The sequence below is a fragment of the Sus scrofa genome, chromosome 7 (genome assembly GCF_000003025.6).
Source record: "Sus scrofa isolate TJ Tabasco breed Duroc chromosome 7, Sscrofa11.1, whole genome shotgun sequence".
Taxonomy (NCBI): Eukaryota; Metazoa; Chordata; class Mammalia; order Artiodactyla; family Suidae; genus Sus; species Sus scrofa.
Genome location: NC_010449.5, coordinates 54,555,180 through 54,810,635, shown reverse-complemented (window position 1 = coordinate 54,810,635; position 255,456 = coordinate 54,555,180). Strand labels below are relative to the sequence as shown.

At 46.1% G+C, this 255,456-nt stretch overlaps 2 protein-coding genes and 1 non-coding gene across 4 annotated transcripts; 2 read left to right on the top strand and 1 right to left on the bottom strand.

Annotated features, from left to right (window-relative positions):
- RLBP1 (retinaldehyde binding protein 1) lies at positions 10,628–26,671 on the top strand. 2 transcript variants are annotated; one of them, XM_003356660.4, is made up of 9 exons: positions 10,628–11,094; positions 13,884–13,945; positions 14,223–14,315; positions 14,539–14,667; positions 16,645–16,849; positions 19,779–19,957; positions 23,402–23,560; positions 25,242–25,352; positions 25,672–26,671. In XM_003356660.4, exons 2-9 carry the CDS (start codon positions 13,934–13,936, stop codon positions 25,828–25,830), a joined length of 1,047 nt encoding a protein of 348 aa, XP_003356708.1. In that variant the 5' UTR covers positions 10,628–11,094; positions 13,884–13,933; the 3' UTR covers positions 25,831–26,671. The 2 variants fall into 2 exon arrangements, with proteins under 2 accessions (XP_003356708.1, XP_020954617.1); XM_021098958.1 differs by lacking the exon at positions 13,884–13,945 and having other exon boundaries at positions 10,630–11,094.
- Positions 34,496–154,942, bottom strand: ABHD2 (abhydrolase domain containing 2). The gene is made up of 11 exons (XM_001925989.7): positions 154,725–154,942; positions 127,412–127,490; positions 124,037–124,236; positions 85,682–85,857; positions 82,082–82,249; positions 65,769–65,952; positions 52,823–52,915; positions 49,888–49,998; positions 45,946–46,015; positions 43,670–43,754; positions 34,496–40,870 (listed from the first exon to the last, which is right to left on the bottom strand). The coding sequence occupies exons 3-11, from the start codon at positions 124,228–124,230 to the stop codon at positions 40,674–40,676; spliced, it is 1,278 nt and encodes a 425-aa protein (XP_001926024.1). The 5' UTR covers positions 124,231–124,236; positions 127,412–127,490; positions 154,725–154,942; the 3' UTR covers positions 34,496–40,673.
- On the top strand, positions 155,124–156,381 carry LOC102161272. Its single transcript, XR_001308352.2, has 3 exons — positions 155,124–155,222; positions 155,511–155,595; positions 156,036–156,381. It is a non-coding gene; the product is annotated as an uncharacterized LOC102161272 (transcript).

Here is a 255,456-nt window from a genome sequence, read left to right as displayed (position 1 = left end):
CAGTCACCAGCCTTGGTGTTCCTGCGGGGAATTCAGGATGGAGAAAATCAGGAAACCTGTGCTTTGGATAGTCAAGATGCTTATCTAAGGAACAATTTCAGTGAATTCAGATTCCTACACCTGCACATACATAGAAATGCACTTAAATTAACTTGAAATGTCTGTTTTTTGTTATCAGCAGTAATCTTTTTTTTTTTTTTTTTTTGCTCTTTATAGGGCCCCACCTGTGGCAAATGTAAGTTCCCAGGCTAGGGGTTGAATAGGAGCTGTAGCTGCCGGCCTACACCATGGCCAGAGCAACGCGGGATCCAAGCAGTGTCTGCGACCTACGCCACAGCTCAGGGCAAGGCCAGATCCTTAACCCACTGAGTGAGACCAGGGATCGAATCTGCAACCTCGTGGTTCTTAGTAGGATTCGTTAACCACTGAGCCACGACGGCAACTCCAAACAACAGTAATCTTTTGATGTTGGACTACGACCTCTCTCCATCCCGCACTACCACCTGCCCAAAAAACTCATCTATGGCCTGGCTCCTCCCTTAACCCTTCAGAGTGGATCCTCGAAGCTCTCCGGCCTATAGTCCTCAATAAGGTCCCCAGATAAAACTTAATCACAGCTTTTAGGTTGTGATTTTTCTTTCAGTCACCAGCCCTGAGATGTAAGCCCCATGTGACTAGGGGGCTTACTGTGTGCAAAACCTCAGCACTTAGTACACAGCCTGGCAAAGCAGTAAATGCTCAGCAAATTACTGTTAAATAAATAATTGAGAGCAGAGCAAAGACCAAAGGAGGGGAGGGGGCCAAGAGCCTGTATTAGGCTGAAGGGTCGGTTTGTGCATGGGGCCTGACAGCAACAAGTGATTGAGCCCCTGACTGGTTCTGAAGGTGAAGGTGCTTTGGGGAGGGGGCAGGGGGAAAGCATGGGCTTGAGAGTCTTTTTCACATCAGGAGCAAGCAGGGAACAGCTGAAGTGGAAATGATTGTATTCGCTTTGTAGGACCATATTTCTGGCAGCTGAGTGCTGCAGAGATTCAAGAGAGCAGATGAGGATTGGAGGCAGGACCCCTTAGGAGGCTATCAGTTGTTCAGGACATAGGTGGTGGTGGCCCAAGCTTGGGACTCTCCCAAGGGAGCAGTTGAAGGCTATTTAGGCTCAAATGACTGGTCAGGGGGTGGGTTGATACCGTCAATTGACTGCCGCACAGGGAAGGGTGCAAGTTTGAGGGTGATGATGAGGATTTCAGATTTGGACATGCCACATGTGAGATGCCCATGGGATGGCATGTGAAGGAATGCTAAGATCAGGGGGCATTCAGGCTGGAACCCAACTCCCAGTTTCCAGTGGTGGGATGGGTCTACTTTGCCAGTTCTGGAAGCTGCCAGAAGAGAATGATTCCTCTCAGCTGTCTAGGTCTGCTGCTTGCTCATGACCCTTCCTTTTTTTTTATTTTTTGTCTTTTTAGGGCTGCACCCATGGCATATGGAAGTTTCCAGTCTAGGGGTCAAATCGGAGTTATAGCTGCCAGCCTACACCACAGCTCATGGCAATGCTGGATTCCATTGAGCAAGACCAGGGATCAAACCTGCATCCTCATGGATACTATTCAGGTTCTTAACCCACTAAGCCACAATGGGAACTCCTGCTCATGCATCCCTTCTTAAGCATTTTTTACTTCTACCACATTTCTGGCCCAATACTAAACTGTGATATGTGCCTAAAACACAGCAGCTGAGTTGGAATATTACCCCTGAGAGGAATCCTTTGGCTTGCCAAGGAATCAGATGACTTTACCGCATCCTCTTTCCCCACAAAACCAGCCTTCTGGGCTGCTTCTGGGACTAGAACATGCAGCCATGAGTTTGTGTGTCTGGGTAGCTCCAACAGGCTCATTTGCCTTCTTTAACTTCCATTTTTGCATCCCAGATGCATTTAACTGAATCGCCTGTGTGTCAGCAGCATAATGGTATTGAGGGGGGGGTGTTTGCCTCCCTTTGTTGTGTGAATGTATCATCTGTGCTTTCCATTAGTGCTAATGGGTGTTACATTTGCAAAGAAAGAGAACAGATGCTCAAGGAAAATAAGCTTCCCCACCCTGGCACAGGCCTCCTTAGGAAGCAGCAAATCTAACTCATCTGCTTCAACCACATACAGGGCAGTTAGTGTTACACCGATTTAAGAAAATATAGCCAGTTAAAAACAGGTTTACAAGGCTGGATCTTGACAGTAGTTCATGTTTGGGAAATAATATTACACCTATAGATATTTGCAGGAGTCCAGAGAAAAGGTATGAAAGGAGCCCCTTCACCATCATTCCCCACTCAGTCCTGCAGTGTGAGGGGCTTCATGTGCCTATCTGTGGGCACCCAACCTGAAAATCCACACCGTGTCTCTCCCCAAAGCTGTTCTTGGCTGCCCTTTGGGCCTAGGACAGGTCCACTCTGGAGAGGGTGGACGGAGGAACAGGTCTTATAGGCCAGGGAAGCCAGCTTAGGGATGTTTGAGGAGGTACCCAGAGCATGGTCCAAAGGAGGGCATGTAGGCTCCAGTGGGTGCACGCTCCAGGTTCCTCAAACTCCTCAGCATCTAAGAAGAGGGCCACTGAGGCACCCACCCAGCCTAAGTGCTCCAGTTGCCTAGGTTGAAGGGTGGCATTGCTTGAGGGAATAATCGAGGTGGCAGGTATAGAGACCTTAGCACTTAGAAGCATTTAATAGAGTTTGTTCCCTCCAGCAATCCCACTTCTGGGGATGTACACAAGAGAATTGAAATCCAGGTCTCAATCAGTTATCTCTACACCCATATTTGGGGAGGCATTATTCACAGCAGTGAAAAGGTAGAAAAAACCCAAATGTCCATGGACAGATGAGTGGATAAACAAAATGTGGTATAGCCATACAATGGAATACTATTCAGCCTTAAAAAAGGAATGACCTCCTGTCACATGCTACAACATGGATGAATTGAAGGACATTATGTTAAGTAAAGCAAGCCAGCCGTAAAAAGACAAATATTGCATGATTCCACACACATGTGGTATCTGAAGTAGTCAAACTTGGGAGTTCCCATCTTGGCTCAGTGGTAATAAACCTGACTAGAGTGCATGAGGACTCAGGTTCAATTCCTGGCCCCACTCAGTGGCAGTGGGTTAAGGATCCAGTGTTGCTGTGGCCATGGCATAGGTTGCAGACACATCTCTGATCTGGTGCTGCCACGGCTGTGCCTCCAGTGTGCCTAAGCTGCAGCTCCAATTTGACACTTGGCTCAGGAACTTCCATATGGCTGCAGAGGCAGCCATAAAAATAAATAAATAAATAAATAAAATGTTAAATTTCAAAATGAAAAATTTCTCCTAAAAATCTATTACTGGAGTTCCCGTCGTGGCTCAGTGGTTAACAAATCCGACTAGGAACCATGAGGTTGCAGGTTTAATCCCTGGCCTTCCTCAGTGGGTTAAGGATCCGGTGTTGCCGTGAGCTGTGGTGTAGGTCACAGACTCGGCTTGGATCCCACGTTGCTGTGGCTGTGGTGTAGGCCGGTGGCTACAGCTCTGATTAGATCCCTAGCCTGGGAAACTCCATATGCAGCGGGTGCGGCCCTAGAAAAGACCAAAAAAAAAAAAAAATATATATATATACACACACACACACACATATATATTATATATATACACATACATATATATTATATATATACACATATATATTATATATACACATATATATAATATATATACACACATACACACACACACACACACACATATATATAATATATATATATACGACCATGTCGCCTCAGCCACTTATTCTCATGGTCACATCCTGAGCCACCTCCAAAACCCTTACATCAGTTTCCTCTTCCCTTGCCCATTCTTCCCACTCACCTATTCTCTAATCTTCACAGTCCCCGACTCCTCCTCCATCTTAAATTCCAAACTTTAATGCTTAAATCACATTTTTACCAGTCTCTTCAACTTTCCATCTGCTCTGTCCCTGTCTGGCAAACCCTAAACCTGTACAAAGCCAGCCACATGCCTTTATCGTGGCTACACTTGGGTTGCTGGGTTGCACAGAAGGATTCAAGTGACTGTGTTCATGGAGCCCTTAAAAAGGCATTGTGATTCATCTCAAGCCTTCAGCATGGCCAATCTTCCCTAAGAAGTTTAGCCTTTTTCTCTACATGAGATTTATTTTATTTATTTATTTTTACATTTTAAGACCGCACCCGCGGCATATGGAGGTTCCCAGGCTAGGGGTCAATTTGGAGCTGTAGCCACCAGTCTACACCACAGCACAGCAACTCTGGATCCCAGCCACATCTGTGACCTACACCACAGCTCCCAGCAACGCCAGATCCTTAACCCATTGAATAAGGCCAGGGATGGATCTTGCGTCCTCATGGATACATCTGGTTCCTTACTGCTGAGCCACAATGGGATCTCCCACCATGGTGTAATTTTAAGGAAGGTTCAGAATGTCCCTTGACTTGGGTTTTCCTAGTTCTCGAAGGAGGGGTTGAGGCCCAGGTACTCCTTAGGGTCCTTCCTGGTCCGGGAGAATTAGTACTGGCCAAAGAGGGAATGACAACGACCAGACTCTTCCCTCCTGAAGCTGCTCCCAGGAAGGGGACCCCAGGAGCCAGGGGCAGTCACACCTGTGCAGCTCTCGCTTTTGGAGAGACAGACTGCCCAGGGTATTGAGTGATGTTGAGTGTGACCAGGACTTGACTCTTTCCCAGCTGTGTGGCTTTGAGCAGTTCCCTCACCTCTCTGACCCTGAGCTCCCTCTTCTGTGACAAGGGGGAATTTATTCTCCACTTCACAGCTGAAAGGACTGATGGGGATAACACTGGAAAGGCTCCTGCCCCAGTACAGAATGGGGACACAGCAAATTCAAGGCCCCTCTCCTGCTGCCTGCAGCCTGGCAGAGAGAGCCAGAGAGCCCACAGTGCCTACCAATGTGGCTGGCACAGGTGTCTGAGCCAAGAAGGGCAGCGTCTCCTCTTGCACAGTGGAGCTATTGTTCCTACCAGAGGAGCTGAACATGAACGTGACTCTTGGGAGGTGGGGAAGAGCAGGGCAGAGGCAGAGGAGGGCTGTGAGCAGAATGCCACAGAAAGCTCTGTTCCTTAAACAGGGCCTTGCAGCCTGCCAGCATCCTGAAAATTTCTGTGGACAGCAGCCCACTGCCATCCAGGCCATGCTATGTACTTGAACGTGTTCTTAGTGCACAGGAATTTTTTTCATGCTGGAGTCCATCACCCAGTTTTTAATTTATTTTTTATTTATTTATTTATTTTTTGTCTTTTTTTTGCCTTTTCTAGGGCCACTTCCTGCAGCATATGGAGGTTCCCAGGCTAGGGGTCTAATCAGAGCTGTAGCCCCTGGCCCATCACCCAGTTTTTTGTGGGGTTTTTTGCTTATTACTTTTTAACAGCTGCACCAGCAGCATATGGACATTCCCAGGCTCGGGGTTGAATCAGAGTTGCAGCTGCCAGCCTATACCACCGCCACTGCAACGCTAGATCTCAGCCGTGGCTTCGACCTATACTGCAGCTCATGGCAACGCCAGATCCTTAACTCACTGAGTGGGGCCAGGGATCGAACCTGCATCCTCACGGATGCTAGTTGGGTTCATTAAGCACTGAGCCAGGACGGGAACTTCCATCACCCCATTTTGACAGAGCCTCTTTTGGGGCCTCGATGGTTACTTCCTATAGGGCACCTGAGCACCCAGCCTCCACCCCACCTCCATTATCTCCCATGAGCCTCACACTCTGTGAAGTACCTGGGGAGAAAAATCCAACATCCCACCTGTATTAGTTTGCGAATGCTGCCATAACAAAGCACCACAGGCTGAATGGCTTAAACAACAGAAAATCATTTTCTCACAATTCTCAAGGCTAGAAGTCCAAGATCAGGAGTCAGCAGGCTGGTTTCTTCTGAGACACCTCTCCTTGGCTTTCAGGTGGCCCCTTCTTCCTGCGTCTTCCCTCTGCAACTGTCTGTGTCCACATTTCTTGTCCTTATAAGGACACCAGTCATATTGGAATAAGGCCCACAGCAATGGCCTCACTTTACCTTAATTACCGCTTAAAGACCCTATTTCCAAGTACAATCACATTCTCAGATACAGGGGGAGAGGACTCCAATATATGAATGGGGGGCAGGAGGAGGACACAATTCAGCTCACATTTCACCAGTGTTACCGCTGAGGCTGGAGACAGTCGATGCCCTGTGGTAGGCAGGGCCAGGCCCAGAATCAGGTCAGGGTACTCTCCTTCTCTGTCCTGTCTCTGCTATCCTCAGTCCCAACTAGGCCACCACTGCCCTGCCCAATGAGGAAGAGGATGGTGGGCGACGGGGGTCCTTAGTCTACTTGCCTACCAATCCTCAGAGCTGATGGGAGGTGAGGTCAGGCCAGTCAGTCACTGGGCTGGGCACAGGCAGGAGAAAGAGAGGCTGAAAACTCTCCAGTGCACTGGGATTCTTGCTAAAATGCAATTCTGACTTAGCCTATCTGGGGAAGAGCCTGAGATGCTGCATTTCATTGGTTTTCTTTTTTCTTTTTGTCTTTATGGCTGCACCTGTGGCATATGGAAATTCCCAGGCTAGGGCTTGAATCAGAGCTGCAGCTGCCAGCCTACACCACAGCCACAGCAAGGCGGGATCCAAGCCACATCTGCAACCCTCACCACAGTTCATGGCAACGTTGGATCCTTAATCCACTGAGTGAGGCCAGGAATCAAACCTGCGTCCTCATGGATACTATCTGGGATCATTACCAATGAGCCATGATGGGAACTCCAAGGTGGTGCATTTCTAACAAGCTCCAATTTGAGGCTAAAGCTCCTAGTCTACAGGCCATACTTTGAGGGGTGACAAGGTTTAAATTAGCACTGCTCATTAGAAATATGATGGGAGCCAATTAAAATTTAATTATAATTAGAAAAATTTTAAAAAGAGTTCCCTGGTGGCTCAGCAGGTTAAAGATTTGGCATTGTCACTGCTGTGGCTCAGGTCACTGCTGCAGCATGGGTTCAATCCATGCCATGGGCATGGCCAAAAGAAAAATAAAAAGAAATGAAGAAAATTAAAATGTTTCTAGTAACCAAGAGTTCCCGTCATGGCGCAGCAGAAACGAATCTGACTAGGAACCATGAGGTTGTGCGTTCGATCCCTGGCCTTGCTCAGTGGGTTAAGGATCCATTGTTGCCATGGGCTGTGGTGTAGGTTGAAGACGCAGCTCGGATCTGGTGTTGCTGTGGCTGTGGCGTAGGCCAGTGGCTACAGCTCCAATTAGACCCCTAGCCTGGGAACCTCCATATGCCATGGGTGAGGCCCTAAAAAAGACAAAATGACAAAAAAAAAATGTTTCTAATAACCACATCAAAAATGGTGAAAAGAAACAGGTGAATTAAACTCTATTCTTAACTCAATATATACAAAACATTATCATTTCAGAACATTAAGCTATATAAAAATTGTTAATGTGAAAAATGTTACATTCTATTCTTTGCCCTACATCTCTAAACTCTAGTGTTTTATACTTACAGCACCTCCTACTTCATACTCTAAATTTTTATCAGAAATACTTGATCACAAAATTTACAGTTGAAAAGTAGAATAACACACTGCGGTCCTTCCAAACATACTCAAAGTTTTCCCAGTAACTGAATCTAGTATCCATTTTCAAATTTAAATTTAAAATTAAATAAGATTGGAGTTCCTATTGTGGTTCAGTGGTAACGAACCTGACTAGTATGCATGAGGACATGGGTTTGATCCCTTGCCTCGCTCAGTGGGTTAAGGATCCGGCGTTGCCCTGAGCCATGGTATAGGTTGCAGATGCACCTTGGATTCCAAGTTGCTGTGGCTATGGCTGTGGCTGACAGCTGCAGCTCCAATTGGATCCCTAGCCTGGGAATGTCCATATGCCGAGGGTGCGGCCCTAAAAAGCAAAAGCAAAAGAAAAAATAAAATAAAATTACATGAAATTTACTATTCAGTCCTTTGGTCTCACTGACACATTTCAAGTGCTGAAAAGGTACATGCAGCAATGGCTTCTATTGTTGGACAGCATGGCCAGGAAGCAGAATGATAGAGATGGGGGATTTCCTAGTTCCCAGGGAGGATGTGGGAGAGTAACAGCCCAAGAGCCAGTCAGCAGCCACAGAGCGAGCCAGGGGAAGAGGCTGTTGGAAGCAAAGGACTGGAGGTTATTCAGTGGCACCCCAAGATCCAAGATCCAAGGCCCAGGCAGCATGGCTGCTCTAGAGGAGGGTGTCCAGAGAGGCCAGTGGGGTTAGATGCTGGTCCCAGGGGCACTCTTACCAGCCCAAGGGTGTCTACAGAGGGCACAGGAAGAAAAAGAATCCCAAACAAATCCAAGTAGGGATGGATTGAAAAAGAAAAACTATTTCTTTTTTATATATAATTTTTTTTTTTTTTGCCTTTCTGTCTTTTCTAGGGTTGCACCCACGGCACATGGAGGTTCCCAGGCAAGGGGTCTAATTGGAGCTGTAGCCACCAGCCTATGCCAGAGCCACAGCCACGCCAGATCTGAAGCGCGTCTGCGACCTACACCACAGCCCACAGCAACGCCGGATCCTTAACCCACTGAGCGAGGTCAGGGATCGAACCCACAACCTCATGGTTCCTAGTCGGATTCATTAACCAATAAGCCACGACAGGAACTCCATTACATATAATTTCTTTATTATATTATAGTTGTACAACGAACCATCACAACCCAATTTAACAAAAACTATTTCTGAGGAAAACCAAAAAGTATCTCTGGGGATGGAAGCTGGAGAATGTCCTGTGCATAGGAGCTTGACCCTGCCCTGGGATCCTCTTTTAAGCAAATCAGGGACTGAAAGTGACAGAAGACTGCTTGGGGCTCAGACCAGGGATGAGCGTGAAAACAGGGAGGACTGGAGTTTCCCTTGTGTGTGGCTCAGAGGTAACAAACCCGACTAGTATCCATGAGGATGAGGGTTCAATTCCTGGCCTCGCTCAGTGGGTTAAGGATCTGGCATTGCCATGAGCTGTGGTGTAGACCACAGACGTGGCTCAGATCCTGAGTCGCTGTGGCTGTGGTGTAGACTGGAACCCGCAGCTCTGATTCAACCCCTAGCCTGGCACCCTCCATATGCCAAGGGTGTAGGCCTAAAAAGTTTTTAAAAATAAATAAATAAATAAAAAATAAAACAGGAAGGACTGGAGTTCCTTTGTGGCTCAGTAGGTTAAGGATCCAGTGTTGTCACGCTTCAGCTTTGGGTTGCTGCTGTGATGCAGGTTCAATTCATGGCCCAGGCACTTTGGCAGGCTGTGGGTGTGGCCCTAAAGAAAAACAAATAAACAAACAAGACACAGGGAGGATTGTCCAGTAGTGGAAACAGGGAGCTCTCTGCCCTTGGAATCGTAGAGAGAGAATGTTTATTTATTCATTTTTATTTTTTATTTTTTTGCTTTTTAGGATTATGGAAGTTTCCAGGCATATGGAAGTTTCCAGGCCAGGGGCCCAATTGGAGCTGCAGTTGCCGGCCTACACCACAGACATAGCAATGTGGGATTTGAGTCACATCTGCAAACCTACACCACAGCTCATGGCAACACTGGATCCTTAATCCACTGAGTGAGGCCAGGTCTTGAACCCACAGCCTCATGGATACCAGCTAGGTTGGTTTTCATTGAGCCACACCGGGAACTGCAGAATGTTACTATTTGGAAGGCATCACCATGCCCCATGCTCTGAATGCCAAAACAGAGTCTGGGAAGCCACCCGCTGAGGGGCCGCAGGAGGAGCTTCTTGCTGTAAAAAGGGTTGAATAATATGAGTCCCCTCCACCCAGATGCTTGTTGTTCCTGTATTTGGAGTAACTGCCAACATTTACTTCGCATTTACACGTACTGTGTATGAGGCATGAGCCAAGCCCTGGGTTGCCGTCTCATCCTCACTAAAGCCATGAGCCTATCCTCTAATTATCCCACTTCTTGGAGGAGGAAACTGAGTCACTGAGTGGTGAGGTCCCTTCTCACAGTGAGACGGTGCTGGAGCTAGGATTTAAAAGTGGGCAATCTGGGAGTTCCCTTGCGGTGCAGTGGGTTGGGTGTCAGGCATTGTTGCTGCAGCAGCTCGGGTCACTGCTGTGGCATGGGTTTGATCCTTGGCCTGGGAGCTTCCATGTACTGTGGGCATGGCCCACCCCCCACCCCCCCAAAAAATTAGTGAGCAGGAGTTCTCATTGTGGCTCAGCAGTAACGGTAACAAACTTGACTAGTATCCATGAGAATGAGAGTTTGATCCCTGGTCTCGCTCAGTGGGTTAAGGATCCGGCATTGCTGTGAGCTGTGCTGTAGTTCGCAGATGTGGCTTGGATCCTGTGTTTCTGTGGCTGTGGTGTAGGCCAGCAGCTGTAGCTCTGATTTGACCCCTAGCCTGGAACTTCCATATGCCGCAAGTGCAGCCCTAAGGAAAAAAAAACAAAAGAGGCAGTCTGGTTCCCAAGCAGGCTCTTCTCAATCCCCATTGCCTATAAGTGGGTCAGCCTGTCTTGTCCTTAATCAGCTGCATTTCCCAACTAGCCCCCCTCATTGGCCCTACCCTGCTGGACTGGGGGAGAAGATGACAGGCTTGGATTGGCCAAGGCCATTGCCATTCCATCTGCAATCATACTTAAAAGTTTCCCTCTGTCTCGTGCATGTCTTACTGTGGGGTGTGCTTTCTCAAACCCCCACTTGTGATGAGAGCGAGGATGGGGAGAACAGAATAGGACTGACCCAGATCCCATCCCCACCACCCGGCTTCCACATGGCTGAGCAGGAACTCCAGAGCAGACACACACAAAGGAGGGCTTTGAGGTGGCTCTAGCCGGGCCCAAGCTGATCCCCTCTCCCCCCAGTGCGTCACTTGCCCCCATCTGGGCCTCCCTGTTAGCCCGATTTAACGGAAACTGTGGGCTGTGAGAAGTTCCTTGTGACACTCTAATCCCAGCCTGCTGACTGGACCACGCCCCCGGCAGAGGCAACCTCCAGGCTCCTGGAGGACACGGGCACCAGGTGCCCCAAGGAGGAGCTGCTGCCTTGGCAGGTAAGTCAGTAGCAGGGGCCCGGCTGGGCCAGGGAGCCTAGGACCGGGGTGAGGGGTTGCTGGGGGGCTGCCTGAAAAACTGAAACCAACTGGCTATTCTCCAGGTAGAGCCAGACCAACCTGATGACCGATTCAGCAAATAAAAATCTAGGCAATCCAGTTCAATGTGAATTTCAGATGAACAACAAATACTTTTTAGTATAAGTATGTCCCAAATATTGTACGGCACATACTTACACGTCAAAAAAATTCTGTTGGCATTCCTGTCTGGCTCAGCAGGTGAAGGATCTGGTGCTGTCACTGCTTTGGCTCAGGTTAATGCTGTGGCACAGGTTCAATCCCTGGCTTGGGAACTTCTGCATGCTATGGAATGGCCAAACAAACAAAAAAGAAAGAACGAAAGAAAGACAGAAAAAGAAAAAAAAGTTTGTTCATCTGAAATTCACATGTAATTGGCATTCTGTATTTTATCTGGCAACCCTAGATGGCAGGGAACAGGCATGGACTGAGGGGTGGGTATTTTTTCACTATATTTATAGCTTGTAAATCAATATTTTAAATATTGAGTTCCCACTGTGGCATGGTAGGTTAAGAATCAGACTGCAGCAGCTGGGGTGGCTGTGGAGGTGCAGGTTCGATTCCTGGCCTGGTACAGTGGTTTAAAGGATCTAGCACTTCTGCAGCTGTGGCTTGGATTCAATCCCTGGCCAGGAACTTCCATATACTGCAGGAGTGGCAATAAAAAAAAATCAAAATTAATAGGTTAAGCATATTTTTTTTTGGCTGCCCCACAGCATACAGAGTTCCCAGGCCAGGAATCAGATCTGAGCTTCAGTCGTGACCTAAGCTGCAGCCGTGGCAATGGCAGGATCCTTAACCCACTGTGCCAGGCCAGGGAGTGACCCTGCATCCCAGGGCTCCCAGGATGCTGCCCATCCCGTTGCACCACAGCAGGAACTCTGATTGAGCGTATTTTTCAAAAGAGTTGCTATACTGATTTTAACCCTCTATTTCTAAGATCTAAGCTCTTGTCCTGAGGATCTGCTTAACTGGCTGGGGAGGGTCTCCTGTCTGAACTCCTTGCTCAGGGTGTTCTATCAGCAGCTCCATTTCTGTTCCAGCAAAACCCATGTGAGAGCACAGCAGCATTTCAGTCTGTCTTGTATCAATGCCTGCATATTTGGAAGTCTATCCGCCAGAAAGGTGACTTAGATTTGGCTCCTGTGGGTGGGTGACAGCCTCCCAGTGGCGTGGGAGAGGCAAGAAATGGGAGATTTGCTGAGATCTCTAAGTATCTCTGTGCAGGTTGCGGTAATGATCAATGTGATGCTAAGAAAGAGATAAGGGCAGTTCCCGTCGTGGTGCAGTGGTTAACCAATCCAACTAGGAACCATGAGGTTGCGGGTTCGGTCCCTGCCCTTGCTCAGTGGGTTAAGGATCCGGCGTTGCCGTGAGCTGTGGTGTAGGTCGCATACATGGCTCGGATCCTGCGTTGCTGTGGCTCTGGCATAGGCTGGCAGCTACAGCTCCGATTAGACCCCTAGCCTGGGAAACTCCATATGCTGTGGGAGGGGCCCAAGAAATGGCAAAAAGACCAAAAAAAAGAGAAAGAGATAAGGAACTATATTTTGGAGCAAAACACTGTGCTAGGGACCCCACAGAAATTCTGTGCTCCTCATTACCATTCTCTTCAGTCACTATGGTTATTATCCCCAATTTGCGGATGAGGACACTGAGGCTCAAAAAGGTTCATTACTTTGCCTAAGGTCATACAGGTGGTATGGTAAGTGACAAACCCTGACTGAAACCTGGGTCTCTCTGACCCTCAAGAGTTTCCTATGACATCAGCTCTCCTAGGGAGTTTGCCTGGAGATGTCTTGGCTCTCGGGGTCAAAGCAAGTCTTGGTGTTAGGCAGACACAGGTTCAAGTCCTCCCTCTGCCGCTTATCAGCAGTGAACAGGTGATGGAACTGACCAATCGGTACCTGGTCAGAGGCAAGAGCAGGTGGTGAAGGGTCTGGGGACATTTAGATGGGCGAGGAGAAACTCTGCAAACAGAAGCACTGTCTCCAAAAATACCCCGTGGGTTGTCAGGTGGGCAACGGATGAAATCTGTTCTGGGAGCCAAGCCCTGATTCTGCATACATTGTTTAATCAGATCTTCATAAGCTTGCATCTCCCTCTTACAGAGGTAAACCAAGATTCAGGTTAAATCTCATAGCTTGCCATTGAAAAAGACAGAATGTTCACCCAGGTCTGCCTTTTGCTACAACAAGCTGCCTCTTGGTGCTGACAGGAAGTCCCAGCTTGGGCTTGAGTCCTGATCCCTGGCTATTTCTGGCTGTGTGACCTTGGGAAAGTCACTATTCTCCGGGGTCTGTTTCCTTCTATGGAAAATGGGAATAATAATGCTGACCCTGAGACGAGGGATTGAACACAGGGCATCACGAGGCACCGAATACATCCTCAGTTATGACTGTGTAACTAGCATCCCCCTCCGGAGAGTAGGGAACATGGACATCTGCTAACTAGGCTGGGAAGTTTCTGAGGTGCTCTGTTGGGCTGGAAAAGGAGGACCACACATAGGAGGAGGGATTGCCTTATCCTGCAGGGAGCATGTAACTGAGAATAGAGGCCAAGCTTAGGCTTCCCCTGGCTGGGCCAGCTCATCTTGGGAACTGAGGTTTGGGGTATTTTTGTGTATATTCCTTCTCAAAGGAGTACCTCCCAAAGTAGAGCCCAAGAATCACCTTTTTCAGAGCCTCTGAAAGTGCCTCTTTAAAATGCAGATTCCCAGAGTTCCTGTTGTGGCGCAGCAGAAACAATCTGACTAGGAACCATGACGTTACAGGTTCGATCCCTGGCCTCGCTCAGTGGGTTAAAGAGCCAGCATTGCCGTGAGCTGTGGTGTAGGATGCAGACGTGGCTTGGTTCCTGCGTTGCTGTGGCTGTGGTGTAGGCTGGCAGCTGTAGCCGCAATTCAGCCCCTAGCCTGGGAACTTCCATATGCCGCTGGTTCGGTCCTAAAAAAAAAAAAAAAAAAAAAAAAAAAAAATTGAGGTCCATTGTTCTGAAAGAATAATGGAACAGTTTCTCTGTATCACTGCAGCCCCAATGTCTTCTCCTAGGAAGGCAACTGCCTGGACAGGCCAGGACAGAAGAAGTGGAGTCTTTCTTTATCTGAACCCTCCGAGTCTCCCAGAGGCAGCATGTCAGAGGGGGTGAGTACCCCTGCGCCTTGGGGCTCCCCTCCACCCACCCTCCCTCTTTCCCCTTCTCCCTCCTCTTCCTTCACCATCTGGTCTGCCTCTCTGTGGTCCCTGACTCTACCCAAAAGGCAAAAGCTCAACGGTGACCTTGGGCAAAAGCATCAGACCCATTTGAGTGGCTTGCTCAGGCTGATGGTGGCCTCTTCCTGTCTTTTCCTGACTTCCCTCTGCCCAGGCGGGCACATTCCGCATGGTCCCTGAAGAGGAACAGGAGCTCCGTGCCCAGCTGGAGCGGCTTACAACCAAAGACCACGGGCCTGTCTTTGGCCAGTGCAGCCAGCTGCCCCGCCACACCTTGCAGAAGGTGAGGTGGCCCCAGGGTGAGGGGAGGGACAGGGTAGGGAGGCACCAAAGGGGAATGTTAAAAGCATCCCTTTTCCTGAAGAAAGGGTCCAGCACTCGCTCTCCGGGTCATCCTGGATCTAAAGGACTGGCTCATTCTAGGGGCATCTCTGAAGGTCAAGGCTATGGAAACAACTGGGCTGACTAGATGTCCAGGCTTGCCTACTTCAAGTCTACAGCACCTACAGGGCCCCCTGAAATCAATGCCAGGACCAGGATCATCCTACTCTCACATGGGAGGAGCATTGGCTGGCAGGTGGCCTTGGAGAATAGGGATCCAACTGCTGCCCCCACTGGCTAGGAAAAAGCCTGAGTTCTTGTGTGTGTGTGTGTGTGTGTGCGCGCGCGTGTGTGTTTGCCTTTTCTGGGTCTGCTACCGTGGCATATGGAGGCTCCAAGGCTAGGCGTCGAATCAGAGCTTTAGCTGCTGGCCTATGCGGGAGCCACAGCAACGCTAGATCCGAGCTGAATCTGTGACCTACACCACAGCTCACGGCAACACCAGATCCTTAAGCCACTAAGTGAGGCCAGGGATGGAACCCACAAGACCAGGGATGGAACTCGCAACCTCATGGTTCCTATTTGGATTCGTTAACCACTGTGCCACGACGGGAACTCCCTGAGTTCTAATATCAGACCAACTTCCAACTTGCTGTGTTCAGAAAACTGCTATCCCTCTCTGGGTCCATTTTCTTTTTTCCTTTTTTTCTTTTTAGGACATACCTGGGGCATATTGAAGTTCCTAGGCTAGGGGTCAAACTGGAGCTGCAGCTGCTGGCCTATGCCACAGCCACAGCAACTGGGGATCCAAGCCCCATCTGCAACCTATACCATAGCTCATGGCAACACCAGGTCCCTAACCCACTGAGTGAGACCAGGGAACGAATCTGCATCCTCGTGGACATTGGTCGGGCTTGTTACTGCTAAGCCACAATGGGAATTCCCCCTCTCTGGGTCTCGCCTTCAATACTTTTGAACGAAGATTGAGCAGCTCAGAGATTATCAGACTGTGCTGTGTGGAGGGTGGCAGAGCTCTCTTGGGGTTCAGCTGGGCCTGCGCTCCTGGCTTGCATCTCTGTTCTCTGGGCATCTCAAGGGAATGCTCCCCCAGACCTGCCTTCCCCCCACTCATGCCATCCAGAGGACTGTCCCTGGCATGCTGAGGAGTTCTCCAGGTTCAGCCAAGCAGAGAAATGTGAGGCAGATGGCAGCTGCCTGGTATCTTTGCTTTTGAAAGGCTCCAAAATGAGCCTGAGAGGCAGCAGAGTGAAGCAATTAACAGTCCAGCCTCAGGAGTTCCCATCATGGTTTAGCAGGTTATGAACCCGACTAGTATCCACGAAGATGCATTCAATCCCTGGCCTCGCTTAGCGGGTTAAGGATCTGGTGTTGCCGAGCTGTTTTGTAGGATGCAGACATGCCCACATGGCTGTGGCTGTAGTGTAGGCTGGCAGCTGCAGCTCCCTCTCTACCCTTAGCCTGGGAACTTCCATATGCTGGGTGCTGCCCTAAAAAGCAAATAAATAAATAAATAAATAATCAAAAATCTTGACCTCTGCTAGCCTGAGTCTGCTCACCCTGAGAAATGGGAATAAGAATACGACCTTACTGTGATGATTTGCTGCAAAGATTTAAAAGCATAATGTATCTAAAGGACTTAGCAGTGTGGTAAATTAGGGTTCCCGTCAATGTAGGCTTTCACCATTGGAAACATTTAGATCTTTATCTCCTGCAAACAAGCTCAGGACGAGCAGTTCCCTCTAATTTTCTCCAAATAAAACTAGCAGTCCGAGGTACTCCCTGCCCAGATGCTGCCTTTGTGGGCAGAGCGACGGCCCCGGCTGCCGCGTCCTCTGCCCTTCAGCCCACCCGGCTCCACGAGAAGCCCCTCGCCCCGGTGCCTACCTGACGTCGGGCTTGCACCCCACCCCTGTTCCAGGCCAAGGACGAGCTGAATGAGAGGGAGGAGACCAGGGAGGAGGTGGTGCGGGAACTGCAGGAGCTGGTGCAAGCGGAGGCAGCCTCGGGGCAGGAGCTGGCCGTGGCTGTGGCCGAGAGGGTGCAGGGAAAGGACAGCGCCTTCTTCCTGCGCTTCATCCGCGCGCGCAAGTTCCACGTGGGGAGAGCCTACGAGCTGCTCAGAGGTGAGGACTGCACAGAAGGGAAGGCCCTGGGAAGGTTGTGGGGGCTGGGGTGGGAGGGGGTCGGGGAAGAGGTCATGAGGATGGTGTTGACCCTCGTTCAGGCACCGAGGACACTGACCCCTCCACTTCCCTCTCATTCCCTGCCCGGTTCAAGTTACTCTCCCTGAGCCTCCTTACCCTGATCTGTAAAATGGGTGTGTGAACTAAAGAGCTTCAGGATCCCTTCCAGCTCTGATACAATGAATGAGCCTGGTAGGACCAGGTTCCTAGAGATATGCTTCACTCGCTTCTGCCAGTCTCAATGAGTAGAATCGAGTCACCTAAACTGGGTGTCCAAGATGGGGGCATTTCCTCTCCAAGCCCTGTTCTCCTCTCCCCATCTGCCCAGCCTAGGCTTTGGCTCTGGAGCACTTCGGGGGAGGTGGGTATGGGCCTCTCAGCAGGTACCCAAACCTCCTGCAGAGTGGAACTGAAGATGGGGCCAGTCCTGGCAGTGAGCCCTGAGGATAAAACTGTCCTGGCCATGCCCACTGGATGAAGACAAATGTCCTAGGGAGATCAAGTTCCTTTTTTTTTTTTTTTTTTCTTTTTTTGTCTTTTTGTCTTTTTCTAGGGCCGTACTCTCAGCATATGGACGTTCCCAGGCTAGGGGTTGAATCGGAGCTGTAGCCACCGGCCTACGCCAGAGGCACAGCAACGCAGGATCCGAGCCGCGTCTGCAACCTACACCACAGCTCACGGCAACGCCGGATCGTTAACCCACTGAGCAAGGGCAGGGACCGAACCCGCAACCTCATGGTTCCTAGTCGGATTCGTTAACCACTGAGTCACGATGGGAATTCCCAGGAGATCAAGTTCTTGATGCTGGTGGAGAGAAGGGGTGTCTCTGCAACTTAATGATTCTCATTCTTCTTCCTTCCTTCCACATTTTTTTTTTTTTTTGTCTTTTTAGGGCCACACGCATGGCATATGGAAGTTCCCAGGCTAGTTGGTCAAATTGGAGCTGCTGCTGCTGGCCTACACCACAGCCACAGCAACACCAGATCCGAGCCTCGTCTCTGACCTACACTATAGCTCATGGCAGTGCCGGATCCATGACCCACTGAGTGATGCCAGGGATCGAACCCACATCCTCATGGATACCAGTCAGGTTTGTTATGGAGGAGCCCCAGTGGGAACTCCCGCAAAATTTTTTTTTTGCCACACCCACAGCAGCATGCGAAGTTCCGGGGTCAGAGATCAAATCTGCACCCCAGCAGTGACCCTAGCCACAGAAGAGACAATGCTGGGAACTCCTGAAGTGAGCCACCAGGGACCTCCTCTTTCTTGCAGATGTTATTTCACTGCTGTGCTGTGCCAACCGCTGTTTTAGGCCAAAGGATGCCACAGAGAATAAAGCAGACAAGGACTGCCTACCCTTGTGGGCCTTCTGTTCTAATGGTAGAGGTAGTAAGAAGAGATAATGAGAAAAATAAAGGAGGCAGATATAAAGGATTGAGATAAAGATGTTTTAGGTAAAGTTGGCTAGAAAGGTGCCACTGCAAAGGGGACTTTTAAAGAAAAACGGAAATGAGATGCCTGGGGAGAGGCCATATAGCACAGAGGCAAGGACAAAGGCTAGAGTGTCCAGGATGTTGGAGGAACAGTGAAGAGGCCAGTGGCATTTCCTAGGCAAATGCTCCCCACACACCTCCTCTGGGCCTGGTGCCTCCAGGGTTTGGTGGTGGAGACAACCATGGAGAGGCAGAGACCCGATTCGGGATGGATCAGGGTTGGGTAGTAGAAGTGCCACTGGAATCAGAAAGGGCCTGTCCTGGAGTTCCTGTCGTGGCGCAGTGGTTAACGAATCCAACTAGGAACCATGAGGTTGTGGGTTCGATCCCTGGCCTTGCTCAGTGGGTTAAGGATCCGGCGTTGCCGTGAGCTGTGGTGTAGGTCGCAGACGAGGCTCAGATCCCGCGTTGCTGTGGCTGTGGCGTAGGCTGGTGGCTACAGCTCCGATTGGACCCCTAGCCTGGGAACCTCCATGTGCCATGGGAGTGGCCCAAGAAATGGCAAAAAGACAAAAAGACAAAAAAAAAAAAGACAGGGCTTGTCCTGCTTGGGATTGGGATTTTATCTGGGAGTCTCTTCTCCACCCTGGCTCAGCTAACCCTGGGCCCAGGGTTAACTGACAAAAGCCTGTGCCTCCCACTCTGGGAAAGAGAAAAGTGACAGGGAAGAATCGTCCTCAGATTTCGGATTACACCTCATGTCTACAGTTTACAAATGGCAGTTGGAATCTCGTTTGATGATCATGGCAATTTGGTGAGATAGGCCCGGGTTATCCTTCTATTTTTTTTTTAAGGCCACACCTGCAGCATATGGAAGTTCCCAGGCTAGGGGCTGAATCAGGCTGCAGCTGCTGGCATATACCACAGCCACAGCAACTTGGGATCCGAGCCACATTGGTGACCTATACTGCAGCTCACAGCAAAGCTGCATCCTTAACCCACTGAGCAAGGCCAGGGATCGAATCTGTTGATGGTTTTTATTAATGGGTGTGATTTTCGGATATTGGTCATTAGGGTTCTTGTAGTTGAAATACAACGATGATTTTTCATGTCATTGGTCGTGGTTAGATTGGTAAAGACAGGAGAAGCAGCACAGCTGTAATTAGTACTGATCAGACGAATAAAGGTGTTTGGTATTGAGAACTGGGAGTCCTCATGGATATGAGTTGGGTTCTTAACCCGCTGAGCCACGACGGGAACTCCTATCCTTCTGTTCTTTGGACAGGAAACCCAGAGCACAGAAAGGTTGAGTATCCTGCCCAGCTACACACAACAGGCGTGTGGAAGAGCTAGGCAGGAGCCTGGGTCTCTGGACCAAGTGCTACCCCATGTTGGGCCGGCTCCCTAAGGGGCCTCCTCTGCTCTCCGTCTGCCAGGCTATGTGAACTTCCGGCTGCAGTACCCAGAGCTCTTTGACAGCCTGTCCCTGGAGGCCATCCGCTGCACTGTTGAGGCTGGCTACCCTGGGGTCCTTTCCACTCGGGACAAGTATGGCCGAGTGGTCATGCTCTTCAATATTGAGAACTGGGATGCCGAAGAAATCACTTTTGATGAGGTCAGTGGGGGGTCGCCTGGCTCCCTCCCATCCCCTGGGCTGGGTTCCCTTCGGTAAACCTGGCCTCTATGGGACCTTCGTTCCTGGCCCCTCAGGAGCTGAGATTTGTAGGGGAATGGCCAGTAGCCCATGGCACCAAGCCCTTTCCAGGCAGGAGGAGAAGTTTTAGGATGGGCTGTGACAGCTGGAAAACCCAGCAGCTTTGTAGGCAGGGCCCACTGGCCAATACCTGGCTGCCTCCTGCTTTCCTGCCAAGTGGAAGAGACAGCTGTGGGCCATGTGCTGTGATCAGCCCTGGCAAATGCTGAAAGCTGAGAGTGACACAGAACAGGGCTTTGTGGACTGTGGGCTGGGGAGAGATTCTGGAAAACATAGGTTCCAACCTATTTAGCAGCCTGAGTTCTTTGTGTGCATATATATACACGTATATATATATACACACACACATATATATGTATATATATATACGTGTATATATATACACACACACATATATATGTATATATATATATTTTTTTTCTTTCACTTGTCAAGCCCTTGAGAGAGCTGTTCTAGAGGGGGAATTAGGGTTTGTCTTGGGGGAACTTTGGCATATGCCACCAAGCCTTAGAAAAAAAAAAAAGGTACAAACTCATTTTAGAAAATGCTGTCTCGTTGTCGCCATGGCATTTATTTAAAAGTCCATCTTTTTTTTCCCCGATGACTTAAGAGGCCATATTTATCATATTTTGCATTTTCATATGTACTTGGGTCTATTTCTGGATTTTCTATTCTGTGCCATCAATCTGTATATTCATGCTCCAATACCACCCTGTTTTAATGATAAAAATGGTATAGAATGTTTAATATCTGTTGGGGTTAGTTCTGTCCTTAAGGCTCCTCTTTTTCAGGGCTTTCCAGCTATTCTTGCATCTCTGCTTTCCCATATGAGCTTTAGAATTAACTTGTTTAGCTCCAGGAAAAATGTTAAGAGTTTTTATTGGGATAACATGAATGTAAATAACAATCTTGGGGAGAATCTGCATGTTTATGAATATGCAACATCCATGACCAGTGGTACCACATCCACGAACAAGGGATATCTTCCCTTTTACATTTGGAGCTTTTAGGAGTGTTTTAAAGTTTTCAAACAGTATGCACGTTTCTCATTAAATTTGTCTTCAGTATTTATTTTATTGTTATAAGTGGGGCTTTCTATTTTTTGTCTTTGGAGGGCCTCACCTGTGGCATATATAAGTTCCCAGGCTAGGGGTCTAATTGGAGCTGCAGCTGCCAGCCTACACCACAGCCACAGCAACACGGAATCACAGCCGCATCTGCAACCTACACCACAGCTCATGGCAATGCCAGATCCTTAACCCACTGATGGAGGCCAGGGATTGAACCCACAACCTCATGGTTCCTAGTCGGATTCGTTTCCACTGCGCCATGACGGGTACTCCCTAAGTGGGGCTTTCTTTGCCATCTTTTTTTTTTTTTTTTCATGTCTAATTTTATTGATTTGAGTCCTCTCTCTTTTTTTTTTTTTTTGTCTTTTGTCTTTTTTGTTGTTGTTGTTGCTATTTCTTGGGCTGCTCCCGCGGCATATGGAGGTTCCCAGGCTAGGGGTTGAATCAGAGCTGTAGCCACTGGCCTACGCCAGAGCCACAGCAACGCGGGATCCAAGCCGCATCTGCAACCTCCAGCACAGCTCACGGCAACACCGGATCGTTAACCCACTGAGCAAGGGCAGGGACCGAACCCGCAACCTCATGGTTCCTAGTCGGATTCGTTAACCACTGCGCCACGACGGGAACTCCTCTTTGCCATCTTCTAATTGGTTATTTTGTATCAATGAAGATTATTGGTTTTGTATGTTAATTTTGTATCCTGGTATTTTAGTGAATTCTTTGGTTATTCATGTTAGTTGTATAGTTGACTCTCTTGGATTTTCCAAATATACTATCATATTATCTGTAAATAGAGGAAATTGTTTTTCTTTTTCTTTTCTAGTTCTTAGGCCTTTTAAAACAAACAAACAAACAAACAAACTTGATCACATTGGCTAATACTTCCAACATACAGATGAATGGTGATAGGGAAACTGGACATCCTTATCTTGTTCCTGATCTTATTAGGGATGATTTTTGTATTTTCCACTGAGTAAGATACTGACTCTCAGACTGAGGCATAGATATATATATTAAGGAAGAGACTTACAAATATTTTTCTTATTGTATAAGTGATATATACTCATTTTAGAAAATATGAAATACAAATTTAAAATCATTCACAGTTCTACCACCCAGAGATTTCTTTTCCTTTTTTTTTTTTTTTTTTTTTTTGTGTGTGTGTGTGTTTTTGCCATTTCTTGGGCTGCTCCCTCAGCATATGGTGATTCCCAGGCTAGGGGTTTAATCGGAGCTGTAGCCACCGGCCTACAACAGAGCCACAGCAATGCAGGATCTGAGCCATGTCTGCAACCTACACCACAGCTCACGGCAACGCCGGATCCTTAACCCACTGAGCAAGGCCAGGGATCGAACCTGCAACCCCATGGTTCCTAGTAGGATTCATTAACCACTGCATCACAACAGGATCTCCATCCACCCAGAGATTTCTACCACTGACATCCTCCCAGCCTATTTTTTCTAGAAACCTTGAAACAGACATGCATGCCTGCACATGCATGTGCACACATACGCGTGTGCACACACACACACACCTTTTTCTTATAAAATGGGATCATACTCTACAGTGATATACCATGAATGGACACTAGTCTTATATATCACTGTTCCAGAATACTCCATGGCATGAATATACCATAATTTCCCCAGTCCCTTGTTGGTGGGCATGTAGGTTGTTCCACTGTTGTAAGAGTACAGGGATGACCATTCTGGCCTTTACCCATGGATTTGACATTGAAGATTATTTTCTTGGGATACATTCACAGAGGTGGACTGTGCCAGCTCAAAGCCTGTGACAAATTACCTCTGAGAACTGTTTTTGTGTGTTGTTTTTTTTTTAATTTTTAATTTTTTTAAATTTCCCCAATACATTATTTTTTTTCTACTGTGTAGCATGGTGACCCAGTTACACATACATGTATACATTCTATTTTTGCACATTATCCTGCTCCATCATAAGTGACTAGACATAGTCCCCAGTGCTACAGAGCAGGATCTCATGGCTCATCCATTCCAAAGGCAATAGTCTGCATCTATTAACCCCAAGCTCCCAATCTGTCCCACTCCCTCCTTCTCCCCCTTGGCAACCACAAGTCTGTTCTCCAAGTCTATGGTTTTCTTTTCTGTGGAAAGGTTCATTTGTGCCATATATCAGATTCCGGTTATAAATGCTATCATAGGGTAATTGTCTTTCTCTTTCTGACTTACTTCACTCAGTATGAGAGTCTCTAGTTCCATCCATGTTGCTGCAAATGCTGTTTCCTCTGTCCCCAAGATCTTACAGGCATATTGTTTCATCCTGGAGAAGCTACTGGAGAATGAGGAAACTCAAATTAATGGCTTTTGCATCATTGAGAACTTCAAGGGCTTTACCATGCAGCAAGCTGCTGGACTCCGGGCTTCTGATCTCAGGAAGATGGTGGACATGCTCCAGGTGAGGCCTCAGAACCCGATCCTCTCACACGTGGGGAGGCTGGGTCTGGTTTCCTGGTTTAATGGTGCTGGCAGGGACCTGAGGAGATGACCACCTAATGCCAAAATGATCAATAACAATCACAGCCCCGCCCACAAACACTTCTTGGCCAGTGATACTTTGCCACGTGTTCACATTCATTTACTCCTCAAAAGCAACCTCTCCCTGTTTCCCTGCCTCATTGTATAAACCTGGAAACCCAGGCTTAGAGATGAGTGACGTCTCAAGGTTACACAGCCATCAGGTGCTAGCGGCGGGACTTGAACCTGCCTCTTCTGACCTGGAATCCCATTCTCTGTCAGCATATGTCATGCCACCTCGCCTCCCTGTGAACGTGAGTTTATCCTGAGAAACATGTTGCTAATGCTGCCCCAGACAACTCGCTCCTATATACTAATGTGTCAGAAGCCCTTTCTTAGAGCTTATCTTAAATGTGTTTGGGGGAGTTCCTGTTGTGGCTCAGTGTGAATCTAATTAGTATGTGTGAGGATGTGTGTTCGATCCCTGGCCTTGCTCAGTGGGTTAAGGATCCAGCATTGCCATGAGCTGTGGTGTAGGTCACAGATGTGGCTCAGATCCTGTGTTGCTGTGGCTGGGGTGTAGTCTGGGACCCCTAGCCTGGGGACTTCCACATGCCGCAGGTGTGGTCCTAAAAAGGAAAAAAAAAACCTGTTTTGTCTTGGAAAGGAGGACTGGGAGGTGGGGGTCATGGGCAGTGTTGAAAGACACTGAGGCATGACAGTAGCGTCCCTCTGGTCTATAATAGTTTCCAGTCCACTCAGCAGGCACGTGGATTTGAAAAAACTCGTCACCTAAAAACCAAGCAAGGTTACTGTTTCATTTCTTCTCTCTCTTTTTTTTTTTTTTGTCTTTTTGTTGTTGTTGCTATTTCTTGGGCCGCTCCCGCGGCATATGGACATTCCCAGGCTAGGGGTTGAATCGGAGCTGTAGCCGCCGGCCTACGCCAGAGCCACAGCAACGCAGGATCCGAGCCGCGTCTGCGACCTACACCACAGCTCATGGCAACGCCGGATCGTTAACCCACTGAGCAAGGGCAGGGATCGAACCCGCAACCTCATGGTTCCTAGTCGGATTTGTTAACCACTGCGCCACGACGGGAACTCCTCTTTTTTGTCTTTTTAAGGCTGCACCTGCAGCATATGGAAGTTCCCAGGCTAGGGATCGAATTGGAGCTGCAGTTGCCAGCCTACACCACAGCCACAGCAACATGGGATCTGAGCTGCGTCCACAGCCTACATCACAGCCCACAGCAACGCTGGATCCTTAACCCACTGAGCGAGTCCAGGGATCAAACCTGTGTCCCCATGGACACTAGTTAGGCTCACTACCACCCAGCCACAACAGGAACTTCTAGCTGTTTCATTTCTTTGTTCCACCTACTTGCAAGGTTTCCTGCACCAGCAGGGAGAGGGCTGGGGTCTGTGACCTCTGGGGCTTCCTTCTTCTAGTTTGAAGCGACAGCGAAGCCAGGGATCCCCAGTTGCTGGCCCAGGGCTGGGTCCTTGGAGGGTAGCGGTGTGATAATGACAACCGCTGTCCTGTGTCATGGCTCTGAGAGGAAGTGGGGGCGTGAGTGAGACCCTGTGAAGTCTTTGTGGTGGGGTGTTGTCTGTCTTTGCAGGATTCCTTCCCAGCTCGGTTCAAAGCCATCCACTTCATCCACCAGCCATGGTACTTCACCACAACCTACAACGTGGTCAAACCCTTCTTAAAGAGCAAATTGCTCCAGAGGGTGAGTGTGTGGCCGCTCAGGGAAGGTGCCCAGTGATTATCTGGTGTGGGAGTGGGTGAATGGGGCTGTAGCAAGAAAGAGCTTAGGGGATAAGAGGGAGGAGGGTGGAGGCAGAGGGGACCCCACCTGAGCCCTCCTCAGACTCTGTGCCATGGTCCTGAACCAAGTGGATCCCACAGACAGCACAGCAAGGACTGTGGAAAAGGGTGTCACCAGGCAGAGATGGCATTGTATGCCTTTGTCCTTCTGTCCTTCTTCTCCCAACCATCATCCTTAGGGAGCCCCCTTGTTCAGCTCCATCTCCTCTGCTTCCCTGTAGGTCTTTGTCCACGGAGAAGACCTCTCTGACTTCTTCCAGGAGTTTGACGAGGACATCCTGCCCTCTGACTTTGGGGGCACACTGCCCAAGTACGACGGCAAGGTCGTTGCCGAGCAGCTCTTTGGTCCCCGGGCCCAAGCCGAAAACACAGCCTTCTGAGAACGTCTCGTGCCATCTGACCTGTAGTTAGCACCCCTGGGTCTCTCCAAGGCTGTCCTGGACCTAGAAGGCTGGAGAAAGGGCTGCCCGGTGGTGACTGGTTTTCCCTGAATCTCCCTAAGCTTGGGTGAACTCTGGTGTCGCCCTCTTCCCAAGTTGGAGGATAATAAAGCAGGGGAATTCCCTTGAGCGAGAATTGAGGGCAGTTACATTCCTACTGCCTCTGAAGCTTTGGGACAGAGACTTGTGTCCGGGGATTGAGTTTCAAGGATTCTAACCAAGGTTCTCAATGCTTTTGTCGTAGAGCTTTGCCATTTAGGGTCTGTAAAAATAGGCAAGGAGGCTGGGTGAAGAGTCTCTCCCCCACTAAAAATACAAAAAAAAAAAATGATGAAGAGGAGTTATATAAGTGTCAAAGATGTGACAAGTATAACAATCTTGGTGGCCGGAAGGCAGGTGAGGGTTTTCCGCGTGGAATTCCAGGGTGAAAGCTGCCTTGAATGGCTCCATTTTGGGATGGTCTGGTCACCTGCAGTCAGGGGCCCTGTGATGTGTGCAGTGATGATTAGGAACTTGGATCTCCTTCAAGGGTGGCAGCGGTGTCCCTCTCCTTCTGTCCCTGGGATCACTCCACCAAAACTCTCTCCTCCAGACCCCTGGCCTCAACAAACAGTTTTACTTAGGTTTACAGATGGTATCTTCTGAGATCACTCTGCAAGTCCTGAAGTTACACAGTGAAGGCTCTTTGTCTTTGGTTTCAGGCACTTTACAGCAGTGAACTTCTACTTTTAAGTTCTGCCTATTTTGACAAATATAAATGCTTTCTTTCCTTTCTATGGTATTGGTTTTCCACAAGTGTCTGGTGATTTTTGAGTGTGTGTGGGTCATGCTGTTCCCTCTGGGGAAAGGGCTGGCTTCCTCTGGCCTGGGGCTCAAGGGCTGACAGATTCTCCTCCCAAGATCTTACACTGGCCTTCCTCCAAGAGGCAGACCCACGTTCTTGTTGTCTGGCTCATGGTATTCGGTGAGGGTCCATGGGCCTGGCTGCTCCCACTGAAGTACCCCAGTGATCATCCCAAGGCTTCTGTGCTCTTGCCTCCTGGGCATGAAGCACCCCTGATGCTACACATCTCCCTTTGGGGGCAGGACTTTGGGTGGTTTCCTGGCTGTGGGTTCAATTCAGTGCCCTGTGCTTTCACTCCTTTAGGAATTTCTCTGATCCACTGAATTCTCTTTCCTGTTTTCCAGTGTGGCTGTGTACATGTTCACATATATGTGACTGTATATACATAAGCATTTCTCTCTCTTTTTTTGTCCTTTTAGGGCTGCACCTGCAGCATATGGAAGTTCCCAGGCTAGGGGTCCAATCAGAGCTGCAGCTGCCAGCCTACACCACAGCCACAGCAACACAAGATCCAAGCTGCATCTGTGATCTATGTCGCAGTTCATGGCAATGCCAGATCCTTAACCCACTGATCAAACCCTTGTCCTCATGGGTGCTAGTCAGGTTTGTTATAGCCGAGCCACCGTGGGCACTCCTGCATTTCTTATATCTTTTCTTTCATTTCTAGGTTTTGCAGTGTATGCTCATCACCCAAGTACCTTCTTTATAACATTTACAGTCAATAATGTATGGTCATAAATGATACTTACATAGGATTTCAAAGCTGGAGGAGGAATCATAGCAAATTATTGTGGGTGGCTGACCAGTAAGGATTTCTCCCAAGCCCTTCTTCAAACTCTGTAAAAGTGGAAACTTTTCCAGGGAGTTCCTGCTGTGGCACAGTGGGTTTAGGGTCCGACTGCAGTGCCTTGGGTTGCTATGAAGGTGTGGATTTGATCCCTGGCCTGGCACAGTGGGTTAAGCATCTGGCATTGTCACAGTTGTGGTGTAGGTCGCAGCTGTGGCTCGGATTTGATCCCTAGCCTGGGAACTTCCATATGCTGGGTGGCGGGGGAAGCTGAAGCTTTTCCAGATCAAACCTTACATGGAACTCTAGTATTAAGCCTACAAAGGGTGGAGCTGCTCTGGTTGAAGGGGGATCAGGAGCCTCTCTCTCAGCTCTCCCAGAACATCTGGAGCTAAGAAGGCACAAACATGCTGTCAAGGGGTTGCGTGATAAGAGAATGGGGCTTGCATTTGCAAGAACGGGGCACTGGTGACCTGACACTACAGGTACTGGTAGAGTGGGGACAGGGATGAGGCTGAGTTAAAGACATTATCAAGATACAGTTTTAGGAGTTCCTGTTGTGGTGCAGCAGCAATGAATCCGACTAGTATCCATGAGGACCTGGGTTTGATCCCTGGCCCTGCTCAGCTGGTTAAGGATCCAGCGTTGCCATGAGCTGTGGTGTAGGTTGCAGACGCGGATCCAATCCCATGTTGCTGTGGCTGTGGTGTAGACTGCAGCTGTAGCTCTGATTTGACCCCTAGCCTGGGAACTTCCATATGCCATAGGTGCAGCCTAAAAAGCAAAAAAGAAAAGAAACGAAACATTAGCCTTGCTTGATTTTTAGGTGACCGAATTTTTTCAAATCCATTTGTCTGCTGAGTGGACTGCTAACTATTACAGATCAGAGGGATAGTGGGTCCTATAAAGCAAAAAAACAAAGCAAAACAAAAGATACTTACAATTGTTTTGTAAAGGAGTTGGGTCCCCAATTTGCAGAAACCTGTGGGTGATCCCTCTTGGATGATGCCTATCTTTCCCCTGGCTCCTAATTGCCAGGAGCCCTCCTAGTCCCACCCTCTGATTTGTGGGGGCTGTAATTTATAAATGAGATCAGAATGTGGAGAAAACTGCAGGCAGAGGCCTTTGGCATAGCTTTGGCTCTTACTCAAATCCAAGTGGGATGCAGGGGATCCCCCTACAGTCAGCAGGGCTAGAGCCTTTGCTTGGGGTGGGGCCTGGCAAAACCCAGGGGGCCCTAGCAAGAAACTGCAAGGTTGGGACCCAGTGAGTCAGTTCTGACTGTGGACTGCCACTGCCCCCTGCTGGCTGTGTCCTGGCACTGCCTCTCCATGCTCCCAGGGAAAGACAGGGCAACAACAGAGTGAGCCAGTCCTTGCTAGGGAAGTGGTGCTGCCTGAGGGAGAAGGTGCTTGAAGACCATGAAGGTTAAAAATGTTGAAGTCTGGAGTTCCCGTCGTGGTGCAGTGGTTAACGAATCCGACTAGGAACCATGAGGTTGCGGGTTCGGTCCCTGCCCTTGCTCAGTGGGTTAACGATCCGGCGTTGCCATGAGCTGTGGTGTAGGTCGCAGACGCGGCTCGGATCCTGCGTTGCTGTGGCTCTGGCGTAGGCCGGTGGCTACAGCTACAGCTCCGATTCAACCCCTAGCCTGGGAACCTCCATATGCCGTGGGAGCGGCCCAAGAAATAGCAACAACAACAAAAGACAAAAGACAAAAAAAAAAAAAAAAGGTTGAAATCTGGAGTTACTCCAGCTCAGCACTAATGAACTCTCGACTAGTATCCATGAGGACATGGGTTCAATCTCTGGCCTTGCTTGGGTTTAAAGGATCTGGCCGTGAATTGTGGTTAGGCTGGTGGCTACAGCTCTGACTTGACCCCCTAGTCTAGGAGCCTCCATATACCGTGCGTGTAGCTCTAATATATATATATAATATATATATACTATATATAATATATATATACTATATATAATATATATATACTATATATATACTATATATAATATATATATACTATATATATACTATATATATACTATATATATACTATATATATAATATATATATACTATATATATACTATATATACTATATATAATATATATACTATATATAATATATATATACTATATATACTATATATATATACTATATATACTATATATAGTATATATAATATATATATACTATATATAATATATATATAGTATATATACTATATATACTATATATAATATATATATAATATATATAATATATATATAATATATATAGTATATATATATACTATATATATAAACATTTTAAAATAAAAATTAAAAAAAGATTAAAAAAATGTTAAAATCTGATGTGCTCTGTCCCACAAAATCTGAGCCTCCATGCTGAATTCCTAGAAGTGGCCACCAACTCCCCAGTAATGAGAGAAAGAGGGACAATAAAATACACCTAAAAGCCACCAAACATGGGGAGGGTACAACCAAGCATGACCTTTATGTCAACGATTTGCTGCTCAGAACACCTTCCCTTCTAGAGACATCTGGGATGAAGCTGGAATTTGAAAGTAATTTTTTTTTTTTTTTTTTTTTTTTTTTTTTTTTTTTTTGCTTTTTTAAGGGCATATGGAGGTTCCCAGGCTAGGGGTAGATTCAGAGCTATAGCTGCCGGCCTATACCACAGCCACAGCAGCGCCAGATCCAAACCGCGCCTGCGACCTACGCCACAGCTCAGGCAACGCCGGATCTTTAACCCACTGAGCAAGGCCAGGGATCAAACCAGCAACCTTCTAGTCGGATTCGTTTCTGCTGTGCCATGACGGAAACTCTTGAATGTAATTTGAGCAGAGCAAACGTTGGGAAGTCACAGTGATATATTTCTGCTACCTTCTTGTGGACCTTGGGGGAAATACTGTCAGCAGATGGGGGCATTTGCCGAGGTGTGGGTGGAAGTCTCAGTGGGGCAATGGGCCATCAGCGTCAGAGAGCCTCTGAGCAAGACTGGCCACAGCTTAGCGCCTCAAGTGTACCCAAGGGACACTGGGAGGCTAATGCTACCTGGCATCCTGGCAAAGTCTTCCTGGAAGAGGGATACCCAGATCTTCAGGCAACCAGAGAAAGAGCTGAACTTCACCACTTCAGGGTGACTTGCACCACTTTTCATCCCACTTTCCATGGCGGGTGTGGCTCTGGTGTGGGGACAGCTCAGCAGTGCAGGGTCTGGCAGCTCACAGGATATCTGGGAGCCTCACTGCTCCAAGTATGGTCCCAGGAGAGGGTACCTGCCCCACTTGGGAGCTGACTTGTGATGGAGAGAGAATCTTAGGCCTCACCTCTCTGAGCTGCTGAATCATAATCTATATTTTAAGATCCTCAGGGAAAGTACACAGCTTCCTGAGCAGTTTTTTGTAATCTCTTTGCAGGCTAGTCCTCCTGGGGGGGGGGGCGGGTTATACCTACAGAGGCCTGGGCAGCAAGAGCTTTCCAAGCTCCCCAGGTAGTTTAAATGTGCACTGCTCAAGGTCATTTTTTTTTTTAAGTCTTTTTAGGGCTGCACCTTTGGCATAGGTCCAATCGGAGCTACAGCTGCCGGCCTATACCACAGCCACAGCAACAGGGAAGCTGAGCTGTGTCTGCGACCTACACCACAGCTCATAGCAATGCTGAATTTTTTTTTTAACTTTATATAATGATTTTTATTTTTTTCATTATAACTAGCTTACAGTGTTCTGTCAACTTTCTACTGTACAGCATGGTGACCCAGTCACACACACGTATACATTCTTTTTTCTCCCATTATCATGCTCCATCATAAGTGACTAGACATAGTTCCCAGTGCTACACAGCAGGATCTCATGGCTTATCCACTCCAAAGGCAATAGTCTGCCTCTATTAACCCCAAGTTACCCATCCATCCCACTCCCTCCCCTTCTCCCTTGGCAACCACAAGTCTGTTCTGCAAGTCCATGATTTTTAACCCACTGAGCGAGGCCAGGGATCCAACCTGCATCCTCATGGATACTACTCAGGTCCATTACCGCTGAGCCACAATGGGAACTCCTAGGTCATGTGTTTTGATACAGGGAGGAGATGAGGATTTGGAGGAACCATCGGTTTAATGTTGGATTTAAAGGCAATCTCTGCACTTGGTTCTTCTTGAGCAGAGAATAGAGAGAGCAGGGCTGCAAAAACCATATGGGGTGGCAGCAGTTGCTGCCTGGCTGTCTGTCCCAGAATTAGAGCAATTTCCTCCCTGGGGCTGTGCCCAGAAGTTGCCCTGCCTTCAGGCAGGAAATGTGTAGGGAGGCACACATAATTTCTGAAGGTGATCATATTGAGGAAAGAGGAGATAAGGGCCAGGGTTGGATTTTGCATACACGTGGCTGGTCAGCACTTCCAAGCCCAGGAATGTTTTTGAAAACTACACCCATGCCCATCTCTGCTTTCCTCATGGGCCCAGCAGTTAAGATGTCCCAGTTAGAGCCATATCATGCTTTTCTTCTGGTTTATACACTGTTCCAGAAGGTGACTTATGAGTGGGAACCAAACAGACTGCCCAGAATAACACTAACACTTTGAAAAATATTATTATTTGATCCTCTCAATATCCCAAGATAGGCATTCTTCTTATGATCATTCTAAATCAACTATAATGGAAAAAATAAAAATCATAAAATAAAAAAAATTATTATTCCTATCTTTCAAGTTTTAAAAAAAGGGAAAATCAAGGGTAAATACTGTCGAGGGTCTAAATCGACTATAATAGAATATAAAAATCTGAAAAAAAAAAACACTGATCAGGGTCACAGAGCTAGGAAGTGGCTAGGATGGAACCTTAACCCAGGAACTCTGGGCCCAAAACCCTTGGCTCTGTCACTACCAATGCTTTGTCCCAGATGTGTATGTATTTTTCGGGATACAGAAAATGTAAGTAGAAGCGAGAAGAGGAACCATGGAAAAAGAATTCCATTTATTCCAGGTCAGTTTCATGAACACCTTCAGATAAAGGAGGAAATGCCTTTAACAGGAAACCAGATGGTCTTAGGAGAGACACTGGGGTGTTTCCAAATGGCACAGACGGCATGAATCAGACAGAAGTGCTGGGTGCACACGGCCGCAGAGAGAGGGGCCCGAGTTGTCTTCTCTGGGGAGAGATGGAGCTGCTCAACATTAAACTTTCCTGGAGTTCCCATCGTGATGCAGCAGAAACGAATCCGACCAAGAACCATGAGGTTGCGGGTTCAATCCCTGGCCTTGCTCAGTGCGTTAAGAATCTGGCGTTGCCGTGAGCTGTGGTGTAGGTGGCAGATGCGGCTCAGATCCCGAGTTGCTGTGGCTGTGGTGTAGGCCGGCAACTGTAGCTCTGATTCGACCCCCAGCCTGGGAATCTCCATATGCAGCAGGTATGGCCCTAAAAAGCAAAAAAAAAAGAAAGTTTAAGGTGCACATAATGTCTTCACAACCACTCAGCTACAAGTAACCCCCCTCCAAAGGGGGATGCCCAAGAAAGAAAGGAGGAGAAAGGCTGTCATACAGATGGAGGGTCATCCAGTTAGGTGTTTCGTTTGTTTGCTTGTTTTTGCTTTTTAGGGCCTCATTGTGGCATGTGGAAGTTCCCAGGCTAGGGGTTGAATTGGAGCTGTATCTGTCGGCCTGCGCCACAGCCACAGCCACGTGGGATCCCAGCCTCGGCTGCGACCTACACCAGAGCTCACAGTAACACCGGATCCCCGAACCACAGGGCAAGACCAGGGATCAAACCCCGAGTCCTCATGGATGCTAGTTGGGTTCATTTCCGTTGAGCCACAGCAGGGAGCTCCCTGAGGGGTCTGTTCATGAAAGGTATGATAAAAGCTATTCTGGGATAGTGAGTGATTATAGACAAATGTCACTGGGAACGAATCTATAACATAGCACCAGGGGAGGCACCGCTTTGTGCCAGCCACGTAGGCAAGCTGTTGGTGTCAACCTGCTGAACACCCTGGACCTGAAACCTCTCCCATGTGGTACTTTTCATAGGTAGGAGTCTTTGCAAGTTGGTTTTTTTAGATCAAAATAGTCTGGCTATTTTGGGGGGCGGATAGGAAGCAGATAGGAAGTTGGCTTACCAGAAAGGGATGCGCTTTGAAATTTGATCTTGGACATTCTTCAGTCATGCACATCCTCCAGAAAAACACTCCCCATTTGCTTGGCTCATCACAGGTTTTGCGTGGCCACAGAGGGAAGGACATTCCAGGTGCAAGGTTCTTGGGGTTGAGGGAGCCTGGCTGGGCCTGTGCTTGGCCCTGGGAGGCCCTTAGCTTGGACGCAGACAGATACAAAGGGGAAGAAAACACCACTGTCACTCAAGTGACCCAATCAAATCTTCATTTAAGTCATGTTCACCCAGTCTTTTCAAAGAATACTCATAGGAAAGCATGTGAATCATGACTGGCAGCCTCCATTTCCATCTCACCTTACATTTTGCCTACATAGTTCACTTTATAGGGTAAGTGATTAAAAATGATGATCTCAGGCCTCGGCTTTCTTCTAGGAGAGGATAATTTTTTTTTTTTTTTTTTTTTTTTTTGCTTTTTAGGGCATATGAAAGTTCCCAGGCTAGGGGTCCAATGAGAGCTACAGCTGCCGGCCTACACCATAGCCACTGCAACGCCAGATCCAAGCCGTATCTGTGACCTACACCACAGCTCACGGCAACGCCGGATCCTTAACCCATGAGCAAGGCTGGGGATCGAACCTACAACCTCATGGTTCCTAGTTGGATTTGTTTCCGCTGTGCCACGATGGGAACTCCCGGGTAGGTTTTTAAAGATACCTGTGGGCTGGTCATTTCCTCAGTATTTGCAAGGCTGGGTTAAAAATCAACTGTGATGAGAACTTGGTGTTTTGTCCATTTCTTTCAGGCTTGTGCTTTGTGAAGACACAGGAAGAATCCTTTTAGATAGAAAAATCTCCACTTCAAAGGACACACAGCCACGCCACATTTTTAGTCTTTTATTTTTTTAAGTAAAGAAATTCCATTGAATCAAAGATAATAAAAGTACAGTTTTTGTTTGTAATGATCTTTGTTTACCACCACACAGAATCAAAATAGAACCAAACATAAAATGAGAAGATAAAATGATCAAGGATACCATTGTTTAGTATAGTTTCTTAATAAAGGTAAATATCCTCATATTTAGAAAAAATTGCATTGCTAGTTGCAAATCTTAAACACCTCAGTGCTGGGGGATCCTGTATCCGGCCCTCCCCCAAATCCAGCAGCACGGAGGCTTTCGGAACACAAACTCAAAAAAGACATTATTTTCAGGGCAGCATTTGAAGATTCAGAAAATCAAACAAAAACAACAAACAGAACAACAAAACGAAATCAAACAAAACAAACCAAAGTTAGGAATGTGAAAGTGATGGTTCTCATAAATCAATCTGGAAGCAGATTTGCTAACAGAAGAACATGGTTAACAGGAGTCTAACCAGGAAAGGCGGGAACTGCAAACTGGCTCCTTGCTACCCCCACCCCCCCAGCCCCTGGTGTCACTAAGGCAGCTGCAGTGGCAGACGTCAAAAGCTCAGGTACAGTGAAGGTCTTCCTGAGGCAGTGGGGGGGGGACCCAGAGCATCTGAAACTGGTGTGGATAGGTGACAGGATTCTACGTGGACTTGTGCTTTAGGAAAACTAAAGAGGCCAAAATGCGGACCAAACAAAAGCTAACGCCCACGCCCAGGAGCTTGGTCCACCCACCCAAACAGCCTGGGAGGGAGGTGGCTGGCCCTGGGGCTGAGGGGCAGCAGCACCTCTACGTGGCTGTTGGCTGCTCCACGTGGGTGGTCTGGAAGGAGAATGCCCATCGCGACGAAGGCTGTTTCTGCAGGTGCTCTAAGTGGACCGTCCCCAACTTATGGCGATAGATAAGTTTCTTGGCTAGTGGGGACCGGAGGGGGGTAGGTTCTAGGTTTCCTTACTAAATGGACAGGAATCGAGTGAAAGGACTTAATTCACTGGTTAGAAATTCACTTTTGCTTATTCACTAGACTTAGCTGAACACTTTACCCACTTACATGCTGGGAAAGATGGTTCAGAAGACATGGTGTGTGGGGTGGGGGGGTGGGAGGCTGGTTCCTACAAAAGGGGCAGCTGTCTACTGCCTGGGGTCTGAGAATGGCTGACGAGCTGGGCTCTGCTGCCTGCTTCCAACGGCCACCTGGGGGGATGCCTGGCCGCAGGGGCAGAGGCAGGAGCAGCGACACAGGCAAGAGGAAGCACTGTTAGTGCTGGATGACACTTGGGCTCTCACTGCCCGTGTGGTCTGCTCCCCTTCAAATATAGTTTGGCAAAAGCAACCCTCGTTTGAAGGTGGAGGGGGTACGTCCCTCTGCTTTGATAACAGAGGAAAAAGGAAACTCTCCCTCAATTGCTTGGCCTCTAAATGTCACAGGTAGGCTACTTCTCATGGCTTTTGGAAATATCCAACTCATCCCAAGTGGCTTCAACAATGGAGGGAGGGTGACAGGGAAGAAAGGCATCTGAGATGAGGTGTGTGGCCAGTTCTGGATTGCTCACTGTCACGGGGTGAGGGGTGGGGGTGCCTACTGTAAAAGAGGCTGCATGAAGAAATTCTCTGGTCTTGCTGTGGCTTCATTTTGAGCTTCTACAAAAGAAGAATTTGAATTCCAAAGCCACAAGATCATTGTCATGCCAGGGGCTGTCCTAGAGGCCAGGTAAGGCTTTCTGGGCCAAGAAAATGATGCCAGATGACATTGTGGGCAGACGCTACAATGAAATGCTTCTTAATAACTTCGCTGTCCTGCCTTAGAGGACAAAGATCTGAGTTCTTTTAATTCAACGTGATGTCTCAGTGATCGTTACTTTAGCTCTAAGTCAGGATCGATGCCATGGGAAAAGAAAAGCTTCTCACATCTCAGACATCTGCCTGCCTGGCAAACACAAACAAGAACACATGTATTGTTTGCCTGGAGCCGGCAAAATGAATCTCCAGCCACCCGGTGACAAAGAGAGCGCTCATTCAGATGCCAGGCATATAGGCTCAGCTACCCAGAAAGTTCAGCTTTAATGAAGGCTGTAGTTTTAGAATGAAAGCCTGAGCAGGAAGGATTTCTGTGCTGGGAACTCTCAATGCTTGCCCGAGTCCCATAGAAGGATGGGGCTGGTTGCCTCGTTCCAAGGGTCAGCACCTGGCCCGGTCATAAGACCACCCTCGGCACGGAAAAGATGGTGAGATGACAGTGGAGGCTCTGGGAGAAGCAGGTCAGAGACACAGGGCTCTGGGCCGTGTCAGAGCAAAGACTTCACCAGCAAAGACTGAACACAGTAGCCGCTCTCCAAGTCCCCTCAGGATGAGCCTTGACATACTAGTTTCCACCTGCAAAGGCTGTAGAAGGCGAGTGGGGATGTTCTGGCAGAGGCCGTGTAAATAGGGGAAGGGAACTTAAGTCGAAGATGAGGTAACCCGGGCCCAGGGAGGTGAAGTGATTACCCATAATCCAATGGGGATTAGAGAGAAGACAAGAACCCAGGCCTCCTGGACCCTAGTTCCGTAACACCAGTCAAGAAAGGGATGCTGCCTACTCTTAAGGTGTGTGTAAAACCCTGCAGGGAGGTTCAAAGAATGTAGTGACAACTAACAACTCTGCACCTTCATTCTGCTCTGGAATCACTGGTGCACACTCACAACAAGGAAGGTAACAGGTTTTCTTCAAGTGCGTTACACTCCCTATGACCATAAACGCAGGAAGGAGGCTTGAGACCATATTTCAAGTCAGATAATCCTAATTTGATGGGGAGCAGTTACTCAGTATTGTCTTGAAACTGTTTAGAGGCAGGGAGTACAACCTGGACAAATGTGAAAACCTGCTTTTTTCTTTTTTGTCCCCTTTTGTTTTTTAGGGCTGCACCCACGAGATATGGAAGTTCCCAGGCTAGGGGTCTAATTGGAGCTGTAGCCGCCGGCCTAGGCCAGAGCCACAGCAACACCAGATCCGAGCTGCGTCTGCGATCTACACCACGGCTCACAGCAACGCCGGGTCCTTAACCCACTGAGTGAGGCCAGGGATCCAAGCCACAACCTCGTGGTTCCTAGTCGGATTCGTTTCTGCTGTACCATGATGGGAACTCCTCCTTGGTTTCTAACATGCTCTTCCTGCAATAGAATTGTCTGGGTCTCAGAGTTCCCTGGTGGTCTAGTGCTTAAGGATCTGACACTGTCACTGCTCTGGTTGTGGGTTTGGTCCCCAGCCTGAGAACTTCCACGTGCCTTGGGTGCGCACCCCCCCTACCCCAAAACTGTGTATGTCTCTGCGATTTATATCCTTAATCTGATTTTTTTTCTTTTTGGGTCTGCCCATGACTTGTGAAAATTCCTGCCTGGGATCAAACTCGAGCCACAGCAATGACAACACTGAATCCTTAGACTGCTAGGCCACTGCTAGTTTAAAATCAGGAAACTCCCTGATTTTAAAATACACTATTCAAATGCTCTTTGAAAATTCAGCCTTGTTTTAGCCCTAGTCGAACCTCAATAGCAAGAAGAGCCCACACATTATCATCAGGAATGAATGAAAAGCAAGAAAAGCTGACCTACATATAAAATGCTGCTCCCTTGTTTAGTAGGCAAGCTTGCATCTCTGTAAATTCAATGCCTCTGTGCTCTCATTCAGAGACAAACAAGAATTTTCCTGTAAGACAGCCACAGATACACCCTCATTTCCATGCCCGAGAGCCTAAAGCTTGAACAAAGGGCTTCAGTTGATTTCATGTGAGCCAGAATGGAATATAAGTGCCATTCAGAGTCATACACTAAAAAGATTTCAGCTGGGACACGGCCCCCACAGCCCTGCGGGGTAAGTTCCGGTTGCGTGGTGACAAAGTATGCCCTGAGCCCTGCCTCTCCTACGTGGGCCATCAGAACCGCCATCCAGACTCCAAGGACTTCTGCCCCCCCGCCCCCCCAGGGTGTAACAAGACTGTTTTCTCCTCCTGAGTGGAGTTGGTATCTGGCCACTGCTTCGCTGGAACAGATCAAGAGACATGACCTAAGGCAAATGAAAGGAGCCTCTTGCTTTCCGACCCCGTGAAGTTATTGCTTCGTTTACCTAATTTCACAAAAAGGCTTGAGACACGAAGGTAGGAAATATGACTACGAATCTTCTAGAACACAGCTGCGGTTGGAGGTTGGAGGTTGGAGGGACAGTACCAGGGGGAGGGACTAGCTTCCAAACTGAGGGGTAGATGATAAAGTGCCAAGTTGTGCTAAAAGGATGTGAAAAAGAAATGCACTCGAAAAATAACACCCGGGAGTGAGGGCGTCACAACGATGAATTTGATGTGTGTGAAAAATTGTACCGAAGCAAAGCTAAGACCACAGAAGTCTCAGTCTTGTCAGGTAATAGCAATTTTTGTTGTTATAGGTTGGGACGATCTGGTGATTGTCAGAAAACAGCTTCTGCAGGTTACAGACATTACTGTCGTATGCCTCGGACTGATGCCCAAGTCGCAGCCACCTCTGGCCATGAGGGTGGCATCCAGGCCCCCAGGTGGTTCCCTTTACCCCTTGGACACCCACATGCAGACTCATCATTTATGTTCCTGTCAGTCCTAGAGAAGAGGAGAGGAATCAGGGAAATTTATCTACATCTTTTCACTCATCATTCTGTTTAGTCCCAGAATCTGCTGATTTTTCAAAAAGTGCAGGGTTTTTAGACATTCAAGTACCACAGGGTTGGAGGAAAGGAGTACTTGAAATGCAGAGTGACTTCTCATTTCAGAAGACACACTCTGGAAAGGTCTAGCCAACAAATAGAAACTATTAAACATGTTGCAAAATCACACCCTCTTCAGTTGGGAAGCTGTTTCTCCAAACTCAGATCCAACTTTTGAATGGTTTGATAGCAAAAGCCAGAGTTAGAGAGAACTGGATTAAAAAAATAAAATTATAACTAAGTGCTTTAAAAACAAACAAACAAACCTCTTTCTATGAAATGAGGGAGGAAAAAGAAAAGGCAAATGATGACATCTATATGCTTACACTAGCTCCCAGGCTCCCCTGGAGAGGTGTTCTCTCAAACCTCAGTAAACTGAGTTTGTCATTGAACTTTAGAACTGGTAGTGATCTCGGCAATCTACCTGGTCCAAGCCCCCCACTTTACAGTGAAGAGACTGAAGTTCAAAGGAACGTTTTCAGGGTCATATAGCCAGTGAGAAGCAGCGTCAGGCGTGGCCAGAAGTCCTCGACCAGGCCCAGGCCCCTTCTGAGCTGTCTCACGGCGATCACACCAGAGCAGCTGCACTCGACAGGCCTTGCTGTCTTGGAGGTTCCTGGGAGCTAAGGGACACCTCTGACAGCTAATTTCAATAACACAGGCTACCGAGATGCTTCTAATTTAAAGGCCTCGCTCAGCCGTATTTCCCACGTTTGCCTGGTGATGAGAATCACCTGGGACACTTGTCAAACATTAAAATCCCCAGACCCCTCCCCAGACCCAGCAAGGGGAGGGACCCGGGAGGCTGAATTTTTAACAAGAGCCCCAGAGAACTCTTATCAGCAGCAGGGGGTCAGCAAACTGTCTTAGGAGATCGTGAGGGAGAAACTCAGCTTGTGACGCAAAGGAATTTTCATTGCCACGTGAGAGGCCACAGTCTGGCCTGGGAGGCCCGGGACTTGGGGCTCCCAAGCTGAGCTGCATGTGCAGCATTGGCTATTTTTAGGGTCGAAGTAAGGACACATACAACCACCACAAAATAACATACATTCTTCACTGCCTTCTTGGGGAAAAGCCTTTTGATTGGCAAAGCAAAACTGCTGTTGAGACACATTTTTTTATAGGGAAACTAGATGTAATTGGCTTGAAAGCAATCAGATGCTGAAGCTGGACGGGAGGGTAAGAATCCCGTTGCTCGTCACCATGGCTAACAATGCAATGGAGAAAACCAGGAACTGAGCACAAAAATATGCCTGGAGCTCCCAGGGAAAGCCACCTACTGTTAAGACGGGTGTGCCTGGGGGGTGTTCCCCCGCTGATGGTGTGAGGTCAGATCCAGGTCACTGAGGGAGATGGGAGACCTGAAACAGCCATCATCGTTGAGGGACGCGAGTTCCAGAGGAGGGGGCTGGAGCGCGTCAGAGTCTGGGGAGGGGGGCCTCACTCCAGGTCGGCCTCCACCTGCTCCGTGTCAGAGCACTGCGACTTGTTACGTTCCCACTGGCAAATGGCATTGGCGTACTCCACCACCAGCTTATCCATCCACGTCAGGGGCTCAGGGAACAGCACGGAACCCTCAAAGAAGCCCAGGTGGCCCCCGTGCAGCGGCAGCACAAACATGACATTTTCTCGTTTCTCTGCAGGAGAAAGGCAGCTGAGTGAATCACTGTCCTCCCGTCAGCTCCAGGACAGGAGGTGTGACAGCGAGCTGGCCAGAGTGGCCCAGGCTCATCCCCATGGATGACGGTGTCACCTAGGTGGGCATCTGGCTTCCACTCACTCTGCCTCGTCTGCCAAAGTGGGAGGGCAGGTTTGGTGGGGCAGACAAGATGGTGGGACCTTGCAGGTTTGGGAAGATCAGCTTGGCTCTGGAGCAGGATGGGTAAGTGCATAAGAGATCCTTAGGCCTCTAAGTCATTTGCAAACAGCTGCATATCAGGATCACTCGGGTTTTTTAAAAAAACGATCCTTATGTTGCTCCCAGATTCTGATTTGGGGGTGGTAGGTGACAGAAGAAGCCAGGCCTTGGTGTTGCTAAAACTCCCTAGGTGACACCACTGTATAGCTAAATACTTCCCAACTTCATGCATCTAAATCACCTGGACTACCTTCTTGAAATGCAGATTCTGCTTTGATAAGCTTGGAGGAGCTGAGATTCTGCATTTCTCCCTTCCTTCCTTCCTTTCTTGGGCCATACCAGCAGCATATGGAGGTTCCCAGGCTAGGGGTCGAATCAGAGCTACAGCTGCCGGCCTATACCACAGCCACAGCAACGCGAGATCCGAGCAGCGCCTGCGACCTACACCACAGCTCATGGCAACACCGGATCCTTAACCCACTGAGCAAGGCCTGGGATCGAACCCACGTCCTCATGGATACCGGTCAGGTTTGTTACCACTGAGCCACAATGGGAGCACCTAAGCTTCTGCATTTCTAACAAGCTCCTAGGTAATGCCGATGCTACTGGCGGGGGCCAGGCTTTGAGGGGGGATTCATAATACACTCTTATTTACTAGAGAACCAAATGAATTCAATGGAGTCAATGATGTTTCATTATAGAACTTCATCTTTCAAGACTAAAGCTGCACGTTTTCTTAGACGATGCCCGGGCTCTCAATGGCACATGCTAAAAGGTCATCTGAGAATTACTGAGCTGGAGCTTGACTCTGAGTTCACGTTTAAGTTACTCCCACGTGGGCTAGTAAAACCATTACTGAAGAGGTGTGCAAAACGGGCAGCCAGTACAGTGAGGTGCCACCAGAGGTATCCACCTTCCCAGGGCGACAACTGACAAAGGGGCCCCTGCTGGCTGTTCCAGGCCTCTAAGGAGCTTCCTGGTACACACATTTCTGATTCTTTAGGGCTCTTTTCTTTTTCTTTCTTACTTTCTTTCTTTTTTTTTTTTTTTTTTTGTCTTTTTGCTATTTCTTGGGCTGCTCCCGCGGCATATGGAGGTTCCCAGGCTAGGGGTCGAATCAGAGCTGTAGCCACTAGCCTACGCCAGAGCCACAGCAACGTGGGATCTGAGCCGCATCTGCAACCTACACCACAGCTCATGGCAACGCTGGATCGTTAACCCACTGAGCAAGAGCAGGGACCGAACCTGCAACCTCATGGTTCCTAGTCGGATTCATTTCCGCCGTGCCACAAAGGGAACTGCTTAATTTTTTTAATTTTTAATTTTTTTGTCTCTCTAGGGCTGCACCTGCAGCATATGGAAGTTCCCAGGCTAGGGGTTGAATTGGAGCTGCAGCTGCCAACCTACACCACAGCCACAGGATCTGAGCGGCATCTTCGACCTATACCACAGCTCACGGCAATGCTGGATCCTTAACCCACTGAGCAAGGCCAGGGATCGAACCTGCATCCTCATGGATACTAGCTGGGATGGTTTCCGCTGTACCACGACGGGAACTCTCCAGATAGCTTTTTATCACTGAACACACCTGTGACACTTGGATTCACTCTGTCTGGGTGTGGGGGCCTTTGTCTGCTGGCTGTATTATCTACTCTTTAACTTGGGATCATAGGAGAACCGGAAGTACCCCTCGTGATATTGACAAGAGGAAATACAATCAGAGAGAACTGTGTGGGGAAGAGATTAGGTCTGAGGAGTCAGAATTCAATGCAAAGTAGCTTTCTTTGGATTGTGTGTCACCCAAGTGTTTCCTCCTTGTTTGTCTGGTAGCTCCGAGCACGGTGGGAGCCTGTGCCAGCCTTAGACACCGAAACATTCCCACAAGCAACACTCTTTGCTTTTACAGTTGCTTGTATTTTTATCCTCAAAGCAGACGAGGGCGCTGTCTGTGCTAAGAGGTAGCAGAACTGACTTTTTTGTTTTGCTTTTCAGGTCAAGTGTTAAGTCTAATCTCTCTCTCTCTCTTTTGTCTTTTTAGGGCCGCACCTTCGGCATATGGAGGTTCCCAGGCTAGGGGTCTAATTGGAGCTGTAGCCGCCAGCCTACACCACAGCCACGGCAACGTGGGATCAGAGCCACGTCTGCAACCTACACCACAGCTCACGGCAACGCCGGATCCTTGACCCACTGAGTGAGGCCAGGGATCGAACCCACAACCTCATGGTTTCCAATGGGATTCATTAACCACTAAGCCACGATGGGAACCCCAAGTCTAATATCTCTTTAAGTCAAACTGTCAGACTTAATGGAACCACATCCTGGAGGCAGTAATTTCACAGAGCACCAGGGGACACTCCACACCTCTTGGCTATAGATAGAAATGATCCCGTCTCTTGCACCAGGACACAACATGAAAAAGCTCTACCTGGGCTTCATCACAGCCTAGGACTCTCAGGCTAGACTAAATAAGAACACTGCCATGAGATGCCCTGGTCTCCAGGCGATGACGGCCAGGTGAAGGTGACACACTGTGGCAGTTTGCTGAGTGGTTGAGGGCGCAGCAGGGAGAAACACTTACCCGAAAGAGATTTTGGAATGGTCAGAAGACTTTCATGCACCAAGGGGTCATCAGCTGCATTCACCAGCATGAGAGGCACATAAATCTGAAATAAAAAAATAAAGTAGCATTAAACGATCAAATCCCTCCCCCCTTTGTCTTTTTTTTAGTGCCACATCCATGGCATATGGAAGTTCCCAGGCTATGGGGTCAATTCGGAGCTGCAGTTGCAGGTCTACACCACAGCCGCAGCAAGGCCAGACCTGAGCCACTTCTGAGACCTACCTATGGCTCATGGCAATGCTGGATCATTAACCCACTGAGTGAGGCCAGGGATGGGACCTGAGTCCTCATGGATCCTAGTTGTGTTGGTTACCACTGAGCCATGATGACGGGAACTCCTGATCAAATCCCTTTTTGGAACCCCACTGATCCAAGGCTCAAATTCACTACTAGACGTCTTTGAAGCAAAAGGAAGAGGGTAGGTGCTCAGTTTGCTGAACAAACAGACTAAGGACACCTTGGATTCCCTGGATGCAATAGGAATAACCACCACTGTGATGATGGCCCAGGTAGGCATGTGCAGGTGCCTCGTCCTGGGTGACCCACGTGCTCTGATGGATCGAGGGTCAAGACCCTATGATGCTCACTGGCACAACACTTCCGATCATCTTCACGGTATTTCAGATTAGCCATATCTTTCACAGCAATGACTTTACTGAGCGTCATGGACATATTCATTCAATTTACATTGTGGAGAGGCAAAAAGGAGTGTGTGCTTCACTCCAGACAAAGGAGGCTTTCTAGAAGAATCTGAAGGTTGAAAAGAGAAGGCTGGTGGATATCAGGAAACTCTGGCAGGTTTGCAGTCAACGTCCATTTTAGCAAAACAGCCAGTAATATCCTGTGGGTTTTTTTTTGTTGTTGTTGTTATTGTTTGTTTTTTTTAGGGCTGCACCTATGGCATATGGAAGTTCCCAGGCTATGGGCTCTATCAGAGCTGCAGCTGCCTGCCTACACCACAGCCACAGCAATGCCAGATTCTTAACCCACTGAGCAAGGCCAGGGTTCAAACCTTTGTCCTCATGGTCACTAGTCAAGTATGTTACTGCTGAGCCATGACAGGAACTCCAGGAATGTCCTTTATCATTTTAGCAGAGACGGAGCTGATGAGGGTGCTCAGATGTTACTGAACAGCCGTGCCAGGTAGTAGGATGATGGTTGTTTAACTTGGAGCCCCTCGACCTTAGCTCTGGATAGCTCAATGTTTCTGGAATGGCTTAAATGACGACACAAGAAGCCTGGATGGCGATACTAAAAGTAGGAGGGGTGGCGGATAGGACAGATGGCAGAAGTGTGATTTACAGTGATCTGCTTTAGCTGGGGGAGTGGTGGCCCAAACCAATAGGTAGACACTGACAGGGATAAATGGTAAGTCCTGTGTTTGAATAAAAGGAACAATTGCTCAAAGGCAGAATGAGAGGGGCTGGTTTGGTGGTGGTTCGGGTTAAACAAATGAACATGGGGTTATGATTGGCCATAAAGTTACTCAAAGTTGACTGTAGCTGCTAAAAACTTCCTTAATATAAAATTGTCTACCTTGCCGTGAGCTGTGGTGTAGGTTGCAGACGCGGCTCGGATCCTGCATTGCTGTGGCTCTGGCGTAGGCTGGTGGCTACAGCTCTGATTCAACCCCTAGCCTGGGAACCTCCATATGCCGCGGGAGCGGCCCAAGAAATAGCAACAACAAAAAAAAAAAAAAAAAAAAAAAAGACCAAAAAGACAAAAAATTGTCTACCTTGACCAAAAACTTGCTCCTCTAGCATTCTGATACAGAAATGCATTTATTTTGACTCTGTGCTTGCCAGATCACAGCAGGAATTTTGAGTTCAGTCCTTGGCATCACACCCACAAAACACACACTGGCCAAAAAACGGAACTGTAAGATATCTACATGGATCTCCTAAGAGGCACCATGGTAGGACCAGGCAGGATTATTCTGTCAAAAGAAGACTAAGAGAAAAATGAATGTGGCAGCAACTTCAAGGGCGTTCATACAGACTGAGGAGCTGACTGGCCCTGCACTGCGCTAAGGGGCAGCTCTGGGATGATCAGATAGAGGTCACAGAGGAGCTGAGTTGGGCTCAATAAGAAACCCAAGTGAACATTTAGGGCGGTTGGAGGCAGATGCTGGTGCAGGGAAGCTTTAGGAGGGATGCTTGTTATACCATGGGTGGAGCTGGACGGCATGACACCAATTCCGTGGTGCTCCTCCCTGAGCTGGTGCGGCCACTCACCCTGTGCAGGTACCTCATGCAGCTTTCTTCCTCGTAATATTCCTTCAGGGAGTTATAGCCATGAAACTTCCTGAGACACACATACACAAAGGAAAAAGACAAAACAGCACTTGAAATAAACAACACTTGGAATGCTGACTTTTTTTTTTCCCAGTTGATTTTATTACTATGGCAGTTCCCACAGCAACTTGTCATATCAGTAAAATACACACAGGTACCAGAGTAAGGGGTTAAGAGCATCCAGCTTTGGCATCTGGGTTCAAATCCTGGCTTAGCCACTTATTTTTATTTATTGTTTTGGCCTTGCCCAGTGGGCATGTGGAAGTTCCCAGGCCAGGGATCGAACTCACGCCACAGCAGTAACAATGCCAGATCCTTAACCCACTGTGCCACAAGGGAACTCCCTGCCCCTTATTGACTATGTGAACTTAGGCAAAGGGCTTAACCTCTCTGAGTTTCTCCTCTGTAAAATGGAGCTAAGGATAGGATTTTTTTTTTTTTTTTTGTCTTTTTGCTATTTCTTGGGCCACTCCCGCGGCATGTGGAGATTCTCAGGCTAGGGGTCCAATCGGAGCTGTAGCCACCGGCCTACACCAGAGCCACAGCAATGCAGGATCCGAGCTGCGTCTGCACCTACACCACAGCTCACGGCAATGCCGGATCATTAACCCACTGAGCAAGGGCAGGGACCGAACCCGCAACCTCATGGTTCCTAGTCGGATTCGTTAACCACTGCGCCGCAACGGGAACTCCAGGATAGGATCTTTTTTATCAGAACTGAGATTTGTGACATTAAAGCAACATTTTACTAGCACAGTGACTGGCCCAGAGTAGTAACTCAATAAGTGTTAAGGGCAATTATTAGCAGATATTACTTCTCTCTCTCTCTCTCTTTTTTGTTTTTTTTTTTTTGTTTTTGGTCTTTTTTATGGGGCTGCACCTGTGGCATATGGAGGTTCCCAGGCTACGGGTCTAATTGGAGCTGTAGCCACCGGCCTACGGCACAGCCACAGCAACTCGGGATCTGAGCCATGTCTGCGACCTATACCACAGCTCACGGCAATGCTGGATCCTTAACCCACTGAGCAAGGCCAGGGATCGAACCCACAAACTCATAGTTCCTAGTTGGATTCATTAGCCACTGAGCCACGACGGGAACTCCAGATATTATTTCTCTTAAGGCAGCATAAGACCAGGTCCCTGTAGACACTAAGAAACTGCATGTCAAAGGCATTTATGAAGTTCCCTTGTGGTACACTGGTTAAGGACCCAGTATTGTCACTGCTGTGGCCCAGGTTCAATCTCTGACCCAGGGATGTCCACATGCCATGGGTGTGGCTAAAAACAAAACAAACAAACAAAGGCATTTACTAGAACTTTGTTTTCAGAATTCTTCCTGGCAGAGTGACCTGGACTGCTGTGAACTGGAATGAAATATGTATTGGATAAGAGAAATGAGACAGAGATTCAAAGTTACTGACTCTGTCTCCTATGGAGCAGTGGTCAGAGTCACACTGACATGAGCAAACCCTTCAGTGGTCCAGCAAACAGGTCCTGCAGCTTTGCCCTGCCCTGTGCCCTGGGATGCTGGCATCATTCAGCTCAGAGCTCTGACAGCAGCAGGTGGATTCAACTGCAGGTCAGAGGATCTCTGAAAACCTCACTTCTTTCTGATGTATTTCTGGTTTCTGAATGGTGGTGGGTTTTTTGGTTCTGATTGGGATCTTCAAGCTATTTCAGGAGTTCCCTTCATGGCTCAGCGGTTAACGAACCTGACTAGGATCCATGAGGATGTGGGTTTGATCTCTGGCCTAGCTCAGTGGGTTAAGCATCCGGTGTTGCCATGAGCTGTGGTGTAGGTCCCAGATGTGGCTTGGATCTGGTATTGCTGTGGCTGTGGTATAGGCCAGCAGCTGTGGCTCCAATTGGACCCCTAGCTTGGGAATCTCCATATGCCTCGGGTGCGGCCCAAAAAAGAAAAAAAAAAAAAAAATGGGTATTTCGGCTCCCTTGAAGCCGTGGCTCTTCCACTCCCAGGCTCCTTGACATCCCTGCCAGGGAGGGACCCAGGAAGCTCAGGCCAGACTATTGGGGCCAAACTCCAAGGAAGCCAAGTGCAGAGATCATCTCTGGGGCATTTGTCCCCATGAAGGCGGTCCCTGCGCAGTCTCAGTGGGCCAGGAAGGCATGTCAGTCCTCCAGGATTACTGGTGATGAGTTGATGATAAGACTGGCTACACTGGTTATGGTCTGAAAAGTGCTGCTATCCAGCACTGTTAAAAAGGGAAGAGTTTGGGGGAACACTCTTTTGGGCTTAAAACAATCTAGCAGATAGAATGAAATTTAAATGGGTTTGCTTTTTTTCTCATTAGTGCTGCTCTATAGTAAAGCTGCACGCCCTACTGTAAATAAGAGGGGGTAAGTAAAATTCATTTTCACCTTCTGATCACACCAGCAGTTTCCTATTTCCATTTTCACTGAGTAACTGTTCATGAGCACGTTCTAAAGTTACTTGGTGTAAGAAGGCTACAAGAATCCCATAGGGAAGTAAGTACAAATCCCATACCTTCAGGTCAATATCTGCCTATCTACTGGATAAACACCACATTGCTTTGTTTTTGTTTGTTTGTTATTTTTTGTTTGTTTGTTTGCTTTTGGCCATGGTGTGCAGGGGCTTGATGTGAGATCTCAGTTCCAGAACAGAGATTGAACCTGGGCTGCAGCAGGGAAAGCATCTTAACTACTGGACCACCAGGGAACTCCCAACACCAGCTTACTTTTTAAACCATACCTGAAGGTATCAAATAATCATTAGATAAAAAGGATGATGCTTTTATTTTTTATTTTTTAGTCTTTTTAGGGCCGCACCCACGGCACATGGAGGTTCCCAGGCTAGGGGTTGAATTGGAGCTGTAGCCGCCGGCCTACACAACAGCCACAGTAACATGGGATCCGAGCTGTGTCTGCAACCTACACCACAGCTCACAGCAATGCCAGATCCTTAACCCACTGAGCAAGGCCAGGAATTGAACTTGTGTCCTCATGGATACTAGGCAGATTCGTTTCCACTGAGATGATAGGAACTTCTTTTTTTAAAAAAATTTATTTGTATTATTATCATTATTCATTATTATTGTATGTCTTTTTAGGGCCTCTCCCATTTCCACTGAGCCATGACAGGAACTCCAAGAATGATGTTTTGAAAGAGAACGATGACGTAAGAGATCAACTTTACCTTTTCCAGCAAGGCTAACCTTAACCAGAAACTACTGGTGCCAGCAAAGGGGACACTATCAGCGTGGTGACCTCACCTGTCTGGAGAGGCCTGGAGGGGCTGGGCAAGGAAAGGGTAACTCAGAGAAATGGGTGGAGATTGCTTATGACATGCCAAGTCTTCATGTTCCTACAGGCTCTGCTTTTTCTTGCAACACACAGACAGCTCTTTTGGTCTATTTTTGGTTTTTCTACTTTTGATAGAGAGGTAGGCAGGTACAATAAGTATTTCCCTTTCTTTTTTGTCTCTTTGCTTTTTTTTTAGGGCTGCATCTGCGGCATACGGAGGATCCCAGGCTAGGGGTCCAATTGGAGCTGTGGCCGCCAGCCTACACCACAGCCACAGCAACTTGGGATCTAAGCTGAATCTGTGACCTACAGCTCATGGCAATGCTGGATCCTTAACCTACTGAGCGAGGCCAGGGTTTGAACCCACATCCTCGTGGATCCTAGTCGGGTTTGTTAACTGATGAGCCATGAAGGGACCTCTGAAAGCTTCAGTATTTAAACAGTTATATATATGTATATATATATATGCATATATATATATATATATGTATATATAAATAACACCAATGCCCTTAACCCTTAACACCAAAGTGGGCAAAGGAAACCCTTGGTGCCGGGCAGCGCTGGCCTGATGCCTCCCACCCCCGAGCCCAGGCATACCGCATCACATTGTCGTCGATCTGCATCAGGGATGTCGCCGTGTAGAGGCGGCTCAGGTCTGTGTCCTCCAGGCTCTGGGGTTTCTTAACATGGTCTCCAAAAAGAGCTTGCCTAGAATGAGACAAAAAGCAGAGAAGAAAAAGAAGATGACAAACCAAATCATCACGTTTTCCAACAAAGTATCGTATAATTTTGTCAATTATACTTCATTCAAGCTGGGAAAAAAATTTTTTTTTTTCCTCTTTAGGGCCATCCCTATGGCATATGGACGTTCCTGGGCTAGGGGTTGGATTAGAGCTGCAGCTGCCAGTCTACACCACAGCCACAGCAAAGCAGGATCCAGGTGCATCTGTGACCTACACCACAATCTGCGGCAATGCTGGATCCAACCCGCATCCTCGTGGGTATTAGTTGGGTTCTTGACCCACTGAGCCACAACGGGGACTCCAGAAAAAGATTTTTTTAAAGCACATGATAAACAACCACAGCTGAGCTTGCTTCCTTGTCCAGAGGCAAGCCAGGAGAAAGTCTGATAGACTGCATGTGGGTAATTAGGGATGATTTAATCCCTTTGGCCTTCATAATGTCCCAGAGGATAAGCGTGTACGACTGACAGTTGAATAAAGAAGAAGGATGAACGTCAAGACTTTATTTTCCTTTGTGGTTTTTTGTTTGTTTGTTTTGGCTGCATCTGTGGCAGGCAGAAGTTCCGGGGCCAGGGACTGAACCCAAGCCACAGCAGCAACTGAGCTGCAGGAGTGATAACACCGGATCCTTAACCCACTGAGCCACCAGGGAACTCCAAGACCTTATTTTCCTTTGAAGGGGCAGCTAGACAAACCAAAGATTGGGTTTGAGCCTAGATGACTGTTACAAAACCTGCACCACCAAGAGAGGTCTCAGGATGCGCTCTGTGGCCTGGGGTCGACTGTCAGCCAAACAGTGGGAGAACTTAGCCTAAAGTTCTAGGGGCCCCATCTTTACGATGGTGTTGACACCGTCCTCTTTGGCAGAACCCTGTTCACTTTATGAGCTCTTTGTGTCACTTAACAGGGAAGATAAAGATTAATCCATTTAGCACTTGGGCAAATGCACAGCTGTCCAATATGTTAGTTAAAAAGCTGGTGTAGGAGTTCCCGTCGTGGCGCAGTGGTTAACGAATCCGACTAGGAACCATGAGGTTGCGGGTTCGGTCCCTGCCCTTGCTCAGTGGGTTAACGATCCGGCGTTGCCATGAGCTGTGGTGTAGGTTGCAGACGCGGCTCGGATCTCGCGTTGCTGTGGCTCTGGTGTAGGCCGGAGACTACAGCTCCGATTGGACCCCTAGCCTGGGAACCTCTGTATGCCACGGGAGCGGCCCAAGAAATAGCAAAAAGACAAAAAAAAAAAAAAAAAAAAAAAAAAAAAAGCTGGTGTATACTCAGAAGAATAATCACTTCTACTAAAAAAAGATCCATCTGGACAGGATGGCAATAAAAGCAGAGGTAAAAATGTGCACATTTAGGAGCTCCCATTGTGGCTCAGTGGTAACAAACCCAACTAGTATCCATGAGGACGCAGGTTTGATCCCTGGCCTCGCTCAGCGGGTTAAGGATCCTGGGTTGCTGTGAGCTGTAGTGCAGGTTTCAGATGTGGCTTGGATCCTGCATTGCTGTGTCTGTGGAATAGCCACTTGGCCTGGGACTAGCCTAGGAACTTCCATATGCTGTGGGTGTGGCCCTAAAAAGCAAAAGAAAACGAAAACAAAAAGAAAAAGTGCACGTTTAGACTTCCATTTCCAGCAAGGGCTCTCATCATATAGCTGATGAAGAAGAACTGAGGTTGCTTTGTTTGAGGTTTGGCCCTACAATGGGAAAAATTCATCATGGAAACCAAATGTTCTGGTATTCATCCACGACCTCTCCCAAAGATCGGATTTAACACCTTTTTTTCCCCCCCAAAAGAGCATTAGGAAGATTATATAACTATGGGATAGAATTCCCAATTTTAAGTGTCCCTACTACACAGGGATGTATGTCAATTACAGCTCAATAAAACTTGAAAAAAAATTTAAAAAGAGATCATGCTGATGAGAAAAAAATTATAATAACATGTCCCTAAAATCTCTGGACATTTAGCTTTCTGTGGCAAATTTAAAAAATGTAGATATAGGAGTTCCTACCTGGCTCATTGGTAACGAACCCAACTAGTAACCATAATGATGTAGGTTTGATCCCTGGCCTCACTCAGTGGGTTAAGAATCCAGTGTTGCCGTGAGCTGTGGTGTAGGTTGCAGATGCGGCTCGGATCCTGTGTTGCTATGGCTGTGGTGCAGGCCTGTGCCTACAGCTTCGATTCAACCCCTAGCCTAGGAACGTCCATATGCTGCAAGGGCAGCCCTGAAAAAAAAACTGCAATGATGAAATTCATCACTAATATTTTTTGAGTCTTCCCGCAGGCCAGGTGCTGCGCTAAGCACTTGTCAGGGGCTAACCCACCACAGAATTCTGAGCAGAAGAGAGGCACGGTCACTGTGGACAGTGATACTTTCCACCAGTGGCCAGACTCCCATCACACTGCTGCTTGGTCAGAACTCCAAAAGCCAGGAGAGAATGATTCTGCAGCCGTAAGCACAAAAGTATCCTAAGCAGAAAGATCCTAAACGATGATGTGCCACGCTCAGGATTGCCCTCCCTGGGAAAGAATAGCACAGCACCAATTTCTCTTTCTTCTTGGACCTTTTGCAAATTATGGAAGCAGAAAGCGATCTGGTGAGGTTGGTAGCTTGGGACAAGTTACTTTTGAACCTAGTCACAGAGCAGTCAGCTGAGAATTTGTACCACCCCGGCCTTTTTTTTTTTTCTCTCCCCCGAAGAAGGAGGAGTTTTGGCTTTTGGTGACTCTGAAATAAGCTGAGAGAGGAGCCAGCTCCCTAGGGAGGAGGGAGGCACTGCACCTGTGCGAGAGGATAATCCTCTTCATGTTGTCAGCCATGAGGAAGTTGTAGAAGCGCCGACACTGATCCCACTGCATGAAGGTTTCCTGGGCCCTGGAAGAAGCACAAGTGAGAGTGAGCAGGACTGTGTCCCGGAGAGGATGCGGCTGGCGCTGGCGCGGGCGGGATGCAGGGCTATTGCCACTGCAGAGCGCCGGCTCCCTACGCTGCAATGTGGCCTTTGCCGCGGGGTCCTCAGACTCTCTGTAGAGACACCACAACAGCGCTGCTAACGTGAGGCCCTGGCCAGCGACTCTCTGGGGCCACAGGCTTTGCTGGTGACACTCCTGACACCCTCCCCATCACCTTGGCCTTCTCTTTGCCATAGGACCTGGGAGTACCAGAGTCTGCTTCCACTGCAGGCACATTTTTTCTGGAGGACTGTGTAAGGGGGTGGCGGGGGGGGGCTGCAGAAGAACAGTGCAGGGAAAAGCCTACACACACTTCTTTCCATTACTTACATGTGGAATGCAACAAACTAGCGACTATAACAAAGAAGAAGCAGACTCACAGAGAACATACTAGTGATTACTGGAGGCAGGAGAAGGGCCATACAGGGGTCGGGGAAGAGGAGGGTTTTATAGGATTATATGAAACCATGTGCATGAAACTTACAAATTGTAAAGCACCGAGTTCCCATTGTGGCTCAGCAGTAACAAACCCAACTAGTGTCCATGAGGACAACAGTTCGATCCCTGGCCTCGCTCATTTGGTTGGGATTTGGAGTTGCCATGAGCTGCGGCGCTGATCCCACGTTGCTGTGGCTGTGGCGCAGGCCGGCAGCTGCAGCTCCGATTCAACCCCTAGCCTGGGAACCTCCATATGCTGTGGGTGCGGCCCTAAAAAGCAAAAAAAAAAAAAAAAAAAAAGTTATTCAATAAACTTTAAAAAATGAGAAGGAAAAAATTAAAGACACTCCTTTTGTTGCCATTTGCAAGGCAAAGGAAAATGATATAACTTAAGCTTTCTTTTTGATTAGCCTTTAACATTTAAGGGGCAAGGAATGGAAGAAGGAGAGAGGCCACCAACCCTTTCTAGGCACGGCTGCTGGGGCTGGTCCCAAGTCTTTCTGCCTCTAGAGCTAGTGCGTGCTGTTGGCATGGCAAGACTTTCTGATATGGGGGTCACCAGGCAGGTCCCTGCTTCCAGATCAGCAGACCACGGACTCAGAGAGGTCAAGGGATCTGCCCAGGGTCACTCCAGCACAGTCAGGTACGGCTGAGGTTTAAGCCAGGTAGCCTGGCTCCAGCGCCTGTGTTCTGCCACCACCACCCTGTGCGGCAAGGGGACACAGCAAGGCCAGGCTCCTCTCCACGCTGCTGAGGCCCGATGCCCTCGGCCACCTGTGGTGACTCCCAGGCTGTGGCTCAGCCCTCCCCGCTCGAGCTTTCTTCCCTCTGTGAGACCCAACACGGCTGCCACAGAGTCTCTCTGACCTTCATTTGGCAGATTTCTGAGGCCTGAGGTCTGATCATCCCCTGGGAACGGATCTGGGTGTCACTGTTCCCACACAGAATCCCTTGGTTTCATCCCCCTATGGCCAAAGAGGGGACTCTTGAGAGAGAGAGGGTGGCTCATAGGGTTGTGTTTTTTTTTTTTTTTTTTTTTAAATCCAGGGAGTTATAAAAGCAATTTCCGGAACCAGAGCTGCCAGACCTCAATTTTGGAATAGGAAACATTTCCCATAATATCGCAGTTAAAAAATAAGGAGCCAGTGGGAAATTAAAAGCAAAGAGCATGTGGATTTAACAGCCTGTGACATGCTCATAAAACTTGGGCTGAAGCTCACATGAAGGCTAACGCTGACTTCAAAGGTCAAAGGGCATTCTATAAATGTTTGGGGGGTGGGGGACGCCCCCAAACACTGCAGGGGCAGAAAAGACAGGCCACACACTTTGGGCAGGATCCCGGCTAAGGCAGAACTGACACCTGCCTCTGGGTCTGAGGGAGGAGGAGCTGCTGCCTCGGCGGCCCCCTCTCCTCTGACCTTGGACCCAAGCTGCCCCTTCCTCAGAGAGCCAGAGGTCTCAAAATGCCAGATTTTTCCTGCCCTCACCCATTTCTCCCTTTGCTGACCATCTAACTGCTTTTGTAAGTACCTCCTTCATATTAAAGGGACCGCAGAGGAGGGAGGGAGGAGGCCCTGACTGTAAACTTGAGCTACGGAAAGACTGCAGATCTCTGGTCGGAAAGGCGCAGAGGTGCCATCACTAGAAGGCTCTGGGGATTCACAGGGGCCCAAGGCTCAAGGGGACCGGGATAAGGATGCTGGGACCAGTGTTTCACCAGGCAATGCTGGCTGACACGGATTCCTCGTGTCTTTGGTTACCACTCAGCACATTTAGGGCTATCTTTCACCATCTTTGGGTATAAACTTGAAGGACTGAAAACAACTTTATATTGGCTTAATAAAACACAATCAAGATCAATATATAATAAAAAATTCATTCCACATATTAAAAAAAAAGCCCTGACTTCTTTAATACTAAAACCAACAAACTGAAAAGAAAGAAAAGGGAGGAGTTCCCGTCGTGGCGCAGTGGTTAATGAATCCGACTAGGAACCATGAGGTTGCGAGTTCGGTCCCTGCCCTTGCTCAGTGTGTTAACGATCCGGCGTTGCCGTGAGCTGTGGTGTAGGTCGCAGACACGGCTCGGATCCCGCGTTGCTGTGGCTCTGGTGTAGGCTGGTGGCTATGGCTTCGATTAGACCCCTAGCCTGGGAATCTCCACATGCCGCGGAAGCAGCCCAAGAAATAGCAAAAAAAAAAAAAAAAAAAAAAAAAAAAAAAAAGAAAGAAAAGGGAGGGGAATCTTACAGACTCAGAGAAACAATAAGTCCAAGGTGTAGACGTTTTGTGGATCGCGATGCCAACAAACCACCTGTTAGAAAACTTCCCCTAGACAATCAAGGAAATCTGAACACAGCCTAGAAATGTGATGATATTAGGAATTACTGTTAATTTTTTAGTGGGAGACTGGCATTGTGATTATGTTTAAGAAAAAGCCAGTGGAGTCTTTTAGTGCTACCTAGTGAAATATTTATGGATGAAATGATATGATGTCTGGGACTTGCTTGAAAATAATCCAGTTTATGGGGGAGCGGATGTGGTGTAGAGGGAACTAAAGCAGCCAAAAGTTAAGCGTAGTTGAAATGGGTGATGGGCCCATGGGGGTTTGATATCCTATTCCTTTTATTTTGTAAATGTTCCATAATAATGAAGGAGGGGGAGGAGAAGAGAGAAGAGGGAAAATCTTTTTGGATTATGAGATACTGAAAATTATTTACTCTGCTGAGGAGACCCATGTCAGCTTTTACTGTTAACCATGAGCCTCTATAAGCATTTGCAGGGATGGCGAAAGACCAGCAGGTGGTCTGGAACCACTACACGCATGGCCCCATCAAGAACCTCACTCGTGCGGTTCCCATCAAAGCCAAACTCCAAATTACCTGCCCTGTTTTTGCAGTGAGAGAAGGCAGGAGACAGAACCTGGCAAGTGAGCTGAGGGCTGGGTGCTGGCAATGGGATAACAGTCTAGCAAGACGTCCAGTCCACCTGGCTGGCAAGGGTCAAAGCAGAGGCTTGAACTGACCCCGCTGGGTAGTCTACCAAACTCTGCAGAAGCCAGTTCACCCCTGTAAGCCTTGGTTTCCTCATTGGTCAAATCGGGAGGGGGAACTAGAGCGGCAATTTTTTTTTTTTTTTTTTGCTTTCTTTCTTTTTTTTCTTCTTCTTTCTTTCTTTTTTGGAGCTGTAGCTGCTGGCCTATGCCACAGCCACAGCAATGCTGGATTGGAGCCTCATCTGCGACCTACACCACAGTCACAGCAACGTGGGATCTGAGCCGCCACAGCTCACGGCAATGCCAGATCCTTAACCCACTGAGTGAGGCCAGGGATCGAATCCGCATCCTCGGGGATCCTTGTCGGGTTCATTAACCACTGAGCCATGAAGGGAACTCCCTAGAGTGGCAATTTTCACAGGCGGATGGCTGTACAGCTGAGGTATGTAGACAGCTCTATCACAAGCCTGATGGAGGCTACCCTGGGGGCCTTGGTGGGGCCTTCATCGCTTGTGTTATCGGTGGCTGGGCTTCTGCAGACAGGGGTGGATGTGGTGAGCAGGGAGCTGGCCAACCGCTGGTGTTAAGGTCTCGGCAGAAGAGACCTGAGGATGGGCGAGCTCCAGGGCATGCATCTCATGAGGACAAAGGGAATGTCTGCCTGGAACCCAGGTGACTCAGTCAAGGAGGTTTAAAGAGAAGGGTGGTGGGTGGTGGGTGAGACCACGCAGATGAGACTATGACCACATAAGGCACCGTGGCAGAATGGCTTCAAGGAGGACAGGGTGATGGGCAAAGCAGTGCCAGGAGACCACCTGGGAAAGGAAGGGGAGGGAGGGATGACCTTTCTAGTCTCAGACACCAATGTGCCAATGGGAAGGGCACACACAGGTGAACTTAACTCCAGAGAGTCCTGAAGATTCCAGAGGGGTCAGTGAAACTTGCTGAGATGGGACCAGGAACCCCTGTGATGGACACTGTGTAGCTATCCAAAAATAAGGAAAACTTTGGAGTTCCCATTGTGGGCCAGTGGAAACGAAGCCGACTATTATCCACGAGGATTCGGGTTCAATCCCTGACCTCGCTCAGTGGGTTAAGGATCTGGGGTTGCCTTGAACTGTGGTGTAGGTCACAGACACAGGTGGGATCTGGCACTGCTGTGGCTGTGGTGTAGGCTGGCAGCTGCAGCTCCAATTTGATCCCTAGCCTGGGAACCTCCCTATGCCATGGGTGTGGCCCTAAAAAGCAAAACCAAAACAAAACAAAACAAAAAAACAGAAAGAGGTAAACTTTGAGGAAGAGAAGCAGAAAAGTGCTAAATGGCAAGAAAATACAGACCAGGGTGGAAAAACAAGTGGAGAAGGTTTGGATGAGATCTCCCAGGGAAAGAATTGTCATCTTTTGATGTGACCCACAAAATGGGCACCAAAGCCAGGGGACTTCAGCTCTCCAGACACTGAATAAATCCCTTACTTGACTACTCAGCAAAATGCCCAAGTTCTTTTTTTTTTTTCAGGACCACACCTGTGGCCATGTCGTCATGACAGAGAGGAAGGCCTGTGTGATCCAGAGTGGACCCCTGTTGGAAGGCAGGTTGGCTTCATCGACTTTAGAGAGAAGCAGGATGACTTACAAATGAGAAAGGAGAGAACCCCAAGACACCAGTAAGCCTTCCCTTGGGGTCTCCTCCCAGAATGACATGCATGGATTTTAAAAAAACTGTATCCATTGATGGATATCTCAGTACTATCAAAATGAATTTGATTATTTTAAAATACCTTTATTTCTCATCAGTGTAACATTACAGAATAAAATATTATCTGTATTGGTTTTCCAGGCGTCTGCTGGTGAGGGTTGTCTCTCTGCAGGGTTAAAAGATTTTTAAAAGGTGTTGTGGAAGGAGATGGATTTTTTTTGTTTTGCTTTTTAGGGCCCTCGGCATATGGAGGTTCCCAGGCTAGGGGTTGAATCTGAGCTGCAGCTGCCGGTCTACACCACAGCCACAGCCACGTGGGATCTGAGCCACATCTGCAACTCAGATATTCATGGCAACACTGGATCCTTAACCCACTGAGCAAGGCCAGGGATCGAACCCACATCCTCATGGATACTAGTCGGGTTCATTAACCGCTGAGCCACAACGGGAATTCCAGAGATGGATTTTTAAATCACATAGAGTCCAAACCAAACAGGGGTCGACAGTTATGTTCAGAGCAATCCATTGGGTAAAGGAGAGCTGAGCCAAATGCTTATGCTGCTGGGGTGCTGCTCAGAGGAAGCTCAACCTCTCCAACTCATACTTTGCAAAATGAGTAGACAAAGCACCGACTAAAAGGAATTAAAGCCGGAAGGGAATGACCTGGGGAAAGAATGCACCTAACACCCCAAAGAATTCAAGTCTCCTGGCTCATACAGATTACAGTGCAGAGCGCTGAGAGGCTGTGAGAACGTCAAACAGCTTTCCTGTGGTCTTTGAGAAAATATGGAGGATGAGAATGAGAAAGGGAAGTTCTGGGATTGGCAAGCATGACTTTCATATTCCAAAAAGAGCAAAGAAGGCAGGGGCACTGCCAATTACGATTGGCGAGGATTTATTAAATATGGTCTGAAGCGATATTAAAAAATATCTTGAAAGTACTATGCGAAAAAAACCTTCAAGCACATTAGGTGTTTTCCCAAAGCCCTACCACACCAACATAACAAACATTTTTATTTGGGGAGGGAGAGGGTTCCTTTCCAGGCTTTACTCATTATCAGTCATTAAAAATTGTTTTTTTAGGAGTTCCCATCGTGGCGCAGTGGTTAACGAATCCGACTAGGAACCATGAGGTTGTGGGTTGGACCCCTGGCCTTGCTCAGTGGGTTAAGGATCCGGTGTTGCCATGAGCTGTGGTGTAGGTTGCAGATGTGGCTCGGATCTGGCATTGCTGTGGTTGTGGCATAGGCCGGTGACTACAGCTCCGATTAGACCCCTAGCCTGGGAGCCTCCATATGTCGAGGGAGCGGCCCTTAGGAAAGGCAAAAAGACCAAAAAAAAAAAAAAAGAAATTTTTTTTTTAGTTGTGGTAAAAACACCAGTCATAAAAAACCCCAACATATCATAAAATTTGCCATCTTTACCCCTTTGAAGTGTCAAGTATATCCACACTGCTGTGTAACAGGTCTCCAGAATTTTTTCATCTTTTTGTTTTTGTGTTTTTGTCATTACTTGGGCCGCTCCAGTGGCATATGGAGGTTCCCAGGCTAGGGGTCGAATCGGGGCTGTAGCCGCTGGCTACACCACAACCACAGCAATAGCAACGTGGGATCCGAGCCATGTCTGTGACCTACACCACAGTTCACCGCAACGCCGGATCCTTAACCCACTGAGCAAGGCCAGGGATCGAACCTGCAACCTCATGGTTCCTAGTCGGATTCGTTAACCAATGGGCCACAATGGGAACTCCCAAAACTTTTTCATCTTGAATCTGAAACTATACACCCATTAAACGACAACTCCCCATATCCCTCTCCCGACAATGATTTTTTTTTTTTTTTGTCTTTTTGCTATTTCTGGGGCCGCTCCTGCGGCATATGGAGGTTCCCAGGCTAGGGGTTGAATCGGAGCTGTAGCCGCCGGCCTACGCCAGAGCCACAGCAACGCAGGATCCGAGCCGTGTCTGTGACCTACACCACAGCTCACGGCAACGCCGGATCGTTAACCCACTGAGCAAGGGCAGGGACCGAACCCGCAACCTCATGGTTCCTAGTCAGATTCGTTAACCACTGCGCCACGACGGGAACTCCCCGACAATCATATTTTGACATAGCCACCTTCCCTCCTACTTTTTTTTTTTTTTTTTCCCGGCTGTGTCCATAGCATGTGGAGTCCCCAGGCCGGGTATGGAACCCGAGCCACCGCAGTGACGATGCAGACCCTTAACCCACAGAGCTAGGAGAAAACAACCCTCTCCCACTTTTAATAGACAGCATTTGCCATTTTATGAATTTCCTTAAATTTTTTTTTTTGTCTTCTGTCTTTTTAGGGCTGCACCTGAGGCATATGGAGGTTCCCAGGCTAGGAGTCGAATTGAAGCTGCAGCTGCCGGCCTACACCACAGCCACAGGATCTGAGCTGCATTTTCGACCTACACCACAGCCTCGCGGCAACACCAGATCCTTAACTCACTGAGTGAGGCCAGGGACTGAACCCGCATTCTCATGGATATCAGTTGGGTTTGTTAACCACTGAGCCACAACGGGAACTCCTGAACTTCCTTAATTTTAAAAAATACAAGCAGCCTTGTTTTCCACTGAATTGATATATCATCATTTACAACCATCCCTGATGCTGGACGTGTGGGTTATTTCTAGCTTGGCCCTACAAGAGAGTCATACTGCAGTGGGGGCAGAGCCAGGACTAGCCTTGAACAGCAAGGCCTCTGGGAGGAAGACGGCAGCACCTCTAGACCCAGGAGACCCTGGCAGAAGCTGGTTGCCCTTCAGAGGCAGGGCTGACCTGCAGAGAGGGCATTACCTCTAGCTAGCTCAGCTTGAGATTGCAAGCAAAAGAAAACCCCTCTCTGCCATAGGGACTGGGTCCCGAATCCTACCTACCTGCCTGGCTGGGCTTTGTGGCATGATGGGGCAGGGAGCTCAGACAAGGGTGAGTGGCCACCTGTCAACCCCCTTTCTTCCTCAGCAGGATGCACTTCTGCACGAATGGGATCCGTGAGTCAAAGGGCTTATTATATACTCTCCTTTTTTTTTTCTTTTTTGACTGCCCTGTAGCATTTGGAGCTCCCCCGCCAGGAATCAGATCCTAGCCATGACTGCCACCTAAGCTGCAGTTTGGCAACGCTGGATCCTTAACCCACTGTGCTGGGCCGGGGATTAAACCTGAGTCCCAGGGCTCCCGAGATGCTGCCGATCCTACTGCGCCACAGTGGGAACTCCCACCCTCATTTTTTCTGACTAAAAAATTTACAGCGAAAAATAGACAAAAGTCCTTGAGGACAAACTGGTTAGCTTCATAACCCAGCGGTGGCAAAGCTAGGAGGTTTCCGAGGTTGGAGTTCTGTCCATGGAGTTTTGTCTCAACTCAGCAGATTTTCCCCCTTTGCTTAGCCCTGATACAAAATTACTGAGTATTAAAATGATTTATAGCTCTACAACTATAAACAAAGATTTGATGAAAGTATAACTCTACAGAGAGACTTTTTGAACACGGTTGCTTTTGTCATAAACTTATCCATAGTCTGGAGTTTGCCCATTAAAAGCAAGAGAGAACATATATACTGCTTGTCAGGGAAAGTGGGGCCTGGTCCTTCCTTGGGACAGGAGAATGAATGTGACCAGCATCCCAAAGGACACAGGTTCAATCCCTGGCCCTGCTCAGTGATTACTGGTGGATTCTGCAATGCAAAATTCCTGAGGGCTTCCTCAGGAATGAAGACTTGATTTTACCTGCAATGAGACCACAGAAGCTTCCCCTATCTCTTTTTTTTCTTTTTCTTTTCAGGGCCACACCTGCAGCATATAGAAGTTCCTAGGCTAGGGGTGGAATCGGAGCTGTAGCCCCCGGCTTATTCCACAGCCACAGCAATGCCAGGTCTGAGCCGTGTCTGTGACCTACATCACAGCTCACGGCAATGCCGGATCCTTAACGCACTGGGCAAGGCCAGGGATCGAACCTGCATCCTCATGGATACTAGTCCTGTTCTTAACCAGTTGAGCCACAACAGGAACTCTTTCCCTTCCCTTTCCTTTAAGCACCACAAGGGCAGGGAATCTATGAGCCTTGTTTAAGGCCGTGCCCCATCACCCAGAGGGGTGTCTTGCAGAATGAATCAAAGAACCAATGAACAAATTAATTGGAGGTAATCTCTTAGCATCACTGCTTCTCCTTCTCACATTCTTGTCTGCTTGTTACTCACTGGGTGAATGTATAATCAAGGAGCTTCATAATAGCGTCAAATGATTAATTAAACCAGAGAGTTGGGCTGAATCTGACCACGTGTTTCCAGGGCTAGTTGGCAGCTGTTCATGCTGAGGGAACATGTTAAGCCAGCTGGATGCCATGTCGTTTCGGGGCATCTGTCTCCCCCCCTCACTGGTTCAGCACCTCATCAGATTCGAGCTTGTTTAGCAGCAGCTAGACTTTGCTACCTACAGCAAGCAGGTGCTGGCTTCTGAGCCTGGAGTTGGCTCTGGCTAGCGGGAGGTGCGCTACTGGGAAGAGAAGCCAGAGGGAACGGATGAATCACTGACAAGCGGGTCTGTAGACTCAGCTAGGAAGGATTTACCAGAAGCATGACCTCCTGAGTGGCCCCTGCAGAGGCAGACGAGCCCTCCCTGCTCCACCTTGACGTAAAGGAAGCATGGCTGCCATCATCTCAGTGCTGAAAAGGCTCATTGCCCTAAAGCCTTGGCAGGAAAGAGAAAACGTTATACTGGTTTAAAGTAAGGCACAGGCCTTCAGCAAGATCTCATTAAAATGTTGAGGGGGAACTCTATCCAGTCGCTTGTGATAGAACATGATGGAAGACAATGTGAGAAAAAGAATGCATAGATACATATGACTGGGTCACTTTGTTGTACAGCAGAAATTGACAGAGCATTATAAATCAACTCTAAAAAAAAATAAATCAACTCTAATGGGAAACATAAAAATCTTTAAAAAATGTTGAGGGGGACCTGAGCCCCAGGCGGCCCCAGCACACACAGGGCAGTGGTATTCCTCTGATGTGCTCTCAGTCCTGTGTAGGGTCACAGGATCTTACTGCTCTAGCGGATAAAGAGGCTTGTTTCTTTCCTCAGTGCGGGAGACTGATGTGACAGTAAGTATGAGTATGAAGATCTTTGAGGTCTCAAAGAGGAGTGGTGTAGACCATGTCTGCAAGACGTATAGCGCCTCAGAGGTGTTGGTTAGTTTCCTGGTTTCTTAAACCTCTTTGATTTATTTTTAACACCTCCGTTTATCTGTGCTTGGCCAGCAGCAGGTGGCGCTGTTGCAGTGAAATGAAATGACGTGGTTGTCATTTACTATTCTGTGGATTGAAAAAAATGAAAAGACGTGTCCCAGCTCCTCCATCAAAGCCAGTGCTCTTGGAACACCAAGTCAGTGTTCCCGGTAATTTCACAGCACTTGGTTTAGGAGGGGACACCCGTGGTTCTGATTTTACAGATGCTAGAAGGTTTGCCCCAAACTGGACCACTCGGCGGATGAGAGAGCAGGTGGGACGTCCTGCCACTCCTTGTTCCCTGGGGTCCCCTGGCCACCCCTCTGCTCGTCTCTCAACTATCCCAGTCACTGGATGGGATGGGCCTTTGGTTAACTCTGGTTATGTCATGGCTACGGATTGGGAGCTGGTTATTTCTAGTCAAGCCAGCATAAAGCAACCTGTCAGGCTCACCAGTGTACAGAGGGCAGTGAAGGGGAGGATTCCCATCAGGAGGACGAGGGGACTGACCCAGTCCTACCCTAGAGCTGGAGAAACCACGGACGCCTCCAGGCCCAATGCACCCACATCTCAGAAGCTACCTGTGCAACGGGCCCAAAAGCAGATACCCGGCCCCGTGCCCCAGGGTCATGAATTAGATCTCCAGGGGTGGGGCCCAAGGGAATGAATTTCTTTCTAGCATGACCCTCCAAGGGATTCTGAACCAAGTGAGGCGGTTCCCTAGACTGGTCTTTGTGATCTCATGTTCTAGCCCACTTCTCATTTTACAATGAGTAATGATGATAATTAACAGTTACCCACTTAACTTTCTACGGGGGTGCTGGCACTGTTGCAAATAATTCATACCCCTGAACTTGTGTGACCCCCACTGTGGCCCAAGAGGTGGGTACTGTTGATTATTACTGTCATCCCCGTATTGCAGGTGGGATCGAACAGGGACTGAACCTGCATCCTCATGGATCCTAGCTGGGTTCATTTCCACTGAGCCACAATGGGAAATCCAATCAGGGAGGGTTTTTTTTCCCTTGGAACTTAGGAAATGACATCAGCAGGGATGTCTTTCATGTCTGCTTTTGGGGACATTGAATTTCTCCTCTTTGCCCAGCTTTAAGGCTCAGGCAGGGGCTGAATTCTAAGCCTGCACTTGCCCTTTGGAGACTTCAAATTCCAGCACTCGATATTTTTAGAAATAACGTGGCCTCTATTCATTAGAAAGTGACAAAACAGGCTTGAACTACACCATGAGAGATATAGGTGAGCCAAAAAGTAAGGATTCATTCATTACCTGTAAGGATTGTTTGTTTGGCATTAGACTGCAGTAATCCGGGAGGGTTTTTTGCTTTTTAGGGCCCCACCCGCAGCAAATTAAAGTTCCCAGACTAGGGGTTGAATCGGAGCTACAGCTGCCAGCCTACACCACAGCTCATGGCAACGCCGGATCCTTAATCCAGTGAGCAAGGCCAGGGATTGAACCCGAATCCTCATGGATCCTAGCTGGGTTTGTTTCCACTGAGCCACAGTGGGGAACTCCAATTGGGGAGGCTTTTTTTTTTTTTTCCTTAACTTTTTTGTGTGACTTTGGATTTCTTCAAGAGATCTTTAATAACTGGTCATACCCATTTGTAAGAAAAAAGACATTATCATAAGGAATGAGTACAGGAAAAAATATGAATGCCTCTGAAGAGTGTGGAGAGTGTGTGAGTGTGCACGTGTGTGAGTGTGTGTTGACTCTGGCGGGATCTAGGACAACAATGATGTTGGAGGGTGGTCAGGGCAGACAATAACGCCGCCCCTGGTGGGGCTCATCCTATGCGGTACTGTTATGAGGGTCTGAGGGGAGAGGTAACCCTTTACTCAGTAGGTCCTCGCTTGCGTGTGAGTCTAGGATGCCTGGGAGAGGGGACTACTTGGAGGTAAGGGTGTGAACGAAATGGCTTCTACTGATCCCTTCCAGATGCCATCTGAGACTCAACTCTTCAGTATTTAGGAGGCATCTGGGCTCATAAGGCCCTGCTCTAGCACCTGGTTTGCCAAGTATCCCATGTTTTCATAAGCTCACAGTTCTGCAAAAAGCTCTGGGGCACAGGTGAAGTCACACCCCAGAGACTTCAACGGGAAACAGCAGCTAGGAAGGGAGGGCTCTGGCTTATTCAGTTATAGATACGATCCCCCAAAACAGCTGCAGAGCCCAGGCTTCCAGGGTCTGATAGGACAATTTCAGTGCATGATGTGGAAGCGAAAAAGGTGAACCCCCGACCCAGAACTTCTACTCAGTCTGCCCCAGCATTTCCCCCGGGGCTTCCAAGGTCAGTGTCTGGTGTGATGGGGCATCTCCATAGATGAGCGCTCACTCGGGGACTGGATGGCAGACAGGAGGGGGAGCACACGGCCGGCATCACTCACCTCAGTGCGCTGTAGCCCTGGCACACGCTGACGCAGCAAAGGACCTTTTCTTGGTTGGCCTGGGTCTCCCCCAAGTATTTACACACGATATTACCGCCCAGGCTAAAGCCCACAACCACCAGCTGGGTGAGGGGATACGTCTTCTTGATGTAGTTGACCATGGCTCCAAATTCCCAGGTACAGCCTGTGGGCATAGAGGTAAGACCACATGGTCATTTCAGGTATAACCAAGACTGGACAAAATGTGAGCTGGAGGGTTACTGAATGGTTGCCAAGATACTGAGAGAGAGAAAGAGAGGGAAAGATGTATGTAGACAGCTAGCCCTCTGTACCTCTCAGTTCTGCATCCACAAGATTCAACCAAACACAGATCGAAAATACTCGGAAAAAAAATCACAGAAAGTTTCAAAAAGCAAAACTTGAAAATGCCATGCGAGGCAACTATTTACGTAGCATTTACATTGCGTTAGATCTAAGTAATCTAGAGATGACTTAAGAGTATACAGGAGGATGTTCACCCGTTATATGCAAATACTATGTCTCTTTATATAAGGGACTTCAGTGTCCATACATTTTGGTATGTACAGGTGTCCTGGAGTTTCTGTCCTGGCTCAGCAGTGATGAACCTGACCAGTATCCCTGAGGATGCAGGTTCGATCCCTGGCCTCGCTCAGTGGGTTGAGGACCCAGTGTTGCCATGAGCTGTGGTGTAGGTCACAGAAGTAGCTCGGATCTGGTGTTGCTGTGGCTGTGGTGTAGGCTGGCAGCTACAGCTCTGATTTGACCCCTAGCCTGGGAGCTTCCATATGGCACAGGTGCAGCCCTAAAAAGCAAAAAAATAAAAAATAAAAATAAAAAAATAAAAAATAAGTAAATAAAAAAAAGAACACAACAACTACAGAGGTCCTGAAACCAATTCCCTGAGAATAATGAGAGACGGCTGTATAGGTGTGTGTGTGTCTGTGTATGTGTGTGGAGAGAAAGAGAGAGAGATACACATACATCTAGGCAAACCTCTCTTTGGCTCCTTCAGAGAAGGTCCCAGATGCCCCTCACATGAGAGGAAATGGGGCATTAGCAGTGCCCATGAAGGAAGGGTCCGTGTATCAAACACACATGTTCAGTGATGCTCCTTTAAGGGTGGGTTGTGAGAGGCCTATCTGGACACTTATGAAAACCAGAAGACATTCAGGGTGTGCATGACCACGTATGTTCACACCCAGATGTAAACCAAAACAAGAGCAAAACCGTCTGGGCTTCACTTCTTAGGCTAGCAGAGAAGGCTGTACCCTTGTGTACAATGATTTGCGGTGCTAAGTACCAAGTGGATGTTATTTACAGGATCGTCTTGTCACTGTGGAGAAGGGAAGGAGAGACAATCTTTATGCCAGAGGGACGGTCATGATGCTCTGTGGGATTAGGACAAAATGTTCTTGGTGACATAGGGACTGGTGCCAAGGGAGGCAAACCCATTCAGAAATGCACAGAGGAGACTTCTGAATGGAGAGGGTGTGAGGGCCTAGTGTGCCCTGGGCGGATGATGTCAACTGGTGTTCCTTTGGGAAGCTATTATTTTTCAGTCTATTTAGGGCCACACCCGCAGCATATGGAAGTTTCCAGGCTAGGGGTCAAATCGGAGCTTCAGCTGCTGGCCTATACCGCAGCCACAGCCACGCCAGATCTGAGCCGAGTCTGTGACCTATACCACAGCTCACGGCAATGCCGGATCATTAACCCACTGAGCAAGGCCAGGGATCGAACCTGCATCCTCATGGATGCTAGTTGAGTTCCTTACCACTGATCCACAACGGGAACTCCCTGAAGTCAAGTCCCAGCAGCTTTGCTAAGAGGAGGAGGTTGGTGGCCATAGATGACTGAAAGGATTCATCACATCCTTCTAAGGCCCACCCCAGATTCTGCAAGGGGGACAAAATAAAACCTAACAGGGGAGGCGAGGGATTTTGGTAAGAAGCATGCACAAGACTGGCCAGCATAAAGACAATAAGGATTTTGTTCATTTAAAAAAAAAAAAAAGATGGGTATTCCTGTTGTGGCTCAGCAGTAATGAATTTGACTAGCATCCTTTAGGATGCAGGTTCAATCCCTGGCCTCGCTCAGTGGGTTAAGGATCCGGCTTTGCCGTGAACTGTGGTGCAGGTCACAGACTCGGCTCAACAACTCCTCTTTGCATCTAGCCTAGGCCAGGCCAGCACAGCCTCATGCAGGGGGTCTCAACCTGCAGGGTATGTGGAACCACCTGGAGCAGGTTTTAAAACTGGGTATTCCCGGGCTTCACCTCTAAAGAAGCTTATTCAGTAAGATGGGGCCCCAGCCCAGGAATCTGCATTAAAATTTTTTGGGGAGTAGGTTATTTGTGTACACGGCACAAAATTCAAATGACATAAAAGACACGGTAAAAGGTACTTTCCTATATTCTTTTAAAAACATCTGGTGTTCCCGTTGTGGCTCAGTGGTTTACGAACCCATTAGTATCCATGAGGACGTGGGTTTGTTCCCTGGCCTTGCTCAGTGGATTAAGAATCTGGCGTTGCCATGAGCTGTGGTGTGGGTCGCAGACGCGGCTCGGATCCTGCGTTGCTGTGGCTGTGGTGTAGGCTGGCAGCTGTAGCTCTGATTAGACCCCTAGCCTGGGAACCTCCATATGCCATGGGTGAGGCCCTAAAAAGACAAAAAAAATCCCACCAATGTCAGCACGCATATTGTTTAGTCCCATGTTTTTAACAGTATGTTTTGGAAGTCACTGTGTAACAATACACAAAAAGCTGCCTTTTTTTTCATTTTTCTTTTTAATGAGGTATAACATATACTCAGGAAAGTGCACAAGCGTTTACACCTACGTAACCACCGCACAGACCAAAATGTAGAATATTCCCAACCTTCCAGGAGGCCCCCAGTACTTTCAGATTGTGATCATGAGTCAGAATCTAGAAAGAAGAATGAGGGTGCCTCCTGGAATGGGTGTTCTTTTACAGGCTCTGCGGGTGATTCCAAATTGCAGTCCAGGTTGAGAAACGCTGGTCTAGGAAACAAGGATCTCTCCTGCTCAAGAAGGGAAAAACATTTAAAAAAGCATATGCCCAAGGTCTCTGGGCCAGTCCTTTTCACTTGCAGTAAGCAACCTTCACACATGGGGGCGCTGCTCTGCTCTTCGGCAGCTTTCCAAATCTTGTCTCAAAGCCAGATTTCCACAGGGGGTGAGCCCCTGCTCAACCCAACCAGGCATCTCTTATGGGCCTATCAAGCTCCTAACAAAAGCAATCTTTAAAGCTCCTTTTTAGTAATGGTTCTTGTAGAGTGAATCAGAAAAGCTGCATTGAGGTTAAATACTATTGCAAGAAAAATGTGCCAGTTTAGTGGTTCTCAGAGTGTGGTCCAACAGCTTTAGAACTGCCTGGGAGTTGTTCAAATTGTAAGTTCTTCTTTTTCTTTTAAATTAAATTACTGTTGACTTACAATGTTGCGTTAATTTCTTTTTTTTTTCTTTTTGCTATTTCAGGGCCTTGGCATATGGAGGTTCCCAGGCTAGGAGTCGAATGGGAGCTGTAGCCACTGGCCTATGCCATAGCCACAGCAACGCAGATCTGGGCTGTGTCTGCAACCTACACCACAGTTCACAGCAATGCCAGATCCTTAATCCACTGAGCAAGGCCAGGGATCGAACTTGTGTCCTCATGGATATTAGTTAGATTTGTTTCTGCTGAGCCACAACGGGAACTCCTATTAATGCTTTTGATAGGACAAATCTCTGGTCCTGCAATTCCACTTCTGGGGACCTTATACTGCAGATGTGTAAGAAGATGTATGCAAATGAGTGCAGACATATGCGCCAGAATGTTCACTGCAGTGCTGTTTGTAGCAGCAAAGGATTGAAACAACCTAAATTTCCATCAATAGATGACTATTAAATGGCTGTGAAAAAGAACAACGTAGAGTCCGGTCTGCTGACTTGTACTGACTCAGAGCCATCTTACCGAGGGGCAAAAACCAGGGCGTCAAAAGCAGTGCCACCATCTCCTGGGTGTACTTGGGCTTTAAAGGGGTTGTACCTGCACACATATCTGATTTGGTATTGGCCGAAAAATGATAGCAGATGTTGCTTTTCTGGAGAGGATGGCTAGGATGGGAGGCAGATAAAGATGTTTCAGTCAGTGCTAAATACACCCAGCATAGCTCTCAGGCTGGAGCAGTGACTTGGTTGGGGACATTATTTGCCTGGGTAAGAAATAGTTCTGAGGGACTTATTTTCAATTATTACTATCCCCATGTCCTTGGGGTCCTGCTGAATTTTGTTCATCCTTTGGTTAATTATTTATATCTTTGTTTCGTTCTAGCGCTGAAGGAACCTCTACTAGATTATAAATGCCATAAAAATCTATTAGATTATAAAAAATCTATTAAATCTATTAAAGATCTATTAATCTATTAAACATCTACTAGATTATAAATGCCATAAAAAAGCAAAGATATTCTTGGTCTCATTCACTGCTGTATCTGCGGGCCCTCAACCATTATCACCTAAATGAATGGGAAAGATGCACTTTGTTCCAGGTCCTGTGCTAGGAACTTAAACACAGATGAGGAAGTGGATTTAAAAAGATCACATGACCCCCAACCTCACACCGTGAGTGAATGAGTGGGAGCCTCAGGCTTTGGACCATGTCTAACTTCAAAGGCCAAGTCCTTTGCCTGATGTCCCAAATCTACCTAAGTAATTGGACTGCCAAACTTTATTTTTTAATTGTTTTTTTAAATTTATTTTTTTTTATTATAATGATTTTTATTTTTATCATTAGAGCTGGTTTAGTGTTCCATCAATTTTCTACTGTACAGCATGGTGACCCAGTTACACATACATGTGTACATTCCTTTTTCTCACATTATCATGCTCCATCATCAGTGACCAGACATAGTTCCCAGTGCTGCACAGCAGGATCTCATTGCTAATCCTTTTAATTGCTAAAAGTCTTACTTTCTCACCATCTGATGCCTTTTGGACCTAGCTTCTTTACCCAGGTTTGAGACTAAATATCTGAAACCGAAGGATGCTCAGATGTCACGGGGCAGTTACAAAACTTGGATTTCGTTACGCGGATTTGCTATGCTGTTAAGGAGCAATTATAGCTAATTGTGTAAGCACTTCAGGAGCCTCAATTTAATTAAATCCAAGCATTTCTGATCTGGATGAAAGGCCAGCCCTGCCTCGTCCCAGACAAGCTGCTGGGCATTTTGTGAGGAGCTGCCTTTTCTTCCAGACAAGGGAGCGGCAAGCACATGGTGTCTTCCCAGCTCCAGGATCAGCCTCTGGTAGATGCTGGGTCATCCCGGGATTTCCACTCCATGTCAGTTACCAAACACCCTCAGGGTCTGGAAACACCTCCCCCTGCTCTGTTATTAAGAGTTACAGCTCAAGTTCCCATTATGCCTGTTGTATAGGTCGTGGCTCGGATCTCGAGTTGCTGCATCTGTGGTGTAGGCTAGCAGCTGCAGCTCCGTTTGACCCCTAGCCTGGGAATTTTCACATGCTGAGGGTGTGGTCCTAAAAAGAAAAAAAAAAGAAAAAAGAAAGAAAGAAAGAAAGGAAGAAAGAAAGAAAGAAAGGAAATTTACAGTGATCTGTTTTTTAATACCAGGAGGGTTTTTTTTTTTCTTTTTTCTTTTCTTTTTTTTTTTTTTTTTTTTTTTTCCTTTTTGGGGCCGCACCCAAGGCATATGGAGGTTCCCAGGCTAGGGGCCGAATCGAAGCTACAGCTGCCAGCCTACAGCACAGCTCATGGCAATACTGGATCCTTAACCCACTGAACGAGGTCAGGGATCAAACCTACATCCTCATAGATACTGGTCGGGTTCGTTTACTGCTCAGCCACGACGGGAATCCAGTAATAGGAGGATTTTAATGAGGTTCTATGTATTTAATCCTTAAGGGATTAGCACCAGTAACAAGATTTAAGTATCTAATCTTGCTGTAGCTTTTTAAGACAAGATGAAACAGAAGCCACTAACCTGGCCTTAGAGACCTGAGTACCACGTGACTATCTTGGAAAAGCAAACTGCCAAGGACAAGAAACCTCTAAACGAAGGCAAGGCTAAGGGTGCCTGAAAACTACTATTTCAAAGGCCATTTCCCCCCAAATGGCACTAACATGACTCAGTCGGCTCAAACACAGGCACCCAGAGACCTGGTGTTCCTAGTGGATGGAGGCTTTGCGTCATCTCTATACCCTCCACGCTGGGCCTGGGCCTGGCACACGGTGGTGGGTGTGCCACCGATGTTAGTTGAATCATGTGGAGCGAAAGCACACAATATCAGCCAGTGTGACTGTGCAGGGAACAGGAGAGAAGAACCTAAATATCTTTCCCACTAAATTTAATCTGAGAGAGTGATCTGGTCAGGCTAATGACATGGCTTGCTGGCAGGTGGCTGGGGGCTGAGCAGCCCCTAGCATTTTCCTGGTGAAGGTATGTGAGTCATTTCTTAGAGCTGCGGGCAGGCTACTGCAGAGCTGAGTCACTCCGGAAGAAAACAGCTATAGAAATAAAGTGAGAGCCCTCTTTGCTCACCATATTCAATGGCCTTGCCTTTCTCTCTCAAAAGATTTTCACAAATGAGTGCTTTGGGTTTTTTTTTTTTTTGTCTTTTGTCTTTTTAGGGTCATACCCTCGGCATATGGAGGTTCCCAGGGTAGGGGTTGAATCAGAGCTACAGCTGCCAGCCTACACCACAGCCACAGAAACGTGGCATCTGAGCCATGCCTGTGACCTATACCATAGCTCACAGCAACGCTGGATCCTTAACCTGCTGAGCAAGGCCAGGGATTGAACTTGCGACCTCATGGATACTAGTCCGGTTCGTTAACCACTGAGCCATGATGGAAACTCCTGGCTTTGTTTACTTGGGTAATCCTGAAAACTGCCCTCTTCTGACTGAAGGTAAACATTCAGATCTCATCCTGAAAGCACAGACCAGTTGATGCTTCTCCACAGTTCTGCTCGGGATATTACTCCCCAACACGTCCCTAAACTCTGGGTCCCTGGGCATCTCAATGCTCGGTGACTCTCAGCGGATGGTCCTGTCAGATGTTTTACTAAGATGCTTGAACTTCTGCACATTCACTGCCTTCACTTCCTCATTCTCTCTCTCTCCTCACCCACTTCCTCCTCCTCCTCCCTTCCCACAGTGTCCTTCTGCCATAACCCTTGACTGTTGCAGAGGCAACACAGTTCAGGGCTGTCGTCTAGAGTCACAAATACAATTCGAAATGGGTCTGTGTCAATGAAAACGGTAGATGTAAGGGAGATCCCATTGTGGGTCAGCGGTAATGAACCCAACTAGCATCCACAGGGATGCAGGTTCTACCCCTGGCTTCCCTCAGTGAGTTAAGGATCTTGCATTGCCGTGAGCTGTGGTGTAGGTTGCAGATGAGGCTCGGACCCTTTGTTGCTATAGCTGTGATGTGGGCTGGCAGCTGTAGCTCTGATTTAGCCCCTACCCTGGGAACCTCCATATGCCAAGGGCTCGACCCTAAAAAGACAAAAGACAAACACAAACACACACACACAAAACACTCTGATTCAACCCCTAGCCTGGGAATGTCTGTATGCCTCCGGGGTGGCCTTAAAAAAAAAAAAAAAAAGAAAAAAAAAAAACCTTTTTAAAAAGAGAAAATGGTAGACATGAGAAGCTTACAGAAACATTTATGTTCATGATCTAGTTAAGCATCTTCAGGAACAAAGTAGAAGTTCCTTAAAGATCACTGTCTGCAGCTCTTTGTGGCAAGATGTCTTGGATCATGGGTGATCTCTGCAGCATGCTGTGAGCAGGGTGACCACACATCCGTTTTTGCCTGGAGAGTCCTGGGGTCTGTCTGTTATTCTGATGCAGTTAATTAGTAAGATCCTCTTTTACACTCAAAAGTGATCTAGCTGGGATACTAAATTATATGGTCACCCCAGGTACAGGGCCACACTCCCTTCTAAGATGGAACTGCTGCCCCCTAAGCAAGGTAAGGTTTTCTGATCTTACATTGAGGTTCTGAAAGCCAGTTTAACAAAAAATTCCAGGATTAAACCCAACTAGACATGAATGAAGACTCTCCTCCAAGCAACAAAAAAGGCAGCGCTGAACTTTCAGGCACCTCTTCTCCACTTGATATCTAAAACAAGAAAGTCAAGTGCTTCAGAATTAGGAATAAGTGGAGAGCCCACTTCACTGTTTCAACTCACAGGAAAAGGCCACTTAAGTCATTTGATACCATTATCAATGCCAGAGTGTCAAAGTTTTCTTTCTTTTTTCTTTTGCTTTTTAGGGCTGCACCTGTGGTACGTGCAAGTTCCTAGGCTAGGGGTCACATTGGAGCTGCAGCTGCTGGCCTATGCCACAGCCGCAGCCAATGCCAGATCCATAACCCAGAGTGGGGCCAGGGATTGAACCCACATCCTCATGGATACTAGTCAAGTTCATGACTGCTGAGCCTTGACGGGAACTCTGTCGCCTTTATTCTAGTGAGCAATATCCTAAAAAGGCAGTGAACACTGTGACAGAAGCGGTACTGAGTTGGGGTTAAGAATCATGCAGTTTGAATGCTGGTCCTGCCACTTACTGGCAAGGTACTCAACCTCCCTAAGCCTGGGATCTGGGGAAGCTAACGCCTACCTCTGAGGCATCAGGAGGAACCAGGGAACTAATACACGTGAATGCTAAGTGGATGTCTCGCACTGTTAGAGCAAGACAAATGGTAACTGCTGTCATGTGGGATTTTCCTTAATGAATTTATCTTTCAAAGGCAGCATGAAGGATTCTAAATTGCAGAAGTGTCTAATTATTCATCTAGGAAATCCTTGTGTTCAAGAGAGATCCATTTCTAACAATTTCTTTTCTTTTCCTTCCTTCTTCCCTCCCTCTTTTCCTTTCTTTCTCTCTTCTTCCTCTCTTTTTCATTTTCTTTCTTTTCTTTCTTCTTTCTTTCTTTCTTTCTTTCTTTCTTTCTTTCTTTCTTTCTTTCTTTCTTTCTCTTTCTTTTCCTTCCTTCCTTCCTTTTTCCTCCCTCTTTCTTTCCTTCCTTCCTTCTTTCCCCATGCCCATGGCATGACAAAGTTCCTGGGGCCAGGAAGCAAACCCATGCCACAGCAGCGACCTGAGCCATAGCAGTGTCAACACCAAATCTTTAACTTGCTAGGCCACCAGGGAACTCCCTCCAACAATTTCCAATCACATTAGCAAAGATGTATAATAACAAGGGATTAGTATTTCAGTGGTTTAGAACAGAGTTATTCTGATAAGGGGAAAAAGGTCTTTTGCAATTTTCTCAGAAAGAGAAGTCTCATGGGGGAGGGGGGTGTTAAAAAGTAGGAAAAGAAGAATGCAGGTTCATACTGATGCCCTCTTTAGTCAGCCTCTGGTCAAGACCACAGTTTCTGAAGGCCAAAAGTGCATCACAGTGACTGGCAGGCCTGCTGTCTGCTCCAGGGTGACATGGTGCACAAGGGCAGGTCACATAATCACGCGACACATCTGCTTGAGACACACTCGTTTGTACGTCACCTCACATCCACAAACCATCCTTCTGCATCCCTGCCCTTGATCCTCCCTTGGCCACACAATGTAGGGAGCACTCTGTATGGGCCAACAGGGTTCGAGGCACGGGCGGGAGGCGGCTACAGCAGCACACGAAGACTGCCGGAGGGAGCTTGTGGAGGGGACTTTGGGGATAGAGACAGGAAGCAGACATGTGAACAAATACACCATTTCACCGAGTCACAAGTGCCTTGAAGAACGGACACTGGGGATTAGACAGAGAATGACTGGGGGTGAGGGGTCATGGAAGGACTCTTCCAGAAGGTGGTCTCTTGAGCAAGATCTGAATGACAAGGAGAAGCCTCAGGAGGACCAGAGAAGGGCCGTCTGCACAGAACTCAGGCAGATGGGCAGGCCCCTTGGGGCAGCGCCTGGCACCTGCACATGTTCTGTATGGGCTGTGGCAGGTCCCAGGGAGCCAGATCCCTCTTCGTGTCACAGCCGGTCACCCCATATGGAGGAGGCTGGCCTGACTGAGGGCTATTTAAAGGGAAGGGAAGGGAATTTAAAAGACATTTTAGGAAACTTTCAGCTGACCACAATGTAATGGACCCAATTTAGATCTAGATTTAATCTAGTCCATTTGACTAATACAGAAATTCAACAGAGGACTTGACAAAATAATTCTAAAGTTCAACTGGAAAAATAAAAATGCAGAAAGACGAAAGCACATGTTGAAGAAGCAATGAATCAGGTGAATCCTATCAGATATTAGGCCATATAACAAAACAGCAATAATTAAAATTTAATAATATTTAGGTACATAAATAGAAGTCGACAAATACACTTGTACTGAAGTACAGAAAGTCCATAAATAGACAACTATTTGACATACAACTAACTGTGATGACGGCTGTTCAGTTCTAGCATGCTAACTCTTGAACTGCCTCAGTTTACCAGTCAGAAGAAACAAACATGGGCTTTGTTCTAATACGGCCAGCTTGGCTGAAGGATTGCTCCTTATTTAATAGTCCAGGAAAATTTATTAAAACTCATTCTTGGAGTTCCCATCGTGGTGCAGCAGAAGTGAATCTGACTAGGAACTATGAGATTGTGGGCTCGATCCCTGGCCAGCGTTGCCGTGAGCTGTGCTGTAGGTTGCAGATGCAGCTCGGGTCTGGTGTTGCCGTGGCTGTGGTGTAGGCCGGTGGCTACAGCTCCGATTGGACCCCTAGCCTGGGAATCTCCATATGCCGCCAGGAGTGGCCTTAGAAAAGGCAAGAAAAAAACAAAACAAAATAAAAAAAACCAAAAAACCCCTCATTTCCTTATTTTTTTATTTTTAATTTTTAACTGAAGCACAGTTGGTGTATAATATTATATAAAATACAGGTATACAATATAGTGATTCACATTTTTTTTTTTTTTGCTTTTTAGGGCTGCATGTACCGCATGTGCAAGTTCCCAGGCTAGGGGTCCAATCAGAGCTATAGCTGCTGGTCTACACCACAGCCACAGCAACGTGGGATCTGAGCCACATCTGTGACATACACCACAGGCTCACAGCAACACGGGATCCTTAACCCACTGAACAAGGCCAGGGATGGAACCTGCATCCTCATGGGTACTAGTCAAGTTCGTTACCGCTGAGTCACACAAAAGCAACTCCATGATTCACAATTTTAAAGAGTATACTTCATTTATAATTATAACATATTTGCTATCTATATTCCCTGTGTTGTACAATATATCCTTTTAGCTTATTTTATATTTAATAATTTGTACCTCTTAGTCTCCGCCCCTTCACTGCCCCTCCCCCTTCCCTCTCCCCACTGGTAACCACTAGTTTGTTCTCTGTATCTGTGAGTCTGCTTCTTTTGTTACATTCACTAGTTTGTTTTATTTTTCAGATTCCACATACAAGTGATATCACATAGTATCTGTTGTCTGACTTATTTCACTTACCATAATGCCCTCCAAGTCCATCTATGTTGCTGTGAATAGCAAAATTTCATTTTTTTTTTCCTTGCTTTTTAGGACCACATCCATGGGATATGGAGGTTCCCAGGCTAGGGATCGAAATGGGGCTGAAGCCACTGGCCTAAACCACAGCCACAGAAATGCCAGATCCAAGCCCCGTCTGTGACCCACACCACAGGTCACAGCAACGCCGGATCCTCAACCCACTGAGCAAGGCCAGGGATCGAACCCTTGTCCTCATGGTTCCCAGTCACATTCATTTCCGCTGCACCACGAGGGGAACTCTGCAAAATTTCACTCCTTAAAAAAACCTTTCTTTTAAGTTAAAGTTGTATCAACAGTACTGAAGGAAGCATAAACACTTTCTCTCGAAGCTACCAAAGATATCTGATTGTTCAAATTTCAACAAAATGTCCGAGTTCTGGATTTTTGACCTAAGGTCACATTTGTTTGGCTTTTTTTTTTTTTTTTTTTTTTTTGACTTTGAAAACAAATTTATTGTTACCAAAGGGGAAACACCTGGTGGGGGGAGGAATAAGGAGTTTGGAATTAACATATACACACTACTGTATATAAAATAGATAACCGACAAGGACCTACTGGTTAGCATAGGGAACTCTATTCAGTATTCTGTAATAACTATATGGGAAAAGAATCTCATAAAGAATGGATATATGTATATGTATAAATGAACCACTTTGCTGGACACCTGAAACTAACACAACATTGTAAATCAACTATGCTCCAATTTAAAATAAAAATTAAACTAAAAAATAGGAATTATTCGGTGTCATTTAAAAATGGTCTCCTTTTAACTATGAAAAGACTGATTTTGTATATATTTAATATCTGAGTTCTCAAGATGGGCTAATGATGCACAAAGCTTATGGTCTCTTCAGAGCCGGTGTTATGAATTAGGACACACATGCTGCAGGTGATAGTGACCCAATAGTAATGCATTAGTTTATTTTAATGATAGTTTTTTGTTCCTTTCCTTTTAGTTGAGAAAGATTTCAAACACATATAACAGTAGAAATAATCATGTAGTCAACTCTCCTTGTTCATGGCCATGGCCAATGGTCTTTCATCTATGCCTTTATTTCCTCCCTCCCCCCATATTCGTTCAAAGCAAACTCAGTGAATTCATCTTTCCATCAAACCTGGTTTTGAAACTTTTTTCACTTTTTTATACCATGGTAAAGATTATTTGCTATGCAGACTTTGAGGAAAGCAAAAATCTGCATTGAAGTTTAAGTAGTTAGATTACAAAAAAAAAAAAAAAAGAATCAAACTCAGAGTTCACTGTTGTATCCACATTCTCAGAGCTCATAAGAGGCAGGGGAGCAGAAACAAGTCTTCTCTGAATCCAAATCCTGCATCTTTTCCCATCACCTTGTCTCTGGCCACTGGGGTAAGGTTTCAGAGAACTATGAGCATTTAGGGCACTATATATTTTCTAGAGGATAATGACCCCAAGACCTCTTTAAAGTGGACCCCAATTGAACAAATGAACAAAACTATCACTCTTGTACCATCTAGGGAAGAGTTACAGTTATAATCTAACTACTTAAACTTCAATGTTTGGCCTTTTTAACCAGTGGTTAAACAACGCACCTCAACAGTTAAAAGACGTAGTGATAAGCAAAAGCACAGCTAGAAAAATCATCCAAATCTTCTAGGTCACCTGTCTTTCTGGAAAGCTACTAAAATGTAATAAACTATAAGTATTTACTTCTAAAATTCTTTGGGTGTCTTTTTAGGGCTGCGCCCTCAGCATATGGAGGTTCCCAGGCTAAGGGTCGAATCAGAGCTACGGCTGCTGGCCTACACCACAGACACAGCAATACAGGATCCAAGCTGTATCTGTGACCTACACCACAGCTCACGGCAATGCCGGATCCTTAACCCACTGAGTGAGGCCAGGGATCGAACCTGCATCCTCCTGGATACTAACTGGATTCATTTCCACTGCACCATGATGGGAACTCTTGCAAGGCAGCTGTGATGCTGTTTCCCCCCACAGCCCACTCCCCTCTATTTAGGAACTCCAACCCTTCCTCACCTTAAGGACCCGGTTCAAAGGTGTTTCCTGGGAGAAGCCTTCCTTCCATGCCCGACTCCTTGCCTGTGAGACAGGCTGATTTCTCCATGTTGCTGCTGCGTGCACAGCAGACCCTCTCACTGGTGCACTCATCACACCACACTGGAATTGCTATTGATATTCCCATCTTCCCCTGCAGCACTCGTCTTATTTATCTGGACCACACAGAGCCCTGCTCATCTCTCACGGGCATTAATGGATCTTTAAGTATTTGAATGAGTCGAATATTTAATGAGTGCTTCCTAAAGGTTAGGCCCTCGATTGCCTGCGAAGTCCTTAGTAACCCATATTTAATTGTACAACGCCAACTCCCACTTTGCAGTTGAAGAATCTGGAACGGAGGTTCAGCAAACTCAAAGCCACACAGCTGGTCAATGGCTGGGCTGGGGAAGCCCCTTGGTGACCAAGTCCCTCACTGAGTCTTCTCTGCTCCTTCCGCCACTAGCCTCCCCAGGTTGCACGCAAATGCCCCCTAATCTAATCCATCTCCACGGCTCAGCCCTCTGGGGCGCGGGGACTAGCAAGGGCGCAGACCCAGCTCTTCTCCGCAGATGGTGGAGGCAGGCGGGGGGCGGAGATTCAGGCTTTCGGTTGGCTTTTCCACTGACGGGCTCTAAGCCCTGACCGAATTACTTACCCTCTCTGTGCTTCAGTCTCTTCGTCACAGTGTTACTTACTAACTGCCTCACGGGTTGCTGTGGAGGTGGATGGGATTACGTCCACCGGAAATAGGGGCACTGTGATGGGCACACATTAAGCGCTCTCGCTGGCATTTCTTGTCTTGTTGTTGGCACATCATGCCGTTTGGCAGCACTCCCATCCCAGGCCCTGTGGCCATGCCACGTCTTCCCACCCTCTACTTGTGCAGACTATTTATCTGCACATCCAAGGAAAGGACCTTATAATTGTTCCCCATTGTTTCATTTTTGTTGGTGTCTGCCTGCTTCTGTCTTTCGGATCCAAACCTGTCTCCCATTTACTCATTATTCGCCATGTGCCTGTGTTCTGAGTAAATCTGGATCTTCACCTAGATCTTCAAGGCACTGACCAAAGGGTTGAACAGAATAGAGTCCATAGAATGGGTATCTTTAGGTGAGAGTGCACACAGAAGAGGAGTGGGATGGGGAGCTCCCAGCCTGGCACAGGGCAGGTGCGTCTGCTCGTGCTTCCCTACCCGCCTTTACATGCCACCAAGGGCAGCGTAAATTGGAGCAACCTCGCTGGAGGACAATCTGACAATGTGTACGAACGTACATAGAGATGTTGACTCCAAAATTCTACTCCAATAAATTCATTCCCAAGAAGTCATGAAAAAGAAGAGAAACATTCTATGCAAAAGATATTTATAGCATCATTATTTAAAATCTGAAAAAACTTTAAATAACCTAAATGGTTACAAAGAAGAACGGTTAAACTATAACAGGGTAATCAGAGCAATGTGGTTCTTAAGAGATTAAATATAATGACTATGCATCTTTATGTTAGTGAATATAGTTATTTAAATTAAGCCACCGTAGATAGACATACTATGACTGCACCTAAATAAAAACTATGCACATAGAAATAAAGAATGGGACGATGAAGAAACAGAAAATCAATTATGCTGAGACAGTAGATATAATTTTCAGTTGCTTCCCGTGAAAGAACATTATAATTGATATGGTTGTAAACATCCCAAATGTTGGTGCATAGACAGACACACAATTTAAGTGTTTATTATTTATGTGTGTATATTTAATTTGAAGGGAGACTTAGATCAAGAACGAACAGTCCAGGAGTTCCCATCATGGCTCAGGGGAAACAAATCTGACTAGTATCCATGAGGATGTGGGTTTGATCCCTGGCCTTGCTCCAGTGGGTTAAGGATCTGGTGTTGCCGTGAGCTGTGGTGTAGGTCATAGATGCGGCTCAGGTCCCATGTTGCTGTGGCTGTGGCGTAGGCTGGCAGCTACTACAGCTTGGATTCGACCCCTAGCCTGGGAACCTCCATATGCCAAGGGTGTGGCCCTAAACAGACAAAAAAAAAAAAAGAACGAGCAGTCCAGAACACAGAGCCTTACCTAACCAGGACTTCAAAGAAAGGCAAGACACATTTGACTAATTATAAGATCCAATTCCTGTCCTCAAATGGCTTGTTTGTTTTGCTGTTTGTTTTTGCTTTTCTGGCTGGGCCTTCCGGTGTGTGTAGTTCCCGGGCCAGGAATCGAACCCAAGCCATGGCCTGGGAACTTCATGTCATGATGATGCCGGATCCTTAACCCACTGAGCCACCAGAGAACTGCTCCAGTGGCTAGGAATCTATTGTGTTGTTAATGTGCCATATGCCCCTCCCGCTGACATCTATGGGCTTTACCACAGCGCTTGCCTGCCAGTCACAAGGTCCCTAGGAATGAGCATTCGGAGAGCATTAACTTACCAGCGGGGGGCCTTGGGCAAGACCTTCCCCTGGGAGCTTATAGTCAGTTTCTGCCCCGATGAGATGGGATGAGATGGGATGGTTATGGTGTTCATCTGAAAGGCTGATGTGGGATGTGGTTTCACCCAGTACATGGTTGATGGCTGCTGTTACAAAGGTGAGCCCCACCATCTCTCGCAATGGAATGCAAGTCTTAAACTTAGAAAAGGAGGGCACAAGCAGAAGCACACCTGCAGGGGGACCGGAAATAAGGGGACCTGCACTTGGCCGCGGCCCAAGCTTACCGTAGGTGAACATGCGTGGCGAGGTCAGCTCAATGTTAGGCAAGGCGCCCAGGTGGTTCAGCACAGCGCACCGGTAGCCATTTTTCTGGGCATAGTCGACAAAGGTGCGGATGTACTGCTTCTCGCTGTGATTGGCAATTCCAGGGCAGATGACCATGGTAACGTCATCTACATGGTAGAGAAAGAGATCCCGAGACAGTCAATAAATCTGACATGGGAAAGGGACACAGCTTTGCTGCCCTGGCTTAGAAAACAGGAGGAGAGAATTTAATATCCATCTTTCACTCATTTCTCTGGGAAAGCATATTGTTCCCTTCCAGCTGGTGCTGTTTGTGAAAGTACTTCCCAGACTATTTATGGTAAAGAGTCCGTTTTAAAAGTTCCAATTCATTAGGGACAGAGGCTTTTGAAAAATAAACTATAGGAGTTCCCGTCGTGGCGCAGTGGTTAACGAATCCGACTAGGAACCATGAGGTTGCGGGTTCGGTCCCTGCCCTTGCTCAGTGGGTTAACGATCCGGCGTTGCCGTGAGCTGTGGTGTAGGTTGCAGACGCGGCTCGGATCCCGCATTGCTGTGGCTCTGGCGTAGGCCGGTGGCTACAGCTCCGATTCAACCCCTAGCCTGGGAACCTCCATATGCCGTGGGAGCGGCCCAAGAAATAGCAACAACAACAACAACAACAAAAAAGACAAAGAAAAAAAAAAAAAGACCAAAAAAAAAAAAAAAAAAAGAAAAATAAACTATAATAAAAATTAATTACTAGACACCTGAAACAAAAAATACAAGTCTCAATTTTTTATAATTAGATTCAACAGGTATATAATTACTCATCAAATTGCTACGTGTTTCTGAACATAACTCAATTTCTATATGAATTTCTGTATGAATGAATGAATGCGTGGAAAAATAAAAAGCAGTGTTTGCATAGACCTCTTTGACTCAGCAATTTCACTTTCAGGTATTTATGCTACAGATGTATAGCATATACACAAAACCATATATATACAGTTTAGATTGTAACTGCAAAAGACTGAACATAACCTCAATGTCCAGAAATCGGGGTCTGGTTAAATAAATTTTTACATATCCAAATGATGAAATATTATGTGGCCCTTAAAAACTGGAGTTCCTGTTGTGGCTCAGCAGGTTAAGAACCTGACTAGTATCCGTGAGGATATGGGTTCGATCCCTGGCCTTGCTCAGTGGGTGAAGGATCCAGCATTGCTGTGGCTGTGGTGTAGGCTGGCAGCTATAGCTCTGATCTGACCCCTAGCCTGGGAACTTCCATATGCCACAGGCACCGCCCCCCCCCCAAATGAGACGTCTTTATATACACTGATATGGCAAGCTCCTCAATAGGTATTAAGTAGAAAAAAACAAGGTGCAGAGAAGGGTTATATGTGCTACCGTTTGTGTGCAGAAAAAAAGACACCTATGATTATAAATGTATACACTAACTCTGGAATCATACGCAAGAATCCTAATAGTGGTACCAGTGGGGAGTAAGGGTGGGAGAGAGACTTATATATGTTTTCTTCAAAAGAAAGATAGTGCTTGGGTTATTAAATCTGATCATAATTTTCCTTCTGAAAGTTTAGATAAAAACAATTTTAAAGATTCTTACACAATATGCATAAAGAACCTCAACATGTTTATAAACCTTGACCTTACAATTCCACATCTTGGAATTTTGCCTTAAATTCTGATTAAGGATGCTTTGCAAAGAATTTAGAAATAACAAAATTATATGCAAGCTAAATGTCTAAAAATATAACGATTAAATTACCATTTGACCACACTGTAGACTATTAAGCAGTCATTAAACTTTTGTTACTGAGACTTTTAGACTTTTAAGACATGGGAAAATACAATATAATGTACAGTAATTTAAATTTTGGAAAAACTTTGCATAGACCTGAAGGTAAATGGAACAAAATGTTAACATTAGCTTGCTGGGTGTGGGATTACAGATGAGTCTTATTTTCTTTTTAAACATTTTCTGTATTATCTACATTTTCTAAAGTATTTATTCCTTTTGTAGTCAGAAAAAATCATAAAAAGGAAAAAGGGGCTGCTTTCCTTAGAGCCTTTCTTGGATGTAAACACCTTCCAGAACCACCCCATCAGTCCTTTCGGGGGGCAGGGGTGACAGAAAGACACAGACATGCACCAAAAAAGAATCAGTGCTTTGTCCTTTTCCACTTTACACCTCTGTCCTGGGAGAGCAGGTTGGTTAAATTAAATTTCGTGCTTTAATAGTAGAAGTCAGAGCATTAGAAACAAGGGGAACGTGTGACTGGGTATATGGTAGAGAAATAAATATTTGAAAGATCAGACACATTGTAAAGGCACAGTGAACGCCCAACCTATTTCTGTTCATTCCTCCTGTGACTGTTCCCTGGACTTTGGGGATGCCTACAGTCTAGCAGTCAGACAATAAACAACTACACAAACAGGTTTAGAGAGTGGCAGGTAGTTCTTCATGGTACCTGCCATGGTACCATGAAGAACTACAGCAGGAGGGAGGGATGGATTTCTTGGGAAGGAAACACTAGTTAGATGGAAGCAGGGACCATCCCTCTAAGGAGGTGACAAGGAGGCAGACCTGAGAAGGTCTGGGACAAGCATTCCAGGCAGAGGGAACATAAGAAACTCTGTCTAGCTACTCAGCAGTTCTAGCTGCTTTAAATAACTGAGAGTTGTAAGATGTTGACTAGAATTTGCCCCTAAATGTCTACTGAGCAGCTATAAAATAAACAAATGAGGTGCTGCTGAATGCTACACAACTCAAAAGACATGTTCTCTTCCGGTAGGACCAGGTTTTATGTATGTATGTATGTATGTATGTATGTATTTATTTATTTATTGCCTTTTCTAGAGCCACTCCTACAGCATATGGAGGTTCCCAGGCTAGGGGTCAAATTAGAGCTATAGACACCGGCCTACACCACAGCTCACGGCAACGCCGGATCCTTAACCCACTGAGCAAGGTCAGGGATTGAACCCTCAACCCCATGGTTCCTAATTGGATTCATTAACCACTGAGCCACAACGGGAATTCCAGGACCAGCTTTTAAAGGATGCAGCCATCTAACTCCACTTCCTCAAAAGCCCTCACTGTGAAGCCTTTTATGAGTGTTCACTGTGTAGCTGGGACAGAGCAATGCGAGTTCCATCAGTAATAGAAATTGTGGTTGTTTCTGAGAAGTAGGTGTCTCAGACCCCTGGAAACCTAAGAAGAGGGCCTCTAAGAGCTTTTGTTTTTTGCTGGTATGCCACAAACAAGACCAGCTACCCTGCATCTAAGCTGCAGTTTCCTCATCAGCAAAGTAAGGATGATAAGGCTCTGACTTCTCAGGATTGTTGGGAGGGTTAAATGAGATGAGAGCATATAAAAAGCACTTAGATAGTCCAGCTTCTGTTGCTGTCATCAAACCAGAGGCCTGGGCCCAGGGCACCGGGGCTCCAAGTTCTTATACAAAGCTTATGTATTTCATAAGAGGATTGAAAAGCTATTCAACAATGCTATTGAAAGCCCTACGGGAGTCTCCTCCCTCACTGACTCAGCCACTCCAATCACAGGACCTAAACCAGCTCACCTCCCACACAGTGCTCAGCCAAGGGTTCGAAGAGGTCAAAGGTCGAAGTGGCTCCATCGGACATGGTGATGAACTTCCGGTGCCCATACGGGTGTGGTGACCTCACCCTTCCCATCTTCCCATACAAGGCTGTCTGGATGTGCCCGCTTTTCCCCCAGATCAACGGTGGAATGTATCTAAGAAAGAAGGAGAGCAGAGGTCAATTTTCCCACATTTCTTCTTTTTTTTGCCTTTTTTTTTTTTAGGGCTGCACCTGCAGCATATGGAGGTTCCCAGGCTAGGGGTCCAATCGGAGCTGCAGCTGCTGGCCTACACCACAGCCACAGCAACGCCAGATCCGAGCCACGTCTGTGACCTACACCACAGCTCATGGCAATGCCAGATCCGTAACCCACTGAGCGAGGCCAGGGATTGAATCCACAACCTCATGGACCTGTCAGATTCGTTTCCACTGAGCCACGACAGGAACTCCTGCATTTCTTGAATAATGCTCTAAAAAACCTTGGAACAAGAGTCTTTCAACCTGTTTAAGACTTTTTTTTCCCCTAACAAATTCTGTACACCAAGCATAAATATGAGAATTTTAAAAAACCTTATATCCATGCCACGGTTTACCCCCTTTCCCCATTTATGCATCAGATTAGCTTTAGAAATCAACCAGAACCTGCTTATATAGACAGGATTTCGAATGCAAGGTGTTAATTAATTCAACATGGGTTATTTCCATAACGTACAATAGAAAGAAAATAATACCTTTGAACACACGCTTCTCTTAGCCTCATTATCGCATGAGCTAATGTATATAAAATAGCTAGCACGGCGCCCACGTGCACCGAATGCTCATTTCTTCGCCTTCGCCAATGAGGTAGCCACAGCGCAGGGGTTCCTCCATAAACCAGACCTGCTGCCTCTATGCAACTCTTTGCAGGTTGGAAACCCTTCTGAGAGCCTGTTGAGTGCCTTGTGTGTGTTTGTTGAGGGGGGGGCACTGTGTGCTCTGGAGAATGTGCTGGAAAGGCAGAGCAATGTAAATATTTGTTGGATGCATGAAGGATAAAGCCTTGTTAGCATAATAAAGGCATGATGCCACCCTAACAACCATCCTCGGTGAAAACAGAGTGACTCTGGTCCTCAGTAGCAAGGGCAAAAATCAAAAACTAGTTAATTACTGGGAAAACAAGGTGCTCCAAGTTACAATTAAGAAATGATTACAGTTCATAACCACAGGGCAAGATGATCGCCTTTACTGAAACTGCTATTGGTTTCTGTTTCCATCTTTGAGCTCACACTTGATGGCTGACTAAGATTTGTGTTAAATATAAGCTAGAGACATACAATTATATATTAATGGCATCAATCCTTCATCTCTGTATATATCACAGTGATGAACATTTTATTAAGAATTTACATAATCTTTTTGCCAGTTCTTGCCTATCATTTCTATTAGACCAGATGATCCTGGAAGCACTTCTTAAACCAGATTTACTTTTTTTTTTTTTTTTGGTCTTCTCAGGGCCACACCCGTGGCATATGGAGGTTCCCAGGCTAAGTGTCAAATTGGAGGTGTGGAGGCGTAGCCACCAGCCAACACCCACAGCCACAGCACATGGGATCCGAGCCGCATATGTGACCTACACCACAGCCACAGCAATGCCAGATCCTTAACCCACTAAGCAAGGCCAGGGATTGAACCTGTGTCCTTATGGATACTTGTCAGATTCCTTCCCACTGATCCACTGTGGGAACTCTCTCTCTCTCTTTCTTTTTTTTTTTCCTTTCTTTCTTCTTCTTTTTGTTTTTTGGTAATTCATTAAGTCTACACAAATTTAAGAGAAGTTATCACCTTAAGCAAGCCAGTTCCCAGACAAGCAACAAGTTTCCTCTTTGGGGGCAGGGAGGAGAAGGAAGAGTATTTTAAGACCTAAGGACATGAAACCACTTGCCAGCATAATACCACAGGTGCAAATCTCAGCACAGAGAACTTGGCCTTTGGAAAGCAGGCAAAGGCATTTATAAGGAATGAGTGGACCATGACAGCAACAAAAAGCAAGCTTATAACAACAATGTCAATTGGACAGCTGAATACTATATGAGATTTAGATAACAGAATTTATAAAGGGTTTCGGACTAACAAGTTGGACAGTAAATTGTGCATAAGGGAGGAGAATGGGCCAAGAAACCAAACTTCCCATGGCTCCTGGAGGAAAAGTTCAGAGAAAATGTTGTTTATAATACAAATTAAAAACAGAAAGGTGCTGGGAGTTTCCATGACAGGAACTCCTACCTGGAGCTATTTTTATCCTGAGTACCTTTGCTCAAGCTGTGTCTTCTGCTGCAATGCTGTCTCTTCCTCTCTTTTTACACCCAATTTTCCTCCTGTCCAGCTATTACTCGTCTTTCAAGAATCACTTCCGATCAGGTTGTTGGGGGAACTCCCCCTCTCTGTGTCCTCGGCCAAGCACCCTACACACTGCTCAGTCTTAGCATCTGCAGGGCTAGATTAAAACATACTCTTTTTGGACTTCCCGTCGTGGTTCAGTGGTTAACGAACCCGACTAGTACCCATGAGGGTGCAGTTCGATCCCTGGCCTTGCTCAGTGGGCTAAGGATCCTGTGTTGCTGTGGCTGTGGTGCAGGCTGGCAGCTACAGCTCTGATTCAACTGGGAACCTCCATATGCCTTGGGTGGGGTCTTAGAACTAACAAAGACAAAAAAATAAAATAAAATACACTCTTTTAAAGCATGCTCCCTCCTCCCTGCTCCCTGCAGGAGCCAGGCTCATTCTCCTTTGCATCTATCCTCAGAGCACAGACACATACCACGCTTGCAGGGAGGACTCGCTGATAAACAGAGTTACAGACCCACATAGTATATCTGCAAAGACAGAGATATGCTTACAAAATCACATGTGCTATAATAATGCAGATTTGGCTGTGGCATGATTGGTGTTGGCTGTGGCATGATGGCTGTGGGCTACTGTTCTCTTTCCAGGTTACCTAGGACCCTTCTGGGACGGGGCTGGGAGAAAAGTCTCAAGCTGTACTTGCGTGGGAATAAGCGACTGCCTCAGAATCACCTGGAACTTCCTCAGTTTGCTGTGAGGTCAGCTGTGCACAGGGGAAGTTTCATAATCTCTAAGTTTAGGATAATACCACTTACTGATAAAACACTGGTTTGAATTAACTTCACAGTAACACAACAAGAGGACTTATGTAATCGAGTTTTTGTGTAACATTTACCCTGGTGGAGTTTTACTATGTGCTTTTGTTTGTTATGTAACTTATGCACAGATCACAAGAGAAACATTAAGAAATAAAAGAACTAGGGAGTTCCCGTCGTGGCGCAGTGGTTAACAAATCCGACTAGGAACCATGAGGTTGTGGGTTCGGTCCCTGCCCTTGCTCAGTGGGTTAACGATCCGGCGTTGCCGTGAGCTGTGGTGTAGGTTGCAGACGCGGCTCGGATCCCGTGTTGCTGTGGCTCTGGCGTAGGCCGGTGGCTACAGCTCCGATTCAACCCCTAGCCTGGGAACCTCCATATGCCATGGGAGCGGCCCAAGAAAAAAAAAAAAAAAAAGAAATAAAAGAACTAGAATAGGAGGAACCGTCCTTACATCATAAGAGGCCCATTCCTTCCCTACTGATTTCAATTGTCATTTTATTTATTTTTCCCTCCCTTCCTTCCTTTCCTTCTTTTTTTTTGCCTGCAGCTACAGCATATGGAAGTTTCCAGGCTAGAGGTCGAATCAGAGCTGTAGTTGCCCACCTACACCACAGCCACAGCAATGCCAGATCGGGGTCACATCTGCAATCTTGCAGCAGTGCTGGATCCTCAACCCACTGAGCAAGGCCAGGGATGGAACCTGCCACCTACGAGAGGCAACGTCGGGTCCTGAACCCAGTTGAGCCACAATGGGAACTCCCACAACTGGCATTTTAAGTACATAAGTTCTCAGTTAAATATTTGGGTTTATTTCCAACATTTTCTATTCTGGATCATCAATTTTCTTGTCTATTCTTGTGCTAATATGACACCACTTCAATTAATACAGCTTTATGGAATATTTCGAGAGTTGATAGTGTAGGCCTACTTCACTCTTTCTCAAAATTTTCTTGGTAGATTTTGGCATTTTTATTTTCCAGATGAACTATAGGATTAGCTTGTTCTATGAAAAATTGGGGATTTTTAAATTGGAAACACATCTAACACATACTGCTTTGGGAAGAATTGACATCTTTACAATTTTGACGTGGCTCATGTAAAAACATGGTGTATCTCTCCATTATTCAGGTACTTACGTCCCATAGTGAAACTTTAGAGTGTGCTTCATGTTTCAATATTCAGGTTTTACTACACTAAGTTGTATGCATTTCTACATTAAAAAATTCTTAATGTCAGAATCTGGGCATGTTTTACTCCTAACTCCCAGAAAGCAAAAGGGATGTTTTCTACTTCTTTACTTATCTATCTAGATGGTTTTGACCAACATCGTGCTGTGGTCAGTGGTTAATGAATCCTGTTACTAAGAAAGAAACTAGAAGACCGCAACAAAATATAGAGGCCAGCTTGTCTTTATCTTTTGAACCTATTTATAATCAACATCTGGCCCTACTAGCAGAATTGCCCAAAGGGAAAGCCCTCAAGGGGAAATCTGGAGCTCCCTCCAACCCACATCCCTCCAAACACACACACACACACACTGCCTTTGGGCAGATGAGGTTCACATGAGCAAGGACAGAGGGATGCCGCGCTGTTTGAGAGAACCGAAAAAAAGCTCACTAGTGCTCATCTTTGCCCTAAATCTGTGGGTGACCAATTCTTTCGGTGGGTCCTTGGCTTGTAGATCAACCCACTTTCTAGCTATGGAACCCAGGCTTCGCTGTTATTCCCTTTGATTCTCTCCCATACCTTTCTACCAAATCAACCCAAGGCTTGGCACTTGGTAGGTATTTAGGATATGGCGTCTGAGCTGGAGTCCCCCACCCTGACTCCCAGCCAGTCCTTCCCAGGGCACCAAATTCCACCAGCAGCTACCTGTCAGCATTTCAAGTCTGTTGAAATCTCCATGTTGTTCATGCTCAAGCAGGGAACAGGATGCTTTGGTTAAAGTAACACAGCCCAGCTCCCAATAACTTCAGAAGGGATTATGTTAGAGGGGTGCTGGGGTGCTCACCAAATGGACAAGAGGCTGGAGAACCAGAAGAGGGCAGGATCCAAGAAGGAAACCAGGGGGCTGCTCTAGGGATGTGTCCTTTACACAGTCAGCAAGACCACCCCCACCCAGGAAAGTCAGTGTCCCAGGAGTGAGGTGCCTCGAAACAGGCAATTTCAGAGTGGGTGGGCGGGGCAGCTTCATTGACTACCTGCATGCAATAGAAGAGAAGAACTTCCCCAAAAGGGAATCTGTGCGCCCTTGGAGAGGAAGAATGGATGCTGTGGATGCTGGGCAGTAGGAAAGTGACAAATATCCCTACAAGGTTTTTAGCGGAACCAGGCTTTGGTTCAAGAGGCTTTTTCAGTGCCCCTGATACCTTCCAGCCCTCATCAAACCAGTGTTCCCTCTAGTTCTTCCTAAGTCTCCTCTTTCTTTCTGTCTGTTCCCCAAACATGGTCCCAGCATTTAGTATTTCATAGCCTTCTCAAATGTTACCTACTTTGAAACATCTTCAAAAAAGCTTCATATAACACAACGTAGTAGATCAGAAACAGGCAACCTATCTGCTGAAGTATTTTTTTTTCCACACCCCTCTCTTTCTAAAAGCACATTTTATCAAAAAAACCTCCAAAGAATCTGTGTTGTCTTCTTCAAATGAGATACCTAGAAAAGTAGAGTTTTATGACTCCTGGTCAAGGACCTTTGCTGGTCTTAAAGTAGCACATTTTGCTCAATCTATCACTTTGCCTCCACTATCTTTTTGAGGTAAAATTCACATATGGTGGAATTAACCATTTTAAAATGTACAGCTCGGTGGCACTTAGTACATTCATGACATTGTGAAACCATCTTTATCTAGTTTCAGAGCATTTTATGACTCCAAAAGGAAACCCTCTATGCATTAAGCAATCACTCCCCACCCCCTCCCCCGAGCCCCTGAAAACCACTCATCTGTTTTCTGTCTCTGTTGTGGATTTACAGAGTCTGGATATTTCCCATAAATGGAATCATACAATATGTGGCCCTGTGTCTTGTGACTTTTCACCTAGCCTTACGTTTTCAAGGTTACTTCATGTTGTAAGCACTTCATTCTTTTTATGGCTGTAGTTTATTCTTTGCATGAATAGGCTACATTTTGATTATCCATTCTTCTGTTGATAGACAACTGATTGCTGTCACTTTGTGGCTATCATCAGCAGTGGTGATATAAACACCTGTGTGCCTGTTTTTGATTGAATACATGTTTTTATTTTGTTTTTTTCTTTTATGGCCGCAACTTCGGCATGTGGAAGTTCCAGGGCTAGGGGTTGAACGGGAGCTGCAGCTGAGGTCTATGCTACACCCACGGCAGCACTGGATCCAAGCCATATATGTGACCTATGCCACAGCTTGCAGCAACTCCAGATCCTTAACCCACTGAGCAAGGCCAGGGGTCAAACTTGCATCCTCAGAGAGACAACATCAGGTCCTTAACCTGATAAGCTACTACGGGAACTCCTGAATACATGTTTTTAATTCTTTGGGATATATACCAAGGAGTGGTATTTCTGGATCATCTGGTAATTTCAGCCTTAACTTTTTTTTTTTTCTTTTCTAGCTGCCCCATGGTGTATGGGGTTTCTGGGTCAGGGATCAGATCCAATCTGGAGTTTTGACCTAAGGGCAATGCGGATCCTTAACCCGTTGTGCCGGGCGGGGGATCAAACCTGCTTCCCAGAGCTCCCAAGATGCTGCCAATGACACTGTGCCACAGTGGTAACTTCCCATGCTTAACTTTTTGAGGAACCTCTGAACCATTTCGCATATCAGCTGCAACATTTTACATTCCTACCAGCAACGTATGGAGGGCCAGGGTCGCCACATCCTTGCCAACACTTGCTCTTTTCTACCAGAAACCTTCTCATAGTAGGTACGAGGTGGCCTCTCACTGCGGTTTGATTTGCATTTCCCTAGTGACTAATGACACTAAACATCCCACCCTTTGGACTCTAGGCTGTTTCCTTCCCCTCCATCTCTACCTCTCACATTAATCACAATTTAAAAGATGAACTCGGTAAATAAATGCATACCACCAGTCTTCTGTTCATTTCATAATGGCTATTCCTGGTAGAAAGAATCGAATCAGAATAAAATCAACTTAGAAACAGCATGTGGTGTAATTCAGGATTGTTCACAACGTGACCAAGGGATCTAGTTTTCATAAAAGCATTGAGACATGCAAAATTTAACCGAGAGAATTGGTCTTGGTGAAATGAGCAGCCACAAGAGTGTTCTCTATAGAAGCAGCTATGGTCAACAACATACGACATGGACCAAAAAAATACCCATACGGACAAAAAACTGATTCCAAGCTTCGTAGAAAAAGTTAAGTGGAAAACAAAGCTAATGAAGGCAAATTTATAATATAATATATAAATATGTATATATACAAAATAGAATTTATTATATTTTTAAAATCACCATGGAAGCAAATTGGCTCAGTAGAATTTGTTCCTGAAAACAGTTTCACTAAAAGTCTTTAATGTTAGCATAACTGTGATGAAAATATTTGTATTTATTTATTTATTTTATTTCATTTTTTGTCTTTTTGCTTTTTCTAGGGCCACTCCCGAGGCATATGGAGATTCCCAGGCTAGGGGTCTAATCGGAGCCATAGCCACTGGCCTACGCCAGCGCCACAGCAACACGGGATCCGAGCCGTGTCTGCGACCTACACCACAGCCCATGGCAACGCCGGATCCTTAACCCACTGAGCAAGGCCAGGGGTCCAACCCGCAACCTCATGGTTCCTAGTTGGATTCGTTAATGACTACGCCACGACAGGAACTCCAAAATACTTATTTAAAGTGTCCTCAGCGCTTCTGCTGTGGCCCAATGGGATTGGCAGCATCTTGGGAGCACTGGGAGGTGGGTTTGGTCCCTGGCCCTGCACAGTGGGTTAAGGATCTGGCATTGCCACAGCTGTGGCTTAGCTTAAGGTTGTGGCTTGGACCTGATACCAGGCCTGGGAGCTCCATATGCTGCGGAGCAGCCAAAAAAGAAATAGGAGTTCTCATTGTGGCTCAGCAGTAACGAACCTCATAATATTCATGAGGATGTGGGTTCGATCCTTGGCTTCACTCAGGGGGTTAAGGATCCTCCACTGCCGTGATCTTCAGCGTAGGTTGCAGATGTGCCTCAGATCCTGCATTGCTGTGGTATAGGCCAGCAGGTGCAGCTCCGATTTGACCCCTAGCCTGGGAACTTCCATATGCCGTGGGTGTGGCCCTAAAAAGACGATAAATAAATAAATAAAATAAAGTGTCCTTGGCGTCAATCTCTCCTAAGCCTTCTCCCGAGGGGCGTGAAGGTGGGTAGAGCCCACCTAGAGCTCCATTCCTGCACGCTCCTCCTTTTCAGCCCAATCCAGACAAAAGGCCCTGGGCTGACAAAGGCGCGAAGAACTGAAAGTCAAGGAACTGGTGGAAGAGGAGATCTCAAGTGCAGGGCCCACTCAGGGGGTGAAGGTCCGGGAAGTCATCTGAGAGGCTGTGCTTCTCCTCCATGACAAGGAAATAATAGAGCTCACGATTTCACGAAGAAAAGGGAAATGGGAGAGAAGTCACCATACTCTGTAATTAGAGTGCAAGAATGAGATGTATGTGAAGATGCATACACTGGAATCTTACTAGAGCAAAGGAACATCACCTGGAGTGAAAGCCAGAGCCTCTCCCGTCATGACCTCAGGCACACTAAGGATGTCCCCTGAGCCCTTTGCCGAAGGAAGGCCTGGGTGTTTGACGTATGGTCATGGCTCCATCACTACGAGTGTATTTACCTCTTTTTTTTTTTTTTTTTTTTGGTCATCTTTTTAGGGCCACACTCGCAGCAGATGGAGGTTCCCAGGCTAGGGGTTGAATTGAAGCTGCAGCTGCTGGCCTATGCCACAGCCACAGCAACGTGGGATCTGAGCCTCGCCTGTGACCTACACCACAGCTCACGGCAATGCTGGATCCTTAACCCACTGAGTGAGGCCAGGGATTGAACCCGCAACTTTATGGATCCTAGTCTGGTTCATTACTGCTGCGCCACCATGGGAACTCCTTACCTCCTTCCTTTTTTTTTTGGTCTTTTTGCCTTTTTTAGGGCCGCTCCCGTGGCATATGGAGATTCCCATGCTAGGGGTCTAATCAGAGTTGTAGCCACCGGCCTACACCAGAGCCACAGCAATGCAGGATCCGAGTCGCGTCTGCAACCTACACCACAGCTCACGGCAATGCTGGATCCTTAACCCACTGAGCAAGGCCAGGGATCAAACCCGCAATCTCATGGTTCCTAGTCGGATTCGTGAACCATTGCGCCACAACGGGAACTCCCTTCCCTCCTTCTTTGAACAGAGCACATTTTATTTATCTGGAGCATGTTGCAATTTTTCAAATTCCTTTCTGTGCAAGATTTCATTTGTCTTTGATGACAAGTGTGTGAAATGGGCAGCTGTTGTTAACCATGGGGACTCCGAGGCCCAGAGAGTGAAAGGCTTGGCTGTGGTCACTCTGCTACTCAAAGGCAGAGTTAGGACTTCAATTGAGGCCTTGACCACTGCTTCCATTTGGATGAAAAAACAGGCATGATGAGGACAAATAGATGCTTTCACTCCAGAGACTCCTACAACTCTACTAGTCATCCTTTAAAAATATTTATCTAGAACCAGTGTAAATGCAGCTAAACATATCTTAAGTAGGCAACAGCCAGCCTCTAACTTTAAAAGTACATCAAGGGAAAATCATGGACTTGGAGAACAGACATGTGGTTGCCAAAGTGGAGGGGGAGGGAGTGGGATGGATTGGGAGTTTGGGGTTAATAGATGCAGACTATTGCCTTTGGAATGGATAAGCAATGAGATTCTGCTGTGTAGTAATGGGAACTATGTCTAGTCACTTATGACAGAGCATGATAATGTGAGAAAAAAGAATCTATACTTGTATGTGTCACTGGGTCACCATGCTGTACAGTAGAAAATTGACTGATCACTGTAAACCAGGTGTAATGAAAAAAAATCATTATATATAAAATAAATGAATAAATATGACTATCTTAATGTGAAAAAATAAAATAAAAAAATAAAAGTATGTCAAGGAGTTCCCGTTGTGGCTCAGCAGGTTAAGAACCTAACATAGGGTCTGTGAGGATGCAGGTGTGAGCCCCACCCTTGCACAGGGGGTTAAGGAGCTGGTGTTGCCATGAGCTGTGGTGTAGGTCATGGATGGGGCTTGGATCTGGCGTTGCTGTGGCTGTGGCATAGGCCCTCAGCTGCAGCTCCAATTAGACCCCTAGCCTGGGAACCTCCATATGCCACAGGTGCAGCCCTAAAAAGAAAAGACAAGTATGTCAATTTAACATATATTTATTTCACAGTTGTCTGTTCTTAAGGCTGTGGCTGACCAGGGGCTTCTCAGCTACACAGAGAGCCCTGGGATTTACTGGGTCACCATGCTGTACAGTAGAAAATTGACAAATCACTGTAAATCTGATATAAATCTGCTTATTGATTTACTCCTGATATAAATCTGCTTATTGAGCCCAAAGCTGGCAGCACACAGGAAGAAAGGGCAAAAGCTCAGACCACACTCTGCGGCTTGGGTAAGCATCCAGGTCACAGTTAGTGCATCATTTGGGAGGGACCTTCTTCTGTTTTAACTTTGCTCTCTCCTCCTCAGGGTCATTCTGTCAGTGTCGTGGGGTCATGTCTCATCTGCTTGATCCCAAAGTTAGAAGGTCAAGCTCTCAACTACTGTCAAATCACCCCCTGAACACCCTTCGTGACAGAACACACCGTCTCCAGGACGCAGAGCCCAGACAGCTCTTGTCCACTGCACGGCAGATGGCTGGGACTGCCTTAACCACGGGTGGCACTGGTGGCCTGAGGGTGTGCAACCAATTGGTGGCCTAGGGCTGTGTTGTGAAACCAAAACACTCAAATCTTTTTTTTGGGGGGGGGGCAATATATTTTATTTTATTTTATTTTTTGTCTTTTTAGGGCTGCACCCTCGGCATATAGAAGCTCCCAGGCTAGGGGTCAAATCAGAGCTTTAGCTGCTGGCCTACGCCACAGCCACAGCAATGCAGAATCCGAGCCTCATCTGTGACCTACCTCACAGCGCATGCCAATGCCAGATCCTTTACCCACTGAGCGGGGCCACGGATCAAACCCAAGTCCTCATGGATCCTAGCTGGGTTGGTTACAGCTGAGCCATGACAGGAACTCCATTGGCAGTATTCATATTCATTTATTTAGCAGACTCGTTCTGAGCTTTCAACTAATAGGCACTTGGTTGTTTTTTTCTTTTCCATTAGGGTTTATCATAGGATACTGAATATAGTTCCCTGTGCTATACAGTAGAACTTTGTGGTTTACCCATTCTGTATACAACAGTTTGCATCTGCTAATCTCAAACTCCCAATCCACTCTTTCTCCATATCCCCCCTCCACCCTGGCAACCACAAGTCTGTTCTCTAGGTCTGTGACTTTTTCTGTTTTGTAGATGCATTTAAAAAACCCACGTCTTTTTTATTCTTTTCTTTTCTTTTTTTTTTTTAGGGCGGGACCCATGGCACATGTAAATTCCCCGGCTAGGGGCTGAATCGGAGCTACAGCTGCCGGCCTATACCACAGCTACAGCAATGCGAGATCTGAGCCGCGTGTTCAACTCATACCACAGCTCATGGCAATGCTGGATCCCCAACTCACTGAGCAAGGCCATGGATCCAACCTGAATCCTCATGGATACTAGTCGGGTTCATTACCACTGAGCCATGATGGGAACTCCTAAAAACCCCACATCTTTAAATGCAAGGATGTAGCAAGGTGCTCCCTCTTGCAGGAGAGGCACACTGCCCTGGCACTGCCAGGCAGTGGGGACTTGAAGCTCCCAGCTCACACACAATGGGGGCTTGCACTGGTCTGAGTACTGATGGGCCAGCACAAAGGAAGTGACACTGTGTATGTTTTTCTTGGTGCAAATACTTGAATCTGTACAAGTTAAATTACATATGATGAAACTCCACCGAAAGCTAGAAACAATATCAGGGTAATAAGGAAATACTGTAATTTTTTTTTTTTAAGTAGGAATTTAGTTTACCCCCTACTTAAATTCCAGGCACTACGTAGAAGAAAGAGGTCCTGGCACAGAGCCATCTGTCAGCAGGGTTCCCCCAGGCATCCAGAGCCACCAGCGGTAGTCACCTGGAACTCACTCTTGGGGTTTAAATGGTCGTCTGGCAAAGCGAGTGGCCAACTTCTCAAGGGTTGGTGACTGGTGACTTTATTTTATTTTTTGCTTTTCAGAGCCACATCTGAGGCATGTGGAAATTCCCAGGCTAGGGGTCGAATCAGAGATACAGCTGCCAGCCTACACCACAACCACAGCAACCTGACGTGGGTTCAATCCCTGGCCCTGCCCAGTAGGATAAGGATCCAGCATTGCCATGAGCTGTGGTATAGGTTGCAGATGTGGCCTGGATCCCGCATTGCTGTGTCTGTGGTGTAGGCTGGCAGCTGCAGCTCTTATTCAACCCCTAGCCTGGGAACTTCCATGTGCTGTCCTAAAAAAAAAGATAAAAAAAAGCATACCCTCAGGTACCAAAACACACATTTTCCATTTCAGGAAAAATATCTGCCCATGGAGAAGAGAGATGACCTTTACCCTGACCAAGAGATTTGTTTGGGGACTGACCGCATGGACCAGGAATGGCTCCAGGAGCACGTGGTTGGCATTTGGGACCAAACCAAAGACCTTATGGGGACTGAGCCTGCTCCGCCTATGTTTTCTTTTGGTTCTTGCATGTTGAGTCAATAAAACTCAGAGATTAGCAAGACACATGGCCTGCCCTGGTAGGGTTCACAGCCTGGGGGTAGAGCCCATGAGGAATCCATAGACAACCATTGCCACAGAGAGGAGGAGTGGCCAATGGGGTCAAAAAGGATGGGATGACATTATGGGGAGAGGGTCACGTGGCCGAGAGGTACACGTGAACTCAGTACATGCTGGGGAGTGTTAAGGATTAAAGGTTCGTGTGCCCCTAACATTCATATGTTGAAGCACCGCCCACCCCATGGGATGATATTTGGAGGTGGGACCTTTGGGATGTAATTAGCTTTAGTTGAGATTATGAGGGTGGAACCCCCATGATGAGACTGGTATTCCTATGAGAACGGAATGAGAGACCACAGCTCACTTTCCGTGCCTCTGCCCCGCCGCAGTGCAACAACACAGTGAGAAGGGGGCTGTCGAAATCCCCTCAACAGGAAACAAGCCTGCTGGTCCCGTAATCTTTGACTTTCCAGCCTCTGGAACTTTGAAAAAGAAAGATCTGTTGTTTAAGCATCCCAGTTGACAGGATTTTGTTACGGTAGCCTGAGCTAAGACAGAGGCTAAGGCTCTCAGAGAGAGGGGAGATTTCTGAGCACCCAACCTCTGAGTCAAGGACTCAGTTACATCTGTCATTTAATCTTCATGACAGTTCTGCACGGTGGTATCACCCCCATATTCCAGAGGAGAAAGACAGAGTCTTGACTTGCTTGGTGTCACAAAGGCAGGATTAGGGGTCAGATCTCTGAGTTGTGTCCAGAGCTTTTCTTACTAGGCCACACTCAAGACTCCCTCAACGGCAAGTCAAAACAGCAATTAAACGCCCTCAGGCCTGTTCTTTCCTGTCTGATCAACTGACAGAATGTTGTAGAAATCATGTTTTTGCAAACTGATAATTGAATTTGTTGGAACTTCTCTTTGCTGTTGTTCACATACATTAAAAAAAAAAAAAAACCCAAAACACCCTTGTCTTTGATTTTACATGTTTTTCACAACTGTAACCAACTTCTTTGTGTTAGTGGAATTTTTTCTCTGCGGGAGATCCATCTGGAGGGTAATTCATTTGAATATTCACGTTGATTACTTCAAGATGAGGCCAGAATGTTAATAAACTCATATCGAGTGTCTCTCCCAAGGTAACGAGACCCAGGAGAGTGACGATAGTGAGAGCAGGGCGCTGGATGCGCTTTGGGAAAGGTGAGAGGCGTCTGCTTTGGGGGAGCATTTTTACCCTACGTTAATGAGTGAGAATCAATTAATCAAGACAAGCATGAGTGAGGGTGGGGGGAACACTGGGTACAAAGCTTTGTAGCAACTACAGAAGTCAGAAAATGGACTTCAGGCCTTCGTGTGTGTGTGTGTGTGTGTGTGTGTGTGTGTGTGTGTGTGTCCACATAGAGGAGGTGAGGAAGCAGGAGAGGGGCAGAACCCTTTAGAGCTTAGGGGAACATTCTGTACATACTTATCCTGGATCCTGAGCTGTCAGAGCCTCCCCTTCACGATGCTGAACCCATGACTCCTGCTGCTCCTTCCACGAGAGCCTTTGGTTCCTTGGCTTCTTCTGCCCCCATCAAGCCTGGCTGACCTGAAGCCAGCAGGGCTTTTGTGAGCCCAGCCCACTGAGCCTCCCCTTCTCTGCTCGGACACAGCCCCATGGAAGCCCCTTTGCATGAGGCCCAGATGCGGAGGAGACCTTGTACCACATACCAGTCCTGCTGGAGAGGCAAGGCCGGGGCTGGGGAAGGACTTCACATCATTAGCTTTGGAAACAAACATCTGGGGCCTTTTACCTCAGAATGGCATATATTCAGCTCTCCTGACACCCATCAGAAATACGCTTTGAACACAGCATTTTTTTCCCCACTGGAGGCAGCTACTTCTTCACAGCTGTCACACATAACATTTTCACTGCTGTTGCTAGATGCTCTATCCCTGAACTGCAGGAGAGTGCACAGGAAAATTCCAGTGCAGAGATGATGCTTGTTTCTGCTTGAAATGACCAGAACTGGCCTAAGGAAACAAGACAGAAATCAACTTCTGTCCCTCTAAGTCTTTTTTTTTTCTTTTTCTTTTGGCTGTATCTGTGGCAGGTGGAAATTCCCAGGAGTGATAATGCCAAATCCTCACTGCTAGGCCACCAGGGAACTCTAGCGTAAAGTTTTGTTTTGTTTTTTTTTTTTTTTGGTCTTTTTAGGGCTGCACCTGTGGCATATAGAAGGTCCCAGGCTAGGGGTTGAACTGGAGCCGGAGCTGTCAGCTTACACCACAGCCACAGCAATTCGGGGTCCAAGCCGTGTCTGTGACCTACACCACAGCTCACGACAACACCAGATCCTTAACCCACTGAGTGAGGCCAGGGAACGAACCTGCATCCTCATGGATCCTAATCGGGTTTGTTACCGCTGAGTCAGGACGGGAACTCCTAAAGTGGTTTCTAAATATGGGACACTGGCCCATCTATGACCCATCTTGTGCAAGCCATGACATATGCATGTTAACAAGAACAAGCACATGAGTGACAATAATGAAACCACTTAAAAAGAAACTGCACATTTTTGCTCTAAGGAAAAATAAACTCCCTTTGAAAGTTCAAAGAGAACCAGTTAAAACCCCTCTGAAGTGTATTGATGTGGTAAATGTCTCTGACCCTGTTATCGCCCTGCACACTTAGCTCTGGTCACAGTCCTCTGTGTGCAGAAGGGAGGAGCACAGCCCTCTCTCATCCTGACCATCTCGATCGGGTTGGCATGTCATGCCCTAAGCAGGCCTGTCGTTTGTTACAAGGCTCTAGGGTCCCGCCAACAATCACCATCCATTAACAAACTAGTCCTGCAAAGATCCAGTCAAATATTTGTTACCTAATTAAGAGACTGCAGCACAGCCTCTGGAGTTGGGTACCCAAGATGCTAAACCATTCTCCCACTTCACCTTTCTTATCACTGAGTCAGGCTGTGCTGACCCAACAGGATGTGGCTGATGCCCAGCACACAGCACAGCTTGCTTTCGTCCCCGTCTCCCTGCTCATTCCTCCCCTGTCTGGAGGAAGTGCACAGCGATGTCAACCGTTTGCTCTTTGCTCAACCCCTTTGGGCCACTTCTCAGGCCAAGATCACCTCAAAAGTCTATGCAAGGGCTGGGCAGGAGGGAAGATCAGCGCTGAAACATCACATCGTAATGCTACTGTTCCTAGCGTGGGGAAAACTGGAAGATCTAAGGGTGACGTTCCTGGGAGTTCCCATCATAGTGCAGTGGAAACGAATCTGACTAGCATCCTCGAGGACACAGGTTCGATCCCTGGCCTTGCTCAGGGGGTTAAGGACCCGGAGTTGCCCTGAGCTGTGGTGTAGGTTGCAGACACAGCTTGGATTCCGTATTGCTGTGGCTGTGGTGTAGGCTGGCAGCTATAGCTCTGACAAAAACCCTAGTCTGGGAACTTCCATATGCTGCGGGTGTGGCCCTAAAAAGACAAAGAAAAAAAAAAAGGGAAGTTCCTGGTTTACCTACATGGAAGGCCCTTTGAAGAACACTTTCATCAAGAGATTACTATAAGGATTAAAATGTTAACATTCAACATCACAGGTATCTTGCCTTTCTTTGATATGCAGAAAATAATTCACAAAAAGGCGAATAATGATGTTAGGAAACAGATGGGTTCTTAAAGTATTTAATTAAAAATATGCTTCTTTTGGAGTTCCCTTGTGGTGCAGTGGGTTAAGGATCTGGTGTTGTTTTGGGTCACTGTTGTGGCGCAGGTTTGATCCCTGGCAGGAACTCTCATAACCTTTTTTTGGGGGGTAACCAAAAAAACAAAAAATTCTTCTTGGAGTTCCCTTTGTGGCTCAGTGGTAATGAAACTGACTAGTATCCATGAAGACTCGGGTTTGATCCCTGGCCTCACTCAGTGGGTTAAGGACTCAGTGTTGCTGTGGCTGTGACGTAGGCCAGCAGCTGTAGCTCCAATTTGACTCCTAGCCTGGGAACTTCCATATGCCGCAGGTGCAGCCCTAAAAGGACTATATATATATATATATATGCATCTTTTTTCCATAATTATATATCTCATTACTAATACTCTAATACTCAAAACCTGGCTCTATCCTTGTTCCCAGGGAATTCAGTCGTGAGAAGGAGATGAGAAGGAAAGTGTACGAAGCTGCTTAGGGCTCCGGAGACTGGAATGAAAGAGCTTGTGTTGGAAAACTCAGCATTGCAAACATGCCGGTTCTCCCTAAGTTATCTACAAATGTCACAGGGACACAGCTAAAAGAAGAGGATTTTATGTTTGGAATGAAAGAAGCATTCTAAAGTTCACATGGAAAAAGGAACCAGCTCTAATAGTCAAGGAAATCATGAAACACAAAGGCAGTGAGAGGGTAGCAGCACCCACCCCAGGGCCCGCAGTAAAGTGTGCTAAAAAGCTACAAATCTGCTAATGGTTCATATTCAAGATTATCAACTGAATGGAATAGACCGGAAACATGCTGAAATACATCCAGGAAATTTAGGAGAAAAAGATGGGGAGTTCCCGTCATGACTCATTGGAAAGGAACCTGACTAGCATCCGTGAGGACGCAGGTTCAGTCCCTGGCCTCGCTCAGTGGGTTAAGGACCTGGTGTTGCCGTGAGCTGTGGTGTAGGTCTCAGACTCCGCTCGGATCCCACGTTGCTGTGGCTGGGGCGTAGGTTGGCAGCTGCAGCTCTGATTAGACCCTTAGCCTGGGAACCTCCATATGCCACGGGTGCAACCCTAAAAAAAACAAAAAAACAACTCCTCCGCAAAAAAGAAAACGTGGCATTTCAATAAATGGGGTAAAGATGACTTGTTCAAAAATGTGGTTGGACACAGGGTAGCCATCTAGAAAAAAATTAAATTGGAGCTATGCTTCACATCAGGGAAAATTCCAGAGAGAGCAAACATTTCAAAATAGAAAATGAAAGCATACATGTACTGAAAGTAAGTTTGGCATTTATAGAATAATCGTACAATGAAGACCTTTCAAAGGAAAACAGAAATCCCAGGAGCCAAAAGAAAACGATCCAAATATTTGACTATGCAAACATTTAAAAAAAATTCTGCAAGGCAAATACCGCCGTGGGCAAAGTCACAAGGCAAATGACAACACGAGAACAAATATTTGCAACTCACACTGCAAAGGGCTAGCACATAAAGAGCTCTCTCAGATGATTCTGAAAAGACCCATGACCATCAGGAAAATGAGCAGGGACTACCAAGAGGCAGTTAATAGAAAAGGAAATAAAAACAGTTCTTAAATATAAAACAAAGATGTGCAGAGTCTCTTTCAGAAGAGAAATACAAACTAAAATCACAGTGAGAAAATACCTTTTACTTAGCAGATTGGCAAATATCAAAAAGCAGAAGAACCCCTTATGTTCGTAAGGTTTGGGGGAAATGGCATTCTAATCCTCTTGGTGCTTGTGGGGACAGGCTTTAGGGCATTAGCTAGCACAATTTTCCACGCACATCCTCTCTGACTCAGCAATTCCACGTCTAGGAGTTTATCCTACACGGACACATATGCACCATGATGTAAATGCAAAATTATCTGTTGCAGCACTATGAAAGTGAAAGGTTAGAAGTAAATGAAAGCTCCCTCTAGCAGACAAACGAAACAAATAACATCCTGTTATGAAATACTAAGCAGCCGAGACATACATGGAGGGAGCTCTTTCTACATTCATATTCATATTCATATGGTGGTACTTCATGAAGAAAAGCAAGGTGCAGAGGATTATGTAGGATATCATTTGTGCTGTAAAAGGAAGTGTGTGTGTGTGTGTGTGTATAATTGTTTTTGCAGTCTGAAAAAAACAGTCAAGCTCTTGGAAACATTGGTTGAAGGGAATTGGATGATGGCTGGGCAGTCTTTTCATGGGATGCGACCTGTTTTTAAAGAAAAAATAGAAGCTATCCCAGAGTTAAGGATGTTTAAGATATGTATCACTGTTACAAATTTACTCTGAAAAACCTCAGAGCCTACAGATGGCATGGGCAACACTCAAGGACAGAACAAGGTCATACTCTCTTGGTTGATGAGAGAACTACTGGGAAATGCAACCACTGCTTCTTGAGCAGAAATGTAAAAGGAAGGAAATGATGCAGCTGCCCTGGAGCTTTCAAGAAGAGGAACGCAGTTCCAAAAAGCTCAAAGAAGCCACTGTTGTCAGCTGTGGTTTAGCCCTGTTGAAATGGCAGCCTTTTTCTGTGACACGAGAACAGAAAAATATTTCCTCATATAGTCAACAATTCCACCCTTGAGAAAACTCATGGCAACTTAGGTAACAATTTTTGTTCACAGGACAAGAGAGCATCACAAAAAGGCACAGACAGGCATATTCTAGAAAGTTCTGCAAAAGCAAAGCACATCTCTCCTCACAAATGAAGGACAGATTCAAAAGATTCGTGGCTGGTGTCACTGCTTATACCTATTATTAGCAATGGCTTATAAACGGCTTTCTTTTCTTTTCTTTTTTTCTTTTTTTTTCCTTTCAGGGCTGCATCTGCGGCATATGGAGGTTTCCAGGCTAGGGGTTCAATTGGAACTGCAGCTGCCGGCCTATGCCACGTCTCTCTGACGTGACAGCCCATGCTCCCTCCCCTGCACAATAGCAACGCCAGATCCGAGCCATGTCTTCGACCTACACCACAGCTCACGGCAATGCCGGATCCTTAACCCACTGAGAGAGGCCAGGGATTGAACCCTCAACCTCACGGTTCTTAGTCGGGTTCGTTTCCGCTGCGCCAAGACGGGATCTCCTAAACAGCTTTCAAAACTAGAGAGGAAATGTATGTTCAGAATCCTCTGAATGTCATTTCATTCTCAATTTGAAACAGCTAGAAGAAATCAAAAGTTTGAAAATCATCCATATCCTCACAAACTGTTACAAAACTATTTTTTACAAAACTGTTTTCATTTCCTGCACCTTTTATACAGTCATAATCTTGGTATACAGATACACAGATATAAAATTTTGTCCCCTGCTTTTTTTTTCACTTATTCCTTGTTTTTACATATAGATATTATACTAAGGCCTGGATGGCTACACAACATCCTAACCTGTTTATTAGCTACAGTTAGGTACATTTATCTGGCACCTTCTGTGGACACATTATGTAATTTAATTTACTTTTCACAGCAACATTTATTATCAGGGCCTCTTGCTCTCTTTTTCGGTCTTTTTAGGGCTGTACTCGAGGCATATGGAAGTTCCCAGGTGAGAGGTCAAATCAGAGCTATAGCTGCAGGTCTACACCACAGCCACAGCAACTTGGGATCCGAGCTGCGTCTGTGACTTACACCATAGCTCGTGGCAATGCCAGATCCTTAACCTCCTGAGCGAGGCCAGGGATCGCACCCGAGTCCTCATGGATACTAGTTGGGTTCATTACCGCTGCGCCATGATGGGAACTCCTATCAGGACCTCTCTTTACAAACCAGGAAACAGTGTCCAGAGATCCATCGGGCAGCAGACCTTGCACTTGACCTCCAGGTCTCTCTGATGTGACAGCCCACGCTCCCTCCCCTGCACAACAGTCCTGCTGCCCCTGTTGGGGGCACTTTTGTTCCCCATGTTTACTGTAATATACAGTGTTGCTAGAATATCTTTCCATATTTCATTTTCACCTGTCTAGGCTTTTTTTCATTTTCTTTCAACATCGTAAAAAAAGTCCAACAAGATGCCTCCTTACCTATTTCCACCTCCAATTCCTGCTTTTAGAAGACAGCTATTTCAACTCTGTTAGTTGCCCCTATCATCCCACTCTGGCCCAAATGTATGCTTATCCTTCGGGTTCTTTAATTTTAGTTTCCATATCGTCTATTGAATTTCCTGCTATGGAAGGTGTTAGCTCTCTTATACCTCCCCTACAACATCCATTTTCTTCATCCCCCATTCTTTTTTTTTTTGGCTACACCTGCTGCATGCGGAAATTCCTGGGCCAGCGATAGAACCTGTGCCTCAGCAGCGACCCAAGCCGCTCAGTGACAATGCTGGTTCCTTAACCCGCTGTGCCATGAGAGAATTCCTACTCCCCATTCTTTTCAATATTTCTATAGCAACACGTTTGGTTGAATTAATGTTCAGCATTTTCATTATTATAACTATGTAAATATTAGTCACAACTCTGTCACACATTGCATTATTTTCTTAGAACTCGATTTCCCCTCAGGTTATCACTTTCATCATTTTCTCATTAGCTTAGTTTTCTTTGCACCAATCACCAACGTATTTCCAAACTCTAAAGGACCAGTAAGTCACTGGATGAAGACATCAGACAATCTCCAGTTTTACTTTCTCCTGGAGACACTGCTCAAGAGGCCCTCTGTGCCTGCCCTTGCTGGGAGGGCTTCCCTTCCCTCTATCCTGAGAGGTCTTTTCCTTTTCTCCCATGCTGAGGACCCCACGGCCACTCTTTCTTGGCTTAGTTCCTTCTTTTGGTCGAGGTCAGCTACCAGTATCTTCCTCTGCTTTTTTTTTTTTTTGTCTTGTAGGGCTGCACCTGTGGCACATCAAAGTTCCCAGGCTAGGGGTTGAATTGGAGCCATAGCCACTGGCCTATGCTACAGCCACAGCAATGCCAGATCCAAGCCGAATCTGCAACCTACACCACAGCTCATGGCAACACTGGATCCTTAACCCGCTGAGCGAGGCCAGGGATCAAACCTTCCTCCTCAAGGATGCTTGTCAGATCCACTTCTGCTGAACCATGACAGGAACTCCCCAATAGCTTCTTCTTCTTCTTTTTTTAATAACGATTTTTATTTTTTCCATTATAGCTCATTTATAGCCCAACAGCTTCTTGAGTCTCGCAGGGTTCCCACTCTGCAAGCCTGGGTTTCAGCTTTCTCTGCTCTTCTCATAGTTTCTACTTGTCCATCCGCTTTCCACTTGACGAATACCATGTCCGATTCAATTTTGTGTTGATGATATTGTCAGATGTTCCTCTGAGTATCAAACAATACTCCACTTTTAAAAGTTATATCATCACCGAGACTGAAATTATTTGGTGTTTATTACCAGTATTTCCTCTTGTGGAAGTTACCTAGTCATATCCTTTCCTCACCTATCCGCTAGGTCTTACAGATGTTCAAATATACTTGTATAGACTTGGTGTGCATTATGACCTTTGTCATTTTATACAACTGATCTAGCTAATAATGGTAATATGAAAAAAGCTACAATATAGCAGCTATGATTATTATTATTTAAAAAAATTTTTAAATTGTTATTTCCCCAATACAATTTTTTTTCTACCGTACAGCATGGTGACCCAGTTACACATACATGTACACATTCTTTTTTCTCCCATTATCTTGCTCCATCACAAGTGACTAGACTTAGTTCCCAGTGCTACACAGCAGGATCTCATTGCTAATCCATTCAAAAAGCAATAGTCTGCATCTATTAACCCCAAGCTCCCAATCCATCCCACTCCCTCCCCCTCCCCCTTGGCAACCACAAGTCTGTTCTCCAAGTCCATGATTTTCTTTTCTGTGGAAGGTTCATTTGTGCTGTATATTAGATTCCAGATAAAGTGATATCATATATTTGCCTTTCTCTTTCTTACTTCACTCAGTATGAGTCTCTAGTTCCATCCATGTTGTTGCAAATGGCAGCTATGATTATTTTTTTGGCCACGCCCACGGACCAGAGACCAAACCTGTGCCACAGCAGTGACAAAACTGAATCCTTAACCCACTGTGCCACCAGGGAACTCCAGCAGTGATGACTGTTGAAGTCTTACATGTGCTAAGCAGCCTACAGACCATTTCACATCTATATCTTTAAACCCTCATCCTGAATTTATGAAATAAGGTTGGTATTATGCTATCACGCCCATTTTGCAAATTAGGGAACAGGGATTTGGCAAGGTGACGTGGCCTGGCCCATAGGAGGACAGAGCTGACATTTGAGCCCAGGTGGTCTCACCACAGAGCTGGAGCTCCAGATCTCCAGGCCCAACAGCTCACTAACCTCCTCTGCCTGGTGCCCTGGCCCTCACCGTCCCAGTTTTGGGAACCTTTACCCAATCTGGTTTTCCCCTCCGGCTTCCTATTTTTTCTCCTTTTTCCAACTTAGCATTCCATATTTGTTTTTTTTGTTTTTTGTTTTTTTTAAATTTTTTGTTTGTTTCTATAGGCAGATTTCTTTTCTGACTCTACTACTGAAAAAACATCCTCAAAAATCCCTGATTCTTTCTGGCCGCGCTCTAAGGCCTTTGGTCAGCTCTCACTATTTCTTATTTTTTTTGTGGTTTCTGATATGGACTCCTTCCATGCCTTCTTTCTCTGGCTTCTGTGACACCCGAAGCTCCTGGTTCTTCTCTAACCTTTCTGGCTGCCCATCTCTAGCTCATCTGCTGCCTCTTCCCCTGCCCACCCCACCTGCCATTGGTCCTCAGCTCTCTCTCCCACTCTGCCTTTCTCCCTGCTGCCAGCAGTTGTTTTGGAATCTGCGTGTCTGGCCTTAAGCTCACACCAAAGTTTTTTGGTTTTTTTGTTTTTTTTTTTTTTCATTTTTTTTTTTTTTGGCGGGGGGAGTGTACCCGAGGCATATGGAGGTTTCCAGGCTAGGGGTTGAATCTGAGCTACAGCTGCCAGCCTGCACCACAGTCATAGCAACGCCAGATCCAAGCCGCATCTTTGGTCTATACCACAGCTCATGGCAACACCGGATCCTTAACCCCCAGAGCGAGGCCAGGGATTGAACCCGCGTCCTCATGGATACTAGTCAGGCTTGTTACCACTGAGCCACAAAGGGAACTCCCACACCTAAGTTCTGTTACCACCCTTGCACCTGCACATCCTAACAGGCTGCTCCAAACTAGATAGCATTACCTGAGAAGCAGCTGCCCCACTGGACTTCTCTATTTCTGTCACTGACTCTATTCTCTCGATGGCTCAATGACCTTGGCATTTACCGTGAGTCAGCCCTTCCCTCTAACCCCAAGGCCATTCCATTATCCACCAAGACTTATGGATTCTCCCTTGAAAGGCCTCTGGTGTTTTTCCCATCCTTGCATTTCCTGCCACCAATAGTGCTCTTGGGATCAAGTCCAAACTCTTCCTTTTGGGGAACTTGTGACTCCGCGTGATGTGACCTCCTCTTTCTCCCCCAAAGACCCGGAGCTCTCTGCTATAATCAGACAGCTCTTGTCACACATCATGGCAGAAGGACCTGGCAAGGATCTGGCCAGGAGGCAGTTGTGGAGACTAGGCCAGTGATGGGGCCAAAGCACATTAGCGAACAAAACCAAGAGCACGGTGAGCAAAGGGCAGAGAGAGTAGCAGGTCTAAATGCCACACAAACAGCATGGAGGAGACTTTTGACAATTGCAAAAGAGATGGTCAAAGCCCAGCTCAATAAAGATCCTGGAACTGGGACAACAGGAGCAGAGTGCTTGTGGGGTCAGGGCAGAGCAGTGACAAGGAGGAAAAGTGCCAAATCGGTAAAGACTCCATCATCTTGTGTCTTTTTTTAGGGCCGCACCTGCAGCATATGGAGATTCCCAGGCTAAGGGTCAAATTGGAGCTGCAGCTGTGGGCCTACACCACAGCCACAGCAACACAGGATCTGAGCCACGTCTGTGATCTACACCACAGCTCATGGCAACACCGGATCCTTAACCCACTGAGTGAGGCCAGAGATTGAACCTGCGTCCTCATGGATACTAGTCGGGTTCATTACCACCGAGCCACAATGGGGACTCTGACTCCATCATCTTATAATCTGGTCAGGCTGGCTGGAAGGCCAACAGGACCAAAGGACAGATATGGATGGGTGAAACGTGTGGACGTGGAGAGTCAAGTGGGCTTTCTACCAGAAGTGCTTGCTTAAATGCCGGATTTCGCTGGCTCATGCTCACACAGCCTCTCTGTCTTCCCTCGCACTGTCCCACCTTCCAGATCAACTCGTCAGTCAGGATCACACGAGACAGCATCCAAGCCTCTACAGTACCTTCTTATAACTTATCTGGATTTCGTTCTCTTTTAACTTATCTGAATTACTCATTCTGACCGTCAATCCCAGGGGTTCCTACAAAAACTAACTACAAACATGATGGTACCCTGACTGCGAAAAGCAGTACCCATAGAGAATACAGAAAAGCTTAAGGTGGTATCTGTCCTTAAGCCTCTCCGAACAGAGGAGATACACACGCGGAATGATCTCATTTACACCCCTGTTGTTAGGTAGGAGCCCAAGGGACAGAAGAAGTGTAAAAGTTAGAGAATACTGGAGGAGCTAGAATGTGAGGCGGCCCTGAGTGATGAAGAGGATGCTGATGGACAGAGGAGATATGAGAACAAGGATTCTCATATGTACGGGAGGGCGTGCGTGTGGTGTATGCACAGTGAACACACTGGAAGAGCAGGCTACTAAATATTAACGAACTTAAAAAAATATGTCTTTCTTGATTTACTGAGAAGCCTTGCCCTTTACTGAAATAATAAGGAAGGAAAAATCTGTAGTGTTATGACTTGGCAGATTTCAGATTGAAAACACACGCAGGTGAGGTGGAAATGTCAAATGAGGTTGTGATGATGGCTGTACCACCATCAATATAATAAAATCCATCGAGTTAAAAAAACATAGGTGGAGTTTCTCATTGGATACTGATAAGGAATTACTGTTCAAACTTTTGTTATCTGGCCGAGAATACCAGTTCAGAGAATTTCGTACTGCACGTCAACAGGAGAGTCAGGTTGCTTAGCAACGGCCTCAGTATCCAGTGGAAAGATGGAAAAATACAGAACCTGCCTCTTCCCGAGGACCTCTCCCTTCCCAGGAGGCCATGGGTGGTTCGGGATCAACCACGGGCCTCCAGGCAAGGAGGTTTCCCAAATGCTCTGGAGCACAGACCTTTGATGGCTACCCCTGAAACTAAGCCGTCCAACCTGATGCCAGGCACCCACGCTAGCCTTGAGTCCTCAGTCTGTGATTAGAAACAACACAGGGTGGAGGCTGAGGATGGTTCACAAACTGCCACAAGGGCTGACTCACTTCCAGGGCTCCTGGTGATGCTGCACTGCAGGCAGCTACCCTGGGCAGATGAAGAATGGCTTTGAGGGGGACACAACCCTTGGCAGAGGGCACTGCTCAGCCTGGCGGTCACTTCATAACAGGGATGGCATCTCATCCAGTCACAGGAGAAATCAATTTGTTAAGGATTACAGCTTTCTCTTTGAGTAAAAGCTTCACTTTTTTTTTTTTGCCACACCCACGGCATATGGAAGTTCCCCAGCCAGGGATCAAACCCATGCCATAGCAGTGACCCGAGCTGCTACAGTGACAATGCAGGAGGCTTAACCCGCTGGGCCACCAAAGAACATCACTTCTGGGAATTTCGTATAGGGAAGATTTCCTTAGAAACCCAGAGGAATCCTTTCCCTCAGTTAATGTGATACCACCCAGCAGATTCTGAGCCTAAAACTCAGTCCTTGCAACTGACTCCACTTGCACTTGCACAGAAGGTACCCTCGAACTGCTAAAGAAGACTGGGGAGATCCTGTCGCAGATCAGCTGTAACGAACCCAATTAGTATCCATGAGGACGTGGGTTCGATCCCTGGTCTTCATAAGTGGGTTAAGGATCCTGGTGTTGCCCTGAGCTGTGGTGTACGTTGAAGATAGGGCTTGGATCCCGTGTTGCTATGGCTGTGGTATAGGCTGGCAGCTGCAGCTCCGATTTGACCCCTAGCCTAGGAACTTCCATATGCTGTGGGTGTGGCCCTAAAAAGACAAAAAAAAGGGACAATGCTTCCTTCCAAAGCACTGCTGCTTCAGACAAAGATGAAGTAAAGCTACAGTTAGCTCTTGACCCCCCAAACTGCTGGACAGCTACAGGGACGATTAGAGTTTAGAAACCATACTTATTCACCCTCTAGAAAACATTTTCAAAGTCAAGTTGCTGTCTTAGTTAAACTTTACCAACAAAAGCATACACAGTTTGGCCGTATCAAGTGACCTCCATTAGGGAAGGGAGCCACGCCATGGAGCAGGCCAAGAAAAGGAATGGTGTGAGAGATCAAAACGGATGATCCCTAAATTTACAGGAGCAGGAGAGCATGAGAAGCTGATAAAAGTCGGCTACCCTTGGACACTTTAGACCTTCTAGAAAATGAAGACCATTTCCTGTTCCTGGATATTATTCAGTCAACTACATGTTGAGAAGGACTGTGAAAGTGTGGATCTGGTCCCAGGCAAATTCTGTAAAGTGAACTAGGTTTAGTTAAGCTGTTTAGGTAAAATTAAGGATGATTGGTGGACAGAGATGGACCCTGGAGCCTAGTCTGGGAAAGACTGGAAGAAGGGTGACTTGGCAATGGGACAGGCCTTGCCTGGAGCAGGTGTCCTCTGGCCCATCCATATGTGCTGGGTTTGACACTGTGTCCTGCGATGGGATCGGCTGTAGCACCTGCTTCTTTTGCCTTTTTGAAGACACGGTAGAGCCGTGACGAATAAACTCAGGCATGATGAACAGGGCAATAGGTTGGTGATACATTTTTGGAAACTGAAATCAATAGTTTTAAGCTTATCGCACATGGGGGATGAGATTCCTTCCTTCCATCTGAACTAAATCAAAGAAGTCTTGAATAGTCTGCACTCTTTTTTTTTTTGGCCACATCCATGCCATGTGGAAGTTCTCAAGCCAGGGATCGAACCCACACCACAGCAGTGATAACTGCTGGATCCTAACCCACTGAGCCACCAGGAAACGTCCTGAATATTCCAGATTCTGAAACTTTTGGATCTTTCAGCAATTCCTGCATGAAGCCACGGGGTCTCTAACAAGAAGCCAACCTGTACCTAAGTTAGAGAAAGTGGATGAATTTCTCTATGGACTCAGCTTGATCATCTGAATTCAACACAAGAGGCCTCAAAGACGGTAGCGCTCTCCTCCTGGCCTCTTGGATAAGTGACCTGCCAGGGCAGAGACAGTACGTGGGGGTGGGGGGGGGGCAACATCCAAGAGTTAAATTCAACCTGATCACCGGCGGACTGGACAGCTACCCCTGGAACACACCTGCTTAGAAACCCTCATCATCTGACCGCAGGAGACAGTCACGGAGGCTGACCACTGTGTCCCTGCCTGTCTGTAACTTCCTTGGTTTTAGCATCAAAAATCCTATATTCTGGGAAACCTACCAGTCTTGGGAAAACTGGGGTGTTGGGTGACAGAGGACAGTATCTGAGGTTTAGCAATTCCATTTGCTCACCTTGGCAGTTTTGGTTTGGGTCGTGTCATCAGAAACATGAGCAATTTTAAGCGAAAGTCACCTGAAAACGTGACCTCACTGAAGCGCACCATCAGTCTCAACAGAGTTGATTTTGGGTCTTTCCTCTTTCAAGAACTCCCTTGTACTGTAAGTTCCCCAACAAATGTGCTCTGAAGGTTTGGTGCCTACATAACAAGCGCATCAGAGTGCCACAGACCCACTTATCAATTGTTAATGGTTTACCACAAGCATCCAAGGAAATATTTGCACAATTTGTAAAATGGGTAAAATCAGGTCAATGGAATTAAGACTCTCAGTAATTAGGAGATTATCCTATAAAAAGGATGAAGCTTTGGTGTTCAGCCAAGGGGGAAAGGATCTAAATCTGATCTGGAATGTCTCTCTCTGTGAGCAAGACGGAATGAAGAATTTAAGCTCAAGATAATGAAATTCTTTTCAGCGTTAACTCACTATAAATCAGCTGTACTGGCTCCAGGATTTCTACCCAGGAGGGGCCTGGGGCTGGCCATCTGACTAGAAGGGAGTGTGTGAAGCTGCATTTGCAGGACGTTTTATTTAAGACTGTGAAAACACCAAAGTGTCCATAGTCAAGACTGCCCTAGCTTCCCCTTTGATCTGAACACGGCAAATAAGACAGTATAATAAAAAGGAGGCAAGGAGGGAAATGGCAAAGGGGAGCAGGAATCTATATATGGAGTTCTTTGTTTTTTAGATCTTAGAAACTATTCCACATATTGGTTACACTATCAGAGAGATCTGAGTTACTGCTTTTCTGTTGAGCAGTTCTAATTATTTAACATGTCTTTGGTATACTAGGACAAAAAGTGTATCTTGGTATACATATGGCATACCAAGTATATATATATCTGGAATATATTTTTATATATAGAATCAGGCTTTTATTGGTGATAAAAGAAAAAGGAATATTACTGTTAGGAAGGGAATATGTATGCCTGCAATAGAGAGGGAATTGGTATTGCTTGAGGGAAAAATCAAAAGTAGATTTGCCCTGTCTTATCAGAAATAATTAGGGAGCACAGTGTGCAGAAACCAATAAAAAAAAAAAGTGCCTCTAGAAAATTTCCACAATGAAAGTGTTTTGAAAAATGATCCTTTTTTTTCATACTTCCCAACAATGGAGTCTCAGAGAAGTAGACTCTCAAATGGTTCTTAGCCAGGATTAATGGAAAAACTACTGGCAGAAAAACCGAAGATATGGACTAATTATGATGAGGACAACACTGCAACAGGATTCTCATTTGTCCTCTGGTGAATGAGGAGAGAAACAGAAAAAAACCCACAGAAGATGAACCTATTGGAGTTCCCGTCGTGGCTCAGTAGTTAGCGAATCTGACTATGAGTGATGAGGTTAGGGTTCGATCCCTGGCCTTGCTCAGTGGGTTAAGGATCTGGCGTTGCCGTGAGCTGTGGTGTAGGTTGCAGATGTGGCTCAGATCCCGTGTTGCTATGGCTGTGGTGTAGGCCGGTGGCTACAGCTCTGATTAGACCCCTAGTCTGGGAATTTCCACATGTGGCGGGTGTAGCCCTCAAAGGACAAAAAAGACAAAAAAAAAAAAAAAAAAAAAAAGATGAACCTACTAACAACCATGGAAAGGTCACAGGGTTTCTGCCATTCTCTTCTGAGTATCTAAAGCAGCTTCAAAGAGGAAACCCTCAGGGAGGGGACCGTGGCATAGGTGAGTCAACTTCTGTTTGTAGCTTGATGTTGGAATGGGTGTGGCCCTCTTCTTCAGGTTTCAGGTGTCTTTCAAACCCACGGAGAACAATAATATCCAGTTCTTATTAATATAGGTGGCAACTGGTTGCAGAAGAAAACTATTACCTCTTTGTCTCTGGGGAAGAAGGGATCCACAAATACGTGGCTCAGGTTTTGATCACACTGCTTCCTTTCTCCAGACCCTGTAGGGACTCACGGATGTCTCTTGTATCCAATAAAAACACCTCAGCTAACTGCTTTTAGGCTTGTCTGTTAGCTAAGGGCTCCATCACATTCCTCCTCAATGCCTTCATCTTTAGCTATACTATGACCCATACTGACAGGTCTGCTAGTGAGTGAAAAAGCAGAAGCCTGCCTTCCCACAGGGAATACACACATTTTAATGGCAGGCACCTGCTTCCTGTTTTCTCTATCTAACCAGGACCTGGTAATGGAAACTTCAGTGAGGCCCAAGGGATGGGTGGAGGCTGTAAACTGCCTTTATGCATGTACCTGGGTGGCCTTGACTTAACTTAAAACCAAACAACCGGAGTTCCTGTCCTGGCGCAGTGGAAATGAATCCCACTAGGAACCATGAGGTTGCAGGTTTGATCCCTGACCTTGTTCAATGGGTTAAGAATCTGGTGTTGCCTTGAGCTGTGATGTAGGTCACAGACACAGCTTGGATCTGGTGTTGCTATGGCTGTGGTTTAGGCCCGCGGCTACAGCTCTGATTTGACCCCTAGCTTGGGAAACTCCATATGCCATGGGTGCGGCCCTAAAAAGACAAAAGACAAAAAAATAAAATAAAATAAAACCAAACAACCAATGTATCTTCTTTCAGAGATAGCAGAGTGACTTCCTAATGAACAAACCTTGATCAGAGCCAAAGGTGCACTGGGTTCCCTGGCACACCCCCAAGCAGCACGGAAAGACTGGGCTGTCTTTCACTGGAGCACATGGCATTGACTGACCAAAATGGGCACATCCCTCATCCACACTTGTCGATGGAAAACAAGAGACAGAAGGGCATCGTGTTTAAGATTTGAGCTGCTAGGGATCCTGTTCTGTTTGGTCAAGAGTATGACTCTTGATGTGGGTATGTGCACTCCACTGATGAAGAAAAGAGACAGATGCCAATCCCTATAGACAAAGGTGAAACATTCTAAATGGACACCGAAGCTACATGCTGGGGAAACATGGGCAGGAAGGTGAAAGGGGAGTTGGGCTGAGTCAGGGACTGTTTCTCAGAACAGAAGTTACATAAGTGTAAGTGCAGGGTGAGGAGGCATCGTGGTAGAGAGGAAGAAGGGGCTTGAGGGAGTCAGGGAGGAGAGCCTCAGGAGAAGGCACTTAGTGGGCAGCGGGAGATGCCATGGGTAGTGAGGCTGGACAGGTCGGCTGGGGTCACACAGCAGCACCCTGGGTGCTGGCCTGCTGGAGGAGCCCGACTCAAGTGGTATTGTGACAGATGGGTGGGTCAGAGGCAGCGAGGTGATTCAGGACAGTCTGGTAAAGCCCAAGGGAGTGGTAGCTACACAGGCAAATCTATTTGCAAAAGGCCTGAGCTTATACTTAAGGTTTGTGTATTTTACTGTATGTAAATGATAGCTCAAAAAAGTCCTTAAAAAGAACAAAGCCAAGGGGACCCAGTGTCCCCTTGTCCTGGAACAAGGGGAGTGGGAATAGTTAGAAGAGGGCAGATACACAAGAAAACCCCTCTCTGGGTTCTTGAACCTTATCTTGTAGCCAAGGCCCCCAAGCCGAGGGTTCTTCCTCTAAGAAACTCTTCCAGTGCTTGGTGACAATGGTCCTAGACTCAGAGGATGCTGGCACTGAAGGGTACTTAGGAGAGCTGCCTGTCTTATTTCATGTATTTATTTATTTATATTAAACTTTTTTTTTTTTTGGCTTAAACAACAGAGATTTATTTCTCACAATTTCAGAGGCTGGAGGTCCAAGCAAGGTGTGAGCCAGTGTACTTTTTGGTGAGAGCTCTCTTCCTGGCTTGCAGAAGGCCACCCTCTGGCTGTGTCCTTATATGGTCCACCAGAGCACGGGTGTCTCCTCCTCTTCTTTCAAGGGCACTCATCCCACCCACATGACCTCATCTTACCCATACTGTCTCCTAGAAGCCCCATCTCCAAACATCAGTTCAGGATATAGGGCCTCAACGTATGATTTTAGGAGAGGCATATCTGTAGCTGAAGCTACTCCCCAAGCCCCAATGGGATGGTTCAGCGTGAGTTAGGATGGGAGAAGGGGTAATATAAACAGTTAGAATAATGGAGTCAATCAGCCTGGTTTTTATTATGCTTATAGTTGAAGAATTATCATCATAAACACTCAAATTTTTCTTCATGGCTTAAAACTATGTGTGTGTGTGTGTGTGTGTGTGTGTGTGTATATGTATATATATGTATAAATATGTGTGTATATATGTATGTGTGTATAAAAATATATGTATATGTGTGTATAAATGTGTATATGTGTGTATAAATATATGTATGTGTATATGTGTGTATATATGTATTGTGTATACATATGTGTATATATATGTTTATACATGTATATGTGTATAAATACATGTGTGTACATATATGTGTGTGTATAAATATGTGTATGTGTGTGTGTATATATATAAAAAGCACAGCTCTAGAATGTCACCTTCTTCATGGCTCTGTGACAACTAGTTATTGAGTCATTCACCCCAACAAAAAGCTGGAGTATTAGAGGTCTAGGTAGTGTCCACCACATGTATAAATAAAAAGAACACTGGTGCTGCCTTGGATAGCACTTTCCTGTCATCGCGTCATGATGAGAAGTAGCTCTGTGAGACCATTTCACTTTATACACAGGGAAACCGAGGAAACCACTTGGTCCAGGATTGTGCAGCTAGTTTAGAAGACCTCGGTTTGCATCCTAATACACATTTCAATTCTAGGCTTTTTCTCTATACCAACTGCTGCCAGTAGCCACTAGGAAATTGGAGTGGTTGACAGAATTCTGAAGCTGTTAAAAAATCAAATGTGAGAGCATTGTGGGTAAGTGTCTATGGCATACTAATTATTAAAGGAGGTTACCGAACACTATACATGCCCTGATTTTGGTGGGGAAAAGTAGCTACAGCAGAAAAAAAAAAAAAAACCCACAGGGATGATGGTCAAAGTCCCAGATGGTATGCATTTCTGAGAGGGAGACTTAGATTTTTGTGTTTCACTTTATTCTTCATTTTTTAAAAAACAGAATATGAATTAAATTTTTTATTCAGGAAAAAAATGGAGACCAATATCATCATCTATATTTTTTCATGATTCTTTTCTTTTTGCTTTTCAGGGCCATGCCTGCGGCATATGGAGGTTCCCAGGCTTGGGGTCAAATTAGAGTGGGAGTTGCAGCTGCTGGGTATACCACAGCCACAGCAACTCTGGATCAGAACCGTGTCTGTGACCTACAGCAGAGTTCACAGCAATAGCCAGAGCCTTAACCCAATGAGGGAGGCTGAGGATTGAACCTGCATCCTCATGCGTACAAATTGGGTTTGTAACCTGCTGAGCCACAACGGGAACACCTAGATTTTCTCATAATTCTGATTGACACTTTTAATCTTCTTGTTTCACTGAAAGCAAACACTTCTTAAGAACAAAAAAATGAATCATTAGATAAATACTGATCTGTTGCTAAGTGAACAAGAGACATATCCTCCCTTCTTAGAAAAGTTTTGCTTTAGACATTAAAAGACTTGTTTCCATTGTATCTTTGGATAGATGATCTCAAAAGAGATTTAAAAACTGCCTTTAATGCTGAAAAGAGGGGAAAAAAAATCCATGTTCCCCTAACAGGTTTTCAATGTTCACTTTTCACCGACTTTTAGCGAGAGGCTATGTCCTGATTCCACATATAAGTTGTCATAACTGGCCACTTTCAGTCAGGGTTACTGAATAACAACCATCGGCTTGTTGTAAACCAATTAACTGAAATTTCTAGGCTAGACGATTGTTTGTGAAAGCTGCAGACAGGCTTCCTCTAGGAAAAAAATCTTCAAAGTCGCAGGAGAAGCACTTTTATCCATAACAGATATGTTTCCTGCCCTCAGCTTCAAATCTATGGGTGGCTGTTACAGACACGCCACACAGAGAAAGAACATCAAAAGGCCAGTGGCATCCAATAGAGTGATTAAAATAGAAACAGGGTCATGCAGGAATCGGAAGGCCACTCTGGGGCCAGTCCAGCTACACTCTAATCATGGGCCGGCCCCTTACTGTTCTCGGCCTTGCTTCTCTCGCCCGCATCCTGAGAAAGGTCTCTGTGCCCCTCCCTGTGGATGAGAAGGAAGGTCCCAGACTTGGGTTCAGCTTCCTCCTCTCCTACTCCTTGTTTCCCCATCCTTAGAATGAGGGGAAAAATGAATCTAACCACAAAGCTGTTCAGGGGATTAAACAGCATTGTGTCTATGAAAGATACTCAAAACTTTAAATGCTATAATGTGCTCAAGGGAGAGTAATATGAGAAAACATTTTGGTGATCCACTACGTGAATGCTTGCCTGGACGCAGGCAAGATATAGTTTTTTCCCCAAATTAGAGTCTAAATAAAAAAAAATAAGAGGTTAGTTGAAAGATGGAGGGGGAAAAGTGAACCCTTTTGCTCTTTAATAATCATTTGTCACAGATGACTGGATTAAGAAGACGTGGTATATATATACACAATGGAATAGTACGCAGCCATAAAAAAGAACAAAATAATGCCATTGGCAGCAACATGGATGCAACTAGAGACTCTCATACTAAGTGAAGTAAGTCAGAAAGAGAAAGACAAATACCATATGATAGCACTTCTATCTGGAATCTAATATACAGCACAAATAAACCTTTCCACAGAAAAGAAACTCATGGACTTAGAGAACAGACTTGTGGTGGCCAAGGGGGAGGGGGAGGGAGTGGGATGGACTGGGAATCTGGGGTTAATAGATGCAGATTATTGCCTTTGGAACGGATAAGCAATGAGATCCTGCTGTAAAGCACTGAGAACTCTATCTAGTCACTTATGATGGAACATAATGGAGGATAATGTGAGAAAAAGAATTGTATATATGTATGTGTGACTATATCAATTTGCTGTACAGTAGAAAACTGGCAGAACACTGTAAACCAACTATAATGGAAAAAATAAAAATCATTAAAAAAAATCATTTGTCATGATCAAATTGGAGAAGTTGGGAGTTTCGCATTTAGCTGCTTAAGAAATGCTCCAATGTGGAGTTCCCATCGTGGTGCAGCGGAAACGAATCTGACTAGGAACCATGAGGCTGCAGGTTCGATCCCTGGCCTCGCTCAGTGGGTTAAGGATCCGGCTTTGCCATTGCTGTGATGAGCTGTGGTGTAGGTGGCAGATGCGGTTCGGATCCTGCCTTGCTGCGGCTGTGGCATAGGCCAGTGGCTACAGATCCAATTCGACCACTAGCCTGGGAACCTCCATATGCTGTGGGTGCATCCCTAAAAAGCAAAAAAAAAAAAAAAAAAAAAAAGACCTGAAAAAAAGAAATGACGTACTCTATGAGAGAATTGCTGGTCCGAGGCTCAACGGGACAGGTCATGGAAGTACATTGTTTCTGGGGAATTTGTCCCTTTACAGCCACTTTCAAACTGTAGCTAAGTTTTAAACATGCATCAGTTCTGCCTTTAACCTGGGCCGACGCCACCCTCCTCATTTAGGTTTCACTAGGAAGGAGAGTGGCAACTGGTTAACGAGAAGGGTGGGGCAAGAGGGTGGCCAGAGCCACAAGGTCCAAGGTGACCAGGATGCACGTCCATACCAGGAGGGTGGGTTGGGGCCATGCCAACAGAGGTCACATGGCGCCAGGCTAGTGCCCAGGCTCATTGAGAAAGTGTGCCAGGAAGCAGAAAAATCAGGGAAACTGTTGGACTTATGTCCCTGGGTTATTTTTCTTTTCTTTTTTCTGATTTTTAGGGCTGCACCTGCAGTACATGGAAGTTCCCAGGCTAGGGGGCAAATCAGAGCTGCAGCTACTGGCCTATACCACAGCCACAGCAATGCTGCACCCAAGCCACATGTGCAACCTATGCAACAACTCATGGTAACACTGGATCCTTAACCCACTGAGCAAGGCTGGGTATCGATCCTGCATCCTCATGGCTACTAGTGGGATTCGTTTCTGCTGAGCCATGACGGGAACTCCCTCTCTGGGTTATTTTTCAAAGGAGAACAAGAAAAGAGGTTTAAAAAAAACAAAACACAACAAAAAAAACCCTGCCAAAATCAGCTTTTTTTTTTTTTTTTTTTTTTTAATGCTTTGAACAATTAATGTGGAAACAAACCTTATGATAATAAGGTTTGATGTTTCCCCAGAGCTTGGGCAGGAGCAGCTTTCCCATGGCTTCCTCTAATTACTCAGGAACAGATTCTGGGTGGAAATTTGTACTCATCTTCTATAAGCTTACAGGGCTTTTAATACCTTGGTGTTCAAAAACTATCTACAAAGACCCAGGCACCGGGTCTAGTCGGGTCCCACTCGGTCTGAAACTGGGTACAGATGTTCCTTGTCAGTCCAGACAAGTGAATTACCTAAGTTAAGTTTGTATTGAAGAAAACTGCTGGATGATTTGGAAAACATACGTGCATATGCCTGAGGGAGGAGAGGTGTCAGTGCAAACACTGTTTCCCAAGAACACCATGCATGTCCTTGTCTAACCCTTGTAAATACTGCATAGTCCTCTTGGCAGAGGCAGGTCCAAATTCATGATGATGATAGTTATACGGTACACGGCAGTCCACAGGTGTGAGGCAATATGATCGCGTTGTAAGTTTCTCTCAAAATTGATAGTATGCAATGTATACATCTGCAATGTATACATCTAAGGATGACCTGACCCCCTTGCTGTACAGTGGGAAAATAAAAATAATAATAAAAAAAAAATTGATAGTAACTTCAGGGCAGCAGTGGCGGGGGCAGGGGGAAGCACGGCACTGTTATTACAACTCTGAGCAAACTGTACACCGACACCCCAAACACCCCGGGCCCAGGGTCCTTCACCCTTGGCTAACAGCACGTGAAAACGAACTTGACAACCAAAGAGGGCAAAGCAAGAGCCCAAACGCTCAGCTGTCTCTACTGCCCGTTCGCTCTTAGAAGAGAATTGCTGATCCGGGGTCACCAACCCCCAACAGAGGGGGTGAGAGGTTACACCAGGATAGATGGAAGGGGACTTCCTGTTGTGACACAGGGGAAGCAAATTTGACTAGGATCCATGAGGATGTGGGTTTGATCTCTAGCTTCCCTTAGTGGGTTAAGGATCCGGCATTGCAGTGAGCCGTGGTGTAGGTCACAGACGGGGCTTGGATCTCACATTGCTGCGGCTGTGGCTGTGGTATAGGCCAGCAGCTGTAGCTCCAATTTGACCCCAGCCTGGGAACTTCCATATGTCCCGGGTGCGGCCCTAAAAAGAAAAAAAGAAGGATAGACGGAGGAGCTTCTGCTATGGTCCACCAAACATTAGACACTCTGTTGGGCAGATGCTCAGGGACATGGTTTGGATAAGACAGCTCTCCAGCAGCTGCCATCTGAAAAGGCACACCGGGCAGAAAGGAACAGGCTTGAAGAGGCACAAACAATCAGTGAAGGTGTCATGACAAGGGAGGAGGAAGCACTCAGACTCAGGAGAGCATGGAACGCTTCACGTGAGAGGCTCGACCCCCGACCTGAGGGAAGATGAGGTTACTCAGAAGGCATCAGCAGGGGGAATTTCTCAGCATATCTCCTGAAGGCAGGATCTGGACATGGAAGGCAGTTTCTCAGTTTAACAACTACGATCTCCTCTATTGGAAGCACTGCCACCTCCAAAGTACAGACCCGGGGCCTCTGTGGGGACATGGGCTTCACTCGGCAGGAAAACATTCTCGTTAAGTGGCTTCTCTTAGCTAATGTTCAGGGTCTTTTCAATAAAACAGAGGGAGAGCATCCAACTCATGAGCCCTGCGCTTTCTGCTTATTAATTATTTGGGGTCAGGATGATTCCTCTGACTTAGAACTGGCAACAGAGCACTTGATTAAGAGCTAGGTATGGTCCAAATTTTCTGGATCTACTGAAAAATGACTACTGTTTTCTGCAAGGTCCTTGTCATGGGTGATGACATCGCACTGCAGAGGAAGAAATGTTTCTAGGCAACAAAGATCTGATTCTGTCTCCTACCCGCCAGGATTCAAACACCAGACTCCTAGCGAGGCTGTGGCTATTTTAACACCAATGACACTGTTTTATATGGATGCCTTGAGGACACACTATGAGCGGGTTCTTCTCTGAACACTGCATTGACCAAACAGATCAGCAGGCGGGAGACCAGGTGGGTTTGGTTCTACTCACTCTTTGGTCAGAAGAGGACAGGACTTGAGCAGGAAGCGTGAGAGCCCTGAGTCCTGGAAGTAGAGGTCAGGCGGGGCTGTGGGGCTCTTCAGGTTCAAACACCGGACGATCACATACAGCACAGCAGCCACTGCGGCCAGCTTCACCCCATCAAACACGGCCGGAAGCTCGGAGGTCTCCAGCATGGCATTCATCTTGATCTGGGGAGCGGGGGTACAGGTAGGTTTAGAAGCATGTGAGGAGCAGAGGAGCCCACCACCCTAAAAGGCAAAGCCAGTGATGATCTGTCACTACCCAGATGTGTTCACAGAACCCACCTGGGCCGATTCCCGCTGGCGCCTTTCAGCCGCCAACAAACGGGCAACCACCCCCATCACAAACAGTCTTGAGCACTGGTAAACTGGGCCGGGTGGTATTTCTTTATCTTTTTCTTTTTTTTTGCTATGTCTTTTTGCTATTTCTTGGGCCGCTCCCGCGGCATGTGGAGGTTCCCAGGCCAGGGGTCCAATCGGAGCTGCAGCCACCGGCCTACGCCAGAGCCACAGCAACGCGGGATCCGAGCCGCGTCTGCAACCTACACCACAGCTCACGGCAACGCCGGATCGTTAACCCGCTGAGCAAGGGCAGGGACCGAACCCGCAACCTCATGGTTCCTAGTCGGATTCGTTAACCACTGCGCCATGATGGGAACTCCTGGGTGGTATTTCTTTAATCTGATGAACATTTATTTCTAAGACAAGCAAATTGGAAAATGCTGAGAAGAGGGTCCTGTTGGGAGCAGGTGAAAGAAGTCCAGTAGGGACAAGGGGGACCAGAAGGCATGCTTGATTATTTCTGTTACCAGGCAGCCTTAAATCCCTCTGCAGACTTAACCCGCCTGTTGCACCAGGTGTGTGTGGGGTGTAGTGTTTATCATCTCGGACAGAGACGTGATATGGGGCTGCTGTTGCCACCAGGTGTGGCTGTACCGTCTGCTGGCCCCACCTCCGCTTTCAGAGCAGAAAGGGCCTGATTCAGCCTTCTGCTTTCTTGGAGGCAGCCCCAATGCAGGGGTCAAGTTCAGACTCGGCCCAGGTCCCAGGGGTCCTTGCTCCTGGGCATTGCAGGCAGTGTGAAATGGAACTTGGCCATTTCTTGCCCCCTGATTAAGGCATCTGACGACAGCCATCAGTCCAAAATTGGGCTAAAAGTGGACCCAATTCAACTGCTAGAACAAAATTAAAAACCGGAATGTGGAAAATGTATATGCATTATCTGGCTTTTCATTTTTTTTTTTAAGGTAGCTTTATCTTGTATACAACACCCACACCCACACCCACCCACACACACCCATTCCAAACGTATAACACCAAACATCAACAGCAACAAAAATCCAGTCTTTCCTTGCTGCACGGCAGGAAAACAGAGCATCAGCTGTCACCTTAAAAATCAGGGAAACCACAAGCTAACACAAAGGAGAAAATGGTAACTCTGGCAGCCAAGGTAGCTATGGCAACAGCTTCTCCTGGAATGGTTTCAAGTAGCCGCTGCTAAAAACAGTCAGCACAAGAACTCTGGTGGCCAACAGTGCAGACAGAACAGGCAGGACAAAACGATCTCTCAAAAATGTGTTTGGGGCATCACCAAATGAACTCCCATGAGACCTACATCCAGAGAGGCCTCAGAAGCCCTTTTCTAAAATCGAGGCGACGCTGGTACATACAGGGCCCAAACACACTGCAAACCATCTCGGGCAGGGGTTCCAATTCAGTGAGGACAGGCCTTCAAAGATCCCAGCTCCTAAACTCACCCAGGCAAGAAAAGGATTTCTTTGTCTCATTGATTTGATTGAGAATCTAGGCTGGACCTCAGAATATGCTTTTCAGCTACACCAACCTTTGAGCTGACAGTTGTTTTATGAGCTGAGCTTCCTTAAAACTGAACTCTAGGGGACATGTCACCTTACTTCTGCTGTGGCACAATAGGATTGTGAGCATCTTGGGAGCACAGAGACACAGGTTTGATCCTCAGCCTGGCACAGTGGGTTGGGGATCCGGCATTGCCCCAGCTGTGGCTTAGTTCGAGACTATGGCTCGGATGTGACAACTGGCCCTGGCCCTCCATGCTGTGGGGTGGCCAAAAAAGAAAGAAAAAAGAAAAGGAAAAAAAAAAAAAAACCCAAAACAAGCATTCTTAACTTGGTCTCTGGAACTGTATGAAATCATATGTGAAAGTGTATGTGTGTATGTGCACCATTTTCTGGGGAGAGGCTCTGCAGATTTAACCAGGTTCTCCAAGGGGCACAGCTCCGAGCTCACCCCTTGTCTCTCCAGAGCCCTGCTACTTGTGCCAAGTCAATGAGAAATAACCAAGATGCTTGTTAACAGGGACTTTTTTTCTTTTTTCATTTCATTTAGGGCCACACCTGCAGCATATGGAAGTTCCCAGACTGGGGGTCAAATTGGACTGCAGCTGCCAGCCTACACCACAGCTCTGGCAGCACAGGATCCGAGCCTCGTCTGTGACCTATACCACAGCTCATGACAACGCTGGTTTCTTTCTTTCTTTCTTTCTTTTTTTTTTTTTGTCTTTTTGCCTTTTCTAGGGCCGCTCCTGAGGCACATGGAGGTTCCCAGGCTAGGGGTCTAATCGGAGCTGTAGCCACTGGCCTACTCCAGAGCCACAGCAATGCGGGATCCTTAACCCACTGAGCAGGGCCAGGGATTGAACCCGCAACCTCATGGTTCCTAGTTGGATTCGTTAACCACTGCGCCATGATGGGAACTCCAACAACGCTGGTTTCTTAACCCACTGAGTGAGGCCAGGGATTGAACCTGTGTCCTCATGGATGCTAGTTGGGTTCATAACTGCTAAGCCATAATGGGAACTCCAGGGCTTTTTAAGTGCAGTGAGTGAAGGGCCAAAACCAAAGTCAAGCAGGAATTCCAGTGTCTCTGACATGATGCTGGTGACAGGGAGCTGAAGTAGACATCCTTCTTGTCCCTTTGGCTGCAAAGGGAACAGAGCTTGGGTGGCTCAACCAGTTTCCTGACTGGTCAAGAGTAGGCTTATTGAACTAAAAACATAAAATAAGCCAGGAGTTCCTGTTGCAGTTCAGGGGTTAACGAACTCGACTAGGAAACATGAGGTTGCGGGTTCGGGCCCCGGCCTTGCTCAGTGGGTTAAGGATCCGGTGTTGCCATGAGCTATGGTATAGGTCGCAGACTCGGGCTCGGATCCTGCGTTGCTGTGGCTGTGGTGTAGGGTGGTGGCTACGGCTCCAATTCAACCCCTGGCCTGAGAACCTTCATGTTCGGAGGGTGTGGCCCTCAAGAGACAAAAAAGACAAAAAACAAAAACAAACAAACAAAAACCGAGGGTCTCAGCAATACGTACCTCTCCACTGTGACTATGAACTGTTCTTGAGGAGTTGTATGGCTGGGCCAGTCAGGTCAGATCCCTTATTCAATTTAACCTAAAAGTTGAAAAAGATTGGATGGTGAGGTTTTAAAGGCCGAAGAAGAAGCAATTTAATTGCAATGTAAGCGTAGTCTCAGTTTTTCCTACATTTAAAGTCTTTAGGGAAAAAGACAATTTCTTTAATTAACACGTGTGCCACATTCTTGGCCATTTGGACAGGCCTGCTGGGGGAAGGCTTTGTGAATCCATTGACAGGCTCTCTATGGTTTCCAGGACAAGTTATCTGCTGCGTTCAGAACTCGTGCTAACGCAAACTCACACTGCTTTTACCCTTTATCTCATAACATAATCTTCAGAGACACCTGACAGCTATCAGCCCTGTGTGACCAAGGAAGTAACTTAGCCAGGGTGAGGTCAAGACAGCAGGCAGTTGACTTGTTTCAGCTCTTCGAAATGTACAGCAACAACAGGGAAGGAAAAAAAAAAAAAAAAAAAAAAGGAGCTCAGAAAAAAGGACACAGGTAGGCTCAAAATCACATTTTCAGAAACAGAACAGAAAGTCATGGGTGAGGAGCCGAACCCCCTGCTGGATCTGGTCCACACTGGGGGGCTGGAGGCTGCCTGCATGGGGGCATTGTGAGGTACAAGGGCTTACAGTGAGAAGGGGAACCAGAGCCTGGCCCACTGGGCTGAGTATCTATAGCTTCCAAAGCAGCAGAGGAGACAAAAAGGAGAAAGGGGGAGGGGGAGAGACAGCCAGTGTCTCCATAGCTCTGGATGTGTGCCAAGCTCTGCTCGTCACCCTTTACACAAACAAATGCTTTCCATCATACCTTTGAGGTCGGTGCTATCATTATCCCCATTTTATAGATGAGGAAACTGAGGCATAAAAACTTGAGTAACTCGCCCAAGGTCACACAGCTAGCAGGTGGAAAAATCAAGATTCCTATCCAGCTCCACAGAGAGCCCTTTTAAACAGAACTTGAAAGCAGGAAAGGTAAAGAAAGAGGGAGAAACAAGAAAGAAAGCAGACGGTACAGGAAAACACAAATGAGACACCAAAAGCTGGCTCAAAGTCATACGACTGTGAAAGACTAGAGCTGGAATTCGAGCCTAATTTTCTCTGATTCCCCTGCACCAAAATGATTTAAAAAGAAAATGAAAGCCAGTAGAAGGGGAGATTCAATTAACCTTCAGAGTAGCCTTGCTCAATTTCCAACTCTTATTTGTTCTTCCTATTCTGTGACAAATTAGCCACAGAGGGCCAGGCTTTGATGAGGAGGGGACGATAGAGCAACGTCTGCAGCCACATCACAAGCCACCTGACCTTTCCAGGGCTCAGCGGCCAGCTAAAAAACAATGGACGTGTCAGAGCAAAGATCCTAAACTGGCAACCCACAGGATGGCACTGCATCGGGCTGGCATTTTCAAAAACAGAATTTATTTATTAGCTGCTATGTTATAAACATCAGGAGATTTCAGATTAAAATCTGGATTTCTGATTTCTCTTGGAAAAAAAAAAAAACAAAAAACTCAGCAGATTTAGCAGGACTGATCCAGCACAGTCACCTGGCAGCAGTGAAGGGAGCTGGGTGGGGGGCACCCCCTTTCCATGCTGCCATGTCCCCACCAGCCCTGTCGTGGTCCCCAACTTTGATCCCTGGCCAACTTAATCACTAGTGATAATTGAATGAGCCCTGGAGGCATCTGAATGTGCAACATTTGGAGAAATCTAGGGTCCCTTCTAGTCCCGGATAAGGCTGTATTGGTTGAATATTTAAAACATACGCTATCAGTATACATAGAAATAAATTTTTAAAAACAATATGGAAAGGCAGAGTAGCAGATACCAAAATGTAGTACGTGTTATTCATTGCTATTCACATGGATGTTTATTTACACCTTCACTCTTCTTTTTTGTTGTTGTTCTTTTTTGTTTTTTTTTTTTTAGGGCTGCACCTGTGGCATACAGGGGTTCCCAGGCTAGGGGTCAAATCGGAGCTGTAGCTGTCGGCCTACACCACAGCCACAGCAACTTGGGATCCGAGCCATATCTGTGACCTACACGACAGCCCACGGCAACACCGGATCCTTAACCCACTGAGCAAGGTCAGGGATCGAACCCACATCCTCGTGGATGCTAGTCGGTTTGGTTAACCACTGAGCCATGACGGGAACTCCTTAATCTGTACTTTCTAATGACATAGAAGGAAGTACTATTTCCCCGAATCTTTATAGATGCTACACTGGCTGGGTTATTATTAGCACACAGGCAATTTTTCTTTTTCTTTTCCAAAATTCATGATGACTATACACATTTTTATGACAAAAAAAAAAAGCTTTAAAAAGCAACAAACAAAATCTAAAATGAAATTAAGCAACTCTGGACAAGGAAAATACCTATGTCAAGATATACAACAATTAAGTATACGACTAAGCCTATACTGGAGCTGAGCTTTCTGACTGCCAGGGGGAAAAGGAAAATCTAATCAGAACGGCAGTTCTCCTAAATACAGAGCTAACAGATATGACACTCTTCTTACCCCAGCAAGTACAACAGACACTCAGAAAAAAACATGGTTTTTCTGGCATGGATTTATTTTATTTTACTTTATTTTTATTTATTTATTTATTTTTTGCTTTTTAGGGCCACCCTTGCAGCATATGGAAGTTCCTAGGCTAGGGGTCACATTGGAGCTACAGCTTCCAGCCTAGGCCACAGCCACAGCAACACTAGATCTGAACCAGGTCTGTGACCTACACCACAGCTCATGGCAACACTGGATCCTTAACCCACTGATGGAGGCCAAGGACCGAAGCCTCATCCTCATGGATACTAGTTGGATTCATTTCTGCTGTGCCACAATGGAAACCCCTCTGACATGGATTTATTTAAAAAAAAAAACTAAAATTTCTGCGGGATTTTACATCAGGGGCCCAGAAGGATGTGATAGGCAATGTCCTCCTACAACTTTTTTTTTAATAGAAAATGCAGTAGAGAATTAATCTACTCAACCCTTGAAAAATGCCAAGACTTTAAAATTGAATTAATTCAATTCAGTGAAGGCAATCCTATGAGAGGTTTCTAATTATTATGGTCCAAATACACAGCAGCCTTGAACTGAAGCCTTGAGGAGCAGGGCAGTCCCACCACATATCACTAGGGCTACCTCCCTCGTACTTCAGGGGCCTCGAGGACCTGATGACCTACTGTGTGCCTGGCACTGTGCCAAGTGATGTGCAGAACCACAATCAAGCAGAATTCTCATTTCAAAGGAGGAGAAAAGGAGTTTATGTTAAGGCCACGTAGACTTTAGAAACGTGGGGACAAGAATAAATAAACTAGGAAGGACTTACAGAGCAGCTAGAACCAGCCCTAGGACTTACTGAGCACAGGATTTAGAAAAAGTGTGTGTAAGTGTGCCTGAGAGAGACTGTGTGTGTGTGGGTGCACCAGACATACTACACCAACAATTAAATGACACTTGTAGAATAAAACTCGTGATATTCACTTCAACTTATCTGGCTGCATTTTAGTTTCCAGTGGTCTTTCTTTTTCAGTTTGACCTGCCTCTAGAAATGAACATTTTGCACTTATTCCAGACATAATGAACGCTGTTTCTATTGTACTGTTTTGTCTGCCCTCTCTCCCTTTCTGGGCAGGTGAAATCTAGTTAAAATGGACATCAGGGGTGTTCTGGTTATGACGCAGCAGAAACAAATTTGATTAGTATCCATGAGGACGAGGGTTCGATCCCTGGCATCGCTCAGTGGGTTGAGGATCCGGCGTTGCTGTCAGCTGTGGTGTAGGTCACAGATGTGGCTCGGATCCAGTGGTGCTGTGGCTGTGGCGTAGGCCAGCGGCAACAGCTCCAATTAGCCCCCTAGCCTGGGAACCTCCATATGTTGTGGGTGTGGCCCTAAAAAGACAAAAAAGCAGGAAGAAGAAGAAGAAAAAAAAGGACATCAGGCAGCCTAGGGCCAGGTATGTGGAAGAGACGGAAAGGAAACATTTTCCCACCCCCGCCCCATCCGTTTCCATCTCTGTCTCTGTGACGAGCTGAGCTTACGTGCACCTGATCAGCTCTTCTTCCATCAGGAGCCCCACACTCTCCTGCTCCCACCACTGCCTTTTTATGAGTGGAATTGAGTGCTGTCTGTAAGAGTTAAAACTCCATTTGCCATTTCTACATTCACAAAGAAATCCAAGAAAGCTGCCAGAGGCCCAGCAGCACAGGAACCTTCAGTACTGCCCTTGACCTCTAAGACATGCCTCACAGCATCTCCACCAGCAGGAGGGTTTCTGCTCTCTCAGGACAAAGGGCCTTCTTTTCAGGAGGAGGCTCAGATTCAGCAAGAGATGCCCCAGCCTGGGGGGTCTGAGACCTGGGTCCTGGTGTCTGCTCTGTCCCTTCTTAGCTGGCGACCTTGAACAAGTTAGCTAACCTTTCTGGGCCCTAAAAGGATTCATTTGTAAAATGAGAGCATTAGATTACAAGTCGATGAGGCTAGAGGTCTCTCTCAGCTCAAAATTTCTGAGATTCTAGGGATAGAATTGCAGTTGTTGGCTAAAGAGGGCAGGACACACTCTCTCTCAGTGTGCTCTGTAACAGAAGACAGCCTTATTTTCCAGCCTCCTTTGGGGACCATTAAACAGTAAAACTCTTAAGAACTAACAACCCTCGGGGCCTTTGTTCTTCCTCCAAATAAGTTAAACAGTTACATAGTTTCAGCTGTGCGATTTATGCCAATAATTCCAGCCTATTCATGCCACCTCCATGGGTGAGTGATGACTTCAACCTTGGAATATTAATGTTCACTGAGAAACTAAAACTGACAGTGAGAGGGGAAAAAAAAGGAAAAAAACGCAGCAGAGACCGAAAACATGGAAAATTCATGACCTGGGGTAGTGGGGTGAATATCATTCTCCCCAAAACTCATGCCCACCAGGAACCTGTGAATGTGACTTTCTTTCAATATGGGGTCTTTGCAGTTGCAATCAAGCTAAGATGGGGTCACACTGCTTAGAGCAGACCTTAACCCCACCGCTAGTGTCCTTGTAAGAAGAGAGAAATTTGGACAATGAACAGAGGCAAGGCCGTATGAAGGCGGACGTAGAGACTTCCAAACCAACAACACCAAGGATGGCCAGCAACCATCAGAAGCGGGCGAGACGCTGGGAACAGGCTTTCCCCCAGAGCCCTCAAGAAGAACCTTGTTGAAGAACCAAGCCTCAGAACCTTGTCCACACCTGATCTCAGACATCTAGCTTCCAGAACTGTGGCAGCATTGGCTCAAATTACCTCTCGTGACTCAGCACTTCCACCCATCCTTTAGAGGCTGAAGAGACCCTTTGCCACATCTTTGGTTGTTTGTTTTTTTTTTTTTAACTCAGTGAATTTTATTATATCTTGAGTTGTACAATGATCATCACGACCCAGTTTTACAGCATTTCCATCCCGAACACCCAGCCCATCCCTCCCCTCGTCACGCCTTTTCGAAAGGTGCCTGTGGAGTTCTTGTCGTAGCACAGTGGTTAACGAATCTGACTAGGAACCATGAGGTTGCAGGTTCGATCCCTGGCCTTGCTCAGTGGGTTAAGGATCTGGCATTGCCGTGGTGTAGGTTGCAGACGAGGCTCGGATCCTGCGTTGCTGTGGCTCTGGCGTGGGCTGGCAGCTACAGCTCCGATTGGTCCCCTAGCCTGGGAACCTCCATATGCCGCGGGAGTGGCCCTAGAAAAGGTCAAAAGACAAAAAAAAAAAAAAAAAAAAAAATTAAAGAAAGGTGCCTTGTTACCCAGACCAGCTCCAACTAAGACAGACCACATTCAGCCAACAATACGATATTCCTAGGCTACCTGCTAACACAGGACAAACTGTATTTTGTGCACAGGTGTTTACTGGCCTGGCCTCTCTGACTCTGTGATTCAGGGTCATCATTTCCTCTCCTGTCATCAGAAAAGTGAGGGAGCCCAGGGGCAGAGACATTGTGGGGTGGGTGGGGAAGGCCCTCTCTTCCTCGAAACCCAAAGGACTTAAAAAAAAACACACACACTTTCAATACATTCATAGGTCCCACGGCAAATACTTCTCAAGGAAAACCAAAGCAAACCAAACTCCTAAAGGATTTTTCTCTTCCAATCCCAATCTGGTTGAAGTGGATTATGTTTAGGTTCAGGTCTTGGTGTCAAGTACCTGATCCCAAGTTACGTATCTGTCCTTGGGCAAATTTCTTATCTCCTCTGGCCTCATCTGCAAACTGAAGGTGTTAATACACAGAGAGTTTTATTTTACTTTATTTATGTATAGAAAGAACATCAACGATTATATCAGCATCACATACGACGTCTTTTTTTTTTTTTTGTCTCTTTAGGGCTGCACCTGTAGCATATGGAAGTTCCCAGGCTAGGGGTCGAATCAGAGCTGCAGCTGCCGGCCTACACCACAGCCACAGCAACGTGGGATCCGAGCCACGTCTGTGACCTTACACCACAGCTCATGGCAACGCTGGGTCCTTAACCCACTGAGCGAGGCCAGGGATCAAATCCATGTCCTCATAGATACTAGTCAGGTTCATTACTCCTGAACCACAATGGGAACTCCCCACAGAGTATTTTAAAACAATCCCTGGCATACAATAAGTGTCCCCCAAATATCAGCTATCCTGTCACCACCATTAAACTCTTGTCTATTTTGCCTTTGTAAACGCCCTAACTGAAGAGACAGAAATTCCCACAATGGATACGTTTTCCCAGTGGACACAGAGTCTTCAGCAACAGTGAAATAACCAGCAGACCCACTGCTTGGGCCTCCTCCAACAAGATGAAAATTAATCCCAGGACACACTCTTGATTCTTCTAATGCGGAACTGTATCAGAAAGAATAAATCGCTGGATAACAAGCGCTCATCACCAAGGTCCATTATCAGTTCCAAGAGGTGTTGTTTCTGGGCTAAAAGGGGTCTGGCAGTGCACAGCCTGGGCGGGCCCCCTCTTTCTGATACACTCACCCTCCCGCCTCCTGCTGAGGGGCCCCTCCTTTCCCACAGAGAGACTATTCCTTCCCTGCCACCTACTTCCTGCAGGTAAATCCACCTTACCCAGCTCAGGTCTCCTGGCAGACCTCTTCAATGCCCTGAAGTAAAAACCCTGGGCCAGCCCAGTAAGCCTCAGGCAGGCTTCTTCCCCCCAGATGGCACTGCTGTGAGCTGTGGCATAGGTCAGATCCCACGTTGCTGTGGCTGTGGTATAGGCTGGCAGCGGCAGCTCTGATTCAGCCCCTAGCCTGGGAACCTCCATATGCTTCAGGTGTGGTCCCAGAAGGGAAGGGAGGGAGGGAGGGAGGAAGAGAGAAATAACTAAATCAGGCCTCCGCAGAAGTGAACAAGCCCAGGCGAGACCACTAGAACAAAGCCCAGCTCTTTGCATTTGTTACGCTGGGACACTGACAGAGACACTGCCAGAAGGTTCTGAGGTGTGTCCTGGTCTACCTAGACCTTCGCACCCTTGGAAACCTGGGCTGCTTTGGGTCCCATTCTGATCTCACAGTGCGATTTCAATTCCCTGGGTGATCGCCTCTGCCAGAAGCTCGCAGAACCATTTTCTCGGCACATCCAGGCTGTTCCAGTCCCGTGTGACTTCTCAAGGAGAGTTCCACTGGCTGAGTCTTTAGGGCAACTGGGTTTTGAAATCCCCCCTCTCACCATCACCAGCACCTCAGGCCTCAGATGATGGAGAACACTGGCAATAACATTAAGTATCAAATACCTAGACCACTTCCTTCAGCAGATCAAACCAGGGTGCAGCCCTGGGGGCCTGGGCCTGGGCCTGGGTTATGGTGCCTGGAAGTGGCTGAGGGCAGAGAGACTGAAGGCAAGATCTACTCCCACGATGCTTAGAAGTCAGGTCTTTGGAGGTGAAGGGACTGTCTTAAGTCACACACAGTTTGGTAAAGAGAAGGAAATTTACAGATAATGAAATACATTTAGGTTAATGTCACTTTCAGGTGCATTTCAAATAAGACCTTTTTGTGCAAACTCATTTCATGTGATAATGAGTTTATTATTATTATTATTTTTGTCTTTTGGGGCCTCACCAAAGGCACATGGAGGTTCCCAGGCTAGGGGTCGAATCTGCAGCTGCTGGCTTACATCACAGTCATAGCAATGCCAGCTCTGAGCCACGGCTGCGACCTACACCACAGCTCACAGCAAAGCTGGATCCTTAACCCACTGAGTGAGGCCAGGGATCGAATCTGTGTCCTCATGGAGACTAGTCAGATTCGTTTCTGCTGAGCCACAAAGGGAACTCCAACAATTATTTTTAATCATATTCTTCTACAAAGTTCTAAGGTCATACACTCATCCTGTTGAAATTTCAGAAAATGTCCTACCAGTTCCTACCCTGAGGAAAGTTATCTTGTAAGAGAAAATGTGAACTTCATGTTTAAATATCAGGAATGGGTCCTAACCCACAGCTTTCAGCAAATAAAGTCACTAAGCTAAAAATAGCTGGAAACTGAATCACCAGTTAAGCATGCACATTTAATTAAGCACTTTTCATGTCTTTACTGAAATACCAAAAGGGAGCTGGCCTCTCCCATTAGCAAAGAGCCTTGCTTCTACTGGAAGACATCGGATAGAGCACTTAGTAAAATCACAAGCAAAATTATTTTCCCCGCCGTCAAGAAACAACTCAATGCACACCTGAGAGCAAGGCAAAAACCCTCAGCTCAGGCTTTCCTCTATGGAGATGGAAGAATTTTCTAGCAGGACAGGTATTTTGAAGAAGCTCTAACACTGCTTTCAAAAAATACTGTAATTAAATTCTGTAACATCAAAAGCAAAATCTCAGTTTACCAGAACCCAACAAACCCAAGTGCCTCGTTTACGGAAAGTTTTAAGAAACAGTTATAAGCGAAGAGAAGGGCATCTCCAGATTTATGGCACAGAAAAAACTTCTGGAATAACAAGGATCACATTCAGTCTTCTCTGACTGTGAACAAGCTTCCAGAAGGAGGGACCTGGGGGATGGGGTGGGAGGGCAAGACTTAGCACTCAGTACAACCCATGGCTGAAGAATCACGGACCCCATGGAATTCACTAGAGCAGAGAAGAGAGTTTCACCCAGAGCTGCAAGAGAAAGGACTTACAGCTCCCTTCAGTTACTGAGAAAATAGACAGAATGGGGCAGCCCCATTCCTGAGCATTCTAGTGTCCCAAGGGTCCCAGTGGCAGGTCAGTGCACAGTACTTGGCTAAAACACACTTCTTTTTTGGCCATGCTTGCGGCGGTACATGGAAATGCCCAAACCAAGGATCGAACCCACGCCACAGCAGTGACCCGAGTAGTGACAATGCCAGATCCTTAATCCCCTGGCCACCAGGGAACTCCAACATCCACACCTTAAAGCTGTAATGGGAGCATTTACCACATTCGGCCCGGCCCGTATCATTCTGACACTTGACTTTCAACCCAGCAGGCAGCAAGAAGTAGCTCTGTGAGGGTCACGGTGCTCGCCCCTCCCTGAGTTAGAACTGCTTCCCCCGCTCGCAGGGCTGGGCCAGGCTGAGCTCATGGGCTCCAGGCTGTTCCCAGCGCTGGGCTCTTTGATGATGAATTCTGTCCGGGAGTGAGAACTGTAGCTCTCCTCAGGGCTCGCCCCAGAAAGCAGGAAAGCTTCCCGGCTTCCTGTCCTTCTGAAACCGAGGGAAGGTTCTAGGCGCCAGGGTAGGCAGTCCCATGGCATTCGAGGCGTGCTTTACTTATTTCTGTTTTATATACCACAGGCTCTGTGGGTGGAAAAGGGATCTCTTGCCAGCTTGGAAAGGTCACAGGCGTTTCATTGCGACAAGCGCCCAAGTCCTAGAAGACAAACTCCAGAGAAATCCGAAGGACCAGCTCACACTCAGGCCCTGAGGCTACAAAAGCAGGCCAGAGTATGACAGGAGAGTCACTCTTCTGGGGCTGGACAAGCCCACACTGGGCCTCCAGGGAGCCGTACCCAGCCTCTGCCATCCTGGTTCAGAACCTGCCTCTGGTTCTGAGAGCTAAGCAGAGCCTCACCCTCTGCTTAGATCGCTGGCAAGTGGAAGGACCCAGACGGACATGCTGGATTCTGGACGGCAGAAGAGGAGGGGGCCCCCGTTTGTGTCTCCATTCAACTTGCCTCCAAGGGCATCTGGAATTATTCTCCACTCCGAGGATGCTGTGCTGTGTAGCTGTAGGCAAGTCACGTGCTCTCTCTGGGGATTTTGAAGTTTACCTTAAGAGCCCATGTGGTATAATCATATGGCAGTGATTTTATTTTTTTCCTTCCAGTTTTATTGAGACGTAGTTGACATACAGCACTGGGTAAGCTTAAGGTGAACAGTATCATGATTTGACTTACATACGTCATGAAACGATTACCACGATAAGTTCAGGGAACATCTGTCACCTTATGTAGATACAAAATTAAAGAAATAGGAAAAAAACGCTTAGGATTTACTCTCTTAACAACTTTCGCATGTAGCACAGAGCAGTGCTGCTTATAGTTATCATGCAGACAGCACATCCCTAGTGTTTGTTTATCTTGTAACTGAAGTCTGAACCTTTGGGACTGCCCTCATCCAATTCCCCTCCCTCCCCCTGGTAACCACAAATCCGATCTCTTTATCTATGGGTTGTTTGTTCATTTGTTTTTGAAGGGAAATTGACCTATGACACTATGTTATTTCCTGTTGCCCAACACAGTGATTCAATATTCCCATACTTTTTGAAATGACCACCACGTGTAGGTAGAGGATGTCACCATGCAAATACGTTAGATAATTCCTGACCGTATTCTCCACCTTGAACATGTCATACTTGTGACTCATTGATTCTGCAATTGGAAGTTTGCACTCTTAATCTCCCTCGCCTATTTCTTTTCTCCCTCCAACTCCTTCCCTTCCGGCAACCACCTGCTGGTTCTCTCTGTCTCTAAATCTGTTTCTGTTTTGTTATGGCCATTCCTTTGTTTTGTTTTTTTAGACTCCACATATAAGTGGAATCATGTAGTACTTGTCTTTGACTGACTTCTTTCACTTAGCTTAATATCCTATGGGTCCATCCATGCTGTTGCAAATGGCAAGATTTTATTCCTTATCACGGCTGAGTAATATTCCCCTGCGTATATATACTATATCTTCTTTATCCAGTCACCTACTGATGGGCACTTAGGTTGCTTCCATTTCTTGGCGATTGTAAATAATGCTGCAATGAATATAGGGGTGCATATATACTTTCTAATTAGAGTTTTCATTTTCCTCACATATATACCCAGGGTTGTAACTGCTGGATCATAGTGCAGAGTTCCAATTATAATTTTTCAAGGACTCTCCATTACTGTTTTCCACGGTGGCTGCATCACTTTACACGCCTACCAACAGTGCTTGAGGACGCTGTTTTCTTCATATCCTTGTCAGCACTTATTGTTTGTTCTTATTTTTTTTTTTTTTTTGTCTTTTCTGTCTTTTTTTAGGGCTGCACCCACAGCATATGGAGGTTCCCAGGCTAGGGGTCTAATCGGAGCTGTTGCCACCGGCCTACACCACAGCCACAGCAACGTGGGATCTGAGCCACCTCTGCGACCTATACCACAGCTCATGGCAATGCTGGATCCTTAACCCACTGAGTGAGGCCAGGGATTGAACCCGCAACCTCATGGTTCCTAGTCGGATTCATTCCCACTGTGCCACAGCCAGGGCATTTTCAACAGGTGAGGAACATAGGAAAGGGTCCCCCGGCAGTCTTGAGCTTGACTTCATGAGACCCTTCTACGGAGGACACTGCACATCTAGAAAAATAAGAATTCAAAGGCTCTGAGAATTCAAAGGCTCTGAGATGGAAAGGGCGGCCGTCTGGGTTGATGTATTGGGGTCTCAGTTAAAGAGGCGGCTTTTCCAAGTAAAGAGACAGGAGGAGGTTCACGCCCATGAAAGTCCCATCTCACCATTCATCCAGCATGAACATCTCATATTGTTCTGGACATTCCTCCCTTTCCACCCACTTTGGACGGGAGCTTTAGCAGCCTTCTTGAAAGCCCGAGGGCAAGTCCCAACTGTCACCCTTAGTCGCCCAGCAGCCTTCCTCCTTTAGTTTTGTCTCAATTTTGCCTGTTTCAGGCAGGCATTTGCCCCGAGTCCCTCCCCTCTTCATGGGAGCAGAGACCCAACCACGAGTCTACTTTACAGGTCTTCCTCTGCTGGGCTTTCCCTATGTGTGTGTGCTGCAAACCATCAATTTCCAGGAAGGCAAAGAACTCTCCATCCAGGAAGATTATTTCATTGGAAATGAAGGAAACACTTCTCCATCACTGGGAAAGAAAGGGATCCCTTTTCCCCCAAACTGGCTGACCTGTATAAGGTGAGAGCACCTTCATGGATAAAGCAGCGGTTTGGGAAAGAAAAGGACAGAACTCCCCCCCTCCAAAAAAAGTGTGTCAATACTACTGGGGGAGACATTTGCAAAATGACACCCCCTTCAGACATTCCACCCTGTTCTCCACAGGTACCAAAAGCTTCAGTTCCATTCTAAACTCTGTGGGGACAATGAAAGAAGAAAATACATGCATCCAGGAAATAATTAGAAAACAGTGCAAAACCATGTATAATTAAAAATGAAATCCTGACGTTCCAACTATAAGTATAGAGGAAATCAAAGAAAGGCAGAGAGAAGGAGGAGGTAGACTCGGGTAGCTGGACGACCACGGTAAGGGACAGAACAGAAGAAGTGGGGGTGGGGTGGGTAGAGACCCCACAGGCGGAGCTGAAGTCTGGGAATGCTGGGCAGCTAGGAGACTGGCCGGCAGGGCTAGCGGGACGGGTTTGGGAGCAGTGGGAGTGAGCCATTGTGCAAGAAGCTTCAGGGCTTTACTTCCCGGAGGGATTACAGACATTCAGCCTGGAAGACGGTGCCTTGATGGAGACTGCTGGCCGGCCCACTGGGGACACACCTGCGTTGGTAGGTGTGAGAAGCCTTCACTGGGCTTGTGCATAACCTGACCCGTGGGACGTTGGACAAGTGTTGTCATTAACTCCTTAAATGTCACCCTGAGCCCCCAAGGCATCCAGATCGTTTTTGTACAACCTGCTGAACTTTTCAGGAACCTTCATCTGAGGGCTATCCCCTCCAGGCCCTAAAAATCTTACCATTTCCAACCTTCACATTTTGCAAATCTTTCTGTCTTTTTTTTTTTTTTTTTTTTGTCTTTTTAGGGCCACACCCATGGCATATTGAGGTTCCCAGGCTAGGGTTCAAAGCAATGCAGGATCCAAGCTGCATCTGTGACCTACACCACAGCTCACGGCAACACCGGATCCTTAACCCACTGATCGAGGCCAGGGATCGAACAAGCATCCACATGGATACCAGTCGCGTTAATTTCCACTGAGCCACAATGGGACCTCCTGCAAATACCCTTTCATGACTGGAAAATCTCCAAGCCTCATCTCCGCATAAAAGTGATGATTCATATTTCTTTGATCTCTGTTGGGGATTCTGGTCTATGCCCTTCTAATTCAAACCTTAGCGTAATTCAAACTTAATTCTACACAAGTTTATTTATTTACTTTTTAATTTATTTGTCTTTCTGCTCTTTTAGGGCCGCACCCGGGGCATATGGAGGTTCCCAGGCTGGGGGTCTAATCAGAGCTACAGCTGCTGGCCTACGCCATAGCCACAGCAACGAAAGACCTGAGCTGCATCTGCAACCTACACCACAGCTCATGGCAACACCAGATCCTTAACCCATTGAGTGAGGCCAGGGATTGAACCCGCAACCTCATGGTTCCTAGTCGGATTCATTTCCGCTGTGCCACGATGAGAACTCCCCTCTATACAAGTTTATATTTAGGGTGTGGAGCTTGGGGTGGGCACTCGGTAAATATTTATTGATGGGCAGAGCCTGTGGAAAAGGCCTAACATATTACCATTCTGATCCCTTGAGGAGAATTTTCTCATGAGGAGGTTATTACATCAGGCTGAGAGGTACAGGCCATTATGAGTAAGTGCCATATTACCACAGGTCAAGAGAAAAAGCTCAGTGTGACCTGGGCTGTTGTAGCTCTTGGATATTTTAAAGAACATCTTGAAGTTCAGGCAAATAATTATCCACCTAAATGAAAGTTTTCCACTTTTCTTCACTCAGAGAAGCTAACCTCCAAAGCCATATTTCTTTTTATTTTCCAGAACCTCCAAAGCCATATTTCTTTTTATTTTCCTGCTGTTTGTCTAAAGGTTCAGAGAGTTATAAATCTACTTCAGAAACTCCTCACAAATAAAGATGGAGAATTCAAAGCAAAAACAGGCTGTTCTATGGAGAAGAAAGGAAAGGTGCCTAAAGAGAAGATAAAGGAAAGCAAGATCAGAGTTCCCGTCGTAGCTCAGTGGTGAACGAATCCGACTAGGAACCATGAGATTGTGAGTTTGATCCCTGGTCTTGCTCAGAGGGTTAAGGATCTGGTGTTGCCGTGAGGGTATAGGTTGCAGAAGAGGCTCGGATCCCACATTGCTGTGGCTGTGGTGTAGGTCGCAGACACAGCACCGATTAGACCCCAGCCTGGGAACCTCCATATGCGGAGGGAGTGGCCCTAGAAAAGACAAAAAAAAAAAAAAAAAAAAAAAAAAAGGAAGGAAAGATGCCTAAAGAGAAGACAGGCAGAACAGGGAACGGCATCTAGTCACCTGTGATGGAACATGATATATGACTGGGTCACTTTGCTGTACAGCAGAAATTGACAGAACATTGTAAATCAGCTATAATAGAAAAAAAATCTTTAAAAAAAAAAAGGAGAGAAGGTAGGCAGAAAACTATCCATTGATTTTTTTTTTTTTTTTTTTTTTTGCCTTTTTTAGGGCCACACCCACGGCATATCCAAGTTCCCAGGCTAGGGATCGAATTGGAGCTGTAGCTGCTGGCCTACACCACAGCCATAGCAATGTGGGATCTGAGCCGCATCTGCAACCTGCACCGAAGTTCACTGCAGTACTGGATCCTCAACCCCCTGAGCGGGGTCAGGGATTGAACCTGAGTCCTCACGGATGCTAGTCAGATTCATTTCCACTGTGCCACAACAGGAACTCCCCACTGATTGCTGATATTCAGCTAAATACTGAAATACCATTAGAAGACTCATGATTTCTGCTTTTCACCCCAAAACATCAATGCAACAAAATTGTCTATGGCATTTTCCATCTGACCTGAGCTTATCTGATCCAGAAAATATAAGCTGAATACAGTTAATCCTAGGTTAACCTAGATTAGAGGTTAGTGGAATTAAAAAATAGGAATCCTTTTTAATAGCTAAGAAAAATGGAAAAATCCATCCTTAAATATCTATGGTATCTGAAACTGGTCTGTGTAAATAGGTCAGAACAAGTGTTGTTACGAAGACTTCTTCATGGAGATGCTTCCTGTGGGTGTGCACTGATGGCGGGGTGGTGAGGCCACTTGCTGTTGGGTGACAGACTTTGGGAACAGATAGATCTGGCCTGAATCACAACCCTACCATTTACTCGTTCTAAGATTTGAGGCAAGTTTCTTAACCTCCTTGCACCTCAGTTTCCTCACCCATTAATATGGGGATGATAAGAGTGTCCTGCTATTACAATCAACATTTTATTTTCGTATTGTTATTTTTTAACGGCTGCATCCATGGCATATAAAAGTTCCCAGGCCTGGGATTGAATCCAAGCCACAGCTGTAATCTATGTGGCAGCTGCGGCAATGCCGGATCCTTTAACCCACTGTGCCCGGCCAGAGATCAAATCCGTGCCTCCACAGAGACCTGAGCAGCTGCATTTGGAGTCTCATCCCACTGTGCCATGGTGGGAATTGCACAGTAAACATTTTAAATGCAAACACGATGACTTAGCAATGGTGTGTTCACCAGAGAAGGCAAAAGAGGGGCTCACTTTATCCCACAAAGGCCAGAGGGGCCCAGGGCAGAGCCCAAAGCCTGGGTCTTCAAGCCTGGTTAGTCCAGTTACTAACTTACCTACAAGTGATCACTACCAATCCCAGTTTAACCATCTTTTTTTAAAATAAAAAAAAATTTTTTTTTTTTAGTTTAACCATCTTTTGCAGGTACCAGGTAGAGCTCAAATGTAGAACATGTTGCTGTACCCATTCCAGACCATTAGCTTGTCTATCAGCCTCCCCAAGAGAAGATAGTGAGTTTGTGAACTGCAGGTTAGGGAGGTCAAAGACCCTTATCCCAGGATGCAGTAAGCGCCCTCTGGCTAATAGTAACTAACAAGTCATCATATCTTCCAAAGGAAGGAGCAGAACGAGATGAAAATAAAATGCCTATTTGTGTAGCTCTACAGCTTATCAACTGCTTGTGATTTAAATACATTACCTCGATTAATCCTCAAATGGGTCACAAAGTGCATTGGTGCTGACAGCGGAGACCAATACATAATTTACTGTTTACAAAGTGTGTCCCCAGACATTACTTCATTTGGTACTTATGACAGTTCTGTGACTTATTATGACTGCAAGTGAGGAATCTGAAGCCTAGAGAGCCACCTGCGCCAGACCTGGGAAAGGCTCTAGGAATGCAGAGGAGACCCGGCACCTGTCTGTCTTAGAAGCCCTTCACAGAGCTGGAAAGTCCTCTCCCAAAGAGAGCCTTAAAGAAATTTGCATTCCTCTCATAAACAAATTGGGTGGCAAAGTCAAGATTTCTCTTGCAAATTCAGTGTAACATCCAGCTTTCTATGCAGAGTCAATAAATAGACCGATGGGTGATACTAATGACGGGCCGAGGGAAAGGGACTACATTTTCTAAATTGGGAAAAATATCCTTGGCTATAATCTACTTGGCATTTTCCATTATCTTACTATTTAGAAGGGCACATTTTTCAATGTCATTGACAAGAGCAAGTGAGCGCTTTATTTACATGGTCAGAATAGAAAAGGGAATTGCAGCCAGGGTATCTGGAATCTGAGAAGCTAAAGTCTACAGTGTGAATACAGTTCAGGCCACCCAGGGAGCTAGTCGAGAGGGGCTGAGAGCTCAGCAAGCATTCATGGAAAGCCACCTCCGGGCCAAGCCTGGGCCAACAGTGGCGCGGAGGGCGTCTAAGGCTCCAGGGGGAGCCTGGACGGCAGAGGCCCAGCAGAGAGAGGACTCGATGAATGTGTGTTGTTAAAATTTTAAAAACACATGTTTGCTGAAAGACTCTAGTGCAACCACATCGTCCTAGGAATATTGTTTCCCTCAACTTTTAGAGAGCAGCCATGTCATCACTGGATACTTAAGAAGGCTAATAGTGCCAAACAATCCATGAGGAAATTTGCTAAACTGCATCATCAGTCCACGCTAAGAGAACAAAGCAAGGGACAGAACAACACACAGGCTATGCTACCAGTTACATAAAAAAGGAAGGTAAAGGAGAGAAATATACACTCATTTGCTGGGATATGCATAAAATGTCTCTGAAACAACATATGAGATACTAGCAGCATTTGCTGCCTCGGGGGGAGGATTTTTGTTTTTTGTTTTTAGCTGCACTCGAAGCATGTGAAAGTTCCCAGGCCAGGCATGGAACCCTCGCTCCAGCAGTAACCAGGGCCACAGCAGCGACAATGCCAGATCCTTCACCTGCTGAGCCATGAGGGAACTCCTGGGGCAGGCGTTTACCATGTTGTAGCTTTTGAATGTTACACTGTGTGAGTGTATTACTTGTTCCAAAATAAATATCTCTACAGGAAAAATACCCCAGTTTCTACAAAAGAACTGCAGAGAAAAAAAAGAAAAAGAAATAGACTTCTAGTTTAAAAGAGACAGAAATGACAGAGCCATCAACCACAGTGTGTGAACCTTATTTGAATCCTGGTTCAAAAATATTAAACTGAGAGTTCCCTGGTGGCTCAGTGGGTTAAGGATCCAGCATTGTCACTGCTGTGGCTTGGGCAAAAAAAAAAAAAAAATTAAACTGAAGAAGAAGAGTACTTTTGACATTTTTGAATGACTAGAACTTTGAACAATGATTAAGTAGCCGACTTTAAGGAATGACTTAACTTTTTAAAAAAGTACCACTAGGGAGTTCCCGTTGTGGCTCAGTGGTTAACGAATCTGACTAGGAACCATGAGGTTGAGGATTCGATCCCTGGCCTTGCTCAGTGGGTTAAGGATCCAGCATTGCCATGAGCTGTGGTGTAGGTCACAGACACGGCTTGGATCCCGAGTTACTGTGGCTCTGGTGTAGGCCGGTGGCTACAGCTCCGATTCCACCCCTAGCCTGGGAACCTCCATATGCCGTGGGAGCGGCCCTAAAAATGGCAAAAAGACAAAAAAAAAAAAAAAAGTACCACTAGTACTGTGGTTAGGTTTAATAAAGGAATCCCTATCTCTAAGAAATATGACAGAAATATGGAGAGATACAGCTGCATGGTTTTTAGGGTCTACTTCAAAAGTGATGCGAGCTGGGGCAGCAGCTGGAAAAGGAGACAGAAGTGGTCACGCGTTGATCCCTGTTGAAAATGGTATTGGCTACGTGGGAGTTCCCTAAACAATTCCTTCTACTTCTGTACAGCTTTAAAATGCCCATCGTAAAAGCTAATAAATGAATGAATGCCTATTTAGCAACAGTACAAACAGTCTCAGTAGTCACTGAGGTTCAAGTTCACCCCCAGCTTTGGGCGACGGTCAAACCTTTAGTTCCTGGGCTCATGAGTCACTTCAGGCTGTTCCCAGCTATGGCCCTTCTGGTCGGCGCGTGGGTCACGAGAATAGCAATAAAAACACTTTATCACTCACTCCAAAATTACATAAAAACAATCAAAGAAATTACTCTGGGGGGAGGGCTCCCCTCCATTGGTGCGGACACTTAGTGTTGGCTGCACTCACAAATAGGATCTCATTAAGGTGGTGTGGCCATGATGCAAACTAGCTCTTCATTTAGACTCAGGAGTTCTCAACATGTGGAAAGGTGCCACACACGGCACAAACATGACCAGAAATCTCTGTTTGAGGTTAGTTTCCTACACGGGGGTCTTTCAAATTCAGGAGCCTGAAGTGACTCATGAGCCCAGGGACTGAAGGTTTGACCGTCGCCCAAAGCCGGGGGGTGAACTTGAAATTTTAAATTGAATTACTTTGATTCGATTATTACTTATTATACCATTTCTTAAAATGTCCTAACATGAAACTAGACATAACTTTTCTTTTTTTAATAGATTTTTAAAAATTAAAGTATAGTTGATTTACAGTGTTGTGTCAATTTCTGCTGTACAGCATAGTGACCCAGTCATACATTCTTTTTCTCATACTATCTTCCATCATGTACTATCCCAAGAGATTGGATATAGTTCCCTGTGCTATAGAGTAGGACCTCATTGCTTATCCATTCTTTTTATTTTTTATTTTTTGGTTTTTTTAGGGCCGCACCCGTGGCATATGGAGGCTCCCAGGCTAGGGGTCTAATTGGAGCTGTAGCTGCCAGCCTATGCCACAGCCACAGCCACAGCAACCCGGGATACGACCCACGTCTGCAACCTACACCACAGCTCACGGCAACGCTGGATCCTTAACCCACTGAGTGAGGCCAGGGATTGAACTTGAAACCTCATGGTTCCTAGTCGGATTTGTTAAACACTGAGCCACGACAGGAATTCCCTTATCCATTCTTTTTAAAAAAAATTTTTATTATAGTTAATTTACAATGTTCTGTCAATTTCTGCTGTACCGCAAAGTGACCCAGCCATATATATATATATATACATATATATATATGTTTATATATACGTATATATATGTACACACATACATACATTTTTTTTCTCACATTATCCTCCATCACATTCCATCACAAGTGACTGAATATAGTTCCCTGCGCTGTATAGCAGGACCTCATTGCTTATCCACTCCAAATGCACTAGTTTGCATCTATTAACCCTAAACAACCAGTCCAAGCCACTCCCTCCTCACTCCCAACATAACTTTTCTTAGTACTTTGACAATTATGCAGACTAAAACAAATGCGCAAATAAATACAAAGAAAACTACCCAAACTGTAGGATTCAAATGAACTACATGAATATAATGAGGCTGGTGCCATTTTGCAGACCTGAAATTCCCTAGACAACAAAGAGGGCTCCCACCAGCTCCTAGGTAGGTCTCAGGGCCTGAGAGTACCGGGTGCAGTGCGGGGACATATTCTCGTGTCCCTTTCCTCTGCTGGGACCACTGTTTCAGCTTTTATTTGTACTCTTGGCTTCCCCCGAGGCGATCTCCTCTTCTCCACATTAAGTCCATCCCTTCATTTCCCTCTGTAGTAGGTTAACCTGGCTCTAGCTCATCAGAAATTCACACACAAATAAGGGGTCCTGAGGTGGCGTGGCAGGAGCCTGATATAATTAGGTTGTCCCAGTGACCCAGGACACACTTTTAAAGTATTTCTACTTATTGTAACACAAAACCAAAAAGTATGGGCATTCCTTTTTTTTTTTTTTTTTTTTTTTTTTTTTGTCTTTTTAGGGCTACACTGGTGGCATATGGAAGTTCCCAGGGTAGGGGTCAAATTGGAGCTGTAGCCGCCGGCCTACCCCACAGCCACAGTAACTCGGGATCAGAACCTGCAACCTATACCACAGCTCACAGCAACACCAGATCTTTAACCCACTGAATGAGGCCAGGGATCGAACCTGCGTCCTCATGGATACTAGTCAGATTTGTTGCCGCTGAGCCATGATGGGAACTCCTAATTGGGTGTTCTTAATTTAAGGAGAGCTCCAAGAAACTCAGGAATATATCCCTGGTCTTGGATTGGGAAACACCCATAACACAAGAAGGAAAGTTGTGGTACTTACTGTTGGAGGGGAACAAAAGGTACCAACTCGGGTGAGATGTACATTATATCTCAGAAACAATATGAGCCACCAAGTGACGTATTACATCCAGAATTTAATAAGTGCAAGCATACACTTCAAAAGACTGATGCGTAAACACATCACATCAAAGGGCTTCATTCTGGCGGGTTGTGGAGACCCGGCCCCAGCCTCCCCTATCCCTCGTCTTAAAGAACTACAACATGGTACTTTAGACAGGACCACACCAGCCCCCACCAAGTCCAAGAACAATTCCCACCATCAGCTCACATCGCTGTGATATGATGTTACGACTGCATATTGACACAGTGTGGTCCACACCACCTGGAAAAACAGGGCCCCAAACCACATTGAATGATGCCCTGGCTCGGTTACTGGCTAAGTGAATGGCCTGGTTTCCCAGCAAGAGAACAGCGGGCATTGTTTAAGGAAACTGAAAAAGTGGAACCTTCCTTGAATAGGATACTCTACTCCGGGCCCTCTCCAATGCCATGACTCAATTTCCATGAACTCAACCTTTTCATCAATCTAACTATGTTCTGTTTAGAAGGATGCTCTTTATTCTGGGATACAGACCTTCCCACATTTTTTGGTGTTAAAATGTCTTTTCTTAAATGATGGCAATGATGGGAAATGACAGGGCTTTCTTTTTTTATATTACTTTTTTCACTTTTAGGGCTGCACCTGTAGCATATGGAAGTTCCCAGGCTAGGAGTCGAATAGGAGCTGCAGCTGCCGGCCTCCCCCACAGCCACAGCAACGAGGGATCCGAGCAGCACCTGTGACCTACACCACAGCTCACGGCAATGCCGGATTCCTGACCCACTGAATGAGGCCAGGGATTGAACCCACATCCTCATGGATACTGGTTGGATTCGTTTCTGCCGTGCACAATGGTAATTTTGACATGGCTTTCTTATTGGCTTGTATGAAAAACTTAAAATTTGGCAATCCTATGTTGGACTTCCTGATTTTTTTGGGGGGGGGTTCTCATTGACACAACTAAGTAAACAGTACACAAATGCATGCCCAGAATGATTGTGCAGAAATGGGGGCAGTTTTTCAAAGCTTCTATCTCTTCCACCCCAGACAGACTCCAAAGAGTAACTGATAACATCACTTGCCTTTCCAAGTATTATATAATCAGTTGAATCTACAGTACAACTGATCCATAATGTGGACACCCAGCAACAAGCATAGATCCAGGGAGTTCCCATCGTGGCTCAGTGATTAAGAACCCGACTAGGATCCATGAAGATGCAGGTTCGATCCCTGGCCTCGCTCAGTGAGTTAAAGCTCCTGCATTGCTGTGGCTGTGGTGTAGACTGGCAGCTACAGCTTCGATTCGACCCCTAGCCTAGGAACCCCTAAAAAGCCGAAAAAAAAAAAAGAAAGAAAGAAAGGAAAAGTAAGGACTCCCGATTAGACCAGCTGACTAACATCTTGAAGAGTCCATTCAGTTTCAAGGTGACTCTAAACTAGACTTGGAGGGAAATACAAGCAAGATGAAGATTGAGGCACATTGAAAGAAAAGAAACACAGCAGCAGGAAGGAGCTGGGAGCCACATGAGACCGGAAGACCATGTTTAAATCAGTGTGATTCTACAAAACCTAAGTGCAGCCGCAGAGAATTCAAACCTGAGGAACCCCTAAATTCTTAGAGGAATCATCAGCGAAGGCTTTAACAAGGCCGTGTGGGGCTCAGAGACCTTGAAAATGGACAGATGATGTGGGCAAGGGGAAGCACTCTTAAGGAGAGCAACAAAAGTCATACTCCCGAATGTGTGGGAAAGATGCTTCTCAGAGGTGCAGGTGTGAGAGCTGTTTTTTTCTGGGGTGAGGCGCTTAACAAAACTGTCCCAACAGGAAGTCCCACCATGAAGGGCAGGGCTCCTTTCTGATGTCCAAGGGCGAAGACAGACAGAGCCAAGGCTGGGGTGCGAGGGGCCAGGATGAGACGTGGTAGGGATGCTGAAAGGCGTAGCAGGCAGGCCAGAGGAAGCGCCCCAAGCTTCCCCTGGCAATTCCCGCACATTCTGCCTAGAGGGCAAGCGAAGGGCCTAAAGGCCCAGCACTCCTTATTTTTCAATGCTCCATTCTCTCCTTCAGGGGATGACTTTCAGGAGAAACCCTCCACTTCGGCCAGCTTCTTCTTAGGCTCAGAGCTACGAAACGTAGAGAAGAAAAATATTTGCCCCCAAATAGCCACAAAATGCCTTAAGGATCCCCACGTGAAGCTGTTGCCTAAATAAGACTGGTCCTTAGCGGGCTTAGAAACGGAAAACAGATCTAAAACAGATCACCTTCGTGAAAAATGAGGCCGAAGCTCTTTCCATAATACAAGGAAATGCTAAGTGAAAAAAGGCAGGGTTCCAAATGGCATGTACAGTAAGTAGGCTACCATTTGTGTACCAGGGAGAGATGGCAGTAATGGATTTGCTAATAGCTGTTATAAAATATCTTGGCTGTGCCTGGAACACCTCCGGAGGATGAAGAAATCAGTTACCACTGGTACCTCTAAGGAATAACACCAGGGAGTGGGAGTTAGGGGTGGACAGAGATGTATGTACTACCTTACTTTTGTGCCTTTGGAATATTTTCTTTCATCATATACATGCATCGCCTATGAACGTTTTTAAAATTAAAAACACTGAAAACTTAGAAATGTAAAATAAAAACAAAATAGTCTTTCTGCAGCAAACCAAATGGCCTTGTTAATCTAGACAGCTGTCTTCCTGGCACACACCAGATGCTCAGTTTGTTGAACTCGATGAACCTCCACTTAAAGACAACAAAAGAAAAGCAGAAACGGGGCCAACCCAAGGGTATCTGTGCTCCAATTCTCTCCTATGCTCTTTACCTGTCTACTACTTTAACTATTGCGAAAGATCACAAAATGGGTCCTTGTGTAACAAGCCCTGCCCCCAGCTGGGCCTGGTGGGCAAACCTCATGGGTAACAATAGGTCTGGTGGCCCGCCCACACCAGCCATTTTATAAATAGAAAACATTTAAGCCAAAAGCATGATGCCCTGGAACTAAGACAACAAAAACAAACGTGCAGATATGAAAACGATCCCTAAGGGAGATGATGTCAGCAAGGTATCAAGACAGAAATAGCAGCATGAGGGTTAAAAACGATATGTACTGGCCCACAAGGTTGGAACACGCAGAGCCTCTGTAAAATCCGAGGGCCAGAGGGCATTGAGAGGCAGCCTGACGTCCCCGTGTTCTATTCCCAGGGATGGAACAGCCCAAGATGAAACGGGGAGGCTTAAAATCTCAAATTGGCCAAGGAGAACTCTCAAATTGGCCAAGGAGAACTCAAAACCCGCATTACAATAAAACCCAGAATACTGTAAGCAGAAGGTCACGGCAGAAATTCTGCTGCATGTAATTCCATGATGGTGGAAAGCTCTCTCTCCTAGTGCTTTTCAAAGAGCCAGGTTTTAGGCCAAGAATAAGACTCCACCTCAGGCTGCCTCAGGACCAAAGAAAGCCCCTTCCTGGGCAGGAGCCTGAGGCAAGGGGGTGGGGAACCACTATGCTTTTGGTGGGCCCTGCCAGAGAGTCCCAGGAGGAAGACGGACGTGGAAGACATAAGGAACAACAGCAAAGGAGAAGCCTTTTCACAAGAAGATATGACAAGAGCGAAAGGAAGGGGCCCATATTAACACACAAGGGAACAAGAACAATTATCCTAAGATGGCTAAGTTTTAGAATGTCCTAAACAAAAAACCCAAACACGGAATCAACTCTAAAGAAGGTGCCAATCCACGAATAGTGATCATCTTTCATTCATTCTAGAAAACATGTAAAAACAGAGAAGGGAAAACAAAAGGACCGGATTCCTGTAAGAAATCAAGGATACAGGTACTTCCAGTTGGCCAGGGTACTGGCTGGCACACTGAGAGTAGAAATCTATCAGAGCAGTGAAGGTGATACGGAGAATGCAGGTGAAAAGCAGAAAACAAAGAGAGGGAATGTCCCCCAACTGAAACGAGAGGAGGACTGTTCCACTGCACATGCCATCTGGTTTATTTCATGCTTAAGAAAAGAACAGGAAAAAATGCAGTAAAATTAGGGAACGAGCTAGATTACCAGCAAGAATCAGTCACACGCTTGTGCTTCTGCCAGGCAAGGCAGGCGCTGCTGGCGCTCCAATGACTAAGTAACTTGCTTAAATGCATTTGACACACGATCCTTGAACTTCCGAAAAGCACTTAATACAGTGGCTCATGAAATCTTAATCTAAAAATGTTCACCCATTTATAATCAAGCTGCATCACACTGACAACTGGGAAGGAGGGCCAAACAGAGGGAAGAGATATTTGGAAGGATGCCCTAGAGAATGGTATCATCAGCGACTTTGTTTATCACTTTGAGGGACAGTCCCCCCCCCACCTTTTTAAGAGAATGAGATTTGGAGTCTAAAAAGAGTGTAATTACAAAGAGAAGGCTAACAGAAAATGAATAACCTGATTCAATAAAAGACAGAAAAATAAGACATAAAATGCAATGTGAGTTGGAAAACTCTGCAGATATCTACGCTGCCATGAAATCTGGAATATGTTTAATGAATTGGGGGAAAGGAGGTAGGAAAAAAAATTAGCTCCTGCTAGAAAATAGTTGGTGGTAGGTATGAAGAAAAGCTGTATGAAAAGGCAACAGAAGATCGTATTTAATAAATCTATGGTGGTTATTGGGTGCCAGGCACCATTCTAAATGCTTCAGATAAAGTAATTCTCAAAACCACCTTCTTTCTAATCTAAGTACTATTATTATTCCTGTTTTAAAGGTGAGCAAACAGAGGCACGGACAGGTTAGGTAATTTGCCCAAGGTTACAGCTAGTAAGAAGCAGTGCTAAGATTCAAATCCAGGCACTCTTGCACCCAAATCTGAGCTCTTAGCCTCGTTGGACTCCCTTACAACTTGAACATCTAGAGTAAGGTAAGTAGGCTAGGAGTAGAAATAACAAGTCATGCACTGGCCAGATCCAGGATCAACAGATGCCTTAGTCATAGCTCTGTGATGACCAGTCAGTCCTGTGACCTCCCCAGGCCTTCGTCTCCTCACCGGTGCATTAAAGACAGATTAGGTGAGTTCTATCTAAGGTAGCTTCAGCTCGAAAATGCCACCAGTCCATGTTGGCGATCAGGATTTGGACTGGCTTGCTTTCTAACTGGTTACTCAAAGGTTAATTCATCCTAAAACAGATAAAATGTTGTGCTAAGGTTCTGCTTCTGCCTCCTGACCTTCAGAAGATTATTATTCTACTCTATTCAGGCAAATGACAGGGGGCAGTGAAAGGGGGCTACTGGATGGCTTCTCTTTTGGACTCTAAAAAGCTCGGGGCCAGATCACATTAACTCTGCCAAACCTACAGTCTCCCACCCCCACCCCGGCAACTCTCCTGAGTCTGATCTTGGAGCCTGCCTTTGGATCTGGTTACTGGAATGCAAGTCAAACTAACACACTGGAGGTGGAGCAACCAAGAGAGAGGAATTAGGAAGATGATTAGAGGCAGCCCACGTAGTTCAAATTAAGGAGTTTCATGATGGCTAAATAAGCTACTTGGCAGGGTCCATTCTCTTTGCTAGCACAGACTCTTGAGAGTTGAGACCACACAACATCCACTTTCAAACTAATGGACCCCCAGCAGTACTCTTCTCAAGGTAGGCATTAAAGGTCACCCAGAGTGCCTCTGTGAGTGGAGAAGGGCCTTACAGGTGGGTCATGCAGTCTTCCCTTTCGAGTCCTTTCTAAGCATCCCTGACAGGTGGCTGTCACTTGGCCTCTGCCTGGTCACTTCCAAGGTCGAGATGGTGACTGCCTCGCCTAGCAGGGCCTGCTGCTGGACAGCTCTCACTGTGGGGAAAGATCACGAAGAGCCTAGAAAGGTGCCGGGCGCAGGGCCGAGCTCCCTAAGTGCGCCTCCAAGTGGGTCAAAAGCTACCTCCCAACTTGAACCTATCAGTCCTGGGTGCGCCTCTTGAGCCCAGAAACACAGAGGGCCCTCCGGTATTCCGGGTTTGTAATTAGGCCCCCGGCCCTCTCCCTATAGGCGCGGGTCCCATATCTCCTTCACCAAGACCCCTGCCTCAGACCCCAGAGGTCCCAAGGGTGCGCACGGATGCAGGAATGGCTGGCAGGGAGGCCGCAGTCGGGAATGTCCCCAGCCTCTGTGCCCGAGGCGAGAGGGGACAAAGAGCTTTCAGGAAGGCGTACCCCACCCAATGTGATCCAGGCTGCTTCCCTCCCCGACGGCCCTGGGGACCCCCGAGGCGCCAGGTGACAGGCCCCCGAGGATCCCGAGCCGCAGGCAACGGCGCGATGGGCCGAGCCACGACAGGACCGCGGGGCTCAGGGGTTTAGCCCAACTGATCCGGGGCTCGATCGCGGCTTAGCGGAGCTAGCTCGACCGTGGCTTTACCTGAGCGCGGTTGACTACAGCGGCCCAGCTCGCCCTCAGTCCAGTCTCCGCAGCTCCGCCGCTGCCGCCGGCGCTCATGGAAATGCAGCCGGAACCCCTGGCCAGTGCAGCTCCCGCCGCTACCGGCCCCGCCCAAGCAACTGCCGCCCCGCCCCTGACGACCGCTTCTACCACGCCCCTAACCACGGAAACTAGCCCGTTCATTGGGCCGCCCGGCTTCTGCTCTATGAGCCCCGAGGGCTTTTTACATCCAGAGGGTAGCCCATTGGTCAGGGGACCTACTCCTCAGAGTGGAGGCGGAGCCCTCAGCCGAGAGCTCCACGACAATTGGTTATTCTTGACGTCTTTAGCCAGTGGGTCAAGACGCTATAGGATAAAGCCAGCCTGGAGTGGGCAGGGCAAAGATAAGAGCGCGGAAAGCTGGGTAGTGGTTGATGTTGATGGAGGCGGGGTACCGAGAGGGAGGCATTTGTGACCGCAGCTGGTTTGGGGGGCTGGGTAAGGTCAGACGTCTTCTGGGGCTGGGAGGAGGGAGGCTGGCTGGTAGCTCAGCTGCCGGGCTTGAAGGCTCCAGGTCGACTGCTGGACTCACCTGTAGTTCAGGACACTGGTGGCAAGATTTGGGGCTCGTGTCCCAGGAGAGAGGAGGGAAGTTAGTGAGTCACCAAGCCATAAGGAGAAGAAAGGATGTGAAGGCAGCAGCCTCTGGCCTCTGCCAGCTAGGGAAGGATGATGGGGACGTGGCAGGCAGGGTGGACCTCAGTCATTGTCCCACTGTCCTTTCAGCTCTTAAGATGACCCTTGCTCAGTTGAAAGCAGCCTGGAAGAACGTAGCCTTCGGAAGCAGATCTTAGAGTTGGAATCCCTCTTGGTGTGTACAGGTTGCATGGCCCTGAGCAAGTCATTTAATTTTTCTGCATGCATCCTGATTATTTTTCATTTGGCAACTGGGAGTAACAACAGTAGTTAATGAGAAGTTTAAATAATTCTGGTAAACACTAACAGTGCCTGGCACTCAGTAGGCGTTCAATCAAGACTGGTTCCCCATCCACTTACCCATTGGTTTGTGGAACTAAGTCCAATTCTAAAATTCTATGAGTCTGAAACTGCTTTTGCAATGGCATGTGCTTTTACCAAGAAGAGAACACTTGACTAGCTTGAAAAGCAAATGCTTAAGGGCAGAGAGGGCTACCCTGCCAAGGCACAGTAGGGCTGGAAGAGAGAGAGCAAGGAATGAGATGGGAGTTGTGATTTTAGCCAGAGAAGGAAAGTGGTATTTGCATTCATGTTAATTTTTTCAACATATTTCAGGATTTTGAAAAATGGAGCTTCCTTTTTCCTGTTCACCCAACCATGTGTCCAGTGGCTCAAGTTTCGTGGAGTGAGACCACATATCCTTTGGAAGGCTGATCAGCACTGCACCAGAAACCACTGCATAAAATCTGTCAGGAACTCCTGAAGCCCATTCCCCATTCCGAAGCTATGGAAGTCCTAGAATATGAATGGAAATAGCCTCTCAAGGCTATTTCCCAGCTCCTTTGGGCCTACCTTTGAGAGAACCCATACCATGGTGCTCTCGAGGGAAGAAGGAGAAAGAATCCTCTGCTTTGTTTTTCATTCAGTTGTCACGTTACTTAAAACAAAAAGTTTTATTTCAGCATTTATTTATTCCTCTATATTCTCTTCCGTTTGGGGAAAGAAAAACCTGAACAGAGGGTTATAGTGAGGGACTCCTGTCGTTCTGACTCTTTGTGTTAAAAAAAATTGGGGCTTCCAGAAAAGAGCTTTGGATCTGTTGCCACTTTGTGTGTGTGTGTGTGTGTGTGTGTGTGTGTGTGTGTGTGTGTGCGCGCGCGCGCGTGCTCGCATACCCCCACACACTTGGTTCTGCTCCATGGTTTTCCAGTTCTTGTGTCTTTGAATAGTACTGCTCGGTGGCCATCTCTATGTCTGCACTCCTGCTAGGGAAACAGGTTTGCTCCTGCTCATGTTTGCTAAAGGAGACTGAGATGTCTTGTTAGGCCCTGAAAAACCTGATGTGGCTCCCGAGATCCAAAAAGATTTCTCCAGCTGGATTCAGAGCCACAAAAAGTGGCTCTGGGGAGTAGGGTGCAGATGGCTTATCATTGTGCAAATGGAATTTTCCATCCATGTCAGGAACACAGCTTTAGCCAAGAGTTCCAGGAAGGGATGCTCATCAGGTTCAGGAATTCTAGAACACAGTTGTGTCACTAAGGCTCAAAAAGAGGCATAGAATGAGCCTAGACAGAGAAGAAAGAGGGGAAGGCCATGTATATCTCCTTCCCAGCTCTGGCTGGTTTAAATAATGATCCGTTACTCTTTGCAACATAGAACTGCTTTTTTCTTTTCTTTCTTTTTTTTTTTTTTTAGGACCTCATCCATGGCATATGGAGGTTCCCACGCTAGGGGTCGAATTGGAGCTGCAACTGCCAGCCTATACCACAGCCACAGCAATGCAGGATTTGAGCTCCATCTGCGACCTACACCACAGCTCATGGCAACATCAGATCCTTAACCAACTGAGCAGGGCCAGGGATCGAACCTGCACCCTCACAGATACTGGTTGGTTTCATTTCTGCTGCGTCACAACAGGAACTCCTAGAACTACTTTCTTATTGGTCTCTGGTTTCTGTTTCCTCTTCTTTGCTTTGGCTCTTGCTGTATTCTGTTGAATTATGTTATTTCATTCAATATAGTGGTTCTGTGGGAGGCCATTTAGGAGACAGAATGGACTCATTTTTGCCTTCAAGTTTAGTCACCTGTCGGGATGGAAGATTTGGTGAGGCTTGGTCTGGGATAACCAGTGGTTTGGACTTGGCTATGAAGTACATTTCTGAGAGCATGAGAGTGCCTTGTTATAAAAGAGAACCAGCAAAGAGTTCCTGTCATGGCACAGTGGAAACAAATCTGACTGGGAACCATGAGGTTGTGGGTTTGATCCCTGGCCTCGCTCAGTGGGTTAAGGATCCGGATGGTGTTGCTGTGAGCTGTGGTGTAGGTCACAGATGTGGCTCAGATTCCAAGTTGTTGTGGCTGCGGTGTAGGCTGGCAGCTATAGCTCTGATTGGACCCCTAGCCTGGGAACCTCCATATGCTACGGGACAAAAAAATTAAAAAAAAAAAGAGAACCAGCAAGAGGGCATGCACCCACCCACATTCTGAAATGACTAAAGTTTAATCACTTTACTGAAGAGGAACTGGCTCTAAGATCACCTGGGTTTTCTCAGCAGGATCTGGGAAATTCCTTGGGGTCCTCAGAGAGGCATCAGGCAGCAGAGGTCAGAGCAGATCGTGGGCTCTATTTATTTTCTTCTAGCAAATCAGTGATTCACTCAGTTTGTCATTTTCATTATTCTGTCATTGTCATTATCCTTAATGGATGATCGACAGCAATGGGCTTTGGCTTCTCTGCTGCTGAGGCTTGAATCCTGACTCTGCCTCTCCTAGCTTTGTGACCTTGGGCATAAACCGTGCCTCTCTGTGCCCCACTTCCATAAAATTTAGGTGACAGTAAATTGTGCTTTCCTCATGGGGTGCTGGGAAGAGCAGATGGTTTATAGATGTTAAGTGCATCAAATGGTGCCTGCCATATATTTCAGCTCTTAAATGTTTTGTTTGTAGCTGTTATAGATCATTTAAGGATGTTTCTTGGAGTTCCCATCATGGCTCAGTGGTTAACGAATCCGACTAGGAGCCATGAGGTTTTGGGTTTGATCCCTGGTCTCACTCAGTGGGTTAAGGATCTGGCATTGCTGTGAGCTGTGGTGTAGGTCACAGATGTGGCTCGGATCCCGCAGTTGCTGTGGCTGTGGCGTAGGCCAGAGGCTACTGCTCCAATTCGACCCCTAACCTGGGAACTTCCATATGCCTCGGGTGCGGCCCTAGAAAAGACAAAAAAAAAGATTGTTTCTCAAAGTGCTAACTCATCTTCTAAGTTCTGTCCCTCAGAAGTAGTGGTCACGGGATTCGGGATTTGCTTTTATATAGACTTCATTTTTTAAAATGGTTTTAGAGTCACAGCAAAACTGGACAGAAAGTACAGAAAGTTCTCATTTACCCATCACCCCAACAGTTGCAGGATTTTTTTTTTTTTTAAGAGTCATATATCTACCACCTGGTGAGAGAAACGTTTCCTTTGGAATATCCTTAGCAGAGAGGGTTTGGAGGACTGAGTAAAGACCTCATTGACATAATCACTCTGAGGGAGATGGGAAAGTTTGTGGGTGAGTGAAGAGCGCAAAAAGTTGCAGCCTGGGTGTTCCTGAAATTCTCCTAAGGCCCCAGATAGCTCAGGCTCTGAGGAATCCAAAATTATCGCTTAATTGTCACACACAGTGCTCCCTGTGCATGCAGTGGGCAGTGAGTTCAGAATGCCCCAGGGCCCGGCTTCCTGGCTAGCTTCTGCTTGATAACAGAGATGAAGTTTGTTGGGAAGTTCTATGTTCCCCACATGCAATAGTTCCATGAGGACAAACTATGAGGAAATTTAAGGGTTTAGCCTTTTTTTTGTTGTTAGGAAAGCCTCCTGCTGGCTAGCCAAACAGTGACAAGTAATAAACTTGTCTGTGATTCGGGCTCCTTCCTTAAACCTGCACGTGGATTTGTCCATAATCATGTCATAAGGTGGTTTTACATCCAGAACAATCTTGTTTTATGCCTGCTGTCCTGGCAAAATGTTAATAATGTCCCCCTTTCATTCTCAGATGGTATCAATTTGAATGATAAATTACATGGTACCACGTATACACATAGGACCCAGGTATGAAAATAGTCATGTCTTCCCCCCTCCCACACGCATGCACAAAGTTGTTCCAGCCTTATAATCAGATACACACAGAGTGTCAGACAGGCGGTTGGCTAAAGATGACTTTTTAGTCACCATGCATTCCTTTTCTTGATGTCATCTTTAATTACAGTCATAAAAATTGAGTTGTTCATGCGGTTAACGCAAAAGAAGTCAGTAAAACTTCTACATTGAATAAGTGCTTCGTGGAGTTCCCGTCGTGGCTCAGGAGTTAACCCACCTGACTAGGATTCATAAGGACACAGGTTTGCTCTCTGGCCTTACTCAGTGGGTTAAGGATCTGGCATTGCTGTGAGCTGTGGTGTCGGTCACAGACGAGGCTTGGATCTGCATTGCTGTGGCTGTGGTGTAGGCAGGCAGCTGCAGCTCTGATTCAACCCCTAGCCTGGGAACCTCCATATGCTGCAGGAGCAGCCCTAAAAAGACAATAAAATAAAAAAAAATAAAAAAATTAAAAAGTGCTTCATAAGTCTTTCCTGAATAATTTCATGTTCTTGAGCCATTTTAAATTGTTTACATCCTTCCAGAGACCCCGCTATTGTTTTACTGTGTATTTGAATTAACAAGAGAGTAAATATTTTTACCAAGCAAGATATTTAGTATTAGAGGCAACCAGGAAGCAAAGTCCTATAGGGCAAAGGGGAGATACTTGAAGATGTGACTAAAAGTCTGAGAAGTGAGCAATACATTGTAATCAATATCATGAACAATTATTCAGAGGAGGGAACAATTTCTTCTGATGTAGATTCTTAGAGACTTGAACTAGTCATTGAAGGTCTATGGGCTGAAGTCAGGGTGGGGGTGGCGTGGCATTCCAGGCAGATGAAGGCAGCAGCCACAGAGTCCTCTCAATGGCAGAACATAAGTCGGCTTGTCTCAATCCAAGTGGAGAAGCAATAGGAGAGGAGATGAAAAGATAGAATGGACCAGTGACAGGCCAATTACTAGCATCGTCTAAGTTTACGGCCTCCTCACTGCTGCCTGAGAGTTTGGATATCCTAGCTCAGTGCACAGCATATCCCAGGCGTCCTTAACTCTAGGGACCTGCATATCAGCTTCATCCTTTTGACCCATCCTTGCTTATTGTTTACTTAATAGTTTCATAAAACCCACTCACTTTTTTTATTTTTATTTTTGTCGTTTCTAGGGCTGCTCCCACAGTATATGGAAGTTCCCAGGCTAGGAGTCTAATCCGAGCTGTAGCCTCTAATTGGAGCTGTAGCTGCCAGCCTATGCCATAGCCACAGCAATGAGGAATCTGAGCCACATCTGTGACCTACACCACAGCTCACGGCAACACCGGATCCTTAACCCACTGAGTGAGACCAGGGAACGAACCCTCAATCTCATGGTTCCTAGTTGGATTTGTTAACCACTGAGCCACGACGGGAACTCCTCCACTCACTTTTTAAATAAAATATCTTCTTCTTCATCATCCTAAATCAGTGGTTCTAAACCTATCTACAAAACAGAAACAGACCCACAGACAAGGAGAACAGACTTGTGGTTGCCAAGGGGAGAGGGGAGGTTTGAGATTAGCAGAGGCAAACTAGTATATATAGGATAGATAAGCAACAAAGTCCTACTGTATAGCACAGGGAACTATATCCAATTTCCTGGGATAAACCATAATGGAAAGGAATATTTTTTAAAAAAGAATGTGTATATGTGTATAACTAAGTCACTTTTCTGTACAACAGAAATTAGCCCACATTGTAAATCAACTCTACTTTAATAAAAAAATTTAAAAATAAACCAGTGGTTCTCAACTGGGGGCAATTCCACCACCCCAAGGGATATTTGGCAAGGTCTGGAGACATTTTTTGGTTGTCACAACTGAAGGGAGTGCTGCTAGCATCTAGTGAGTGGATGCTGCTCAACAGCCCCCCCCAAACAATTATTTAACCCCAAATGTCAGTAGTGCTGAGGCTGAGAATCCCTGTGGACCTAAGCAATGATATCTAAGATAGTGCAGGCTTGATGTGCTGTTAATATTTATTCTACTCTACATTAAAATAATTTCACAATGATTACATTTTAAAATGTTCTTCCCTGTGCTATTTGATTCAGACAAATATTTGTACAACCATGTCCATTGCAGCATTATTCACAATAGCCAAAAGGGGAAAACAACCCAGATGTTCCTTGATGGATGAATGGATAAAGAAAATGTGGTATTTACACACCATAGAAGCTTATCCAGCCTTTCCAAGGAAGGAAATGCTGACCCACGCTCCAGCATGGATGACCCCTGAAGATGTTAGGCTAAGTGAAATAAGCCAGTCACAGAAGGACAGATATTGTAGGTTTCCACTTATATAAGAAACGTAGAAAAGTCGAATTCATAGAAACAGAGAGTAGAATAGTGGCTACAGGGGACCAGGGGAAGGTGATAACGGGAGTTAGTATTTAAAGGGATAGAGTTTCAGTTGGGGAAGAGGAAAACTGTCCTGAACCTAGCTGGTGGTGATGGTTTTACAACAATGTGAATGTGCTTAATACCACTGAATTGTACATTTTAAAGTGGTTGAGAGGGTGAACTTTATGTATATTTTACCACAATAAATTGTTTTTTTCTCAGAGTTCCCACTGTGGCGCAGTGGGTTAAGAATCTGAATGCAGGAGTTCCTGTTTTGGTTCAGTGGTCAACGAATCCAACTAGTATCCATGGGGTTGTGGGTTCGATCCCTGGCCCTGCTCAGTGGGTTAAGGATCCGGTGTTGCCGTGAGCTGTGGTATAGGTCACAGATGTGGCTCGGATCCCAGGTTGCTGTGGCTGTAGTGTAGGCTGACAGCTGCAGCTCCAATTCAACCCCCTAGCCTGGGAATTTCCAGATGCTGCAGGTGTGGACCTAAAATACAAAAACAAAACAAAACAACAAAACAAAAGAATCCAAATGCAGCAGCTCAGGTCGAGGTGGAGGAGCGGTTTTGATCCCTGGTGCAGCACAGTGGGTCGCTGGTGTTGGCTATAGCAGCAGCTTGGATTTAATCCCTGACTCAGGAACTTCCATATGTCAAGTGTGTAGCCATTTTAAAAAATTATTTTTCTCAAGATTACCTGTGATACATCTTATTGTTCACAGCAGATGTCGATAATTTTTGTTGAATCAAAAGGAATTTGATTTATCTTTCTCTAAGCCATATGAAGCGACTGAAGAACGTGCTTTAGAGACAGAAAGGGACGAATTCAAATCTAGGTTGTGGCATTTATTAGTTGTGTTTTCTTGGGGAACTGAACTAAGACTTTATGAGTCTTGGTTTCTTCATCTATAATATAGAGAAAAAAATACCTAACTAATAATGTTGAAAAATGAGATAATGTGTGTGAAATACTTAATAGAGCACCCAGTATATAAGTGCTCTATAAATAGTATTATTATCATGATTTTTTAAAAACAGCTTTATTGAGATGTAATTCACATACTACACAGTTTACCCATTTAAAGTGCATAAGTCCATTTTTCTTTCTTTTTAGGGCTACACCTGGGCATAGGGAGGTTCCTGGGCTAGGGGTCAAATTGGAGCTGCAACCACAATGCCAGATCTGAGCCACATCTGCGACCTACGCTGCAGCTTGCGGCAACGTGGGATCCTTGACCCGCTGAGTGAGGCCAGGGATCGAACCTACATCCTCATGGATACTAGTCGGGTTCTTAAACTGCTGATTCACAAGGAGCAGTCCAGGTTTTTTAATCAATTTACAGAGTGTACAACCATAACCATAATCAATTTAAAACCATTTTTCTCATCCCCCAAAGAAACATTTCTCCCATTTCTACCAAACATTAGGCAACCACTGATCTACTTTCTGTCTTTATAGGTTGATTTATTCTGGACATGTCATATAAATGGAATAATACAATATGTGGTCTTTTGTGACTGTCTTCTTTTACTTAAAATAATGTTTTTAAGGTTCATCCACATTGTACCATGTATCAGCACTTCTATGTATTTTAAAAAATTAAGTCGTAAGCATTCTTTATATATTCTAGATTCAAGCCCCTCATCAGATGTATGATTTGCAAATATTTTCTCCCATTTTGTGAGTTGTCTCTTCATGTTCTTGTTGGTGTACTTTGAAACACGAAAGTTTTAAATTTTGATGAAGTGCAATTTATTTATATTTGCTTGTACTTTTTGGTGTCATATTTAAGAAAGCTTTGCCCAGTTCCAGACCCATGAAGAGTTACTTGTACATTTTCTTCGAAAAGCCTTATAGTTGTAGTTCTTACATTTAGGTCTAAAATCTTTTTTTTTTGTTGTTTGTTTTTGTCTTTTTGTCTTTTAGAGCCACACTGGCAGCATATGGAGATTCCCAGGCTAGGGGTCGAATTGGAACTGCAGCTGCTGGCCTACACCACAGTCACATCAATGCAGGATCTAAGCCGCATCTTCGACCTATGCCACAGCTCATGGCAACACCAGATCCTTAATGCACTGAGTGAGGCCAGAGATCGAACCCGAAATCTCATGGATACCAGTTGGGTTCTTTATCCACTGAGCCATGATGGGAACTCCTAAAATCTGTTTTGAGTTGATTTCTGTGTATAGTGTGAAGAAGGAGCCCAGCTTCATTCTTTTTTTTTTTTTTTTTTTTTTTTTTGTCTTTTTGCTATTTCTTGGGCTGCTCCTGCGGCATATGGAGGTTCCCAGGCTAGGGGTCCAATCGGAGCTGTAGCGGCCTACACCAGAGCCACAGCAACTCAGGATCCGAGCCACGTCTGCAACCTACACCACAGCTCACGGCAACGCTGGATCCTTAACCCACTGAGCAAGGGCAGGGACCGAACCCGCAACCTCATGGTTCCTAGTCGGATTCGTTAACCACTGCGCCACGACGGGAACTCCCCAGCTTCATTCTTTTGCCTGTGAATGTGCAGCTGGCCCAGCACCATTTGTTGAAAAAACACGTATAATTTTCACAAGGAATGTCACCCTGTCATCCTGTCAAATATCAATTAACCAGAGATGTATGGGTTTATTTATGGATTCTCAGTTCTATTCCACTGATCTGCACATCTGTTTTTATACCAATATTGCTCAATGATTGCTGAAGTTTTGTAGTAAGTTTTGAAATCGCTAAGTGGGAGTCTTCCAACTTTGCGATCCTTTTTCAAGGATGTTTTGGCTATTCCGGGTATTTTAGTGAATTTTTTGCTCCAGTTACTGAACTTTTTTTTTTTTTTTTTTTTTTTTTTGTCTTTTGTCTTTTTTGTTGTTGTTTTGTTGTTGTTGTTGCTATTTCTTGGGCCGCTCCCGCGGCATATGGAGGTTCCCAGGCTAGGGGTTGAATCGGAGCTGTAGCCACCGGCCTACGCCAGAGCCACAGCAACATAGGATCCGAGCCGCGTCTGCAACCTACACCACAGCTCACGGCAACGCCGGATTGTTAACCCACTGAGCAAGGGCAGGGACCGAACCCACAACCTCATGGTTCCTAGTCGGATTCGTTAACCACTGCGCCATGACGGGAACTCCTGAACTTTTTTTTTTTTAAGGCCACACCTGTGGCACATGGAAGTTCCCAGACTAGGGGTTGAATTGGAGCTACAGCTGCCAGGCTACAACACAGCCACAGCAACGCCAGATCTGAGTTGCGTCTGTGACCTACACCATAGCTCACAGCAACGCTGGATCCTTAACCCACTAAGCGAGTCCAGGGATTGAACTCACATCCTCATGGATACTAGTCGGATTTATTACCATGATGAAAACTCCTAAACTTTTGACTCCAGAATTTCCATTGGTTCTCTTTTATAATTTCCCATTGTTGAGATTCTCTATTTAGTGAGACATTGTCATCAAACTTGACTTCTTTTAACATGATTTCCTTTAGTTCTCTGACCGCATTTCTACCAATTGCATTGAAGGCTTTGATAAGTCTGATATCTGGGCCCTCTGAAAAGGCAGTTTCTGATCCCTGCCTTTGTGTGTGTGTGTGTGTGTGTGTGTGTGTGTGTATAGGTCATGCATTCCTCTTTCTTTGTGTGTGTCATAATTTTTGTTGTTGAAAATTGGATATTTTTGGTAAGGTGGTAACTTTGGATATGGATTCTTCTCCCCTCTAGGACTTGTTGTTACTTTTGTTTGCTTGTTTATCTGTTTAGTGACTTGGCTGGACTATTCTAATGAAGACATAACTTACAGCAGTGTTAATTATATTTATCATGTTGTATGACTCCCACTTTTCTTACTAAGATTTAGTATATTTTCTTGAATTAAAGTTTCTCAATTTACTACTATTATAACAATTTTCAGGAAGTTCCTCTTGCAGCTCAGTGGTAACAAGCCCGACTAGCATCCGTGAGGTTGCGGGTTCGATCCCTGGGCTCGCTCGGTGGGTTAAGGATCCAGCATTGCCCTGAGCTGTGGTGTAGTTTGCAGATGTGGCTCAGGTCTGGTGTAGCTGTCGATAGCAGCTGAAGCTCTGATTTGACCCCTAGCCTGGGAACTTCCATATGCTACAAGTTAGACTCTAAAAAGGAAAAAAATAAAATAAAATAAAAGGAAAAGAGCAAATAGTACATTGTGACATGAAAGGCAGGATCAGAGATTAGGGAAGAGGTTGAGTTTGGTAGGCAAGGGTTTTTGGAGTCAGACTTTTCATGTAACCCTTTGCAAAATTGTCCACATACATGATAGTGGAAGTCATGGGAATAAATAATTTCAGAGAAGGAGAAAATGAGACCTGTTAACTCAGACTTGGGGGAATGGACTTTTAAGGTACAGTAGTAAGGAGATTGACAAGTTAGCACAGGAAATGTAGGAATAATGATAGCCAACCCTTATTAAACCGATACTAATAGCCAAGCATGGTTTTACATTCTTTCTTTCTTTTTTTGGCCACACCCATGAAGGTTCCTGGGTTAGGGAATGGACCCACAGCATAGCAGTGACCCAAGCCACAACAGTGATAACACCAGATCCTTAACCTGCTGAGCTGCCAGGGAACTCCAAATTTTTACACATGCTTTCTTAAATTTAATCTTCACAAATTTAATACTCCACACAGTGCGTATTATCCCCATTATATAGATCAAGACATTGAGGCCAGAAAGGTGAAATAATGTATGCAGTAGAGCCAAAATTAAAACCTAGGCCGTCAGGCACAGCATTCATACCAGTGTGTACCCAAAGAAACAGACATCCACCGGTGTTCTTAGCAGCACTATTTGTAATAGCCCAAGACTGTAAACAGCCCCAATGCCCATCAGCACAAGAATGGGTAAGCAAACCAGTATATTCATATTCAATAGAACATCACACAGCATTGAGAATAAATAAACCCTTGCCATAAGAAACAGCATGGATATACTGTTGAGCAAAAGAAGCCAGTCACAAAAGAACACGTTATATGTGGAGTTCCCGTCGTGGCGCAGTGGTTAACGAATCTGACTAGGAACCATGAGGTTGTGGGTTCGGTCCCTGCCCTTGCTCAGGGGGTTAACGATCCGGCGTTGCTGTGAGCTGTGGTGTAGGTCGTGAGCTGTGGTGTAAGTCGCAGACAAGGCTTGGGTCCCGAGTTGCTGTGGCTCTGGCGTAGGCCGGTGGCTACAGCTCCGATTCCACCCCTAGCCTGGGAACCTCCATATGCTGCAGGAGCGGCCCAAGAAATGGCAAAAACAAACAAACAAAAAAGAACACGTTGTATGAGTCTATTTATGGACATTTTGAAAAGAGGCCAAAGGAATGCAAGGCATCAGTCACCTCTGCGGGGTAGTAGAGAGAGGAGAGGGAATGAGGGAGTTCCCATGATATTCTGTGTCCTGATCTTGGTGGTGGTTACACAGGTGTGTTCCTTTAGGAAAATTCATCAAGCTGCATACCTACAATTTATGCATTTCTGTGTAATAGGTAATACTCAATAAAGAGTTTACTCAAACCAAAGAAAGCAAAAGAGAACTAGGCCATGTGATTTGAGGACATGCCTTTTTTTTTTTTTAAGAGCTGCACCTGTGGCATATGGACGTTCTCAGGCTAGGGGTCGAGTCAGAGCTGCAGCTGCCGGTCTACACCACAGCCACATCAACAGGGGATCTGAGCCATGTCTGCCACCTACACCACAGCTCATGGCCATGCTGGATTCTTAACCCACTGAGGGAAGCCAAGGATTAAACCTGCATCCTCATGGATGCCAGTCAGATTGATTTCCACTGATGCATGATGAGAACTTCCACTGAACATTTTTTAGATACGAAGTTTTTAAAGAAGAAGAAAATTAACATTCTGTGTGCCAACAAAGGAACCGATTCCCATGACTTCGTATTTTCCTTTTTTTTTTTTTTGGTGTTTTTGTGTTTTTTTCTTGAGCCGTTCCAGCGGCATGTGGAGGTTCCCAGGCTAGGGGTCCAATCGGAGCTGTAGCCACCGGCCTACGCCAGAGCCACAGCAACGCGGGATCCGAGCCGCGTCTGCAACCTACACCACAGCTCACGGCAACGCTGGATCGTTAACCCACTGAGCAAGGGCAGGGATCGAACCCGCGACCTCATGGTTCCCAGTCGGATTCGTTAACCACTGCGCCACGACGGGAACTCCTTTTATTTATTTATTTATTTATTTATTTTTGTTGAAATTTTTTATTGTAGTTGATTTACAATGTTCTGTCAATTTATGCTGCACAGCAAAGTGACCCAGATGACTTCCTGTTTTCAATGTTCTGTCTCAGTTGAGAGAGACAGAAGGAGCAGGCACATTGTTGGGAGATCAAGGGGGGAGGGAGTGGCCTTGTGGTCCCCATGGCAGTGCTTCTATCTCTGCTCCTCTTGCCGCACCGGACGGGCTCTGACCAGGTCACCATATCCCCCACCCAGTGCCAAATATTGCAGTTGCCTTCATCCCCCTTTCTTGACTGTTGGGTAGCCTGGGACTCTGGTGGCAGGCACCTCTGCTTTTCCTTGCTTCCCCCATTAGTCTGTATTGTGGACTCTTCCTCCCGCGTCTGACTCTTCAGCCAGGGCTTCTGTGCTCAGCCTTCTGCTCTTCTCTCCTGTACACTCTTCCCCAGTGGTTTCCTCCCCTCCTAGCAGCTTAAGTGGCTGCCAGGCTTCCTTTCAAAATTCAATTTTAATCAACTGATTCCCTTGTTGGGACCCAGAATATTCCGAAAGCAATAACACTGGAGCGCTTAGTGGAGGTACCACAGGTCCTTCAGCATCTCTGTGCAGGCACCTCCGCCTCCTAACCACCTTCCCTCTCCAGCCTTCCCTCCTCCCATTCCCCCACCCCTCTCCCTGTCAGCCAGTTACACCATCACCATTTCTGGAATGTTCCCTGCTGTTTCTATTTTCTTTTCTTTTTCTTTTTGTCTTTTTTTTTTGCCATTTCTTGGGCCGCTCCTGCAGCATATGGAGGTTCCCAGGCTGGGGGTCGAATAGGAGCTGTAGCCGCTGGCCTACACCACAGCCACAGCAATGAGGGATCCGAGCCTCGTCTGCAACCCACACCACAGCTCACGGCAACGCTGGATCCCCAACCCACTGAGCAAGGCCAGGGATCGAACCCTGGTTCCTCATTGGATTCGTTAACCACAGAGCCACGACGGGAACTCCCCTCCCTGCTGTTTCTTGCCCCCATACCTTTGACCCTGTCTGGAATGCCTACCTTTACCCTCCCTGACCTGGAAAACCCTACTCATCCTTTGGGACTCTGGCTGCAAGTTCATTTCATTTATAAAGCCTTTCTTCCTCTTCCTGTGGGGCTCATTCTGTCAGTCAGTCATTTATTAATTCATTCACAAAATATTTATGCTCAAGGCCCTGTGCTAAGGCTTCGTGCTGGGGTCAAGGGCCCACATAGTTCACACTTTACATCATGGCTCTTATCTCATCAGTTCTATTGACTTGTTTATGTAATAGCCATTCCTGTACCCCACCCTTCGAGGCCAAGGATATGACTTATTCATCTTTGTACCTAGTGATAGCAGGTACCAAATATGTTTGTTCCATTGAATTGAAGGAGAATGATTACTGAGAGCACGGTATATCAACTATCATGGACAAAAGCAAAATCATAAAACTGGTTTATCAATTTCCAGGGGAAAAAAAAAAGAAAGAAAAGTCCTTTGGGGTTGACCTGTCAAACACTCTTGATAGTCTTTCTGTGTCTACATGGTAAAATTTAGGGTTAGTGATGGAGAGAACAAATCCTTCTTCCCCAGTGGTCAAGGAGACCCTAGAAATTGACCCAGTTGTAGGTCCTGTACTGGAAAAATGTATTCCTGAGAAGGGGCAGGAAACAGGATGGCAGCAGGTTTGAGTGATGGGGGTGTTCAGAGTATTTTTTATTATTATTACTTTTTGTATTTTTAGGGCCACACCCATGGCATAAGGAGGTTCCCAAGCTAGGGGTCGAATTGGAGCTGCAGCCACTGGCCTACACCGCAGCCACAGCAACTCAGGATCCGAGTTGCGTCTGTGACTTACATCACAGCTCACAGCAACCTGGATCCTTAACCCACTGAGCGAGGCCAGGGATCGAACCCGCATTCTTATGGATCCTAGTTGGGTTTGTTTCTTCTGAGCCACAGTGGGAACTCCATGTTCAGAGTATTTTAAGAGACACAGGGAGGCGCCAGTGGGAAAAAGGCTTCAGATGCTAGTGAGAGGAGGCAATGACAGAAACAAGATGATGCAAGTGACTAGGGGTTTGGGGGGGGATGGAAAGGGGGACCAGATGAGCCTTGGACAGGCATGGAGACAACTCTTCCTCTGAGGTGGAAGGGAAGGAAGAAAGCAACAACAGGAAAGAGGAGGAAGAGCAGCCTGCCTCATGCCAGATCCATGCTGTACATCTTCATTTTACTTCATCCCCACATAATCTTCATTTTCAGATGAGGAGAATGGCTCAAAGCATTTCAGTGACCCTCCACCCTGACTATACAGTAGGAGCATCTGAGGAAACTTTGTCAACTGTGGCTCTGGGTTTTCCAGCTTTTCTTGATCTTTTTTTTTTTTTTTTTTTTTTGTCTTTTTGCCTTTTCTAGGGCCGCTTCCTTGGCATATGGAGATGAGGCTAGGGGTTGAATTGGAGCTGTAGCCACCAGCCTATGCCAGAGCCACAGCAATGCAGGATCCGAGCCGCATCTGTGACCTACACCACAGCTCACGGCAATGACGGATCCTTAACCCACTGAGCAAGGCCAGGGATCGAACCTGCAACCTCATGGTTCCTAGTCGGATTTGTTAACCACTCCCGCCACGATGGGAACTCCCCACAGCTTTTCTGATTGAATTTGACCAGGGATAAGACATTGGCTCTTGTAAGTTCTTCAGGTGCTTCTAGTGTACAGTTAGCGTGGAGTAAGGACTTTGTTGGAGGTGGTCCACTTGCTGGTGTGGAATTCAACTCTGGTCAACCTGATTCCAAAGCCTGCACACTTTCCCCTAGAGCAGTGGTTCTCGGTGTGAGGTCCCTAGAACTTTTCCAGGAAGTGGGGGGGCCCCCACTTTCCTGTTTACCTACTAAATCAGAACCTCTGGGGCGGGGCCCAGCAGTCTGATTTAGCAAGCCGGCTCGTAGGTCTGATACATAGTCAGGCTGGAGAGCCACTGCTCTGAAGTCCTGCTACTCAAAGCAAACTTGTCTTCTACACACAGGCAGCATCAATGTCATCAGGTCCTATCCAAGACCCACTGAATTGGAATCCATTTTTGGGAAGATCCCTAGGTTCTTTATATATCCATCAAAATGTGAAAAGCACTGGGAGTTCCTGTTGTGGCTCAGCAGTAACAAACCCAACTAGTACCCATGAGGTTGCGGGTTTGATGCCTGGCCCTGCTCAGTGGGTAAAGGCTCAGGTGTCGCTGTGAGCTGTGGTGTAGGTTGCAGATGTGGCTTGGATCCCAAGTTGCTGTGGCTGTGGTGCAGGCTGGGACCTCTAGCCTGGGAACTCCCATATGCTAAGGGTGCATCCCTAAAAAGACAATCAATAAAATTTGAGAAGCACTACCTAGACCAGTACTTCCCAAACCTGGCTGACAATCAGAATTAACTAGGGAGTTTTGTTTGTTTAGAGTACTAATTCCTTAGGTATTTCACCCAAGTTTCTAATTTACTAAGTCTGAGCCATATCCCTTTTTTAAGCTCCCCATAAACGTGATCAGTTAAGTTTAGGGACCACACCACTCAACAGTGCTTTCTCTCGGCAGAAAGGGACATTTTTGAGTATACTTCTTGTCCCAGCTATCTCAGAAGGTGTTTCCCTTATGACTGCATTGCCAGATTTAGCAAATGAAAATACAGGATTCCCAGTTCAATTTAAATTTCAGATGAAAGGTAAGTAAATTTTCAGCATAAGTATATCCCAATCATTGCCTCGGATGTAGTTATTTAAATTATTTTTAATAGTAAGGAATTTTAATTTTGTGAATTTACTAGTAAAATTTTTTAATTTAATAAATGTGGTCAATTTAAATTTGGTAAAAAAAAATTGTTAACAATTTGGAGTTCCATCATGGCTCAGCAGAAATGAATCTGACTAGCGTCCATGAGGTCACACGTTTGACGCCTGGCCTCGCTCAGTGGGTTAAGGATCCAGCGTTGCCATGAGCTGTGGTGTGGGTTGCAGATGTGCCTTGGATCTGGTGTGGCTATGGCTGTGGTATAAGCCAGAGGTTGTATCTCCAATTAGACTCCTAGCCTGGGAACCTCCATATGCCATGGGTGGGACCCTAAAAAGACAAAAAAAAATCATTGTTTATCTGAAGATTGGATTGGGCCTTCTGTCTTTTGTCTGACAACCCTACTCACGATAGTACCAGGGTTTCAAGGAGAAATGTGGCATGATCTTAGGGAGGGAGGAAGAAGCAGAGCCTGCCAGGACATCAGCCAGAAATGATGAGTGAATGGCTGGGTGTCCGAAACACCATGTCCAGCCGTCTCAGTCAGCTCAGGCTAAGCTATGCCGAAGGCTGCAATGAAGAACAGCTCCCACGTCTTCCTGGCTCATAACCACAAAGATGTATTTCTTGTCCAGTTACACGTCCACGGAGGCTTCTAAGGAGGACATTTGTGAGCTCCTGAAACAGGAGAAAAAGAACGTGGTTGGCCAAGCGGCGATTCTTAAAGCTAAGGTGACCCCAATATCCCATTATGCCCAGGATTGGGGCCTTCCAGGGACATGCAGCGTCAGTGCTAAAACCAGAGTATCCTGGGCAAATTGAAATGGTTGGTCACCCTGATAAAGCTTCTACTCTGTTCTGTTTGGAAGTGGCACATGTCACCTGTTTTCACATTCCATTGGCCAAAAAAGGGTTATGGGACCAAATTTGTCATTAATGGGGCAAGCATTTATGAAGCCTCCAGTAGAGAGGAGAACGAATACTCTGACTACTAATGCAGTCTACCACAGAAAGCAAGAGGAAAAACCTCACAGCACCCAGGAGGGCATATGCCTCCTTTAGGAGGAGCATAGAACAAGAAGGACCTCCAAGATGGGACAGGAAGGAACTGTGAGGGACTGTGGCCTGATGAGTCCTCTCACCCCTAAGAGCAAGACTGAGACCCAGTCAGGAAATGTTCCCCCACTTGGGGTCCATGCCAACCCAGCAAGATGTGTAGATTTGAATGGACCAGTGACTACTATGTTGCCCATCCTTTCCTCTCTCAATGCAGTGTTTACTGGGATTGTCCCATTCCGATCTCCCTTTGTCCATTGGGTGTGTAGAAGGCTGATAACTTGTCTTTTTCATTCTAGACTTCCAGATCAAGAGGAGCCACATCTAGGCCTGATGTAGGAATTCTCCTGACTCATGACTTTAAGTTTCTCATGACTTAAAGTCTGGGGCTATGGTTAGATGAGAATTTAGGTTATCTCCTGTGAGAGGGGTGAGTTTATTTTGCAGAAAAAGTAAAAAAAAAAGACTGTGGTTGCTTAGAGGGAGGGAGTGGGACAGATTGGGAGCTTGGGGTTAATGGATGCAAACTATTGCTTTTGGAATTGATTAGCAATGAGATCCTGCTGTGTAGCACTGAGAACTATGTCTAGTCACTTATGATGGAGCATGATAATGGGAGAAAAAAGAATGTGTACATGTATGTGTAACTGGGTCACCTTGCTGTACAGTAGGAAAAAAAAATGTATTGGGTAAATAACTTTTGGAGTAGATTGTGTTTTTATCCAAAATATTTGTCGCCCTTCTAGGATAATGGGGCTTTGGGGTCCATATCTACATGAGGATTATGTTTTCAACCCCATTAATCTTAGGCTTAGCTGCATGACTTACTTTGGCCAATCAGGAAGCCAGAACAGACAAATGTCTCTTCTGAGCAGGAGTTTGAAGAGCTAGCTCATGGCCCATCATCTTCTCTTTTCCTTTTGCAATGACACTTGATATTCTGGATAAGGGCTGCTCCTTCAGCCTGGATCCCAGAGCAGAGTTGCCGCCAACCCACAACATATATGTGGTATGTTTATAGCTATAAGCCACTGAGACTTTGTGATGCTTGTTACCGCAGTGTAACCAAGCCAGTCCTACCTGACCCAAGAGTAAATGAACAAGATCACATAAGTATACCTCTGTATGAGTCTATCTTTTATAAAGTTTGCAAACAGGCAAAACCAAACAGTTTTTATTATTTAGGAACAGATCTGGGGAGGCAAAATTATAAAGGAAAAAAGAGCATAATTAACATCAAATTCAGGAGAGTGGTTACCTTTGGTTGAAGGTAAGGGAGACAGACGTGACTGGAGAGTTCTGAACTCTTCACATGGTTTTTTAAAAAAATTTTATTATGGTTGATTTATAATATTCTGCCAATTTCTGCTGTAAAGCAAAGTGACCCAGCCATACTTCCATAGACATTCTTTTTTTTTCACATTATCCTCCACCATGTTCCATCACAAGTGATCAGATAGAGTTCTCTGTGCTATACAGCAGAATCTCATTGCTTATCCACTCCAAATGCAATAGTTTGCATCTACTAACCACAAACTCCCAGTCCCTCCCACTCCCTACTCCTCCCTCTTGACAACCACAAGGCTGTTCTCCAAGTCCATGAGTTTGTATCATTTCTGAGATAGGTTCATTTGTGCCATATATTAGATTCCAGATATAAGTGATATGGTGTGGTGTTAGTCTTTCTCCTGACTTACTTCACTTAGTATTAACTCTTCATATGTTACATTTACTCCTTTGTGTGTGGATTATCCAATTTAAAGGAAAAAAAAAGAGGAGTTCCCACTGTGGCTCAGCAGGTTAAGGACCTGATGTACTCTCTGTGAGAATGCAGGTTCAATTCTTGGCCTCTCTCAGTGGGTTAAGAATCCGGTGTTACCACAAGCTGTGACATAGGTCGCAGATGCGGCTCAGATCTAGCATTGCTGTGGCTGTGGCGTGGGACTCAGCTCCAGCTCCAATTTGATCCCTAGCCTGGGAACTTCCATGTGCCCCAGGTGTGGCCATTTAAAAAAAAAAAGAAAGTCATGTTTTCCAAAGATGGACACGATAATTCCTTCTAGAGACTTGCCACCTCCCCGTGCCCTGAACGTGGGCAACTGTGTGACAGCCTCAGGCAGTCTAGAATAGCAGTAGTGATGCTATTTAACTTCTATGGCTGGATCATGAAAACAGCATGCACTTGAGCTTTGCTTTCTTGGAGACCTTCTCTTGGATGCCAGCTGCAAGCTGGTTTGAGCAAGCCCAAACTAGCTCCATGGGGAGAGACCACACGTAGGTGTTTGGGCTGACAGCCCAGCTGAGGTTCCAGACAACAGCCAGCGTCAAACAGTCAGGAATGGAGTTCCCTGGAAAGGTTGCCTGCAAAGCTGGCCTTGGTTTCACTCGGGGCCTGCCTCAAACACCGGGGAATGTGCCAGGCTGTTTTGAACTGGTCATCTGCACCTGCAGGTGGCCAGAACAGTCAAGGATGGGCAGGTAATAAAACTCCCAAGAGGGAGCTCCCATCGTGGCACAGTGGTAATGAACCTGACTAGGATCCTTGAGGATGCAAGTTCGATCCCTGACCTCGCTCAGTGGGTTAAGGATCTGGCATGGCGGTGAGCTGTGGTGTAGGTCGCAGAGGCAGCTTGGATCCCATATTGCTGCAGCTGTGTGTAGGCCACCAGCTGCAGTTCTGATTAGACCCCTAGCATGGGAACTTCCATATGCTGTGGGTGCGTCCCTAAAAAGAAAAAAAAAAAAATCTGGTTCAGTTATCTACTATATAAAATTCTTTCTCCCGGGCCCTTTTAAAGTGAGTTTTCATGGTTAGATGTAAGATGGTAGGAGGCCGCAGAATGGCCTGCAGGGGCTCAGGCAGGAGGGGGCCTGCGGGAGAGGATGTCCTGGGCGGGGCTGTGAAGTCCAGGGCGGTGGTCTTGGGGAAAGAAATTCCTCCTTTCCTTGGTAAAGGAAGGAGGAGTTCCTTCTGTATCTATGGCGACAGTTCCGCGGAACCCTGACTAAACCCTGATTGGTTCACTCGTTCATTCATTTACATATTCATTCTTTCATCCTAAGCTCCAGACTAAAGGGTCTCCACCCCTGGGTGTGGACCTCAGAGCCTAGAGCGGGTTAGACTGGCACCACGTAGCGAATCCCCTCCCAAGTGTGGGCTTGAGGGTAGAAGCCGGCGGAGGGTGCTATGGAAACCCAGCCAGCTTTCCAGCGAAATGTCTGAGGTCCCACCGTCTGTTCAAACCTTCCTCTCGATCCTCCAGAATTCGGAGTGAGAAGATCAATGACTCTCCAGACCGTTTGCCTCTTTGTTTATTTGAACCCGAGCTCCCTAAGCCTGGTGACCTCATCACCAGGATCCAGCCGCATTTTCCGCAGGGCTCGGCATCCGGGCGGAGGATGACTCACGCAGCTGGGCTGTGTCACTGCGCCCTCGGGAGCTCCGGCTTCCCCACACGTCCGCCTAGCCTCTGGGCTGGCCTGCAGCCAAGGGGTCCTTTGCCCCGGAAGGGGCTCTTGCTCAGCACACACTTGTATCCAGCTCTCCCGTTGTGGATTTGGCTCAGGAAGGTTCTCCAGCATGTCGCGTTTACCTGTCTGAGCAGGAGTCTGTGTTCCTGCTATGCTCAGAAAGCACAGAACTCAGGGGAACGGCCTGCTGATAAGGGTGCCCAGGGTGGGTGGTGGGTTGAATTGTGTCCCCTTAAAAGATAGGTTCAAGTCCTAACCCCCAGTATCTATGAATGTGACTTTGTTTGAAAATAAGGTCTTTGTAGGGAGTTCCCATTGTGGCACAGTAGAAACCAATCCGACCAGTATCCATGAGGATGTGGGTTTGATCCCTGGCCTCAGTCAGTGGGTTAAGGATCCTGTGTGGCTGTGAGCTGTGGTGTAGGTCGCAGTCAAGGCTTGGATCCCGTGTTGCTGTGGCTGTAGTGTATGTTGGCAGCTGCAGCTCTGATTTGAACTCTATCCTGGGAATTTCCATATGCTGTGGGTGCGGCCCTAAAAAGCAAAAAAAAAAAAAAATATATATATATATATATATACACACACATATATATATGTATATATACATATATATATTAGAAAATTGACAGAACACTGTGAACCAACTGTAATCGAAAAAATAAAAATCATTAAAAAAATAAAATAAGGTCTTTGCAGATGTTCTGTCAACTTAAGATGAGGTCACACTGGATGAGCGTGGGCCCTAAAGTCAATGACATGTCTTTATAAGAGAAAGGAGAGGGACACAGAGAGGCACAGGGAAGTAGGCCATGTGACCACAGAGGCAGAGGTTAGAGGGATGCACCTACCAACCAGATGACACTTAGAATTGCTAGCAGCCACCAGAGGTGAGGAGGGAGGTGTGGAAGAGAGCCTCCCTCTTGGCCCTCACAGGGAGCCAAGCCTGCCAAAACCTTGATTTTGGACTTCTGGCCTCCAGAACTGTGAGACAATAACGTTTTGTTGCCTTAAGCCTCCAGGTTGTGGTTCAGCAGCTGAGCATATGAACACACCCAGGGAAAAAAAAAAAAATTCTAAAAGTTGCACAGATTTAATTCTTTCCAAAGAGAAGCTAGAGAACACCGTGCTTACCCACAGGCTTTAGTGATGCCCAGACCTGACCCCAATTCTAAGCTGATCATTCACTAGCCAGTGTCTTTGGATGCATGACCAAACCTGAGTTTCCTTTTATGCAAAACAGTAAAATTTGTTTTTCAAATAATTTATGTAAAGTGCTGGGAACATAGCAAACATCAAGGAAATGGTAGCTAAGACTAGTGCACTCACTCCAGGTTCCATCCCCTGCAATCACCAAGGAAGCTCTCCTTTTTCCCACAGGATCCTGTAATAGGAGAGAAGCAAAGAGGATATTGGCTCTAAGGTTGCAGTTGTTTCTAAATTATGGGGGCTTCTGGAAGGAGGGGGTTTGCAGACGCCTGAGGACAGCAAAGCTCTAGTCTGGATAGAGGAAGGGTAGTCAAAGAGGGCAGCTAAACCTTGGCTGAGTAAACATGGAGAAGCCTATAGTCACTTGGGGTAGAAGAAATCTTAATCACTTGTGTTGCTTTTTAATTAAATGCCTCCTCAACGGGCATTTAAATGAAACAGTGTCTGAGATCACTGTTTGTTCTTAGGAGCGGAGTGTTTGTATATTCATTTTATCCAAGAGGGGCCTGCAGGTTGTCCGGAAAAGAAATGAAAGGACATCAGGAGGAAGGACATCCTGTATCCTGGGGCAGGGGTCTCCAAAGGGACAATTTGGGGATACCAGAGTCCAGCCGGAGCAGTTCTACTGAAGGCCCCCTTGTTCAGATTTCAGGAAAATGTGCTGTGGAAAATTATTTTGCTAATGGATTAGCCTTAATGGTTGAATAGGGGTGGAGATGGAGGTTGGAGGGATTCTAAAGTGATATCAACCTTGTAGGAAGGTGGGTTTTCTTTCTTTTTATTTTCCTTTCTCTTTCTTTTTTTGTCTTTCTAGGACTGCACCTGTGGCATATGCAGGTTCCCAGGCTAGAGGTCGAATCAGAGCTGCAGCTGCCGGCCTACACCACAGCCACAGCAACACGGGATCTGAGCCACATCTGCAACCTACACCATAGCTCACGGCAACACCAGATCCTTAACCCACTGAGCAAGGCCAGGGATCGAACCTGCTTCCTCATGGATACTAGGGGGATTTGTTACCACTGCGCCACAACAGGAACTCCAGATTCTCTTGAAGGAGATGGAAAATCACAGCAGTGATAGAGGAGGCCCCTCAGGTGGAAAGATTGGATACTCTGAGTCTAGAAAGGAGGCCAGGAGCCAAGGTGCCTGTAGTACACCTGTTCTTTCTTTTGTCCTATAAGTTTATCATCAGGATCTAGTGTATGTGTGTGTGTGGTGGAGAATACATATTCATACGCTAAAATTATAGAGAAAAGCATGGGAATGTTTAATGCCAAATCAGGAGAGTAGTGCCTCTAGGGGGATGAGAGGTTGATAAGCTGGGGCATGCCTCCAGAGGCTTTTAAGTTTCTGATAATACTTATTATTATTTCTTTTTTTTCCATTTCTTGGGCTGCTCCCGCAGCATTTGGAGGTTCCCAGGCTGGGGGTCAAATCGGAGCTGTAGCCACCGGCCTACACCAGAGCCATAGCAACGCGGGATCCAAGCTGTGTCTATGACCCACACCACAGCTCACAGCAACACCGGATCCTTATCCCACTGAGCAAAGCCAGGGATCGAACCCGAAACCTCATGGTTCTTAGTTGGATTCATTAACCACTGAGCCACGACGGGAACTCCTACTTATTATTATTTCTTAAGCAGGAACTGGGGTACAGAGGTGTTCATTTTATTTTTATCTTTTAAGCTTTACAAATATAGTATATCTTCTCATCATGATATATTTTCCAATAAAATTTTGTAAAGATTATTTATCCCTGAGGTTTATCAAGTACAAATTTGGAAACAATCCAGTGTTCATTACCACTAGTCTGGTTACATAACATAAAATATCTGTTTAATGAAACAGTAACAAGCTATTAAAATAATAGTGTAGACAAAATAATTAATAGTGTAATCATACCTTATCAACATGAAACAATGTCCATAATTTATTAAATGAAAAAGGCAGCTTACAAACTATGTGTACTTACTCACAGGTGAGCGAGTAGACAAAATGTGGTATATAATGGAATATTATTCAGCCATGAAAAGGAAGGACACTCTGACACAGGCTATAGTGGTTGAATCTTGAGGACATTTTGCTACGTGAAATAAGCTGGTCACAAAAGGACAAATACCATACGATTCCATTCTCAGGAGATACTTAGAGAAGTCAGAGCCGTAGACAGAAAGATGGGTGTTTCCAGAGGCGGGGGTGGTGGTGGAAGCAAATGGGGAATTGATACTTGAGTTTCATTTGGGGGAAATGAGAAAATTCTGGAGATGGATGATGGTAATTGTTGCACAACAATGGGCATGTGTTTAATGCCACAGAACTGTGCACTTCGAAATGGTTAAAAGAGTAAATGGTAAAATGGTTAAAATGGTGGCTATTTTACCACAATAAGACATGGCTATACATGCAATACAATTACTGTGTGTGTGTGTGTGAGAGAGAGAGAGAGAGAGAGAGAGAGCAGGAAAGGGAGGGAAATATATGAGAAAAAAATCTGGCAGGATTTGTATCCATATATCTCCAGTGGGTATCTTTCGGTGTTCAGGTTACAGATGATCCTTATTCCTCCCTTATACTTCATGCTTTTCTATATATTATGGCTTTTTGGCTATAGTACATTTTACACGTATAATCAGAAAAGAGGAGTTCCCCTCATGGCACAGTGGATACGAATCCGACTAGGAACCATGAGGTTGCGGGTTCGATCCCTGGCCTTGCTCAGTGGGTGAAGGATCCGGCATTGCCATGAGCTGTGGTGTAGGTCACAGACATGGCTTGGATCCCGAGTTACTGTGGCTCTGGTGTAGGCTGGCAGCTATGGCTCTGATTAGACCCCTAGCCTGGGAATTTCCATATGCCGCAGGTGCAGCCCTAAAAAGGACAGAAAGACCAAAAAAAAAAAAAAAAAAAAAAAAAAAGAATAAAGCTGATTTAAAAAGGAAGGAATTCCATGTTCTATCAAGAAGTGGGGGAAAAAAAGTGGCAATTGTGATGGATTGGAGAGAATTGACATAGTCAAATAAGCAAAATGAAAAAATTAAAAGGAAGTTATCCTCCAATGAAAGTGACTCATTCAGTCAACAGTAGAGATGAACAAGGCCAGTTTCAGATCTCCTTCATGCCCATTTGACAGTGGAAAATCTCAAACAACACTTAGCTTCTCTTTGCCAGCAAAGATGTCTTTTCTTTAAAATCAGTTCCTTGACTTGCTGCAGACTTACCCCTGATGCACATCATGCCTGAATGGCCTTAACGTTCCTGGTTGAATAGCAGTCTGGGGCCTGAAATACCCATTTGCACATGCTGTACTTTTTTTTGGACCTCAGCCTGGCCTTTCAGCCCTAGGGTCCAAAAGCTTCTCTCTTCCCATTTGTGGCTGCACCATACTGAATTCATGTCTTAAAAGTGTCCTCAAATTCTGGTGCATCTGGGAATCTTGGCCTTAGCTCAGCCAATTCCAGCTCCTCTCAGCTGCCTCTGCTCTCCCCTCGCCTCAGGCTCAATCATGCCCCCCTCAACCCTTGTTGCTGTAGCTTTGGCCTTATGACCTGGTGAGGCTTAGAATTAAGTCTTGCAGGGCCAGGCTTTTCCTATACTGCCAGGATGCACAAGCTTCCAGAAAAGCCATTTTTTTTTTCTTTTTGTCCTTTCCTAGGGCTGCACCCGCAGCATATGGAAGTTCCCAGGCTAGGGGTCAAATGAGAGCTGTAGCCTCCGGTCTACACCACAGCCACAGCCACAGCCACGCCAGACATACAGCACAACTCATAGCAACACCGGATCCTTAACCCACTGAGCGAGGCCAGGGATCGAACCTGCATCCTTATGGATGCCGCAGGATGCCAGTCAGATTTGTTTCCGGTGAGCCGTGGAGGGAACTCCCCGAAAAGCCATTTTGGCAATTTGAAAGAAGATCCTGAAATGTTTGTAGCTTTGGAAATTCTGACCTTCTAATTCCATTTCCGGGCCTCTATCCCAAGGAAGTCCCCTAAATGGATGGACAGGGGTTAATGCAGAAACATGCATCACATAATTTGAGTTAGCAAAACAACAGAAGCAGCCTAGATGTCCAAGAGCAGAGGATTGATCAAATTAAGCAAATTATAGCCTCTGCACCTATTGTGGATAGTTATATGCAGCCATTAGCATGTTTGTGGAATATCATTATTAAAGCCATGGAGTAAATACCCCTCATCGAAATAATGTATTTGGTATGATTTCAAATGAAATAAAAGCATCATCGAACAAAAATAGAAAAGAAATATGTCAAAATAGTAATAATTTGCCTCTGGGTGGTGAGATTACAGATACATTTTTTCCATTTGTCTTTATACTGACACTTTCCACGTGTTCCACATGAGCACAAATCTCTTTTAAAATCTGTAGGAAAAACTGGAGTTCCCGTCGTGGCGCAGTGGTTAACGAATCCGACTAGGAACCATGAGGTTGCGGGTTCAGTCCCTGCCCTTGCTCAGTGGGTTAATGATCTGGCGTTGCAGTGAGCTGTGGTGTAGGTTGCATACGTGGCTCGGATCCAGCGTTGCTGTGGCTCTGGCGTAGGCTGGTGGCTGCAGCTCCGATTCAACCCCTAACTGGGGAACCTCCATATGCCGTGGGAGCGGCCCAAGAAATAGCAAAAAAAGACAAAAAAAAAAAAAAAAAAGTGATCTTCTCCATTAAAAAAAAAAAAAAAAAAAAAATCTGTAGGAAAAACCTCCAGAAGATGTTGCACACACAGAAGAAAGAGCTTGATTACCCTTGGGCTTGGTGTCCTGGTCCGAACCGGTGGCTCATGGAGTGTAACTTGTGTTTCATCTTTGTGTTGAGGTAGCGTGGGAGGCTCCTGTGGACCGTGGGGACAGAGGCTGTTGGGGCTTTTGAATGAGTGCCCTAGTTGATGGCGCTCTAATGTGGAGGGAACGGCAGAAGAAATTCTTTGTTTGGGGGCGTTGGTGTTGAAAAACAGGCCCTGGGGTGGTCCTCAGGGACTTGGGGGAGAAGGAATAGGGTTGATATTCATCGAGAGGCAGCTGCCTGAGCCCTGGTCCCTCTGTGAATGGTGAAGGCCTGAATGGACTGGGCACTGAGAGCCAAGGCCCTGGGAGCCGAAGAGGGGGCCCCCAGGCTCACGGAGGAAGGCGAGTTCCTCTGAGGGCCCCAGGTGGCATGGGCAGGGACAGTGGAGCGAGAGTTTCCCGTGGCACCTGTGACTGGGAGGAAGTGCCGCAGGAGACTCAAGCTCCCCGATTCCCATTGACAGTGCAGCCCAGTGGCAGGTCCCCCTGCAGTGACAGCCTGCCGTCCTACCTCATTCCCCGGGCCCAGCCACTGCCCCTTGCTCACTGTCTCTGGACTGGCACCCGAGACTCCTGGGCCATCTTGCAAATCACAGGCAGGCCAGTCACACTTCCCAACCCAGTCCGGCATTCGAGTGGAATTCTCCAACTCTTTCGTTCCAGCGTCTCCCCACCCCCACAACCCTTTAACTCTTTCTAAACCATTGTCTGCCCAGCATGGAGACAGCAGATCCAAGGCTTCCTCCCCAGGTTGTGAGTGATGACCATCTGACCGAGTTTATGAATTCTGATCAGATTCGGGAGTCAGGGAATCGGAACAGGAAGTAATCTGGAGGGGTCCTTCCAGGGGCAAATGAAAGCTGGTTTGGGGCTCCTCCAGGTTGGGGGGTACCAGGTGGTCAGGACGGTGCTAGCTTGCTGTAGCAACGATGCACATTTTGTTGAGGCTGCTGGGGGATGCCCAGTCTGGGTGAGGAGAGGTACCCTTGGCATCTGGGCATGGCTGGTGCTGGCCTGGAGTCTCAGAGGGGACAGAAGGGGTGTGAGCAGGTATAGCAGAGCAGGGAGCCCCACTGAATGTGGAAGGTGAGCATGAGGGGGGTGTCAGAGAGGAGAGAAAATTTCCATTTGGCTTTTCCAGCTCCTTGTCATGTGCCCAGAGCACAGCCACTTGGCCATCTGAGTGCCTGATCCTTAGTTCTTCCTCATGAATTTTTCATTTTCAGGCAAAGAGCCCTTATCTCTCACTGGGGCTGCTTTCCGGGCAGCTGGAGACAGAGCAGATGAAGAATTGCATTAAGGACAAATTATCTGTCCCTTGAGCCAGGAAGGGCACCTCATGCTCTTAGAAGGACAGGCCCTCCCCCCGCCCCCCATTACTGTGGGCCTCTGTTCTTCATAAGAAGGTGGGATTGCTGTTTTCTTGAGATATGGTCAAGGGCTGAGAAGGAAAGGCTGGGGTCGGGGGGCGGGTAGTTACTGTGGTCTTGCCCAATGGGTGAGGTCTTGCCTGATGCCAATCACTGGACTCGAGGGGGGTCCAGAGCAGTGAAGAGGAACCAACAGGGGACTTGGCCTCTCTCAATCCAGATTCCTGGAGTCCAGATGTCTCGGAGCATACCCCGTGGTGAAGGGTTAGGGACCACCCTGGCCAGAGAATCCTGCTCTGTACCTCTTCTGACTGCATCCCTTCCTGCACGCGAGAGTCCGTATGCCCACCTTGCTATGGGTTGAAATGAGTGGCCCCTAAAGATATGTTGAAACCCTGAACCCCAGAACCTCAGACTGTGACCTTATTTGGAAATAGGGTCTTTGTAGACGTAGTCAGTTGCCATGAGACACAGACACATGGGAGGAGAAAGCCATGAGAGGACGGAGCAGAGGTTGGGGTTCCCATGGTGGCACAGCAGGATCAGGGGCCTGGCACAGTGGGTTAAAGGATCCTGTGTAGCTGCAGCAGCTATGGTGGAGGTTGCAACTGCCCCTCGGATCTGATCCCTGGCCTGGAAACTCCATATGCTCAGGGTGGCCAAAAACCAAAACCAAAAAACCAAAACACAAAAAAACCGATGGGGAGTTCCCATCGTGGCTCAGTGGTAAAAAATCTGACTAGTATCCATGAGAACATGGGTTCGATCCTGGCTTCGCTCAGTGGATTAAGGATCCAGTGTTGCCATGAGCTGTGGTATGGGTCACAGACGTGGCTCGGATCTGGCATTGCTGTTGCTGTAGCTGTGGTGTAGGCCAGCGGCTACAGCTCCGATTTGACCCCTAGGTTGGGAACCTCCATGTGCCACAAGTGTTGCCCTATGAAGCCAACAAAACAAAACCACAAACAAACAATAGAAGATGGAGCAAAGGTTGGAGTGATGCAGCTGGAAGCCAAGGATTACTGGGGACCCCCAGAAACCAGGCTTTGGCCAGGAGGGATTCTCCCCTCAGGTTTCAGAGGGAGCATGGCCTTGCTGATACTTTGATTTCGGACTTCTAGCCCCCAGAACTGTGAGATAATGAATTTCTGTATTTTAAGCTACCTAATTTGTGATACTTTGTTACAGCAGCCCTGAGAAACTAACACACACTCCCAGGCTACACCCTGGGTACCAGGACCCCAGAATACCTGCTAAATTAGCACCAAGCTCTCCATTTGTCCTCTTGGCTGAGACCCCATAAATGTCATGGAGCCTGACATTTGGAGATGGGAAACTAGCCCTGGTGTCACTGGTGCACAAGAAGGAGGGCTGTGAACTGCAGGGAACAATCTAGACCCAAAGAGCTTGAGTTCTAACTCATGGTGCCCTCTGAGACTATTTCCCTTTTGTTATTCTTCAGCTTTGAGGATAATCTTGTTGGAAAGTTCCAGCAGGTTTTACAGCTTACAGAAGAGCAGGGCTAAGTGACCGTGGTTGAAGAGGGAGCAGTGCCACCCTGAGGCTATAGTGGGAACTGCAGCAAGAACTCTTGCAGCGTCCTAAAGACGCCTGCCTTTGAGAGCCTGCCCTATGCATCAGATAGGCCCGTCCTGATTCCGCAGCTGCTGCTGTGTTAGAGGTTTTACCTGTTATTTTCTTACCCAAAATAGCCTTTTCCTCATGGAGGCCTCCCAGGGAATTCTTAGCTGTTTACTAATGGTGAAAATCAACCTTCAGTGCCCCCAAGGAATGCAGCCCTCAACTTCCCACGGGTCCACATGTAACCCCCTGCTTCTCTCCATCCCCAGAAACTTCCATCACCACACCAAGTGCCCATGAAACTTAGAGATGAAACCTCGGGTAGCTTAGAAGAGCTGACCTGGACACAGCCTGTCTCAAGCAGAGCTCACATTTTGAATTGAACCAATTATAGTTTAAACTGGATTAACAGTGTGAAAATTATTAATGCCTCCTTGCTCTCTTTGTTGGCCTTGCCCTCACATCTATGCTGATGGGTAGAGGTTGTTACCGTCCTCATTTTCCAGACACAGAGGTTGAGGCCCAGGGAGATGAATGACTTGCTCAAGGTCACGCAGTAATAAGGAACATTGCTGGATCTGTCTCATCTTTTTCATCATCGCACTGTTCTATCTTCTGTGATCATCTTTGAAAGGATTAAACACTCAAATCCCTGCCACCATCCCTACCCTGAGGCCTGGGGTTCTTTTTTTTTTTTTTGTCTTTTTGCCATTTCTTGAGTCACTCCCTCGGCATGTGGAAGTTCCCAGGCTAGGGGTCTAATTGGAGCTATAGCCACCGGCCTACGCCAGAGCCACAGCAACGCGGGATTGTTAACCCACTGAGCAAGGCCAGGGATCAAACCCGCAACCTCATGGTTCTTAGTCGGATTCGTTAACCACTGCGCCACGACGGGAACTCCTGGGGTTCTTTTTTATGTTACATATTCAAGTGTTTTCTACTACATTATTCAAGTTTCAAAATCAATACATGTTTATTATAACTAAACAAATTATCTCCACAACCGCTTCCTAAAGTGAAGAAAATATTAACAGTTCTGTGAGTCTTTTCCTATGGAGATACAAATGCAAATTTGTAAAAATGCATATAAGGTGTTCCCACCTGTTTACCAAATTTTAATCAAAAGCAAAAATCACCTGGAGTTTCCGTCTTGGTGCAGTGGTTAGCGAATCCGACTAGGAACCATGAGGTTGCGGGTTCGATCCCCGGCCTTGCTCAGCGGGTTAAGGATCCGGCGTTGCTGTGAACTGTGGTATAGGTCGCAGGCACGGCTCAGATCCCGCGTTGCTGTGGCTCTGGCTTAGGCCAGTGGCTACAGCTCCGATTAGACTGCCAGCCTGGGAACCTCCACATGCCACGGGAAGCAGCCCTAGAAAAGGCAAAAAGACAAAAAGACAAAAAAAAAAAAAAAAAGCAAAAATCACCTTATACAGTTAGTTTGTGACCTACTTTTCACTACTTAACAATATACCATGGTCACTTTTACAAATAATATTGATCCATCTCATTCCTAATAGCAGTCCCAAATTTCATAGTACAAATGTGCCATAAATTATTCAGTCGCTCTCTTATTGGTGGATGTCCAGGTTGTTTCTAGTGATTTTTGCTACTATCAATAACATCGAAATCAACATCTCTCTAAATATATTCTTAGGATCCACTGGGGTGTCTTCCTAAAAGTAGGTTATTAGGTCAAAGTGTATGCACATTAAACCTGAGAACAAACTCAATTTCCAACAATAGGAGATTATATCCCACACAAATGAACATTCCCTACGATGACAAATTTCTATTGGTTTTGATTTTTTAAATGTTTTAAAATTTTTAAATTTTTATTTATTATCATTGTTATTATTTTCTTTTTGACTGTGCCTGTAGCATACAGATGTTCCCGGGCCTGGGAACAAACCCACGCCACAGTAGCCACCCAAGCCACAACAGTGATGACAACAGATCCTTAACCCACTGCACCATAAGGGAACTCCTCTATTAGTTTTTTAAGATGTTTATGAGAGACTGTCTAGGGAAAAACCATGTTTTAACACTACACATAGGGAGTTCCCGTCATAGCACAGAGGAAATGAATCCACATCCTAGTATCCATGAGGATGTGGGTTCAATCCCTGGCCTTGCTCAGTGGGTTAAGGATCCTGGTGTTGCCCTGAGCTGTGGTGTAGATCGAAGATGCTGCTTGGATCCCGTGTTGCTGTGGTTGTGGCTGTGGTGCAGGCCGGCAGCTGTAGCTCCAATTCGACCCCTAGCCTGGGAACTTCCATAGGCTGTGGGTGCGGCCCTCAAAAGCAAAATAAATAAATAAATAAAATAAAACCACATATATAGTATTACCTTATTTTGTAAATATACGTGCAAAGTCTTCATCAAAGACTTTGAGGAAGAATGAACACGGAAATATTGACAGGGTCATTTCTGAATGGTGCGGTGAAAAGTGACTTTTGCTTTCTTATTTTGCTTTGTCATTTTTTATAAGGATCCTCTGCTGCTTGTGTAGAAATGTGTTAGGCTCTCTCGGGTTGCAGGGGGGCAGAGACCAGCTCAGGGGTCTCGCCTGGCTGGGGTGAGGTCATATTAAGGCTCTAAGCGGGGGTGAGGATGCCAGGCGTTGGGGAGGCTGGCACATTATTGGGATAACAGTGGCTCTGGCAGCCCCTGGGAGTGACGGGGTGAGCCTCTTCTCAGCCTTCAAGGCTGGTGGCGGTGCTCTTGCTCAGAAGGATGCCCTCCCAAGTGGGTCCCGCCTTGGCTTCTGTATCACCCTTGAGTCTTTGTCTTTGTTGCTGCTCCCAGTGCCTGGCTCCACCCTCCTGTGCTTGAGGGATTTGCTCCTGACCAGCTTCCCCACAGCTTCTGCTTATGGATCTCCTGGTCTCAGCTCCTCTCTATCCCACGTATCCTCCTCCTCTGAGAGTCTTGCACTCTCCTTAAAACCCTCAAGAGGAGTGCTCCCATTGTAGTGCAGTAGAAATGAATCAGACTAGGAACCGTGAGGTTGCAGGTTCGATCCCTGGCCTCGCTCAGTGGGTTAAGGATCCGGTGTGGCTGTGAGCTGTGGTGTAGGTTGAAGATGTGGCTCAGAACCTGTGTTGCTGTGGCTGTGGTATAGGCCGGCAGCTGCAGCTCCAATATGACCCCTGGTCTGGGATCTCTTACAACTGGGCCACAGGTGTGGCCCTAAAAAAAAAAAAGAAAAGAAAAACCCTCAAGGAAGACAATCTCACTGAGTGGCCAGTATGGGGAGCATCCATGGGCATAGCTCCAGCACCAGTCCAGGTGGGAGGGCACTGGTCAGCCTTTGTTAGAGATCCCTGGCCCAGCCGGCCATCACAAAGATGGTGAGATTATGCTGCATGTCACCTAACTGTGCTTCCTATAATAGCTGTATTCATTTCCTAGGGCTGCTGTGCCAAAGCACCACCAAGGTAAATAACAGGAATATACTGTTTAATGGTTCTGGATGCTAGAAGTCTCAGATCAAGGTGTCAGCAGGATTGCTTTCTTCTGAGGGCTTTGAGGATGAATCTCATCCATGCTTCTCTCCTTTTGGTGGTTTGCTAGCAATTTTTAGAGCTTCTCAGCCTGTAGCATCACCGCAGTCACTGCCGTTATTGTCACATGGGGATATCCCTGTGCGTGAGTGTGTCCACGTCCAAATCCCTACTTCTCCAAGGACACCGGTCATAGTGTCCTTAGAGAAAGGGGTTAGGAGGCATTTACATCAAACAGAAATGCTTGGCCACTGTGCAATTCTAAGACGAGCCTGCTTGCCGATTTGATGGTAATTTACAACTTACTTCATGTCGGCTTCCTGGAAATGGACTATACCTTAAATACATAATCATAAATGTATGTCAGCTGATGGCTTTGTTATTACATCTAGCCCTTTTTTTTTTTGGTCTTTTTAGGGCCATACCCACGGCATATGGAAATTCCCAGGTAGAGGACAAATTGGAGCTGCAGTTACACCACAGCCACAGCAACACTGGATCTTTACCCCACTGAGCAAGGCCAGGGACTGAACCCGTGTCCTCACGGGTGCTAGTTGGGTTCATTACCACTAAGCTACAACGGAACTCTTTAAATCTATTTTATGATTTCTTAGGTTGAATCCTCTCCTAAACCAAGTCCTTGGCCTATGGTGGGGTCCAGCCCCCCTAGAAAGTAGTTATGCCCCAGCCCTCCCATCTCTCTGAATCCTCAACGAGGGACTAGATCTGAACGATCTGGTTGAGTAACACTGTGGGGGAAATCCATTTTCATCCTCTGGCCTAAGAACCTAGCCTCCATTTATGGTCCTGTTCCCATGGGAAAATGCATTCCAAATTCCAAACAACTGATCTGCACATGAACTTTCACTCTGGAGGTTAGGAACCGCCAGAATGTGTTTTCTTGTAGCTCAGCCTCCCAGTAGCTTCCCACGAGTCCTGTCTCCTGTCCCCCTCCTCACTTCCTACCTCCCCTGAACACACACTCGGCCCTCGTCGGGTACCTCTTCTGCGAAGCCTCAGCCGGATCCTCAGCCTCCCTCCACTGAGCTCCTGGGCCTTTGGGCCTCAGCTGCAGTGTCTGCCTTGCTTTGCCTGGGTTCTAAACTGTGTGCACGGGTCCTGACCTCTTAGAGGATCTTAAGACCCTTGAGGTGTATTCTCTGTACCTTTCTTCCCAGGAGGAGTAGGAGGGATATGGGTCAGGCCCTGAAACTGTGCTTTTTTGCATAACTTCCTTTACTTATCCACTTGCATCCAGCTCAGGACTGGCCACATATTAGATGCTCAGGTGATATATATATATATATATATATATATATATATATATATATATAGTCTTTTTAGGCTGTGCCCGCAGCATATGGAAGTTCCCAGGCCAGGGGTCAAATCGGAGCTGCAGCTGCTGGCCTACACCACAGCCTCAGCATCGCAGGATCCGAGCCACGTCTGTGACCTACACCACAGCTTATGGCAATGCTGGATCCTTGACCCACTGAGCGAGGCCAGGGATTGAACTCACATCCTCATGGCTACTAGTTGGGTTCGTTATTGCTGAGCCACCTTGTGAGCTCCTTGGGAGATAATTCTTAAAAGGATTGAGCCCCCTGCTACGACCACCTGCACACAGGCTTCTTCCTCCCAGTCTTCTTCTGGCCCCTGGAGCCTGCCCTCCCAAACCCTAGGACTCATGAGTATTAATCAGGCTGCCCACCGCCCCCCTCAAGGCTGACAGAACCAGGCAGGTGACAGGATTCAGTCCCTGGGGAACTGCCAACCCTTTCCACTCCACCTCCTATCCCAGCAGAGGAGACCCAGGATTTTGCTAGCCCCCCTGCTCCAGTGAGAATGGGAACAGATTGGATCCTCAGGGGAACAGGTGCACTGGGGGAATAGCTCAGTCCACAAACAGGTGCACAGGAGGTTTAACTTCGTGTTTCATAAATCAAGCCCTCTGTGAAACTGTGGGGAGCTTCACCCCAGTTCTTGTTGGAGATGAGTTCCCTGCTCCCCTGTCCCATCCTATGGTTGGTTCCAGTTCCCAAATCCTGGGCTGTGCCAAGCTGTTTCATCAGACATATGTCCACATGCTTACTGGTGAGGTGTCCACAGTCCTGCCTCCGGCCTCGCAAACTACAGGCAGCATCACAACTAACCCCCCACTTAGACACGTTCTCCCGCCAACTCGCCAGGGGTCGCACATGAGGCTTCTGTGGTCTGCCAGGAGCGGGAGCTGGTCTGCGCTGCTCCTGGGACCCCTGACCTGCCTGCCCCTCTGCCCAGGCCCAGCGTCTGAGGGGTCGGGATGCCTGGCCATCTTCCTTTTTCTCCAATGTTTGTTCTCCTCGAGGAAATCATCTCCACTTCACAGCCTCAGACCAGACCTATGGAAACAGTCTAGGAAGGGAGCTGGTATTTAGTGGGCGACTTTTGTGTTCTGCCATAGCCCTGCCCAGAGACAGCGAGCCCACACCTGTACCTTTGGATGGATGGAAATGAGAACAATATGAGGAGGAGGGAAAAACTCCTAGATGAGTGTATCAGATTGTTAATCACAACTTTATAGATTGCCCTGGACCCAGCTAAGGCAGGGTGGGCTGCATTCTCAGAGGGACTCTGTGTCCTACTGCTGTTTGTCTACAGCCGTGTTGCTCACTTTCCTGGCCACCCTGATGGTGTTGAGAAGAGCCTAGGGTCTCATCCCAGCTGTTGGTACTGGCATAAAGGCAGATCATGGAAGCCCTGGATCAGAGTGAGGAAACCCATGAACACAGGCAAATTAAGAAATAAATGGGGACTTCCTGTCGTGACTCAGTGGTAACGAACCCAAGATCCATGAGGATGCAGGTTTGATCCGTGGCCTTGCTCAGTGGGTTAAAGATCCCACGTTGCCATGAGCTGTGATGTAGGTCACAGATGTGGCTCGGATCCTGCGTGGCTGTGGCTGTGGTGTAGGCCGGCAGCTGCAGCTCCAATTCAATCCCTAGCCCGGATATTTCCATATGTTGCGGGTGTGGCCCCCCCAAAAGAAGGAAAGAAGTGATGAATTTCTGGGAGGGGAGTAAGTGGGACATCTTCATGGAGGAGGTGGCATTCAGTGTGAGGATTTAGATTAACTGGAGGCAGCGGAGACAGGAGTGGCCTGGCTGGGGAGCCGGTGGGGGTTGGCTGGGGGGGGGGGACTGTGCACGTATTTGCCCCAGAGCAACAGCTTTTCAATTTTGAAGCTAATATCCTGACCTAGTGAAAAGATGTTTGAGGGAGCAGAGTAAGGGCAAGACCAGGCATTATGGAGAAGGTGGTCAAAACCTTGGATATTATCGCTGAGCGGTTCTGAGCAGGCTCGAGAACCAGACTGCCCGGGCTCAAATCCTGGCTGTGCTACTCAGCAACCTCGTGTCTTTTGTCCAATGACAAAATGCCTCCGGCCCGTGGATTTCTCAGCTACAACGTGTTGATGATAATAATCCTCATCAAATAACCGTGTGAGTGAATTAGCACATGTAAGAAAGGGTTCAGATGCTTACCTAGCACATAGTAATGGCTCACTGGACGTCAGCAATGGCGGTGGTGGTGATGACGGCGATGATGAAGTTGATGGTGTCACCTGCACACCCTAGGGGACCCTGCCAACCACACCACACACCTAGGGAACCTCTACCCTCGTCCCATCCCGACCCCACGCCCCAGCCCCTAAGCCTCCGATTCCAGGTAGGGAAGATGCTTGTGTTCTTCCAGATCTAAGGTTCTTTATTCTGTGACCATCTGATGGCTGCCCTGATCTATGCTCCTCTGCCCTTCAAGGGCAGGATCTGGGAGAGGCGGGCCCTGCTGATGAAGGCAGAAGGTCACCCCTGCTCAGCAGAGCTGGTTGAGGGCAGAGCTGCTTCCCCAGCTCCAGCTCTCGTTTGTTTCAGCTCTGCCCTTAGCCATCTTCTAAGACATGTAGCCAGAAACCCTGACAGAGGCACAGGTTTACCCAGATCTCACAGCCAGTGAATGGCCAAGGCTGGATTCAGACAGAGGCTGCTGCAACCAAAGTCACTGCAGTAGATCCAGATATCAAGGACGTTTCCAGGACTCTTGAGACCTTAGCAGCCCGAGGCAGGCAAATGCTGATAGGCGAAACTCGGAGGAAAGGCAATCCTTTCTATTCCATTACAAAATACCCCCCAAACTTTGTTGGCTTAAAACCACAAAACTCATATTTGCTTATGATTCTGCATCGTGGGCAGGGCTTGGCAGGGAGAGCTTCTCTCTTTTTCTCATGGCGTCAGAGGGCTGCTCAACTGAGGCTGGGGGATGGTGCACTTACTTGGCTGGAAGTTGATGTTGGCTCTTAGCTGGGGATCAGCTAGAGCTGTCAGCCCAAGAGGTTCCTTGTAGCCTCCCTATGTAGCTTAGTTGGACTTCCTCAGCAGGACAGCTGGGTTCTGAGAAGGAGCACCTCCAAAAGGACAGACCAGGGGTTCAGGGACTTTTCAAATCTCTGCCAGCAGAGTTCCTGCTGTGGCTCAGCAGAAAGGAATCTGACTAATATCCATGAGGACTCAGGTTTGATCCCTGGCCTTGCTCAGTGGGTTAAGGATCCGGCGTTGCCATGAGTTGTGGTGTAGGTTGCAGACGTGGCTCGGATCTGACATTGCTGTGCCTGTGGCATAGGCCAGTGACTGTAGCTCTGATTCAACCCCTAGCTGGGAACTTCCATGTGCCTTGGGTGTGACCCTAAAAGACAGACAGACACACACACACACACACACACACACACACACACACACATCTCTGTAGGCATCTATCTTCTTGCTAATGCCCCATTGGCCAAAGCTTGTCTTCTGTCCAAGCCCAAAGTCAGGGTGGAAGTTACTACACACAGGCATGAATACCAGGAGGAATAGCTTGTTGGGAGCCATTAAAGTGGCAGGCAGCCTCCACTCATTTTTCGAAAGGTTCATCTTTCATGCACTGGACACCCTCCTTCCAGCCTCCTTCAAAGTGTTGCTCTATCCAATAGTCCTTCTCACTGCAGCCATTGCTCCCTCTTCACTGAATCGCCCCTTTCAGCCAACAAACCACTTGAATCACAGCTATCTCCAAACAGCTTCCCTCAGTCCTGCTTCTCCCTCGAGCTACAGCCCTGTCTCCTTCACTTTTAAAATTCTTCAAAGAGCTGTTGATGCTGGAAGCAGAAAAGGTCACCCAAAGCCAATTTGCTAAATTTATTGAATTTTCTGATTTGCCCATTTAAAAGAAAAATGTCTTTAATGTTTTCAATGAATATGTATGTGTACATCTAATGGATATATAAATAAATAGATTCAATAGTATACTCTTCATGAATATAAGTAAGAAAAGAATATATTCATAAGAAGCCTAAACTGCCCTGTGACACTTAGCTTTCAGGAAATTGATGTTTCATAAAAAATATATTCATGTTTGTTGAGAAAAAATTTCTTCAAAATTACTTTTTCATAAGTTTTCCAAAATTGGCACAAATGTCTATATTGAAAAATTCCATCCATCCATTCATCCATCTAACAGATATTCACTTAATGTTATTACATGCGCAACACTGGGGACAAGTGTGGTCAAACACACATCCGGTCCTGACCCTCTTTAAAGACTAGTAGGGGAGATACTTGTGAATCAAATGATTATTTGAAAGAAAGAGTGAAATTGCAACTATGACTTTCTTTTCTTTTCTTTCTTTCTTTCTTTCTTTTTTTCTTTCTTTCTTTCTTTCTTTCTTTTTCTTTCTTTCTTTCTTTCTACCTTAAACATGGTTGTGATAGCTTGAGCTACAGCAGCTACCTTGTGACCATGAAGAAATAAGCATGAGGGAAAGCCAAGAGGATTTCAGAGATCCCTTCTGACCCTAACATCACTGGGCCACTTTAATTAACTCCCAGCACCCTATCACTTACAAACTTCCTATTATATAAGAAAAATAAACTTATTTGTTTAAGCTAGTGAACATCAGATTTTGTATTGCCTGTAGCTGTGTATATTTGGATACATTTTAAGTATTCAACCTTGGTGTTTTCTTATTGAACAGCCTCTTACAAGGCAGTCTCATGGTTTTACATACACAGCCTGTATGTCTAGACATGCACATTTAGACCAAAGCCCTACCTTTCTCTTGAGCTCCTCACTTATGTATCCATATCTCATGGGCTTGTGCCACAGGCTACTCAAACCCAGTGTATCCAAATCTGAATGTATATTTTCTCCAAAACCTATTTCTTTTCTTGAGTCCCCAGTTTGATTAATTACCCCACTTTACTATTCACTCCAGGGTCCTGGTGACACATCTGAGAACTGTGTTAAAATCCTCCCACTCCTCCCAAATGGCCTACCTTTACCTGACAAATCTCTTGAACTCACCTCAACACCTTCTTTTCCTCTCAGTGCCCAATGCCTCTGCCTCCTCTTAGACTCTCACATTTGTAAGGCTGAAGTTTAATTGCTGTGAAATTCCTTTTTCAGAGCCTTGCCCATACTAGGCGTGAGATAAATGTTTTTTTTAAAAAAAGGCCAGGAGTTCTCATCGTGGCACAGTGGAAACGAATCCAACTAGGAACAATGAGGTTTCGGGTTTGATCCCTGGCCTTGCTCAGTGGGTAAGTATCCGACATTGCTGTGAGCTGTGGTGAAGGTTGCAGACGCGGCTTGGATCTGGTGTTGCTGTGGCTGTGGTGTAGGCTGGCGGCTACAGCTCCAATTAGACCCCTAGCCTGGGAACCTCCATACGCCGCGGGGTGTGGCCCTAAAAAGCAAAAAAAAAAAAAAAGCCATATCTGACATGAAAATAATTCCCTGGGTGCCCATCAGGGGGCACACATCCCCATTTATACTCATTTTCTTTTATAGACTCTAAAAATTTGTCCCGCAATATAGACATTAAAGATAGTCTTGAGGGAAAAATAATACATGTATGTATTTGCCTTTATATGCACAAGATATCTCTGGAAATACCCATAAGGAGATACGATATTCCATCAAATCTAAGGAGCCATCGGTTGCAAGATGCTCGATTATTTTGTGTAAAAAAGAGAAAGAAAACGGACTACCAAGCATAGACAACATGGCATTGAAGGAGAAGAATAAAGTTAGAAAATGGACACTACCCAACTTAAAGACTTAACTCCTGTAAAGCAGCATCAAGACAGCATGGTATTGGTGCAAGAATAGAAAAATAAATCAGTGGAATAAAAGAGAATAGAGAACCCAGAAATAGACCCCCATAAATATAGTCAACTGATCTTTGATAAAGGAGCAAAGGCAATACAATGATGGAAAGATAATCTTTTCAACAAATGTTTCTGGAACAACTGAGCATCACATGCCAAAAACAACAACAATGACAAAAGGAATCCAGACATAGACCTTAAATTTTTCACAAAAGTTAGCTTAGAGTAAATCATAGACTTAAATGTAAAATGGAAACCTATAGAACTCTTTAAAAATGTTACAGTAGAAGATCTAGATGACTTTGGATATGGCAGTGCTTTTTCAAATACAACACCAAAGGGGCAATTCATGATAGAAATCACTGATACGCATTGTGGCTCAGTGGGTTACGAATCCGACTAGGAACCATGAGGTGGCGGGTTCGCTCCCTGGCCTTGCTCAGTGGGTTAAGGATCTGGCATTGCCGTGAGCTGTGGTATGGGTTGCAGATGCAGCTCGGATCCCGCGTTGCTGTGGCTCTGGCATAGGCCCTGGCATAGGCCGGCAGCTACAGCTCGGATTAGACCCCCTAGCCTGGGAACCTCCACATGCCGCAGGAGCGGCCCTAGAAATGGCAAAAAGACAAAAAAAAAAAAAATCACCGATAAGTAGATCACATTAAATTTAAAATCTTCTGCTCTGTGAAAGACACCATCAAGAGAATGAAAAGATAAGCCAAAGACTGGGAGAAAATATTTACAAAAGACATTTCCGATAAAGAACTGTTATCTAAAATATTCAAAGAACTCTTAAAACTCGACAGTAAATGAATAACCTGAATTTAAAAATAGGCAAAAGACCTGAAGAGACACCTCTCCAAAGAAAATATGCAGATGGCATGGAAAGATAATCCATGTCCTATGTCATCAGTGCACTGAAGAGTAAACAACAATGAGAAACTACATGCCTATTACAATGGCCAAAATTCAGAATACTGACAACATCAAATGCTACGGAGGATACAGAGCAATAGGAACTGTCATTCATTGCTGGTGGGAATGCAAAAATGGTACAACCACTCTGGAAGAGCATTTTGGGAGTTTCTTATAAAATTTAAACACACTCTTACTCTGTGATCCAGCAGTCATGCTCCTTGCTATTTACCAAAGGAATTGAAAATTTATGCCCGCTCAGAAACCTATACAGAGATGTTTATAGCAGTTTCGTTCATACTTGCCACAATGTGGAAACAACTAAGATGTACTTCAGCAGGTGAGTTGATATATACGTTGTGGTACATTCAGACAACAGAATATTATTCACGGCTAAAACGAGATGAGCTATCAAGCCATGAACAGTTACAGGGGAAACTTAAATATGCGTTACTAAGTGAAAAAAAGCCAAACTTAAAAGACTATGTACTACATATGATTCTGATTATGAGACATTCTGGAAAAAGCAGAACAATGAAGACAGCAAACAGATCTGTAGTTTCCAGGGATTAGTGGGGAGATGGAGCACAGAGGATTTTTATGGCAGTGAAACTGTTCTGTATGACGTTCTACTTGTGGTTACAAGTCACTCTATATTTGTCAAAACAAGTGAGATGTATAACACCAAGAGTGAACCCTAATGTAGACTATGGACTTAGGGTGACAGTATTGTATGAGTGCAGATTCATTGACTGAAACACATGGAGGGCTGTGGAGTGTTGATATTGGGAAAGGCTGTATTTGTGTGGGGACAAGGTACTCATGGGAATTCTTTGTACTTTCTTCACAGTTTGCTGTGAATCTAAAACTGTTCTAAAAATAAAGTCTATTTTTAACAAAAGAGGCTGCCAGGAGCTCCCAATGTGACTCAGTGGGTTGCAAACTCAACAAGTGTCCATGAAGACTCGGGTTCGATCCCTGGCCTTGCTCAGTGGGTTAAGGATCTGGCATTGCTGTGAGCTGTGGTGTAGGTCACAGATGAGGCTTGGATCTGGCATTGCTGTGGCTTGGCATAGGCTGGCAGCTGCAGCTCCAATTCGACTCCTAGCCTGGGAACTTCCAGATGCTGCAGGTGCTGCCCTAAAAAGACTAAGAGAGAGAGGGAGAGATTGCTAGCTACGTGGATGATGCCCTAACAACTGTCCTATATGGCAGACGATTGGTCACACCAGCCCTTCATTGCTTCATCTATTCTGTGAGATCTGGCAATTTCCTTTGCTCAAGGCTGTGTTTTCGGGCCAGACTCTTGCATGGATCTAAATAGGCAACTGCTCTTCACCTGTTCTGGGTATCTTCCTCTCTTGGGTCTGCAGAATGGACCAGGTGTGGACCAGCAGCATCAATAGCACCAGAGAACTTGTTAGAAATATAGCATCTTGGACCTGTGCCAAATTTAGTGAATCAAAAACTGCATTTAAAAAAAAAACATAAATGAAAACAAAACCCCCCCCCCAAAAACAAAAACTGCATTTTATCCAGATCCCAGGGGATTCATGTGCACTTTGCAGCTGGAGAAGCACTGCTGCAAAAAAGCAGTCTATGGTTGCTCTGTAACAGTATAGGCCACTGAGATCATTTCTCCAGCAATGTATACATTTGTACCCATTTCACAACAGTGAAATTTAGTACTTCACTGTTGTTTCTGTGACTTTGTGCATCCAGAGTGACCTTTCATTTCAAGGCTGTACCATGATCTTTCTGTTTTTTTTTTTTTTCTCTTTTTTCTTTTTGTTAGAGCCTCACTTGAGGCATGTGGAAGTTCCCAGGCTAGGGGTCAAATCGGAGCTACAGCTGCTGGCCTGTGCCACAGGCATAGCAATGTCAGATCCGAGCCACATCTGCAACCTACACCACAACTCACGGCAACGCCGGATCCTTAACCCACTGAGTGAGGCCAGGGATCAAACCCGAATCCTCATGGATCCTAGTCGGGCTCGTCACTGCGGAGCCACAATGGGAACTCCCTATAATGTTTCTGAAGACATTTTAAATAGCAGTTAAGCTCAGCACATGTAGTATCAACAATGCACATAAATCTTTTGAAGTGGTAACAATACAAAAGATATAGCTAAGTTTGCACATGTTCCAGTAATGGCATCAATATGATAAGAGCCACTAAAGTGACAGTTTAAGACATCCTGATTTCAGAGATGTTAAAATATGAAAAAAATATGTATTTTAAAAATCCATGAAATGTGATAAAATAGGTTTTTCTGGGAAAGGAACTGGATGACTGGAGAATGAATGGGAGGGAGATATTTCATTGCATACCCATTTGCATTTCTTGAGTTTTGAGTCTTGCTAACTTATAACATGTTTTAAGTTTATATATTTAATAAGCTTGGCTCTAATCTTTACAAAATTCTGCTTTGTGATCCAAGAACCCAAATCTCTGAGTTATCTTTGGGATCCTCAGTGGCAGTAGACATTGTTTTCAATGTAACCTAATGTTGAGTTGGCTTTTTGGAAGACTCCCTCACACACTAGTAGTTCATTTTGAAGTAATAAGAAAAAACAAACGAAAGAAAACAAAACCTCTAAAACAGACCTAAGTCCATAAGATTTTACTTTTCTTTTTGGGGTATGGAGCGATGGGTAGCATGAGGGAGGTTTATATTTATCCTTGGTTGGGTAGGATGCTGTTGATGTCAGCCTGTTTTTCTTAAATTTGGTTCTCAAACTCTCATGTGCATCAGATCCACCTGGAGGGCTTATTAAAATAGATATCTGGGCCCCATCCCAAGAGTTGATTCAGTAAATCTGGGATGGAAAACAAGAATTTGGATTTCTATTAAGTCCCCAGGTGATGCTGAGGGCTCTGAGGACCACACTTCTACCATTGGTCTAACTAGCCTGCCCTTTGCAATCATGATGTCATTCTCCAGATGGTAGCTATCTCTCCCGACCTGTTTTCTTTTTTTTTTTTTTTTGTCTTTTTGCTATTTCTTTGGACCGCTCCTGCGGCATATGGAGGTTCCCAGGCTAGGGGTCGAATCGGAGCTGTAGCCCCCGGCCTACGCCAGAGCCACAGCAACGCAGGATCCGAGCCGCGTCTGCGACCTACACCACAGCTCATGGCAACGCCAGATCGTTAACCCACTGAGCAAGGGCAGGGACCGAACCCGCGACCTCATGGTTCCTAGTCGGATTTGTTAACCACTGTGCCACAATGGGAACTCTGCGACCTGTTTTCTGTATCCTCATCTAAGTCTTTGATATAAAGTTGAGCTGGGAGAGACTGAGGAGCCGGGTTTGCAGCAAGAAATGTCAGGCTGACACTAATCTACTCATTGGCGGGATATGATGATTTGATGATGGATTTCTATCAAAGAGAAAGCCAGTAGCCGTATTCCTCAGCCTGTAAGTCTCCATCCTGTTCCTGGAAATAGCACAGAAAACCTTACTGAAATCTAGAAGGCACAGTGTTCATTTTTTTCATCCTTTTGAGGGTTGTTTTCATGACCTAATTCAAGGCCGTGTGATTTTCGGCTGTGACTCCTTCCACCTCATTTGGGTGAGTCCAGAGAAGCTCAGGTACACACATTTGAGTTAGTCACTCTGCTCAGCATCTTTGGTCCCTAAAAGACCCCTCTCCAGACCACCAGCCCCAAACAAGACTTCTTGTTCCATCTAACTGATTATTCCCTGTGCGAATCAGAACGCCAGGGTTGTGCTGCAGTAACAAACACCGCCAAATCCCAGAAGCATAAAACAACAAAATTTATTTCTACTAAAACTAACTGTCCACTGCAGGTTGGTGGGTAGAGGGGAGGGGAAGAGGGGCCGGTCCTTGTTTTCACTCAGAGATCCAGGCTGATGGATGTTTCTTCTCAACTTTCATCTGTGGTAGAGAACCAGAGCGTTGGATGACTCCCATCAGAAATTAAATGCTCTAGTCTAGGATTGGCACACATGACTTCCACTCACAACTCCTCAGACAGAACTAATCCCACAACCCTGCCCTACCCTGGGTGAAGGTGGGCAAAGAAGGGCAATCCTCCCACATGCTTGGGAGGAAAGGAGAATAGCTTATGGGTAAGGTCTAGAGGACTTTATGATACTCGATTCAGAGTGGTCTCCTGTATTCACTCCCACACTCTTCTTCTCCATAAATAGCCATTCTCATATATTTGATGTGTATTCTTTCATTCGCATGTGTTCTTGCGAAATATATAGTATTGTGTTATGGGCATCTGCTTTTAATTTATATAAGGGCAATTTGCCATAGACCTTACGTTATTTCTTTTTTTCACTCAACACTTTTTTTTTTAATATGCATCCATTTTGGTAAATATGCCTCCAATTTGTTATTTCTGATGAATGCATGTAGTGCAACTTGCATATTTATTCTCCCTGGGCACCTAGATTGCTTCTAACTGTTTAATATTGCAATGCTCTCATGAACATTCTTAAATATGTACCACACAGAATTATGAAAGAATGTCTTTGGTAGATATACACCTAGGAGCAGAATTGCTGGTTATGGACTGTATGACTCAACTAAGCAGTACCAGATTGACCCTTTTGCACTCCTACCGATAATGAATCAGTGTTCTTTCTCCCTCCAAATTCCTGCCAACCATAGACATTGTCTTTTTAATTTTTGCCCTTTTGATAGGGAGGCAAGTGATGTGTATTATTGCTTTAATTTTCTATTTCTTCAATTACTGGTGGGCTTGCCTATCTCTTTAAATGTTCACTAGATTTTGGGGTTTTAATTGTGGAGAACGACCTACCTATTTATAACTTTTGTCCATTTTTCCTTTCGAGTTCCTATAGGATTTTTTGGCTGATGAGAGTTTTTTTTATATGATTTTTATTTTTTTCCATTATAGCTGGTTTACAGTGTTCTATTTTCTACTGCAAGAAATTTTTATACATTTAAAACTACCCTTGGAGTTCCCATCATGGAGCAGCAGAAACAAATCTGACTAGGAACCATGAGGTTGCAGGTTCGATCCCTGGCCTCATTCAGTGGGTTAAAGATCCGGCATTGCCCCCAGCTGTGGTGTTGGTCGCAGACACGGCTCGGATCTGGCATTGCTGTGGCTGTGGTGTAGACCGGCAGCTACAGCTCCAATTAGACCCCTAGCCTGGGAACCTCCATATGCCCCAGGTGTGGCCCTAAAAAGCCAGCAAACCAAACCAAAACAAAACAAAAACAACAAAACCTACCCTTTTAGGTCTTTGATGTCACATGTGTATTTTGTCAGCTTGTGATGTGTATGGTAACTTTCTTCTTGATGTCTCTTATTGAATCAAAATCCTTAATTTTATTCTGTTTATTTGTTTTCTATTTTTTAATTTTTTTGTCTTTTCTAGGGCTGAACCCGCAGCATATGGAGGTTCCCAGGCTAGGGGTCAAATTGGGGCTATAGCTACCTGCCTACACCACAGCCACAGCAATGCTGGATCTGAGCCGCCTCTGCAGCCTACACCACAGCTCCTGGCAATGCCAGATCCTTAACCCACTGAGCGAGGCCGGGACTGGAACCTGCAACCTCATGGCTCTTAGTCAGATTCGTTAACCACTGACCCACGACGGGAACTCCATAAATCCTTAATTTTATAATCTGTCCATTTTTTTTTTTTGCCCTCAGAGTTTCGTTTAAGAAGTTCTTCCCCATCGCTGCATTCCCCTATATGATCATTGTTATGCTTTATTACTTTCCATTTCAAATTTGGAAATCAAATCTACTGGATTACCAGCTTCGTATATAGTATTAGGAAGCAATCAATTTTATTTTTCTCCATGTATGTAGGCAGTTTTTCCTCAATGAAGTTTATTAAATACCCCACCATTTCTGCGTTGATATGTGGTGATTATTTATTATATATAAGTTCTTATGCATATATGGGCCTATTTTTAAAAATATATCTATGTTTCATTTATTTATGTATATCATTCCTCCTTCTATCTTGATAGCTCCTACCATAGGTCTCCTTTACTCATATATGTTTTCCAAGCACCGACTTTTGGTTTTATTCCTTTTCTCTATTTCTATTGTTCTTTATTTCATTAAAAAATAATTATTTTTATAACTTCTTGTTTCTTTAGGCCTGCTCTATTGCTTCTTCTTCTTTTTTTTTTTTTTTTGCTTTTTAGGGCCACAGGTGGAGCGCATGAAAGTTCCCAGGCTAGGGGTTGTCAGAGCTACAGCTGCCAGCCTACACCACAGCCACAGCAAGGCAGGATCCAAGCATATCTGTGACCTACACCACAGCTCATGGCAATGCCGGATCCTTAACCCACTGAGCAGGGCCAGGGATTGAACCTGCATCCTCATGGATGCTATGTTGGGTTTGTTTCCACTGAGCCACAACAGGAGCTCCATCTTTCTCCACCTTCTTGAACTAAATGTTCACTCATTTTATTTATTTATTTATTTATTTGCCACACCCATGGCATGCAGAAGTTTCCCAGGCCAGGGATAGAACCCATGCCACAGCAATGACAATGGCAGAACTTTAAATTACTGGCCTTCAAAGGAACTCTGTTTACTCATTTATTTTATTTTATTTTATTTATTTATTTTTATTTTTTGTCTTTTTGTCTTTTGTTGTTGTTGTTGTTGTTGTTGTTGTTGTTGCTATTTCTTGGGCCACTCCCGCGGCATATGGAGGTTCCCAGGCTAGGGGTCGAATCGGAGCTGTAGCCACCGGCCTACGCCAGAGCCACAGCAACGCGGGATCCGAGCCGAGTCTGCAACCTACACCACAGCTCATGGCAACGCCGGATCGTTAACCCACTGAGCAAGGGGCAGGGACCAAACCCGCAACCTCATGGTTCCTAGTCGGATTCGTTAACCACTTCGCCACGACGGGAACTCCTACTCATTTATTTTAAATCTTTCTTGTTCCCTGGTAAGTATAAGTGAAGCTATATATTTACATCTTCAAGTATACTGCTTTAGTGATGTCACTTAGATTTTGACATGTAGTATTTTTCATTGTCATTTAGTTCCAAGTATTATATAATTTCCCTTACGATTTTTTTAAGCCCAAGGGTATTAAAGTGTATGTTACTTTGTTTCCAAACATCTGAGATTTTTAGTCATCATTTTGTGATTGATTTTTTAAAGAAGCTTCTCTCTGGTCCTTGCAAATAGCCCCCTGCATCTCAGCGCCAACACAGGGCATCAAATCCTTCTCATGCTTCCATGTCTTTAATGCAGCTAGAAAAATTTCTCCACTTTTAAAGACTTGTTTTACTTTTGCTTTGTTTTGTTTTTGAAATAGGTTAGACAATAGAGGAATTCACCCAGAGGACATAGAGGGATGTCACAGAGTTCAGCTCTGGGAAGGTCAGAGTGGGAGCTGAGACTTAGAAAATCTCCAACCATGGACTCGAAAACCACCAGAACTCTTACCATTCTTTTTTCTGCTTCCATCTATCCATTTCTCTCTCCTTCACTGCACATGTACCAGAGAAAGAGCAACTGTGCTTGCTCTGAAATTCAAAAACTCCTGGGGAAGGTGCTGATTGGCTGGCCCTCTGATCCACCCTAGACCAATCAGTTGTGACCAGAAGGGTGGAGTCTATAAGAAAGAACATGGCGGCTTCCATGGCTTGGCTCCACATGGTTAGAGTGTGATGGATGTGGCAGAAGAGAAGAAACTTCTTTCTTTTTTAAAAATTCATTTTATTTAAAGTGAAACACACAGACACACACGAACCAAACAAATAACAACAACCACTGAAAATACTTCATCCATTTCTCCTCCCTCCAATTACAATTATTATTAGAGAACATAGTCTGTGTGATGGTGATGCTTTATTTATTAAACATTTATTAAAGCTTTCTTTGCAACCAAGTGCACAGGAAATGGTTTGTAAATATCCCAGATGTGTTGGGAAAGAACTTGTACTCTCTGTTTGGGGTTGTAGCATTCTGCATAATCTAACAGATTTTTTTTAAGTTTACCAATCTTATGTTTTTGATCTTCTAGAATTCTGCCTCTTTGTTACTGTTGTTACTGTGGGTCAGAAATGTAGGCATGGCTTGATTGGGTAGTTCTGGTGTATATTCACTCATGAAGTTTAAGTTATCTGAATGCTTGACTGGGGCTGGAGGGTCGGTTTCTGAGATTCCTCATTCATATGGCTGTTGGCAGGTGACCTCAGCTCCTCACCACATGGGCTTCCTCATAGGGCTTCTTGAGTGTTCTCAGGAGATGGCAGCTGGCTTTCCCCAGACCAAGTGCTCCAAGAGAGAGAGCAAGGAGGAAACCACAATGCCTTTGAGCACCTAGTCTTAGAAGTCACACACTGTCACTGCCACCATAGTATATTTATTGAAGCAAGTCACCAAGGCCAATCCATACTCAGGGAGCAAGGACTCAGCCACCCCTTCAAGAAAAGATTATCAAAGGGTTTATGTACATACTAAAAAAAAAAAAAAAAAAAAACCCATTTGTGAATGTCCTCTCTTAACCCTTTGAACTTTTTAAAAATTTTTTAAATTCTTTTTTAATTATTATTTTTTAATAGTTATTTCCCCAATACAATTTTTTTCCTACTCTACAGCATGGTGACCCAGTTACACATACATAAATTCATATTAATTTTACTTCATGTGATACATTTTGTTCCTTTTTCTGTGTATGTGTGTTCTTTTGATGGGATATGTATCTCTCAGGTCTCTGATGTTTTGGCCTTCAAGTCCATGTTTCCATCGCAGTATCTAACACTCTGTAGAGCACACTTAGGTTTGTGCTCTAGGCTGTATCCCTGATGAGTTTAAGGACAGTGGCTTGAAGCCAGGCATGGAGCCCCATGCACCACTACTGATCCCCTGCCTCCCTCCATGTTGGTTGCAGAGGACCAACTAAAGCCTCTGGTCAGAGATTCGCTTTGGACTCTTGGAAAGAAGCAGTGCTGTGAGGCGAGAGCTTCCTCAAGGAACACTACAGTCCTGGTGGGACAGTGGGGGCGGGGAGGAATGGATGTCTGGGGGAAGCTGATTGGCCACACCTGTTCTCACCATCCTCTCCCTCCAGCAGAGCTTTGCCAGGCCCTGGTATTTCCCCAGGACACCTGAAACCTGCGCTATTACTCTAGCTCCTGTCACACACACACAGTGGGGCAGCAACCGCTGTCCCAATCAATGTGGGGAAGAAGCAAGACAAAAGCTTAAAGGATCTTTTTCAGTATATTCTCCCACTGACGTACTGGCCCGCTGTATTTTCAGGTTGGTGCCCCCCCCACAAGCGGCCCGCTGTATTTTCAGGTTGGTGCCCCCCCCCAAACGCCCACCACACACACACCAGTTTATCACAGCCTTGGGTCTTCCTGGGAGCTCTCACAGTTCTAGGTTTGTTTCTCAGATCCAACCTTCTCTCTTTTTCAAGAGTTTCCCCAGAGTTGACTTCGTGAACAGGCACCTGTGCCCCTGCTAAACCACCACCTTGTAAGGAATCAGAAGTGCTTCCACCCCCACCCCCTTTCCTCAGAGTCTTTATAAAATAATGGGGGCAGGAGTTCCTGCTGTGGCCCAGTGGGTTAAGGGTCTGGTGTGTCTTTGTGGAGGCATGGGTTCGATCCCCAGTCTGGAATGTTGGGTTGAGGATCTGGTGTTGCCACAGCTGTGGCATAGGTTGTAGCTGTGGCTTGGAGTCAGTCCTTGGCCCAGGAACTTCCATATGCTGCGGGTGTGGCCAAAAAAGTAATAATAAGTAAATAAAATAAAATAATGGTGGTAGATTAGATCAGGGTCACCATTCAAAGGTCTGCTGGAGTAGACAGATTACACTGATAAATGAAGCTGGCTAGGGTGAGGCAATAGAGAATGATGGGGCCTGGGGTGAATTGGAGTGTGCATACCCATGATTTATCTATCAAGGGCAGTGAATGTAGGCCATTATCCTCATGAATCTAGAAAGGCAGATTTGATGGGAAATGCATTTATTTAAAGTTCCTGGAGTTCCCGTCGTGGCTCAGTGGCTAATGAACTAGCATCCATGAGGACACAGGTTCGATCCCTGGCCTTGCTCATTAGGTTAAGGATCTGGCGTTGCTGTGAGCTGTGGTGTGGGTTGCAGACATGGCTCAGATCCCTCATTGCTGTGGCTGTGGAATAGTATGGGAGCTGTAGCTCCGATTAGACCCCTAGTCTGGGATCCTCCATATGCTGTGGGTGTGGCCCTAAAAGACAAAAAGATCAAAGAAATAAAAATAAAGTTCCTGAGGGTTGAATTCATTTGGGAGTCACTAGTTTGCTATCCTTGGTTTTTTTAATCCCTAAAGATCCTTTTCAGATTTAACAAGCCAGGAGTCTTGGAGTCTAGAGTATTCCCCCTGAGTAACCTTTCAGGGGAGAACTTTCTCAAAAATGGAAACAAGACCTGTCTGGCATAACCCAGTCTTAGCAAGCCCACACTGGAGCCTTGTCCAGTTCCCCAGCCTGCAGTTCTTAGCATCGGCTTGTTCCTCTTTTGGAAAATTAGAACAACATTTGCCTATTTCCAGTCAGGTGGCGCCTCGCCCATTCTTAAAAATTCCTCAAAGATTACAAACATTGGTGGGGCCTTGGAACATAACCAAAGCAGGCCTTGTTGACTTTAGAGGATTTAAAAATTTTTCTTTTTTAAAAATAAGCCTCACCTCATTCTGGGCTTTATTTCTCCCCACATGTTCTTCTGATGCTCTATCACCATTTAAAAAATAATCACCTTGACTCTAAACTTCAGATTAGGTTTCACTTTTCCTTCTCACACATCCCATCCCCAGCCTACATCTAACCAATGGAGAATCCCACCATAGTTGTGTGGTCTTAGGCAAAACAATGAAACTCTCTGTGCCTTAGTATTGCCTTCTATAAAATGAGAAACTTAAACTGGCTGGTCACCAAATTTCCTTCTCGAGCTAAGTTTTGGGGTTAAGGATTCTTTTGACAATTGGTTAAAAACCATGGACACTCATTCTAGAAAAAACGATCACATGGCTTATGCTGGCTTAGAGACACGACCTCATACCTTGTTTTGGCTGCCAAGACCACTATTTCCCCTTCTTTCAGGGGACATTTCTCCCTGCATGCCAGCTACTAGACTCTAAATGGGCTACCAATAAAAGTACTCTGCCTAGGAGTTCCCATCATGGCGCAGCGGTTAACGAACCTGACTAGCATCCATGAGGACGTGGATTCAATTCCTGGCCTCTCTCAATTCAATTCCTGGTTAAGGATCTGGCACTGCAGTGAGCTGTGATGTAGGTCGCAGATGTGGCTCGGATCCCGAGTTGCTGTGGCTGTGGCATAGACAGGTGGCTACAGCACCGATTTGACCCCTAACCTGGAAACCTCCATATGCCTTCAGTGTAGCCCTAAAAAAAAAAAAAAAGTACTCTGCCCATAAGAGTGGGGTGTCAAGACCTTTTTTGCTTTGTTCTTTTCATTTTTCTCCTTCTGAATAGAACCAGAAGGGAAGAATTATTTTCCTCTTTGGTAGAAAGCCAAGGTGTGAGTCCAGATCTGCTGGGGCCGTTTTCCTGCTTTGCAGAGAAAGCCCTTCTGTGTAGACCACAGGGAAGGAGAAAGCCTGGGGGTGAAGGGAAGAGGTGAGAGCAGTCCCCAGGCATTTCAGGCCTGGATTCAGCTGTCCCTGGGGCTGACCCATTCTTATCCATCCAATCCTTTGGTTCAATGAACCAATATTTTGTTTGTTTGTTTGTGTGAGTTTGTATGACTGGCATTTACAGCAGAACGAGTCCTGGTTAGCACAGATGCAACCTTACCCTACTTTGTACCACGGACCCTTATAGTTTAATACTGTCCCCTTACTTGTCCTCACTGTCCTCACAAGTCTAGCTAAGCTCTTTTAAGGCACTTTTAAAATACCTCAGGGACTCAGCTGGTTTTGATGGAATTAAACAGAATTTTAATTATTTCCTCCTATGGACTCGTGTCATCACCCCCCCCTCTCCCGGAAAACCATTATGTTTTAGGAGGACAAGGACATTGTTTTCTACGTTTTGAAAACTCCTGAAATGTCTTCTGCACACAGCAGGAGCTCACAGAGCGCTGGGGGTTGTGGTGGCAGTAACCACAACGCTGGGGGAGGAGCTCACTAACCTCACGCTCTGGAACATTCTTAAACACGCTCTGCGTGCTGGCACTAGAGACAGCAGGACACGGTCACAGGCAACAGAGCCCCTCTGCCCCGCAGTCCAGCCTGGAAGCTGAGGGTACACGTGACTCCCCACCACGCCTCCAGGGAATTCCAGTCAGCCCTGGCGAAAGAGCACAGCAGCTTCTGGAACTTCCCCCAAGAATGGAGCCCTGCGCAGCCAGAGCCTAAATACGGTCAGCCCGTGGCTACAGCAAGCGTCTGTTTTTAATACAAGAGCCAGAGTGGCCTGACCTGGTTAGTAACTCCTGTTCTGGGAAGCTCCTGAAATTAAAGCGAGGCTGCTGGGCGCACACACATGTAGGCACACCAAAGACTTGTAAGCAAATAGCATGCTTTACCTCCCATTGTAACTGCCACTTTTCAAAAACATGTTCTCAAGCAATAGATCTTACAAGCACATTTACTGTGGTGAGCGTGTGGGGAGGTGAGGGTGGATGTGTGACGGGGTGACAGCGTCAGGGAAGCGTTCTGTCTTGCAAAAGAGTCCCTCATAGAATCCGAAGCTGGGGTGGTTGAGAGGAGGTGAGAAACCAGTGGGTCCTGTCAGCCACTAGAGGGCGCTGGGGAGAAGCACATAGCAAATTTGGGCGGGTGTCACAGTTTCCTCACTGCATCTCAAAGGCCAGAGGTGGGGCCCCTTTTTACAGCTGGAGATCAAGGCACGTGGCCAGTGGGGATTGAGTAGGAACACAACTGCACACCCAGTGTGGTGCTTTGGGCGTTTCATAGCTTCCGCTACCAGGAAAGTGCAGGGAAGTGCTACCTTTGCGGTTAAGCTGGAACAGCCCTAGGGATGTCTCTTAGCTTCATTTTCATTCTAAATCGGTCCTCTTTGTCCTAGCCAGTTCTCCAGACCCTAAGCCAAATCTGAGTGTTCCTTATGGCTCACTCGGGTACTGAGGGCAGGCCCCCCCGGGCATTGAGGGGATTAGGTAAATGTGGGGAAGGAGAGAGAAGGCAGTCATTTCTACCTACAATGGCCCCCTTGTCTTCCTTGATGGCGGTAGCGGAAGACCTGCTCTGACCAAGAGCAGCCTCAGTTTTTCCAGGTGAGTGGGTGTCCAGGAAGTGCCCACAGAATTGCCTCCGGGAGAGTGAGTCATTTATTGGGAAAATGGTGAAAGAACTTACTCACCAAGACTATGGAGTGGGTTTACCCAGGAACAGGAAGTGTGTCTTTTTCCGTTGCTGCCCTAATGTTGTCACTGGCAAGGCAGCCCACTGCAGAAACCAACAAAAGGATTCCTGACCCTAAAAAAGCCTTTTGAGCAATAAACAGACCATGGCCCAGGAAAGTTAACACACCAAAGTTGCTCCCCTGGGCTTAGAAAGGTCAAAGGAGGAGTTCCTGTCATGGTGCAGTGATTAATGAACCCGACTAATAACCATGAGGTTGCAGGTTCGATCCCTGGTCTCACTCAGTGGGTTAAGGATCTGGTGTTGCCCTGAGCTGTGGTGTAGATTGCAGATGTGGCACGGATCCTGCGTGGCTGTGGCTGTGGCTGCGGTGTAGGCCGGTGGCTAGAGCTCTGATTAGACCTCTAGCCTGGGAACCTCCATATGCCATGGGTGCAGCCCAAGAAAAGACAAAAAAAAAAAAAAAAAAAAAAAAAGGAGAGAGAGACAGTGGTCAAAGGAAACTTATTCCTTAAAATCCTCAACCCCACACTCCTCTAAATCAGTGGAACTCATTTCCCTTGTTTGTTTGTTTGTTTATTTATTTATTTATTTATTTTAGGGCCATACCCTTGGCATGTACAAGTTCCCAGTCTAGGGGTCAAATTGGGGCTGCAGCTGCTGGCCTACGCTACAGCTTACAGCAATGATGGATCCTTAACCCACTGAGCGAGACCAGGGATAGAACCTTCGTCCTCAGGGATACTAGTTGGGTTCATTACCACTGAGCCACAATGGGAATTCCCCCATTGCCTTCTTATTGAATGAGCAGCTACAGACCCTTTTCTGGGTCAAGAAGCACATATTAAGTGCATTGCATATGATACATAAGGTAATTAAACTTATAAGCAAAATAAAATGAAAAGACAACCTATGGAATGGGAGAAAATATTTGCAAATGGGTAACCAACAAGGGTTTAATTTCCAAAATATATAAAGAGCTCATATAGCTCAATATCACAAAAACAAACAACCCAATCAAAAAATGGGCAGAAGACTTAGACATTTCTCCAAAGGAGACACACAGATAGATGACCAACAGGCACTTGAAAAGATGTTCAGTATCACTAATTATTAGAGAAATGCAAATCACAACTACAGTGAGGTCTCACCTCGCACTGGTCAGAATGGCCATCATCAAAAGATAATAAATGTTGGACAGGATATGGAGAAGAAGGAGCTCTCTTGCACTGTTGGTGGGAATGTAAATTGATGCAGCTACTATGCAAAACAGTATGAAGGTTCCTTAAAATACCAAAAATAGAGTTACCATATGACACCACAATCCCACACTTGGGCATATATACAGACAAAACTCTACTTAAAAGAGACACATGCACCCGCATGTTCATTGCAGCACTATTCACAATAGCCAGGACATGGAAATAACCCAAATGTCCATCAACAGATGATTGGATTAGGAAGATGTGGTATATATACACAGTGGAATACTACTCAGCCATAAAAAAGAATGACATAATGCCATTTGCAGCAACATGGATGGAACTAGAGAATCTCATCCTGAGTGAAATGAGCCAGAAGGACAAAGACAAATACCATATGATATCACTTATAACTGGAATCTAATATCCAGCACAAATGAACATCTCCTCAGAAAAGAAAATCATGGACTTGGAGAAAAGACTTGTGGTTGCCTGATGGGAGGGGGAGGGAGTGGGAGGGATCGGGAGCTTGGGCTTATCAGACACAACTTAGAATAGATTTACAAGGAGATCCTGCTGAATAGCATTGAGAACTATGTCTAGATACTCCTGTTGCAACAGAACAAAGGGTGGGGAAAAAATGTAATTGTAATGTATACATGTAAGGATAACTTGATCCCCTTGCTGTACAGTGGGAAAAAAAAAAGAATGAAAAAAAAAAAAAGATGTGGTGTATATATACACAACAGAATAGTACTCAGCGATAAAAAAGAACAAAATAATGTCATTTGCAGCAACATGGATGGAACTAGAGACTCTCATACTAACTGAAGTAAGCCAGAAAGAGAAAGACAAATACCATATGATACCACTTATATCTGGAACCTAATATATGGCACAAATGAACCTTTCCACAGAAAAGAAACTTATGGACTTGGAGAAGAAACTTGTGGTCCAAGGGGGAGAGGGAAGGGGATGGAGTGGGATGGACTGGGAGTTTTGGGTTAATAGATGATAACTATTGCCTTTGGAGTGGATAAGAATGAGATCCTGCTGTATAGTACAGGGAACTATATCTAGTCACCTATGATGGAGCATGATGGAGGATAATGTGAGAAAAAGGATGTATATATGTATGTGTGACTGGGTCACCTTGCTGTACAGTAGAAAATTGGTGGACCACTGTAAACTAGCTATAATGGAAAAAATAAAAAACCATTAAAAATTACAAAAAAAAAAAGAAAAGAGGCAAACTCTAATTTGAAAAGATCCATGTACCCCAATGTTCATAGTGGCACTGTTTACAATAGCCAAGACATGAGAAGCAACCTAAATGTCCACCAACAGAAGAATGGACAAAAACCATGTGGTATATGGAGTTCTCTTGTGGTGCAGCAGGTTAAGGATCTGGCACTGTCACTGCAGCAACTTGGAGTCACAAGGTTTGATGGTACAGGTTTGACCCTTGGCCCAGGAACTTCCACATGCTGCAGGCTTGGCCAAAAAAAAAAAAAAAAAAAAAAGAAACAGTCATTATATACACAATGGAATATTACTCAGCCATAAAAGAATGAAATGTTGCCTCTCGCAGCCATGTGGATGGAATTAGAGAGTATCATACTATGTGAAGTCAGACAAATGTGATATGATATATATATGTGGAATCTAAAATAATGATACAAGTAAACTTATTTATAAAATAGAAACAGACTCAGACATAGAAAACAAATTGATGGCTACCAAAGGGGAAAGGGGAGGGGAGGGATAAATTAGGAGTTTGGGATTAACAGATACACACTGCTGTTTGTGAAATAGATTAACAACAAGGTCTTACTCTACAGCACAGGGAACTATATTCAACATCTTGTAATAACCTTTAATGGAAAAGAATCTGAGAAAGTGTATATATATAGATAGTGCGAGCGAGAAATGAATATGTATATGAATATATATGATTATGCATATGAATCACCTTACTGTACACCTAAAATTACAATATTTACAAAATGTTATAAATCAACTATACTTCAATTAAAAAAATAGATAAGCTCCGTGGAATGAATGACTGTTTCATGGAGAAAAGAAAGGGCCCAGTTAAATGCTGGACTTACTTCCTTTCTCCCTCAAAATGTTATATACTTTCTTTCCTCCTTCCTTTCCTCCTTCCTTCCTTCCTCTCTCCTTCCTTCATTCCTGATTTGTTCCCCTCTTTCTTTCTCTTTTTCTCTTCTTTCTTCTTTTTTTTCATGTACCATAAAATTCACCTTTTTAGAGTGTACAATTTATTAGCTTTTAATATACTCAGAGTTGTGCAACAGTCATCACTAATTCCAGAACATTCATCATCCAAAAGAGAAACCCTAACTCATGAGCAATCACTCTTAGCTTCTCTCTAACCCTCAGCTCCTGGAAACTGCTGATCTACTTTCTATCTCGATAGATTTCTTATTCTGGACCTTTTATATAAAGGGAATCATACAATATGTGACCTTAGGTGGCTGACTTCTTTCATATGACTTGTTTCATAACCCTATAATAGAGGGTTTTCAAGGCTCACCCACACTGTAGCCTATGTTGTTACTTTATTCTTTTTGATTGCTGAATAGTATTCCATTGTGGGGATATACTGCTTGGTTTATCCATTCATCAGTTGATGGACATTTGGGTTGTTTCCACTTTTTGGCTGTTACACATAATCTTGTTATGAACATTTATGTGCAGGTTTTTGTGTGAACATGCGTTTTCACTTCTCATGAGTATATATGTGGGAGAGGATTTGCAGGATCATCTGGTAACTCTGTTTGATCTTTTGAGGCACCTCCAATCTGTTTTCCAAAGTGGCAGCACCATTTTATATTCTCATTATCAAAGTGTGAGCATTCCAATTTCTGCATATCCTCACAGACATTTTTGACTTCCTGTCTTTATGGTGAGTGTCATCCTAGTTGGTGTAAAGTAGTATCATATTGTGATTTTGATTTGCATTTCTCCAGTAGCTCATGATATTGAACATCTTTTCATGTGCTTATTGGTCATTTGTATATCTATTCAAATCCTTGGCCTATTTTTAAACTGGGTTGTCTTTCTGTTGTTGAGTTATAGATTCCTTACATCCTAAATATTAGACTCTTAAGAGACAAGTAATTTGCAAGTATTTTCTCCCATTCTGAGGATTGTCTTTCCCTTTTTTAATAGTGTCTTTTGAAGTGCAAATTTTTTAGTTTTGATAAAGTTTATCTATTTTTTCTTTTGTTGCTTGTGCTTTAAGAACGGAGTTCCTATCGTGGCTCAGTGGTTAACCAATCCAACTAGGAACCATGAGGTTGCGGGTTGGATTCCTGGCCTTGCTCAGTGGGTTAAGGATCCGGCGTTGCCATGAGCTGTGGTGTAGGTTGCAGACGCGGTTTGGATCCCGCGTTGCTGTGGCTGTGGTGTAGGTCAGTGGCTACAGCTTCAATTAGACCCCTAGCCTGGGAACCTCCATATGCCGCAGGAGCAGCCCTAGAAATGGCAAAAAAGACCAAAAAAAAAAAAAAAAAGAAAAAAGAATCATATATAAGAAACCGTTGCTTAACCTAAATCCATGGAGATTTGCTAGTATGTTTTCTTCTAAGAGTTTTATAGTTTTAACTCTTACATTTACATTTTGATCTATTTTGAATTAATTTTGGTATATGGTGTAAGGTAGGAGGCCACCTTGATTGTTTTGTGTGTGAACATCAACCTGTTCTAGCACCACTTTTTGGAAAGACTTTTCTTTCCCCAGTTGAATGGCCTTGGCACCCTTGTCAAAAATCAATGGCACATAAATATGTGGGGTTACTTCTAGACTCTCAGTTCTATTCCCTTGATTTGTCTGTCCTTATTCCAGAACTACATAGTCTTAATGTAGCTTTGTAGTAAGTTTTGAAATTGGGAAGTGTGCGTCCTCCAACTTTGTTCTTTTTTCAAAATTGTTTTAGCTATTCCGGATCCCTTGAGTTTTCATATGAATTCTAAGATCAGCTTGTTAATTTGTGCAAGAAATGCAACTGGAATTTTGAGAGGAAATCTGTACATTAATTTGGGGGAGTATTACTATCTTAACGATAAAAGTTTTGTAGTCCGTAAACAGGGTTGACTTTCCATTTATTTAAGTTTTTTTTTTTTTTTTTTTTTTTTTTGTCTTTTTGTCATTTCTTGGGCCGCTCCCGAGGCATATGGAGATTCCCAGGCTAGGGGTTGAATCAGAGCTGTAGCCGCCGGTCTATACAGAGCCACAGCAACGCGGGATTTGAGCTGTGTCTGCAACCTACATCACAGCTCACGGCAACGCCGGATCCTTAACCCACTGAGCAAGGCCAGGGATCGAACCCACAACCTCATGGTTCCTAGTCAGATTTGCTAACCACTGAGCCATGACGGGAACTCCTTATATAATTCTTTAATTTCCTTCAACGATGCTTTGTAGTTTTTAATATAAAAGTCTTGTGCTTGTTTTGTTCTCAAGTATTTTGTTCTTTTTGATGCTATTGGAAGTGGAATTGTTTTCTATTCTTTTCGTCTTTTTGCCTTTTATTGGGCCGCTCCCGAGGCATATGGAGGTTCCCAGGCTAGGGGTCTAATCGGAGCTGTAGCTGCCAGCCTACACCAGAGCTACAGCAACCCAGGATCCAAACTGCGTCTGCAACCTACACCACAGCTCACAGCAATGCCGGATCCTTAACCCACTGAGCAAGGCCAGGGATCGAACCTGCAGCCTCTTGGTTCCTAGTTGGATTCATTAACCACTGCGCCACGACAGGAACTCCTGGAATTGTTTTCTTAATTTCACTTTTTGATTGTTTACTTCTAGTGTATAAAAATACAGTTGATTTTTATGTATTGATCTTTTATCCTGCAACCTTGCTGAATGTATTCATTTTCATTGTGTATGTGTGTGCGTGTGTGTGTGCGTGCGTATGTGTGTGTGTATTTCTTAGGATTTTCTGTGAAGAGAGAGATAGTCATCTCTGAATATCTGTAAATGGAGATAGTTTTCCTTCTTCCTCTTCAATCTGGATGTATTCTATTTATTTTTCTTGCCCAGTTGCCCTGGCTGGCACCTCCAACACAATGATAAATGGAAGTGGCAAGAGCAGATATCCCTGTCTTGTTCCTGATTTTAATGGCCAAGCATTCATTCTTTCACCATTATGTATGATATTATCTGTAGGTTTTTATAGAAACCCTTTATTGGGTTGAGAAAGTTCCTTTCTATTCCTACTTTGTTGAGTATTTCTTATCATGAAAGGATTAGATTTCTAATTTTTTGAAAAAATTAGATTTTTTTCAAATGCTTTTTATTTGCATCAGTTGAAATTATTGAATGGTTTTTGTCCTTTATTCTACTAATACAATATACAACATTGATTTTCATTGTTAAACTAATTTTGCACTCCTGGGATAAATCCTACTTGGTCATGTTGGGTAATTCTCTTCAAATGTTGCTAGATTCTATGCATTCTTTCTTTCTATGTCATTATGTACTTTTTTCATAGATTAGTTTTTACTCAGCTTCTTAAAATATATTTACAACAATAATTCATGTACAACCATAAAGAAATAGTAATTGCTTCAGTATAACAGAAATATCAAAGTCTTCTGCTTTACATTCCTCAACCCACAGCTCAGAGGTAATCATTTGGACATCTCTGTTTCATGGCCCTGTTTGGGGGCCTTTGTTTTTTCGAGCAGTTTTAGGTTCATAGCAATTTTGAGCAGAAGGTACAGAGGTTTCCCACACACCGTGGCCCCCTACACATGCACAACCTCCCCCATCAGAGTGGTGTGGTACATATGTTACAATTTATGAACCTACACTGACACATCATAATCACCCAAAGTCCACAGTTGACATTAGGGTTCACTTGTGGCGTTGGACTTCACACAGGTTTGGATATATTTATGACACCTATTGGCCACTTCATATTTCTTGATTTGCTAACATTTGAGGGTGTCTAGAGTAAGTAATTGTCAAGCTCACTCTCGGCTCCCTTCCCACCTTGCTTTTCCCCAGTATCAATTATCTATTTATTTTCTCCTAGTGTCATGATAAACGGTGTTTTCAAACGTGACTGCCACAATATCTCCCATCCCACATGCCCTCCTGCAATATTCATTTACTGTTCTTCCATCAAGAGATGGAGTCTATTTTCCCTTCCTTTGAATTTTGACTGGCCCCGTGACCTATCTTCATCTATAAAATTCAAGAAAAGTGAGACTGTATCCCTTCTAAGGCTGGACATGAACAGACCTGTGACATTTGTCTTCACCTCTTGACACGTTCCCTCTTGGAAGCCAGCCATCGTCCTGTGATGAAGCCAAAGCAGCCTCTAGAGAGGCTCCTGGCTAGGGCTCCCTGCCGAGCTTTAAGCTGGCAGGGAGCACCCACTGAGTCACATGAGGAAGGCTATTTTGGAGCATCCAGCTATCCCAGCTCCCCAGCCAACACTATGGGGAGCAGAACCACCCAGCTTAGCCTCTCTTGCATTCATCACCCATTAAGTCCTGACCAAAAAAAAAAAAAAAAAAAAAAGAATGCTGTTTTAAGCCATTAAAGGTTGCAGCAGTTTGTGACACAGCAATAGGTAACTGAAAACCATGGTTAATTTGTAATTCTAAATTCTATCCTTAAACTTCTATTTGTGGATTCACTTCCTACTATGTAAAGTAAAAATTTATGCATCCTGTTGTAGACAACGAATTTTGCCGGCTTTTATGATAAAGAATGCATGGCCTTCAAGCCAGCAGCCACTGTAGCTGCCCTCTCTGAGGATATACCCTGAGGGATTCAGGATAGAGAAAAACAGGATACTGACCTAAATAGTTATGATGCATATCAAAGGAATGATTTCCATAAGCCCAGACTCTTGCACGTTCCTAAGACTTATATAGAAAAGCACAAAAATCATTAACTTGAGAGGTCTGGTTTTGTGATTAGCAATAATCTGTTGATGTTTGACTACACCCACCACCCCACCCTCCACACACAGCAAAAACTCCTATGTAGGAGTTCCTGTTGTGGTGGAGCAGGAACGAATCTGACTAGCATCCATGAGGATGTGGGTTCAATCCCCGGCCTCCCTCAGTGGGTCTGGGCTCCGGCATTGCCGTAGGCTGTGGTGCAGGTTGCAGATGTGGCTCGGATCCTGCATTGCTGTGGCTGTAGCTCCTAAAAAGCAAACAAACAAACAAACGAAAAACTCCTATGTATCCTGGCTCCTCCCTTAATCTCTTTGGAATAGTTCCTCAGCGCCATCTGAGAGACTGTATCCCAGGCTAATGGCCTCAGTAAATCTGCCAAATAAAACAAAATTCTCAACTTTTAGGTTTTGCTTTTTTTTTTCAGACAGCGTTTTCTCCTGAACCTCTGTGACTATATCATTACTTCCACTTTGTCTATGTTTAATATATGTCCATTCTAACTTATAATTGATAAACTATTCTATGCATATGAATATCCTCTGCAATGAATTATTCTTTGCATTATTTAGCTTTGCTCTTTCAAACGTGGTAGCCACTGTCCACAAGTCGTTCTTGAACACTTGAAATGTGCCAGTCTGATTTGATATGTGCTACATGTGTAAACTGCACACCAGGTTTCCAGGACTTAGCGCTAAAAAAAAAAGAGTAAAATATCTCATTAATGATTTTTTTTTTCTTTTTAGAGCTGCACCCATGGCATATGGAAGTTCCCAGGCTAGGGGTCGAATTGGAGCTGCAGCTGCTGGCCTACACCACAGCCATAGCAACACCAGATCCAAGCCTCATCTGCAACCTACACCACAGCTCACAGGGGGAATGTGCATTGATGCAGCCACTATGGAAAATAGTAGGGAGGTTCCTCAAAGTATTTAAAGTAGAACTACCTTGTAAACCATCAATCCCACTTCTAGTCATTTATCCAAAGGAAACGAAATCCCTATCTCAAAGAGGTATCTGCATGCCCATGTTCACTGCAGCATTATTCACAATAGCCAAGACAACCTAGGAAGGAGTTCCCGCCATGGCTCAGTGGAAACAAATCCACCCGACGAGTATCCATGAGGATGTGTGTTTGATCCCTGGCTGGGATCAGTGGGCTAAGGATCCAGCATTGCCCTGAGCTGTGGTGTATGTTGCAGACACAGCTTGGATCCTGCATTACTGTGGCTGTGGTGTAGGCCAGCAGCTGCAGCTCCAATTTGACTCCTAGCCTGGGAACTTCCATATGCCGGAAGGTTCAGCCCTTAAAAAAAAAAAAAAAAAAGAAAGAAAGAAAATTACATATATTGTTCACATTTATTTTATTGGCAGCTTCAGTCTAGATGTTGGCCAACTGTAGTGAGTGGAATTGTGAACCCCATCCCCCCCACCCCATACCCAGTATGTCCATGTCCAAAACCTGTGAATGTGACTTTACTGAGGAAAAAGGGCTTCATCAATGTAGTTAAGAATCTGGAGGGGAAGAGATTGTGACCATTGTGACTGGACCCATAAAGAAGTGAATGTAATCCTTGGCACTACCCTTGCGCTGCTTGAAGGATATGTTCTAAGATTCAAGGCCAAATGGGCTCTTGTTTATTGTGTTCCATCTGTTTCTCAAGATGAGCTTGTTTCAGATCAGTGGTTGCTTTGGGACGGTTGAGTGGGAAGGGATGCGGGGGAATTTTCTGGAGGGCTAGAGATGCTCTTCATCTTGTAAATAAGTGATATTACATGAGGGTAACATTTGTCGTAGCTGATTGAGTGGTACTGTTAGGATCTGAGCACTTTCATATATATATATATATATATATATATAATATTATATATATATATATATTTTTAAGCTCAATTCTAAATAAATAAATAGCTTGCTTCTGATGGGGTTCAGGGCAGGTTGCTCCCAAATATGCCACTTTGGGATAGTGATTATTTTGAGTTACAGTTACTTGAGAAAGAGCCAAGACAGGAAGGACTGTCTGACCTTTCTCTCTGTCCCCCTGAAAGCAGGAAATAAATCTCCCACCATGAAAGTTACCCTCCCTGCGCCAGGAGGTTGAGACGTCCTTATCGCCAGAGATAGGGAATTCAGGGCTGAGAAGGCTGTGTAAACAAACTCTGCTTTGTTTCTTCACTAATTAGTTCCCAGGCATAAATTTGTCTTGTTAGTTCTTCAGAAACTGATTATTTCTTTGCCTAGAAGATAATGATAACCTGCCTCGATTGTTTCTTTGAGTCTTGCATTTCTCTGCACTCCCATACATGCAAAATTAAAATTTTATTTTCTCCTATTAATCTGTCTGCTGTCAATTTAATTAATAGACTAACCAGAAGAACCTAAAAAGGCAGAGGAAAACTTTTCCTCCTCAGCACTTCACAGATGGGCCATGACTTTCTTATGCTATTTTTTATTTTCCCTAGAATGTTTTTATTTGCTTCCCTCCTTTATTTTATTTTATTTTACTTTATTTTTTTCTTTTGTCTTTTTAGGGCCGCACCTGTGGCATATGGAGGTTCCCAGGCTAGGGGTCTAATTGGAGCTGTTGCTGCCAGCCTATACCACAGCCACAGCAATGCCGGATCCTTAACCCACTGAGCGAGGCCAGAGATGGAACCTGCAACCTCATGGTCCCTAGTCAGATTCGTTTCCGCTGCACCACAATGGGACCTCTGAAAGATCATTCTCTTTCATAAACATTATCTGTTGACTGGTGTCCATTTTCCCCTTGAAAGCATTCTTCATGTAACTCCTTGACTTCTTATTCTAGCTGAGCTACTAATTCTGTGGACAATGGTCACTCTGGGTACCCTCCCCCCATTATGCATTTCTTTTTCATGAATTTCTTTTTCATTTTGTTAGAGTTTGCCTTTGATTTTTTTTTTTTCCAGAAAAGGCACATGAGGAAGTCAATGTTCTGAATCCGTCTAAATCTGAAAAAAGATTTTTACTTGATCTTTTGGCTGGGCATACAGTTATAGAATTCTCTGAGGACTTGGAAGGCATTGTTTCAATCTTCTGTTCTCCAATATAGCTGATGAAATGTTTGAGGCTAGTTGGATTTTATTTTTTGCAGGTGATCTGTTTCTCCCTCTGCAAACACTTGGGATTTTTTTTTCATTATCCTTAGAGGCTGTAGTACCACCGAGGCTGCGTCTAGGAGTTTTGTTGGGGTGTTGTTTTGTTCCTTTGTTTATCTTGCTAACACATGAGTCGTTTCAATTTGAAGATTCACGCCTTTCTTCAGTTTATGGGTATTTTCTTCTATTATTTCCATCTCCTCTGTTTCCTTCCTTCTTTCTCATCTTCTCTGGAACTGTCAGAAGGACTGTCCCTCCTGTCCCTTATTTTTTTTTTCCTCTTCTTTGGAACTTTTTTATCTGCTAGTGTTTTAAGTGCTGGAATTTCCCCAGTGACCAACCAGAATGTCCCTTATCATTCACCACTTCTCATTGGGATGATCACAACCACCCCATAACTTTACCTCTCGTCTGTATTTCAAGGCCTGTCCAAGCCATAATGGCTTCCTTCACCACGCTTATGAGCTTCAGACCCAAATTTCCTTCCACCTGCTCAGTCCACATGGTATTTCACAGGTAAATTAAAATCTTAACCCAAATCACTCTCTTCCATTCATAAAGAAAAAACACACTCCCATGTCTCTTCTGTTCTCAGTACTCTGCTGCAACACTTCTGACACTTGTGATCACTGTGTGTGTGTGTGTGTGTGTGTGTGTGTGTGTGTGTGTGTGTGTATTGGGGGGTGGGCTCCCCATGCTAAACAATTCTGTGGCACCAGCCAGATATACCACAGTTAACTCTATTCTGACACTTTCTACCTGGAGATAACATCATATCCACTGGTTGAGCTCCCCCAACCCCACACACCCATCACCAATCACAAGTCCAGGTTGTCACCTGTGCTTCGGACCCACTGGCAGTAAATCAGAGGTTCTCACCACCCCATCCTCAAGTTCAGTTAGTTTTCTGGAGCATCTCATAGAACTCAGGAACTCAGGAAAACAATTTACTTACTTGTTATTGGTTTATTACAAAGGATAAAGGAAAAGCCAGATGAAGAGATGCATTGGGTGAGAGGCAGGTGGATTCTGAACACAGGAGTTTCTGACTGCAGGGAGTTTGGAGTGTGCCACCCCTAGTGGCCTGTGGATGTGCTCTTACTCACCAACCCATCCTTTTGGGTTCTTATGGAGGCTTTATTACATAGATGCAATTGATTAAACCATTGGCCATTGGTGATTGGACACACTTTGCAACCCCTCTCTACTCTGCTGAGGTCAGGGCAGGAGGTGAGAGGCAATGGGGGCTAAAATTTCCAACCTTCTGATTACAGAGCTGGCTCTCCTGCCAACTAGCCCACTCCCAGGGGGTTTCCAAAATTCTCCTCTTTAATATAAACTCTGGTGTGTTTGGAAAGGGCTTACTGTGAGTAACAAAAGACCTCTTTATGGCTCTGATCACTTAGGAAATTCCAGGAGTTTTAGGACCCCTGTGCCAGAAATGTGGAAGATGAAATATATATATTCCTATCATAAATCACAATATCATACCACCCCTTTGCCAAGTCTCTCCACATCCTTTGATGAGCCAGTTCCCAGGCTCTTAGACATTGTCCACTGTGTCTCTGGATGGTCTCCTATACCGGCGCCTGTCCCTGTCCTTCCAGGCCGAAGGGTCTGGCTCGGTTCCTTCCCTGGTTCCTTCCCTGGTTCCCTTGCTTCTTTACTTATTTGTTTATTTATTTTAATTTTATGGCTGAATCTCTGATATGTAAATTCCCAGACAGGGATTGAATCCGAGCCACAGCTGCCACCTGCACTACGACTGTGGCAATGCTGAATCCTTTAATCCACTGCACTGGGCTGGGGATCATACCATTGCCTCTGCTGTGACCCAAGCCCCTGCAGTTGGATTCTTCACCCACTGCACCACAGTGGGAATTCCCTGTCCTGATTCCTTACAGTCACCTTTGACAGCGCCCCTTTCTCGGTCCCATGAGAAATGAGAGAAAAGGTAAGGAGGAAGTGAGGCAGAGAAGAAAGTAGGAAGGAAAGGAAGATTAGAGGCTGGAGGGATGGTTCATTCTGGAAGGAGTACAGCTGCCCTGTGGGGGTCCCATTGTGGCTCAGCAGAAGTGAATCTGACTAGTATCCATGAGGAGGCCAGTTCCATCCCTGGCCTTGCTCAGTGGGTCAAGGATCTGGTGTTGCTATGGCTGTGGTGTAGGCCGGCAGCTGCAGTTCCAATTTGAACCCTAGCCTGGGAACCTCCATATGCCACAGGTGCAGCCCTAAAAATAAAAAACAAAACAAAAAAGATGCCATGTCTCTCTTTCTCTCTCTCTCTCTTTTTTTGAACTTTTTTAGGGCCATACCTGCGGCATATAGAAATTCCCAGGCTAGGGGTCAAATCAGAGCTGTAGGCTCTGGCCTACACCACAGCTACAGCAATGTGGGATCAGAGCTGCGGCTGGGACCTACACCACAGCTCACAGCAATGCTGGATCCTTAACCCACTAGTGAGGCCAGGGATTGAACCTGCAACCTCATGGATACCAGTTAAGTTCATTAACCACTGAGCCACAGTGGGAACTCCCCTGCCATATATCTTTGATCCATACACTTGTTTTTATACTGCTGGAATTAGGATAAAATCAAGCTCACGGAGAGCCTTAAAGGGGAGAAGAGATGCTGTCCCACTCAGCACAGGGGTGAATGTGGAAGGGGCATGTGTGTGTGGGGGGGTGTCCAGGGGAGAGAGGTCCCCAGCTCACTCTGTGCAGGGCTCTTCAGAACTAGCTGGGGGAGCCCCTCCTTCCCAAAACCCCCCTCATATTCCTACAATGTAAACAATTCTTGCTGAGACCAGGAGCCTAGGTCCCTGAAGCCCCATGGATAGATCTGAGAATACAGGAAAAACTGGGTTGATTCTGGTTGGGCAGGAATGGAGTGGGCTGGAGAGAGTTTATTTTAAGGAATGGCTGATAGAGCTGAACTTTTGAGGGCAGGCTGGTAGGCTGCAAACTCAGGCAGGAATTGGTGCTGCTGATTTTTCTTACCCAGGGAACCTTGGGTTTTGCTCCTCTGGCATTCGACGGATTGGATGGGGCTGGCACGCATTCGAGAGGATCATGGCCTGTACTGAGAGTCAGCGGACTGCGGCTGTGACTCATAGCTACAAAGCAGCGTCACAGCAACTCTTAGATTCGTGTTGGGTTGCATGCTGAGTGCTAGACCTTAGCCAAGTCAGTGCATACAGTTAACCATCATAGTAGGTGAGGTGGGGAAGAGAACAACCAGATGCGTTTTCATTTCAAGGCAGTAGAGAGTCCCGCGGAGTGGAAAACGGCAGTGTCGTTGCGTGACTCACCATCTTGAATGAAAGTCAAGCAGTTTCCTAAGGTTCGGCTCCTGTTGATTTGAACACTGGGTGTTTGGTTTCACCGAAGTCCTGACACTTGCCCAGGACCAGTGTCTTCCAACCAGATGTTAGACAAGGAAGGAATGGAGACTCGGATTATTTTCAGTGTTCGATTTTTAACTGGAATAGGCAGGATGGACCTATGGGCCAGCTGTGACACCCATCTTGGGGTTACACTGCCCGGTTAGTTGATTTCCTTTAGGTTGTGTCGTGGTAACACACCACCCCCACATCTCAGTGGCTTGCTTCCCACTCACATCAAATGTGGTGGCTACAGCTCTGCCCACGTGACTTCTCATTCTAGGACCTACCCTGAAGGAGGAACTCCTATCCAGAACCCCTGGCAAAAAGAAAGAGGGCAATTGCTGGAAGAACCCTGCAATGGCACCTCAGGCTTCTGCTGGGAGCTTGCACAGGTCACATCTCACAGGTGGTGCTAAATCACACGGCCGGGTCTGATGACACAGCGGGCAAGGCATCCTCCTCCCTGGGGGGCGCCACTCATTTCACGGCGGAAATAATCCTTTTACAGGAGGGAAGGCAGTGGATCGAGGAGCCTTATCACAGTAGACTGTGCCGGTCCCCTTGCTTCTCCGAGTTCCAACTCGTCTCTTTAACAGCCTAATTTCACTAACACAACTGACAGAGAAAAAAGTCCTTTTACACCGAGGAGTCCGTGGGAGCACAGTCATAAAACCACGTGTCACGCACCCAGATTCTTGGACTCTTTAATGAATAGAAATTGATGAGAGGCCAGATGAGAAAAGCAGGCAAGGCTTTACTGGGATGGGGCTACAGCACGAGGGAGCACAGTGCCCTCGATTGCGCCCTCCAGGGAGGGAGAGAGCTGGTGCCTTAAATGGGTGAGGGTGGGGTGGGTCCGGTGAAGGGGTGGCTTGGGGGTAGGGGTCCGGCCACCCCCTTGGTGGTGCTGTGCACAGCGATCATGCGCACTACCCCTGCTTTTGCACCTCAAAAATAGCAATTGCTTTGTGGCCTTTTGGTATCTTACTGTTCATAATTTCCTCGGCCCATGCAGTTTTTTTTAAGTCTCTTTCATTTTCTTTGTATTCTCTTGCCAGACGAGACGTTTGGCCAGGTACAACACTCCAGGTCCCAGGGCCCAGTTGAGCTCAAAAGGGCTGGTTGAAAAGGTCAGAACTCAGACTCATGGTATTCTGTCCAACTTATGATATTCTGGCTGGGATGTCAGGAGGAGGCCCAGCCCTCCTGCGGTCTCTGGGATTTCCCCCTGGCTGGGGCTCAGGGTGCTGTTCTCCCTGCCTGTCTGGGACCTTGGTGGTAGGGTTTTTTTGGGTGTTGTTTTTTTTTTCTCCCTAATAAACAAAGCCAAGGCTCAGATGCAATGAGCTGACCATATTGTCTGAAACCTCCGGAAGTGCTGTGGTTTGGATTTCTGTAAACATCTGGATGTAGGAGGCGGTGTGGGCAGATGCAGGCAGAGAGGAGAACCACGGACTCCGGAAGCCACAGGCCCTGAGCTATCTATTGCCCTCTCCTTGTTTTAGTAAAAGAATAGGATTATTAGAATAGTAGAATTTCTTTCTCTCTCTCTCTCTCTCTTTTTTTTTTTTTGGTCTTTTCTATGGCCGCACTCCTCACGGCATATGGAGGTTCCCAGGCTAGGGGTCTAATTGGAGCTGCAGCTGCTGGCCTATGCCAGAGCCACAGCAACTCGGGATCCAAGCGGTGTCTGTGACCTACACCACAGCTCACAGCAACGCCGGATCCTTAACCCCCTTGAGCGAGGGTCAGGGATCGAACCCTCGACCTCATGGTTCCTAGTTGGTTTGGTTAACCACTGTGCCACGGTGGGAACTCTATAGAATTTGAGATCAAAACTAGAATTATATTCTTATAAAAGGCAGGAGTGGACGGGCCTCTGGCAATCATCCGGGCGCAGCCTATTGTGAAATGAAAGCCCAGATGTGGTTTAGCGACCAGAGGTCCCGCAGGGAAAACTGGGCACGCTGTAGCCTGTCGCCCTAGTCCCCAGCACCTAGCATGTACTAGGTCTGTGTTTGCTCAGTGAGAGAAGAACAGCAGAGGGCACGAATCAGTGGATCCCTATTGATAGGCCTCCCACCTCAACCCCTGGAAGGGCCAGGCAACCTGTACGGGTCTTTAAGATCTGAGATTCCTTTTATTTACCTAGTGGTGGGGAAGGGGCACCTTAATGCCTCTCCTGATATGGGACTCCAGCTTTTCAGGATTGGGTCAACTCAGAGCAAAAGCATTTTGAGATGTCCTGTGAATAATCTATGGGAGTTCCCATTATGGCTCAGTGGAAATGAATCTGATTAGTATCCATGAGGACTCAGGTTCGATCCCTGGCCTTGCTCAGTGGGTTAAAGATCTGGTGTTGCTATGGCTGTGGTGTAGGCCAGCAGCTGCAGCTTTGATGCGACCGCTAGTCTGGCCCTAAAAAGACAAAAAAACCCAAAAAACCCAAAAAACCAACAAAAAAAATCTATGACCCAAGCCAACCAATCAGTGCACATAACCCTTGGGCCTGTGAGTCTGGTGAGGAAAATGTTAGAAGTGTCCTTGGAGTGGTCTGCGGGAAGTGGGACTTTGAGGCTTTATTTTTTATTATTTTATTTTATTTTTTTGTCTTTTTAGGGCTGCATCTGCAGCATATGGAAGTTCCCAGGCTAGGGGTTGAATCAGAGCTATAGCTGCCGGCCTACACCCCAGCCACAGCAGTGTGGGATCCGAGCCACATCTGCAACCTACACCACAACTCACAGCAATGCCAAATCCTTAAACCACTGAGTGAGGCACTAGGGATTGAACCTGCATCCTCATGGATACTAGTCAGATTCATTTCTGCTGAGCCACAAGGGGAACTCCAGACAACAGATCCTTAATCCATTGCATCACAAGGGAACTTCCAAAAATTGCATTTTTAAAATTAATTAATTAATTAATTTTTGTCTCTTTAAAGCCAAACCTGTGGCATGTGGAAGTTCCCAGGCTAGGTGTCGAATTGGCGCCACAGCTGCCAGCCTACACCACAGCCACAGCAACTTGGGATCCGGGCTGTGTCTGCGACCTACACCACAGCTCATGGCAACGCTGGATCCTCAACCCCTGAGCGAGGCCAGGGATCAAACTCACATCCTTGTGGATTTTAGTTGCGTTTGTTACCACTGAGCCATAATGTGAACTCCTGAGGGTTTATTTCTATTTCCTTCATCTGCGATTTCCACTTCAGAAGGTGAATGCTTATAGGTGTGAATGAAATGGTAGGAAATGCCAAATTAAATAAAATTTAACGGGTTGTGTTAACATAACAAAGTCTAATTTTATTGAGCCCTTACTGCATGCCAAGCACTGATGGCAATGCTCTAAATGTCTTTACCTAACGAAACATTCATAAGTAGATACTGCTATGAAAACATTGGGGCACAGAGAGGGTCAGGAACTCGTCCAAGGTCACACAGCTAGAAGGCAGTAAGAGCTGGGATTCGAATACTGACAGTTGGGCTCCAGAACCCCCACCCAGCCTATACTACAGTGCCTCTAACTGGGCAATGACCTTGGGTTCTGGGGGAGGAGCATTTGGCTGGTGCCTTAGAGCTACCTTCTTTCATTCACTCCAAAATAATCTCTTCAGATGCGAGGTAGTATTTCCACTTAATGCAAGAAGAAACAAACTCAGAGAGACAACTTGCCCAGGGTCTCAGCACTAATGGGTGAGGGGACTGGAATTCTAACATCAGCTTAATTCCCAACCCCCTCCTCTTCTCCCATGCTCATCTTTTTTTTTTTTTTTTTTTTTTTTTTTTTGTCTTTTCAGGGCCACACCCATGGCATATGGAGGTTCCCAGGCTAGGGATCGAATTGGAGCTGTAGCCACCTGCCTGCACCACAGCCACGGCAACGCCAGATCTGAGCCTCCTCTGCAACCTATACCACAGCTCAGGGCTACGCCAGATCCTTAACACACTGATCGAGGCCAGGGAATGAACCTGCATCCTCATGGATACTAGTCGGGCTGGTTTCCGCTGCATTCTTGAGCAAGAGAGGCTGAAAGTCGAAGAGGGGCTGTAGTCGGGGAAGGAGAGAACAGGTGCAGGAAGGGGCTCCTGAGACCCTTGGATCCCAATTGGTTTACCTGGCGTGTCCCTCTAGTGAGCCCTGCCTCCACCAGGGGCCGCTGGGCGGAGGGAACCCAGAGCTCCAGGCTGAAGCCCTGCTGGCTCCTGGGTCCTCCCCTCCCACATTCCAGCAGCCACTGTTCCTCTTACTGTGGTTTACTTCTGCTTTCAAACCTCCTCATCATTGTCTTTGTGTTATCACCAGGGGTTTCTTTAGGAGTGAGGTCGACCTTCTTTGGTTCTTTGTGACTTTCTTTTAAAAAAAAGAAAAGAAAAGAAAAATAAGTCCTTTGGATGTTTGCAAAAAACAAAAGCAAGGTAGGGTCCTGTCACTGACACTTGGAAAAGCATGGTCATCAATTATACCTCTGAGCAAAAGGAACAGACGGGTGATTTTGGTCTGACCGTTTTTTGTTTGTTTTGGTAAAATATACATAACATAAAATTCACTAGCTTAGCCATTTTTGGTTTTCGGCCATGCCTGTGGCATGTGGATGTTCCCCAGACAGCGAATGAACCCACGCTGCAACAGCAATCCTGGCCACTGCAGTGACAACATCTGGGTCCTTAAGCCACTGCGCCACAAGGGAACACCTAGTTTAACATTTTAACTAATTTTTTTTTGTCTTTTTAGGGCCACACCCGCAGCATATGGAGGTTCTCAGGCTAGGGGTCTAATTGGAGCTGTAGCCGCCGGCCTACACCACAGCCACAGCAATGCCAGATCCAAGTCATATCTGTGACCTGCACCACAGCTCACGGCATCGCTGGATCCTTAACCCACTGATCGAGGCCAGGGATCGAACCTGCAACCTCATGGTTCCTAGTTGGATTCGTTTATGCTGCACCACAGCGGGAACTCCTTTTTAAAAATGTTTTAATTATTTTATTAGCCATTTTTAAAGTGTACAGTTCCGTAAATTAATACCTTCATCATCTTGTGCAGTCATCACCATTATCTACTTCCAGATAAATGGAAACCTTCTTATCTCTTAACCCGTCACTCCCCGTTTCACTGTCCCCCACACTGACAACCACGAATCTGCTTTTTTTTTTTTTTTTCCTGTGGGTTTGCCTGTTCTGGACACTTCATATAAACGGACTCATAGTGTAGGTGGCTATTTGCCTGTCTTCTTTCTCTTAGCATAATATTTCTAAGGGCTGTCCATGTTTTAGCATGTATTAGTATTTTACTTTTTTTTGTTGTTTGTTTTTTTTTTGCTTTTTAGGGCCGCATCTGCGGCATATGGAGGTTCCCAGGCTAGGGGTTGAATCAGAGCTACAGCTGCGGGCCTACACCACAGTCACAGCAATGCCGGATCTGAGCGGTGTCTGCCACCTACACCACAGCTCATGGCAACACTGGATCCCTGACCCACTGATTGAGGCCAGGGATTGAACCCATATCCTCTTGGATGCTAGTTGGATTCATTTCTGCTGTGCCACAATGGGATCTCCCAGTGTTTTACTCCTTTTTATCATTGAATGATATTCCATTGTATGGCTATGTCACATTTTATTTATCCATTTATCAGGTGATAAACGTTTGGGTTGTTTCATCTTTGAACTATCGTGAATAGGGCTGCTATGAACATCTGTGCACATGTCCTTGTTTGAATATTTGTTTGCATTTCTTCGGGGAATGTACCTAGGAGTGGGAGTGCTGGGTCCTATGATAATTCTATGCTTAACGATTGAGGAACCCAGGTTTGACTTTTGCTAAGTAATTCAAATCCTAATTTTAATGCCAGTTCCCTATAGAAAACATGTAAAGTGATATCAAGCCACTTTTCAGGGCAGGGGTGCCAGCTCATATGGGTACCAGAGTGGCCTGCCAGACCAGGGCCACCTATAGGGGCAAAGAGGCCATGGGCCTGCCTGCTCCCCTTCCTGCCTCTGGCTCCTAGGGCCATGACAACAGTGATGATAATGGCCAGCAGGTATTCAGGGCTTATGATATTCAAGGCACTGTTCTGGTTGAAAAATGTGAATGAAAGCGTATGTATCCTCTTAACTAACCCTTGCCCACAACCACCCCCACTGTCCATTTTAATATTGTTTCAGTTGTTTAATGAAAATGTCAAGGTGTGTATGGAGTTGGGAGATTATCTCACAAGCTTTGGCGTACTAGGTCCCTGCCCCCTCAGTCCCTGTTGGAGGACTCATGTGTCCATGACCCCTGGACCTAAAGGAGAAGCTAACATTAGGGCTCAAATGTGGTCTGCACCATCTCCTAGCTGTGTGACCCAGCTCAGCTTCCTTAAACCATCTGCTCTTGAGTTCTCCTTCTAGAAAAGCAAGTATGTCTTCATAAGGTTGTTGTGAGGTTGATAAGACATCCTAAAAACGAGAATGTGTGAACGTGACCTTATTGGGAAAAGGGTCTTCGTTAGATGAATTTAAGGTAAATATCTTAAGATCATCCCAGATTTTGCCCACATGGGCCCTAAATCCAGTAACAGGAGTCCTTATAAGAGACAGAAGAGGAGAAGACGGCACAGAGAAAAAGGCCACATGAACATGGAGACAGGGCTTGGCTGATGCAGCCACCAGCTAAGGAGTGCCTGGAGCTGCTAGAAGCCAAAAGAGGTATGGAAGCATTTTCTCCTTGAGCCTCTGGAGGGAGCATGGCCAGATTTATTTTCTTTTCATTTTATGGCTGCGCTTGCAGCATATGGAATTTCCTGAGCTAGGAGTCGAATCCAATCTGTGGCTGCCGGCCTACGCCATAGCCCCAGCAACACCAGATCCTTAACCCACTGAGCCAGGCCAGGAATTGAACCTGCATCCTCACAGAGACAACATTGGGCCCTTAACCCGAGCCACAGTGGGAACTCCTGATGACTTGACTTTGAATGCTGTCTTCCAGAACTGAGAGAATAAATTTCTGCTGTTTTAAGCCAGCATGTTTGTGGCTTGTGATTTGTTATGGTGGTCACAAGAAACAAATAGGAAACTTAAAAAATAGAGCTCTTGGAGTTTCCTGAGGGCCTAGTGGTTAAAGGATCTGGTGTTGTCACTGTTGTGGTTGGGTTGCTGCTGTTGGAAAGGGTTGGATCCTTGGCCCAAAGTGAATATCTTTGTGCCAGGGGTATAGCCAAAAAATAAACAATAACAACAACAACAACAAAAGGAGAACTCTTGCTAAGTGCTCTGAGAGAGTTAATTACTATGATGTAAGTGTTAGCTGTGATTTTGTTCACTTGCTGGCATGTCCTGCAGTGTGCTGGGCTGCAGACCCCTCCAGGCCATATGTTGGGGCTAGGGAGGACTCTGGGCTCCAATCCTCAGCTTCTGAAAGGAGGTGGTGGCCCAGGCTTCTTTCCCAGAGGACACCCCTTCTTTCCCAGAGGGAGCCAGGGATCGACCCAGAACTTCAGCTTCCTCTGGACTCAGGCCAAATTCCCCAGCATCAAGGCACATCTGGCCACTGGGAGATCCTCCAAGGACCTATTCTAGCCGGGGCTGGAACTGCTGCTTTGAGGACTTTTGGGGACAGTGGGGAGGTTCAGCCCACACTGCCCGGGGCCAGAGGGTAGGGTCTGACGTGGTGTGCCTGAGGCCCTCTGACTAGGGGCCCTCACTTGTGTCGAGAGCCCACTCATCTCCTTGGCAGCCAAGGAGGCCCAGGCAGGAAATGCTGCCTCCGTCTGTGTTCAGTTGTGCGGCTTTGCTCTTGAGGGAGGATGAGGCTGAAATTTAAGGAATTTCCAAGTGGACGGGGTTGGTCTTAGGGAAGCTGATACTAAAAGGAATGTGAGTGGCTAGGGGTCTGGCTGGAATGGTGAAGCCCTCAGCTCTACAGGGAGCTGGAGGCCTCTTCCCGAGCTTCTGCAGCAGCAGCAAGGAGGCCAAAGCTTCATTCATCCCTCTGCTCTCTGCGGGTACTGTCCCCACAGGATCTCCTTCTTTCTTTTTCTTTCTTTCTTTCTTTCTTTCTTTCTTTCTTTCTTTCTTTCTTTCTTTCTTTCTTTCTTTCTTTCTTTCTTTCTTTCTCTCTTTCTCTCTTTCTCTCTTTCTCTCTTTCTTCTTTTTCCTTCCTTCCTTCCTTCCTTCCTTCCTTCCTTCCTTCCTACCTTTCTTTTGCTTTTTAGGGCTGCACCCGTGACATATGGAGGTTCTCAGGCTAGGGGTCTAATTGAACCTGCAGCTGCCGGCCTACACCACAGCCCCAGCAATGTGGGATCTGAGCCATGTCTGCGACCTATACCACAGCTCATGGCAACGCCGGATCCTTAACCCACTGAGCAAGGCCAGGTGATTGAACCCGCGTCCTCATGGATACTAGTCAGGTTCATTACCACTGAGCCACAATTCGAACTCCAGGTGAGTCATTTTATAACTAGAATGATCATCCTCTGGTTTACCCTTTCTGCCCAGATTTGGGTTTTATAGATTAGGTTTCCTGAAGTGGTTGCACGAATAAAGGAAGAAAAGGAGGAAAGCAAAGCCAGACTCACATGTGTTCCAAAGGAGCAGGTTCCACACACAGTCAGGGTTTTCTATTGTCAGACATAATTTTTTTTTCTTTTTCTTTTTTTTTTTAGGGCCGCACCCACAGCATGTGGAGGTTCCCAAGCTATGGGTCTAATCGGAGTTACAGCTGCTGGCCCACGCCAGAGCCACAGCAATGCCAGATTTGAACCACGTCTGTGACCTATATCACAGCTCATGGCAATGCTGCATCCTAACCCACTGAGCAAGGCCAGGGATAGAACCCGCAACCTCATGGTTCCTAGTCAGATTCATTTCTGCTGCGCTATGATGGGAACTCCCTGTCAGACGTAATTTTTTTTTTTTGTCTTTTTTGTTGTTGTTGTTGTTGTTGCTGTTGTTGCTATTTCTTGGGCCGCTCCCGCGGCATATGGAGGTTCCCAGGCTAGGGGTTGGATCGGAGCTGTAGCCACCGGCCTACGCCAGAGCCACAGCAACACGGGATCCGAGCCGCATCTGCAACCTACACCACAGCTCACGGCAACGCCGGATCGTTAACCCACTGAGCAAGGGCAGGGACCGAACCCGCAACCTCATGGTTCCTAGTCGGATTCGTTAACCACTGCGCCACGATGGGAACTCCAGACGTAATTTTTAAGCCATTAAATATATTCCCCCATTCACTTTTTACAACCACCCCGTGCGGTACGTGCAGTACCCCTTCTTGGGGATGGATACAGATGTGGGAGGTTCTGAAGCATATAAAATTGGGGGGGGGCTCTTTAAAGAATTCAATTGTAATTATAGAATTATATGCACACAGTTACCTCTAGAGCCTTGGCACAGGAGGGGCTGTGAAGCTTTGTTAGTTTTGCAAGTGCAGAAATTAAAACGAGAGGCTCAGTCATTTGTCCAGGGCCACACAGCTTGTAATCAGTAGAAGGGAAATATAAAGCCAGCTCTGCCTGATTCTCCACCTTCACACTGCCCTGCCCTGTGAATGAGAATCCACGTGCAGCATCAACTCTGTCCCAGCACTGTTCCAAGCATGTTACTATTTTATTTTATTTTATTTTACTTTATTTTATTTTCTTATCTTATCTTTATTTTATTTTATTTTATTTTATTTTATTTTATTTTATTTTATTTTATTTTATTTTATTTTATTTTATTTTATTTGTCTTTTTAGGGCCGCCCCTGTGGCATATGGAGGTTCCCAGGCTAGGGGTCCAATCGGAGCTACAGCTGCCGGCCTATGCCAGAGCCACAGCAATGCCAGATCTGAGCCGAATCTGCAACTGACCTATATTACAGCTCATGGCAATGCCGGATCCTCAACCCACTGAGCGAGGCCAGGGTTTGAACCCGAAACCTCATGGCTGGCTGCTAGTCAGATTCGTTTCTGCTGCACCACGACTGGAACTCCGAATGCTACATGTTTTAAATCAGTTCTCATCACAACCTATGATAGAGGTGTTAGTTTAACTCCCCACTTTGGAAGAAGACTTTGAGGCCCAGAGAGGTTAAACAATTGGCCCACGTCACACAGCAGTAGGTGAGAACTCTAAGATTTGCTGAGACATAAAGTTTGAGTTTCTAGTAAATAGAACCTAGAAGGTGACCTTCAGTCTCCTTCAGTACCGAATGCTCTTAAAAAAAAAAAGAAAATTGAACTGGAACCTCTTGTTTTGTGGCTTCTCTGAGCTCTTAACCCCTAATACCAGCCAAATCCTTGGATCTCAGCCTGAACTTATGGCAACTTTGTCCAGCTCCAGGACTAAGAAAAAACTACCTTAAAGAGATAAGGTGGTGAATTTATCAGACTTCATCCAGTTAAATGAGCTGTATCATACTCGTAGACCCAGTCATTCTTATGGAAATGTGCTCCGAAGAAATCATCTTAAGGAGGATGCTTTACACATAATAATGTCAATCACAGAGTAAAAGCTGGAGAATTATTCTAATGTCCCCCAATAGCAGAATGGTTAAACAAATCATGGATGAAGCTTTGGCCAAGCAAACATGATCTTTACAGAGTTATGATAAGGTAGGAGAATGCTCACGTTGTTACGTAGGCTTTGAAAATAGTTTATAATTTATATATACATAGTTGATTAGTTATAAATTGATGGATAACTGTAGTGGCTTAAAACAATTCACACATTTATTAGCTCACAGTTTGTGTGTGTTAGGACTCTGATCACAGCTTAGCCAGTCCTCTGCTTCCGAGTTTCTCTAGAAGCTGCGAAGGGTCAGTCGGGGCTGTTGTCTCATCTGAAGACTCAACCGTGGCAGGTCTGCTTCCAAGCTCCTTACATGTTTGTTGGAAGGATTCTGGACCTCAAGGTTGTTGGATGAGACTCTCCTCAGTTCCTTGTCAGGTGGACTCTTCTCTATCATGGCGAGCATGTGAGAAGAGCTAGAGAGAGATGGTGCCAGCAAGATGGAATTCAATCTTTTATAACCTAGTCTTGAAAATGACATTCTAGAGCATTCCCATTGTGGCTCAGTGGTAACGAACCCTACTAGTATCCGTGAGGACACAGGTTTGATTCCTGGCCCTGCTCAGTGGGTTAAGGATCTGGCATTGCTGCGAGATGTGGCATAGGTCACAGACGAACCTTGGATCCTGCATTGCTGTGGCTGTGGTGTAGGCTGGCAGCTGCAGCTCCAATTCAACCCCTAGCCTGGGAACCTCATATGCTGCAGGTGCGGTCCTAAAGAAACAATAATAAACAAACAAACAAATAAAAGACATTCTATCACTTTTGCCACACAATATTCATTATAAGCAAGTCAGCAAGTCCAGTGCACACTCAAGGGGAAGAGCTTAGGCAGGGATTGACCAGCAGGAGGTGGGGGTCAATGGGGGTCATTTCAGAAGGCCTCCTGTCACTTGTGGCATACTTTAAAAACTTTGTCAAAATTGCATGCATTAGACAAAGATTGGAAGAACACAGATGATGGCCACATGATGATTGTGGCTCTTTCTGGCCTGGTGGATTAAGGCATGTCTTTTTCCTTCTTAAAATGCTTCCAGATTTTCTGTAGTTCTAACAATGAGCATGTAATTACTGTGAAAAGATGGTGCTTGGTTTTATTTACTGTCCAAGCAGGGAAGAGTCTGACCACTGTGAAGCCGCAGTCCTGTGCTGGGTGAAGTCACTGTGATGGCAGTGGGCACAGGGTCAGGTCACCTCTACCCAGTGCCCTGGTCTTGCCCAGCAGAGGGAATGGACCATCCTAACACTGTGTTGGAGCAGCTGGACCCAGAGGGAAGAGGTAAATGAGAGCAGGAACTCTGGGTGACACTTGGCTCATCCTGGATGCTGCTAGGGGAGGACTACAGAGGCCAACTGCACACCCTGGGACCCTCATCTGGAGGATGAGGGGCCAGTTCCCCAAAAACAGAGCCTGCTGCCTTGGTCTCCATAGCTGACTAAGCCAAACTTACTCTCAACCCTGCCATCACTGATTCCCCTTCTTGGAAGACCCCCTTCTTTTTTCCCTCTGCTTCAAGGCTCAATTCCAAGATCCACCTGCTAAAGGACTCTTCAGATTACCCCTGGGAATGAGAAATACCAGTTATACTGTATAGACTTACACCACTCATCCAACATTTGCTCCTTTCTGTCTTGAAATGCCTCATTCCCTCTTCTTGCTTGCAAAAATAATAGTAGTTGATAGAGCTCTGGATCAGGCACTTCTTATGGACAGTTTGCCTCCTTTCTATAGATCATCTCATTTACCCCTTAAAACAAGCTAGGCAGCTGCTTTTGTCAAATCCATCTTACGGACAAGGAAGCAGAGGCTGAAGCAGTGAAGTATCTGACCTGTGGCAGGGCCAGGACTCCAAGAGCAGATAGCAGTCTCCTCTTAACCTCTTTGTGCCCGACCTATCTTCCTATTAACCTGGGAGCTCTAAGCGATGCCTGAGACCTCTTGATGTCCTCACGGCATGGCGAACGACTAGTACAGAGTGGGCATGCCGTGTAAATGGAGATGTGAGGGAGGGGCTGGGGGCATTTTGAAAAGATTCATCGCCAGCTAATGCCAAGCGTGGGGCAGTGAGGAGAAACCAGAGACAGAAGCATATGTTTCTTCTGCAAATGAATCTCTAGGCTGGACCTGGTCCAGCAGGAGGCTAGATTTTAGATCCAATCTCATTGCCATTAGGCCCTAGCCCAAAGTCCTGCCCTCATCAGTCAAGGACTGGGTCCCTTGCTCTTCTGAAGGCTGACCTTGAAAGTCACGTCATCATGGAAGGGTCTGATTTTCACTTTGTGCTGGAGTCTCCAAAGATCTTAATAGGTTTTCTAGTTTCTACAAATGGTCCCAGGTCCCTGGGAATAGGATGCCAACCCAAGATCCATCATCCATCACTTCCAGGTGTGTGACCTTGGGCAGGTCCCTTTGGGACCCCAGGGTCCCACACACAGAGCAGGAACATTGTGTCTCCTTTGCACCCTCCGCTGCCCAGCAGCACCAGCCTGTGTGCGCACGCGCACATGCTTCTTAACCCCAGGGCTCTGACACTGCTTCCTGTCATGTGCTGCCTCCTGCTGACTTGTCATTTATGTTAACTCGCTTCATCCTCGCAGTGATCCAGCAAGGTCCTCACTGCTACCCTTGGGTTTTGCTTATCTAATTCAAATTCTATTTTTAAATATATAGTAAGTGGAACAATTCAAAACTTTAAAGCTCCAAAAGTACACTCTGAGAAGTCTCTGTCCCTCCTTTGATCTGCAGCCACCAAATTTCCCGTCCTAGCAGCAACCCAAACAGCCCACTTTTTGTTTATCCTTCCAGAAACGCTTCATGCACACACAAGCAAACATGTGTAAATATTATGTCCCCTCTCCTGCCTTCTCAAGGGGTGGCACCCTGCAGTCTGTACCTCACTTCCTTTACGTAGCAATATACCATCTCCGTATTATTTATGTATTTATTTATTTTTAGGGCTGTACCCATGGCACATGGAAGTTCCCAGGCTAGGGGCTGAATTGGAGCTGCACCTGCCGGTCTACACTACAGCCATTGTGACTCGGGATACGAGAAGCATCTGCGACCTACACCACAGTTCACAGCTGCACTGGATCTCCAACCCACTGAGTGAGGCCAGGGATCGAACCCCATGTCCTCATGGATACTAGTTGGGGTCATTACTGCTGAGTCACAGTGGGAACTCCCTCATTATTTTAAATAAGAGAACCCCGAGGTTCCTGGGGTTACAGAGCCTGGCTGGTGGATCAGGCCTCTCAGAATGCAAAGCCCATGAGGCACTGACTCTGGGAGGGAGCATCCGCTAGCCTGGGCCTCCTGGGTGTGCCTATTCAGGGCTTTTCCTCAATGGGCCTGGGCAGCCCTGATCGCCACACCTCCTGGTGCCAAAAGAGCTGGGAAAGGACCAACCAATGGCCCAGCCTGGCAGAAGGTTCCAGGACCTGGAGAAAAAAGGGTTTTGTTCTGCCTCCTGAAGACTGGCAGAAGTTGGCCTGTTTGGCCATGCTGCCTTTCTCTCTGCTCTCTGTAGGAGTAAAAGTGTGTTCTCTTCCTGCCAAGACCTGAAGGCTGTACGGCGGGTCCTGTGGTGGTCCCTCCAAGGGCCCGGCTCCCACGCCTCACCAGCCTTTGATGGGCTTGCTGGCTATGGGCAGCCGCTGGAGTCCCTGCCAAGGCCTGGGGACCTGGCCTCCCTAAAAATGTGCATCTGCTCCATGTCTGGTAAGGAACTCTCCGTGCCCACGGTCCATGCCAATTGGACCACGGTCCACGGCCCTCTGGGATTGGCATGGGGTAGGAAGCCAGCCAGTCTGAGCTGATGAGGAAGTGTCAGTGGTAGTTCAGTGTGTTTTTCTGCTTTTCCCTACAAAGAGCCCCATTCGTGGCCTCTCTGTCCCCCTCCCCCGTTCCCTCGGTTCTTTGCTGCTCAGTCTGAAAAGTCCCAGGGAGGCTGCAGGCAGTTTCCTTCCGGTGCGCTTGCTTCTCCCGTCCAAGCTCGCTGGCAGAGGGAGGGTGCCTGGCGGTAGCCTGGGAGCTGCCCAGCGCTGACAGTTCTGATGAGGTTTCTTCCCAGGAGAGCCAGTGTCCCAAAGCCAGGATCTATGGTTTTTTGGCCCTCAGAGACTGCGCTTCCAGGCAAACCCCAGCAGATGACAGGTTTCTCTGAGCCTCATCATCCCAGCTGTGAAATGGGCACAATCAGGGGATCTGATGGCGGTGAGGCAGCCCAGATGAAGGGGGTGGAGGGAGGCGTGCTCCAGCCAGTCTCTATGGGAGAAGTTGCTGGAAGAGCAGAATTAGAGGGAGGTGGGGAGACAAAAGAGCTTTGGGATGGCTGGGTCCACATTCTTTCGTCCACCCTGGGGGGAAGCTGGCCCCTAAACTAGCACGAGGGAGACACCCCCCAGCATCTGCAGCAGTGGGCCTGTCCTTTGGGGGATGGCAAGAAGGGGCATCCAGTGTTTGGAGTGTAGGGCCTGCCCCCTTGGGAACTGAGCAGCAGGTTGCAGTCAGCATTCACTCGAAGGGGCTGCTGGTGGCAGCTCGAGGAGGTTATGCAAGCCAGAGATTTCAGCTGCAGCAGGGAAAATGGTCGGGGTGATTGGGGTGGGCAAGAAAGAGCTTGTGGGATCTCCCATTATGGTGCAGCAGAAACGAATCTGACTAGTAACCATGAGGTTGTGGCTTTGATCCCTGGCATTGCTGGCTCAGTGGGTTGAGGAGCTGGTGTTGTCGTGAGCTGGGGTGTAGGTCGCAGATGTGGCTTGGATCCTGTGGCTGTGGTGTAGGCTGGCAGCTGTAGCTCAGATTTGACCATTAGCCTGGGAACCTCCATATGCCGCAGGTATAGCCCTAAAAAGACAAAAAAAAAAAAAAAAAAAAAAAAAAGAAAGAAAAAACCTGTGGCTTCTCAGTGGGGGTGGGGACTGCAGGACGGCAGGTGTGCGCCAGTTCTCTTGGAGATGCTGGGGAAGCCGGTCTGGAGGACACAGGAACAGGTGCCAACTCTGAAGTGGGTGGAGACCCCCTCCCTCCCCTTTTATCGGAAGGTCCAGCAACTGGTGGGCATCCACTTGCTACTTCCAGGAGGAAACGGCTTCACAGGGCTCTGCTGAGATCCCCGCCAGTGGGAAGGCTCAGGGCCGCACCCAGAAGACCCTATGGAGAGAGGCATGCAGTGTGTGATGTGCAGTTCTAGCTATTTGTCCAGAATCTGAGAGCCACTGTGCTCTTCGTTAGAGTGTGTCGTGGGGCCCCTATCACCATCTACCTTGTTAGCCCTGGATGAGCCCTTTGCCTCTGAGCTTCAAGCCCCTTCCGGTCACCTTTATGTCCCTTTGGCATTCAGCGCCAGGCCTGCCAGAGACTAAATGCCTAGTATGAGGATGGAGAACTGAATGAATCATCTGTAACTTTCCAGGGCCACTTTGCAAGCATAGATAATCTGGAGCATCTGTGGCTTGTACTTTGAGGGGTCTGACGGGTTTCTGTACCCCTCCCCACCTTAACTCCTTCTCTCATTCTAATAGAAAAGAGGTGTTTTAGTATAATAATGCAGCAAAGTCAAGTTCAGAGGTGATGTGGAAGGTCTGCCTGAGCAGCTGACTTGAATCTTGATGAATCTGAGAGACTTGAACCCTCTAGAGACCCCATCCCAGCCCTCCTGCTTAAGATGGAACTGGGACCAAGATCCCAGGGCTCTGGGTTACACATGGCAGCTGCCAGGGTGGAGCCAGGCTTGCAGGCAGGTGGAGAGGACAAAAGGGGGAAAGGAAGGGACACAAGAGAGAAAAAGGACTGCCTGGATCTCCATTCAAGCCTGTCTTTACAGGAAAAATAAGATCTTGCACCATCCTCTGAAATTCATGATTGACTAATGTTGCTGAACCTCTGCCGGTCCACCAGCACTGATTGGAAACTCAGAGACAGGAGTTCCTGTCATGGCTCAATGGAAACAAATCTGACTAGGAACCATGAGGTTGCGGGTTCGATCCCTGGGCCTGCTCAGTCGGTTAAGGATCAGGCGTTGCCGTGAGCTGCGGTGTAGATCGCAGATGAGGCTTGGATCCCATGTTGCTCTGGCTGTGGTGTAGGCCGGCAGCTGGAGCTCCAATTCGACCCCTAGCCTGGGAACATCCATATGCCACGGGTGCTGCCCTAAAAAGAAAAAAGAAAAAAAATCTTCTCCTAAAAATTATCTGACTATCTGAAGACTTGTTCTTCCAGTTTTCCTAGAGCACAGGGTGCCCCGCGCCTGATCTCCACCCTGAGCTCCTCTCAGGGGCTGCTGCCGGCCCACAGCTACTGTGGCCCATGATTTAATCCAGGTAGAGGCAGGTGGCACGAGGTGGCATGTGCCAAACTCCATTTCACAGGGCTGTGCCTTTTCTTTTGCTCTGGGCCTCACACATTATGTAGTTGGTCCTGGTTACCCAACTGCAAATGGCAGAGTCAGGTTCCACCCCAGTTTGGAGAACTCAGAATTCCATGGCCTTCTCATGCTTTTTTTTTTTTTTTGGCTTTTTGGGGCTGCACCTGAGGCATATGGAAGTTCCCAGGCTAGGGGTTGAATTGGAGCTACAGCTGCTGGCCTACACCACAGCCACAGCAATGCGGGATCCGAGCTGTGTCTGCAACCTACACCACAGTTCACGGCAATGCTGGATCCCTGACCCACTGAGAGAGGGCAGAGATCTAACCTGTATCCTCGTGGATACTAGTCGAATTCCTTTCTGCTGAGCCACAATGGCAGCTCTGGCCTTCTCCTGTCTTAATGTTGCCTGAGGGCAAGCAGGCCCTGGAACCCTCTTAATTTCCCCTTGCCCCATCTTCTTCAAGTAAGGGGTGAGTGGGGAGGGAGCTGGGCTGAGGTAAGAAAGAGCATCTCTGAAGAGATGCATAGGTTCTGCCTTCTCCCAAGGGCTCACCCCTATTTTTATTGCCAGGGAAGCCACCTTGTAGAGCTGATGATTTTCACATCTGTCTGTCTGGGTCACTTAGCTCCTGAGAGCTTTATTGCCAACTTCTGGGATGTCTCAGAGGACATCTCAGCTTTTCATCCTCACCCACAAGGATCCCTGGAAGAGTGACCTCCCCCACCCCACCCCCACCCCCACCCCCAGAGAGTAGGGTGGAGGAGGAGGAGGGCCACCCTGGCTAAGAATGCAATCACCTTTACAAGCAGTCATTTCAAAGCTTTCGCGGGCTCTTTTTGGGTAGCTGAGAGGAGCTTTAGGGAGGCTGTTCTTCCCTGAGACCCTTTGCCCAAGGGGCTGGGGTTGGGTGGTGTGAGGTACTCGCTCAGTATCTGAGGGGCAGCCTTGGAAACTGCAGGGAATATTGTTCTGTCCTTCTTATGGCTTAGATGGTGCTACTCCTAAGAATGAGTGTTTGCCCTTTGGAAACGTGGGGGTATCTGATTGAGCAATGATGAGCTGGATTGTTGGGGAAACGAAGAGGTTTTCTGTAAGTCACCTTGCTGGTGGGACTCCCAAGAGGTCTGGGCTTGGTGGGCCAAACCTCCCCCGCCCAAAGGCCACCATACTGTCAGGAGTCCTCAGGGCGTTACTCAACATTCTAGATTCTAGGAAGACAAACATATCCTAGAATCTAAATTCCAGAAAGACAAATAGCCGAGACCTGTGGAGATGCTGGGGCAGAGTGGATTCTGGCTCCAGGCCTGTGTCACAGGGAGTTCCTCGGCTGAGGTTAGTAGACACTTGGAGAGTGAGAACAGGATGGGGTCAAGGCCGGGAACTAGTATTAACCCCCCCCCCCCCACCGCCCCCACTCCTGCCCCTGCCGCAGAGGGTCCTGTGAGAAGGATGGAATATCTTAGGATCAAGAGGTTGGTAGTGTTAGCTGAGGACTTTAGGGGCTCCAAGTCTTGTTGAGAACTGGAGGGTAGAGCAAGATTTGTTACAAACTTTTCTACTCTCTGTGATCGGTTGGTGGGGGCCTATGAATTAAAGTGATGAAAGATTGATTAACAATAATCTGTTTAACACACAGGTGTGCTCAGTGATGAGTAACTTGGGGGGGGGGTGGAATTAGGAGCCTGTACATCTAACTTAGTAGGAGAAAAGACTCCTATGGAAGAAGTAGGTTTCTCTAGAAGAATAAAGGGGCCCTAGGGATGTTTGTGATAGGGAGTTCCCATTATGGGTCAGTGGAACAAACTTGATTGGTATCCATGAGGATGCAGGTTCGATGACTGGTCTTGCTTAGTGGGTTATGGATCTGGCATTGCCATGGGCTGTGATGTAGGTCACAGACGAGGCTCGGATCTGGCGTTGCTGTGGCTGTGGGGTAGGCCAGCAGCTAGAGCTCTGATTCAACCCCTAGCCTGGGAACCTCCATATGTTGCAAATGTGGCCCTAAAAAAAGCCAACAACTTTAACCAGCTCGGGAGTCCTGAGAGTGTCCTCATACCACATAGCTTGATGGTTGCTCAAAAAAATACTTTTTTTCCCCCTGCCTTTTCATGGCTGCACCCGTGGCATATGGTATTTCTCAGGCTAAAGGTTGAATCAGAGCTACAGGTGCCAGCATACACCACAGCCACAGCAACCCAGGATCCGAGCTGCATCTTCGACCTACACCACAGTTCACGGCAACACCGGAACCTTAACCCACTGAGCGAGGCCAGGGATCGAACCCCCATTCTCATGGATACTAGTTGGGTTCGTTACCGCTGAGCCACGATGGAAACTCCCAATGAATACTTTAGAATGAATGAATGAACACAGTAGGGATTAGATAGGGAGGCTGTTATTTGATGGCCTCACATGTGACACAGCATTTGGGGCAGGAAGTCCAAGTGCCCCATATGGTCATGCTAGGCTCCCCATGGGCTCAGCGGCATATTTGGAATCTGGCAAAGGCTGAGCAGACCAGCTTGTTCACCTGGCAACTTTACAAAGTTTCTAACATCTGTTAGGATTTGGGAGTTGAGTTTCAAGGCTTTGAAGCCAGAGCTACAGACTTATAGGGTTGAACCAAAAAATTAGAAACTTTCAGTCAGCTACTCAGTTCATTGAGAGTTAAATAGCAAAAACTCAACCAAAGAAAATTTTAAAGATCTAATTGACTTTGTTAAACTATGCGCATATCTAAAAGCATCCCACATAGCGAGTTGAAAAGAGCACTGCTGAGCTGGAAAAAAGGAAAGATTTGTAAAGGGTGGGGCGGGGGGGGAGGGGGAGGATAAAGAAAATTACTAGGAAAAAAAAAATAAGCATCATTTCAGGCAAGGTTGCCCTCCTAAGGGAAGCAGAAGGGGCCTATCTGGCAAGCTATCTCATTAGTGCTGACCAGGTAATTTCAAGTTAGTTAAAGATTACATTCCTGGGGGCGGCTGTAACTGCAGTTAGGTTAGGTATTAAGTCTCGGTTTGCTGATGTGGGGCTTTAAAACAGGTGATCCTGATTTGAACCTTTTGTCTCTCTTTCTCTTTTTTCTTTTTTTGCTTTTTAGGGCCACACCCATGGCATATGGAAATTCCCAGGCTAGGGGTCAAATCGGAGCTCCAGCTGCCAGCCTACACCACAGCCACAGCAACTCGGGATCCAAGCCATGACTGCAACCTACACCACACCTCACTGCAAAGCCAGATCCTTAGTCCACTGAGCAAGGCCAGGGATCGAACCCACATCCTCGAGGATACTAATCAAATTCGTTTCTGCTGCGCCACAATGGGAACTCCCTGTTGTCTCTTTTTTAAACAAAAGGATCGACTTTTTCTTGGAAGAAACAGCAGAATGAGTGTCTGACAAGTTCTCCTGGGGCTCTGGCTTGAAAAGCAGGGTGGTGGGGTGGCAGGAGTAGGAGAGGTCAGGGATCTTTGCACAGACAAGGCATCCAGGTCCTTAAAAGGAGCTGAGAGAGGGTTGGCTGGAGCTGTGGGGGCTACAGTGACAGACCTTCCTGTGCCTGTGGCTTACTAACCACCTCTTGATCCTGCTCAACCTGGGGCTCTGGCTTCAACCCTCCCTGGGTTTGATTTCCAAGAAGGGACTTGATGTTCTTCCGGAAATGTCCTCGCTCTGGACTCAGACGTGAGATGGGTTTTCCAGATGTCCACTGGCCCGGTGAGAAAGGCTCTGAGCAGAGCCCCATAAAAATAGATCTTTCTAAGGCATTTCGTCCACATCCTTTCTACTCTGCAGACAAAATCCCTGACCCAGGTGTGGGTGTATTTCTTTTCCACACCAGAGGCTGACTTCTAGAACAGCTCTAGGCCAGCAAGGCAACTTCCCTTGATGTCACTGAGAAAGAGTGGGAAGGAGGAAAGGAGGTAAACTTTGAATGAAGAAAATAAATGTGCCTGATTAGCAGCTTGGTAGAGTCACCAGGCAGGTAAATGTGAAGCTGGGGCTCAAATCCAGGTCCCAGGTCTCTCTGTCTCTCTTTCTTTCTTTCTTTTTGTCTTTTTAGGGCTGCACCCACGGCATGTGGAGGTTCCCAGGCTAGGGGTCAAATCGGAGCTGCAGCTGCTGGCCTACACCACAGCCACTGACACACAGGATCTGAGCCTCCACTGTGATCTACACCATAGCTCAGGGCAACGCCGGATCCTTAACCCACTGAGTGAGGCCAGGGATCAAACCTGCGTCCTCATGGATGTTAGTCAGATTCATTTCTGCTGAGCCACGACAGGAACTCCAGGTCTAAATCTTTCTGTATAACACCTACCTGCCTGTCTCAGGGGAGCAGACAAACCAGGTGAGGAGGCATCTCAGGTGCCACTCAACTGGGGACATGAGCCCTTTGTCTGCTCTGAGCGTCAGGGCTTCAGGAGTTTAGAGGGAATTAGGGTGGAGGCCAGATGCTCTAAGCACACATCAGGGGAAATTAGTGACGGCAGTGATCAACAGAAGTCCCAACGTAAGTAAGGAAAATCACCTAAAGGAACCTCAGAATTTGGTCCACCCTTTTGGTTTTCAGTGAGAACACACTTTTCCAATTTTAAACTGAAAGCATTTATTCCCCAGCACTGGCCCCTGGCCTGGCCTTTGGCTTAAAAACAAAAGGAAGTTGTTCAGTCCCTGGGCTGGGATGTTTGCTCACAGATCACGATGTGTGCTTAGAGCATCTGGTCTGCAAAAGGAGGCATGCATTTGGAGAGGGTGAGGGTGGGGCTGCTGTGCTCTTCTGCTCCAGCCCAGATGATGCCTGTATTCACGGATGCTGGAGAGCAGAAGAGGAGGGGCTGGACCAACAAATTCCTCCCTATTGAGGAGTTGGGCAGTGTTGACAAATAGGTAACCATAAACCAGCATCTTAGCTCTCAGAGAATACCTGTTCTCACTGTGCCTCTCATACTCAGTCCTCCTGACATATACCTTTGCTTAAATTTCCGAAGCCACAGGGAGCCCACCCACAACAATAGCAGTCCATCTCCCAGTGCATACAGAGCATTGGAGAGCATTGGTTTCTTTTTGAGCACTTTCCGGATGCTCCAGGCTCATCTTGGACTCTCCCTGCTCTAGAATCAGCCATTTCTCCAAGGAACTCTGATCTCTTTTGTTGGAGAATGGTATTAGAGACCAAGGTCTGAGCACTGAGGTGCTCATTGATCTTGGGGTGTCACTATTTCTAGGCCCTCTCAGGAGACAGAGCTAGGAAATAAACATATGTATTACAGCCATTGTATACACACATTATTTCTTATCTATCCATCTGTATTGGGTTAAATTAAACACAGATTCATACAGATATCTCTGATTCTCTAGTACCATGTGGTTTCTTGCAGCCTCTTTCCTTGTTTATCTATAACATCCTTCTCCAACACTGAGAAAGCTGCCTCCTGCCATCAACCATCCATTTAGCTGTTTAACCCTCAATATATATGTACATGTTAACCTGAATCCCCATGAAAAACAGTTTTACTGACTTTATTGCCTAGGGTTCAGGAATTAAGTACAGTTGCTTTTGACTTTAGCCTTACAGTTTCCAGTCAAAACACTGTTTTTCTTTTCTTTCTTTCTTTCTTTCTTTCTTTCTTTCTTTCTTTCTTTCTTTCTTTCTTTTTTTAGAGCTGAATGCTTAGCATATGGAGGTTCCCAGGCTAGGGGTCAAATCAGAGCTGTAGCTGCTGGCCTATGCCATAGCCACAGCAATATCAGATCCAAGCCAAATCTGTGACATATATCACAGCTCACGGCAATGCCAGATTCTTAACCCAATGAGCTAAGCCGGGGATCAAACCTACGTCCTCATGGATGCCTGTCAGATTGTTTCCCCTGAGTTTCAACGAGAGCTCTGAAAACACAATTTTCTAAAGTTACTTAGGTCAGTTCCTCTCCAATCCCCTTCTGTCCTCCCCCATCAGCTACTTACACTGAGGTGTTTGTCATACGTTTGCAATAAAGTTAGATTTTTTGGGTCACAGTCTGAGGTCTCTAGCAACAAGGTTGATTTTTAAAAATTTGCATATGTTAAAGTTTACTCTTGTGCTATAAACTTCTATGGATTTGACAGTTGGGTAGCATCCAGTATCTACCACCACAGTATTATACAGTATATTCTTTTTTTTTTTATTATTTTCCCACTGTACAGCAAGGGGGTCAGGTCATCCTTAGATGTATACATTGCAGTTACAGTTTTTTCCCCCACCCTTTCTTCTGTTATACAGTATATTCTATCACCTAAAAATTTCTCATGCTTCCTCTTGGCAGTTGATCACTCCCATATCCCCAAACCCCTGGCAACCATGCAGCCATTTTTCACCCCTAGGTTTACTTCTCCCAGAATGCTGTATGCGGTCCTGGAAAAAAAAAAAAAAAGATTATCCTTTTCCCATTGCATTGCCATGGCATCTTCGTCAAAATTCAGTTGGCTATATTGGTGTGTATATTGGGGTCAATTTCTGAGCTCTCTGTTCTGTTCCTTTCTCAGAGCTTTGGCTTCCTCAAATCCTTGTAAGTCTGGCTTCTTATTCAGGATAGGCATGAAAATTATCTTTTCAAAGAGGCCTTTCCTGGCCACCTTATCTAAACTTTCCCCCTTTTCTTCCTCCTTATTCAAAACAGGCATATAGGTTAGTGGTTGAATTGGAGCTGCAGCTGCTGTCCTACAGCACAGCCATAGCAACATGGGATCTGAGCCGAATCTGTGACCTACACCACAGCTCACAGCAACACCGGATCCTTAACCCACTGAGCAAGGCCAGGGATTGAACCCACATCCTCATGGATATTAGTTGGGTTTGTAACCTGCTGAGCCACAAGGGGAATTCTTGAAATTATCTTTTCTTACCTATGTAAGACCCATGTGAACACTGGTACTATGCACAGGTGTTCCCTTAGTGTCTAGAATGGTGCTTGGCTCGATAATATTGGGGGAATGAAATAACAATTCAGTTCTCTTTTTAAAATTACATTTTTATTGTGGTAAAAAATGCATATCATAAAATTTACCATCTTAATTTTTTTTATGGCCTCACCTGTGGCATATGGAATTTCCCAGGCTAGGAGTCAAATTGGAGTTGCAGCTGGGGGCTACATCACAGCCATGGCAACTCCAGATCCGAGCTGCATCTACATCACAGCTTGTGGCAATGCTGGGTCCTTAACTCACAGAGTGAGGCCAGGGATCAAACCTATATCTCACAGAGACAACATGGGGTCTTTAACCTGCTGAGCCACAATGGGAGCTTCTTGACCATTGTAGGTATACAGTCCAGTCATATTAAGTATATTTACATTGCTGTGAAGGAGATCTCCAGAACAGTTTCATCTTGTAGAAAATTCTATACCCATTGAACTGCAGCTCCCCTTTTTACCTTCCTGGGGGTAGGAGTGATGCTTACTAAGGGCTGGGGCCCTTAGTAAGTGCCATTCCTCTTTCCACGTCTGTGAATTTGACTGCTTGAGATACCTCATATATGTGGAATCATGGAATCATAGAGTATTTGTCGTTTTCTGACTCAGCTCTCTTTTGCATTTTGTTTTTATATAGATACACATTTATGCATGAGGTGTTTTTTACATAGGCGTGCTGCTGATGATTACGAAGGCTTTAGAAAGGCATTCTGCTTTGCCAGTTCATGCCAATTTCCATATCCTTTTGACTTCTTATAACTATGCTGTGGTCTGTCTTAGCAAGTTTGTTTAGTTCTTTACCTCTGGGCATTTTGGACTATCATCAATTTTCTCAAAACCACAAATAGTGGGGCTATGCTCATCTCTGTACATTACTTTTTATTTGGGTAATTTCTTTGCAGAGAATTTGCCCAAAGCAGAATACCAAGTCAAGTGTTGTCAGTCTTGCTACAGTCCGACTTCGATCCGGAGAGCCTGCATCAACTTGTAGTTCTACCAATTCGATGTGAAATAATTGATTTCCCCACAGCCCCATCAACTTAGAGCTTTGTCAATTTAATTGATTTTTGTTCACGTTCTGGAAGACAGGGTATGTTCTCTGATTGTGGAGGAGCATGTCTAAAAAATTTAAAGGTATACCTGATGTCCTGTCATCTATGTGAACAAAAAAATCTGAAAAATTTAAAGTAGACTCTCTGTTTAATATAATCACATCCACATCATACTGTTGTTAGAAAATCCAGCCAAATCTTATAAACCTGTGATGCTCTTGTGCTGAATAAGAAAATGTTCAGGCCAAGGAGATACCAACCCACGGAACTCTACAAGGGTCAGATCATAAAAGAAAATCCCCCTCCTCTGCATCCCTGTCTCACCTGTTAAATCCCCTGTCAGCTCCAGATCCCAAGATCCAGGTCTCTTGTCTCTCTTCAGTGAGTTCCCCTACTAGTCACATATTAGCCTTATCCAGGGAGCTTTAAAAATACTGATTCCCAGGCTCCACTCCAGGGATTCTCATTTGGTTGCTTTGGAGTGGGGCCTGGTCATCTGTATTTTTAAAAATCTTCCCAAGTGATACTGGTGTGCAGCCAAGGTTATTGGCTCGAATGCCCGCCATAGTTGGTGCTCAAGAAATGCTTGTTGAAAAAAAAAAAAAGAAAAAGAAATACTTGTTGAATGACTCAATGATGAAATGTGCCCAATTGGATAACTCTGTTTGTACCAGGTGGATGGCAGAAAGTTGTTGAGGGTGATCAGGAACTTCAATTCTGCTGGAGTATGTGGCATTTACCAGCAGGGACACTATAGTCACAATCCTTTATATCTGCTGAGGTATAAAGGACTCTCTCTCTTTTTTTTTTTAATCTTTTTTTAAGGCCACACCCATGGCATATGGAGGTTTCCCAGGCTAGAGGTTGAATCGGAGCTGTAGCTGCTAGCCTGCACCATAGCCTCAGCAATGCAGGATCTGAGCTGCGTCTGCGACCTACACTACAGCTCACAGCAAAGCCAGATCCTTAACCCACTGAGCAAGGCCAGGGATTGAACCTGCGTCCTTGTGGATGCTAGTCAGATTCATTTTCACTGAGCCACAACAGGAACTCCTGAGGTGGGATCTCTGAAGAATTATATTTTCTTTTTATTGAGATATAATTCATGGAACATAAAATTTAATTTTTATTTTATTTCTTCTTCCTCTTCTTATTTGGTCTTTTTGCCTTTTCTAGGGCCGCTTCCCAAGGCATATGGAGGTTCCCAGGCTAGGGGTATAATCAGAGCTGTAGCCACCAGCCTACATCACAGCCACAGCAACGCAGGATCCAAGCCGTGTCTGCAACCTACACCACAGCTCACGGCAATGCCGGATCCTTCACCCACTGAGCAAGGCCAGGGATCGAACCTGCAACCTCGTGCTTCCTAGTCAGATTCTTTAACCACAGTGCCATGATGGAAACTCCTAAAATTTACTTTTTAAAAGTTCAGTGGTTTTAGTATACTCACAAAGTGGGACAACCATCACTACTAATTTTAGGACATCTTGGTCATCCCCCAAAGAAACACTGTGCCCATGAACAGTCCCTCATTCTCCCCTCACCCCAGGCCCTGACAATTGCTCCTCTACTCTCTGGCTCCATGGATGTGCCTATTCTGGGCCTTTCATGTAAATGGAATCACACAATGTGTGGCCTTTGGTGTGTGGCTTCTTTCGGATAGCATAGCGTTTTCAACGTTCCTCTACGTGGCCACAGTGAACAGTACTTCATTTTCGTGGCTGAATCACGGTTCATCGAGTGGATATACCACCTTGTTCATCCCCTCATCAGTTGATGGACATTTGTGTTGTTTCCAATTGTTGGCTATGAATAATTCTGTTTTTAACATTCATGTATAAGTTTTTGTATGAACCCGTTTTCAGTTTTCTTGAGTATGTACCTAGGAGTAGAATTACTGGATCACATGGTAACTCTATTTAATTTTTTTTTTTTTTTTTTTTTTTTTTTTTTTTTTTTTGCTGTTCAGGGCTGCACCCGGGGCATATGGAGGTTCCCAGGCTAGGGGTCGAATTGGAGCTGCAGCTGCCGGCCTACACCACAGCCACAGCAATGCTGGATCCCTGACCCACTGAGCAAGGCCAGGGAGGGAACCTGCATCCTCATAGACTCTAGTTGGACTATTTCCTCTGCACCACAAGAGGACCTCCTGTTTAAATTTTTTTTTTTTTTTTTGGAGGGGTCTTTTTGCCTTTCCTAGGGCCTCTCCTGTGGCATATGGAGGTTCCCAGGCTAGGGGTCTAATCGGAGCTGTAGCCACTGGCCTATGCCACAGCCACAGCAACTCGGGATCCGAGCCGTGTCTGTGATCTACACCACAGCTCACAGCAACGCCGGATTGTCAACCCACTGAGCAAGGGCAGGGATCGAACCCGCAACCTCATGGTTCCTAGTCAGATTTGTTAATCACTGCACCACGACAGGAACTCCCTGATTAAATTTTGGAGGAACACTCAATCTGTTTTCCACAATCACCGCACCATTTTACAATCCCGTCAGTAATGTATGAGGGTTCCAATTTTTCTATATCCTCACTAACATTTGTTATTTTCTGTCTTTTTGATTACAGCCATCCTAGTGGGTATGCGAAGTGGTATCATGTGGTTTTGATTTTGATTTCCATTTTTCTGATGGCTAAGGACCTTAAGCATCTTTTCATGGATATCTTCCATTTGTATATTTTCTTTGGAGTAAATTGCCATTTGAATTCTTTGCCCATTGGAGTATCCACGAGGGTATGGATTTGACATCTCCCCTCGCTCAGTGGATTGGGGATCTGGCATTGCCATGAGCTGTGGTGTAAGTTGCAGACTCAGATCCCGAGTTGCTGCTGCTGTAGTGTAGGCTGGCAGCTACCGCTCTGATTTGGCTCCTAGCCTGGCCTAGGAACTTCCATAGGCTGCAGGTGCAGCCCTAAAAAAAGCAAAAAAAAAAAAAAAAAAAAAAAAAAATTTAACCATTTAAAAAACGACTTATCATCTTGTTGTTATGAGTATTTTATATATTCTGAGTATTAGACCCTTATCAGACAAATGGTTTGCAAACATTTCCTCCTATTTTCTGTGTTGTCTTTTCACCTTTTTAAAGGTGTCCTTTGAAATACAAACATTTTAAATGTTAATGCAGTTCAATGAATCTACTTTTTGCCTTGCTTGTGTTTTAGGTGTCATCTCTAAGAAACCATTGCCTAATCCAAGGTCATGAAGATTTATGCCTGTTTTCTTCTAGGAGTTTTATAGTTTTAGCTCTTAGAGTTAGGTCTTGAATCTAGTTTTTTGTATAAAGCGTGATGTAGGAGTCCAGCTTTATTCCTTTGTGACTATTCAGTTGTTCTAGCACAATCTGGTGAAAAGAGTGTTGTTTCCCTACTGAACTATCTTGGCATTCTTGTTGAACATCTATTGACCATGGAGGTATGAATTTAATTCTGCACTCTCAGTTCTACTGCATTCATCTAGGTTTTTGTGTCAGTACTACACAATCTTGATTACTGTAGCTTTGTGGCAGGTTCTGGAAATGTGAAATGTCAGTCTTACCACTCCGTTGTTCCCCCCCCCCCCCAGTTATTTTGGCTGTTCTGGGTCCCTTCCATTTCTATACGAATCCTAGGATCAGGTTGTTCTGCATAAAAGGCAGCTGTACTTTTGATAGAGTTTACGTTGAACTTGTAGATCACTTTGGGGTGTGTAGCCATCTTAACAATTTGTCTTCCAATCTGTGAATAAGAATGTCTTTCCATTCATTTAGTTTTTCTTTAATACCTTTCAATAATGTCCTGTAGTGTTCAGTGTAGAAGTCTCCCACTGCTTTTGTTGAATTTATCCCTAAGGATTTTATTCTTTTCGATGCTATTGTAAATGGAAGTTTCTTAATTACACTTTTGTATTGTTCATTTCAGTGTAAGAAATACTGGATTTTTGTATATTAACCTTGTGTGCTGAACACTACAAAACATGACTGAAAGATATTTGCAACCTCGTTCAACACATTTATCTATGTAATAGATTTTTTTGGTATGTGGATTCGTTACAGATTTCTATATTTAAGATTGTGTCATCTGTAAATAGAGATGGAGATAGTGTTTCTTCTGTCTTTCCAACTTGGATGTCTTTTATTTCTACTTCTTGCCTAATTGTCTTGGCTAGAATCTCCACTGCAGTGTTGAATAGAAAAGATGAGAGCAGCATCGGGTGTTTTTTTGGTCTTTTTAGGGCCACACATTCAGCATATGGAAGTCCCCAGTCTAGGCATTGAATTGGAGCTGCAGCCGCTAGCCTATACCACAGCCACAGCAATGCAGGATCCGAGCCGGATCTGTAACCTACATCTCAGCTCACAGCAGTGCCGGTTCCTTAACCCACTGAGCGAGGTCAGGGATCGAACCTGTGTCCTCATGGTTACTAGTCGGGTTTGTTACCACTGAGCCACAGTGGGAACTCCATATGTCTTTATTTTGTTCCTGGTTGTAGGGGAAACATTCAGTCTTTCACCATTAAACATGATATTAGTTGTGGGTTTTTCATAGGTATTCTTTATCAGGTGAAGAAGCATCCTTTTACTCCTCATTTGTTGACTGATTTATCATGAAGGGGTGTTGAATTTTTACCAAGGGCTTTTCTGTGGCTACTGGATCATATATACCTTTAAGCTGAATAGCTTTAAGAAGGGACTCTGGCCAGTAGTTAAGCCTGACTCTAGTCCCAACCTAGGTCTCAACATTCCTGGTAGGGAATATGGCTGCTTTTTTTTTTTTTTGGTGGTTAGTCCAACTAGAACACTATTATTCTTTTTTTTTTTTTTTTTGTAAATAGGTAATACCTGCATATGATAAAAAAACAAACCTTGGGAAAAAGTCAAGTCTCTTCCCACTCTGATACTCTGCTTTCCCCTTAAGTGACCACTTTGCTTATTTCCTGGAATATTGTCTAGAGCTGTTTTCCTGCTACCAGGGCAGAGGTGAATAGTTGCCCCAGAGACCTCATGGCCTGCAAATCCTAAACTATTTTGTATCTTACCCTTTACAGAAAAAGTACGCTGCTGATTACCTTTTTTTAAAAAAAATTTTCCTCCCTTTTTTGGCTGCCAGGCAGCATACGGAGTTCCCAGGCCAGGGATCAGATCCAAGTCGCAGTTGCGACCTAAGCCGCACCTGCAACAATGATGGATCCTTGACCCGCTGCACTGGGCTGGGGATTGGACCTGAGTTCCAAAGCTCCCAAGGCATCGTGTATTCTGTTGTGCCAAAGCAGGAACTCCTGATTCCTTTTTTAGTCTCTTACAAGGATGCTGCTATGATAAGCTATGATATTTTTGTGTAGATGTCATTTTATACTTGTGTTTCGGTAAAGTGAACCCCTATAAGCAGAATTGTTAGGTCTCACAGTCATAAGCAGAATTGTTAGGTCTCACAGTCAGCATTTGTCATTTTGATAGATACTACCCCACAGCACTCTTGAGAAGCTGAACCAATTTACATTCTGTCCAACAACGCATGTTTGAGCCTGTTCCCCGTAGCCTCGCACTGACAGTGTGCTAATGATTTGATATCAGCCAATCTGATCATCGAAACATGGTGCTTATACTTTTCATTTGTGTTCT

Bases quoted from the DNA above. Each gene is read 5' to 3' on its own strand.
- ABHD2 (XM_001925989.7), bottom strand. From the start codon at position 124,230: ATGAATGCCATGCTGGAGACCTCCGAGCTTCCGGCCGTGTTTGATGGG. The intron at 65,953-82,081 runs GTAAGCTTGGGC...CTATGCCCACAG, and splicing joins GCCACGCATGTTCACCTACG to GCTGTACCTGGGAATTTGGA. The intron at 49,999-52,822 runs GTGCAGTGCCTC...GTCTCATTCTAG, and splicing joins AGGATTATCCTCTCGCACAG to GCAAGCTCTTTTTGGAGACC.
- RLBP1 (XM_003356660.4), top strand. The intron at 16,850-19,778 runs GTGAGGACTGCA...TCCGTCTGCCAG, and splicing joins AGCCTACGAGCTGCTCAGAG to GCTATGTGAACTTCCGGCTG. The intron at 19,958-23,401 runs GTCAGTGGGGGG...TCTGTCCCCAAG, and splicing joins AAGAAATCACTTTTGATGAG to ATCTTACAGGCATATTGTTT.